This window comes from Schistocerca serialis, unplaced genomic scaffold, assembly GCF_023864345.2.
Source record: "Schistocerca serialis cubense isolate TAMUIC-IGC-003099 unplaced genomic scaffold, iqSchSeri2.2 HiC_scaffold_1417, whole genome shotgun sequence".
Lineage (NCBI taxonomy): Eukaryota > Metazoa > Arthropoda > Insecta > Orthoptera > Acrididae > Schistocerca > Schistocerca serialis.
The window spans coordinates 11,978,293-12,266,650 of NW_026047644.1; positions in this window are offsets into that span (position 1 = coordinate 11,978,293).

Here is a 288,358-nt window from a genome sequence, read left to right on the forward strand (position 1 = left end):
ACTGTCTCTTCTTACTGTCTATGTTTTGAACCATTCATGTGACACTAGTTATAGATTTCGATGCTTCACTTCAGGTTTACTGTATCCCTCTGAGCTTCTTATTGACGACGAAACACGGAAATTGCATCGGAATTAAATACAAAAGGCACAATGCCGACTTAAGTACAAGAAAAATGACTCTTCTTACAGTCTATGTTTTCAACCATTCCTGTGACACTAGGTATAGATTCTGATGCCTAACTTCAGGTTTACTGTATCCCTCTGACCTTCGTATTGACGATGAAACACAGAAATTGCATCGGAATTAAATAGAAAAGGCACAATGCCGACTTAAGAACAAGAAAACTGACTCATCTTACTGTCTATGTTTTGAACCATTCCTGTGACACTAGTTATAGATTCCGATGCTTCACCTCAGGTTTACTGTATCCCTCTGACCTTCTTATTGACGATGAAAAACAGAAATTGCAACGGAATTAAATACAAAAGGCACAATGCCGACTTAAGTACAAGAAAACTGACTCTTCTTACTGTCTATGTTTTGAACCATTCCTATGACACTAGTTAAAGATTCCGATGCTTCACTTCAGGTTTACTGTATCCCTCTGACCATCTTATTGACGATGTAACACAGAAATTGAGTCGGAATTAAATACAAAAGGCACAATGCCGACTTAAGTACAAGAAAACTGACTCTTCTTACTGTCTAAGTTTTGAACCATTCCTGTGACACTAGTTATAGATTCCGTTGCTTCACTTCAGCTTTACTATATCCCACTGACCTTCTTATTGACGATGAAACACAGAAATTGCATCGGAATTAAATACAAAAGGCACAATGCCGACTTAAGTACAATAAAACTGACTCTTCTAACTGCCTATGTTTTGAACCATTCCTGTGACACTAGTTATAGATTCCGATGCTTCACTTCAGGTTCACTGTATCCCTCTGACCTTCTTATTGACGATGAAACACTGAAATTGCATCGGAATTAAATACAAAAGGCACAATGCCGACTTAAGTACAAGAAAACTGACTCTTCTTACTGTCTATGATTTGAACCATTCCTGTGACACTAGTTATAGATTCCGATGCTTCACTTCATGTTCACTGTATCCCTCTGACGTTCTTATTGACGATGAAACACAGAAATCGCGTTGGAATTAAATACAAAAGGCACAACGCCGAATTTAGTACAAGAAAACCGACTCTTCTTACTGTGTATGCTTTGAACCATTCCTGTGACACTAGTTATTACTTCCGATGCTTCACTTCAGGTTTACTGTATCCCTCTGACCTTCTTATTGACGATGAAACACAGATATTGCATGGGAGTTAAATACAAAAGGCACAATGCCGACTTAAGTACAAGAAAACTGACTCTTCTTACTGTCTATGTTTTGAACCATTCCTGTGACACTAGTTATAGATTCCGATGCTTCACTTCAATTTTACTGTATCCCCTGACCTTCTTATTGACGATGAAACACAGAAATTGTTTCGGAATTAAATAGAAAAGTCACAACGCCGACTTAAGTATAAGAAAACTGACTCTTCTTACTGTCAATGCTTTGAACCATTCCTGAGACACTACTTATAGATTCCGATGCTTCACTTCAGGTTTTCTGTATCCCTCTGACCTTCCTATTGACGATGAAACACAGGAATTTCATCGGAATTAAATACAAAATGCACAAAGCCGACTTAAGTACAAGAAAACTGACTCTTCTTACTGTCTACGTTTTGAACCATTCCTGTGAATCTAGTTATAGATTCCGATGCTTCACTTCAGGTTTACTGTATCCCTCTGACCTTCTTATTGACGATGAAACACAGAAATTGCATCGGAGTTAAATACAAAAGGCACAACGCCGACTTAAGTACAGGAAAACTAACTCTTCTTACAGTCTATGTTTTGAACCATTCCTGTGACACTAGTTATAGTTTCCGATGCTTCACTTCAGGTTTACTGTATCCCTCTGACCTTTTTACTGACGATGAAACACAGATATTGCATCGGAATTAAATACAAATGGCACAATGACGACTTAAGTACAAGAAAACTGACTCTTCTTACTGTCTATGTTTTGAACCATTCCTGTGACACTAGGTATACATTCCGATGCTTCGCTTCAGGTTTACTGTATCCCTCTGACCTTCTTATTGACGATGAAACACAGAAACAGCTTCGGAATTAAATACAAAACGCACAATGCCGACTTAAGTACAAGAAACCTGACTCTTCTTACTGTCTATGTTTGAACCATTCCTGTGACACTAGTTATAGATTCCGATGCTTCACTTCAGGTTCACTGTATCCCTCTGACCTTCTTATTGACGATGAAACACCGAAATTGCATCGGAATTAAATACAAAAGGCACAACGCCGACTTAAGTACAAGAAAACTGACTCTTGATACTGTCTATGCTTTGAACCATTCCTGTGACACTAGTTATCGATGCCGATGCTTCACTTCATGTTTACTGTATCCCTCTGACCTTCTTATTGACGACGGAACACAGTAATTGCATCGGAAATTAATACAAAAGGCACAATTCCGACTTAAGTACAAGAAAACTGTCTCTTCTTACTGTCTATGTTTTGAACCATTCATGTGACACTAGTTATAGATTTCGATGCTTCACTTCAGGTTTACTGTATCCCTCTGAGCTTCTTATTGACGACGAAACACGGAAATTGCATCGGAATTAAATACAAAAGGCACAATGCCGACTTAAGTACAAGAAAACTGACTCTTCTTATTGTCTATGTTTTGAACCATTCCTGTGACAATAGTTATAGATTCCGATGATTCACTTCAGGTTTACTGTATCCCTGTGACCTTCTTATTGACGATGAAATACAAAAATTGCATCGGAATTAAATACAAAAGGCACAACGCCGACTTAAGTACAAGAAAACTGACTCTTCTTACTGTCTATGTTTTGAACCATTCCTGTGACACTAGTTATAGATTCCGATGCTTCACTTCATGTTTTCTGTATCCCTCTTACCTTCTTATTGACGAAGAAACACAGAAATTGCATCAGAATTAAATACAAAAGGCACAATGATGACTTAAGTACAAGAAAACTGACTCTTCTTACTGTCTATGTTTTGAACTATTCCTGTGACACTAGTTATAAATTCTGCTGCTTCACTTCAGGTTTACTGTATCCCTCTGACCTTCTTATTGACGATGAAACACAGAAATTGCATCGGAGTTAAATACAAAAGGCACAATGCCGACATAAGTACTAGAAAATTGACTCTTCTTACAGTCTATGTTTTGAACCATTCGTGTGACACTAGTTATAGATTCCGATGCTTCACTTCAGGTTTACTGTATCCCTCTGACCTTGTTATTGACGATGAATCACAGATATTGCATCGGAATTAAATACAAAAGGCACAATGCTGACTTAAGTACAAGAAAACTGACTCTTCTTACAGTCTATGTTTCGAACCATTCCTGTGACACCTGTTATCGATTCCGATGCTTCACTTCATGTTTACTGCATCCCTCTGACCTTCTTATTGACGACGGAACACAGTCATTGCATCGGAAATTAATACAAAAGGCACAATGCCGACTTAAGTCCAAGAAAACTGTCTCTTCTTACTGTCTATGTTTTGAACCACTCATGTGACACTAGTTATAGATTCCGATGCTTCACTTCTGGTTTACTATATCCCTCTGAGCTTCTTATTGACGATGAATCACGGAAATTGCATCGGAATTAAATACAAAATGCACAAAGCCGACTTAAGTACAAGAAAACTGACTCTTCTTACTGTCTACGTTTTGAACCATTCCTGTGAATCTAGTTATAGATTCCGATGCTTCACTTCAGGTTTACTGTATCCCTCTGACCTTCTTATTGACGATGAAACACAGAAATTGCATCGGAGTTAAATACAAAAGGCACAACGCCGACTTAAGTACAGGAAAACTAACTCTTCTTACAGTCTATGTTTTGAACCATTCCTGTGACACTAGTTATAGTTTCCGATGCTTCACTTCAGGTTTACTGTATCCCTCTGACCTTTTTACTGACGATGAAACACAGATATTGCATCGGAATTAAATACAAATGGCACAATGACGACTTAAGTACAAGAAAACTGACTCTTCTTACTGTCTATGTTTTGAACCATTCCTGTGACACTAGGTATACATTCCGATGCTTCGCTTCAGGTTTACTGTATCCCTCTGACCTTCTTATTGACGATGAAACACAGAAACAGCTTCGGAATTAAATACAAAACGCACAATGCCGACTTAAGTACAAGAAACCTGACTCTTCTTACTGTCTATGTTTGAACCATTCCTGTGACACTAGTTATAGATTCCGATGCTTCACTTCAGGTTCACTGTATCCCTCTGACCTTCTTATTGACGATGAAACACCGAAATTGCATCGGAATTAAATACAAAAGGCACAACGCCGACTTAAGTACAAGAAAACTGACTCTTGATACTGTCTATGCTTTGAACCATTCCTGTGACACTAGTTATCGATGCCGATGCTTCACTTCATGTTTACTGTATCCCTCTGACCTTCTTATTGACGACGGAACACAGTAATTGCATCGGAAATTAATACAAAAGGCACAATTCCGACTTAAGTACAAGAAAACTGTCTCTTCTTACTGTCTATGTTTTGAACCATTCATGTGACACTAGTTATAGATTTCGATGCTTCACTTCAGGTTTACTGTATCCCTCTGAGCTTCTTATTGACGACGAAACACGGAAATTGCATCGGAATTAAATACAAAAGGCACAATGCCGACTTAAGTACAAGAAAACTGACTCTTCTTATTGTCTATGTTTTGAACCATTCCTGTGACAATAGTTATAGATTCCGATGATTCACTTCAGGTTTACTGTATCCCTGTGACCTTCTTATTGACGATGAAATACAAAAATTGCATCGGAATTGAATACAAAAGGCACAACGCCGACTTAAGTACAAGAAAACTGACTCTTCTTACTGTCTATGTTTTGAACCATTCCTGTGACACTAGTTATAGATTCCGATGCTTCACTTCATGTTTTCTGTATCCCTCTTACCTTCTTATTGACGAAGAAACACAGAAATTGCATCAGAATTAAATACAAAAGGCACAATGATGACTTAAGTACAAGAAAACTGACTCTTCTTACTGTCTATGTTTTGAACCATTCCTGTGACACTAGTTATAAATTCTGCTGCTTCACTTCTGGTTTACTGTATCCCTCTGACCTTCTTATTGACGATGAAACACAGAAATTGCATCGGAGTTAAATACAAAAGGCACAATGCCGACATAAGTACTAGAAAATTGACTCTTCTTACAGTCTATGTTTTGAACCATTCGTGTGACACTAGTTATAGATTCCGATGCTTCACTTCAGGTTTACTGTATCCCTCTGACCTTGTTATTGACGATGAATCACAGATATTGCATCGGAATTAAATACAAAAGGCACAATGCTGACTTAAGTACAAGAAAACTGACTCTTCTTACAGTCTATGTTTCGAACCATTCCTGTGACACCAGTTATCGATTCCGATGCTTCACTTCATGTTTACTGCATCCCTCTGACCTTCTTATTGACGACGGAACACAGTCATTGCATCGGAAATTAATACAAAAGGCACAATGCCGACTTAAGTCCAAGAAAACTGTCTCTTCTTACTGTCTATGTTTTGAACCACTCATGTGACACTAGTTATAGATTCCGATGCTTCACTTCTGGTTTACTATATCCCTCTGAGCTTCTTATTGACGATGAATCACGGAAATTGCATCGGAATTAAATAGAAAAGGCACAATGCCGACATAAGGACAAGAAAACTGACTCATCTTACTGTCTATGTTTTGAACCATTCCTGTGACACTAGTTATAGATTCCGATGCTACACCTCAGGTTTACTGTATCCCTCTGACCTTCTTATTGACGATGAAAGACAGAAATTGCAACGGAATTAAATACAAAAGGCACAATGCCGACTTAAGTACAAGAAAACTGACTCTTCTTACTGTCCATGATTTGAACGATTCCTATGACACTAGTTAAAGATTCCGATGCTTCACTTCAGGTTTACTGTACCCCTCTGACCTTCCTATTGACGATGAAACACAGAAATTGAAACGGAATTAAATACAAAAGCACAATGCCGACTTAAGTACAAGAAAACTGACTCTTCTTACTGTCTAAGTTTTGAACCATTCCTGTGACACTAGTTATAGATTCCGTTGCTTCACTTCAGCTTTACTATATCCCTCTGACCTTCTTATTGACGATTGAACACAGAAATTGCATCGGAATTAAATACAAAAGGCACAATGCCGACTTAAGTACAAGAAAACTGACTCTTCTAACTGCCTATGTTTTGAACCATTCCTGTGACACTAGTTATAGATTCCGATGCTTCACTTCAGGTTCACTGTATCCCTCTGACCTTCTTATTGACGATGAAACACTGAAATTGCATCGGAATTAAATACAAAAGGCACAATGCCGACTTAAGTACACGAAAACTGACTCTTCTTACTGTCTATGATTTGAACCATTCCTGTGACACTAGTTATAGATTCCGATGCTTCACTTCATGTTCACTGTATCCCTCTGACTTTCTTATTGACGATGAAACACAGAAATCGCGTTGGAATTAAATACAAAAGGCACAACGCCGAATTTAGTACAAGAAAACTCACTCTTCTTACTGTGTATGCTTTGAACCATTCCTGTGACACTAGTTATTGCTTCCGATGCTTCACTTCAGGTTTACTGTATCCCTCTGACCTTCTTATTGACGATGAAACACAGATATTGCATGGGAGTTAAATACAAAAGGCACAATGCCGACTTAAGTACAAGAAAACGGACTCTTCTTACTGTCTATGTTTTGAACCATTCCTGTGAATCTAGTTATAGATTCCGATGCTTCACTTCAGGTTTACTGTATCCCTCTGACCTTCTTATTGACGATGAAACACAGAAATTGCATCGGAGTTAAATACAAAAGGCACAACGCCGACTTAAGTACAGGATAACTAACTCTTCTTACAGTCTATGTTTTGAACCATTCCTGTGACACTAGTTATAATTTCCGATGCTTCACTTCAGGTTTACAGTATCCCTCTGACCTTCTTACTGACGATGAAACACAGATATTGCATCGGAATTAAATACAAATGGCACAATGACGACTTAAGTACAAGAAAACTGACTCTTCTTACTGTCTATGTTTTGAACCATTCCTGTGACACTAGGTATACATTCCGATGCTTCACTTCAGGTGTACTGTATCCCTCTGACTTTCTTATTGACGATGAAACACAGAAATTGCATCGGAATTAAATACAAAACGCACAATACCGACTTAAGTACAAGAAACCTGACTCTTCTTACTGTCTATGTTTGAACCATTCCTGTGACACTAGTTATAGATTCCGATGCTTCACTTCAGGTTCACTGTATCCCTCTGACCTTCTTATTGACGATGAAACACCGAAATTGCATCGGAATTAAATACAAAAGGCACAACGCCGACTTAAGTACAAGAAAACTGACTCTTGTTACTGTCTATGATTTGAACCATTCCTGTGACACTAGTTATCGATTCCGATGCTTCACTTCATGTTTACAGTATCCCTCTGAACTTCTTATTGACGACGGAACACAGTAATTGCATCGGAAATTAATACAAAAGGCACAATTCCGACTTAAGTACAAGAAAACTGTCTCTTCTTACTGTCTATGTTTTGAACCATTCATGTGCCACTAGTTATAGATTTCGATGCTTCACTTCTGGTTTACTGTATCCCTCTGAGCTTCTTATTGACGATGAAACACGGAAATTGCATCGGAATTAAATACAAAAGGCACAATGCCGACTTAAGTACAAGAAAACTGACTCTTCTTATTGTCTATGTTTTGAACCATTCCTGTGACAATAGTTATAGATTCCGATGATTCACTTCAGGTTTACTGTATCCCTCTGACCTTATTATTGACGATGAAATACAAAAATTGCATCGGAATTAAATACAAAAGGCACAACGCCGACTTAAGTACAAGAAAACTGACTCCTCTTACTGTCTATGTTTTGAACCATTCCTGTGACACAAGTTATAGATTCCCATGCTTCACTTCATGTTTTCTGTATCCCTCTTACTTTCTTATTGACAAAGAAACACAGAAATTGCATCGGAATTAAATACAAAAGGCACAATGATGACTTAAGTACAAGAAAACTGACTCTTCTTACTGTCTATTTTTTGAACCGTTCCTGTGACACTAGTTATAAATTCTGCTGCTTCACTTCAGGTTTACTGTATCCCTCTGACCTTCTAATTGACGATGAAACACAGAAATTGCATCGGAGTTAAATACAAAAGGCACAATACCGACTTAAGTACTAGAAAACTGACTCTTCTTACAGTCTATGTTTTGAACCATTCGTGTGACACTAGTTATAGATTCCGATGCTTCACTTCAGGTTTACTGTATCCCTCTGACCTTGTTATTGACGATGAAACACAGATATTGCATCGGAATTAAATACAAAAGGCACAATGCCGACTTAAGTACAAGAAAACTGACCCTTCTCACTGTCTATGACTTGAACCATTCCTGTGGCACTAGTTATAGATTCCGATGCTTCATTTCAGGTTAACCGTATCCCTCTGACCTTCTTATTGACGTTGAAACGCAGAAATTGCATCGGAATTAAATACAAAAGGCACATTGGTGACTTAAGTACAAGAAAACTGACTCTTCTTACTGTCTATGTTTTGAACCATTCCTGTGACACGAGTTATAGATTCCGATGCTTCACTTCAGGTTCACTGTATCCCCCTGACCTTCTTATTGACGATGATACACAGAAATTGCATCGAAATTAAATACAAAAGGCACAATGCCGACTTAAGTACAAGAAAACTGACTCTTCTTACTGTCTATGATTTGAACCATTCCTGTGACTCTAGTTATAGATTCCGATGCTTCGCTTCATGTTCACTGTATCCCTCTGACGTTCTTATTGACGATGAAACAAAGAAATTGCAATGGAATTAAATACAAAAGGCACAATGCCGACTTAAGTGCAAGAAACCTGACTCTTCTTACTGTCGATGATTTGAACCATTCCTGTGACGCTAGTAATAGATTCCGATGCTTCACTTAAGGTTTACTGTATTCCTCTGACCTTCTTATTGACGATGACACACAGCTATTGCATCGGAATTAAATACAAAAGGCACAATGAAGACTTAAGTACAAGATATCTGACTCTCCTTACTGTCTATGTTTGAACCATTCCTGTGACACAAGTATAGATTGTGATGCTTCACTTCAGGTTCACTGTTTCCCTCTGACCTTCTTATTGACGATGAAACACTGAAATAGCATCGGAATTAAATACAAAAGGCACAATGCCGCGTTAAGTACAAGAAAACTGACTCTTCTTACTGTCTATGCTTTGAACCATTCCTGTGACAATAGTTATAGATTCCGATGCTTCACTTCAGGTTTGCTGTATCCCTCTGACCTTCTTATTGACGATGAAACACAAAATTTGCATCGGAATTAAATACAAAAGCACAACGCCGACTTAAGTACAAGAAAACTGACTCATCTTACTGTGTATGTTTTGAACCATTCCTGTGACACTAGTTATAGATTCCGATGCTTCACTTCATGTTTTCTGTATTCCTCTTACCTTCTTATTGACGATGAAACACTAAAATTGCATCGGAATTAAATACAAAAGGCACAATGCCGACTTAAGTACAAGAAACCTGACTCTTCTTACTGTCTATGCTTTGAACCATTCCTGTGACAATAGTTATAGATTCCGATGCTTCACTTCCGGTTTACTGTATCTCTCTGACCTTCTTATTGACGATGATACACAGAAATTGCATCGGAATTATATACAAAACGCACAATGATGACTTAAGTACAAGAAAACTGACTCCTCTTACTGTCTATGTTTTGAGCCATTCCTGTGCCACTAGTTACAGATTCCGATGCTTCAATTCAGGTTTACTGTATCCCTCTGACCTTCTTATTGACGATGAACACAGAAATTGCATCGGAATTAAATGCAAAAGCCACAATGCCGACTTAAGTACAAGAAAACTGACTCTTCTTATTGTCTAAGTTTGAACCATTCCTGTGACACTAGTTATAGATTCCGATGCTTCACTTCAGGTTTATTGTATCCCTCTGACTTTCTTATTGACGATGAATCACAGAAATTGCATGGGAATTAAATACAAAAGGCACAATGCCGACTTAAGTACAAGAAAACTGACTCTTCTTACTGTCCATGTTTGAACCATTCCTGTGACACTAGTTATAGATTCCGATGCTTCACTTCAGGTTTACTGTATCCCTCTGACCTTCTTATTGACGATGAAACACAGAAATTGCATCGGAATTATATACAAAAAGCACAATGATGACTTAAGTACAAGAAAACTGACTCCTCTTACTGTCTATGCTTTGAACCATTCGTGTGACACTAGTTATAGATTCCGATGCTTCACTTCAGGTTTACTGTATCCCTCTGACCTTGTTATTGACGATGAAACACAGATATTGCATCGGAATTAAATACAAAAGGCACAATGCCGACTTAAGTACAAGAAAACTGACTCTTCTCATTGTCTATGCTTGAACCATTCCTGTGACACTAGTTATAGATTATGATGCTTCACTTCAGGTTTACTGTATCCCTCTGACCTTCGTATTGACAATGAAACATAGAAATTGCATCGGAATTAAATACAAAAGGCAGAATGCCGACTTAAGTACAAGATAACTGACTCTTCTTACTGGCTAGGATTTGAACCATTCCTGTGACACTAGTTATAGATTCCGATGCTTCACTTCAGGTTCACTGTATCCCTCTGACGTTCTTATTGACGATGAAACACAGAAATTGCATTGGAATTAAATACAAAAGGCACAGCGCCGACTTTAGTACAAGAAAACAGACCCTTCTTACTGTCTATGTTTTGAACCATTTCTGTGACACTAGTCATAGATTCCGATGCTTCACTTCAGGTTTACTGTATCCCTCTGACCTCCTTATTGACGATGAAACACAGAAATTGCATCGGAATTAAATACAAAAGGCACAATGCTGACTTAAGTACAAGTAAACTGACTCTTTTTACTGTCTATGTTTGAACCATTCATGTGAGACTTGTTATAGATTCCGATGCTTCACTTCAGGTTTACTGTATCTCTCTGACCTTCTTATTGTTGATGAAACACTGATATTGCATCGGAATTAAATACAAAAGGCACAATGCTGACTTAAGTACTAGAAAACTGACTCTTCTTACTGTCTACACTCCTGGAAATGGAAAAAAGAACACATTGACACCGGTGTGTCAGACCCACCATACTTGCTCCGGACACTGCGAGAGGGCTGTACAAGCAATGATCACACGCACGGCACAGCGGACACACCAGGAACCGCAGTGTTGGCCGTCGAATGGCGCTAGCTGCGCAGCATTTGTGCACCGCCGCCGTCAGTGTCAGCCAGTTTGCCGTGGCATACGGAGCTCCATCGCAGTCTTTAACACTGGTAGCATGCCGCGACAGCGTGGACGTGAACCGTATGTGCAGTTGACGGACTTTGAGCGAGGGCGTATAGTGGGCATGCGGGAGGCCGGGTGGACGTACCTCCGAATTGCTCAACACGTGGGGCGTTAGGTCTCCACAGTACATCGATGTTGTCGCCAGTGGTCGGCGGAAGGTGCACGTGCCCGTCGACCTGGGACCGGACCGCAGCGACGCACGGATGCACGCCAAGACCGTAGGATCCTACGCAGTGCCGTAGGGGACCGCACTGCCACTTCCCAGCAAATTAGGGACACTGTTGCTCCTGGGGTATCGGCGACGACCATTCGCAACCGTCTCCATGAAGCTGGGCTACGGTCCCGCACACCGTTAGGCCGTCTTCCGCTCACGCCCCAACATCGTGCAGCCCGCCTCCAGTGGTGTCGCGACAGGCGTGAATGGAGGGACGAATGGAGACGTGTCGTCTTCAGCGATGAGAGTCGCTTCTGCCTTGGTGCCAATGATGGTCGTATGCGTGTTTGGCGCCGTGCAGGTGAGCGCAATAATCAGGACTGCATACGACCGAGGCACACAGGAACAACACCCGGCATCATGGTGTGGGGAGCGATCTCCTACACTGGCCGTACACCACTGGTGATCGTCGAGGGGACACTGAATAGTGCACGGTACATCCAAACCGTCATCGAACCCATCGTTCTAACATTCCTAGACCGGCAAGGGAACTTGCTGTTCCGACAGGACAATGTACGTCCGAATGTATCCCGTGCCACCCAACGTGCTCTAGAAGGTGTAAGTCAACTACCCTGGCCAGCAAGATCTCCGGATCTGTCCCCCATTGAGCATGTTTGGGACTGGATGAAGTGTCGTCTCACGCGGTCTGCACGTCCAGCACGAACGCTGGTCCAACTGAGGCGCCAGGTGGAAATGGCATGGCAAGCCGTTCCACAGGACTACATCCAGCATCTCTACGATCGTCTCCATGGGAGAATAGCAGCCTGCATTGCTGCGAAAGGTGGATATACACTGTACTAGTGGCGACATTGTGCATGCTCTGCTGCCTGTGTCTATGTGCCTGTGGTTCTGTCAGTGTGATCAAGTGATGTATCTGACCCCAGGAATGTGTCAATAAAGTTTCCCCTTCCTGGGACAATGAATTCACGGTGTTCTTATTTCAATTTCCAGTAGTGTATGTTTTGAACCATTCCTGTGACACTAGTTATAGATTCCGATGCTTCAGTTCAGGTTTACTGTATCCTTCTGACCTTCTTATTGACGATGAAACACAGTAATTGCATCTGAATTAAATACAAAAGGCACAATGACGATATAAGTACAAGAAAACTGACTCTTCATACTGTCTACGTTTGAACCATTCATGTGACACTAGTTATAGATTCCGATGCTTCACTTTAGGTTTACTGTATCCCTCTGACCTTCTTATTGACGATGAAACACAGAAATTGCATCGGAATTAAATACAAAAGGCACAATGTCGACTTAAGTACAAGAAAACTGACTCTTCTTACTGTCTATGATTGAACCATTCCTGTGACACTAGTTATAGATTCCGATGCATCACTTCAGGTTTACTGCATCCCACTGACCTTCTTATTGACGATGAAACACAGAAAATGCATCGGATTTAAATACAAAAGGCACAATGCCGACTTAAGTACAAGAAAACTGACTCTTCTTACTGTCTACATTTTGAACCATTCCTGTGACACTAGTTATAGATTCCGATGCTTCACTTCAGGTTTACTGTACCCCTCTGACCTTCTTATTGACGATGAAACACAGTAATTGCATCGGAATTAAATACCAAAGGCACAATGCCGACTTAAGTACAAGCAAACCGACTCTTCTTACTGTCTATGCTTTGAACCATTCCTGTGTCACTAGGTATACATTCCGGTGCTTCACTTGATGTTTACTGTATCCCTCTGACCTTCTTATTGACGATGAAACACAGAAATTGCTTCGGAATTAAATACAAAAGGCACAATGCCGACTTAAGTACAAGAAACCTGACTCTTCTTACTGTCTATGTTTGAACCATTCCTGTGACACTAGTTATAGATTCTGATGCTTCACTTCAGGTTCACTGTATCCCTCTGACCTTCTTATTGACGATGAAACACTGAAATTGCATCGGTATTAAAAACAAAAAGCACAATGCCGACGTAAGTACAAGAAAACTGACTCTTCTTACTGTCTATGTTTTGAACCATTCTTGTGACACTAGTTATAGATTCCGATGCTTCACTTGAGGTTTACTGTATCCCTCTGACCTTCTTATTGACGATGAAACACAGAAATTGCATCGGAATTAGATACAAAAGGCCCTACGCCGACTTAAGTACAAGAAAACTGAATCTTCTTACTGTCTATGTTTTGAACCATTCCTGTGACACTAGTTATAGATTCCGATGCTTCACTTCATCTTTACTGCATCCATCTGACCTTTTTATTGACGACGTAACACAGAAATTGCATCGGAATTTAATACAAAAGGCACAATGCCGACTTAAGTACAGGAAAACTGTCTCTTCTTACTGTCTATGTTTGAACCATTCATGTGACACTAGTTATAGATTCCGATGCTTGACTCCAGGTTTACTGTATCCCACTGACCTTCTTATTGACGATGAAACACAGATATTGCGTCGGAATTAAATACAAAAGGCACAATGCCGACTTAAGTACAAGAAAAATGAGTCTTCTTACTGTCTATATTTTGAACCATTCCTGTGACACTAGTTATAGATTCCGATGCTTCAGTTCAGGTTTACTGTATCCCTCTGACCTTCTTATTGATGATGAAACACAGTAATGGCATCTGAATTAAATACAAAAGGCACAATGACGATATAAGTACAAGAAAACTGACTCTTCTTACTGTCTATGTTTTGGACCATTCATGTGACACTAGTTATTGCTTCCGATGCTTCGCTTCAGGTTTACTGTATCCATCAGACCTTCTTATTGACGATGAAACACAGAAATAGCATCGGAATTAAATACAAAAGGCACAATGCCGACTTATGTACAAGAAAACTGACTCTTCCTACTGTCTACGATTGAACCATTCATGTGACACTACTTATAGATTCCGATGCTTCACTTTAGGTTTACTGTATCCCTCTGACCTTCTTATTGACGATGAAACACAGAAATTGCATCGGAATTAAATACAAAATGCACAATGCCGACTTAAGTACAAGAAAACTGACTCTTCTTACTGTCTATGACTGAACCATTCCTGTGACACTAGTTATAGATTCCGATGCATCACTTCAGGTTTACTGCATCCCTCTGACCTTCTTATTGACGATGAAACACAGAAAATGTATCGGATTTAAATACAAAAGGCACAATGCCGACTTAAGTACAAGAAAACTGACTCTTCTTACTGTGTACTTTTTGAACTATTCCTGTGACACAAGTTATAGATTCCGATGCTTCACTTCAGGTTTACTGTACCCCTCTGACCTTCTTACTGACGATGAAACACAGTAATTGCATCGGAATTAAATACGAAAGGCACAATGCCGACTTAAGTACAAGCAAACTGACTCTTCTTACTGTCTATGCTTTGAACCATTCCTGTGTCACTAGGTATACATTCCGGTGCTTCACTTGAGGTTTACTGTATCCCTCTGACCTTCTTATTGACGATGAAACACAGAAATTGCTTCGGAATTAAATACAAAAGGCACAATGCCGACTTAAGTACAAGAAACCTGACTCTTCTTACTGTCTATGTTTGAACCATTCCTGTGACACTAGTTATAGATTCCGAGGCTTCACTTCAGCTCAACTGTATCCCTCTGACCTTCTTATTGACGATGAAACACTGACATTGCATCGGAATTAAATACAAAAAGCACAATGCCGACTAAAGTACAAGAAAACTGACTCTTCTTACTGTCTATGTTTGAACCATTCCTGTGACACTAGTTATAGATTCCGATGCTTCACTTCAGGTTTACTGAATCCCTCTGACCTTCTTATTGACGATGAAACACAGAAATTTGCATCGGAATTAGATACAAAAGGCCCAACGCCGACTTAAGTACAAGAAAACTGAATCTTCTTATTGTCTATGTTTTGAACCATTCCTGTGACACTAGTTATAGATTCCGATGCTTCACTTCATGTTTACTGTATACATCTGACCTTCTTATTGACGACGTAACACAGAAATTGCATCGGAATTTAATACAAAAGGCACAATGCCGACTTAAGTACTAGAAAACTGACTCTTCTTACTGTCTACACTCCTGGAAATGGAAAAAAGAACACATTGACACCGGTGTGTCAGACCCACCATACTTGCTCCGGACACTGCGAGAGGGCTGTACAAGCAATGATCACACGCACGGCACAGCGGACACACCAGGAACCGCAGTGTTGGCCGTCGAATGGCGCTAGCTGCGCAGCATTTGTGCACCGCCGCCGTCAGTGTCAGCCAGTTTGCCGTGGCATACGGAGCTCCATCGCAGTCTTTAACACTGGTAGCATGCCGCGACAGCGTGGACGTGAACCGTATGTGCAGTTGACGGACTTTGAGCGAGGGCGTATAGTGGGCATGCGGGAGGCCGGGTGGACGTACCGCCGAATTGCTCAACACGTGGGGCGTTAGGTCTCCACAGTACATCGATGTTGTCGCCAGTGGTCGGCGGAAGGTGCACGTGCCCGTTGACCTGGGACCGGACCGCAGCGACGCACGGCTGCACGCCAAGACCGTAGGATCTTACGCAGTGCCGTAGGGGACCGCACTGCCACTTCCCAGCAAATTAGGGACACTGTTGCTCCTGGGGTATCGGCGACGACCATTCGCAACCGTCTCCATGAAGCTGGGCTACGGGCCCGCACACCGTTAGGCCGTCTTCCGCTCACGCCCCAACATCGTGCAGCCCGCCTCCAGTGGTGTCGCGACAGGCGTGAATGGAGGGACGAATGGAGACGTGTCGTCTGCAGCGATGAGAGTCGCTTCTGCCTTGGTGCCAATGATGGTCGTATGCGTGTTTGGCGCCGTGCAGGTGAGCGCAATAATCAGGACTGCATACGACCGAGGCACACAGGCCCAACACCCGGCATCATGGTGTGGGGAGCGATCTCCTACACTGGCCGTACACCACTGGTGATCGTCGAGGGGACACTGAATAGTGCACGGTAGATCCAAACCGTCATCGAACCCATCGTTCTAACATTCCTAGACCGGCAAGGGAACTTGCTGTTCCAACAGGACAATGTACGTCCGAATGTATCCCGTGCCACCCAACGTGCTCTAGAAGGTGTAAGTCAACTACCCTGGCCAGCAAGATCTCCGGATCTGTCCCCCATTGAGCATGTTTGGGACTGGATGAAGTGTCGTCTCACGCGGTCTGCACGTCCAGCACGAACGCTGGTCCAACTGAGGCGCCAGGTGGAAATGGCATGGCAAGCCGTTCCACAGGACTACATCCAGCATCTCTACGATCGTCTCCATGGGAGAATAGCAGCCTGCATTGCTGCGAAAGGTGGATATACACTGTACTAGTGGCGACATTGTGCATGCTCTGCTGCCTGTGTCTATGTGCCTGTGGTTCTGTCAGTGTGATCATGTGATGTATCTGACCCCAGGAATGTGTCAATAAAGTTTCCCCTTCCTGGGACAATGAATTCACGGTGTTCTTATTTCAATTTCCAGTAGTGTATGATTTGAACCATTCCTGTGACACTAGTTATAGATTCCGATGCTTCAGTTCAGGTTTACTGTATCCCTCTGACCTTCTTATTGACGATGAAACACAGTAATTGCATCTGAATTAAATACAAAAGGCACAATGACGATATAAGTACAAGAAAACTGACTCTTCTTACTGTCTATGTTTTGGAGCATTCATGTGACACTAGTTATTGCTTCCGATGCTTCCCTTCAGGTTTACTGTATCCATCAGACCTTCTTATTGACGATGAAACACAGAAATAGCATCGGAATTAAATACAAAAGGCACAATGCCGACTTATGTACAAGAAAACGGTCTCTTCTTACTGTCTATGTTTGAACCATTCATGTGACACTAGTTATAGATTCCGATGCTTGGCTCCAGGTTTACTGTATCCCACTGACCTTCTTATTGACGATGAAACACAGATATTGCGTCGGAATTAAATACAAAAGGCACAATGCCGACTTAAGTACAAAGAAAGTGAGTCTTCTTACTGTCTATATTTTGAACCATTCCTGTGACACTAGTTATAGATTCCGATGCTTCAGTTCAGGTTTACTGTATCCCTCTGACCGTCTTATTGACGATGAAACACAGAAAATGTATCGGATTTAAATACAAAAGGCACAATGCCGACTTAAGTACAAGAAAACTGACTCTTCTTACTGTGTACTTTTTGAACCATTCCTGTGACACAAGTTATAGATTCCGATGCTTCACTTCAGGTTTACTGTACCCCTCTGACCTGCTTATTGACGATGAAACACAGTAATTGCATCGGAATTAAATACGAAAGGCACAATGCCGACTTAAGTACAAGCAAACTGACTCTTCTTACTGTCTATGCTTTGAACCATTCCTGTGTCACTAGGTATACATTCCGGTGCTTCACTTGAGGTTTACTGTATCCCTCTGACCTTCTTATTGACGATGAAACACAGAAATTGCTTCGGAATTAAATACAAAAGGCACAATGCCAACTTAAGTACAAGAAACCTGACTCTTCTTACTGTCTATGTTTGAACCATTCCTGTGACACTAGTTATAGATTCCGAGGCTTCACTTCAGCTCCACTGTATCCCTCTGACCGTCTTATTGACGATGAAACACTGACATTGCATCGGAATTAAATACAAAAAGCACAATGCCGACTAAAGTACAAGAAAACTGACTCTTCTTACTGTCTATGTTTGAACCATTCCTGTGACACTAGTTATAGATTCCGATGCTTCACTTCAGGTTTACTGAATCCCTCTGACCTTCTTATTGACGATGAAACACAGAAATTTGCATCGGAATTAGATACAAAAGGCCCAACGCCGACTTAAGTACAAGAAAACTGAATCTTCTTACTGTCTATGTTTTGAACCATTCCTGTGACACTAGTTATAGATTCCGATGCTTCACTTCATGTTTACTGTATCCATCTGACCTTTTTATTGACGACGTAACACAGAAATTGCATCGGAATTTAATACAAAAGGCACAATGCCGACTTAAGTACAGGAAAACTGTCTCTTCTTACTGTCTATGTTTGAACCATTCATGTGACACTAGTTATAGATTCCGATGCTTGGCTACAGGTTTACTGTATCCCACTGACCTTCTTATTGACGATGAAACACAGATATTGCGTCGGAATTAAATACAAAAGGCACAATGCCGACTTAAGTACAAAGAAACTGAGTCTTCTTACTGTCTATATTTTGAACCATTCCTGTGACACTAGTTATAGATTCCGATGCTTCAGTTCAGGTTTACTGTATCCCTCTGACCGTCTTATTGACGATGAAACACAGTAAATGTATCGGATTTAAATACAAAAGGCACAATGCCGACTTAAGTACAAGAAAACTGACTCTTCTTACTGTGTACTTTTTGAACCATTCCTGTGACACAAGTTATAGATTCCGATGCTTCACTTCAGGTTTACTGTACCCCTCTGACCTTCTTATTGACGATGAAACACAGTAATTGCGTCGGAATTAAATACGAAAGGCACAATGCCGACTTAAGTACAAGCAAACTGACTCTTCTTACTGTCTATGCTTTGAACCATTCCTGTGTCACTAGGTATACATTCCGGTGCTTCACTTGAGGTTTACTGTATCCCTCTGACCTCCTTATTGACGATGAAACACAGAAATTGCTTCGGAATTAAATACAAAAGGCACAATGCCAACTTAAGTACAAGAAACCTGACTCTTCTTACTGTCTATGTTTGAACCATTCCTGTGACACTAGTTATAGATTCCGAGGCTTCACTTCAGCTCCACTGTATCCCTCTGACCTTCTTATTGACGATGAAACACTGACATTGCATCGGAATTAAATACAAAAAGCACAATGCCGACTAAAGTACAAGAAAACTGACTCTTCTTACTGTCTATGTTTGAACCATTCCTGTGACACTAGTTATAGATTCCGATGCTTCACTTCAGGTTTACTGAATCCCTCTGACCTTCTTATTGACGATGAAACACAGAAATTTGCATCGGAATTAGATACAAAAGGCCCAACGCCGACTTAAGTACAAGAAAACTGAATCTTCTTACTGTCTATGTTTTGAACCATTCCTGTGACACTAGTTATAGATTCCGATGCTTCACTTCATGTTTACTGTATACATCTGACCTTCTTATTGACGACGTAACACAGAAATTGCATCGGAATTTAATACAAAAGGCACAATGCCGACTTAAGTACTAGAAAACTGACTCTTCTTACTGTCTACACTCCTGGAAATGGAAAAAAGAACACATTGACACCGGTGTGTCAGACCCACCATACTTGCTCCGGACACTGCGAGAGGGCTGTACAAGCAATGATCACACGCACGGCACAGCGGACACACCAGGAACCGCAGTGTTGGCCGTCGAATGGCGCTAGCTGCGCAGCATTTGTGCACCGCCGCCGTCAGTGTCAGCCAGTTTGCCGTGGCATACGGAGCTCCATCGCAGTCTTTAACACTGGTAGCATGCCGCGACAGCGTGGACGTGAACCGTATGTGCAGTTGACGGACTTTGAGCGAGGGCGTATAGTGGGCATGCGGGAGGCCGGGTGGACGTACCGCCGAATTGCTCAACACGTGGGGCGTTAGGTCTCCACAGTACATCGATGTTGTCGCCAGTGGTCGGCGGAAGGTGCACGTGCCCGTCGACCTGGGACCGGACCGCAGCGACGCACGGATGCACGCCAAGACCGTAGGATCCTACGCAGTGCCGTAGGGGACCGCACTGCCACTTCCCAGCAAATTAGGGACACTGTTGCTCCTGGGGTATCGGCGACGACCATTCGCAACCGTCTCCATGAAGCTGGGCTACGGTCCCGCACACCGTTAGGCCGTCTTCCGCTCACGCCCCAACATCGTGCAGCCCGCCTCCAGTGGTGTCGCGACAGGCGTGAATGGAGGGACGAATGGAGACGTGTCGTCTGCAGCGATGAGAGTCGCTTCTGCCTTGGTGCCAATGATGGTCGTATGCGTGTTTGGCGCCGTGCAGGTGAGCGCAATAATCAGGACTGCATACGACCGAGGCACACAGGCCCAACACCCGGCATCATGGTGTGGGGAGCGATCTCCTACACTGGCCGTACACCACTGGTGATCGTCGAGGGGACACTGAATAGTGCACGGTACATCCAAACCGTCATCGAACCCATCGTTCTAACATTCCTAGACCGGCAAGGGAACTTGCTGTTCCAACAGGACAATGTACGTCCGAATGTATCCCGTGCCACCCAACGTGCTCTAGAAGGTGTAAGTCAACTACCCTGGCCAGCAAGATCTCCGGATCTGTCCCCCATTGAGCATGTTTGGGACTGGATGAAGTGTCGACTCACGCGGTCTGCACGTCCAGCACGAACGCTGGTCCGACTGAGGCGCCAGGTGGAAATGGCATGGCAAGCCGTTCCACAGGACTACATCCAGCATCTCTACGATCGTCTCCATGGGAGAATAGCAGCCTGCATTGCTGCGAAAGGTGGATATACACTGTACTAGTGGCGACATTGTGCATGCTCTGCTGCCTGTGTCTATGTGCCTGTGGTTCTGTCAGTGTGATCATGTGATGTATTAGACCCCAGGAATGTGTCAATAAAGTTTCCCCTTCCTGTGACAATGGATTCACGGTGTTTTTATTTCAATTTCCAGTAGTGTATGATTTGAACCATTCCTGTGACACTAGTTATAGATTCCGATGCTTCAGTTCAGGTTTACTGTATCCCTCTGACCTTCTTATTGACGATGAAACACAGTAATTGCGTCTGAATTAAATACAAAAGGCACAATGACGATATAAGTACAAGAAAACTGACTCTTCTTACTGTCTATGTTTTGGAGCATTCATGTGACACTAGTTATTGCTTCCGATGCTTCCCTTCAGGTTTACTGTATCCATCAGACCTTCTTATTGACGATGAAACACAGAAATAGCATCGGAATTAAATACAAAAGGCACAATGCCGACTTATGTACAAGAAAACTGACTCTTCTTACTGTCTACGTTTGAACCATTCATGTGACACTAGTTATAGATTCCGATGCTTCACTTTAGGTTTACTGTATCCCTCTGACCTTCTTATTGACGATGAAACACAGAAATTGCATCGGAATTAAATACAAAAGGCACAATGCCGACTTAAGTACAAGAAAACTGACTCTTCTTACTGTCTATGATTAAACCATTCCTGTGACACTAGTTATAGATTCAGATGCATCACTTCAGGTTTACTGCATCCCACTGACCTTCTTATTGACGATGAAACACAGTAATTGCATCGGAATTAAATACGAAAGGCACAATGCCGACTTAAGTACAAGCAAACTGACTCTTCTTACTGTCTATGCTTTGAACCATTCCTGTGTCACTATGTATACATTCCGGTGCTTCACTTGAGGTTTACTGTATCCCTCTGACCTTCTTATTGACGATGAAACACAGAAATTGCTTCGGAATTAAATACAAAAGGCACAATGCCGACTTAAGTACAAGAAACCTGACTCTTCTTACTGTCTATGTTTGAACCATTCCTGTGACACTAGTTATAGATTCTGATGCTTAACTTCAGGTTCACTGTATCCCTCTGACCTTCTTATTGACGATGAAACACTGAAATTGCATCGGAATTAAAAACAAAAAGCACAATGCCGACTTAAGTACAAGAAAACTGACTCTTCTTACTGTCTATGTTTTGAACCATTCTTGTGACACTAGTTATAGATTCCGATGCTTCACTTCAGGTTTACTGTATCCCTCTGACCTTCTTATTGACGATGAAACACAGAAATTGCATCGGAATTAGATACAAAAGGCCCAACGCCGACTTAAGTACAAGAAAACTGAATCCTCTTACTGTCTATGTTTTGAACCATTCCTGTGACACTAGTTATAGATTCCGATGCTTCACTTCATGTTTACTGTATCCATCTGACCTTTTTATTGACGACGTAACACAGAAATTGCATCGGAATTTAATACAAAAGGCACAATGCCGACTTAAGTACAGGAAAACTGTCTCTTCTTACTGTCTATGTTTGAACCATTCATGTGACACTAGTTATAGATTCCGATGCTTGGCTCCAGGTTTACTGTATCCCACTGACCTTCTTATTGACGATGAAACACAGATATTGCGTCGGAATTAAATACAAAAGGCACAATGCCGACTTAAGTACAAAGAAACTGAGTCTTCTTACTGTCTATATTTTGAACCATTCCTGTGACACTAGTTATAGATTCCGATGCTTCAGTTCAGGTTTACTGTATCCCTCTGACCTTCTTATTGACGATGAAACACAGAAAATGTATCGGATTTAAATAAAAAAGGCACAATGCCGACTTAAGTACAAGAAAACTGACTCTTCTTACTGTCTACATTTTGAACCATTCCTGTGACACTAGTTATAGATTCAGATGCATCACTTCAGGTTTACTGCATCCCACTGACCTTCTTATTGACGATGAAACACAGTAATTGCATCGGAATTAAATACGAAAGGCACAATGCCGACTTAAGTACAAGCAAACTGACTCTTCTTACTGTCTATGCTTTGAACCATTCCTGTGTCACTATGTATACATTCCGGTGCTTCACTTGAGGTTTACTGTATCCCTCTGACCTTCTTATTGACGATGAAACACAGAAATTGCTTCGGAATTAAATACAAAAGGCACAATGCCGACTTAAGTACAAGAAACCTGACTCTTCTTACTGTCTATGTTTGAACCATTCCTGTGACACTAGTTATAGATTCTGATGCTTAACTTCAGGTTCACTGTATCCCGCTGACCTTCTTATTGACGATGAAACACTGAAATTGCATCGGAATTAAAAACAAAAAGCACAATGCCGACTTAAGTACAAGAAAACTGACTCTTCTTACTGTCTATGTTTTGAACCATTCTTGTGACACTAGTTATAGATTCCGATGCTTCACTTCAGGTTTACTGTATCCCTCTGACCTTCTTATTGACGATGAAACACAGAAATTGCATCGGAATTAGATACAAAAGGCCCAACGCCGACTTAAGTACAAGAAAACTGAATCCTCTTACTGTCTATGTTTTGAACCATTCCTGTGACACTAGTTATAAATTCCGATGCTTCACTTCATGTTTACTGTATCCATCTGACCTTTTTATTGACGACGTAACACAGAAATTGCATCGGAATTTAATACAAAAGGCACAATGCCGACTTAAGTACAGGAAAACTGTCTCTTCTTACTGTCTATGTTTGAACCATTCATGTGACACTAGTTATAGATTCCGATGCTTGGCTCCAGGTTTTCTGTATCCCACTGACCTTCTTATTGACGATGAAACACAGATATTGCGTCGGAATTAAATACAAAAGGCACAATGCCGACTTAAATACAAAGAAACTGAGTCTTCTTACTGTCTATATTTTGAACCATTCCTGTGACACTAGTTATAGATTCCGATGCTTCAGTTCAGGTTTACTGTATCCCTCTGACCTTCTTATTGACGATGAAACACAGAAAATGTATCGGATTTAAATAAAAAAGGCACAATGCCGACTTAAGTACAAGAAAACTGACTCTTCTTACTGTGTACTTTTTGAACCATTCCTGTGACACAAGTTATAGATTCCGATGCTTCACTTCAGGTTTACTGTACCCCTCTGACCTTCTTATTCACGATGAAACACAGTAATTGCATCGGAATTAAATACGAAAGGCACAATGCCGACTTAAGTACAAGCAAACTGACTCTTCTTACTGTCTATGCTTTGAACCATTCCTGTGTCACTAGGTATACATTCCGGTGCTTCACTTGAGGTTTACTGTATCCCTCTGACCTTCTTATTGACGATGAAACACAGAAATTGCTTCGGAATTAAATACAAAAGGCACAATGCCGACTTAAGTACAAGAAACCTGACTCTTCTTACTGTCTATGTTTGAACCATTCCTGTGACACTAGTTATAGATTCCGATGCTTCACTTCAGGTTCACTGTATCCCTCTGACCTTCTTATTGACGATGAAACACTGAAATTGCATCGGAATTAAATACAAAAAGCACAATGCCGACTAAAGTACAAGAAAACTGACTCTTCTTACTGTCTATGTTTTGAACCATTCCTGTGACACTAGTTATAGATTCCGATGCTTCACTTCAGGTTTACTGTATCCCTCTGACCTTCTTATTGACTATGAACCACAGAAATTGCATCGGAATTAGATACAAAAGGCCCAACGCCGACTTAAGTACAAGAAAACTGAATCTTCTTACTGTCTATGTTTTGAACCATTCCTGTGACACTAGTTATAGATTCCGATGCTTCAGTTCAGGTTTACTGTATCCCTCTGACCTTCTTATTGACGATGAAACACAGTAATTGCATCTGAATTAAATACAAAAGGCACAATGACGATATAAGTACAAGAAAACTAACTCTTCTTACTGTATATGTTTTGGACCATTCATGTGACACTAGTTATTGCTTCCGATGCTTCGCTTCAGGTTTACTGTATCCATCAGACCATCTTATTGACGATGAAACACAGAAATAGCATCGGATATTAAATACAAAAGGCACAATGCCGACTTATGTACAAGAAAACTGACTCTTCTTACTGTCTACGTTTGAACCATTCATGTGACACTAGTTAAAGATTCCGATGCTTCACTTTAGGTTTACTGCATCCCTCTGACCTTCTTATTGACGATGAAACACAGAAATTGCATCGGAAATAAATACAAAATGCACAATGCCGACTTAAGTACAAGAAAACTGACTCTTCTTACTGTCTATGATTGAACCACTCCTGTGACACTAGTTATAGATTCCGATGCATCACTTCAGGTTTACAGCATCCCTCTGACCTTCTTTTTGACGATGAAACACAGAAAATGCATCGGATTTAAATACAAAAGGCACAATGCCGATTTAAGTACAAGAAAACTGACTCTTCTTACTGTCTACTTTTTGAACCATTCCTGTGACACTAGTTATAGATTCCGATGCTTCACTTCAGGTTTACAGTACCCCTCTGACCTTCTTATTGACGATGATCCACAGTAATTGCATCGGAATTAAATACGAAAGGCACAATGCCGACGTAAGTACAAGCAAACTGACTCTTCTTACTGTCTATGCTTTGAACCATTCCTGTGTCACTAGGTATACATTCCGGTGCTTCACTTGAGGTTTACTGTATCCCTCTGACCTTCTTATTGACGATGAAACACAGAAATTGCTTTGGAATTAAATACAAAAGGCACAACGCCGACTTAAGTACAAGAAAACTGAATCTTCTTACTGTCTATGTTTTGAACCATTCCTGTGACACTAGTTATAGATTCCGATGCTTCACTTCATGTTTACTGTATCCATCTGACCTTCTTATTGACGACGTAACACAGAAATTGCATCGGAATTTAATACAAAAGGCACAATGCCGACTTAAGTACAGGAAAACTATCTCTTCTTACTGTCTATGTTTTGAACCATTCATGTGACACTAGTTATAGATTCCGATGCTTGACTCCAGGTTTACTGTATCCCACTGACCTTCTTATTGACGATGAAACACAGATATTGCGTCGGAATTTAATACAAAAGGCACAATGCCGACTTAAGTACAAGAAAACTGAGTCTTCTTACTGTCTATATTTTGAACCATTCCTGTGACACTAGTTATAGATTCCGATGCTTCACTTCAGGTTTACTGTATCCCACTGACCTTCTTATTGACGATGAAACACAGAAATTGCATCGGAATTAAATACGAAAGGCACAATGCCGACTTAAGTACAAGATAACTGACTCTTCTTATAATCTATGTTTTGAACCATTCCCGTGACACTAGTTATAGATTCCGATGCTTCACTTCAGGTGTACTGTATCCCTTTGACCTTCTTATTGACGATGAACACAGAAATTGCTTCGGAATTAAATAAAAAATGCGCAATGCCGACTTAAGTACAAGAAAACTGACTTTTCTTACTGTCTATATTTTGAACCATTCCTGTGACACTAGATATAGATTCCGATGCTTCACATCAGGTTTACTGTATCCCTCTGACCTTCTTATTGATGATGAAACTCAGAAAATGCATCGGAATTAAATACAAAAAGCACAATGCAAACTTAAGTACAAGAAACCTGACTCTTCTTACTGTCTATGTTTGAACCATTCCTGTGACACTAGTTATAGATTCCGAGGCTTCACTTCAGCTCCACTGTATCCCTCTGACCGTCTTATTGACGATGAAACACTGACATTGCATCGGAATTAAATACAAAAAGCACAATGCCGACTAAAGTACAAGAAAACTGACTCTTCTTACTGTCTATGTTTGAACCATTCCTGTGACACTAGTTATAGATTCCGATGCTTCACTTCAGGTTTACTGAATCGATCTGACCTTCTTATTGACGATGAAACACAGAAATTTGCATCGGAATTAGATACAAAAGGCCCAACGCCGACTTAAGTACAAGAAAACTGAATCTTCTTACTGTCTATGTTTTGAACCATTCCTGTGACACTAGTTATAGATTCCGATGCTTCACTTCATGTTTACTGTATCCATCTGACCTTTTTATTGACGACGTAACACAGAAATTGCATCGGAATTTAATACAAAAGGCACAATGCCGACTTAAGTACAGGAAAACTGTCTCTTCTTACTGTCTATGTTTGAACCATTCATGTGACACTAGTTATAGATTCCGATGCTTGGCTACAGGTTTACTGTATCCCACTGACCTTCTTATTGACGATGAAACACAGATATTGCGTCGGAATTAAATACAAAAGGCACAATGCCGACTTAAGTACAAAGAAACTGAGTCTTCTTACTGTCTATATTTTGAACCATTCCTGTGACACTAGTTATAGATTCCGATGCTTCAGTTCAGGTTTACTGTATCCCTCTGACCGTCTTATTGACGATGAAACACAGTAAATGTATCGGATTTAAATACAAAAGGCACAATGCCGACTTAAGTACAAGAAAACTGACTCTTCTTACTGTGTACTTTTTGAACCATTCCTGTGACACAAGTTATAGATTCCGATGCTTCACTTCAGGTTTACTGTACCCCTCTGACCTTCTTATTGACGATGAAACACAGTAATTGCATCGGAATTAAATACGAAAGGCACAATGCCGACTTAAGTACAAGCAAACTGACTCTTCTTACTGTCTATGCTTTGAGCCATTCCTGTGTCACTAGGTATACATTCCGGTGCTTCACTTGAGGTTTACTGTATCCCTCTGACCTTCTTATTGACGATGAAACACAGAAATTGCTTCGGAATTAAATACAAAAGGCACAATGCCAACTTAAGTACAAGAAACCTGACTCTTCTTACTGTCTATGTTTGAACCATTCCTGTGACACTAGTTATAGATTCCGAGGCTTCACTTCAGCTCCACTGTATCCCTCTGACCTTCTTATTGACGATGAAACACTGACATTGCATCGGAATTAAATACAAAAAGCACAATGCCGACTAAAGTACAAGAAAACTGACTCTTCTTACTGTCTATGTTTGAACCATTCCTGTGACACTAGTTATAGATTCCGATGCTTCACTTCAGGTTTACTGAATCCCTCTGACCTTCTTATTGACGATGAAACACAGAAATTTGCATCGGAATTAGATACAAAAGGCCCAACGCCGACTTAAGTACAAGAAAACTGAATCTTCTTACTGTCTATGTTTTGAACCATTCCTGTGACACTAGTTATAGATTCCGATGCTTCACTTCATGTTTACTGTATACATCTGACCTTCTTATTGACGACGTAACACAGAAATTGCATCGGAATTTAATACAAAAGGCACAATGCCGACTTAAGTACTAGAAAACTGACTCTTCTTACTGTCTACACTCCTGGAAATGGAAAAAAGAACACATTGACACCGGTGTGTCAGACCCACCATACTTGCTCCGGACACTGCGAGAGGGCTGTACAAGCAATGATCACACGCACGGCACAGCGGACACACCAGGAACCGCAGTGTTGGCCGTCGAATGGCGCTAGCTGCGCAGCATTTGTGCACCGCCGCCGTCAGTGTCAGCCAGTTTGCCGTGGCATACGGAGCTCCATCGCATTCTTTAACACTGGTAGCATGCCGCGACAGCGTGGACGTGAACCGTATGTGCAGTTGACGGACTTTGAGCGAGGGCGTATAGTGGGCATGCGGGAGGCCGGGTGGACGTACCGCCGAATTGCTCAACACGTGGGGCGTTAGGTCTCCACAGTACATCGATGTTGTCGCCAGTGGTCGGCGGAAGGTGCACGTGCCCGTCGACCTGGGACCGGACCGCAGCGACGCACGGATGCACGCCAAGACCGTAGGATCCTACGCAGTGCCGTAGGGGACCGCACTGCCACTTCCCAGCAAATTAGGGACACTGTTGCTCCTGGGGTATCGGCGACGACCATTCGCAACCGTCTCCATGAAGCTGGGCTACGGTCCCGCACACCGTTAGGCCGTCTTCCGCTCACGCCCCAACATCGTGCAGCCCGCCTCCAGTGGTGTCGCGACAGGCGTGAATGGAGGGACGAATGGAGACGTGTCGTCTGCAGCGATGAGAGTCGCTTCTGCCTTGGTGCCAATGATGGTCGTATGCGTGTTTGGCGCCGTGCAGGTGAGCGCAATAATCAGGACTGCATACGACCGAGGCACACAGGCCCAACACCCGGCATCATGGTGTGGGGAGCGATCTCCTACACTGGCCGTACACCACTGGTGATCGTCGAGGGGACACTGAATAGTGCACGGTACATCCAAACCGTCATCGAACCCATCGTTCTAACATTCCTAGACCGGCAAGGGAACTTGCTGTTCCAACAGGACAATGTACGTCCGAATGTATCCCGTGCCACCCAACGTGCTCTAGAAGGTGTAAGTCAACTACCCTGGCCAGCAAGATCTCCGGATCTGTCCCCCATTGAGCATGTTTGGGACTGGATGAAGTGTCGACTCACGCGGTCTGCACGTCCAGCACGAACGCTGGTCCGACTGAGGCGCCAGGTGGAAATGGCATGGCAAGCCGTTCCACAGGACTACATCCAGCATCTCTACGATCGTCTCCATGGGAGAATAGCAGCCTGCATTGCTGCGAAAGGTGGATATACACTGTACTAGTGGCGACATTGTGCATGCTCTGCTGCCTGTGTCTATGTGCCTGTGGTTCTGTCAGTGTGATCATGTGATGTATCTGACCCCAGGAATGTGTCAATAAAGTTTCCCCTTCCTGTGACAATGGATTCACGGTGTTCTTATTTCAATTTCCAGTAGTGTATGATTTGAACCATTCCTGTGACACTAGTTATAGATTCCGATGCTTCAGTTCAGGTTTACTGTATCCCTCTGACCTTCTTATTGACGATGAAACACAGTAATTGCATCTGAATTAAATACAAAAGGCACAATGACGATATAAGTACAAGAAAACTGACTCTTCTTACTGTCTATGTTTTGGAGCATTCATGTGACACTAGTTATTGCTTCCGATGCTTCCCTTCAGGTTTACTGTATCCATCAGACCTTCTTATTGACGATGAAACACAGAAATAGCATCGGAATTAAATACAAAAGGCACAATGCCGACTTATGTACAAGAAAACTGACTCTTCTTACTGTCTACGTTTGAACCATTCATGTGACACTAGTTATAGATTCCGATGCTTCACTTTAGGTTTACTGTATCCCTCTGACCTTCTTATTGACGATGAAACACAGAAATTGCATCGGAATTAAATACAAAAGGCACAATGCCGACTTAAGTACAAGAAAACTGACTCTTCTTACTGTCTATGATTAAACCATTCCTGTGACACTAGTTATAGATTCAGATGCATCACTTCAGGTTTACTGCATCCCACTGACCTTCTAATTGACGATGAAACACAGAAAATGCATCGGATTTAAATACAAAAGGCACAATGCCGACTTAAGTACAAGAAAACTGACTCTTCTTACTGTCTACATTTTGAACCATTCCTGTGACACTAGTTATAGATTCCGATGCTTCACTTCAGGTTTACAGTACCCCTCTGACCTTCTTATTGACGATGAAACACAGTAATTGCATCGGAATTAAATACGAAAGGCACAATGCCGACTTAAGTACAAGCAAACTGACTCTTCTTACTGTCTATGCTTTGAACCATTCCTGTGTCACTATGTATACATTCCGGTGCTTCACTTGAGGTTTACTGTATCCCTCTGACCTTCTTATTGACGATGAAACACAGAAATTGCTTCGGAATTAAATACAAAAGGCACAATGCCGACTTAAGTACAAGAAACCTGACTCTTCTTACTGTCTATGTTTGAACCATTCCTGTGACACTAGTTATAGATTCTGATGCTTAACTTCAGGTTCACTGTATCCCTCTGACCTTCTTATTGACGATGAAACACTGAAATTGCATCGGAATTAAAAACAAAAAGCACAATGCCGACTTAAGTACAAGAAAACTGACTCTTCTTACTGTCTATGTTTTGAACCATTCTTGTGACACTAGTTATAGATTCCGATGCTTCACTTCAGGTTTACTGTATCCCTCTGACCTTCTTATTGACGATGAAACACAGAAATTGCATCGGAATTAGATACAAAAGGCCCAACGCCGACTTAAGTACAAGAAAACTGAATCCTCTTACTGTCTATGTTTTGAACCATTCCTGTGACACTAGTTATAGATTCCGATGCTTCACTTCATGTTTACTGTATCCATCTGACCTTTTTATTGACGACGTAACACAGAAATTGCATCGGAATTTAATACAAAAGGCACAATGCCGACTTAAGTACAGGAAAACTGTCTCTTCTTACTGTCTATGTTTGAACCATTCATGTGACACTAGTTATAGATTCCGATGCTTGGCTCCAGGTTTACTGTATCCCACTGACCTTCTTATTGACGATGAAACACAGATATTGCGTCGGAATTAAATACAAAAGGCACAATGCCGACTTAAGTACAAAGAAACTGAGTCTTCTTACTGTCTATATTTTGAACCATTCCTGTGACACTAGTTATAGATTCCGATGCTTCAGTTCAGGTTTACTGTATCCCTCTGACCTTCTTATTGACGATGAAACACAGAAAATGTATCGGATTTAAATAAAAAAGGCACAATGCCGACTTAAGTACAAGAAAACTGACTCTTCTTACTGTGTACTTTTTGAACCATTCCTGTGACACAAGTTATAGATTCCGATGCTTCACTTCAGGTTTACTGTACCCCTCTGACCTTCTTATTCACGATGAAACACAGTAATTGCATCGGAATTAAATACGAAAGGCACAATGCCGACTTAAGTACAAGCAAACTGACTCTTCTTACTGTCTATGCTCTGAACCATTCCTGTGTCACTAGGTATACATTCCGGTGCTTCACTTGAGGTTTACTGTATCCCTCTGACCTTCTTATTGACGATGAAACACAGAAATTGCTTCGGAATTAAATACAAAAGGCACAATGCCGACTTAAGTACAAGAAACCTGACTCTTCTTACTGTCTATGTTTGAACCATTCCTGTGACACTAGTTATAGATTCCGATGCTTCACTTCAGGTTCACTGTATCCCTCTGACCTTCTTATTGACGATGAAACACTGAAATTGCATCGGAATTAAATACAAAAAGCACAATGCCGACTAAAGTACAAGAAAACTGACTCTTCTTACTGTCTATGTTTTGAACCATTCCTGTGACACTAGTTATAGATTCCGATGCTTCACTTCAGGTTTACTGTATCCCTCTGACCTTCTTATTGACTATGAACCACAGAAATTGCATCGGAATTAGATACAAAAGGCCCAACGCCGACTTAAGTACAAGAAAACTGAATCTTCTTACTGTCTATGTTTTGAACCATTCCTGTGACACTAGTTATAGATTCCGATGCTTCAGTTCAGGTTTACTGTATCCCTCTGACCTTCTTATTGACGATGAAACACAGTAATTGCATCTGAATTAAATACAAAAGGCACAATGACGATATAAGTACAAGAAAACTAACTCTTCTTACTGTATATGTTTTGGACCATTCATGTGACACTAGTTATTGCTTCCGATGCTTCGCTTCAGGTTTACTGTATCCATCAGACCTTCTTATTGACGATGAAACACAGAAATAGCATCGGATATTAAATACAAAAGGCACAATGCCGACTTATGTACAAGAAAACTGACTCTTCTTACTGTCTACGTTTGAACCATTCATGTGACACTAGTTAAAGATTCCGATGCTTCACTTTAGGTTTACTGCATCCCTCTGACCTTCTTATTGACGATGAAACACAGAAATTGCATCGGAAATAAATACAAAATGCACAATGCCGACTTAAGTACAAGAAAACTGACTCTTCTTACTGTCTATGATTGAACCACTCCTGTGACACTAGTTATAGATTCCGATGCATCACTTCAGGTTTACAGCATCCCTCTGACCTTCTTTTTGACGATGAAACACAGAAAATGCATCGGATTTAAATACAAAAGGCACAATGCCGATTTAAGTACAAGAAAACTGACTCTTCTTACTGTCTACTTTTGAACCATTCCTGTGACACTAGTTATAGATTCCGATGCTTCACTTCAGGTTTACAGTACCCCTCTGACCTTCTTATTGACGATGAAACACAGTAATTGCATCGGAATTAAATACGAAAGGCACAATGCCGACGTAAGTACAAGCAAACTGACTCTTCTTACTGTCTATGCTTTGAACCATTCCTGTGTCACTAGGTATACATTCCGGTGCTTCACTTGAGGTTTACTGTATCCCTCTGACCTTCTTATTGACGATGAAACACAGAAATTGCTTTGGAATTAAATACAAAAGGCACAACGCCGACTTAAGTACAAGAAAACTGAATCTTCTTACTGTCTATGTTTTGAACCATTCCTGTGACACTAGTTATAGATTCCGATGCTTCACTTCATGTTTACTGTATCCATCTGACCTTCTTATTGACGACGTAACACAGAAATTGCATCGGAATTTAATACAAAAGGCACAATGCCGACTTAAGTACAGGAAAACTATCTCTTCTTACTGTCTATGTTTTGAACCATTCATGTGACACTAGTTATAGATTCCGATGCTTGACTCCAGGTTTACTGTATCCCACTGACCTTCTTATTGACGATGAAACACAGATATTGCGTCGGAATTTAATACAAAAGGCACAATGCCGACTTAAGTACAAGAAAACTGAGTCTTCTTACTGTCTATATTTTGAACCATTCCTGTGACACTAGTTATAGATTCCGATGCTTCACTTCAGGTTTACTGTATCCCACTGACCTTCTTATTGACGATGAAACACAGAAATTGCATCGGAATTAAATACGAAAGGCACAATGCCGACTTAAGTACAAGATAACTGACTCTTCTTATAATCTATGTTTTGAACCATTCCCGTGACACTAGTTATAGATTCCGATGCTTCACTTCAGGTGTACTGTATCCCTTTGACCTTCTTATTGACGATGAACACAGAAATTGCTTCGGAATTAAATAAAAAATGCGCAATGCCGACTTAAGTACAAGAAAACTGACTCTTCTTACTGTCTATATTTTGAACCATTCCTGTGACACTAGATATAGATTCCGATGCTTCACATCAGGTTTACTGTATCCCTCTGACCTTCTTATTGATGATGAAACTCAGAAAATGCATCGGAATTAAATACAAAAAGCACAATGCAAACTTAAGTACAAGAAAACTGACTCTTCTTACTGTCTATGTTTTGAACCATTAATGTGACACTAGTTATAGATTCCTATGCTTTACTCCAGGTTTAGTGTATCCCTCTGACCTTCTTATTGACGATGATACACAGAAATTGCTTCGGAATTAAATAAAAAATGCACAATGCCGACTTAAGTACAAGAAAACTGACTCTTCTTACTGTCTATGTTTTAACCATTCCTATGACACTAGATATAGATTCCGATGCTTCACATCAGGTTTACTGTATCCCTCTGACCTTCTTATTGATGATGAAACACAGAAAATGCATCGGAATTAAATACAAAACGCACAATGCAAACTTAAATACAAGAAAACTGACTCCTCTTACTGTCTATGTTTTGAGCCATTCCTGTGACACTAGTTGTAGATTCCGATGCTTCACTTCAGGTTTACTGTATCCCTCTGACCTTCTTATTGACGATGAACACAGAAATTGCATCGGAATTAAATACAAAATGCACAATGCTGACTTAAGTACAAGAAAACTGACTCGTTTTACTGTCTATGTTTGAACCATTCATGTGACACTTGTTATAGATTCCGATGCTTCACTTCAGGTTTACTGTATCTCTCTGACCTTCTTATTGTTGATGAAACACTGATATTGCATCGGAATTAAATACAAAAGGCACAATGCCGACTTAAGTACTAGAAAACTGACTCTTCTTACTGTCTACTCTCCTGGAAATGGAAAAAAGAACACATTGACACCGGTGTGTCAGACCCACCATACTTGCTCCGGACACTGCGAGAGGGCTGTACAAGCAATGATCACACGCACGGCACAGCGGACACACCAGGAACCGCGGTGTTGGCCGTCGAATGGCGCTAGCTTCGCAGCATTTGTGCACCGCCGCCGTCAGTGTCAGCCTGTTTGCGGTGGCATACGGAGCTCCATCGCAGTCTTTAACACTGGTAGCATGCCGCGACAGCGTGGACGTGAACCGTACGTGCAGTTGACGGACTTTGAGCGAGGGCGTATAGTGGGCATGCGGGAGGCCGGGTGGACGTACTGCCGAATTGCTCAACACGTGGGGCGTTAGGTCTCCACAGTACATCGATGTTGTCGCCAGTGGTCGGCGGAAGGTGCACGTGCCCGTCGACCTGGGACCGGACCGCAGCGACGCACGGATGCACGCCAAGACCGTAGGATCCTACGCAGTGCCGTAGGGTACCGCACCGCCACTTCCCAGCAAATTAGGGACACTGTTGCTCCTGGGGTATCGGCGACGACCATTCGCAACCGTCTCCATGAAGCTGGGCTACGGTCCCGCACACCATTAGGCCGTCTTCCGCTCACGCCCCAACATCGTGCAGCCCGCCTCCAGTGGTGTCGCGACAGGCGTGAATGGAGGGACGAATGGAGACGTGTCGTCTTCAGCGATGAGAGTCGCTTCTGCCTTGGTGCCAATGATGGTCGTATGCGTGTTTGGCGCCGTGCAGGTGAGCGCAATAATCAGGACTGCATACGACCGAGGCACACAGGCCCAACACCCGGCATCATGGTGTGGGGAGCGATCTCCTACACTGGCCGTACACCACTGGTGATCGTCGATGGGACACTATATAGTGCACGGTACATCCAAACCGTCATCGAACCCATCGTTCTAACATTCCTAGACCGGCAAGGGAACTTGCTGTTCCAACAGGACAATGCACGTCCGCATGTATCCCGTGCCACCCAACGTCCTCTAGAATGTGTAAGTCAACTACCCTGGCCAGCAAGATCTCCGGATCTGTCCCCCATTGAGCATGTTTGGGACTGGATGAAGTGTCGTCTCACGCGGTCTGCACGTCCAGCACGAACGCTGGTCCAACTGAGGCGCCAGGTGGAAATGGCATGGCAAGCCGTTCCACAGGACTACATCCAGCATCTCTACGATCGTCTCCATGGGAGAATAGCAGCCTGCATTGCTGCGAAAGGTGGATATACACTGTACCAGTGCCGACATTGTGCATGCTCTGCTGCCTGTGTCTATGTGCCTGTGGTTCTGTCAGTGTGATCATGTGATGTATCTGACCCCAGGAATGTGTCAATAAAGTTTCCCCTTCCTGGGACAATGAATTCACGGTGTTCTTATTTCAATTTCCAGTAGTGTATGATTTGAACCATTCCTGTGACACTAGTTATAGATTCCGATGCTTCAGTTCAGGTTTACTGTATCCCTCTGACCTTCTTATTGACGATGAAACACAGATATTGCGTCGGAATTAAATACAAAAGGCACAATGCCGACTTAAGTACAAGACAACTGAGTCTTCTTACTGTCTATACTTTGAACCATTCCTGTGACACTAGTTATAGATTCCGATGCTTCAGTTCAGGTTTACTGTATCCCTCTGACCTTCTTATTGACGATCAAACACAGTAATTGCATCTGAATTAAATACAAAAGGCACAATGACGATATAGGTACAAGAAAACTGACTCTTCTTACTGTCTATGTTTTGGACCATTCATGTGACACTAGTTATTGCTTCCGATGCTTCGCTTCAGGTTTACTGTATCCATCAGACCTTCTTATTGACGATGAAACACAGAAATAGCATCGGAATTAAATACAAAAGGCACAATGCCGACTTATGTACAAGAAAACTAACTCTTCTTACTGTCTATGATTGAACCATTCCTGTGACACTAGTTATAGATTCCGATGCTTCACTTCAGGTTTACTGCATCCCTCTGACCTTCTTATTGACGATGAAACACAGAAAATGTGTCGGATTTAAATACAAAAGGCACAATGCCGACTTAAGTACAAGAAAACTGACTCTTCTTACTGTGTACTTTTTGAACCATTCCTGTGACACTAGTTATAGATTCCGATGCTTCACTTCAGGTTTACTGTACCCCTCTGACCTTCTTATTGACGATGAAACACAGTAATTGCATCGGAATTAAATACGAAAGGCACAATGCCGACTTAAGTACAAGAAAACTGACTCTTCTTACTGTCTATGCTTTGAACCATTCCTGTGTTACAAGGTATACATTCCGGTGCTTCACTTGAGGTTTACTGTATCCCTCAGACCTTCTTATTGACGATGAAACACAGAAATTGCTTCGGAATTAAATACAAAAGGCACAATGCCGACTTAAGTACAAGAAACCTGACTCTTCTTACTGTCTATGTTTGAACCATTCCTGTGACACTAGTTATAGATTCCGATGCTTCACTTCAGGTTCACTGTATCCCTCTGACCTTCTTATTGACGATGAAACACTGAAATTGCATCGGAATTAAATACAAAAAGCACAATGCCGGCTAAAGTACAAGAAAACTGACTCTTCTTACTGTCTATGTTTTGAACCATTCCTGTGACACTAGTTATAGATTCCGATGCTTCACTTCAGGTTTACTGTATCCCTCTGACCTTCTTATTGACGATGAAACACAGAAATTGCATCGGAATTAGATACAAAAGGCCCAACGCCGACTTAAGTACAAGTAAACTGAATCTTCTTACTGTCTATGTTTTGAACCATTCCTGTGACACCAGTTATAGATTCCGATGCTTCACTTCATGTTTACTGTATCCATCGGACCTTCTTATTGACGACGTAACACAGAAATTGCATCGGAATTTAATACAAAAGGCACAATGCCGACTTAAGTACAGGAAAACTGTCTCTTCTTACTGTCTATGTTTGAACCATTCATGTGACACTAGTTATAGATTCCGATGCTTGACTCCAGGTTTACTGTATCCCACTGACCTTCTTATTGACGATGAAACACAGATATTGCGTCGGAATTAAATACAAAAGGCACAATGCCGATTTAAGTACAAGAAAACTGAGTCTTCTTACTGTCTACATTTTGAACCATTCCTGTGACACTAGTTATAGATTCCGATGCTTCAGTTCAGGTTTACTGTATCCCTCTGACCTTCTTATTGACGATGACACACAGTAATTGCATCTGAATTAAATACAAAAGGCACAATGACGATATAAGTACAAGTAAACTGACTCTTCTTACTGTCTATGTTTTGGACCATTCATGTGACACTGGTTATTGCTTCCGATGCTTCGCTTTAGGTTTACTGTATCCATCAGACCTTCTTATTGACGATGAAACACAGAAATAGCATCGGAATTAAATACAAAAGGCACAATGCCGACTTATGTACAAGAAAACTGACTCTTCTTACTGTCTACGTTTGTACCATTCATGTGACACTAGTTAAAGATTCCGATGCTTCACTTTAGGTTTACTGCATCCCTCTGACATTCTTATTGACGATGAAACACAGAAATTGCATCGGAATTAAATACAAAAGGCACAATGCCGACTTAAGTACAAGAAAACTGACACTTCTTACTGTCTATGATTGAACCATTCCTGTGACACTAGTTATAGATTCCGATGCATCACTTCAGGTTTACTGCATCCCTCTGACCTTCTTTTTGACGATGAAACACAGTAATTGCATCTGAATTAAATACAAAAGGCACAATGACGATATAAGTACAAGAAAACTGACTCTTCTTACTGTCTATGTTTTGGACCATTCATGTGACACTAGTTATTGCTTCCGATGCTTCGCTTCAGGTTTACTGTATCCATCAGACCTTCTTATTGACGATGAAACACGGAAATGGCATCGTAATTAAATACAAAAGGCACAATGCCGACTTATGTACAAGAAAACTGACTCTTCTTACTGTCTACGATTGAACCATTCATGTGACACTAGTTATAGATTCCGATGGTTCACTTTAGGTTTACTGTATCCCTCTGACCTTCTTATTGCCGATGAAACACAGAAATTGCATCGGAATTAAATACAAAAGGCACAATGCCGACTTAAGTACAAGAAAACTGACTCTTCTTACTGTCTATGATTGAACCATTCCTGTGACACTAGTTATAGATTCCGATGCATCACTTCAGGTTTACTGCATCCCTCTGACCTTCTTATTGACGATGAAACACAGAAAATGTATCGGATTTAAATACAAAAGGCATAATGCCGACTTAAGTACAAGAAAACTGACTCTTCTTACTGTGTACTTTTTGAACCATTCCTGTGACACTAGTTATAGATTCCGATGCTTCACTTCAGGTTTACTGTACCCCTCTGACCTTCTTATTGACGAAGAAACACAGTAATTGCATCGGAATTAAATACGAAAGGCACAATGCCGACTTAAGTACAAGCAAACTGACTCTTCTTACTGTCTATGCTTTGAACCATTCCTGTGTCACTAGGTATACATTCCGGTGCTTCACTTGAGGTTTACTGTATCTCTCAGACCTTCTTATTGACGATGAAACACAGAAATTGCTTCGGAATTAAATACAAAAGGCACAATGCCGGCTTAAGTACAAGAAACCTGACTCTTCTTACTGTCTATGTTTGAACCATTCCTGTGACACTAGTTATAGATTCCGATGCTTCACTTCAGGTTCACTGTATCCCTCTGACCTTCTTATTGACGATGAAACACTGAAATTGCATCGGAATTAAATACAAAAAGCACAATGCCGACTAAAGTACAAGAAAACTGACTCTTCTTAGTGTCTATGTTTTGAACCATTCCTGTGACACTAGTTATAGATTCCGATGGTTCACTTCAGGTTTACTGTATCCCTCTGACCTTCTTATTGACGATGAAACACAGAAATTGCATCGGAATTAGATACAAAAGGCCCAACGCCGACTTAAGTACAAGAAAACTGCATCTTCTTACTGTCTATGCTTTGAACCATTCCTGTGACACTAGTTATAGATTCCGATGCTTCACTTCATGTTTACTGTATCCATCTGACCTTCTTATTGACGACGTAACACAGAAATTGCATCGGAATTTAATACAAAAGGCACAATGCCGACTTAAGTACAGGAAAACTGTCTCTTCTTACTGTCTATGTTTGAACCATTCATGTGACACTAGTTATAGATTCCGATGCTTGACTCCAGGTTTACTGTATCCCACTGACCTTCTTATTGACGATGAAACACAGATATTGCGTCGGAATTAAATACAAAAGGCACAATGCCGACTTAAGTACAAGAAAACTGAGTCTTCTTACTGTCTATATTTTGAACCATTCCTGTGACACTAGTTATAGATTCCGATGCTTCAGTTCAGGTTTACTGTATCCCTCTTACCTTCTTATTGACGATGAAACACAGTAATTGCATCTGAATTAAATACAAAAGGCACAATGACGATATAAGTACACGTAAACTGACTCTTCTTACTGTCTATGTTTTGAACCATTCATGTGACACTAGTTATTGCTTCCGATGCTTCGCTTCAGGTTTACTGTATCCATCAGACCTTCTTATTGACGATGAAACACAGAAATAGCATCGGAATTAAATACAAAAGGCACAATGCCGACTTATGTACAAGAAAACTGACTCTTCTTACTGTCTACGTTTGTACCATTCATGTGACACTAGTTATAGATTCCGATGCTTCACTTTAGGTTTACTGCATCCCTCTGACCTTCTTATTGTCCATGAAACACAGAAATTGCATCGGAAGTAAATACAAAAGGCACAATGCCGACTTAAGTACAAGAAAACTGACACTTCTTACTGTCTATGATTGAACCATTCCTGTGACACTAGTTATAGATTCCGATGCATCACTTCAGGTTTACTGCATCCCTCTGACCTTCTTTTTGACGATGAAACACAGAAAATGCATCGGATTTAAATACAAAAGGCACAATGCCGACTTAAGTACAAGAAAACTGACTCTTCTTACTGTCTACTTTTTGAACCATTCCTGTGACACTAGTTATAGATTCCGATGCTTCGCTTCAGGTTTACTGTACCCCTCTGACCTTCTTACTGACGATGAAACACAGTAATTGCATCGGAATTAAATACGAAAGGCACAATGCCGACTTAAGTACAAGCAAACTGACTCTTCTTACTGTCTATGCTTTGAACCATTCCTGTGTCACTGGGTATACATTCCGGTGCTTCACTTGAGGTTTACTGTATCCCTCTGACCTTCTTATTGACGATGAAACACAGAAATTGCTTCGGAATTAAATACAAAAGGCACAACGCAGACTTAAGTACAAGAAAACTGAATCTTCTTACTGTCTATGATTTGAACCATTCCTGTGACACTAGTTATAGATTCCGATGCTTCACTTCATGTTTACTGTATCCATCTGACCTTCTTATTGACGACGTAACACAGAAATTGCATCGGAATTTAATACAAAAGGCACAATGCCGACTTAAGTACAGGAAAACTGTCTCTTCTTACTGTCTATGTTTTGAACCATTCATGTGACACTAGTTATAGATTCCGATGCTTGACTCCAGGTTTACTGTATCCTACTGACCTTCTTATTGACGATGAAACACAGATATTGCGTCGGAATTTAATACAAAAGGCACAATGCCGACTTAAGTACAAGAAAACTGAGTCTTCTTACTGTCTATATTTTGAACCATTCCTGTGACACTAGTTATAGATTTCGATGCTTCACTTCAGGTTTACTGTATCCCACTGACCTTCTTATTGACGATGAAACACAGAAATTGCATCGGAATTAAATACGAAAGGCACAATGCCGACTAGAGTACAAGATAACTGACTCTTCTTACAATCTATGTTTTGAACCATTCCTGTGACACTAGTTATAGATTCCGATACTTCACTTCAGGTGTACTGTATCCCTTTGACCTTCTTATTGACGTTGAACACAGAAATTGCTTCGGAATTAAATAAAAAATGCGCAATGCCGACTTAAGTACAAGAAAACTGACTCTTCTTACTGTCTATATTTTGAACCATTCCTGTGACACTAGATATAGATTCCGATGCTTCACATCAGGTTTACTGTATCCCTCTGACCTTCTTATTGATGATGAAACTCAGAAAATGCATCGGAATCAAATACAAAAAGCACAATGCAAACTTAAGTACAAGAAAACTGACTCCTCTTACTGTCTATGTTTTGAACCATTAATGTGACACTAGTTATAGATTCCGATGCTTTACTCCAGGTTTAGTGTATCCCTCTGACCTTCTTATTGACGATGATACACACAAATTGCTTTGGAATTAAATAAAAAATGCACAATGCCGACTTAAGTACAAGAAAACTGACTCTTCTTACTGTCTATGTTTTAACCATTCCTGTGACACTAGATATAGATTCCGATGCTTCACATCAGGTTTACTGTATCCCTCTGACCTTCTTATTGATGATGAAACACAGAAAATGCATCGGAATTAAATACAAAACGCACAATGCAAACTTAAGTACAAGAAAACTGACTCCTCTTACTGTCTATGTTTTGAGCCATTCCTGTGACACTAGTTATAGATTCCGATGCTTCACTTCAGGTTTACTGTATCCCTCTGACCTTCTTATTGACGATGAACACATAAATTGCATCGGAATTAAATACAAAAGGCACAAAGCCGACTTAAGTACAAGAAAACTGTCTCTTCTTACTGGCTATGATTTGAACCATTCCTGTGACTCTAGTTATAGATTCCGATGCTTCACTTCATGTTCACTGTATCCCTCTGACCTTCTTATTGACGATGAACACAGAAATTGCATCGGAATTAAATACAAAAGACACAATGCCCACTTAAGTACAAGAAACCTGACTCTTCTTACTGTCTATGATTTGAACCATTCCTGTGACGCTAGTTGTAGATTCTGATGCATCACTTAAGGTTCACTGTATCCGTCTGCCCCTCTTATTGACGATGTAACACAGAAATTGCATCGGAATTAAATACCAAAGGTACAATGCCGACTTAAGTACAAGAAACCTGACTCTTCTTACTGTCTATGTTTGAACCATTCCTGTGACACTAGTTATAGATTCCGATGCTTCACTTCAGGTTCACTGTGTCCCTCTGACCTTCTTATTGACGATGAAACACTAAAATTGCATCGGAATTAAATAAAAAAGGCACAATGCCGACTTAAGTACAAGAAATTTGACTCTTCTTACTGTCTATGTTTTAACCATTCCTGTGACACTAGTTATAGATTCCGATGCTTCACTTCAGGTTCACTGTATCCACTGACGTTCTTATTGACGATGAAACACAGAAATTGCATCGGAATTAAATACAAAAGGCACAACGCCGACTTAAGTACAAGAAAACTGACTCTTCTTACTCTCTATGATTGAACCATTCCTGTGACACTAGTTATAGATTCCGATGCATCACTTCAGGTTAATGCATCCCTCTGACCTTCTTATTGACGATGAAACACAGAAAATGCATCGGATTTAAATACAAAAGGCACAATGCCGACTTAAGTACAAGAAAACTGGCTCTTCTTACTGTCTATGTTTTAACCTTTCCTGTGACACTAGTTATAGATTCCGATGCTTCACTTCAGGTTTACTGTATCCCTCTGACCTTCTTATTGACGATGAAACACAGAAATTGCATCGGAATTAAATACAAAAGGCACAACGCCGACTTAAGTACAAGAAAACTGTATCTTCTTACTGTTTATGTTTTGAACCATTTATGTGACACTAGTTATAGATTCCGATGCTTCACTTCAGGTTTACTGTATCCCACTGACCTTCTTATTGACGATGAAACACTGATATTGCGTCGGAATTAAATACAAAAGGCACAATGCCGACTTAAGTACAAGAAAACTGAGTCTTCGTACTGTCTATATTTTGGACCATTCCTGTGACACTAGTTATAGATTCCGATGCTTCACTTCAGGTTTAATGTATCCCACTGACCTTCTTATTGACAATGAAACACAGAAATTGCATCGGAATTAAATACAAAAGGCACAATGCCGACTTAAGTACAAGAAAACTGACTCTTCTTACTGTCTATGATTGAACCATTCCTGTGACACTAGTTATAGATTCCGATGCATCACTTCAGGTTTACTGCATCCCTCTGACCTTCTTATTGACGATGAATCACAGAAAATGCATCGGATTTAAATACAAAAGGCACAATGCCGACTTAAGTACAAGAAAACTTGCTCTTCTTACTGTCTATGTTTTAACCATTCCTGTGACACTAGTTATAGATTCCGATGCTTCACTTCAGGTACACTGTATCGACTGACGTTCTTATTGACGATGAAACACAGAAATTGCATCGGAATTAAATACAAAAGGCACAATGCCGAATTAAGTACAAGAAAACTGGCTCTTCTTACTGTCTATGTTTTAACCATTCCTGTGACGCTAGTTGTAGATTCTGATGCATCACTTAAGGTTTACTGTATCCCTCTGACCCTCTTATTGACGATGAAACACAGAAATTGCATCGGAATTAAATACAAAAGGTACAATGCCGACTTAAGTACAAGAAACCTGACTGTTCTTACTGTCTATGTTTGAACCATTCCTGTGACACTAGTTATAGATTCCGATGCTTCACTTCAGGTTCACTGTATCCCTCTGACCTTCTTATTGACGATGAAACACTAAAATTGCATCGGAATTAAATACAAAAGGCACAATGCCGACTTAAGTACAAGAAAACTGACTCTTCTTACTGTCTATGATTGAACCATTCCTGTGACACTAGTTATAGATTCCGATGCATCACTTCAGGTTTACTGCATCCCTCTGACCTTCTTATTGACGATGAAACACAGAAAATGCATCGGATTTAAATACAAAAGGCACAATGCCGACTTAAGTACAAGAAAACTGGCTCTTCTTACTGTCTATGTTTTAACCATTCCTGTGACACTAGTTATAGATTCCGATGCTTCACTTCAGGTTTACTGTATCCCTCTGACCTTCTTATTGACGATGAAACACAGAAATTGCATCGGAATTAAATACAAAAGGCATTACGCCGACTTAAGTACAAGAAAACTGAATCTTCTTACTGTCTATGTTTTGAACCATTTATGTGACACTAGTTATAGATTCCGATGCTTGACTCCAGGTTTACTGTATCCCACAGACCTTCTTATTGACGATGAAACACAGATATTGCGTCGGAATTAAATACAAAAGGCACAATGCCGACTTAAGTACAAGAAAACTGAGTCATCATACTGTCTATATTTTGAACCATTCCTGTGACACTAGTTATAGATTCCGATGCTTCACTTCAGGTTTACTGTATCCCACTGACCTTCTTATTGACGATGAAACACAGAAATTGCATCGGAATTAAATACGAAAGGCACAATGCCGACTTAAGTACAAGATAACTGACTCTTCTTACAATCTATGTTTTGAACCATTCCTGTGACACTAGTTATAGATTCCGATGCTTCACTTCAGGTTTACTGTATCCCTTTGACCTTCTTATTGACGATGAACACAGAAATTGCTTCGGAATTAAATAAAAAATGCATAATGCCGACTTAAGTACAAGAAAACTGACTCTTCTTACTGTCTATGTTTTGAACGATTCCTGTGACACTAGAGATAGATTCCGATGCTTCACATCAGGTTTACTGTATCCCTCTGACCTTCCTCTTGATGATGAAACACATAAAATGCATCGGAATTAAATACAAAAAGCACAATGCAAACTTAAGTACAAAAAAACTGACTCCTCTTACTGTCTATGTTTTGAACCATTCATGTGACACTAGTTATAGATTCCGATGCATTACTCCAGGTTCAGTGTATCCCTCTGACCTTCTTATTGACGATGATACACAGAAATTGCTACGGAATAAATAAAAAATGCACAATGCCGACTTAAGTACAAGAAAACTGGCTCTTCTAACTGTCTATGATTTTAACCATTCCTGTGACACTAGTTATAGATTCCGATGCTTCACTTCAGGTTCACTGTATTCCTCTGACGTTCTTATTGACGGTGAAACACAGAAATTGCATCGGAATTAAATACAAAAGACACAATGCCGACTTAAGTACAAGAAACCTGACTCTTCTTACTGTCTATGATTTGAACTATTCCTGTGACGCAAGTTGCAGATTCCGATGCTTCACTTAAGGTTTACTGTATCCCTCTGACATTGTTATTGACGATGAAACACAGAAATTGCATGGAATTAAATACAAAAGGTACAATGCCGACTTAAGTACAAGAAACCTGACTCTTCTTACTGTCTAAGTTTGAACCATTCCTGTGACACTAGTTATAGATTCCGATGCTTCACTTCAGCTTCACTGTATCCCTCTGACCTTCTTATTGACGATGAAACATCAAATTGCATCGGAATTAAATACAAAAGGCACAATGCCGACTTAAGTACAAGAAACCTGACTCTTGTTACTGTCTATGCTTTGAACCATTCCTGTGACAATAGTTATAGATTCCGATGCTTCACTTCAGGTTTACTGTATCCCTCTGACCTTCTTATTGACGATGAAACACAAAAATTGCATCGGAATTAAATACAAAAGGCACAACGCCGACTTAAGTACAAGAAAACTGACTCTTCTTACTGTCTAAGTTTGTACCATTCCTGTGACACTAGATATAGATTCCGATGCTTGCCTTCATGTTTTCTGTATCCCTCTTACCTTCTTATTGACGATGAAACAAAAAATTGCATCGGAATTTAATATAAAAAGCCACAATGCCGACTTAAGTACAACAAAACTGACTCATCTTACTGTCTATGTTTTGAACCATTATAGATTCCGATGCTTTACTCCAGGTTTACTGTATCCTTCTGACCTTCGTATTGACGATGAAACACAGAAATTGCTTCGGAATTAAATACAAAAGGCACAATGCCGACTTAAGTACAAGATAACTGACTCTTCTTACTGTCTATGATTGAACCATTCCTGTGACACTAGTTATAGATTCCGATGCATCACTCCAGGTTTACTGTATCCCTCTGACCTTCTTATTGATGATGAAACACAGAAAATGCATCGGAATTAAATACAAAAAGCACAATGCAGACTTAAGTACAACAAAACTGACACCTCTTACTGTCTATGTTTTCAGCCATTCCTGTACCACTAGTTATAGATTCCGATGCTTCAATTCACGTTTACTGTATCCCTCTGAACTTCTTATTGACGATGAACACAGAAATTGCATCGGAATTAAATACAATAGGCACAATGCCAACTTAAGTACAAGAAAACTGACTCTTCTTACTGTCTACGTTTGAACCATTCATGTGACACTAGTTATAGATTCCGATGCTTCACATTAGGTTTCCTGTATCCCTCTGACCTTCTTGTGGACGATGAAACACAGAAATTGCATCGGAATTAAATACAAAAGGCACAATGCCGACTTAAGTACAAGATAACTGACTCTTCTTACCGTCTATGATTGAACCATTCCTGTGACACTAGTTGTAGATTCCGATGCATCACTTCAGGTTTACTGCATCCCTCTGACCTTCTTATTGACGATGAAACACAGCAATTGCCTCGGAATTAAATACGAAAGGCACAATGCCGACTTAAGTACAAGCAAACTGACTCTTCTTACTGTCTATGCTTTGAACCATTCCTGTGTCACTAGGTATACATTTCGGTGCTTCACTTCAGGTTTACTGTATCCCTCTGACCTTCATATTGACGATGAAACACAGAAAATGCATCGGATTTAAATACAAAAGGCACAATGCCGACTTAAGTACAAGAAAACTGACTCTTCTTACTGTCTATGATTTGAACTATTCCTGTGACACTAGTTATAGATTCCGATGCTTCACTTCAGGTTTACTGTACCCCTCTGACCTTCTTATTGACGATGAAACACAGAAATTGCCTCGGAATTAAATACGAAAGGCACAATGCCGACTTAAAGACAAGCAAACTGACTCTTCTTACTGTCTATGCTTTGAACCATTCCTGTGTCACTAGGTATACATTCCGGTGCTTCACTTCAGGTTTACTGTATCCCTCTGACCTTCTTATTGACGATGAAACACAGAAATTGCTTCGGAATGAAATACAAAAGGCACAATGCCGACTTAAGTACAAGAAACCTGACTCTTCTTACTGTCTATGTTTGAACCATTCCTGTGACACTAGTTATAGATTCCGATGCTCCACTTCAGGTTCACTGTATCCCTCTGACCTTCTTTTTGACGATGAAACACTGAAATTGCATCGGAATTAAACACAAAAATCACAATGCCGACTTAAGTACAAGAAAACTGACTCTTCTTACTGTCTATGTTTTGAACCATTCCTGTGACACTAGTTATAGATTCCGATGCTTCACTTGAGGTTTACTGTATCCCTCTGACCTTCTTAATGACGATGAAACACAGAAATTGCATCGGAATTAAATACAAAAGGCACAACGCCGACTTAAGTACAAGAAAACTGAATCTTCTTACTGTCTATGTTTTGAACCACTCCTGTGACACTAGTTATAGATTACGATGCCTCACTTCATTTTTACTGTATCCATCTGACCTTCTTATTGACGACGTAACAGAGAAATTGCATCGGAATTTAATACAAAAGGCACAATGCCGACTTAAGTACAAGAAAACTGAGTCTTCTTACTGTCTATATTTTGAACCATTCCTGTGAAACTAGTTATAGATTCCGATGCTTCACTTCAGGTTTACTGTATCCCACTGACCTTCTTATTGACGATGAAACACTGAAATTGCATCGGAGTTAAATACGAAAGGCACAATGCCGACTTAAGTACAAGATAACTGACTCTTCTTACAATCTATCTTCTGAACCATTCCTGTGACACTAGTTATAGATTCCGATGCTTCACTTCCGGTTTACTGTATCCCTTTGACCTTCTTATTGACGATGAACACAGAAATTGCTTCGGAATTAAATAAAAAATGCACAATGCCGACTTAAGTACAAGAAAACTGACTCTTCTTACTGTCTATGTTTTGAACCATTCCTGTGATACTAGATATAGATTCCGATGCTTCACATCAGGTTTACTGTATCCCTCTGACCTTCTTATTGATGATGAAACACAGAAAATGCATCGGAATTAAATACAAAAGACACAATGCCGACTTAAGTACAAGAAACCTGACTCTTCTTACTGTCTATGATTTGAACTATTCCTGTGACGCTAGTTGTAGATTCCGATGCTTCACTTAAGATTTACTGTATCCCTCTGACCTTCTTATTGACGATGAAACACAGAAATTGCATCGGAATTAAATACTAAAGGTACAATGCCGACTTAAGTACAAGAAACCTGACTCTTCTTACTGTCTAAGTTTGAGCCATTCCTGTGACACTAGTTATAGATTCCGATGCTTCACTTCAGCTTCACTGTATCCCTCTGACCTTCTTATTGACGATGGAACATCAAATTGCATCGGAATTAAATACAAAAGGCACAATGCCGACTTAAGTACAAGAAACCTGACTCTTGTTACTGTCTATGCTTTGAACCATTCCTGTGACAATAGTTATAGATTCCGATGCTTCACTTCAGGTTTACTGTATCCCTCTGACCTTCTTATTGACGATGAAACACAATAATTGCATCGGAATTAAATACAACAGGCACAACGCCGACTTAAGTACAAGAAAACTGACTCTTCTTACTGTCTAAGTTTTGTACCATTCCTGTGACACTAGTTATAGATTCCGATGCTTGCCTTCATGTTTTTCTGTATCCCTCTTACCCTCTTATTGACGATGAAACAAAAAATTGCATCGGAATTTAATATAAAAAGCCACAATGCCGACTTAAGTACAACAAAACTGACTCATCTTACTGTCTATGTTTTGAACCATTATAGATTCCGATGCTTTACTCCAGGTTTACTGTATCCCTCTGACCTTCTTATTGACGATGAAACACAGAAATTGCATCGGAATTAAATACAAAAGGCACAATGCCGACTTAAGTAAAAGATAACTGACTCTTCTTACTGTCTATGATTGAACCATTCCTGTGACACTAGTTATAGATTCCGATGCATCACTCCAGGTTTACTGTATCCCTCTGACCTTCTTATTGATGATGAAACACAGAAAATGCTTCGGAATTAAATACAAAAAGCACAATGCAGACTTAAGTACAACAAAACTGAGTCCTCTTACTGTCTATGTTTTGAGCCATTCCTGTACTACTAGTTATAGATTCCGATGCTTCAATTCACGTTTACTGTGTCCCTCTGATCTTCTTATTGACGATGAACACAGAAATTGCATCGGAATTAAATACAAAAGGCACAATGCCGACTTAAGTACAAGAAAACTGACTCTTCTTACTGTCTATGATTGAACCATTCCTGTGACACTAGTTATAGATTCCGATGCATCACTTCAGGTTTACTGCATCCCTCTGACCTTCTTATTGACGATGAAACACAAAAAATGCATCGGATTTAAATACGAAAGCCACAATGCCGACTTAAGTACAAGAAAACTGGCCTTTCTTACTGTCTATGTTTTAACCATTCCTGTGACACTAGTTATAGATTCCGATGCTTCACTTCAGGTTTACTGTATCCCTCTGACCTTCTTATTGACGATGAAACACAGAAATTGCATCGGAATTAAATACAAAAGGCACAACGCCGTCTTAAGTACAAGAAAACTGAATCTTCTTACTGTCTATGTTTTGAACCATTTATGTGACACTAGTTATAGATTCCGATGCTTGACTCCAGGTTTACTGTATCCCACTGACCTTCTTATTGACGATGAAACACAGATATTGCGTCGGAATTAAATACAAAAGGCACAATGCCGACTTAATTACAAGAAAACTGAGTCTTCATACTGTCTATATTTTGAACCATTCCTGTGACACTAGTTATAGATTCCGATGCTTCACTTCAGGTTTACTGTATCCCACTGACCTTCTTATTGACGATGAACCACAGAAATTGCATCGGATTTAAATACGAAAGGCACAATGCCGACTTAAGTACAAGACAACTGACTCTTCTTACAATCTATGTTTTGAACCATTCCTGTGACACTAGTTATAGATTCCGATGCTTCACTTCAGGTTTACTGTATCCCTTTGACCTTCTTATTGACGATGAACACAGAAATTGCTTCGGAATTAAATAAAAAATGCATGATGCCGACTTAAGTACAAGTAAACTGACTCTTCTTACTGTCTATGTTTTGAACGTTTCCTGTGACACTAGAGATAGATTCCGATGCTTCACATCAGGTTTACTGTATCCCTCTGACCTTCTTATTGATGATGAAACACAGAAAATGCATCGGAATTAAATACAAAAAGGACAATGCAAATTTAAGTACAAAAAAACTGACTCCTCTTACTGTCTATGCTTTGAACCATTCATGTGACACTAGTTATAGATTCCGATGCATTACTCCGGGTTCAGTGTATCCCTCTGACCTTCTTATTGACGATGATACACAGAAATTGCTTCGGAATTAAATAAAAAATGCACAATGCCGACTTAAGTACAAGAAAACTGGCTCTTCTAACTGTCTATGATTTTAACCATTCCTGTGACACTAGTTATAGATTCCGATGCTTCACTTCAGGTTCACTGTATTCCTCTGACGTTGTTATTGACGATGAAACACAGAAATTGCATCGGAATTAAATACAAAAGACACAATGCCGACTTAAGTACAAGAAACCTGACTCTTCTTACTGTCTATGATTTGAACTATTCCTGTGGCGCTAGTTGTAGATTCCGATGCTTCACTTAAGGTTTACTGTATCCCTCTGACCTTCTTATTGACGATGAAACACAGAAATTGCATCGGAATTAAATACAAAAGGTACAATGCCGACTTAAGTACAAGAAACCTGACTCTTCTTACTGTCTAAGTTTGAACCATTCCTGTGACACTAGTTATAGATTCCGATGCTTCACTTCAGCTTCACTGTATCCCTCTGACCTTCTTATTGACGATGAAACATCAAATTGCATCGGAATTAAATACAAAAGGCACAATGCCGACTTAAGTACAAGAAACCTGACTCTTGTTACTGTCTATGGTTTGAACCATTCCTGTGACAATAGTTATAGATTCCGATGCTTCACTTCAGGTTTACTGTATCCCTCTGACCTTCTTATTGACGATGAAACACAAAAATTGCATCGGAATTCAATACAAAAGGCACAACGCCGACTTAAGTACAGGAAAACTGACTCTTCTTACTGTCTAAGTTTGTACCATTCCTGCGACACTAGTTATAGATTCCGATGCTTGCCTTCATGTTTTCTGTATCCCTCTTACCTTCTTATTGACGATGAAACAAAAAATTGCATCGGAATTTAATATAAAAAGCCACAATGCCGACTTAAGTACAACAAAACTGACTCATCTTACTGTCTATGTTTTGAACCATTATAGATTCCGATGCTTTACTCCAGGTTTACTATATCCCTCTGACCTTCTTATTGACGATGAAACACAGAAATTGCTTCGGAATTAAATACAAAAAGCACAATGCCGACTTAAGTACAAGATAACTGACTCTTCTTACTGTCTATGATTGAACCATTCCTGTGACACTAGTTATAGATTCCGATGCATCACTCCAGGTTTACTGTATCCCTCTGACCTTCTTATTGATGATGAAACACAGAAAATGCATCGGAATTAAATACAAAAAGCACAATGCAGACTTAAGTACAACAAAACTGACTCCTCTTACTGTCTATGTTTTGAGCCATTCCTGTACCACTAGTTATAGATTCCGATGCTTCAATTCACGTTTACTGTATCCCTCTGACCTTCTTATTGACGATGAACACAGAAATTGCATCGGAATTAAATACAAAAAGGACAATGCAAATTTAAGTACAAAAAAACTGACTCCTCTTACTGTCTATGCTTTGAACCATTCATGTGACACTAGTTATAGATTCCGATGCATTACTCCAGGTTCAGTGTATCCCTCTGACCTTCTTATTGACGATGATACACAGAAATTGCTTCGGAATTAAATAAAAAATGCACAATGCCGACTTAAGTACAAGAAAACTGACTCTTCTTACTGTCTATGATTGAAACATTCCTGTGACACTAGTTATAGATTCCGATGCATCACTTCAGGTTTACTGCATCCCTCTGACCTTCTTATTGACGATGAAACACAGCAATTGCCTCGGAATTAAAAACGAAAGGCACAATGCCGACTTAAGTACAAGCAAACTGACTCTTCTTACTGTCTATGCTTTGAACCATTCCTGTGTCACTAGGTATACATTCCGGTGCTTCACTTCAGGTTTACTGTATCCCTCTGACCTTCATATTGACGATGAAACACAGAAAATGCATCGGATTTAAATACAAAAGGCACAATGCCGACTTAAGTACAAGAAAACTGACTCTTCTTACTGTCTACTTTTTGAACCATTCCTGTGACACTAGTTATAGATTCCGATGCTTCACTTCAGGTTTACTGTACCCCTCTGACCTTCTTATTGACGATGAAACACAGAAATTGCCTCGGAATTAAATACGAAATGCACAATGCCGACTTAAGTACAAGAAAACTGACTCTTTTTACTGTCTATGCTTTGAACCATTCCTGTGTCACTAGGTATACATTCCGGTGCTTCACTTCAGGTTTACTGTATCCCTCTGACCTTCTTATTGACGATGAAACACAGAAATTGCTTCGGAATGAAATACAAAAGGCACAATGCCGACTTAAGTACAAGAAACCTGACTCTTCTTACTGTCTATGTTTGAACCATTCCTGTGACACTAGTTATAGACTCCGATTCTTCACTTCAGGTTCACTGTATCCCTCTGACCTTCTTATTGACGATGAAACACTGAAATTGCATCGGAATTAAATACAAAAGGCACAACGCCGTCTTAAGTACAAGAAAACTGAATCTTCTTACTGTCTATGTTTTGAACCATTTATGTGACACTAGTTATAGATTCCGATGCTTGACTCCAGGTTTACTGTATCCCACTGAACTTCTTATTGACGATGAAACACAGATATTGCGTCGGAATTAAAAACAAAAGGCACAATGCCGACTTAAGTACAAGAAAACTGAGTCTTCATACTGTCTATATTTTGAACCATTCCTGTGACACTAGTTATTGATTCCGATGCTTCACTTCAGGTTTACTGTATCCCACTGACCTTCTTATTGACGATGAAACACAGAAATTGCATCGGATTTAAATACGAAAGGCACAATGCCGACTTAAGTACAAGATAACTGACTCTTCTTACAATCTATGTTTTGAACCATTCCTGTGACACTAGTTATAGATTCCGATGCTTCACTTCAGGTTTACTGTATCCCTTTGACCTTCTTATTGACGATGAACACAGAAATTGCTTCGGAATTAAATAAAAAATGCATGATGCCGACTTAAGTACAAGTAAACTGACTCTTCTTACTGTCTATGTTTTGAACGTTTCCTGTGACACTAGAGATAGATTCCGATGCTTCACATCAGGTTTACTGTATCCCTCTGACCTTCTTATTGATGATGAAACACAGAAAATGCATCGGAATTAAATACAAAAAGGACAATGCAAATTTAAGTACAAAAAAACTGACTCCTCTTACTGTCTATGCTTTGAACCATTCATGTGACACTAGTTATAGATTCCGATGCATTACTCCAGGTTCAGTGTATCCCTCTGACCTTCTTATTGACGATGATACACAGAAATTGCTTCGGAATTAAATAAAAAATGCACAATGCCGACTTAAGTACAAGAAAACTGGCTCTTCTAACTGTCTATGATTTTAACCATTCCTGTGACACTAGTTATAGATTCCGATGCTTCACTTCAGGTTCACTGTATTCCTCTGACGTTGTTATTGACGATGAAACACAGAAATTACATCGGAATTAAATACAAAAGACACAATGCCGACTTAAGTACAAGAAACCTGACTCTTCTTACTGTCTATGATTTGAACTATTCCTGTGACGCTAGTTGTAGATTCCGATGCTTCACTTAAGGTTTACTGTATCCCTCTGACCTTCTTATTGACGATGAAACACAGAAATTGCATCGGAATTAAATACAAAAGGTACAATGCCGACTTAAGTACAAGAAACCTGACTCTTCTTACTGTCTAAGTTTGAACCATTCCTGTGACACTAGTTATAGATTCCGATGCTTCACTTCAGCTTCACTGTATCCCTCTGACCTTCTTATTGACGATGAAACATCAAATTGCATCGGAATTAAATACAAAAGGCACAATGCCGACTTAAGTACAAGAAACCTGACTCTTGTTACTGTCTATGGTTTGAACCATTCCTGTGACAATAGTTATAGATTCCGATGCTTCACTTCAGGTTTACTGTATCCCTCTGACCTTCTTATTGACGATGAAACACAAAAATTGCATCGGAATTAAATACAAAAGGCACAACGCCGACTTAAGTACAGGAAAACTGACTCTTCTTACTGTCTAAGTTTGTACCATTCCTGCGACACTAGTTATAGATTCCGATGCTTGCCTTCATGGTTTCTGTATCCCTCTTACCTTCTTATTGACGATGAAACAAAAAATTGCATCGGAATTTAATATAAAAAGCCACAAAGCCGACTTAAGTACAACAAAACTGACTCATCTTACTGTCTATGTTTTGAACCATTATAGATTCCGATGCTTTACTCCAGGTTTACTGTATCCCTCTGACCTTCTTATTGACGATGAAACACAGAAATGGCTTCGGAATTAAATACAAAAGGCACAATGCCGACTTAAGTACAAGATAACTGACTCTTCTTACTGTCTATGATTGAACCATTCCTGTGACACTAGTTATAGATTCCGATGCATCACTCCAGGTTTACTGTATCCCTCTGACCTTCTTATTGATGATGAAACACAGAAAATGCATCGCCATTAAATACAAAAAGCACAATGCAGACTTAAGTACAACAAAACTGACTCCTCTTACTGTCTATGTTTTGAGCCATTCCTGTACCACTAGTTATAGATTCCGATGCTTCAATTCACGTTTACTGTATCCCTCTGACCTTCTTATTGACGATGAACACAGAAATTGCATCGGAATTAAATACAATAGGCACAATGCCAACTTAAGTACAAGAAAACTGACTCTTCTTACTGTCTACGTTTGAACCATTCATGTGACACTAGTTATAGATTCCGATGCTTCACATTAGGTTTCCTGTATCCCTCTGACCTTCTTGTGGACGATGAAACACAGAAATTGCATCGGAATTAAATACAAACGGCACAATGCCGACTTAAGTACAAGAAACCTGACTCTTCTTACTGTCTAAGTTTGAACCATTCCTGTGACACTAGTTATAGATTCCGATGCTTCACTTCAGCTTCACTGTATCCCTCTGACCTTCTTATTGACGATGAAACATCAAATTGCATCGGAATTAAATACAAAAGGCACAATGCCGACTTAAGTACAAGAAACCTGACTCTTGTTACTGTCTATGGTTTGAACCATTCCTGTGACAATAGTTATAGATTCCGATGCTTCACTTCAGGTTTACTGTATCCCTCTGACCTTCATATTGACGATGAAACACAGAAAATGCATCGGATTTAAATACAAAAGGCACAATGCCGACTTAAGTACAAGAAAACTGACTCTTCTTACTGTCTACTTTTTGAACCATTCCTGTGACACTAGTTATAGATTCCGATGCTTCACTTCAGGTTTACTGTACCCCTCTGACCTTCTTATTTACGATGAACACAGAAATTGCATCGGAATTAAATACAAACGGCACAATGCCGACTTAAGTACAAGATAACTGACTCTTCTTACTGTCTATGATTGAACCATTCCTGTGACACTAGTTATAGATTCCGATGCATCACTTCAGGTTTACTGCATCCCTCTGACCTTCTTATTGACGATGAAACACAGCAATTGCCTCGGAATTAAATACGAAAGGCACAATGCCGACTTAAGTACAAGCAAACTGACTCTTCTTACTGTCTATGCTTTGAACCATTCCTGTGTCACTAGGTATACATTCCGGTGCTTCACTTCAGGTTTACTGTATCCCTCTGACCTTCATATTGACGATGAAACACAGAAAATGCATCGGATTTAAATACAAAAGGCACAATGCCGACTTAAGTACAAGAAAACTGACTCTTCTTACTGTCTACTTTTTGAAACATTCCTGTGACACTAGTTATAGATTCCGATGCTTCACTTCAGGTTTACTGTACCCCTCTGACCTTCTTATTGACGATGAAACACAGAAATTGCCTCGGAATTAAATACGAAATGCACAATGCCGACTTAAGTACAAGAAAACTGACTCTTCTTACTGTCTATGCTTTGAACCATTCCTGTGTCACTAGGTATACATTCCGGTGCTTCACTTCAGGTTTACTGTATCCCTCTGACCTTCTTATTGACGATGAAACACAGAAATTGCTTCGGAATGAAATACAAAAGGCACAATGCCGACTTAAGTACAAGAAACCTGACTCTTCTTACTGTCTATGTTTGAACCATTCCTGTGACACTAGTTATAGATTCCGATGCTTCACTTCAGGTTCACTGTATCCCTCCCCTTCTTATTGACGATGAAACACTGAAATTGCATCGGAATTAAACACAAAAAGCACAATGCCGACTTAAGTACAAGAAAACTGACTCTTCTTACTGTCTATGTTTTGAACCATTCCTGTGACACTAGTTATAGATTCCGATGCTTCACTTGAGGTTTACTGTATCCCTCTGACCTTCTTATTGACGATGAAACACAGAAATTGCATCGGAATTAAATACAAAAGGCACAACGCCGACTTAAGTACAAGAAAACTGAATCTTCTTACTGTCTATGTTTTGAACCATTCCTGTGACACTAGTTATAGATTACGATGCCTCACTTCATTTTTACTGTATCCATCTGACCTTCTTATTGACGACGTAACAGAGAAATTGCATCGGAATTTAATACAAAAGGCACAATGCCGACTTAAGTACAAGAAAACTGAGTCTTCTTACTGTCTATATTTTGAACCATTCCTGTGAAACTAGTTATAGATTCCGATGCTTCACTTCAGGTTTACTGTATCCCACTGACCTTCTTATTGACGATGAAACACTGAAATTGCATCGGAATTAAATACGAAAGGCACAATGCCGACTTAAGTACAAGATAACTGACTCTTCTTACAATCTATCTTTTGAACCATTCCTGTGACACTAGTTATAGATTCCGATGCTTCACTTCAGGTTTACTGTATCCCTTTGACCTTCTTATTGACGATGAACACAGAAATTGCATCGGAATTAAATAAAAAATGCACAATGCCGACTTAAGTACAAGAAAACTGACTCTTCTTACTGTCTATGTTTTGAACCATTCCTGTGACACTAGATATAGATTCCGATGCTTCACATCAGGTATACTGTATCCCTCTGACCTTCTTATTGATGATGAAACACAGAAAATGCATCGGAATTAAATACAAAAGACACAATGCCGGCTTAAGTACAAGAAACCTGACTCTTCTTACTGTCTATGATTTGAACTATTCCTGTGACGCTAGTTGTAGATTCCGATTCTTCACTTAAGATTTACTGTATCCCTCTGACCTTCTTATTGACGATGAAACACAGAAATTGCATCGGAATTAAATACAAAATGTACAATGCCGACTTAAGGACAAGAAACCTGACTCTTCTTACTGTCTAAGTTTGAACCATTCCTGTGACACTAGTTATAGATTCCGATGCTTCACTTCAGCTTCACTGTATCCCTCTGACCTTCTTATTGACGATGAAACAACAAATTGCATCGGAATTAAATACAAAAGGCACAACGCCGACTTAAGTACAAGAAATATGACTCTTGTTACTGTCTATGCTTTGAACCATTCCTGTGACAATAGTTATAGATTCCGATGCTTCACTTCAGGTTTACTGTATCCCTCTGACCTTATTGACGATGAAACACAAAAATTGCATCGGAATTAAATACAAAAGGCACAACGCCGACTTAAGTACAAGAAAACTGACTCTTCTTACTGTCTAAGTTTTGTACCATTCCTGTGACACTAGTTATAGATTCCGATGCTTGCCTTCATGTTTTCTGTATCCCTCTTACCTTCTTATTGACGATGAAACAAAAAATTGCATCGGAATTTAATATAAAAAGCCACAATGCCGACTTAAGTACAACAAAACTGACTCATCTTACTGTCTATGTTTTGAACCATTATGGATTCCGATGCTTTACTCCAGGTTTACTGTATCCCTCTGACCTTCTTATTGACGATGAAACACAGAAATTGCATCGGAATTAAATACAAAAGGCACAATGCCGACTTAAGTACAAGATAACTGACTCTTCTTACTGTCTATGATTGAACCATTCCTGTGACACTAGTTATAGATTCCGATGCATCACTCCAGGTTTACTGTATCCCTCTGACCTTCTTATTGATGATGAAACACAGAAAATGTATCGGAATTAAATACAAAAAGCACATTGCAGACTTAAGTACAACAAAACTGACTCCTCTTACTGTCTATGTTTTGAGCCATTCCTGTACCACTAGTTATTGATTCCGATGCTTCAATTCACGTTTACTGTATCCCTCAGATCTTCTTATTGACGATGAACACAGAAATTGCATCGGAAATAAATACAAAAGGCACAATGCCAACTTAAGTACAAGAAAACTGACTCTTCTTACTGTCTACGTTTGAACCATTCATGTGACACTAGTTATAGATTCCGATGCTTCACATTAGGTTTCCTGTATCCCTCTGACCTTCTTATTGACGATGAAACACAGAAATTGCATCGGAATTAAATACAGAACGCACAATGCCGACTTAAGTACAAGATAACTGACTCTTCTTACTGTCTATGATTGAACCGTTCCTGTGACACTAGTTATAGATTCCGATGCATCACTTCAGTTTTACTGCATCCCTCTGACCTTCTTATTGACGATGAAACACAGCAATTGCCTCGGAATTAAATACGAAAGGCACAATGCCGACTTAAGTACAAGCAAACTGACTCTTCTTACTGTCTATGCTTTGAACCATTCCTGTGTCACTAGGTATACATTCCGGTGCTTCACTTCAGGTTTACTGTATCCCTCTGACCTTCTTATTGACGATGAAACACAGAAAATTCATCGGATTTAAATACAAAAGGCACAATGCCGACTTAAGTACAAGAAAACTGACTCTTCTTACTGTCTACTTTTTGAACCATTCCTGTGACACTAGTTATAGATTCCGATGCTTCACTTCAGGTTTACTGTACCCCTCTGACCTTCGTATTGACGATGAAACACAGAAATTGCCTCGGAATTAAATACGAAAGGCACAATGCCGACTTAAGTACAAGCAAACTGACTCTTCTTACTGTCTATGTTTGAACCATTCCTGTGACACTAGTTATAGATTCCGATGCTTCACTTCAGGTTCACTGTATCCCTCTGACCTTCTTATTGACGATGAAACACTGAAATTCCATCGGAATTAAACACAAAAAGCACAATGCCGACTTAAGTACATGAAAACTGACTCTTCTTACTGTCTACGTTTTGAACCATTCATGTGACACTAGTTATAGATTCCGATGCATTACTCCAGGTTTAGTGTATCCCTCTGACCTTCTTATTGACCATGATACACAGAAATTGCTTCGGAATTAAATAAAATATGCACAATGCCGACTTAAGTACAAGAAAACTGACTCTTCTTACTGTCTATGATTTGAACCATTCCTGTGACACTAGATATAAATTCCGATGCTTCACATCAGGTTTACTGTATCCCTCTGACCTTCTTATTGATGATGAAACACAGAAAATGCATCGGAATTAAATACAAAAAGCAAAATGCAAACTTAAGTACAAGAAAACTGACTCCTCTTACTGTCTATGTTTTGAGCCATTCCTGTGACACTAGTTATAGATTCCGATGCTTCACTTCAGCTTCACTGTATCCCTCTGACCTTCTTATTGACGATGAAACACAGAAATTGCTTCGGAATTAAATAAAAAATGCACAATGCCGACTTAAGTACAAGAAAACTGACTCTTCTTACTGTCTATGTTTTGAACCATTCCTGTGACACTAGATATAGATTCCGATGCTTCACATCAGGTTTACTGTATCCCTCTGACCTTCTTATTGATGATGAAACACAGAAAATGCATCGGAATTAAATACAAAAGACACAATGCCGACTTAAGTACAAGAAACCTGACTCTTCTTACTGTCTATGATTTGAACTATTCCTGTGACGCTAGTTGTAGATTCCGATGCTTCACTTAAGATTTACTGTATCCCTCTGACCTTCTTATTGACGATGAAACACAGAAATTGCATCGGAATTAAATACAAAAGGTACAATGCCGACTTAAGTACAAGAAACCTGACTCTTCTTATTCTCTAAGTTTGAACCATTCCTGTGACACTAGTTATAGATTCCGATGCTTCACTTCAGCTTCACTGTATCCCTCTCACCTTCTTATTGACGATGAAACATCAAATTGCATCGGAATTAAATACAAAAGGCACAATGCCGACTTAAGTACAAGAAACCTGACTCTTGTTACTGTCTATGCTTTGAACCATTCCTGTGACAATAGTTATAGATTCCGATGCTTCACTTCAGGTTTACTGTATCCCTCTGACCTTCTTATTGACGATGAAACACAAAAATTGCATCGGAATTAAATACAAAAGGCACAACGCCGACTTAAGTACAAGAAAACTGACTCTTCTTACTGTCTAAGTTTTGTACCATTCCTGTGACACTAGTTATAGATTCCGATGCTTGCCTTCATGTTTTCTGTATCTCTCTTACCTTCTTATTGACGATGAAACAAAAAATTGCATCGGAATTTAATATAAAAAGCCACAATGCCGACTTAAGTACAACAAAACTGACTCATCTTACTGTCTATGTTTTGAACCATTATAGATTCCGATGCTTTACTCCAGGTTTACTGTATCCCTCTGACCATCTTATTGACGATGAAACACAGAAATTGCATCGGAACTAAATACAAAAAGCACAATGCCGACTTAAGTACAAGATAACTGACTCTTCTTACTGTCTATGATTGAACCATTCCTGTGACACTAGTTATAGATTCCGATGCATCACTCCAGGTTTACTGTATCCCTCTGACCTTCTTATTGATGATGAAACACAGAAAATGCATCGGAATTAAATACAAAAAGCACAATGCAGACTTAAGTACAACAAATCTGACTCCTCTTACTGTCTATGTTTTGAGCCATTCCTGTACCACTAGTTATAGATTCCGATGCTTCAATTTACGTTTACTGTATCCCTCTGATCTTCTTATTGACGATGAACACAGAAATTGCATCGGAATTAAATACAAAAGGCACAATGCCAACTTAAGTACAAGAAAACTGACTCTTCTTACTGTCTACGTTTGAACCATTCATGTGACACTAGTTATAGATTCCGATGCTTCACATTAGGTTTTCTGTATCCCTCTGACCTTCTTATTGACGATGAAACACAGAAATTGCATCGGAATTAAATACAAAAGGCACAATGCCGACTTAAGTACAAGATAACTGACTCTTCTTACTGTCTATGATTGAACCATTCCTGTGACACTAGTTATGGATTCCGATGCATCACTTCAGGTTTACTGCATCCCTCTGACCTTCTTATTGACGATGGAACACAGCAATTGCCTCGGAATTAAATACGAAAGGCACAATGCCGACTTAAGTACAAGCAAACTGACTCTTCTTACTGTCTATGCTTTGAACCATTCCTGTGTCACTAGGTATACATTCCGGTGCTTCACTTCAGGTTTACTGTATCCCTCTGACCTTCTTATTGACGATGAAACACAGAAAATTCATCGGATTTAAATACAAAAGGCACAATGCCGACTTAAGTACAAGAAAACTGACTCTTCTTACTGTCTACTTTTTGAACCATTCCTGTGACACTAGTTATAGATTCCGATGCTTCACTTCAGGTTCACTGTACCCCTCTGACCTTCGTATTGACGATGAAACACAGAAATTGCCTCGGAATTAAATACGAAAGGCACAATGCCGACTTAAGTACAAGCAAACTGACTCTTCTTACTGTCTATGTTTGAACCATTCCTGTGACACTAGTTATAGATTCCGATGCTTCACTTCAGGTTCACTGTATCCCTCTGACCTTCTTATTGACGATGAAACACTGAAATTGCATCGGAATTAAATACAAAAAGCACAATGCCGACTTAAGTACAAGAAAACTGACTCTTCTTACTGTCTATGTTTTGAACCATTCCTGTGACACTAGTTATAGATTCCGATGCTTCACTTGAGGTTTACTGTATGCCTCTGACCTTCTTATTGACGAAGAAACACAAAGATTGCATCGGAATTAAATACAAAAGGCACAATGCCGACTTAAGTACAAGAAAACTGACTCTTCATACTGTCTATGTTTTGAACCATTCCTGTGACACTAGTTATAGATTCCGATGCTTCACTTCAGGTTTACTGTATCCCTCTGACCTTCTTATTGACGATGAAACACAGAAATTGCTTCGGAATTAAATACAAAAGGCACAATGCCGACTTAAGTACAAGAAAACTGACTCTTATTACTGTCTATGTTTTGAACAATTCCTGTGACACTAGATATAGATTGCGATGCTTTACTTCAGGTTTACTGCATCCCTCTGACCTTCTTCTTGACGATGATCCACAGAAATTGCTTCGGAATTAAATACAAAAGGCTCAATGCCGACTTAAGTACAAGACAACTGACCTTTCTTACTGTCTGTCTTTTGAACCATTCCTGTGACACTAGTTATAGATTCCGATGCTTCACTTCAGGTTTACTGTTTCCCTCTGACCTTCTTATTGACGATGAAACACAGAAACTGCATCGGAATTAAATACAAATTGTACAATGCCGACTTAAGTACAAGGAAACTGACTCTTCTTACTGTCTATGCCTTGAACCATTCATGTGACCTTAGTAATAGATTCCGATGCTTCACTTCAGATTTTCTGTATCCCTCTGACCTTCTTATTGACGATGAAACACAGAAATTGCATCGGAATTAAATGCAAAATGCACAATGCCGACTTACGTACAAGAAAACTGACTCTTCTTACTGTCTAAGTTTTGAACCATTCCCGTGACACTAGTTATAGATTCCGATGCTTCACTTCAGGTTTACTGTTTCCCTCTGACCTTCTTATTGACGATGAAACACAGAAACTGCATCGGAATTAAATACAAATGGTACAATGCCGACTTAAGTGCAAGGAAACTGACTCTTCTTACTGTCTATGCCTTGAACCATTCATGTGACTTTAGTAATAGATTCCGATGCTTCACTTCAGCTTTTCTGTATCCCTCTGACCCTCTTATTGACGATGAAACACAGAAATTGCATCGGAATTAAATGCAAAAGGCACAATGCTGACTTACGTACAAGAAAAATTACTCTTTTTACTGTCTATGTTATGAACAATTCCTGTGACACTAGTTATAGATTCCGATGCTTCACTTCAGGTATACTGATTCCCTCTGACCTTCGTATTGACGATGAAACACAGAAATTGCCTCGGAATTAAATACAATAGGCACAATCCCGACTTAAGTACAAAATGACTGACTCTTCTTACTGTCTATGTTTTGAACCTATCCTCTGACACTAGTTATAGATTCCGATGTTTCACTTCAGGTTTACTGTATCCCTCTGACCTTCGTATTGACGATGAAACACAGAAATTGCATCGGATTTAAATATAAAAGGCACTATGCCGACTTAAGTACAAGAAATCTGACTCATCTTACTGTCTATGTTTTGAACCATTCCTGTGACACTAGTTATAGATTCCGATGCTTCACTTCAGGTTTACTGCATCCCTCTGACCTTCTTATTGACGATGAAACACAGAAATTGCATCGAAATTAATTACAAAATGCACAATGCAGACTTAAGTACAAGAAAACTGACTCTTCTAACTGTCTATGTTTTGAACCATTCCTGTGACACTAGTTATAGATTCCGATGCTTCACTTCAGGTTTAATGTATCCCTCTGACCTTTTTATTGACGATGAAACACAGATATTGCGTCGGAATTAAATACAAAAGGCACAATGCCGACTTAAGTACAAGAAAACTGACTCTTCTTACTGTGTATGTTTTGAACCATTCCAGTGACACTAGTTATACATTCCGATGCTTCACTTCAGGTTTACTGTATACCACTGACCTTCTTATTGACGATGAAACACAGAAACTACATCGGAATTAAGTACAGAAGGCACAATGCCGACTTAAGTACAAGAAAACTGACTCTTCTTACAATCTATGTTTCGAACCATTCCTGTGACACTAGTTATAGATTCCGATGCTTCACACATGTTTTCTGTATCCCTCTGACCTTCTTATTGACGATGAAACACTGAGAATGCATCGGAATTAAATACAAAAAGCACAATGCATACTTAAGTACAAAAAAAATGACTCCTCTTACTGTCTATGTTTTGAGCCATTTCTGTGACACTAGTTGTAGATTCCGATGCTTCACTTCAGGTTTACTGTATCCCTCTGACCTTCTTATTGACGATGAACACATAAATTGCATCGGAATTAAATAGAAAAGGCACAATGCCGACTTTAGTACAAGAAAACTGACCCTTCTAACTGTCTATGTTTTGAACCATTCCTGTGACACTAGTTATAGATTCCGATGCTTCACTTCAGGTTTACTGTATCCCTCTGACCTTATTATTGACGATGAAACTCAGATATTGCGTCGGAATTAAATACAAAAGACACAATGCCCTTTTAAGTACAAGAAAACTGACTCTTCTTACTGTCTATGTTTTGAACCATTCCAGTGACACTAGATATACATTCCGATGCTTCACTTCAGGTTTACTGTATCCCACTGACCTTCTTATTGACGATGAAACACAGGAATTCCATCGGAATTAAATACAAAAGGCACAATGCCGACTTAAGTACAAGATAATTGACTCTTCTTACTGTCTATGCTTTGAACCATTCCTGTGACACTAGTTAAAGATTCCGATGCCTCACTTCAGGTTTACTGTATGCCTCTGACCTTCTTATTGACGAACAAACACAGATTGCATCGGAATTAAATACAAAAGGCACAATGCCGACTTAAGTACAAGAAAACTGACTCTTCATACTGTCTATGTTTTGAACCATTCCTGTGACACTAGTTATAGATTCCGATGCTTCACTTCATGTTTACTGTATCCCTCTGACCTTCTTATCGACGATGAAACACAGAAATTGCTTCGGAATTAAATACAAAAGGCACAATGCCGACTTATGTACAAGAAAACTGACTCTTCTTACTGTCTATGTTTTGAACCATTCCTGTGACACTAGATATAGATTACGATGCTTTACTTCAGGTTTACTGTATCCCTCTGACCATCTTCTTGACGATGAAACACACAAATTGCTTCGGAATTAAATACAAAAGGCTCAATGCCGACTTAAGTACAAGATAACTGACTCTTCTTACTGTCTGTGTTTTGAACCATACCTGTGACACTAGTTATAGATTCCGATGCTTCACTTCAGGTTTACTGTCTCCCTCTGACCTTCTTATTGACGATGAAACACAGAAATTGCATCGGAATTAAATACAAAAGGTACAATGCCGAATTAAGTACAAGAAATCTGCCTCTTCTTACTGTCTATGTTTTGAACCATTCCTGTGACACTAGTTATAGATTCCGATGCGTCACTTCAGGTTTACTGTATGCCTCTGACCATCTTATTGACGATGAAACACAGAAATTGCATCGGAATTAAATACAAAAGGCACAATGCCGACTTAAGTACAGGAATACTGACTCTTCTTACTGTCTATGATTTGAACCATTCCTGTGACACTAGTTATAGATTCCGATGCTTCACTTCAGGTTTACTGTATCCCTCTGACCTTCTTATTGACCGTGAAACACAGAAATTGCATCGGATTAAATACGAAAGGCTCGATGCCGACTTAAGTACAAGTAAACTGACTCTTCTTACTGTCTATGTTTTGAACCATTCCTGTGACATTAGTTATAGAATCCGATGCTTCACTTCAGGTTCACTATATCCCTCCGACCTTCTTATTGACGATGAAACACAGAAATTGCATCGGAATTAAATGCAAAAGCCACAACGCCGACTTAAGTACAAGAAAACTGACTCTTCTTACTGTCTATGTTTTGAACCATTCCTGTGACACTAGTTATAGATTCCGATGCTTCACTTCAGGTTTACTGTATGCCTCTGACCATCTTATTGACGATGAAACACAGAAATTGCATTGGAATTAAATACAAAAGGCACAATCCCGACTTAAGTACAGGAATACTGACTCTTCTTACTGTCTATGATTTCAACCATTCCTGTGACACTAGTTATAGATTCCGATGCTTCACTTCAGGTTTACTGTATCCCTCTGACCTTCTTATTGACGATGAAACACAGATTTTGCATCGGAATTTAATACAAAAGGTACAATGCCGACTTAAGTACAAGAAAACTGACTCTTCTTACTGTCTATATTTTGAACCATTCCTGTGACACTAGTTATAGATTCCGATGCTTCACTTCAGGTATACTCTATCCCTCTGACCTTCGTATTGACGATGAAACACAGAAATTGCATCGGAATTAAATACAATAGGCACAATGCCGACTTAAGTACAAAATGACTGACTCTTCTTACTGTCTATGTTTTGAACCTATCCTCTGACACTAGTTATAGATTCCGATGTTTCACTTCAGGTTTACTGTATCCCTCTGACCTTCTTATTGACGATGAAACACAGAAATTGCATCGGAATTAAATATAAAAGGCACAATGCCGACTTAAGTACAAGAAATCTGACTCTTCTTACTGTCTATGTTTTGAACCATTCCTGTGACACTAGTTATAGATTCCGATGCTTCACTTCAGGTTTACTGTATCCCTCTGACCTTCTTATTGACGATGAAACACAGAAATTGCATCGAAATTAATTACAAAATGCACAATGCCGACTTAAATACAAGTAAAGTGACTCTTCTAACTGTCTATGTTTTGAACCATTCCTGTGACACTAGTTATAGATTCCGATGCTTCACTTCAGGTTTACTGTATCCCTCTGATTCTTTTATTGACGATGAAACACAGATATTGCATCGGAATTAAATACAAAAGGCACAATGCCGACTTAAGTACAAGAAAACTGACTCTTCTAACTGTCTATGTTTTGAACCATTCCAGTGACACTAGTTACACATTCCTATGCTTCACTTCAGGTTTACTGTATCCCACTGACCTTATTGACGATGAAACACAGAAACTACATCGGAATTAAATACAAAAGGCACAATGCCGACTTAAGTACAAGAAAACTGACTGTTCTTACAATCTATGTTTTGAACCATTCCTGTGACACTAGTTATAGATTCCGATGCTTCACTTCAGGTTTACTGTATCCCTCTGACCTTCTTATTGACGAAGAAACACAGAGATTGCATCGGAATTAAATACAAAAGGCACAATGCCGACATAAGTACAAGAAAACTGACTCTTCATACTGTCTATGTTTTGAACCATTCCTGTGACACTAGTTATAGATTCCGATGCTTCACTTCAGGTTTACTGTATCCCTCTGACCTTCTTATTGACGATGAAACACAGAAATTGCTTCGGAATTAAATACAAAAGGCTCAATGCCGACTTAAGTACAAGAAAACTGACTCTCCTTACTGTCTCTGTTTTGAACCATTCCTGTGACACTAGTTGTAGAATCCGATGCTTCACTTCAGGTTCACTATATCCCTCTGACCTTCTTATTGACGATGAAACACTAAAATTGCATCAGAAATGAATACAAAAGGCACAATGCCGACTTAAGTACAAGATAACTGACTCTTATTACTGTCTATGCTTTGAACCATTCCTGTGACACTAGTTAAAGATTCCGATGCTTCACTTCAGGTTTACTGTATGCCTCTGACCTTCTTATTTACGAAGAAACACAGAGATTGCATCGGAAATAAATACAAAAGGCACAATGCCGACATAAGTACAAGAAAGCTGACTCTTCATACTGTCTATGTTTTGAACCATTCCTGTGACACTAGTTATAGATTCCGATGCTTCACTTCAGGTTTACTGCATCCCTCTGACCTTCTTATTGACGATGAAACACAGAAATTGCTTCGGAATTAAATACAAAAGGCTCAATGCCGACTTAAGTACAAGAAAACTGACTCATCTTACTGTCTATGCCTTGAACCATTCATGTGACACTAGTAATAGATTCCGATGCTTCACTTCAGCTTTTCGCTATCCCTCTGACCTTCTTATTGACGATGAAACACAGATATTTTATCGGAATTAAATACAAAAGGCACAATGCCGACTTACGTACAAGAAAACTGACTCTTCTTACTGTCTAAGTTTTGAACCATTCCCGTGACACTAGTTATAGATTCCGATGCTTCACTTCAGGTTTACTGTATCCCTCTGACCTTCTTAATGACGATGAAACACAGAAATTGAATCGGAATTAAATAGAAAAGGCACAATGCCGACTTAAGTACAAGAAAACTAACTCTTCTTACTGTCTATGTTTTGAACCATTCATGTGACACTAGTTATAGATTCCGATGCTTCAATGTAGGTTTACTGTATCCCTCTGACCTTCTTATTGAATATGAAACACAGAAATTGCATCGGAATTAAATGCAAATGGCACAATGCCGACTTAAGTACAAGAAAAATTACTCTTTTTACTGTCTATGTTTTGAACAATTCCTGTGACACTAGTTATAGATTCCGATGCTTCACTTCAGGTTTACTGTATCCCTCTGACCTTCTTATTGACGATGAAACACAGAAATTGCATCGAAATTAATTACAAAATGCACAATGCCGACTTAAGTACAAGAAAACTGACTCTTCTTACTCTCTATGTTTGAACCATTCCTGTGACACTAGTTATAGAATCCGATGCTTCACTTCAGGTTCACTATATCCCTCTGACCTTCTTATTGACGATGAAACACTGAAATTGCATCAGAAATAAATGCAAAAGGCAAAATCCGACTTAAGTACAAGATAACTGACTCTTATTACTGTCTATGCTTTGAACCATTCCTGTGACAGTAGTTATGGATTCCGATGCTTAACTTCAGGTTTACTGTATGCCTCTGACCTTCTTATTGACGAAGAAACACAGAGATTGCATCGGAATTAAATACAAAAGGCACAATGCCGACTTAAGTACAAGAAAACTGACTCTTCTTACTCTCTATGTTTTGAACCATTCCTGTGACACTAGTTATAGATTCCGATGCTTCACTTCAGGTTTACTGTATCCCTCTGACCTTTTTACTGACGATGAAACTCAGATATTGCGTCGGAATTAAATACAAAAGGCACAATGCCGACTTAAGTACAAGAAAACTGACTCTTCTTACTGTCTATGTTTTGAACCATTCCAGGGACACTAGATATACATTCCGATGCTTCACTTCAGGTTTACTGTATCCCACTGACCTTCTTATTGACGATGAAACACAGGAATTCCATCGGAATTAAATACAAAAGGCACAATGCCGACTTAAGTACAAGAAAACTGACTCTTCATACTGTCTATGTTTTGAACCATTCCTGTGACACTAGTTATTGATTCCGATGCTTCACTTCAGGTTTACTGTATCCCTCTGACCTTCTTATTGACGATGAATCACAGAAATTGCTTCGGAATTAAATACAAAAGGCACAATGCCGACTTATGTACAAGAAAACTGACTCTTCTTACTGTCTATGTTTTGAACCATTCCTGTGACACTAGATATAGATTACGATGCTTTACTTCAGGTTTACTGTATCCCTCTGACCATCTTCTTGACGATTAAACACACAAATTGCTTCGGAATTAAATACAAAAGGCTCAGTGCCGACTTAAGTACAAGATAACTGACTCTTCTTACTGTCTGTGTTTTGAACCATTCCTGTGACACTAATTATAGATTCCGATGCTTCTCTTCAGGTTTACTGTCTCCCTCTGACCTTCTTATTGACGATGATACACAGAAATTGCATCGGAATTAAATACAAAAGGTACAATGCCGACTTAAGTACAAGAAATCTGACTCTTCTTACTGTCTATGTTTTGAACCATTCCTGTGACACTAGTTATAGATTCCGATGCTTCACTTCAGGTTTACTGTATGCCTCTGACCATCTTATTGACGATGAAACACAGAAATTGCATCGGAATTAAACACAAAAGGCACAATGCCGACTTAAGTACTGGAATACTGACTCTTCTTACTGTCTATGATTTGAACCTTTCCTGTGACACTAGTTATAGATTCCGATGCTTCACTTCAGGTTTACTGTATCCCTCTGACCTTCTTATTGACCGTGAAACACAGAAATTGCATCGGATTAAATACGAAAGGCTCGATGCCGACTTAAGTACAAGAAAACTGACTCTTCTTACTGTCTATGTTTTGAACCATTCCTGTGACATTAGTTATAGAATCCGATGCTTCACTTCAGGTTCACTATATCCCTCTAACCTTCTTATTGACGATGAAACACAGAAATTGCATCGGAATTAAATGCAAAATCCACAACGCCGACTTAAGTACAAGAAAACTGACTCTTCTTACTGTCTATGTTTTGAACCATTCCTGTGACACTAGTTATAGATTCCGATGCTTCACTTCAGGTTTACTGTATGCCTCTGACCATCTTATTGACGATGAAACACAGAAATTGCATCGGAATTAAGTACAAAAGGCACAATGCCGACTTAAGTACAGGAATACTGACTCTTCTTACTGTCTATGATTTGAACCATTCCTGTGACACTAGTTATAGATTCCGATGCTTCACTTTAGTTTTACTGTATCCCTCTGACGTTCTTATTGACGATGAAACACAGATATTGCATCGGAATTTAATACAAAAGGTACAATGCCGACTTAAGTACAAGAAAACTGACTCTTCTTACTGTCTATATTTTGAACCATTCCTGTGACACTAGTTACAGATTCCGATGCTTCACTTCAGGTATACTCTATCCCTCTGACCTTCGTATTGACGATGAAACACAGAAATTGCATCGGAATTAAATACAATAGGCACAATGCCGACTTAAGTACAAAATGACTGACTCTTCTTACTGTCTATGTTTTGAACCTATCCTCTGACACTAGTTATAGATTCCGATGTTTCACTTCAGGTTTACTGTATCCCTCTGACCTTCTTATTGACGATGAAACACAGAAATTGCATCGGAATTAAATATAAAAGGCACAATGCCGACTTAAGTACAAGAAATCTGACTCTTCTTACTGTCTATGTTTTGAACCATTCCTGTGACACTAGTTATAGATTCCGATGCTTCACTTCAGGTTTACTGTATCCCTCTGCCTTCTTATTGACGATGAAACACAGAAATTGCATCGAAATTAATTACAAAATGCACAATGCCGACTTAAATACAAGTAAAGTGACTCTTCTAACTGTCTATGTTTTGAACCATTCCTGTGACACTAGTTATAGATTCCGATGCTTCACTTCAGGTTTACTGTATCCCTCTGATTCGTTTATTGACGATGAAACACAGATATTGCGTCGGAATTAAATACAAAAGGCACAATGCCGACTTAAGTACAAGATAACTGACTCTTCTAACTGTCTATGTTTTGAACCATTCCAGTGACACTAGTTACACATTCCTATGCTTCACTTCAGGTTTACTGTATCCCACTGACCTTCTTATTGACGATGAAACACAGAAACTACATCGGAATTAAATACAAAAGGCACAATGCCGACTTAAGTACAAGAAAACTGACTGTTCTTACAATCTATGTTTTGAACCATTCCTGTGACACTAGTTATAGATTCCGATGCTTCACTTCAGGTTTACTGTATCCCTCTGACCTTCTTATTGACGAAGAAACACAGAGATTGCATCGGAATTAAATACAAAAGGCACAATGCCGACATAAGTACAAGAAAACTGACTCTTCATACTGTCTATGTTTTGAACCATTTCTGTGACACTAGTTATAGATTCCGATGCTTCACTTCAGGTTTACTGTATCCCTCTGACCTTCTTATTGACGATGAAACACAGAAATTGCTTCGGAATTAAATACAAAAGGCTCAATGCCGACTTAAGTACAAGAAAACTGACTCTTCTTACTGTCTATGTTTTGAACCATTCCTGTGACGCTAGTTATAGAATCCGATGCTTCACTTCAGGTTCACTATATCCCTCTGACCTTCTTATTGACGATGAAACACTAAAATTGCATCAGAAATGAATACAAAAGGCACAATGCCGACTTAAGTACAAGATAACTGACTCTTATTACTGTCTATGCATTGAACCATTCCTGTGACACTAGTTAAAGATTCCGATGCTTCACTTCAGGTTTACTGTATGCCTCTGACCTTCTTATCGACGAAGAAACACAGAGATTGCATCGGAATTAAATACAAAAGGCACAATGCCGACATAAGTACAAGAAAACTGACTCTTCATACTGTCTATGTTTTGAACCATTCCTGTGACACTAGTTATAGATTCCGATGCTTCACTTCAGGTTTACTATATCCCTCTGACCTTCTTCTTGACGATGAAACACAGAAATTGCTTCGGAATTAAATACAAAAGGCTCAATGCCGACTTAAGTACAAGAAAACTGACTCTTCTTACTGTCTATGATTTGAACCATTCCTGTGACACTAGTTATAGATTCCGATGCTTCACTTCATGTTCACTGTATCCCTCTGACGTTCTTATTGACGATGAAACACAGAAATCGCGTTGGAATTAAATACAAAAGGCACAACGCCGAATTTAGTACAAGAAAACCGACTCTTCTTACTGTGTATGCTTTGAACCATTCCTGTGACACTAGTTATTACTTCCGATGCTTCACTTCAGGTTTACTGTATCCCTCTGACCTTCTTATTGACGATGAAACACAGATATTGCATGGGAGTTAAATACAAAAGGCACAATGCCGACTTAAGTACAAGAAAACTGACTCTTCTTACTGTCTATGTTTTGAACCATTCATGTGACACTAGTTGTAGATTCCGATGCTTCAATGTACGTTTACTGTATCCCTCTGACCTTCTTATTGAATATGAAACACAGAAATTGCATCGGAATTAAATGCAAATGGCACAATGCCGACTTAAGTACAAGAAAAATTACTCTTTTTACTGTCTATGTTTTGAACAATTCCTGTGACACTAGTTATAGATTCCGATGCTTCACTTCAGGTTTACTGTATCCCTCTGACCTTCTTATTGACGATGAAACACAGAAATTGCATCGAAATTAATTACAAAATGCACAATGCCGACTTAAGTACAAGAAAACTGACTCTTCTTACTCTCTATGTTTTGAACCATTCCTGTGACACTAGTTATAGAATCCGATGCTTCACTTCAGGTTCACTATATCCCTCTGACCTTCTTATTGACGATGAAACACTGAAATTGCATCAGAAATAAATACAAAAGGCAAAATCCGACTTAAGTACAAGATAACTGACTCTTATTACTGTCTATGCTTTGAACCATTCCTGTGACACTAGTTAGGGATTCCGATGCTTCACTTCAGGTTTACTGTATGCCTCTGACCTTCTTATTGACGAAGAAACACAGAGATTGCATCGGAATTAAATACAAAAGGCACAATGCCGACTTAAGTACAAGAAAACTGACTCTTCATACTGTCTATGTTTTGAATCATTCCTGTGACACTAGTTATAGATTCCGATGCTTCACTTCAGGTTTACTGCATCCCTCTGACCTTCTTATTGACGATGAAACACAGAAATTGCTTCGGAATTAAATACAAAAGGCACAATGCCGACTTAAGTACAAGAAAACTGACTCTTCTTACTGTCTATGTTTTGAACAATTCCTGTGACACTAGATATAGATTACGATGCTTTACTTCAGGTTTACTGCATCCCTCTGACCTTCTTCTTGACGATGATCCACAGAAATTGCTTCGGAATTAAATACAAAAGGCTCAATGCCGACTTAAGTACAAGATAACTGACTTTTCTTACTGTCTGTGTTTTGAACCATTCCTGTGACACTAGTTATAGATTCCGATGCTTCACTTCAGGTTTACTGTTTCCCTCTGACCTTCTTATTGACGATCAAACACAGAAACTGCATCGGAATTAAATACAAATGGTACAATGCCGACTTAAGTACAAGGAAACTGACTCTTCTTACTGTCTATGCCTTGAACCATTCATGTGACCTTAGTAATAGATTCCGATGCTTCACTTCAGCTTTTCTGTATCCCTCTGACCTTCTTATTGACGATGAAACACAGAAATTGCATCGGAATTAATTACAAAATGCACAATGCCGACTTAAGTACAAGAAAACTGACTCTTCTTACTCTCTACGTTTTGAACCATTCCTGTGACACTAGTTATAGAATCCGATGCTTCACTTCAGGTTCACTATATCCCTCTGACCTTCTTATTGACGATGAAACACTGAAATTGCATCAGAAATAAATACAAAAGGCAAAATCCGACTTAAGTACAAGATAACTGACTCTTATTACTGTCTATGCTTTGAACCATTCCTGTGACACTAGTTATGGATTCCGATGCTTAACTTCAGGTTTACTGTATGCCTCTGACCTTCTTATTGACGAAGAAACACAGAAATTGCATCGGAATTAAATACAAAAGGTACAATGCCGACTTAAGTACAAGAAATCTGACTCTTCTTACTGTCTATGTTTTGAACCATTCCTGTGACACTAGTTATAGATTCCGATGATTCACTTCAGGTTTACTGTATGCCTCTGACCATCTTATTGACGATGAAACACAGAAATTGCATCGGAATTAAATACAAAAGGCACAATGCCGACTTAAGTACAGGAATACTGACTCTTCTTACTGTCTATGATTTGAACCATTCCTGTGACACTAGTTATAGATTCCGATGCTTCACTTCAGGTTTACTGTATCCCTCTGACCGTCTTATTGACCGTGAAACACAGAAATTGCATCGGATTAAATACGAAAGGCTCGATGCCGACTTAAGTACAAGAAAACTGACTCTTCTTACTGTCTATGTTTTGAACCATTCCTGTGACATTAGTTATAGAATCCGATGCTTCACTTCAGGTTCACTATATCCCTCTGACCTTCTTATTGACGATGAAACACAGAAATTGCATCGGAATTGAATGCAAAATCCACAACGCCGACTTAAGTACAAGAAAACTGACTCTTCTTACTGTCTATGTTTTGAACCATTCCTGTGACACTAGTTATAGATTCCGATGATTCTCTTCAGGTTTACTGTATGCCTCTGACCATCTTATTGACAATGAAACACAGATATTGCATCGGAATTAAATACAAAAGGCACAATGCCGACTTAAGTACAGGAATACTGACTCTTCTCACTGTCTATGATTTGAACCATTCCTGTGACACTAGTTATAGATTCCGATGCTTCACTTCAGGTTTACTGTATCCCTCTGACCTACTTATTGACGATGAAACACAGATATTGCATCGGAATTTATTACAAAAGGTACAATGCCGACTTAAGTACAAGAAAACTGACTCTTCTTACTGTCTATATTTTGAACCATTCCTGTGACACTAGTTATAGATTCCGATGCTTCACTTCAGGTATACTCTATCCCTCTGACCTTCGTATTGACGATGAAACACAGAAATTGCATCGGAATTAAATACAATAGTCACAATGCCGACTTAAGTACAAAATGACTGACTCTTCTTACTGTCTATGTTTTGAACCTATCCTCTGACACTAGTTATAGATTCCGATGTTTCACTTCAGGTTTACTGTATCCCTCTGACCTTCTTATTGACGATGAAACACAGAAATTGCATCGGAATTAAATATAAAAGGCACAATGCCAACTTAAGTACAAGAAATCTGACTCTTCTTACTGTCTATGTTTTGAACCATTCCTGTGACACTAGTTATAGATTCCGATGCTTCACTTCAGGTTTACTGTATCCCTCTGACCTTCTTATTGACGATGAAACACAGAAATTGCTTCGGAATTAAATACAAAAGGCTCAATGCCGACTTAAGTACAAGAAAACTGACTCTTCTTACTGTCTATGTTTTGAACCATTCCTGTGACACTAGTTATAGAATCCGATGCTTCACTTCAGGTTCACTATATCCCTCTAACCTTCTTATTGACGATGAAACACTAAAATTGCATCAGAAATTAATACAAAAGCCACAATGCCGACTTAAGTACAAGAAAACTGACTCTTATTACTGTCTATGCATTGAACCATTCCTGTGACACTAGTTAAAGATTCCGATGCTTCACTTCAGGTTTACTGTATGCCTCTGACCTTCTTATTGACGAAGAAACACAGAGATTGCATCGGAATTAAATACAAAAGGCACAATGCCGACATAAGTACAAGAAAACTGACTCTTCATACTGTCTATGTTTTGAACCATTCCTGTGACACTAGTTATAGATTCCGATGCTTCACTTCAGGTTTACTGTATCCCTCTGACTTTCTTATTGACGATGAAACACCGAAATTGCTTCGGAATTAAATACAAAAGGCTCAATGCCGACTTAAGTACAAGAAAACTGACTCTTCTTACTGTCTATGCCTTGAACCATTCATGTGACACTAGTAATAGATTCCGATGCTTCACTTCAGCTTTTCTCTATCCCTCTGACCTTCTTATTGACGATGAAACACAGATATTGTATCGGAATTAAATACAAAAGGCACAATGCCGACTTACGTACAAGAAAACTGACTCTTCCTACTGTCTAAGTTTTGAACCATTCCCGTGACACTAGTTATAGATTCCGATGCTTCACTTCAGGTTTACTGTATCCCTCTGACCTTCTTAATGACGATGAAACACAGATATTGAATCGGAATTAAATAGAAAAGGCACAATGCCGACTTAAGTACAAGAAAACTGACTCTTCTTACTGTCTATGTTTTGAACCATTCATGTGACACTAGTTATAGATTCCGATGCTTCAATGTAGGTTTACTGTGTCCCTCTGACCTTCTTATTGAATATGAAACACAGAAATTGCATCGGAATTAAATGCAAATGGCACAATGCCGACTTAAGTACAAGAAAAATTACTCTTTTTACTGTCTATGTTTTGAACAATTCCTGTGACACTAGTTATAGATTCCGATGCTTCACTTCAGGTTTACTGTATCCCTCTGACCTTCTTATTGACGATGAAACACAGAAATTGCATCGAAATTAATTACAAAATGCACAATGCCGACTTAAGTACAAGAAAACTGACTCTTCTTACTCTCTATGTTTTGAACCATTCCTGTGACACTAGTTATAGAATCCGATGCTTCACTTCAGGTTCACTATATCCCTCTGACCTTCTTATTGACGATGAAACGCTGAAATTGCATCAGAAATAAATACAAAAGGCAAAATCCGACTTAAGTACAAGATAACTGACTCTTATTACTGTCTATGCTTTGAACCATTCCTGTGACACTAGTTATGGATTCCGATGCTTAACTTCAGGTTTACTGTATGCCTCTGACCTTCTTATTGACGAAGAAACACAGAGATTGCATCGGAATTAAATACAAAAGGCACAATGCCGACTTAAGTACAAGAAAACTGACTCTTCATACTGTCTATGTTTCGAATCATTCCTGTGACAATAGTTATAGATTCCAATGCTTCACTTCAGGTTTACTGTATCCCTCTGACCTTCTTATTGACGATGAAACACAGAAATTGCTTCGGAATTAAATACAAAAGGCACAATGCCGACTTAAGTACAAGGAAACTGACTCTTCTTACTGTCTATGCCTTGCACCATTCATGTGACACTAGTTATAGATTCAGATGCTTCACTTCAGGTTTACTGTATCCCTCTGACCTTCTTATTGACGATGAAACACAGAAATTGCATCGAAATTAAATAGAAAAGGCGCAATGCCGACTTAAGTAAAAGAAAACTGACTCTTCTTACTCTCTATGTTTTGAACCATTCCTGTGACACTAGTTATAGAATCCGATGCTTCACTTCAGGTTCACTATATCCCTCTGACCTTCGTATTGACGATGAAACACTGAAATTGCATCAGAAATAAATACAAAAGGCAAAATCCGACTTAAGTAGAAGATAACTGACTCTTATTACTGTCTATGCTTTGAACCATTCCTGTGACACTAGGTTTGGATTCCGATGCTTAACTTCAGGTTTACTGTATGCCTCTGACCTTCTTATTGACGAAGAAACACAGAGATTGCATCGGAAGTAAATACAAAAGGCACAATGCCGACTTAAGTACAAGAAAACTGACTCTTCATACTGTCTATGTTTTGAACCATTCCTGTGACACTAGGTATAGATTCCGATACTTCACTTCAGGTTTACTGTATCCCTCTGACCTTCTTATTGACGATGAAACACAGAAATTGCTTCGGAATTAAATAGAAAAGGCACAATGCCGACTTAAGTACAAGAAAACTGACTCTTATTACTGTCTATGTTTTGAACAATTCCTGTGACACTAGATATAGATTACGATGCTTTACTTCAGGTTTACTGCATCCCTCTGACCTTCTTCTTGACGATGATCCACAGAAATTGCTTCGGAATTAAATACAAAAGTCTCAATGCCGACTTAAGTACAAGATAACTGACTTTTCTTACTGTCTGTGTTTTGAACCATTCCTGTGACACTAGTTATAGATTCGGATGCTTCACTTCAGGTTTACTGTTTCCCTCTGTCCTTCTTATTGACGATGAAACTCAGAAACTGCATCGGAATTAAATACAAAAGGTACAATGCCGACTTAAGTACAAGGAAACTGACTCTTCTTACTGTCTATGCCTTGCACCATTCATGTGACACTAGTTATGGATTCCGATGCTTAACTTCAGGTTTACTGTATGCCTCTGACCTTCTTATTGACGAAGAAACACAGAAATTGCATCGGAATTAAATACAAAAGGTACAATGCCGACTTAAGTACAAGAAATCTGACTCTTCTTACTGTCTATGTTTTGAACCATTCCTGTGACACTAGTTATAGATTCCGATGATTCACTTCAGGTTTACTGTAAGCCTCTGACCATCTTATTGACGATGAAACACAGAAATTGCATCGGAATTAAATACAAAAGGCACAATGCCGACTTAAGTACAGGAATACTGACTCTTCTTACTGTCTATGATTTGAACCATTCCTGTGACACTAGTTATAGATTCCGATGCTTCACTTCAGGTTTACTGTATCCCTCTGACCGTCTTATTGACCGTGAAACACAGAAATTGCATCGGATTAAATACGAAAGGCTCGATGCCGACTTAAGTACAAGAAAACTGACTCTTCTTACTGTCTATGTTTTGAACCATTCCTGTGACATTAGTTATAGAATCCGATGCTTCACTTCAGGTTCAATATATCCCTCTGACCTTCTTATTGACGATGAAACACAGAAATTGCATCGGAATTAAATGCAAAATCCACAACGCCGACTTAAGTACAAGAAAACTGACTCTTCTTACTGTCTATGTTTTGAACCATTCCTGTGACACTAGTTATAGATTCCGATGATTCTCTTCAGGTTTACTGTATGCCTCTGACCATCTTATTGACAATGAAACACAGATATTGCATCGGAATTAAATACAAAAGGCACAATGCCGACTTAAGTACAGGAATACTGACTCTTCTCATTGTCTATGATTTGAACCATTCCTGTGACACTAGTTATAGATTCCGATGCTTCACTTCAGGTTTACTGTATCCCTCTGACCTACTTATTGACGATGAAACACAGATATTGCATCGGAATTTATTACAAAAGGTACAATGCCGACTTAAGTACAAGAAAACTGACTCTTCTTACTGTCTATATTTTGAACCATTCCTGTGACACTAGTTATAGATTCCGATGCTTCACTTCAGGTATACTCTATCCCTCTGACCTTCGTATTGACGATGAAACACAGAAATTGCATCGGAATTAAATACAATAGTCACAATGCCGACTTAAGTACAAAATGACTGACTCTTCTTACTGTCTATGTTTTGAACCTATCCTGTGACACTAGTTATAGATTCCGATGTTTCACTTCAGGTTTACTGTATCCCTCTGACCTTCTTATTGACGATGAAACACAGAAATTGCATCGGAATTAAATATAAAAGGCACAATGCCAACTTAAGTACAAGAAATCTGACTCTTCTTACTGTCTATGTTTTGAACCATTCCTGTGACACTAGTTATAGATTCCGATGCTTCACTTCAGGTTTACTGTATCCCTCTGACCTTCTTATTGACGATGAAACACAGAAATTGCTTCGGAATTAAATACAAAAGGCTCAATGCCGACTTAAGTACAAGAAAACTGACTCTTCTTACTGTCTATGTTTTGAACCATTCCTGTGACACTAGTTATAGAATCCGATGCTTCACTTCAGGTTCACTATATCCCTCTAACCTTCTTATTGACGATGAAACACTAAAATTGCATCAGAAATTAATACAAAAGCCACAATGCCGACTTAAGTACAAGAAAACTGACTCTTATTACTGTCTATGCATTGAACCATTCCTGTGACACTAGTTAAAGATTCCGATGCTTCACTTCAGGTTTACTGTATGCCTCTGACCTTCTTATTGACGAAGAAACACAGAGATTGCATCGGAATTAAATACAAAAGGCACAATGCCGACATAAGTACAAGAAAACTGACTCTTCATACTGTCTATGTTTTGAACCATTCCTGTGACACTAGTTATAGATTCCGATGCTTCACTTCAGGTTTACTGTATCCCTCTGACTTTCTTATTGACGATGAAACACCGAAATTGCTTCGGAATTAAATACAAAAGGCTCAATGCCGACTTAAGTACAAGAAAACTGACTCTTCTTACTGTCTATGCCTTGAACCATTCATGTGACACTAGTAATAGATTCCGATGCTTCACTTCAGCTTTTCTCTATCCCTCTGACCTTCTTATTGACGATGAAACACAGATATTGTATCGGAATTAAATACAAAAGGCACAATGCCGACTTACGTACAAGAAAACTGACTCTTCCTACTGTCTAAGTTTTGAACCATTCCCGTGACACTAGTTATAGATTCCGATGCTTCACTTCAGGTTTACTGTATCCCTCTGACCTTCTTAATGACGATGAAACACAGATATTGAATCGGAATTAAATAGAAAAGGCACAATGCCGACTTAAGTACAAGAAAACTGACTCTTCTTACTGTCTATGTTTTGAACCATTCATGTGACACTAGTTATAGATTCCGATGCTTCAATGTAGGTTTACTGTGTCCCTCTGACCTTCTTATTGAATATGGAACACAGAAATTGCATCGGAATTAAATGCAAATGGCACAATGCCGACTTAAGTACAAGAAAAATTACTCTTTTTACTGTCTATGTTTTGAACAATTCCTGTGACACTAGTTATAGATTCCGATGCTTCACTTCAGGTTTACTGTATCCCTCTGACCTTCTTATTGACGATGAAACACAGAAATTGCATCGAAATTAATTACAAAATGCACAATGCCGACGTAAGTACAAGAAAACTGACTCTTCTTACTCTCTATGTTTTGAACCATTCCTGTGACACTAGTTATAGAATCCGATGCTTCACTTCAGGTTCACTATATCCCTCTGACCTTCTTATTGACCATGAAACGCTGAAATTGCATCAGAAATAAATACAAAAGGCAAAATCCGACTTAAGTACAAGATAACTGACTCTTATTACTGTCTATGCTTTGAACCATTCCTGTGACACTAGTTATGGATTCCGATGCTTAACTTCAGGTTTACTGTATGCCTCTGACCTTCTTATTGACGAAGAAACACAGAGATTGCATCGGAATTAAATACAAAAGGCACAATGCCGACTTAAGTACAAGAAAACTGACTCTTCATACTGTCTATGTTTCGAATCATTCCTGTGACACTAGTTATAGATTCCAATGCTTCACTTCAGGTTTACTGTATCCCTCTGACCTTCTTATTGACGATGAAACACAGAAATTGCTTCGGAATTAAATACAAAAGGCACAATGCCGACTTAAGTATAAGGAAACTGACTCTTCTTACTGTCTATGCCTTGCACCATTCATGTGACACTAGTTATAGATTCAGATGCTTCACTTCAGGTTTACTGTATCCCTCTGACCTTCTTATTGACGATGAAACACAGAAATTGCATCGAAATTAAATAGAAAAGGCGCAATGCCGACTTAAGTAAAAGAAAACTGACTCTTCTTACTCTCTATGTTTTGAACCATTCCTGTGACACTAGTTATAGAATCCGATGCTTCACTTCAGGTTCACTATATCCCTCTGACCTTCGTATTGACGATGAAACACTGAAATTGCATCAGAAATAAATACAAAAGGCAAAATCCGACTTAAGTAGAAGATAACTGACTCTTATTACTGTCTATGCTTTGAACCATTCCTGTGACACTAGGTTTGGATTCCGATGCTTAACTTCAGGTTTACTGTATGCCTCTGACCTTCTTATTGACGAAGAAACACAGAGATTGCATCGGAATTAAATACAAAAGGCACAATGCCGACTTAAGTACAAGAAAACTGACTCTTCATACTGTCTATGTTTTGAACCATTCCTGTGACACTAGGTATAGATTCCGATACTTCACTTCAGGTTTACTGTATCCCTCTGACCTTCTTATTGACGATGAAACACAGAAATTGCTTCGGAATTAAATAGAAAAGGCACAATGCCGACTTAAGTACAAGAAAACTGACTCTTATTACTGTCTATGTTTTGAACAATTCCTGTGACACTAGATATAGATTACGATGCTTTACTTCAGGTTTACTGCATCCCTCTGACCTTCTTCTTGACGATGATCCACAGAAATTGCTTCGGAATTAAATACAAAAGTCTCAATGCCGACTTAAGTACAAGATAACTGACTTTTCTTACTGTCTGTGTTTTGAACCATTCCTGTGACACTAGTTATAGATTCGGATGCTTCACTTCAGGTTTACTGTTTCCCTCTGTCCTTCTTATTGACGATGAAACACAGAAACTGCATCGGAATTAAATACAAAAGGTACAATGCCGACTTAAGTACAAGGAAACTGACTCTTCTTACTGTCTATGCCTTGCACCATTCATGTGACACTAGTTATAGATTCCGATGCTTCACTTCAGGTTTACTGTATCCCTCTGACCTTCTTATTGACGATGAAACACAGAAATTGCATCGAAATTAAATAGAAAAGGCGCAATGCCGACTTAAGTACAAGAAAACTGACTCTTCTTACTCTCTATGTTTTGAACCATTCCTGTGACACTAGTTATAGAATCCGATGCTTCACTTCAGGTACACTATATCCCTCTGACATTCTTATTGACGTTGAAACACTGAAATTGCATCAGAAATAAATACAAAAGGCACAATGCCGACTTAAGTACAAGATAACTGACTCTTATTACTGTCTATGCTTTGAACCATTCCTGTGACACTAGTTAAAGATTCCGATGCTTAACTTCAGGTTTACTGTATGCCTCTGACCTTCTTATTGACGAAGAAACACAGAGATTGCATCGGAATTAAATACAAAAGGCACAATGCCGACTTAAGTACAAGAAAACTGACTCTTCATACTGTCTATGTTTTGAACCATTCCTGTGACACTAGTTATAGATTCCGATGCTTCACTTCAGGTTTACTGTATCCCTCTGACCTTCTTATTGACGATGAAACACAGAAATTGCTTCGGAATTAAATACAAAAGGCACAATGCCGACTTAAGTACAAGAAAACTGACTCTTATTACTGTCTATGTCTTGAACAATTCCTGTGACACTAGATATAGATTACGATGCTTTACTTCAGGTTTACTGCATCCCTCTGACCTTCTTCTTGACGATGATCCACAGAAATTGCTTCGGAATTAAATACAAAAGGCTCAATGCCGACTTAAGTACAAGATAACTGACTTTTCTTACTGTCTATGTTTTGAACCATTCCTATGACACTAGTTATAGATTCCGATGCTTCACTTCAGGTTTACTGTTTCCCTCTGACCTTCTTATTGACGATGAAACACAGAAACTGCATCGGAATTAAATGCAAAAGGCACAATGCCGACTTACGTACAAGAAAACTGACTCTTCTTACTGTCTAAGTTTTGAACCATTCCCGTGACACTAGTTATAGATTCCGATGCTTCACTTCAGGTTTACTGTATCCCTCTGACCTTCTTCTTGACGATGAAACACAGATATTGAATCGGAATTAAATAGAAAAAGCACAATGCCGACTTAAGTACTAGAAAACTGACTCTTCTTACTATCTATGTATTGAACCATTCATGTGACACTAGTTATAGATTCCGATGCTTCAATGTAGGTTTACTGTATCCCTCTGATCTTCTTATTAAATATGAAACACAGAAATTGCATCGGAATTAAATGCAAGTGGCACAATGCCGACTTAAGTACAAGAAAAATTCCTCTTTTTACTGTCTATGTTATGAACAATTCCTGTGACACTAGTTATAGATTCCGATGCTTCACTTCAGGTATACCGAATCCCTCTGACCTTCGTATTGACGATGAAACACAGAAATTGCCTCGGAATTAAATACAATAGGCACAATCCCGATTTAAGTACAAAATGACTGACTCTTCTTACTGTCTATGTTTTGAACCTATCCTCTGACACTAGTTATAGATTCCGATGTTTCACTTCAGGTTTACAGTATCCCTCTGACCTTCTTATTGACGATGAAACACAGAAATTGCATCGGATTTAAATATAAAAGGCACTATGCCGAGTTAAGTACAAGAAATCTGACTCATCTTACTGCCTATGTTTTGAACCATTCCTGTGACACTAGTTATAGATTCCGATGCTTCACTTCAGGTTTACTGTATCCCTCTGACCTTCTTATTGACGACGAAACACAGAAATTGCATCGAAATTAATTACAAAATGCACAATGCCGACTTAAGTACAAGAAAACTGACTCTTCTAACTGTCTATGTTTTGAACCATTCCTGTGACACTAGTTATAGATTCCGATGCTTCACTTCAGGTTTAATGTATCCCTCTGACCTTTTTATTGACGATGAAACACAGATATTGCGTCGGAATTAAATACAAAAGGCACAATGCCGACTTAAGTACAAGAAAACTGACTCTTCTTACTGTCTATGTTTTGAACCATTCCTGTGACACTAGTTATACATTCTGATGCTTCACTTCAGGTTTACTGTATACCACTGACCTTCTTATTGACGATGAAACACAGAAACTACATCGGAATTAAATACAGAAGGCACAATGCCGACTTAAGTACAAGAAAACTGACTCTTCTTACAATCTATGTTTTGAACCATTCCTGTGACACTAGTTATAGATTCCGATGCTTCACACATGTTTTCTGTATCCCTCTGACCTTCTTATTGACGATGAAACACAGAAATTGCATCGGAATTTAATACAAAGGCACAATGCTGACTTAAGTACAAGAAAACTGACTCTTCTTACTGTCTATGTTTTGGACCATTCATGTGACACTAGTTATAGTTTCCGATGCTTTACTCCAGGTTTACTGTATCCCTCTGACCTTCGTATTGCCGATGACACACAGAAATTGCTTCGTAATTAAATACAAAAGTCACAATGCCGACTTAAGTACAAGAAAGCTGACTCTTCTTACTGTCTATGTTTCGAACCATTCCTGTGACACTATATATAGATTCCGATGCTTCACATCAGGTATACTGTATCCCTCTGACCTTCTTATTGACGATGAAACACTGAGAATGCATCGGAATTAAATACAAAAAGCACAATGCATACTTAAGTACAAGAAAACTGACTCTTCTTACAATCTATGTTTTGAACCACTCCTGTGACACTAGTTATAGAATCCGATGCCTCACTTCAGGTTCACTATATCCCTCTGACCTTCTTATTGACGATGAAACACTGAAATTGCATCAGAAATAAATACAAAAGGCACAATGCCGACTTAAGTACAAGATAACTGACTCTTCTTACTGTCTATGCTTTGAACCATTCCTGTGACACTAGTTAAAGATTCCGATGCCTCACTTCAGGTTTACTGTATGCCTCTGACCTTCTTATTGACGAACGAACACAGATTGCATCGGAATTAAATGCAAAAGCCACAACGCCGACTTAAGTACAAGAAAACTGACTCTTCTTACTGTCTATGTTTTGAACCATTCCTGTGACACTAGTTATAGATTCCGATGCTTCACTTCAGGTTTACTGTATGCCTCTGACCATCTTATTGACGATGAAACACAGAAATTGCATCGGAATTAAATACAAAAGGCACAATGCCAACTTAAGTACAGGAATACTGACTCTTCTTACTGTCTATGATTTGAACCATTCCTGTGACACTAGTTATAGATTCCGATGCTTCACTTCAGGTTTACTGTATCCCTCTGACCTTCTTATTGACCGTGAAACACAGAAATTGCATCGGATTAAATACGAATGGCTCGATGCTGACTTAAGTACAAGAAAACTGACTTTTCTTACTGTCTATGTTTTGAACCATTCCTGTGACATTAGTTATAGAATCCGATGCTTCACTTCAGGTTCACTATATCCCTCTGACCTTCTTATTGACGATGAAACACAGAAATTGCATCGGAATTAAATGCAAAAGCCACAACGCCGACTTAAGTACAAGAAAACTGACTCTTCTTACTGTCTATGTTTTGAACCATTCCTGTGACACTAGTTATAGATTCCGATGCTTCACTTCAGGTTTACTGTATGCCTCTGACCATCTTATTGACGATGAAACACAGAAATTGCATCGGAATTAAATACAAAAGGCACAATGCCGACTTAAGTACAGGAATACTGACTCTTCTTACTGTCTATGATTTGAACCATTCCTGTGACACTAGTTATAGATTCCGATGCTTCACTTCAGGTTTACTGTATCCCTCTGACCTTCTTATTGACGATGAAACACAGATATTGCATCGGAATTTAATACAAAAGGTACAATGCCGACTTAAGTACAAGAAAACTGACTCTTCTTACTGTCTATATATTGAACCATTCCTGTGACACTAGTTATAGATTCCGATGCTTCACTTCAGGTACACTCTATCCCTCTGACCTTCGTATTGACGATGAAACACAGAAATTGCATCGGAATTAAATACAATAGGCACAATGCCGACTTAAGTACAAAATGACTGACTCTTCTTACTGTCTATGTTTTGAACCATTCCTGTGACACTAGTTATAGATTCCGATGTTTCACTTCAGGTTTACTGTATCCCTCTGACCTTCTTATTGACGATGAAACACAGAAATTGCATCGGAATTAAATATAAAAGGCACAATGCTGACTGAAGTACAAGAAATCTGAATCTTCTTACTGTCTATGTTTTGAACCATTCCTGTGACACTAGTTATAGATTCCGATGCTTCACTTCAGGTTTACTGTATCCCTCTGACCTTCTTATTGACGATGAAACACAGAAATTGCATCGAAATTAATTACAAAATGCACAATGCCGACTTAAATACAAGTAAAGTGACTCTTCTAACTGTCTATGTTTTGAACCATTCCTGTGACACTAGTTATAGATTCCGATGCTTCACTTCAGGTTTACTGTATCCCTCTGATTCTTTCATTGACGATGAAACACAGATATTGCGTCGGAATTAAATAGAAAAGGCACAATGCCGACTTAAGTACAAGAAAACTGACTCTTCTAACTGTCTATGTTTTGAACCATTCCAGTGACACTAGTTACACATTCCTATGCTTCACTTCAGGTTTACTGTATCCCACTGACCTTCTTATTGACGATGAAACACAGAAACTACATCGGAATTAAATACAAAAGGCACAATGCCGACTTAAGTACAAGAAAACTGACTGTTCTTACAATCTATGTTTTGAACCATTCCTGTGACACTAGTTATAGATTCCGATGCTTCACTTCAGGTTTACTGTATCCCTCTGACCTTCTTATTGACGAAGAAACACAGAGATTGCATCGGAATTAAATACAAAAGGCACAATGCCGACATAAGTACAAGAAAACTGACTCTTCATACTGTCTATGATTTGAACCATTCCTGTGACACTAGTTATAGATTCCGATGCTTCACTTCAGGTTTACTGTATCCCTCTGACCTTCTTATTGACGATGAAACACAGATATTGCATCGGAATTTAATACAAAAGGTACAATGCCGACTTAAGTACAAGAAAACTGACTCTTCTTACTGTCTATATTTTGAACCATTCCTGTGACACTAGTTATAGATTCCGATTCTTCACTTCAGGTGCACTCTATCCCTCTGACCTTCGTATTGATGATGAAACACAGAAATTGCATCGGAATTAAATACAATAGGCACAATGCCGACTTAAGTACAAAATGACTGACTCTTCTTACTGTCTATGTTTTGAACCTATCCTCTGACACTAGTTATAGATTCCGATGTTTCACTTCAGGTTTACTGTATCCCTCTGACCTTCTTATTGACGATGAAACTCAGAAATTGCATCGGAATTAAATATAAAAGGCACAATGCCGACTTAAGTACAAGAAATCTGACTCTTCTTACTGTCTATGTTTTGAACCATTCCTGTGACACTAGTTATAGATTCCGATGCTTCCCTTCAGGTTTACTGTATCCCTCTGACCTTCTTATTGACGATGAAACACAGAAATTGCATCGAAATTAATTACAAAATGCACAATGCCGACTTAAATACAAGTAAAGTGACTCTTCTAACTGTCTATGTTTTGAACCATTCCTGTGACACTAGTTATAGATTCCGATGCTTCACTTCAGGTTTACTGTATCCCTCTGATTCTTTTATAGACGATGAAACACAGATATTGCGTCGGAATTAAATACAAAAGGCACAATGCCGACTTAAGTACAAGAAAACTGACTCTTCTAACTGTCTATGTTTTGAACCATTCCAGTGACACTAGTTACACATTCCTATTCTTCACTTCAGGTTTACTGTATCCCACTGACCTTCTTATTGACGATGAAACACAGAAACTACATCGGAATTAAATACAAAAGGCACAATGCCGACTTAAGTACAAGAAAACTGACTGTTCTTACAATCTATGTTTTGAACCATTCCTGTGAAACTAGTTATAGATTCCGATGCTTCACTTCAGGTTTACTGTATCCCTCTGACCTTCTTATTGACGAAGAAACACAGAGATTGCATCGGAATTAAATACAAAAGGCACAATGCCGACATAAGTACACGAAAACTGACTCTTCATACTGTCTATGTTTTGAACCATTCCTGTGACACTAGTTATAGATTCCGATGCTTCACTTCAGGTTTACTGTATCCCTCTGACCTTCTTATTGACGATGAAACACAGAAATTGCTTCGGAATTAAATACAAAAGCTCAATGCCGACTTAAGTACAAGAAAACTGACTCTTCTTACTGTGTATGTTTTGAACCATTCCTGTGACACTAGTTATAGAATCCGATGCTTCACTTCAGGTTTACTGTATCCCTCTGACCTTCTTATTGACGATGAAACACAGAAATTGCTTCGGAATTAAATACAAAAGGCTCAATGCCGACTTAAGTACAAGTAAACTGACTCTTCTTACTGTCTATGCCTTGAACCATTCATGTGACACTAGTAATAGATTCCGATGCTTCACTTCAGCTTTTCTCTATCCCTCTGACCTTCTTATTGACGATGAAACACAGATATTGTATCGGAATTAAATACAAAAGGCACAATGCCGACTTACGTACAAGAAAACTGACTCTTCTTACTGTCTAAGTTTTGAACCATTCCCGTGACACTAGTTATAGATTCCGATGCTTCACTTCAGGTTTACTGTATCCCTCTGACCTTCTTAATGACGATGAAACACAGAAATTGAATCGGAATTAAATAGAAAAGGCACAATGCCGACTTAAGTATAAGAAAACTGACTGTTCTTACAATCTATGTTTTGAACCATTCCTGTGACACTAGTTATAGATTCCGATGCTTCACTTCAGGTTTACTGTATCCCTCTGACCTTCTTATTGACGATGAAACACAGATATTGCATCGGAATTTAATACAAAAGGTACAATGCCGACTGAAGTACAAGAAAACTGACTCTTCTTACTGTCTATATTTTGAACCATTCCTGTGACACTAGTTATAGATTCCGATTCTTCACTTCAGGTGCACTCTATCCCTCTGACCTTCGTATTGACGATGAAACACAGAAATTGCATCGGAATTAAATACAATAGGCACAATGCCGACTTAAGTACAAAATGACTGACTCTTCTTACTGTCTATGTTTTGAACCTATCCTCTGACACTAGTTATAGATTCCGATGTTTCACTTCAGGTTTACTGTATCCCTCTGACCTTCTTATTGACGATGAAACTCAGAAATTGCATCGGAATTAAATATAAAAGGCACAATGCCGACTTAAGTACAAGAAATCTGACTCTTCCTACTGTCTATGTTTTGAACCATTCCTGTGAAACTAGTTATAGATTCCGATGCTTCACTTCAGGTTTACTGTATCCCTCTGACCTTCTTATTGACGATGAAACACAGAAATTGCATCGAAATTAATTACAAAATGCACAATGCCGACTTAAATACAAGTAAAGTGACTCTTCTAACTGTCTATGTTTTGAACCATTCCTGTGACACTAGTTATAGATTCCGATGCTTCACTTCAGGTTTACTGTATCCCTCTGATTCTTTTATAGACGATGAAACACAGATATTGCGTCGGAATTAAATACAAAAGGCACAATGCCGACTTAAGTACAAGAAAACTGACTCTTCTAACTGTCTATGTTTTGAACCATTCCAGTGACACTAGTTACACATTCCTATGCTTCACTTCAGGTTTACTGTATCCCACTGACCTTCTTATTGACGATGAAACACAGAAACTACATCGGAATTAAATACAAAAGGCACAATGCCGACTTAAGTACAAGAAAACTGACTGTTCTTACAATCTATGTTTTGAACCATTCCTGTGACACTAGTTATAGATTCCGATGCTTCACTTCAGGTTTACTGTATCCCTCTGACCTTCTTATTGACGAAGAAACACAGAGATTGCATCGGAATTAAATACAAAAGGCACAATGCCGACATAAGTACACGAAAACTGACTCTTCATACTGTCTATGTTTTGAACCATTCCTGTGACACTAGTTATAGATTCCGATGCTTCACTTCAGGTTTACTGTATCCCTCTGACCTTCTTATTGACGATGAAACACAGAAATTGCTTCGGAATTAAATACAAAAGCTCAATGCCGACTTAAGTACAAGAAAACTGACTCTTCTTACTGTCTATGTTTTGAACCATTCCTGTGACACTAGTTATAGAATCCGATGCTTCACTTCAGGTTTACTGTATCCCTCTGACCTTCTTATTGACGATGAAACACAGAAATTGCTTCGGAATTAAATACAAAAGGCTCAATGCCGACTTAAGTACAAGTAAACTGACTCTTCTTACTGTCTATGCCTTGAACCATTCATGTGACACTAGTAATAGATTCCGATGCTTCACTTCAGCTTTTCTCTATCCCTCTGACCTTCTTATTGACGATGAAACACAGATATTGTATCGGAATTAAATACAAAAGGCACAATGCCGACTTACGTACAAGAAAACTGACTCTTCTTACTGTCTAAGTTTTGAACCATTCCCGTGACACTAGTTATAGATTCCGATGCTTCACTTCAGGTTTACTGTATCCCTCTGACCTTCTTAATGACGATGAAACACAGAAATTGAATCGGAATTAAATAGAAAAGGCACAATGCCGACTTAAGTACAAGAAAACTGACTCTTCTTACTGTCTATGTTTTGAACCATTCATGTGACACTAGTTATAGATTCCGATGCTTCAATGTAGGTTTACTGTATCCCTCTGACCTTCTTATTGAATATGAAACACAGCAATTGCATCGGAATTAAATGCAAATGGCACAATGCCGACTTAAGTACAAGAAAACTGACTCTTCTTACTGTCTATGTTTTGAACCATACCTGTGACATTAGTTATAGAATCCGATGCTTCTCTTCAGGGTCACTATATCCCTCTGACCTTCTTATTGACGATGAAACACAGAAATTGCATCGGAATTAAATGCAAAAGCCACAACGCCGACTTAAGTACAAGAAAACTGACTCTTCTTACTGTCTATGTTTTGATCCATTGCTGTGACACTAGTTATAGATTCCGATGCTTCACTTCAGGTTTACTGTATCCCTCTGACTAACGTATTGACGATGAAACACAGAAATTGCATCGGAATTAAATACAAAAGGCACAATGCCGACTTAAGTACAGGAATACTGACTCTTCTTACTGTCTATGATTTGAACCATTCCTGTGACACTAGTTATAGATTCCGATGTTTCACTTCAGGTTTACTGTATCCCTCTGACCTTCTTATTGACGATGAAATACAGAAATTGCATCGGATTTAAATATAAAAGGCACAATGCCGACTTAAGTACAAGAAATCTGACTCTTCTTACTGTCTATGTTTTGAACCATTCCTGTGACACTAGTTATAGATTCCGATGCTTCACTTCAGGTTTACTGCATCCCTCTGACCTTCTTATTGAAGATGAAACACAGAAATTTCATCGAAATTTATTACAAAATGCACAATGCCGACTTAAGTACAAGAAAACTGACTCTTCTAACTGTCTATGTTTTGATCCATTCCTGTGACACTAGTTATAGATTCCGATGCTTCACTTCAGGTTTACTGTATCCCTCTGACATTTTTTTGACGATGAAACACAGAAACTACATCGGAATTAAATACAAAAGGCACAATGCCGACTTAAGTACAAGAAAACTGACTCTTCTTACAATCTATGTTATGAACCATTCCTGTGACACTAGTTATAGATTCCGATGCTTCACACATGATTTCTGTATCCCTCTGACCTTCTTATTGACGATGAAACACAGAAATTGCATCGGAATTTAATACAAGGGCACAATGCCGACTTAAGTACAAGAAAACTGACTGTTCTTACTGTCTATGTATGGACCAATCATGTGACACTAGTTATAGTTTCCGATGCTTTACTCCAGGTTTACTGTATCCCTCTGACCTTCTTATTGACGATGACACACAGAAATTGCTTCGGAATTAAATACAAAAGGCACAATGCCGACTTAAGTACAAGAAAACTGACTCTTCTTACTGTCTATGTTTCGAACCATTCCTGTGACAATATATATAGATTTCGATGCTTCACATCAGGTTTACTGTATCCCTCTGACCTTCTTATTGACGATGAAACACTGAGAATGCATCGGAATTAAATACAAAAAGCACAATGCATACTTAAGTACAAAAAAACTGACTCCTCTTACTGTCTATGTTTTGAGCCATTTCTGTGACACTAGTTGTAGATTCCGATGCTTCATTTCAGGTTTACTGTATCCCTCTGACCTTATTGACGATGAACACAGAAATTGCATCGAATTTAAATACAAAAGGCACAATGCCGACTTAAGTACAAGAAAACTGACTGTTCTTACTGTCTATGTATGGACCAATCATGTGACACTAGTTATAGTTTCCGATGCCTTACTCCAGGTTTACTGTATCCCTCTGACCTTCTTATTGACGATGATACACAGAAATTGCTTCGTAATTAAATACAAAAGGCTCATGGCCGACATAAGTACAAGAAAACTGACTCTTCTTACTGTCTATGTTTTGAACCATTCCTGTGACAGTACATATAGATTCCGATGCTACACATCAGGTTTACTGTATCCCTCTGACCTTCTTATTGACGATGAAACACTGAGAATTCATCGGAATTAAATACAAGAAGCACAATGCATACTTAAGTACAAGAAAACTGACTCCTCTTACTGTCTATGTTTTGAGCCATTCCTGTAACACTAGTTGTAGATTCCGATGCTTCACTACAGGTTTACTGTATCCCTCTGACCTTCTTATTGACGATTAAACACAGAAATTGCATCGGAATTAAATACAAAAGTAACAATGCCCACTTAAGTACAAGAAAACTGACTCTTCTTACAGTCTATGTTTGAATCATTCGTGTGACACTAGTTATAGATTCCGATGTTTCACTTCAGGTTTACTGTATCCCTCTGACCTTCTTATTGACGATGAAACACAGAAATTGCATCGGAATTGAATACGAAGGGCACAACGCCGAATTAACTACAAGAAAACTGACTCTTCTTACTGTCTATGTTTTGAACCGTTCCTGTGACACTAGTTATAGATTCCGATGCTTCACTCATGTTTTCTGTATCCCTCTGACCTTCTTATTGACGATGACACACAGAAATTGCATCGGAATTTAATACAAAGGCACAATGCCGACTTAAGTACAAGAAAACTGACTCTTCTTACTGTCTATGTTTTGGACCATTCATGTGACACTAGTTATGGATTCCGATGCCTTACTCCAGGTTTACTGTATCCCTCTGACCTTCTTATTGACGATGATACACAGAAATTGCTTCGGAATTAAATACAAAAGGCACAATGCCGACATAAGTACAAGAAAACTGACTCTTCTTACTGTCTATGTTTTGAACCATTCCTGTGACAGTACATATAGATTCCGATGCTTCACATCAGGTTTACTGTATCCCTCTGACCTTCTTATTGACGATGAAACACTGAGAATTCATCGGAATTAAATACAAAATGCACAATGCATACTTAAGTACAAGAAAACTGACTCCTCTTACTGTCTATGATTTGAGCCATTCCTGTGACACTAGTTGTAGATTCCGATGCTTCACTACAGGTTTACTGTATCCCTCTGACCTTCTTATTGGCGATGAAACACAGAAATTGCATCGGAATTAAATACAAAAGGCACAATGCCCACTTAAGTACAAGAAAACTGACTCTTCTTACAGTCTATGTTTTGAACCATTCGTGTGACACTAGTTATAGATTCCGATGCTTCACTTCAGGTTTACTGTATCCCTCTGAACTTGTTATTGACGATGGAACACAGATATTGCATCGGAATTAAATACAAATGGCACAATGCCGACTTAAGTACAAGAAAACTGACTCTTTTTACAGTCTATGTTTTGAACCATTCCTGTGACAGTAGTTATAGATTCCGATGCTTCACTAGAGGTTTACTGTATCCCTCTGACCTTCTTATTGACGATGAAACACAGAAATTGCATCGGAAATAAATACAAAAGGCACAATGCCGACTTAAGTACAAGAAAACTGACTCTTCTCACTGTCTATGTCTTGAACCATTCCTGTGACACTAGTTATAGATTCCGATGCTTCACTTAAGGTTTACTGTATCCCTGTGACCTTCTTATTGACGATGAAACACAGAAATTGCATCGGATTTAAATATAAAATTCACAATGCCGACTTAAGTACAAGAAAACTGACTCTTCTTACTGTCTATGTTTTGCACCATTCCTGTGACACTAGTTATAGATTCCGATGCTTCCCTTCAGGTTTACTGTTTCCCTCTGACCTTCTTATTGACGATGAAACACTGAAATTGCATCGGAATTAAATACAAAACGCACAATGCCGACTTAAGTACAAGAAAACTGACTCTTCTTACTGTCTATGTTTAGAAGCATTCCTGTGACACTAGTTATAGATCCGATGCTTCAATTCAGGTTTACTGTATCCCACTGACCTTCTTATTAACGATCAAACACAAAAATTGCATCGGAATTAAATACGAAAGGCACAACGCCGAATTAACTACAAGAAAACTGACTCTTCTTACTGTCTATGTTTTGAACCGTTCCTGTGACACTAGTTATAGATTCCGATGCTTCACTCATGTTTTCTGCATCCCTCTGACCTTCTTATTGACGATGAAACACAGTAATTGCATCGGAATTTAATACAAAGGCACAATGCCGACTTAAGTACAAGAAAACTGAGTCTTCTTACTGTCTATCTTTGAACCATTCCTGTGACACTAGTTATAGATTCTGCTGCTTCACTTCAGGTTTACTGTATCCCTCTGACCTTCGTATTGACGATGAAACACAGAAATTGCATCGGAGTTAAATACAAAAGGCACAATGCCGACTTAAGTACAAGAAAACTGACCCTTCTTACAGTCTATGATTTGAACCATTCGTGTGACACTAGTTATAGATTCCGATGCTTAACTTCAGGTTTACTGTATCGCTCTGACCCTCTTATTGACGATGAAACACTGATATTGCATCGGAATTAAATACAAAGGGCACAATGCCGATTTAAGTACAAGAAAACTGACTCTTCCTAATGTCTATGTTTTGAACCATTCCTGTGATAGTAGTTATAGATTCCGATGCTTCACTTCAGGTTTACTGTATCCCTCTGACCTTCTTATTGACGATGAAACACAGAAATTGCATCGGAATAAAATACAAAGGCACAATGCCGACTTAAGTACAAGAAAACTGACTCTTCTCACTGTCTACGTCTTGAACCATTCCTGTGACACTAGTTATAGATTCAGATGCTTCACTTCAGGTTTACTGTATCACTCTGACCTTCTTATTGACGATGAAACACAGAAATTGCATCGGAATTAAATACAAAAGGCACAATGCCGACTTATGTACAAGAAAACTGACTCTTCTTACTGTCTATGTTTTGAACCATTCCTGTGACACTAGTTATAGATTCCGATGCTTCACTTCAGGTTCACTGTATCCCTCTGACCTTCTTATTGACGATGAAACACTGAAATTGCATCGGAATTATATACAAAAGGCACAATGCCGACTTAAGTACAAGATAACTGACTCTTCTTACTGCCTATGATTGGAACCATTCCTGTGACACTACTTATAGATTCCGATGCTTCACTTCAGGTTCACTGTATCCCTCTGACGTTCTTATTGACGATGAAACACAGAAATTGCATTGGAATTAAATACAAAAGGCACAACGCCGACTTTAGTACAAGATAACTGACTCTTCTTACTGTCTATGATTTGAACCATTCCTGTGACACTAGTTATAGATTCCGATGCTTCACTTCAGGTTTACTGTATCCTTCTGACCTCCTTATTGACGATGAAACACAGAAATTGCATCGGAATTAAGTACAAAAGGCACAATGCTCACTATAGTACAAGAAAACTGACTCTTTTTACTTTCTATATTTGAACCATTCATGTGACACCTCTTATAGATTCCGATGCTTCACTTCAGGTTTACTGTATCCCTCTGACCTTCTTATTGTTGATGAAACACAGAAATTGCATCGGAATTAAATACAAAAGGCACAATGCCGACTTAAGTAAAAGAAAACTGACTCTTCTTACTGTCTATGATGTGAACCATTCCTGTGACACTAGTTATAGATTCCGATGCTTCACTTCAGGTGTACTGTATCCCTCTGACATTCTTATTGACGATGAAACACAGTGATTTCATCTGAATTAAATACAAAAGGCACAATGACTATTTAAGTACAAGAAAACTGACTCTTCTTACTGTCTATGTTTTGGACCATTCATGTGACACTAGGTATTGCTTCCGATGCTTCACTTCAGGTTTACTGTATGCATCAGACCTTCTTATTGACGATGAAACACAGAAATTGCATCGGAATTAAATACAAAATGCACAATGGAGACTTATGTACAAGAAAACTGACTCTTCTTACTGTCTATGTTTGACCCATTCCTGTGACACTAGTTATAGATTCCGATGGTACACTTCAGGTTTACTGTATCCCTCTGACTTCCTTATTGACGATGAAACACAAAAATTGGATCGGAATTAAATACAAAAGGCACAATGCCGACTTAAGTACAAGAAAACTGACTCTTCTTACTGTCTGTCATTGAACCATTCCTGTGACACTAGTTATAGATTCCGATGCTTCAATTCAGGTTTACTGCATCCCTATGACCTTCTTATTGACGATGAAACACAGATATTGCATAGGAATTAAATACAAAAGGCACAATGCCGATTTAAGTACAAGAAAACTGACTCTTCTTACTGTCAATGTTTGATCCATTCCTGTGACACTAGTTATAGATTCCGATGCTTCACTTCAGGTTTACTGTATCCCTCTGACCTTCTTATTGACGATGAAACACAGAAATTGCATCGGAATTAAATACAAGAGGCACAATGCCCACTTAAGTACAAGAAAACTGACTCTTCTTACTGTCTATGATTTGAAGGACTCCTGTGACACTAGTTATAGATTCTGCTGCTTCACTTTAGGTTTACTGTATTCCTCTGACCTTCTTATTGACGATGAAACACAGAAATTGCATCGGAGTTAAATACAATAGGCACAATGCCGACTTAAGTAAAAGAAAACTGACTCTTCTTACAGTCTATGCTTTGAACCATTCGTGTGACACTAGTTATAGATTCCGATGCTTCACTTCAGGTTTACTGTATCGCTCTGACTTTGTTGTTGACGATGAAACACTGATATTGCATCGGAATTAAATACAAAAGGCACAATGCCGAAATAAGTACAAGAAAACTGACTCTTCTTACTGTCTATGCTTTGAACCATTCCTGTGACAGTAGTTATAGATTCCGATGCTTCACTTCAGGTTCACTGTATCCCTCTGACCTTCTTATTGACGATGAAACACTGAAATTGCATCGGAATTAAATACAAAAGGCACAATGCCGACTTAAGTACAAGAAAACTGACTCTTCTTACTGCCTATGATTTGAACCATTCCTGTGACACTTATTATAGATTCCGATACTTCACTTCATGTTCGCTGTATACCTCTGACGTTCTTATTGACGATGAAACACAGAAATTGCATTGGAATTAAATACAAAAGGCACAACGCCGACTTTAGTTCAAGAAAACTGACTCTTCTTACTGTCTATGTTTTGATCCATTCCTGTGACACTAGTTATAGATTCCGATGCTTCACTTCAGGCTTACTGTATCCCTCTGACCTTCTTAATGACGATGAAACACTGTAATTGCATCCGAATTGAATACAAAAGCACAATGACGACTTAAGTACAAGAAAACTGACTCTTCTTACTGTCTACGTTTTGGACCATTCATGTGACACTAGTTATTGCTTCCGATGCTTCACTTCAGGTTTACTGTATCCATCAGACCTTCTTATTTACGATGAAACACAGAAATTGCATCGGAATTAAAATCAAAAATCACAATGCCGACTTATGTACAAGAAAACTGACTCTTCTTACTGTCTATGATTGAACCATTCATGTGACACTAGTTATAGATTCCGATGCTTCACTTCAGGTTTACTGTATCCCTCTGACCTTCTTATTAACGATGAAACACAGAAATTGCATCGGAATTAAATACAAAAGGCACAATGCCGACTTAAGTACAAGAAAACTGACTCTTCTTACTGTCAATGCTTTGAACCACTCCTGTGACACAAGTTATAGATTCCGATGTTTCACTTCAGGTTTACTGTATCCCTGTGACCTTCTTATTGACGTTGAAACACAGAAATTTCATCGGAATTAAATACAAAATGCACAATGCCGACTTAAGTACAAGAAAACTGACTCTTTTTACTGTCTACGTTTTGAACCATTCCTGTGACACTAGTTATAGATTCCGATGCTTCACTTCAGGTTTACTGTATCCCTCTGACCTTCTTATTGACGATGAAACACAGAAATTGCATCGGAATTAAATAGAAAAGGCACAATGCCGACTTAAGTACAAGAAAACTGACTCTTCCTACTGTCTATGTTTTGAACCATTCCTGTGACACTAGTTATAGATTCCGATGCTTCACCTCAGGTTTACTGTATCCCTCTGAGCTTCTTATTGACGATGAAACACAGAAATTGCAACGGAATTTAATACAAAAGGCACAATGCCGACTTAAGTACAAGAAAACTGACTCTTCTTACTGTCTATGTTTTGAACCATTCCTGTGACACTAGTTAAAGATTCCGATGCTTCACTTCAGGTTTACTGTATCCCCCTGACCTTCTTATTAACGATGAAACACAGAAATTGCATCGGAATTAAATACAAAAGGCACAATGCCGACTTAAGTACAAGAAAACTGACTCTTCTTACTGTCTAAGTTTTGAACCATTCCTGTGACACTAGTTACAGATTCCGTTGCTTCACTTCAGCTTTACTGTATCCCTCTGACCTTCTTATTGACGATGAAACACAGAAATTTCATCGGAATTAAATACAAAATGCACAATGCCGACTTAAGTACAAGAAAACTGACTCTTCTTACTGTCTACGTTTTGAACCATTCCTGTGACTCTAGTTATAGTTTCCGATGCTTCACTTTAGGTTTACTGTATTCCTCTGACCTTCTTATTGACGATGAAACACAGAAATTGCATCCGAGTTAAATACAAAAGGCACAACGCCGACTTAAGTACAGGAAAGCTCACTCTTCTTACAGTTTATGTTTTGATCTATTCCTGTGACACTAGTTATAGTTTCCGATGCTTCACTTCACGTTTACTGTATCCCTCTGACCTTCTTATTGACGACGAAACACTGAAATTGCATCGGAATTAAATACAAAAGGCACAATGATGACTTAAGTACAAGAAAACTGACTCTTCTTACTGTCTATGTTTTGAACCATTCCTGTGACACTAGTTATAGATTCCGATGCATCACTTCAGGTTTACTGTATCCCTCTGTCCTTCTTATTGACGATGAAACACAGAAATTGCATTGGAATTAAATACAAAATGCACAATGGAGACTTATGTACAAGAAAACTGACTCTTCTTACTGTCTATGTTTGAACCATTCCTGTGACACTAGTTATAGATTCCGATGCTTCACTTCAGGTTTACTGTATCCCTCTGACCTCCTTATTGACGATGAAACACAGAAAAAGCATCGGATTCAAATACAAAAGGCACAATGCCGACTTAAGTACAACAAAACTGACTCTTCTTACTGTCTAACATTGAACCATTCCTGAGAGACTACTTATAGATTCCGATGCTTCACTTCAGGTTTACTGAATCCCTCTGACCTTCTTATTGACGATGAAACACAGAAATTGCATCGGAATTAAATACAAAAGGCACAATGCCGACTTATGTACAAGAAAACTGACTCTTCTTACTGTCTATGTTTGAACCATTCCTGTGACACTAGTTATAGATTCCGATGCTACACTTCAGGTATACTGTATCCCTCTGACTTCCTTATTGACGATGAAACACAGAATTTGGATCGGAATTAAATACAAAAGGCACAATGCCGACTTAAGTACAAGAAAGCTGACTCTTCTTACTGTCTGTCATTGAACCATTCCTGTGACACTAGTTATAGTTTCCGATGCTTCAATTCAGGTTTACTGCATCCCTATGACCTTCTTATTGACGATGAAACGCAGAAATTGCATAGGAATTAAATACAAAAGGCACAATGCCGACTTAAGTACAAGAAAACTGACTCTTCCTACTGTCAATGTTTGATCCATTCCTGTGACCCTAGTTATAGATTCCGATGCTTCACTTCAGGTTTACTCTATCCCTCTGACCTTCTTATTGACGATGAAACACATAAATTGCATCTGAATTAAATACAAGAGGCACAATGCCCACTTAAGTACAAGAAAACTGACTCTTCTTACTGTCTATGATTTGAAGGACTCCTGTGACTCTAGTTATAGATTCTGCTGCTTCACTTCAGGTTTACTGTATTCCTCTGACCTTCTTATTGACGATGAAACACAGAAATTGCATCGTAGTTAAATACAATAGGCACAATGCCGACTTAAGTACATGAAAACTGACTCTTCTTACAGTCTATGTTTTGAACCATTCGTGTGACACTAGTTATAGATTCCGATGCTTCACTTCAGGTTTACTGTATCGCTCTGACTTTGTTATTGAGGATGAAACACTGATATTGCATCGGAATTAAATACAAAAGTCACAATGCCGATATAAGTACAAGAAAACTGACTCTTCTTACTGTCTATGCTTTGAACCATTCCTGTGAGAGTAGTTATAGATTCCGATGCTTCACTTCAGGTTTACTGTATCCCTCTGACCTTCTTATTGACGATGAAACACAGAAATTGCATCGGAATTAAATACAAAAGGCACAATGCCGACTTAAGTACAAGAAAACTGACTCTTCTTACTGTCTATGATTTGAACCATTCCTGTGACACTAGTTATAGATTCCGATACTTCACTTCATGTTCGCTGTATACCTCTGACGTTCTTATTGACGATGAAACACAGAAATTGCATTGGAATTAAATACAAAAGGCACAACGCCGACTTTAGTTCAAGAAAACCGACTCTCCTTACTGTCTATGTTTTGATCCATTCCTGTGACACTAGTTATAGATTCCGATGCTTCACTTCAGGTTTACTGTATCCCTCTGACCTTCTTAATGACGATGAAACACTGTAATTGCATCGGAATTAAATACAAAAGCACAATGACGACTTAAGTGCAAGAAAACTGACTCTTCTTACTGTCTACGTTTTGGACCATTCATGTGACACTAGTTATTGCTTCCGATGCTTCACTTCAGGTTTACTGTATCCATCAGACCTTCTTATTTACGATGAAACACAGAAATTGCATCGGAATTAAAATCAAAAATCACAATGCCGACTTATGTACAAGAAAACTGACTCTTCTTACTGGCTATGTTTTGAACCATTCCTGTGACGCTAGTTATAGATTACGATGCTTCACTTCAGGTTTACTCTATCCCTGTGACCTTCTTATTGACGTTGAAACACAGAAATTTCATCGGAATTAAATACAAAATGCACAATGCCGACTTAAGTACAAGAAAACTGACTCTTCTTACTGTCTACGTTTTGAACCATTCCTGTGACACTAGTTATAGATTCCGATCTTCACTTCAGGTTTACTGTATCCCTCTGACCTTCTTATTGACGATGAAACACAGAAATTGCATCGGAATTAAATAGAAAAGGCACAATGCCGACTTAAGTACAAGAAAACTGACTCTTCTTACTGTCAATGTTTTGAACCATTCCTGTGACACCAGTTATAGATTCCGATGCTTCATCTCAGGTTTACTGTATCCCTCTGAGCTTCTTATTGACGATGAAACACAGAAATTGCAACGGAATTAAATACAAAAGGCACAATGCCGACTTAAGTACAAGAAAACTGACTCTTCTTACTGTCTATGTTTTGAACCGTTCCTGTGACACTAGTTAAAGATTCCGATGCTTCACTTCAGGTTTACTGTATCCCTCTGACCTTCTTATTAACGATGAAACACAGAAATTGCATCGGAATTAAATACAAAAGGCACAATGCCGACTTAAGTACAAGAAAGCTGACTCTTCTTACTGTCTGTCATTGAACCATTCCTGTGACACTAGTTATAGATTCCGTTGAATCACTTCAGCTTTACTGTATCCCCCTTTCCTTCTTATTGACGCTGAAACACAGAAATTTCATCGGAATTAAATACAAAATGCACAATGCCGACTTAAGTACAAGAAAACTGACTCTTCTTACTGTCTATGTTTTGAACCATTCATGTGACACTAGTTATAGATTCCGATGCTTCACTTCAGGTTTACTATATCCCTCTGAGCTTCTTATTGACGATGAATCACGGAAATTGCATCGGAATTAAATACAAAAGGCACAATGCTGACTTAAGTACAAGAAAACTGACTCTTCTTACAGTCTATGTTTTCAACCATTCCTGTGACACTAGGTATAGATTCTGATGCCTAACTTCAGGTTTACTGTATCCCTCTGACCTTCTTATTGACGATGAAACATAGAAATTGCATCGGAATTAAATAGAAAAGGCACAATGCCGACTTAAGAACAAGAAAACTGACTCATCTTACTGTCTATGTTTTGAACCATTCCTGTGACACTAGTTATAGATTCCGATGCTTCACCTCAGGTTTACTGTATCCCTCTGACCTTTTTATTGACGATGAAAAACAGAAATTGCAACGGAATTAAATACAAAAGGCACAATGCCGACTTAAGTACAAGAAAACTGACTCTTCTTACTGTCTATGTTTTGAACCATTCCTATGACACTAGTTAAAGATTCCGATGCTTCACTTCAGGTTTACTGTATCCCTCTGACCTTCTTATTGACGATGTAACACAGAAATTGAGTCGGAATTAAATACAAAAGGCACAATGCCGACTTAAGTACAAGAAAACTGACTCTTCTTACTGTCTAAGTTTTGAACCATTCCTGTGACACTAGTTATAGATTCCGTTGCTTCACTTCAGCTTTACTATATCCCACTGACCTTCTTATTGACGATGAAACACAGAAATTGCATCGGAATTAAATACAAAAGGCACAATGCCGACTTAAGTACAATAAAACTGACTCTTCTAACTGCCTATGTTTTGAACCATTCCTGTGACACTAGTTATAGATTCCGATGCTTCACTTCAGGTTCACTGTATCCCTCTGACCTTCTTATTGACGATGAAACACTGAAATTGCATCGGAATTAAATACAAAAGGCACAATGCCGACTTAAGTACAAGAAAACTGACTCTTCTTACTGTCTATGATTTGAACCATTCCTGTGACACTAGTTATAGATTCCGATGCTTCACTTCATGTTCACTGTATCCCTCTGACGTTCTTATTGACGATGAAACACAGAAATCGCGTTGGAATTAAATACAAAAGGCACAACGCCGAATTTAGTACAAGAAAACCGACTCTTCTTACTGTGTATGCTTTGAACCATTCCTGTGACACTAGTTATTACTTCCGATGCTTCACTTCAGGTTTACTGTATCCCTCTGACCTTCTTATTGACGATGAAACACAGATATTGCATGGGAGTTAAATACAAAAGGCACAATGCCGACTTAAGTACAAGAAAACTGACTCTTCTTACTGTCTATGTTTTGAACCATTCCTGTGACACTAGTTATAGATTCCGATGCTTCACTTCAATTTTACTGTATCCCCTGACCTTCTTATTGACGATGAAACACAGAAATTGTTTCGGAATTAAATAGAAAAGTCACAACGCCGACTTAAGTATAAGAAAACTGACTCTTCTTACTGTCAATGCTTTGAACCATTCCTGTGACACTAGTTATAGATTCCGATGCTTCACTTCAGGTTTTCTGTATCCCTCTGACCTTCCTTTTGACGATGAAATACAGGAATTTCATCGGAATTAAATACAAAATGCACAAAGCCGACTTAAGTACAAGAAAACTGACTCTTCTTACTGTCTACGTTTTGAACCATTCCTGTGAATCTAGTTATAGATTCCGATGCTTCACTTCAGGTTTACTGTATCCCTCTGACCTTCTTATTGACGATGAAACACAGAAATTGCATCGGAGTTAAATACAAAAGGCACAACGCCGACTTAAGTACAGGAAAACTAACTCTTCTTACAGTCTATGTTTTGAACCATTCCTGTGACACTAGTTATAGTTTCCGATGCTTCACTTCAGGTTTACTGTATCCCTCTGACCTTTTTACTGACGATGAAACACAGATATTGCATCGGAATTAAATACAAATGGCACAATGACGACTTAAGTACAAGAAAACTGACTCTTCTTACTGTCTATGTTTTGAACCATTCCTGTGACACTAGGTATACATTCCGATGCTTCGCTTCAGGTTTACTGTATCCCTCTGACCTTCTTATTGACGATGAAACACAGAAATAGCTTCGGAATTAAATACAAAACGCACAATGCCGACTTAAGTACAAGAAACCTGACTCTTCTTACTGTCTATGTTTGAACCATTCCTGTGACACTAGTTATAGATTCCGATGCTTCACTTCAGGTTCACTGTATCCCTCTGACCTTCTTATTGACGATGAAACACAGAAATTGCATCGGAATTAAAATCAAAAATCACAATGCCGACTTATGTACAAGAAAACTGACTCTTCTTACTGGCTATGTTTTGAACCATTCCTGTGACGCTAGTTATAGATTACGATGCTTCACTTCAGGTTTACTCTATCCCTGTGACCTTCTTATTGACGTTGAAACACAGAAATTTCATCGGAATTAAATACAAAATGCACAATGCCGTCTTAAGTACAAGAAAACTGACTCTTCTTACTGTCTACGTTTTGAACCATTCCTGTGACACTAGTTATAGATTCCGATCTTCACTTCAGGTTTACTGTATCCCTCTGACCTTCTTATTGACGATGAAACACAGAAATTGCATCGGAATTAAATAGAAAAGGCACAATGCCGACTTAAGTACAAGAAAAGTGACTCTTCTTACTGTCAATGTTTTGAACCATTCCTGTGACACTAGTTATAGATTCCGATGCTTCATCTCAGGTTTACTGTATCCCTCTGAGCTTCTTATTGACGATGAAACACAGAAATTGCAACGGAATTAAATACAAAAGGCACAATGCCGACTTAAGTACAAGAAAACTGACTCTTCTTACTGTCTATGTTTTGAACCGTTCCTGTGACACTAGTTAAAGATTCCGATGCTTCACTTCAGGTTTACTGTATCCCTCTGACCTTCTTATTAACGATGAAACACAGAAATTGCATCGGAATTAAATACAAAAGGCACAATGCCGGCTTAAGTACAAGAAAGCTGACTCTTCTTACTGTCTGTCATTGAACCATTCCTGTGACACTAGTTATAGATTCCGTTGAATCACTTCAGCTTTACTGTATCCCTCTGACCTTCTTATTGACGCTGAAACACAGAAATTTCATCGGAATTAAATACAAAATGCACAATGCCGACTTAAGTACAAGAAAACTGACTCTTCTTACTGTCTACGTTTTGAACCATTCCTGTGACTCTAGTTATAGTTTCCGATGCTTCACGTCAGGTTTACTGTATCCCTCTGACATTCTTATTGACGATGAAACACAGAAATTGCATCGGAATTAAATACAAAAGGCACAATGCCGACTTAAGTACAAAAAAACTGACTCTTCTTACTGTCTATGTTTTGAACCATTCCTGTGACACTAGTTATAGATTCCGATGCTTCACTTCAGGTTTACTGTATCCCACTGACCTTCTTATTGACGTTGAAACACAGAAATTGCATCCGAGTTAAATACAAAAGGCACATCGCCGACTTAAGTACAGGAAAACTGACTCTTCTTACAGTCTATGTTTTGAGCTATTCCTGTGACACTAGTTATAGTTTCCGATGCTTCACTTCACGTTTACTGTATCCCTCTGACCTTCTTATTGACGATGAAACACTGAAATTGCATCGGAATTAAATACAAAAGGCACAATGATGACTTAAGTACAAGGAAACTGACTCTTCTTACTGTCTATGTTTTGAACCATTCCTGTGACACTAGTTATAGATTCCGATGCTTCACTTCAGGTTTACTGTATCCCTCTGACCTTCTTATTGACGATGAAACACAGAAATTGCATCGGAATTAAATACAAAAGGCACAACGCCGACTTAAGTACAAGAAAACTGACTCTTCTTACTGTCTATGTTTTGAACCATTCCTGTGACACTAGTTATCGATTCCGAAGCTTCACTTCATGTTTACTGCATCCCTCTGACCTTCTTATTGACGACGGAACACAGTAATTGCATCGGAAATTAATACAAAAGGCACAATGCCGACTTAAGTCCAAGAAAACTGTCTCTTCTTACTGTCTATGTTTTGAACCATTCATGTGACACTAGTTATAGATTCCGATGCTTCACTTCAGGTTTACTATATCCCTCTGAGCTTCTTATTGACGATGAATCACGGAAATTGCATCGGAATTAAATACAAAAGGCACAATGCCGACTTAAGTACAAGAAAACTGACTCTTCTTACAGTCTATGTTTTCAACCATTCCTGTGACACTAGGTATAGATTCTGATGCCTAACTTCAGGTTTACTGTATCCCTCTGACCTTCTTATTGACGATGAAACATAGAAATTGCATCGGAATTAAATAGAAAAGGCACAATGCCGACTTAAGAACAAGAAAACTGACTCATCTTACTGTCTATGTTTTGAACCATTCCTGTGACACTAGTTATAGATTCCGATGCTTCACCTCAGGTTTACTGTATCCCTCTGACCTTTTTATTGACGATGAAAAACAGAAATTGCAACGGAATTAAATACAAAAGGCACAATGCCGACTTAAGTACAAGAAAACTGACTCTTCTTACTGTCTATGTTTTGAACCATTCCTATGACACTAGTTAAAGATTCCGATGCTTCACTTCAGGTTTACTGTATCCCTCTGACCTTCTTATTGACGATGTAACACAGAAATTGAGTCGGAATTAAATACAAAAGGCACAATGCCGACTTAAGTACAAGAAAACTGACTCTTCTTACTGTCTAAGTTTTGAACCATTCGTGTGACACTAGTTATAGATTCCGTTGCTTCACTTCAGCTTTACTATATCCCACTGACCTTCTTATTGACGATGAAACACAGAAATTGCGTCGGAATTAAATACAAAAGGCACAATGCCGACTTAAGTACAATAAAACTGACTCTTCTAACTGCCTATGTTTTGAACCATTCCTGTGACACTAGTTATAGATTCCGATGCTTCACTTCAGGTTCACTGTATCCCTCTGACCTTCTTATTGACGATGAAACACTGAAATTGCATCGGAATTAAATACAAAAGGCACAATGCCGACTTAAGTACAAGAAAACTGACTCTTCTTACTGTCTATGATTTGAACCATTCCTGTGACACTAGTTATAGATTCCGATGCTTCACTTCATGTTCACTGTATCCCTCTGACGTTCTTATTGACGATGAAACACAGAAATCGCGTTGGAATTAAATACAAAAGGCACAACGCCGAATTTAGTACAAGAAAACCGACTCTTCTTACTGTGTATGCTTTGAACCATTCCTGTGACACTAGTTATTACTTCCGATGCTTCACTTCAGGTTTACTGTATCCCTCTGACCTTCTTATTGACGATGAAACACAGATATTGCATGGGAGTTAAATACAAAAGGCACAATGCCGACTTAAGTACAAGAAAACTGACTCTTCTTACTGTCTATGTTTTGAACCATTCCTGTGACACTAGTTATAGATTCCGATGCTTCACTTCAATTTTACTGTATCCCCTGACCTTCTTATTGACGATGAAACACAGAAATTGTTTCGGAATTAAATAGAAAAGTCACAACGCCGACTTAAGTATAAGAAAACTGACTCTTCTTACTGTCAATGCTTTGAACCATTCCTGTGACACTAGTTATAGATTCCGATGCATCACTTCAGGTTTTCTGTATCCCTCTGACCTTCCTTTTGACGATGAAATACAGGAATTTCATCGGAATGAAATACAAAATGCACAAAGCCGACTTAAGTACAAGAAAACTGACTCTTCTTACTGTCTACGTTTTGAACCATTCCTGTGAATCTAGTTATAGATTCCGATGCTTCACTTCAGGTTTACTGTATCCCTCTGACCTTCTTATTGACGATGAAACACAGAAATTGCATCGGAGTTAAATACAAAAGGCACAACGCCGACTTAAGTACAGGAAAACTAACTCTTCTTACAGTCTATGTTTGAACCATTCCTGTGACACTAGTTATAGATTCCGATGCTTCACCTCAGGTTTACTGTATCCCTCTGACCTTTTTATTGACGATGAAAAACAGAAATTGCAACGGAATTAAATACAAAAGGCACAATGCCGACTTAAGTACAAGAAAACTGACTCTTCTTACTGTCTATGTTTTGAACCATTCCTATGACACTAGTTAAAGATTCCGATGCTTTACTTCAGGTTTACTGTATCCCTCTGACCTTCTTATTGACGATGTAACACAGAAATTGAGTCGGAATTAAATACAAAAGGCACAATGCCGACTTAAGTACAAGAAAACTGACTCTTCTTACTGTCTAAGTTTTGAACCATTCCTGTGACACTAGTTATAGATTCCGTTGCTTCACTTCAGCTTTACTATATCCCACTGACCTTCTTATTGACGATGAAACACAGAAATTGCATCGGAATTAAATACAAAAGGCACAATGCCGACTTAAGTACAATAAAACTGACTCTTCTAACTGCCTATGTTTTGAACCATTCCTGTGACACTAGTTATAGATTCCGATGCTTCACTTCAGGTTCACTGTATCCCTCCGACCTTCTTATTGACGATGAAACACTGAAATTGCATCGGAATTAAATACAAAAGGCACAATGCCGACTTAAGTACAAGAAAACTGACTCTTCTTACTGTCTATGATTTGAACCATTCCTGTGACACTAGTTATAGATTCCGATGCTTCACTTCATGTTCACTGTATCCCTCTGACGTTCTTATTGACGATGAAACACAGAAATCGCGTTGGAATTAAATACAAAAGGCACAACGCCGAATTTAGTACAAGAAAACCGACTCTTCTTACTGTGTATGCTTTGAACCATTCCTGTGACACTAGTTATTACTTCCGATGCTTCACTTCAGGTTTACTGTATCCCTCTGACCTTCTTATTGACGATGAAACACAGATATTGCATGGGAGTTAAATACAAAAGGCACAATGCCGACTTAAGTACAAGAAAACTGACTCTTCTTACTGTCTATGATTTGAACCATTCCTGTGACACTAGTTATAGATTCCGATGCTTCACTTCAATTTTACTGTATCCCCTGACCTTCTTATTGACGATGAAACACAGAAATTGAGTCGGAATTAAATACAAAAGGCACAATGCCGACTTAAGTACAAGAAAACTGACTCTTCTTACTGTCTAAGTTTTGAACCATTCCTGTGACACTAGTTATAGATTCCGTTGCTTCACTTCAGCTTTACTATATCCCACTGACCTTCTTATTGACGATGAAACACAGAAATTGCATCGGAATTAAATACAAAAGGCACAATGCCGACTTAAGTACAATAAAACTGACTCTTCTAACTGCCTATGTTTTGAACCATTCCTGTGACACTAGTTATAGATTCCGATGCTTCACTTCAGGTTCACTGTATCCCTCTGACCTTCTTATTGACGATGAAACACTGAAATTGCATCGGAATTAAATACAAAAGGCACAATGCCGACTTAAGTACAAGAAAACTGACTCTTCTTACTGTCTATGATTTGAACCATTCCTGTGACACTAGTTATAGATTCCGATGCTTCACTTCATGTTCACTGTATCCCTCTGACGTTCTTATTGACGATGAAACACAGAAATCGCGTTGGAATTAAATACAAAAGGCACAACGCCGAATTTAGTACAAGAAAACCGACTCTTCTTACTGTGTATGCTTTGAACCATTCCTGTGACACTAGTTATTACTTCCGATGCTTCACTTCAGGTTTACTGTATCCCTCTGACCTTCTTATTGACGATGAAACACAGATATTGCATGGGAGTTAAATACAAAAGGCACAATGCCGACTTAAGTACAAGAAAACTGACTCTTCTTACTGTCTATGTTTTGAACCATTCCTGTGACACTAGTTATAGATTCCGATGCTTCACTTCAATTTTACTGTATCCCCTGACCTTCTTATTGACGATGAAACACAGAAATTGTTTCGGAATTAAATAGAAAAGTCACAACGCCGACTTAAGTATAAGAAAACTGACTCTTCTTACTGTCAATGCTTTGAACCATTCCTGAGACACTACTTATAGATTCCGATGCTTCACTTCAGGTTATCTGTATCCCTCTGACCTTCCTATTGACGATGAAACACAGGAATTTCATCGGAATTAAATACAAAATGCACAAAGCCGACTTAAGTACAAGAAAACTGACTCTTCTTACTGTCTACGTTTTGAACCATTCCTGTGAATCTAGTTATAGATTCCGATGCTTCACTTCAGGTTTACTGTATCCCTCTGACCTTCTTATTGACGATGAAACACAGAAATTGCATCGGAGTTAAATACAAAAGGCACAACGCCGACTTAAGTACAGGAAAACTAACTCTTCTTACAGTCTATGTTTTGAACCATTCCTGTGACACTAGTTATAGTTTCCGATGCTTCACTTCAGGTTTACTGTATCCCTCTGACCTTTTTACTGACGATGAAACACAGATATTGCATCGGAATTAAATACAAATGGCACAATGACGACTTAAGTACAAGAAAACTGACTCTTCTTACTGTCTATGTTTTGAACCATTCCTGTGACACTAGGTATACATTCCGATGCTTCGCTTCAGGTTTACTGTATCCCTCTGACCTTCTTATTGACGATGAAACACAGAAACAGCTTCGGAATTAAATACAAAACGCACAATGCCGACTTAAGTACAAGAAACCTGACTCTTCTTACTGTCTATGTTTGAACCATTCCTGTGACACTAGTTATAGATTCCGATGCTTCACTTCAGGTTCACTGTATCCCTCTGACCTTCTTATTGACGATGAAACACCGAAATTGCATCGGAATTAAATACAAAAGGCACAACGCCGACTTAAGTACAAGAAAACTGACTCTTGATACTGTCTATGCTTTGAACCATTCCTGTGACACTAGTTATCGATGCCGATGCTTCACTTCATGTTTACTGTATCCCTCTGACCTTCTTATTGACGACGGAACACAGTAATTGCATCGGAAATTAATACAAAAGGCACAATTCCGACTTAAGTACAAGAAAACTGTCTCTTCTTACTGTCTATGTTTTGAACCATTCATGTGACACTAGTTATAGATTTCGATGCTTCACTTCAGGTTTACTGTATCCCTCTGAGCTTCTTATTGACGACGAAACACGGAAATTGCATCGGAATTAAATACAAAAGGCACAATGCCGACTTAAGTACAAGAAAACTGACTCTTCTTATTGTCTATGTTTTGAACCATTCCTGTGACAATAGTTATAGATTCCGATGATTCACTTCAGGTTTACTGTATCCCTGTGACCTTCTTATTGACGATGAAATACAAAAATTGCATCAGAATTAAATACAAAAGGCACAATGATGACTTAAGTACAAGAAAACTGACTCTTCTTACTGTCTATGTTTTGAACCATTCCTGTGACACTAGTTATACATTCTGCTGCTTCACTTCAGGTTTACTGTATCCCTCTGACCTTCTTATTGACGATGAAACACAGAAATTGCATCGGAGTTAAATACAAAAGGCACAATGCCGACATAAGTACTAGAAAATTGACTCTTCTAACAGTCTATGTTTTGAACCATTCGTGTGACACTAGTTATAGATTCCGATGCTTCACTTCAGGTTTACTGTATCCCTCTGACCTTGTTATTGACGATGAATCACAGATATTGCATCGGAATTAAATACAAAAGGCACAATGCTGACTTAAGTACAAGAAAACTGACTCTTCTTACAGTCTATGTTTCGAACCATTCCTGTGACACCAGTTATCGATTCCGATGCTTCACTTCATGTTTACTGCATCCCTCTGACCTTCTTATTGACGACGGAACACAGTCATTGCATCGGAAATTAATACAAAAGGCACAATGCCGACTTAAGTCCAAGAAAACTGTCTCTTCTTACTGTCTATGTTTTGAACCACTCATGTGACACTAGTTATAGATTCCGATGCTTCACTTCTGGTTTACTATATCCCTCTGAGCTTCTTATTGACGATGAATCACGGAAATTGCATCGGAATTAAATACAAAAGGCACAATGCCGACTTAAGTACAAGAAAACTGACTCTTCTTACAATCTATGTTTTCAACCATTCCTGTGACACTAGGTATGGATTCTGATACTTCAATTCAGGTTTACTGTATCCCTCTGACCTTCTTATTGACGATGAAACACAGAAATTGCATCGGAATTAAATAGAAAAGGCACAATGCCGACATAAGGACAAGAAAACTGACTCATCTTACTGTCTATGTTTTGAACCATTCCTGTGACACTAGTTATAGATTCCGATGCTACACCTCAGGTTTACTGTATCCCTCTGACCTTCTTATTGACGATGAAAGACAGAAATTGCAACGGAATTAAATACAAAAGGCACAATGCCGACTTAAGTACAAGAAAACTGACTCTTCTTACTGTCCATGATTTGAACGATTCCTATGACACTAGTTAAAGATTCCGATGCTTCACTTCAGGTTTACTGTACCCCTCTGACCTTCCTATTGACGATGAAACACAGAAATTGAAACGGAATTAAATACAAAAGCACAATGCCGACTTAAGTACAAGAAAACTGACTCTTCTTACTGTCTAAGTTTTGAACCATTCCTGTGACACTAGTTATAGATTCCGTTGCTTCACTTCAGCTTTACTATATCCCTCTGACCTTCTTATTGACGATTGAACACAGAAATTGCATCGGAATTAAATACAAAAGGCACAATGCCGACTTAAGTACAAGAAAACTGACTCTTCTAACTGCCTATGTTTTGAACCATTCCTGTGACACTAGTTATAGATTCCGATGCTTCACTTCAGGTTCACTGTATCCCTCTGACCTTCTTATTGACGATGAAACACTGAAATTGCATCGGAATTAAATACAAAAGGCACAATGCCGACTTAAGTACACGAAAACTGACTCTTCTTACTGTCTATGATTTGAACCATTCCTGTGACACTAGTTATAGATTCCGATGCTTCACTTCATGTTCACTGTATCCCTCTGACGTTCTTATTGACGATGAAACACAGAAATCGCGTTGGAATTAAATACAAAAGGCACAACGCCGAATTTAGTACAAGAAAACTCACTCTTCTTACTGTGTATGCTTTGAACCATTCCTGTGACACTAGTTATTGCTTCCGATGCTTCACTTCAGGTTTACTGTATCCCTCTGACCTTCTTATTGACGATGAAACACAGATATTGCATGGGAGTTAAATACAAAAGGCACAATGCCGACTTAAGTACAAGAAAACGGACTCTTCTTACTGTCTATGTTTTGAACCATTCCTGTGAATCTAGTTATAGATTCCGATGCTTCACTTCAGGTTTACTGTATCCCTCTGACCTTCTTATTGACGATGAAACACAGAAATTGCATCGGAGTTAAATACAAAAGGCACAACGCCGACTTAAGTACAGGATAACTAACTCTTCTTACAGTCTATGTTTTGAACCATTCCTGTGACACTAGTTATAATTTCCGATGCTTCACTTCAGGTTTACAGTATCCCTCTGACCTTCTTACTGACGATGAAACGCAGATATTGCATCGGAATTAAATACAAATGGCACAATGACGACTTAAGTACAAGAAAACTGACTCTTCTTACTGTCTATGTTTTGAACCATTCCTGTGACACTAGGTATACATTCCGATGCTTCACTTCAGGTTTACTGTATCCCTCTGACTTTCTTATTGACGATGAAACACAGAAATTGCATCGGAATTAAATACAAAACGCACAATACCGACTTAAGTACAAGAAACCTGACTCTTCTTACTGTCTATGTTTGAACCATTCCTGTGACACTAGTTATAGATTCCGATGCTTCACTTCAGGTTCACTGTATCCCTCTGACCTTCTTATTGACGATGAAACACCGAAATTGCATCGGAATTAAATACAAAAGGCACAACGCCGACTTAAGTACAAGAAAACTGACTCTTGTTACTGTCTATGATTTGAACCATTCCTGTGACACTAGTTATCGATTCCGATGCTTCACTTCATGTTTACAGTATCCCTCTGAACTTCTTATTGACGACGGAACACAGTAATTGCATCGGAAATTAATACAAAAGGCACAATTCCGACTTAAGTACAAGAAAACTGTCTCTTCTTACTGTCTATGTTTTGAACCATTCATGTGACACTAGTTATAGATTTCGATGCTTCACTTCTGGTTTACTGTATCCCTCTGAGCTTCTTATTGACGATGAAACACGGAAATTGCATCGGAATTAAATACAAAAGGCACAATGCCGACTTAAGTACAAGAAAACTGACTCTTCTTATTGTCTATGTTTTGAACCATTCCTGTGACAATAGTTATAGATTCCGATGATTCACTTCAGGTTTACTGTATCCCTCTGACCTTATTATTGACGATGAAATACAAAAATTGCATCGGAATTAAATACAAAAGGCACAACGCCGACTTAAGTACAAGAAAACTGACTCCTCTTACTGTCTATGTTTTGAACCATTCCTGTGACACAAGTTATAGATTCCCATGCTTCACTTCATGTTTTCTGTATCCCTCTTACTTTCTTATTGACAAAGAAACACAGAAATTGCATCGGAATTAAATACAAAAGGCACAATGATGACTTAAGTACAAGAAAACTGACTCTTCTTACTGTCTATTTTTTGAACCGTTCCTGTGACACTAGTTATAAATTCTGCTGCTTCACTTCAGGTTTACTGTATCCCTCTGACCTTCTAATTGACGATGAAACACAGAAATTGCATCGGAGTTAAATACAAAAGGCACAATACCGACTTAAGTACTAGAAAACTGACTCTTCTTACAGTCTATGTTTTGAACCATTCGTGTGACACTAGTTATAGATTCCGATGCTTCACTTCAGGTTTACTGTATCCCTCTGACCTTGTTATTGACGATGAAACACAGATATTGCATCGGAATTAAATACAAAAGGCACAATGCCGACTTAAGTACAAGAAAACTGACCCTTCTCACTGTCTATGTCTTGAACCATTCCTGTGGCACTAGTTATAGATTCCGATGCTTCATTTCAGGTTAACCGTATCCCTCTGACCTTCTTATTGACGTTGAAACGCAGAAATTGCATCGGAATTAAATACAAAAGGCACATTGGTGACTTAAGTACAAGAAAACTGACTCTTCTTACTGTCTATGTTTTGAACCATTCCTGTGACACGAGTTATAGATTCCGATGCTTCACTTCAGGGTCACTGTATCCCTCTGACCTTCTTATTGACGATGATACACAGAAATTGCATCGAAATTAAATACAAAAGGCACAATGCCGACTTAAGTACAAGAAAACTGACTCTTCTTACTGTCTATGATTTGAACCATTCCTGTGACTCTAGTTATAGAACCCGATGCTTCGCTTCATGTTCACTGTATCCCTCTGACGTTCTTATTGACGATGAAACAAAGAAATTGCAATGGAATTAAATACAAAAGGCACAATGCCGACTTAAGTGCAAGAAACCTGACTCTTCTTACTGTCGATGATTTGAACCATTCCTGTGACGCTAGTTATAGATTCCGATGCTTCACTTAAGGTTTACTGTATTCCTCTGACCTTCTTATTGACGATGACACACAGCTATTGCATCGGAATTAAATACAAAAGGCACAATGCCGACTTAAGTACAAGATATCTGACTCTCCTTACTGTCTATGTTTGAACCATTCCTGTGACACAAGTATAGATTGTGATGCTTCACTTCAGGTTCACTGTTTCCCTCTGACCTTCTTATTGACGATGAAACACTGAAATAGCATCGGAATTAAATACAAAAGGCACAATGCCGCGTTAAGTACAAGAAAACTGACTCTTCTTACTGTCTATGCTTTGAACCATTCCTGTGACAATAGTTATAGATTCCGATGCTTCACTTCAGGTTTGCTGTATCCCTCTGACCTTCTTATTGACGATGAAACACAAAATTTGCATCGGAATTAAATACAAAAGCACAACGCCGACTTAAGTACAAGAAAATTGACTCATCTTACTGTGTATGTTTTGAACCATTCCTGTGACACTAGTTATAGATTCCGATGCTTCACTTCATGTTTTCTGTATTCCTCTTACCTTCTTATTGACGATGAAACACTAAAATTGCATCGGAATTAAATACAAAAGGCACAATGCCGACTTAAGTACAAGAAACCTGACTCTTCTTACTGTCTATGCTTTGAACCATTCCTGTGACAATAGTTATAGATTCCGATGCTTCACTTCAGGTTTACTGTATCTCTCTGACCTTCTTATTGACGATGATACACAGAAATTGCATCGGAATTATATACAAAACGCACAATGATGACTTAAGTACAAGAAAACTGACTCCTCTTACTGTCTATGTTTTGAGCCATTCCTGTGCCACTAGTTACAGATTCCGATGCTTCAATTCAGGTTTACTGTATCCCTCTGACCTTCTTATTGACGATGAACACAGAAATTGCATCGGAATTAAATGCAAAAGCCACAATGCCGACTTAAGTACAAGAAAACTGACTCTTCTTATTGTCTAAGTTTGAACCATTCCTGTGACACTAGTTATAGATTCCGATGCTTCACTTCAGGTTTATTGTATCCCTCTGACTTTCTTATTGACGATGAATCACAGAAATTGCATGGGAATTAAATACAAAAGGCACAATGCCGACTTAAGTACAAGAAAACTGACTCTTCTTACTGTCCATGTTTGAACCATTCCTGTGACACTAGTTATAGATTCCGATGCTTCACTTCAGGTTTACTGTATCCCTCTGACCTTCTTATTGACGATGAAACACAGAAATTGCATCGGAATTATATACAAAAAGCACAATGATGACTTAAGTACAAGAAAACTGACTCCTCTTACTGTCTATGCTTTGAACCATTCGTGTGACACTAGTTATAGATTCCGATGCTTCACTTCAGGTTTACTGTATCCCTCTGACCTTGTTATTGACGATGAAACACAGATATTGCATCGGAATTAAATACAAAAGGCACAATGCCGACTTAAGTACAAGAAAACTGACTCTTCTCACTGTCTATGCTTGAACCATTCCTGTGACACTAGTTATAGATTATGATGCTTCACTTCAGGTTTACTGTATCCCTCTGACCTTCGTATTGACAATGAAACATAGAAATTGCATCGGAATTAAATACAAAAGGCAGAATGCCGACTTAAGTACAAGATAACTGACTCTTCTTACTGGCTAGGATTGGAACCATTCCTGTGACACTAGTTATAGATTCCGATGCTTCACTTCAGGTTCACTGTATCCCTCTGACGTTCTTATTGACGATGAAACACAGAAATTGCATTGGAATTAAATACAAAAGGCACAGCGCCGACTTTAGTACAAGAAAACAGACCCTTCTTACTGTCTATGTTTTGAACCATTTCTGTGACACTAGTCATAGATTCCGATGCTTCACTTCAGGTTTACTGTATCCCTCTGACCTCCTTATTGACGATGAAACACAGAAATTGCATCGGAATTAAATACAAAAGGCACAATGCTGACTTAAGTACAAGTAAACTGACTCTTTTTACTGTCTATGTTTGAACCATTCATGTGAGACTTGTTATAGATTCCGATGCTTCACTTCAGGTTTACTGTATCTCTCTGACCTTCTTATTGTTGATGAAACACTGATATTGCATCGGAATTAAATACAAAAGGCACAATGCTGACTTAAGTACTAGAAAACTGACTCTTCTTACTGTCTACACTCCTGGAAATGGAAAAAAGAACACATTGACACCGGTGTGTCAGACCCACCATACTTGCTCCGGACACTGCGAGAGGGCTGTACAAGCAATGATCACACGCACGGCACAGCGGACACACCAGGAACCGCAGTGTTGGCCGTCGAATGGCGCTAGCTGCGCAGCATTTGTGCACCGCCGCCGTCAGTGTCAGCCAGTTTGCCGTGGCATACGGAGCTCCATCGCAGTCTTTAACACTGGTAGCATGCCGCGACAGCGTGGACGTGAACCGTATGTGCAGTTGACGGACTTTGAGCGAGGGCGTATAGTGGGCATGCGGGAGGCCGGGTGGACGTACCTCCGAATTGCTCAACACGTGGGGCGTTAGGTCTCCACAGTACATCGATGTTGTCGCCAGTGGTCGGCGGAAGGTGCACGTGCCCGTCGACCTGGGACCGGACCGCAGCGACGCACGGATGCACGCCAAGACCGTAGGATCCTACGCAGTGCCGTAGGGGACCGCACTGCCACTTCCCAGCAAATTAGGGACACTGTTGCTCCTGGGGTATCGGCGACGACCATTCGCAACCGTCTCCATGAAGCTGGGCTACGGTCCCGCACACCGTTAGGCCGTCTTCCGCTCACGCCCCAACATCGTGCAGCCCGCCTCCAGTGGTGTCGCGACAGGCGTGAATGGAGGGACGAATGGAGACGTGTCGTCTTCAGCGATGAGAGTCGCTTCTGCCTTGGTGCCAATGATGGTCGTATGCGTGTTTGGCGCCGTGCAGGTGAGCGCAATAATCAGGACTGCATACGACCGAGGCACACAGGAACAACACCCGGCATCATGGTGTGGGGAGCGATCTCCTACACTGGCCGTACACCACTGGTGATCGTCGAGGGGACACTGAATAGTGCACGGTACATCCAAACCGTCATCGAACCCATCGTTCTAACATTCCTAGACCGGCAAGGGAACTTGCTGTTCCAACAGGACAATGTACGTCCGAATGTATCCCGTGCCACCCAACGTGCTCTAGAAGGTGTAAGTCAACTACCCTGGCCAGCAAGATCTCCGGATCTGTCCCCCATTGAGCATGTTTGGGACTGGATGAAGTGTCGTCTCACGCGGTCTGCACGTCCAGCACGAACGCTGGTCCAACTGAGGCGCCAGGTGGAAATGGCATGGCAAGCCGTTCCACAGGACTACATCCAGCATCTCTACGATCGTCTCCATGGGAGAATAGCAGCCTGCATTGCTGCGAAAGGTGGATATACACTGTACTAGTGCCGACATTGTGCATGCTCTGCTGCCTGTGTCTATGTGCCTGTGGTTCTGTCAGTGTGATCACGTGATGTATCTGACCCCAGGAATGTGTCAATAAAGTTTCCCCTTCCTGGGACAATGAATTCACGGTGTTCTTATTTCAATTTCCAGTAGTGTATGTTTTGAACCATTCCTGTGACACTAGTTATAGATTCCGATGCTTCAGTTCAGGTTTACTGTATCCTTCTGACCTTCTTATTGACGATGAAACACAGTAATTGCATCTGAATTAAATACAAAAGGCACAATGACGATATAAGTACAAGAAAACTGACTCTTCATACTGTCTACGTTTGAACCATTCATGTGACACTAGTTATAGATTCCGATGCTTCACTTTAGGTTTACTGTATCCCTCTGACCTTCTTATTGACGATGAAACACAGAAATTGCATCGGAATTAAATACAAAAGGCACAATGTCGACTTAAGTACAAGAAAACTGACTCTTCTTACTGTCTATGATTGAACCATTCCTGTGACACTAGTTATAGATTCCGATGCATCACTTCAGGTTTACTGCATCCCACTGACCTTCTTATTGACGATGAAACACAGAAAATGCATCGGATTTAAATACAAAAGGCACAATGCCGACTTAAGTACAAGAAAACTGACTCTTCTTACTGTCTACATTTTGAACCATTCCTGTGACACTAGTTATAGATTCCGATGCTTCACTTCAGGTTTACTGTACCCCTCTGACCTTCTTATTGACGATGAAACACAGTAGTTGCATCGGAATTAAATACCAAAGGCACAATGCCGACTTAAGTACAAGCAAACCGACTCTTCTTACTGTCTATGCTTTGAACCATTCCTGTGTCACTAGGTATACATTCCGGTGCTTCACTTGATGTTTACTGTATCCCTCTGACCTTCTTATTGACGATGAAACACAGAAATTGCTTCGGAATTAAATACAAAAGGCACAATGCCGACTTAAGTACAAGAAACCTGACTCTTCTTACTGTCTATGTTTGAACCATTCCTGTGACACTAGTTATAGATTCTGATGCTTCACTTCAGGTTCACTGTATCCCTCTGACCTTCTTATTGACGATGAAACACTGAAATTGCATCGGTATTAAAAACAAAAAGCACAATGCCGACGTAAGTACAAGAAAACTGACTCTTCTTACTGTCTATGTTTTGAACCATTCTTGTGACACTAGTTATAGATTCCGATGCTTCACTTGAGGTTTACTGTATCCCTCTGACCTTCTTATTGACGATGAAACACAGAAATTGCATCGGAATTAGATACAAAAGGCCCTACGCCGACTTAAGTACAAGAAAACTGAATCTTCTTACTGTCTATGTTTTGAACCATTCCTGTGACACTAGTTATAGATTCCGATGCTTCACTTCATCTTTACTGCATCCATCTGACCTTTTTATTGACGACGTAACACAGAAATTGCATCGGAATTTAATACAAAAGGCACAATGCCGACTTAAGTACAGGAAAACTGTCTCTTCTTACTGTCTATGTTTGAACCATTCATGTGACACTAGTTATAGATTCCGATGCTTGACTCCAGGTTTACTGTATCCCACTGACCTTCTTATTGACGATGAAACACAGATATTGCGTCGGAATTAAATACAAAAGGCACAATGCCGACTTAAGTACAAGAAAAATGAGTCTTCTTACTGTCTATATTTTGAACCATTCCTGTGACACTAGTTATAGATTCCGATGCTTCAGTTCAGGTTTACTGTATCCCTCTGACCTTCTTATTGATGATGAAACACAGTAATGGCATCTGAATTAAATACAAAAGGCACAATGACGATATAAGTACAAGAAAACTGACTCTTCTTACTGTCTATGTTTTGGACCATTCATGTGACACTAGTTATTGCTTCCGATGCTTCGCTTCAGGTTTACTGTATCCATCAGACCTTCTTATTGACGATGAAACACAGAAATAGCATCGGAATTAAATACAAAAGGCACAATGCCGACTTATGTACAAGAAAACTGACTCTTCCTACTGTCTACGATTGAACCATTCATGTGACACTACTTATAGATTCCGATGCTTCACTTTAGGTTTACTGTATCCCTCTGACCTTCTTATTGACGATGAAACACAGAAATTGCATCGGAATTAAATACAAAATGCACAATGCCGACTTAAGTACAAGAAAACTGACTCTTCTTACTGTCTATGACTGAACCATTCCTGTGACACTAGTTATAGATTCCGATGCATCACTTCAGGTTTACTGCATCCCTCTGACCTTCTTATTGACGATGAAACACAGAAAATGTATCGGATTTAAATACAAAAGGCACAATGCCGACTTAAGTACAAGAAAACTGACTCTTCTTACTGTGTACTTTTTGAACTATTCCTGTGACACAAGTTATAGATTCCGATGCTTCACTTCAGGTTTACTGTACCCCTCTGACCTTCTTACTGACGATGAAACACAGTAATTGCATCGGAATTAAATACGAAAGGCACAATGCCGACTTAAGTACAAGCAAACTGACTCTTCTTACTGTCTATGCTTTGAACCATTCCTGTGTCACTAGGTATACATTCCGGTGCTTCACTTGAGGTTTACTGTATCCCTCTGACCTTCTTATTGACGATGAAACACAGAAATTGCTTCGGAATTAAATACAAAAGGCACAATGCCGACTTAAGTACAAGAAACCTGACTCTTCTTACTGTCTATGTTTGAACCATTCCTGTGACACTAGTTATAGATTCCGAGGCTTCACTTCAGCTCAACTGTATCCCTCTGACCTTCTTATTGACGATGAAACACTGACATTGCATCGGAATTAAATACAAAAAGCACAATGCCGACTAAAGTACAAGAAAACTGACTCTTCTTACTGTCTATGTTTGAACCATTCCTGTGACACTAGTTATAGATTCCGATGCTTCACTTCAGGTTTACTGAATCCCTCTGACCTTCTTATTGACGATGAAACACAGAAATTTGCATCGGAATTAGATACAAAAGGCCCAACGCCGACTTAAGTACAAGAAAACTGAATCTTCTTACTGTCTATGTTTTGAACCATTCCTGTGACACTAGTTATAGATTCCGATCCTTCACTTCATGTTTACTGTATACATCTGACCTTCTTATTGACGACGTAACACAGAAATTGCATCGGAATTTAATACAAAAGGCACAATGCCGACTTAAGTACTAGAAAACTGACTCTTCTTACTGTCTACACTCCTGGAAATGGAAAAAAGAACACATTGACACCGGTGTGTCAGACCCACCATACTTGCTCCGGACACTGCGAGAGGGCTGTACAAGCAATGATCACACGCACGGCACAGCGGACACACCAGGAACCGCAGTGTTGGCCGTCGAATGGCGCTAGCTGCGCAGCATTTGTGCACCGCCGCCGTCAGTGTCAGCCAGTTTGCCGTGGCATACGGAGCTCCATCGCAGTCTTTAACACTGGTAGCATGCCGCGACAGCGTGGACGTGAACCGTATGTGCAGTAGACGGACTTTGAGCGAGGGCGTATAGTGGGCATGCGGGAGGCCGGGTGGACGTACCGCCGAATTGCTCAACACGTGGGGCGTTAGGTCTCCACAGTACATCGATGTTGTCGCCAGTGGTCGGCGGAAGGTGCACGTGCCCGTTGACCTGGGACCGGACCGCAGCGACGCACGGATGCACGCCAAGACCGTAGGATCTTACGCAGTGCCGTAGGGGACCGCACTGCCACTTCCCAGCAAATTAGGGACACTGTTGCTCCTGGGGTATCGGCGACGACCATTCGCAACCGTCTCCATGAAGCTGGGCTACGGGCCCGCACACCGTTAGGCCGTCTTCCGCTCACGCCCCAACATCGTGCAGCCCGCCTCCAGTGGTGTCGCGACAGGCGTGAATGGAGGGACGAATGGAGACGTGTCGTCTGCAGCTATGAGAGTCGCTTCTGCCTTGGTGCCAATGATGGTCGTATGCGTGTTTGGCGCCGTGCAGGTGAGCGCAATAATCAGGACTGCATACGACCGAGGCACACAGGCCCAACACCCGGCATCATGGTGTGGGGAGCGATCTCCTACACTGGCCGTACACCACTGGTGATCGTCGAGGGGACACTGAATAGTGCACGGTAGATCCAAACCGTCATCGAACCCATCGTTCTAACATTCCTAGACCGGCAAGGGAACTTGCTGTTCCAACAGGACAATGTACGTCCGAATGTATCCCGTGCCACCCAACGTGCTCTAGAAGGTGTAAGTCAACTACCCTGGCCAGCAAGATCTCCGGATCTGTCCCCCATTGAGCATGTTTGGGACTGGATGAAGTGTCGTCTCACGCGGTCTGCACGTCCAGCACGAACGCTGGTCCAACTGAGGCGCCAGGTGGAAATGGCATGGCAAGCCGTTCCACAGGACTACATCCAGCATCTCTACGATCGTCTCCATGGGAGAATAGCAGCCTGCATTGCTGCGAAAGGTGGATATACACTGTACTAGTGGCGACATTGTGCATGCTCTGCTGCCTGTGTCTATGTGCCTGTGGTTCTGTCAGTGTGATCATGTGATGTATCTGACCCCAGGAATGTGTCAATAAAGTTTCCCCTTCCTGGGACAATGAATTCACGGTGTTCTTATTTCAATTTCCAGTAGTGTATGATTTGAACCATTCCTGTGACACTAGTTATAGATTCCGATGCTTCAGTTCAGGTTTACTGTATCCCTCTGACCTTCTTATTGACGATGAAACACAGTAATTGCATCTGAATTAAATACAAAAGGCACAATGACGATATAAGTACAAGAAAACTGACTCTTCTTACTGTCTATGTTTTGGAGCATTCATGTGACACTAGTTATTGCTTCCGATGCTTCCCTTCAGGTTTACTGTATCCATCAGACCTTCTTATTGACGATGAAACACAGAAATAGCATCGGAATTAAATACAAAAGGCACAATGCCGACTTATGTACAAGAAAACTGTCTCTTCTTACTGTCTATGTTTGAACCATTCATGTGACACTAGTTATAGATTCCGATGCTTGGCTCCAGGTTTACTGTATCCCACTGACCTTCTTATTGACGATGAAACACAGATATTGCGTCGGAATTAAATACAAAAGGCACAATGCCGACTTAAGTACAAAGAAACTGAGTCTTCTTACTGTCTATATTTTGAACCATTCCTGTGACACTAGTTATAGATTCCGATGCTTCAGTTCAGGTTTACTGTATCCCTCTGACCGTCTTATTGACGATGAAACACAGAAAATGTATCGGATTTAAATACAAAAGGCACAATGCCGACTTAAGTACAAGAAAACTGACTCTTCTTACTGTGTACTTTTTGAACCATTCCTGTGACACAAGTTATAGATTCCGATGCTTCACTTCAGGTTTACTGTACCCCTCTGACCTGCTTATTGACGATGAAACACAGTAATTGCATCGGAATTAAATACGAAAGGCACAATGCCGACTTAAGTACAAGCAAACTGACTCTTCTTACTGTCTATGCTTTGAACCATTCCTGTGTCACTAGGTATACATTCCGGTGCTTCACTTGAGGTTTACTGTATCCCTCTGACCTTCTTATTGACGATGAAACACAGAAATTGCTTCGGAATTAAATACAAAAGGCACAATGCCAACTTAAGTACAAGAAACCTGACTCTTCTTACTGTCTATGTTTGAACCATTCCTGTGACACTAGTTATAGATTCCGAGGCTTCACTTCAGCTCCACTGTATCCCTCTGACCGTCTTATTGACGATGAAACACTGACATTGCATCGGAATTAAATACAAAAAGCACAATGCCGACTAAAGTACAAGAAAACTGACTCTTCTTACTGTCTATGTTTGAACCATTCCTGTGACACTAGTTATAGATTCCGATGCTTCACTTCAGGTTTACTGAATCCCTCTGACCTTCTTATTGACGATGAAACACAGAAATTTGCATCGGAATTAGATACAAAAGGCCCAACGCCGACTTAAGTACAAGAAAACTGAATCTTCTTACTGTCTATGTTTTGAACCATTCCTGTGACACTAGTTATAGATTCCGATGCTTCACTTCATGTTTACTGTATCCATCTGACCTTTTTATTGACGACGTAACACAGAAATTGCATCGGAATTTAATACAAAAGGCACAATGCCGACTTAAGTACAGGAAAACTGTCTCTTCTTACTGTCTATGTTTGAACCATTCATGTGACACTAGTTATAGATTCCGATGCTTGGCTACAGGTTTACTGTATCCCACTGACCTTCTTATTGACGATGAAACACAGATATTGCGTCGGAATTAAATACAAAAGGCACAATGCCGACTTAAGTACAAAGAAACTGAGTCTTCTTACTGTCTATATTTTGAACCATTCCTGTGACACTAGTTATAGATTCCGATGCTTCAGTTCAGGTTTACTGTATCCCTCTGACCGTCTTATTGACGATGAAACACAGTAAATGTATCGGATTTAAATACAAAAGGCACAATGCCGACTTAAGTACAAGAAAACTGACTCTTCTTACTGTGTACTTTTTGAACCATTCCTGTGACACAAGTTATAGATTCCGATGCTTCACTTCAGGTTTACTGTACCCCTCTGACCTTCTTATTGACGATGAAACACAGTAATTGCATCGGAATTAAATACGAAAGGCACAATGCCGACTTAAGTACAAGCAAACTGACTCTTCTTACTGTCTATGCTTTGAACCATTCCTGTGTCACTAGGTATACATTCCGGTGCTTCACTTGAGGTTTACTGTATCCCTCTGACCTTCTTATTGACGATGAAACACAGAAATTGCTTCGGAATTAAATACAAAAGGCACAATGCCAACTTAAGTACAAGAAACCTGACTCTTCTTACTGTCTATGTTTGAACCATTCCTGTGACACTAGTTATAGATTCCGAGGCTTCACTTCAGCTCCACTGTATCCCTCTGACCTTCTTATTGACGATGAAACACTGACATTGCATCGGAATTAAATACAAAAAGCACAATGCCGACTAAAGTACAAGAAAACTGACTCTTCTTACTGTCTATGTTTGAACCATTCCTGTGACACTAGTTATAGATTCCGATGCTTCACTTCAGGTTTACTGAATCCCTCTGACCTTCTTATTGACGATGAAACACAGAAATTTGCATCGGAATTAGATACAAAAGGCCCAACGCCGACTTAAGTACAAGAAAACTGAATCTTCTTACTGTCTATGTTTTGAACCATTCCTGTGACACTAGTTATAGATTCCGATGCTTCACTTCATGTTTACTGTATACATCTGACCTTCTTATTGACGACGTAACACAGAAATTGCATCGGAATTTAATACAAAAGGCACAATGCCGACTTAAGTACTAGAAAACTGACTCTTCTTACTGTCTACACTCCTGGAAATGGAAAAAAGAACACATTGACACCGGTGTGTCAGACCCACCATACTTGCTCCGGACACTGCGAGAGGGCTGTACAAGCAATGATCACACGCACGGCACAGCGGACACACCAGGAACCGCAGTGTTGGCCGTCGAATGGCGCTAGCTGCGCAGCATTTGTGCACCGCCGCCGTCAGTGTCAGCCAGTTTGCCGTGGCATACGGAGTTCCATCGCAGTCTTTAACACTGGTAGCATGCCGCGACAGCGTGGACGTGAACCGTATGTGCAGTTGACGGACTTTGAGCGAGGGCGTATAGTGGGCATGCGGGAGGCCGGGTGGACGTACCGCCGAATTGCTCAACACGTGGGGCGTTAGGTCTCCACAGTACATCGATGTTGTCGCCAGTGGTCGGCGGAAGGTGCACGTGCCCGTCGACCTGGGACCGGACCGCAGCGACGCACGGATGCACGCCAAGACCGTAGGATCCTACGCAGTGCCGTAGGGGACCGCACTGCCACTTCCCAGCAAATTAGGGACACTGTTGCTCCTGGGGTATCGGCGACGACCATTCGCAACCGTCTCCATGAAGCTGGGCTACGGTCCCGCACACCGTTAGGCCGTCTTCCGCTCACGCCCCAACATCGTGCAGCCCGCCTCCAGTGGTGTCGCGACAGGCGTGAATGGAGGGACGAATGGAGACGTGTCGTCTGCAGCGATGAGAGTCGCTTCTGCCTTGGTGCCAATGATGGTCGTATGCGTGTTTGGCGCCGTGCAGGTGAGCGCAATAATCAGGACTGCATACGACCGAGGCACACAGGCCCAACACCCGGCATCATGGTGTGGGGAGCGATCTCCTACACTGGCCGTACACCACTGGTGATCGTCGAGGGGACACTGAATAGTGCACGGTACATCCAAACCGTCATCGAACCCATCGTTCTAACATTCCTAGACCGGCAAGGGAACTTGCTGTTCCAACAGGACAATGTACGTCCGAATGTATCCCGTGCCACCCAACGTGCTCTAGAAGGTGTAAGTCAACTACCCTGGCCAGCAAGATCTCCGGATCTGTCCCCCATTGAGCATGTTTGGGACTGGATGAAGTGTCGACTCACGCGGTCTGCACGTCCAGCACGAACGCTGGTCCGACTGAGGCGCCAGGTGGAAATGGCATGGCAAGCCGTTCCACAGGACTACATCCAGCATCTCTACGATCGTCTCCATGGGAGAATAGCAGCCTGCATTGCTGCGAAAGGTGGATATACACTGTACTTGTGGCGACATTGTGCATGCTCTGCTGCCTGTGTCTATGTGCCTGTGGTTCTGTCAGTGTGATCATGTGATGTATTAGACCCCAGGAATGTGTCAATAAAGTTTCCCCTTCCTGTGACAATGGATTCACGGTGTTCTTATTTCAATTTCCAGTAGTGTATGATTTGAACCATTCCTGTGACACTAGTTATAGATTCCGATGCTTCAGTTCAGGTTTACTGTATCCCTCTGACCTTCTTATTGACGATGAAACACAGTAATTGCATCTGAATTAAATACAAAAGGCACAATGACGATATAAGTACAAGAAAACTGACTCTTCTTACTGTCTATGTTTTGGAGCATTCATGTGACACTAGTTATTGCTTCCGATGCTTCCCTTCAGGTTTACTGTATCCATCAGACCTTCTTATTGACGATGAAACACAGAAATAGCATCGGAATTAAATACAAAAGGCACAATGCCGACTTATGTACAAGAAAACTGACTCTTCTTACTGTCTACGTTTGAACCATTCATGTGACACTAGTTATAGATTCCGATGCTTCACTTTAGGTTTACTGTATCCCTCTGACCTTCTTATTGACGATGAAACACAGAAATTGCATCGGAATTAAATACAAAAGGCACAATGCCGACTTAAGTACAAGAAAACTGACTCTTCTTACTGTCTATGATTAAACCATTCCTGTGACACTAGTTATAGATTCAGATGCATCACTTCAGGTTTACCGCATCCCACTGACCTTCTAATTGACGATGAAACACAGAAAATGCATCGGATTTAAATACAAAAGGCACAATGCCGACTTAAGTACAAGAAAACTGACTCTTCTTACTGTCTACATTTTGAACCATTCCTGTGACACTAGTTATAGATTCCGATGCTTCACTTCAGGTTTACAGTACCCCTCTGACCTTCTTATTGACGATGAAACACAGTAATTGCATCGGAATTAAATACGAAAGGCACAATGCCGACTTAAGTACAAGCAAACTGACTCTTCTTACTGTCTATGCTTTGAACCATTCCTGTGTCACTATGTATACATTCCGGTGCTTCACTTGAGGTTTACTGTATCCCTCTGACCTTCTTATTGACGATGAAACACAGAAATTGCTTCGGAATTAAATACAAAAGGCACAATGCCGACTTAAGTACAAGAAACCTGACTCTTCTTACTGTCTATGTTTGAACCATTCCTGTGACACTAGTTATAGATTCTGATGCTTAACTTCAGGTTCACTGTATCCCTCTGACCTTCTTATTGACGATGAAACACTGAAATTGCATCGGAATTAAAAACAAAAAGCACAATGCCGACTTAAGTACAAGAAAACTGACTCTTCTTACTGTCTATGTTTTGAACCATTCTTGTGACACTAGTTATAGATTGTGATGCTTCACTTCAGGTTTACTGTATCCCTCTGACCTTCTTATTGACGATGAAACACAGAAATTGCATCGGAATTAGATACAAAAGGCCCAACGCCGACTTAAGTACAAGAAAACTGAATCCTCTTACTGTCTATGTTTTGAACCATTCCTGTGACACTAGTTATAGATTCCGATGCTTCACTTCATGTTTACTGTATCCATCTGACCTTTTTATTGACGACGTAACACAGAAATTGCATCGGAATTTAATACAAAAGGCACAATGCCGACTTAAGTACAGGAAAACTGTCTCTTCTTACTGTCTATGTTTGAACCATTCATGTGACACTAGTTATAGATTCCGATGCTTGGCTCCAGGTTTACTGTATCCCACTGACCTTCTTATTGACGATGAAACACAGATATTGCGTCGGAATTAAATACAAAAGGCACAATGCCGACTTAAGTACAAAGAAACTGAGTCTTCTTACTGTCTATATTTTGAACCATTCCTGTGACACTAGTTATAGATTCCGATGCTTCAGTTCAGGTTTACTGTATCCCTCTGACCTTCTTATTGACGATGAAACACAGAAAATGTATCGGATTTAAATAAAAAAGGCACAATGCCGACTTAAGTACAAGAAAACTGACTCTTCTTACTGTGTACTTTTTGAACCATTCCTGTGACACAAGTTATAGATTCCGATGCTTCACTTCAGGTTTACTGTACCCCTCTGACCTTCTTATTCACGATGAAACACAGTAATTGCATCGGAATTAAATACGAAAGGCACAATGCCGACTTAAGTACAAGCAAACTGACTCTTCTTACTGTCTATGCTTTGAACCATTCCTGTGTCACTAGGTATACATTCCGGTGCTTCACTTGAGGTTTACTGTATCCCTCTGACCTTCTTATTGACGATGAAACACAGAAATTGCTTCGGAATTAAATACAAAAGGCACAATGCCGACTTAAGTACAAGAAACCTGACTCTTCTTACTGTCTATGTTTGAACCATTCCTGTGACACTAGTTATAGATTCCGATGCTTCACTTCAGGTTCACTGTATCCCTCTGACCTTCTTATTGACGATGAAACACTGAAATTGCATCGGAATTAAATACAAAAAGCACAATGCCGACTAAAGTACAAGAAAACTGACTCTTCTTACTGTCTATGTTTTGAACCATTCCTGTGACACTAGTTATAGATTCCGATGCTTCACTTCAGGTTTACTGTATCCCTCTGACCTTCTTATTGACTATGAACCACAGAAATTGCATCGGAATTAGATACAAAAGGCCCAACGCCGACTTAAGTACAAGAAAACTGAATCTTCTTACTGTCTATGTTTTGAACCATTCCTGTGACACTAGTTATAGATTCCGATGCTTCAGTTCAGGTTTACTGTATCCCTCTGACCTTCTTATTGACGATGAAACACAGTAATTGCATCTGAATTAAATACAAAAGGCACAATGACGATATAAGTACAAGAAAACTAACTCTTCTTACTGTATATGTTTTGGACCATTCATGTGACACTAGTTATTGCTTCCGATGCTTCGCTTCAGGTTTACTGTATCCATCAGACCTTCTTATTGACGATGAAACACAGAAATAGCATCGGATATTAAATACAAAAGGCACAATGCCGACTTATGTACAAGAAAACTGACTCTTCTTACTGTCTACGTTTGAACCATTCATGTGACACTAGTTAAAGATTCCGATGCTTCACTTTAGGTTTACTGCATCCCTCTGACCTTCTTATTGACGATGAAACACAGAAATTGCATCGGAAATAAATACAAAATGCACAATGCCGACTTAAGTACAAGAAAACTGACTCTTCTTACTGTCTATGATTGAACCATTCCTGTGTCACTAGGTATACATTCCGATGCTTCACTTCAGGTTTACTGTATCCCTCTGACCTTCTTATTGACTATGAACCACAGAAATTGCATCGGAATTAGATACAAAAGGCCCAACGCCGACTTAAGTACAAGAAAACTGAATCTTCTTACTGTCTATGTTTTGAACCATTCCTGTGACACTAGTTATAGATTCCGATGCTTCAGTTCAGGTTTACTGTATCCCTCTGACCTTCTTATTGACGATGAAACACAGTAATTGCATCGGAATTAAATACGAAAGGCACAATGCCGACTTAAGTACAAGCAAACTGACTCTTCTTACTGTCTATGCTTTGAACCATTCCTGTGTCACTAGGTATACATTCCGGTGCTTCACTTGAGGTTTACTGTATCCCTCTGACCTTCTTATTGACGATGAAACACAGAAATTGCTTTGGAATTAAATACAAAAGGCACAACGCCGACTTAAGTACAAGAAAACTGAATCTTCTTACTGTCTATGTTTTGAACCATTCCTGTGACACTAGTTATAGATTCCGATGCTTCACTTCATGTTTACTGTATCCATCTGACCTTCTTATTGACGACGTAACACAGAAATTGCATCGGAATTTAATACAAAAGGCACAATGCCGACTTAAGTACAGGAAAACTATCTCTTCTTACTGTCTATGTTTTGAACCATTCATGTGACACTAGTTATAGATTCCGATGCTTGACTCCAGGTTTACTGTATCCCACTGACCTTCTTATTGACGATGAAACACAGATATTGCGTCGGAATTTAATACAAAAGGCACAATGCCGACTTAAGTACAAGAAAACTGAGTCTTCTTACTGTCTATATTTTGAACCATTCCTGTGACACTAGTTATAGATTCCGATGCTTCACTTCAGGTTTACTGTATCCCACTGACCTTCTTATTGACGATGAAACACAGAAATTGCATCGGAATTAAATACGAAAGGCACAATGCCGACTTAAGTACAAGATAACTGACTCTTCTTATAATCTATGTTTTGAACCATTCCCGTGACACTAGTTATAGATTCCGATGCTTCACTTCAGGTGTACTGTATCCCTTTGACCTTCTTATTGACGATGAACACAGAAATTGCTTCGGAATTAAATAAAAAATGCGCAATGCCGACTTAAGTACAAGAAAACTGACTCTTCTTACTGTCTATATTTTGAACCATTCCTGTGACACTAGATATAGATTCCGATGCTTCACATCAGGTTTACTGTATCCCTCTGACCTTCTTATTGATGATGAAACTCAGAAAATGCATCGGAATTAAATACAAAAAGCACAATGCAAACTTAAGTACAAGAAACCTGACTCTTCTTACTGTCTATGTTTGAACCATTCCTGTGACACTAGTTATAGATTCCGAGGCTTCACTTCAGCTCCACTGTATCCCTCTGACCGTCTTATTGACGATGAAACACTGACATTGCATCGGAATTAAATACAAAAAGCACAATGCCGACTAAAGTACAAGAAAACTGACTCTTCTTACTGTCTATGTTTGAACCATTCCTGTGACACTAGTTATAGATTCCGATGCTTCACTTCAGGTTTACTGAATCCCTCTGACCTTCTTATTGACGATGAAACACAGAAATTTGCATCGGAATTAGATACAAAAGGCCCAACGCCGACTTAAGTACAAGAAAACTGAATCTTCTTACTGTCTATGTTTTGAACCATTCCTGTGACACTAGTTATAGATTCCGATGCTTCACTTCATGTTTACTGTATCCATCTGACCTTTTTATTGACGACGTAACACAGAAATTGCATCGGAATTTAATACAAAAGGCACAATGCCGACTTAAGTACAGGAAAACTGTCTCTTCTTACTGTCTATGTTTGAACCATTCATGTGACACTAGTTATAGATTCCGATGCTTGGCTACAGGTTTACTGTATCCCACTGACCTTCTTATTGACGATGAAACACAGATATTGCGTCGGAATTAAATACAAAAGGCACAATGCCGACTTAAGTACAAAGAAACTGAGTCTTCTTACTGTCTATATTTTGAACCATTCCTGTGACACTAGTTATAGATTCCGATGCTTCAGTTCAGGTTTACTGTATCCCTCTGACCGTCTTATTGACGATGAAACACAGTAAATGTATCGGATTTAAATACAAAAGGCACAATGCCGACTTAAGTACAAGAAAACTGACTCTTCTTACTGTGTACTTTTTGAACCATTCCTGTGACACAAGTTATAGATTCCGATGCTTCACTTCAGGTTTACTGTACCCCTCTGACCTTCTTATTGACGATGAAACACAGTAATTGCATCGGAATTAAATACGAAAGGCACAATGCCGACTTAAGTACAAGCAAACTGACTCTTCTTACTGTCTATGCTTTGAACCATTCCTGTGTCACTAGGTATACATTCCGGTGCTTCACTTGAGGTTTACTGTATCCCTCTGACCTTCTTATTGACGATGAAACACAGAAATTGCTTCGGAATTAAATACAAAAGGCACAATGCCAACTTAAGTACAAGAAACCTGACTCTTCTTACTGTCTATGTTTGAACCATTCCTGTGACACTAGTTATAGATTCCGAGGCTTCACTTCAGCTCCACTGTATCCCTCTGACCTTCTTATTGACGATGAAACACTGACATTGCATCGGAATTAAATACAAAAAGCACAATGCCGACTAAAGTACAAGAAAACTGACTCTTCTTACTGTCTATGTTTGAACCATTCCTGTGACACTAGTTATAGATTCCGATGCTTCACTTCAGGTTTACTGAATCCCTCTGACCTTCTTATTGACGATGAAACACAGAAATTTGCATCGGAATTAGATACAAAAGGCCCAACGCCGACTTAAGTACAAGAAAACTGAATCTTCTTACTGTCTATGTTTTGAACCATTCCTGTGACACTAGTTATAGATTCCGATGCTTCACTTCATGTTTACTGTATACATCTGACCTTCTTATTGACGACGTAACACAGAAATTGCATCGGAATTTAATACAAAAGGCACAATGCCGACTTAAGTACTAGAAAACTGACTCTTCTTACTGTCTACACTCCTGGAAATGGAAAAAAGAACACATTGACACCGGTGTGTCAGACCCACCATACTTGCTCCGGACACTGCGAGAGGGCTGTACAAGCAATGATCACACGCACGGCACAGCGGACACACCAGGAACCGCAGTGTTGGCCGTCGAATGGCGCTAGCTGCGCAGCATTTGTGCACCGCCGCCGTCAGTGTCAGCCAGTTTGCCGTGGCATACGGAGCTCCATCGCAGTCTTTAACACTGGTAGCATGCCGCGACAGCGTGGACGTGAACCGTATGTGCAGTTGACGGACTTTGAGCGAGGGCGTATAGTGGGCATGCGGGAGGCCGGGTGGACGTACCGCCGAATTGCTCAACACGTGGGGCGTTAGGTCTCCACAGTACATCGATGTTGTCGCCAGTGGTCGGCGGAAGGTGCACGTGCCCGTCGACCTGGGACCGGACCGCAGCGACGCACGGATGCACGCCAAGACCGTAGGATCCTACGCAGTGCCGTAGGGGACCGCACTGCCACTTCCCAGCAAATTAGGGACACTGTTGCTCCTGGGGTATCGGCGACGACCATTCGCAACCGTCTCCATGAAGCTGGGCTACGGTCCCGCACACCGTTAGGCCGTCTTCCGCTAACGCCCCAACATCGTGCAGCCCGCCTCCAGTGGTGTCGCGACAGGCGTGAATGGAGGGACGAATGGAGACGTGTCGTCTGCAGCGATGAGAGTCGCTTCTGCCTTGGTGCCAATGATGGTCGTATGCGTGTTTGGCGCCGTGCAGGTGAGCGCAATAATCAGGACTGCATACGACCGAGGCACACAGGCCCAACACCCGGCATCATGGTGTGGGGAGCGATCTCCTACACTGGCCGTACACCACTGGTGATCGTCGAGGGGACACTGAATAGTGCACGGTACATCCAAACCGTCATCGAACCCATCGTTCTAACATTCCTAGACCGGCAAGGGAACTTGCTGTTCCAACAGGACAATGTACGTCCGAATGTATCCCGTGCCACCCAACGTGCTCTAGAAGGTGTAAGTCAACTACCCTGGCCAGCAAGATCTCCGGATCTGTCCCCCATTGAGCATGTTTGGGACTGGATGAAGTGTCGACTCACGCGGTCTGCACGTCCAGCACGAACGCTGGTCCGACTGAGGCGCCAGGTGGAAATGGCATGGCAAGCCGTTCCACAGGACTACATCCAGCATCTCTACGATCGTCTCCATGGGAGAATAGCAGCCTGCATTGCTGCGAAAGGTGGATATACACTGTACTAGTGGCGACATTGTGCATGCTCTGCTGCCTGTGTCTATGTGCCTGTGGTTCTGTCAGTGTGATCATGTGATGTATCTGACCCCAGGAATGTGTCAATAAAGTTTCCCCTTCCTGTGACAATGGATTCACGGTGTTCTTATTTCAATTTAAAGTAGTGTATGATTTGAACCATTCCTGTGACACTAGTTATAGATTCCGATGCTTCAGTTCAGGTTTACTGTATCCCTCTGACCTTCTTATTGACGATGAAACACAGTAATTGCATCTGAATTAAATACAAAAGGCACAATGACGATATAAGTACAAGAAAACTGACTCTTCTTACTGTCTATGTTTTGGAGCATTCATGTGACACTAGTTATTGCTTCCGATGCTTCCCTTCAGGTTTACTGTATCCATCAGACCTTCTTATTGACGATGAAACACAGAAATAGCATCGGAATTAAATACAAAAGGCACAATGCCGACTTATGTACAAGAAAACTGACTCTTCTTACTGTCTACGTTTGAACCATTCATGTGACACTAGTTATAGATTCCGATGCTTCACTTTAGGTTTACTGTATCCCTCTGACCTTCTTATTGACGATGAAACACAGAAATTGCATCGGAATTAAATACAAAAGGCACAATGCCGACTTAAGTACAAGAAAACTGACTCTTCTTACTGTCTATGATTAAACCATTCCTGTGACACTAGTTATAGATTCAGATGCATCACTTCAGGTTTACTGCATCCCACTGACCTTCTAATTGACGATGAAACACAGAAAATGCATCGGATTTAAATACAAAAGGCACAATGCCGACTTAAGTACAAGAAAACTGACTCTTCTTACTGTCTACATTTTGAACCATTCCTGTGACACTAGTTATAGATTCCGATGCTTCACTTCAGGTTTACAGTACCCCTCTGACCTTCTTATTGACGATGAAACACAGTAATTGCATCGGAATTAAATACGAAAGGCACAATGCCGACTTAAGTACAAGCAAACTGACTCTTCTTACTGTCTATGCTTTGAACCATTCCTGTGTCACTATGTATACATTCCGGTGCTTCACTTGAGGTTTACTGTATCCCTCTGACCTTCTTATTGACGATGAAACACAGAAATTGCTTCGGAATTAAATACAAAAGGCACAATGCCGACTTAAGTACAAGAAACCTGACTCTTCTTACTGTCTATGTTTGAACCATTCCTGTGACACTAGTTATAGATTCTGATGCTTAACTTCAGGTTCACTGTATCCCTCTGACCTTCTTATTGACGATGAAACACTGAAATTGCATCGGAATTAAAAACAAAAAGCACAATGCCGACTTAAGTACAAGAAAACTGACTCTTCTTACTGTCTATGTTTTGAACCATTCTTGTGACACTAGTTATAGATTCCGATGCTTCACTTCAGGTTTACTGTATCCCTCTGACCTTCTTATTGACGATGAAACACAGAAATTGCATCGGAATTAGATACAAAAGGCCCAACGCCGACTTAAGTACAAGAAAACTGAATCCTCTTACTGTCTATGTTTTGAACCATTCCTGTGACACTAGTTATAGATTCCGATGCTTCACTTCATGTTTACTGTATCCATCTGACCTTTTTATTGACGACGTAACACAGAAATTGCATCGGAATTTGATACAAAAGGCACAATGCCGACTTAAGTACAGGAAAACTGTCTCTTCTTACTGTCTATGTTTGAACCATTCATGTGACACTAGTTATAGATTCCGATGCTTGGCTCCAGGTTTACTGTATCCCACTGACCTTCTTATTGACGATGAAACACAGATATTGCGTCGGAATTAAATACAAAAGGCACAATGCCGACTTAAGTACAAAGAAACTGAGTCTTCTTACTGTCTATATTTTGAACCATTCCTGTGACACTAGTTATAGATTCCGATGCTTCAGTTCAGGTTTACTGTATCCCTCTGACCTTCTTATTGACGATGAAACACAGAAAATGTATCGGATTTAAATAAAAAAGGCACAATGCCGACTTAAGTACAAGAAAACTGACTCTTCTTACTGTGTACTTTTTGAACCATTCCTGTGACACAAGTTATAGATTCCGATGCTTCACTTCAGGTTTACTGTACCCCTCTGACCTTCTTATTCACGATGAAACACAGTAATTGCATCGGAATTAAATACGAAAGGCACAATGCCGACTTAAGTACAAGCAAACTGACTCTTCTTACTGTCTATGCTTTGAACCATTCCTGTGTCACTAGGTATACATTCCGGTGCTTCACTTGAGGTTTACTGTATCCCTCTGACCTTCTTATTGACGATGAAACACAGAAATTGCTTCGGAATTAAATACAAAAGGCACAATGCCGACTTAAGTACAAGAAACCTGACTCTTCTTACTGTCTATGTTTGAACCATTCCTGTGACACTAGTTATAGATTCCGATGCTTCACTTCAGGTTCACTGTATCCCTCTGACCTTCTTATTGACGATGAAACACTGAAATTGCATCGGAATTAAATACAAAAAGCACAATGCCGACTAAAGTACAAGAAAACTGACTCTTCTTACTGTCTATGTTTTGAACCATTCCTGTGACACTAGTTATAGATTCCGATGCTTCACTTCAGGTTTACTGTATCCCTCTGACCTTCTTATTGACTATGAACCACAGAAATTGCATCGGAATTAGATACAAAAGGCCCAACGCCGACTTAAGTACAAGAAAACTGAATCTTCTTACTGTCTATGTTTTGAACCATTCCTGTGACACTAGTTATAGATTCCGATGCTTCAGTTCAGGTTTACTGTATCCCTCTGACCTTCTTATTGACGATGAAACACAGTAATTGCATCTGAATTAAATACAAAAGGCACAATGACGATATAAGTACAAGAAAACTAACTCTTCTTACTGTATATGTTTTGGACCATTCATGTGACACTAGTTATTGCTTCCGATGCTTCGCTTCAGGTTTACTGTATCCATCAGACCTTCTTATTGACGATGAAACACAGAAATAGCATCGGATATTAAATACAAAAGGCACAATGCCGACTTATGTACAAGAAAACTGACTCTTCTTACTGTCTACGTTTGAACCATTCATGTGAAACTAGTTAAAGATTCCGATGCTTCACTTTAGGTTTACTGCATCCCTCTGACCTTCTTATTGACGATGAAACACAGAAATTGCATCGGAAATAAATACAAAATGCACAATGCCGACTTAAGTACAAGAAAACTGACTCTTCTTACTGTCTATGATTGAACCACTCCTGTGACACTAGTTATAGATTCCGATGCATCACTTCAGGTTTACAGCATCCCTCTGACCTTCTTTTTGACGATGAAACACAGAAAATGCATCGGATTTAAATACAAAAGGCACAATGCCGATTTAAGTACAAGAAAACTGACTCTTCTTACTGTCTACTTTTTGAACCATTCCTGTGACACTAGTTATAGATTCCGATGCTTCACTTCAGGTTTACAGTACCCCTCTGACCTTCTTATTGACGATGAAACACAGTAATTGCATCGGAATTAAATACGAAAGGCACAATGCCGACGTAAGTACAAGCAAACTGACTCTTCTTACTGTCTATGCTTTGAACCATTCCTGTGTCACTAGGTATACATTCCGGTGCTTCACTTGAGGTTTACTGTATCCCTCTGACCTTCTTATTGACGATGAAACACAGAAATTGCTTTGGAATTAAATACAAAAGGCACAACGCCGACTTAAGTACAAGAAAACTGAATCTTCTTACTGTCTATGTTTTGAACCATTCCTGTGACACTAGTTATAGATTCCGATGCTTCACTTCATGTTTACTGTATCCATCTGACCTTCTTATTGACGACGTAACACAGAAATTGCATCGGAATTTAATACAAAAGGCACAATGCCGACTTAAGTACAGGAAAACTATCTCTTCTTACTGTCTATGTTTTGAACCATTCATGTGACACTAGTTATAGATTCCGATGCTTGACTCCAGGTTTACTGTATCCCACTGACCTTCTTATTGACGATGAAACACAGATATTGCGTCGGAATTTAATACAAAAGGCACAATGCCGACTTAAGTACAAGAAAACTGAGTCTTCTTACTGTCTATATTTTGAACCATTCCTGTGACACTAGTTATAGATTCCGATGCTTCACTTCAGGTTTACTGTATCCCACTGACCTTCTTATTGACGATGAAACACAGAAATTGCATCGGAATTAAATACGAAAGGCACAATGCCGACTTAAGTACAAGATAACTGACTCTTCTTATAATCTATGTTTTGAACCATTCCCGTGACACTAGTTATAGATTCCGATGCTTCACTTCAGGTGTACTGTATCCCTTTGACCTTCTTATTGACGATGAACACAGAAATTGCTTCGGAATTAAATAAAAAATGCGCAATGCCGACTTAAGTACAAGAAAACTGACTCTTCTTACTGTCTATATTTTGAACCATTCCTGTGACACTAGATATAGATTCCGATGCTTCACATCAGGTTTACTGTATCCCTCTGACCTTCTTATTGATGATGAAACTCAGAAAATGCATCGGAATTAAATACAAAAAGCACAATGCAAACTTAAGTACGAGAAAACTGACTCTTCTTACTGTCTATGTTTTGAACCATTAATGTGACACTAGTTATAGATTCCTATGCTTTACTCCAGGTTTAGTGTATCCCTCTGACCTTCTTATTGACGATGATACACAGAAATTGCTTCGGAATTAAATAAAAAATGCACAATGCCGACTTAAGTACAAGAAAACTGACTCTTCTTACTGTCTATGTTTTAACCATTCCTATGACACTAGATATAGATTCCGATGCTTCACATCAGGTTTACTGTATCCCTCTGACCTTCTTATTGATGATGAAACACAGAAAATGCATCGGAATTAAATACAAAACGCACAATGCAAACTTAAATACAAGAAAACTGACTCCTCTTACTGTCTATGTTTTGAGCCATTCCTGTGACACTAGTTGTAGATTCCGATGCTTCACTTCAGGTTTACTGTATCCCTCTGACCTTCTTATTGACGATGAACACAGAAATTGCATCGGAATTAAATACAAAATGCACAATGCTGACTTAAGTACAAGAAAACTGACTCGTTTTACTGTCTATGTTTGAACCATTCATGTGACACTTGTTATAGATTCCGATGCTTCACTTCAGGTTTACTGTATCTCTCTGACCTTCTTATTGTTGATGAAACACTGATATTGCATCGGAATTAAATACAAAAGGCACAATGCCGACTTAAGTACTAGAAAACTGACTCTTCTTACTGTCTACTCTCCTGGAAATGGAAAAAAGAACACATTGACACCGGTGTGTCAGACCCACCATACTTGCTCCGGACACTGCAAGAGGGCTGTACAAGCAATGATCACACGCACGGCACAGCGGACACACCAGGAACCGCGGTGTTGGCCGTCGAATGGCGCTAGCTTCGCAGCATTTGTGCACCGCCGCCGTCAGTGTCAGCCTGTTTGCGGTGGCATACGGAGCTCCATCCCAGTCTTTAACACTGGTAGCATGCCGCGACAGCGTGGACGTGAACCGTATGTGCAGTTGACGGACTTTGAGCGAGGGCGTATAGTGGGCATGCGGGAGGCCGGGTGGACGTACTGCCGAATTGCTCAACACGTGGGGCGTTAGGTCTCCACAGTACATCGATGTTGTCGCCAGTGGTCGGCGGAAGGTGCACGTGCCCGTCGACCTGGGACCGGACCGCAGCGACGCACGGATGCACGCCAAGACCGTAGGATCCTACGCAGTGCCGTAGGGTACCGCACCGCCACTTCCCAGCAAATTAGGGACACTGTTGCTCCTGGGGTATCGGCGACGACCATTCGCAACCGTCTCCATGAAGCTGGGCAACGGTCCCGCACACCATTAGGCCGTCTTCCGCTCACGCCCCAACATCGTGCAGCCCGCCTCCAGTGGTGTCGCGACAGGCGTGAATGGAGGGACGAATGGAGACGTGTCGTCTTCAGCGATGAGAGTCGCTTCTGCCTTGGTGCCAATGATGGTCGTATGCGTGTTTGGCGCCGTGCAGGTGAGCGCAATAATCAGGACTGCATACGACCGAGGCACACAGGGCCAACACCCGGCATCATGGTGTGGGGAGCGATCTCCTACACTGGCCGTACACCACTGGTGATCGTCGATGGGACACTATATAGTGCACGGTACATCCAAACCGTCATCGAACCCATCGTTCTAACATTCCTAGACCGGCAAGGGAACTTGCTGTTCCAACAGGACAATGCACGTCCGCATGTATCCCGTGCCACCCAACGTCCTCTAGAATGTGTAAGTCAACTACCCTGGCCAGCAAGATCTCCGGATCTGTCCCCCATTGAGCATGTTTGGGACTGGATGAAGTGTCGTCTCACGCGGTCTGCACGTCCAGCACGAACGCTGGTCCAACTGAGGCGCCAGGTGGAAATGGCATGGCAAGCCGTTCCACAGGACTACATCCAGCATCTCTACGATCGTCTCCATGGGAGAATAGCAGCCTGCATTGCTGCGAAAGGTGGATATACACTGTACCAGTGCCGACATTGTGCATGCTCTGCTGCCTGTGTCTATGTGCCTGTGGTTCTGTCAGTGTGATCATGTGATGTATCTGACCCCAGGAATGTGTCAATAAAGTTTCCCCTTCCTGGGACAATGAATTCACGGTGTTCTTATTTCAATTTCCAGTAGTGTATGATTTGAACCATTCCTGTGACACTAGTTATAGATTCCGATGCTTCAGTTCAGGTTTACTGTATCCCTCTGACCTTCTTATTGACGATGAAACACAGATATTGCGTCGGAATTAAATACAAAAGGCACAATGCCGACTTAAGTACAAGAAAACTGAGTCTTCTTACTGTCTATACTTTGAACCATTCCTGTGACACTAGTTATAGATTCCGATGCTTCAGTTCAGGTTTACTGTATCCCTCTGACCTTCTTATTGACGATCAAACACAGTAATTGCATCTGAATTAAATACAAAAGGCACAATGACGATATAGGTACAAGAAAACTGACTCTTCTTACTGTCTATGTTTTGGACCATTCATGTGACACTAGTTATTGCTTCCGATGCTTCGCTTCAGGTTTACTGTATCCATCAGACCTTCTTATTGACGATGAAACACAGAAATAGCATCGGAATTAAATACAAAAGGCACAATGCCGACTTATGTACAAGAAAACTAACTCTTCTTACTGTCTATGATTGAACCATTCCTGTGACACTAGTTATAGATTCCGATGCATCACTTCAGGTTTACTGCATCCCTCTGACCTTCTTATTGACGATGAAACACAGAAAATGTGTCGGATTTAAATACAAAAGGCACAATGCCGACTTAAGTACAAGAAAACTGACTCTTCTTACTGTGTACTTTTTGAACCATTCCTGTGACACTAGTTATAGATTCCGATGCTTCACTTCAGGTTTACTGTACCCCTCTGACCTTCTTATTGACGATGAAACACAGTAATTGCATCGGAATTAAATACGAAAGGCACAATGCCGACTTAAGTACAAGAAAACTGACTCTTCTTACTGTCTATGCTTTGAACCATTCCTGTGTCACAAGGTATACATTCCGGTGCTTCACTTGAGGTTTACTGTATCCCTCAGACCTTCTTATTGACGATGAAACACAGAAATTGCTTCGGAATTAAATACAAAAGGCACAATGCCGACTTAAGTACAAGAAACCTGACTCTTCTTACTGTCTATGTTTGAACCATTCCTGTGACACTAGTTATAGATTCCGATGCTTCACTTCAGGTTCACTGTATCCCTCTGACCTTCTTATTGACGATGAAACACTGAAATTGCATCGGAATTAAATACAAAAAGCACAATGCCGGCTAAAGTACAAGAAAACTGACTCTTCTTACTGTCTATGTTTTGAACCATTCCTGTGACACTAGTTATAGATTCCGATGCTTCACTTCAGGTTTACTGTATCCCTCTGACCTTCTTATTGACGATGAAACACAGAAATTGCATCGGAATTAGATACAAAAGGCCCAACGCCGACTTAAGTACAAGTAAACTGAATCTTCTTACTGTCTATGTTTTGAACCATTCCTGTGACACCAGTTATAGATTCCGATGCTTCACTTCATGTTTACTGTATCCATCGGACCTTCTTATTGACGACGTAACACAGAAATTGCATCGGAATTTAATACAAAAGGCACAATGCCGACTTAAGTACAGGAAAACTGTCTCTTCTTACTGTCTATGTTTGAACCATTCATGTGACACTAGTTATAGATTCCGATGCTTGACTCCAGGTTTACTGTATCCCACTGACCTTCTTATTGACGATGAAACACAGATATTGCGTCGGAATTAAATACAAAAGGCACAATGCCGATTTAAGTACAAGAAAACTGAGTCTTCTTACTGTCTACATTTTGAACCATTCCTGTGACACTAGTTATAGATTCCGATGCTTCAGTTCAGGTTAAATGTATCCCTCTGACCTTCTTATTGACGATGACACACAGTAATTGCATCTGAATTAAATACAAAAGGCACAATGACGATATAAGTACAAGTAAACTGACTCTTCTTACTGTCTATGTTTTGGACCATTCATGTGACACTGGTTATTGCTTCCGATGCTTCGCTTTAGGTTTACTGTATCCATCAGACCTTCTTATTGACGATGAAACACAGAAATAGCATCGGAATTAAATACAAAAGGCACAATGCCGACTTATGTACAAGAAAACTGACTCTTCTTACTGTCTACGTTTGTACCATTCATGTGACACTAGTTAAAGATTCCGATGCTTCACTTTAGGTTTACTGCATCCCTCTGACATTCTTATTGACGATGAAACACAGAAATTGCATCGGAATTAAATACAAAAGGCACAATGCCGACTTAAGTACAAGAAAACTGACACTTCTTACTGTCTATGATTGAACCATTCCTGTGACACTAGTTATAGATTCCGATGCATCACTTCAGGTTTACTGCATCCCTCTGACCTTCTTTTTGACGATGAAACACAGTAATTGCATCTGAATTAAATACAAAAGGCACAATGACGATATAAGTACAAGAAAACTGACTCTTCTTACTGTCTATGTTTTGGACCATTCATGTGACACTAGTTATTGCTTCCGATGCTTCGCTTCAGGTTTACTGTATCCATCAGACCTTCTTATTGACGATGAAACACGGAAATAGCATCGTAATTAAATACAAAAGGCACAATGCCGACTTATGTACAAGAAAACTGACTCTTCTTACTGTCTACGATTGAACCATTCATGTGACACTAGTTATAGATTCCGATGGTTCACTTTAGGTTTACTGTATCCCTCTGACCTTCTTATTGACGATGAAACACAGAAATTGCATCGGAATTAAATACAAAAGGCACAATGCCGACTTAAGTACAAGAAAACTGACTCTTCTTACTGTCTATGATTGAACCATTCCTGTGACACTAGTTATAGATTCCGATGCATCACTTCAGGTTTACTGCATCCCTCTGACCTTCTTATTGACGATGAAACACAGAAAATGTATCGGATTTAAATACAAAAGGCATAATGCCGACTTAAGTACAAGAAAACTGACTCTTCTTACTGTGTACTTTTTGAACCATTCCTGTGACACTAGTTATAGATTCCGATGCTTCACTTCAGGTTTACTGTACCCCTCTGACCTTCTTATTGACGAAGAAACACAGTAATTGCATCGGAATTAAATACGAAAGGCACAATGCCGACTTAAGTACAAGCAAACTGACTCTTCTTACTGTCTATGCTTTGAACCATTCCTGTGTCACTAGGTATACATTCCGGTGCTTCACTTGAGGTTTACTGTATCCCTCAGACCTTCTTATTGACGATGAAACACAGAAATTGCTTCGGAATTAAATACAAAAGGCACAATGCCGGCTTAAGTACAAGAAACCTGACTCTTCTTACTGTCTAAGTTTGAACCATTCCTGTGACACTAGTTATAGATTCCGATGCTTCACTTCAGGTTCACTGTATCCCTCTGACCTTCTTATTGACGATGAAACACTGAAATTGCATCGGAATTAAATACAAAAAGCACAATGCCGACTAAAGTACAAGAAAACTGACTCTTCTTAGTGTCTATGTTTTGAACCATTCCTGTGACACTAGTTATAGATTCCGATGGTTCACTTCAGGTTTACTGTATCCCTCTGACCTTCTTATTGACGATGAAACACAGAAATTGCATCGGAATTAGATACAAAAGGCCCAACGCCGACTTAAGTACAAGAAAACTGCATCTTCTTACTGTCTATGTTTTGAACCATTCCTGTGACACTAGTTATAGATTCCGATGCTTCACTTCATGTTTACTGTATCCATCTGACCTTCTTATTGACGACGTAACACAGAAATTGCATCGGAATTTAATACAAAAGGCACAATGCCGACTTAAGTACAGGAAAACTGTCTCTTCTTACTGTCTATGTTTGAACCATTCATGTGACACTAGTTATAGATTCCGATGCTTGACTCCAGGTTTACTGTATCCCACTGACCTTCTTATTGACGATGAAACACAGATATTGCGTCGGAATTAAATACAAAAGGCACAATGCCGACTTAAGTACAAGAAAACTGAGTCTTCTTACTGTCTATATTTTGAACCATTCCTGTGACACTAGTTATAGATTCCGATGCTTCAGTTCAGGTTTACTGTATCCCTCTTACCTTCTTATTGACGATGAAACACAGTAATTGCATCTGAATTAAATACAAAAGGCACAATGACGATATAAGTACACGTAAACTGACTCTTCTTACTGTCTATGTTTTGAACCATTCATGTGACACTAGTTATTGCTTCCGATGCTTCGCTTCAGGTTTACTGTATCCATCAGACCTTCTTATTGACGATAAAACACAGAAATAGCATCGGAATTAAATACAAAAGGCACAATGCCGACTTATGTACAAGAAAACTGACTCTTCTTACTGTCTACGTTTGCACCATTCATGTGACACTAGTTATAGATTCCGATGCTTCACTTTAGGTTTACTGCATCCCTCTGACCTTCTTATTGTCCATGAAACACAGAAATTGCATCGGAATTAAATACAAAAGGCACAATGCCGACTTAAGTACAAGAAAACTGACACTTCTTACTGTCTATGATTGAACCATTCCTGTGACACTAGTTATAGATTCCGATGCATCACTTCAGGTTTACTGCATCCCTCTGACCTTCTTTTTGACGATGAAACACAGAAAATGCATCGGATTTAAATACAAAAGGCACAATGCCGACTTAAGTACAAGAAAACTGACTCTTCTTACTGTCTACTTTTTGAACCATTCCTGTGACACTAGTTATAGATTCCGATGCTTCGCTTCAGGTTTACTGTACCCCTCTGACCTTCTTACTGACGATGAAACACAGTAATTGCATCGGAATTAAATACGAAAGGCACAATGCCGACTTAAGTACAAGCAAACTGACTCTTCTTACTGTCTATGCTTTGAACCATTCCTGTGTCACTGGGTATACATTCCGGTGCTTCACTTGAGGTTTACTGTATCCCTCTGACCTTCTTATTGACGATGAAACACAGAAATTGCTTCGGAATTAAATACAAAAGGCACAACGCAGACTTAAGTACAAGAAAACTGAATCTTCTTACTGTCTATGATTTGAACCATTCCTGTGACACTAGTTATAGATTCCGATGCTTCACTTCATGTTTACTGTATCCATCTGACCTTCTTATTGACGACGTAACACAGAAATTGCATCGGAATTTAATACAAAAGGCACAATGCCGACTTAAGTACAGGAAAACTGTCTCTTCTTACTGTCTATGTTTTGAACCATTCATGTGACACTAGTTATAGATTCCGATGCTTGACTCCAGGTTTACTGTATCCTACTGACCTTCTTATTGACGATGAAACACAGATATTGCGTCGGAATTTAATACAAAAGGCACAATGCCGACTTAAGTACAAGAAAACTGAGTCTTCTTACTGTCTATAATTTGAACCATTCCTGTGACACTAGTTATAGATTTCGATGCTTCACTTCAGGTTTACTGTATCCCACTGACCTTCTTATTGACGATGAAACACAGAAATTGCATCGGAATTAAATACGAAAGGCACAATGCCGACTAGAGTACAAGATAACTGACTCTTCTTACAATCTATGTTTTGAACCATTCCTGTGACACTAGTTATAGATTCCGATACTTCACTTCAGGTGTACTGTATCCCTTTGACCTTCTTATTGACGTTGAACACAGAAATTGCTTCGGAATTAAATAAAAAATGCGCAATGCCGACTTAAGTACAAGAAAACTGACTCTTCTTACTGTCTATATTTTGAACCATTCCTGTGACACTAGATATAGATTCCGATGCTTCACATCAGGTTTACTGTATCCCTCTGACCTTCTTATTGATGATGAAACTCAGAAAATGCATCGGAATCAAATACAAAAAGCACAATGCAAACTTAAGTACAAGAAAACTGACTCCTCTTACTGTCTATGTTTTGAACCATTAATGTGACACTAGTTATAGATTCCGATGCTTTACTCCAGGTTTAGTGTATCCCTCTGACCTCCTTATTGACGATGATACACACAAATTGCTTTGGAATTAAATAAAAAATGCACAATGCCGACTTAAGTACAAGAAAACTGACTCTTCTTACTGTCTATGTTTTAACCATTCCTGTGACACTAGATATAGATTCCGATGCTTCACATCAGGTTTACTGTATCCCTCTGACCTTCTTATTGATGATGAAACACAGAAAATGCATCGGAATTAAATACAAAACGCACAATGCAAACTTAAGTACAAGAAAACTGACTCCTCTTACTGTCTATGTTTTGAGCCATTCCTGTGACACTAGTTATAGATTCCGATGCTTCACTTCAGGTTTACTGTATCCCTCTGACCTTCTTATTGACGATGAACACATAAATTGCATCGGAATTAAATACAAAAGGCACAAAGCCGACTTAAGTACAAGAAAACTGTCTCTTCTTACTGGCTATGATTTGAACCATTCCTGTGACTCTAGTTATAGATTCCGATGCTTCACTTCATGTTCACTGTATCCCTCTGACCTTCTTATTGACGATGAACACAGAAATTGCATCGGAATTAAATACAAAAGACACAATGCCCACTTAAGTACAAGAAACCTGACTCTTCTTACTGTCTATGATTTGAACCATTCCTGTGACGCTAGTTGTAGATTCTGATGCATCACTTAAGGTTCACTGTATCCGTCTGCCCCTCTTATTGACGATGTAACACAGAAATTGCATCGGAATTAAATACCAAAGGTACAATGCCGACTTAAGTACAAGAAACCTGACTCTTCTTACTGTCTATGTTTGAACCATTCCTGTGACACTAGTTATAGATTCCGATGCTTCACTTCAGGTTCACTGTATCCCTCTGACCTTCTTATTGACGATGAAACACTAAAATTGCATCGGAATTAAATAAAAAAGGCACAATGCCGACTTAAGTACAAGAAATTTGACTCTTCTTACTGTCTATGTTTTAACCATTCCTGTGACACTAGTTATAGATTCCGATGCTTCACTTCAGGTTCACTGTATCCACTGACGTTCTTATTGACGATGAAACACAGAAATTGCATCGGAATTAAATACAAAAGGCACAACGCCGACTTAAGTACAAGAAAACTGACTCTTCTTACTCTCTATGATTGAACCATTCCTGTGACACTAGTTATAGATTCCGATGCATCACTTCAGGTTAATGCATCCCTCTGACCTTCTTATTGACGATGAAACACAGAAAATGCATCGGATTTAAATACAAAAGGCACAATGCCGACTTAAGTACAAGAAAACTGGCTCTTCTTACTGTCTATGTTTTAACCTTTCCTGTGACACTAGTTATAGATTCCGATGCTTCACTTCAGGTTTACTGTATCCCTCTGACCTTCTTATTGACGATGAAACACAGAAATTGCATCGGAATTAAATACAAAAGGCACAACGCCGACTTAAGTACAAGAAAACTGTATCTTCTTACTGTTTATGTTTTGAACCATTTATGTGACACTAGTTATAGATTCCGATGCTTGACTCCAGGAATACTGTATCCCACTGACCTTCTTATTGACGATGAAACACTGATATTGCGTCGGAATTAAATACAAAAGGCACAATGCCGACTTAAGTACAAGAAAACTGAGTCTTCGTACTGTCTATATTTTGGACCATTCCTGTGACACTAGTTATAGATTCCGATGCTTCACTTCAGGTTTAATGTATCCCACTGACCTTCTTATTGACAATGAAACACAGAAATTGCATCGGAATTAAATACAAAAGGCACAATGCCGACTTAAGTACAAGAAAACTGACTCTTCTTACTGTCTATGATTGAACCATTCCTGTGACACTAGTTATAGATTCCGATGCATCACTTCAGGTTTACTGCATCCCTCTGACCTTCTTATTGACGATGAATCACAGAAAATGCATCGGATTTAAATACAAAAGGCACAATGCCGACTTAAGTACAAGAAAACTTGCTCTTCTTACTGTCTATGTTTTAACCATTCCTGTGACACTAGTTATAGATTCCGATGCTTCACTTCAGGTACACTGTATCGACTGACGTTCTTATTGACGATGAAACACAGAAATTGCATCGGAATTAAATACAAAAGGCACAATGCCGAATTAAGTACAAGAAAACTGGCTCTTCTTACTGTCTATGTTTTAACCATTCCTGTGACGCTAGTTGTAGATTCTGATGCATCACTTAAGGTTTACTGTATCCCTCTGACCCTCTTATTGACGATGAACCACAGAAATTGCATCGGAATTAAATACAAAAGGTACAATGCCGACTTAAGTACAAGAAACCTGACTGTTCTTACTGTCTATGTTTGAACCATTCCTGTGACACTAGTTATAGATTCCGATGCTTCACTTCAGGTTCACTGTATCCCTCTGACCTTCTTATTGACGATGAAACACTAAAATTGCATCGGAATTAAATACAAAAGGCACAATGCCGACTTAAGTACAAGAAAACTGACTCTTCTTACTGTCTATGATTGAACCATTCCTGTGACACTAGTTATAGATTCCGATGCATCACTTCAGGTTTACTGTATCCCTCTGACCTTCTTATTGACGATGAAACACAGAAAATGCATCGGATTTAAATACAAAAGGCACAATGCCAACTTAAGTACAAGAAAACTGGCTCTTCTTACTGTCTATGTTTTAACCATTCCTGTGACACTAATTATAGATTCCGATGCTTCACTTCAGGTTTACTGTATCCCTCTGACCTTCTTATTGACGATGAAACACAGAAATTGCATCGGAATTAAATACAAAAGGCATAACGCCGACTTAAGTACAAGAAAACTGAATCTTCTTACTGTCTATGTTTTGAACCATTTATGTGACACTAGTTATAGATTCCGATGCTTGACTCCAGGTTTACTGTATCCCACAGACCTTCTTATTGACGATGAAACACAGATATTGCGTCGGAATTAAATACAAAAGGCACAATGCCGACTTAAGTACAAGAAAACTGAGTCATCATACTGTCTATATTTTGAACCATTCCTGTGACACTAGTTATAGATTCCGATGCTTCACTTCAGGTTTACTGTATCCCACTGACCTTCTTATTGACGATGAAACACAGAAATTGCATCGGAATTAAATACGAAAGGCACAATGCCGACTTAAGTACAAGATAACTGACTCTTCTTACAATCTATGTTTTGAACCATTCCTGTGACACTAGTTATAGATTCCGATGCTTCACTTCAGGTTTACTGTATCCCTTTGACCTTCTTATTGACGATGAACACAGAAATTGCTTCGGAATTAAATAAAAAATGCATAATGCCGACTTAAGTACAAGAAAACTGACTCTTCTTACTGTCTATGTTTTGAACGATTCCTGTGACACTAGAGATAGATTCCGATGCTTCACATCAGGTTTACTGTATCCCTCTGACCTTCCTCTTGATGATGAAACACATAAAATGCATCGGAATTAAATACAAAAAGCACAATGCAAACTTAAGTACAAAAAAACTGACTCCTCTTACTGTCTATGTTTTGAACCATTCATGTGACACTAGTTATAGATTCCGATGCATTACTCCAGGTTCAGTGTATCCCTCTGACCTTCTTATTGACGATGATACACAGAAATTGCTACGGAATAAATAAAAAATGCACAATGCCGACTTAAGTACAAGAAAACTGGCTCTTCTAACTGTCTATGATTTTAACCATTCCTGTGACACTAGTTATAGATTCCGATGCTTCACTTCAGGTTCACTGTATTCCTCTGACGTTCTTATTGACGATGAAACACAGAAATTGCATCGGAAATAAATACAAAAGACACAATGCCGACTTAAGTACAAGAAACCTGACTCTTCTTACTGTCTATGATTTGAACTATTCCTGTGACGCAAGTTGCAGATTCCGATGCTTCACTTAAGGTTTACTGTATCCCTCTGACATTGTTATTGACGATGAAACACAGAAATTGCATGGAATTAAATACAAAAGGTACAATGCCGACTTAAGTACAAGAAACCTGACTCTTCTTACTGTCTAAGTTTGAACCATTCCTGTGACACTAGTTATAGATTCCGATGCTTCACTTCAGCTTCACTGTATCCCTCTGACCTTCTTATTGACGATGAAACATCAAATTGCATCGGAATTAAATACAAAAGGCACAATGCCGACTTAAGTACAAGAAACCTGACTCTTGTTACTGTCTATGCTTTGAACCATTCCTGTGACAATAGTTATAGATTCCGATGCTTCACTTCAGGTTTACTGTATCCCTCTGACCTTCTTATTGACGATGAAACACAAAAATTGCATCGGAATTAAATACAAAAGGCACAACGCCGACTTAAGTACAAGAAAACTGACTCTTCTTACTGTCTAAGTTTGTACCATTCCTGTGACACTAGATATAGATTCCGATGCTTGCCTTCATGTTTTCTGTATCCCTCTTACCTTCTTATTGACGATGAAACAAAAAATTGCATCGGAATTTAATATAAAAAGCCACAATGCCGACTTAAGTACAACAAAACTGACTCATCTTACTGTCTATGTTTTGAACCATTATAGATTCCGATGCTTTACTCCAGGTTTACTGTATCCTTCTGACCTTCGTATTGACGATGAAACACAGAAATTGCTTCGGAATTAAATACAAAAGGCACAATGCCGACTTAAGTACAAGATAACTGACTCTTCTTACTGTCTATGATTGAACCATTCCTGTGACACTAGTTATAGATTCCGATGCATCACTCCAGGTTTACTGTATCCCTCTGACCTTCTTATTGATGATGAAACACAGAAAATGCATCGGAATTAAATACAAAAAGCACAATGCAGACTTAAGTACAACAAAACTGACACCTCTTACTGTCTATGTTTTCAGCCATTCCTGTACCACTAGTTATAGATTCCGATGCTTCAATTCACGTTTACTGTATCCCTCTGAACTTCTTATTGACGATGAACACAGAAATTGCATCGGAATTTAATACAATAGGCACAATGCCAACTTAAGTACAAGAAAACTGACTCTTCTTACTGTCTACGTTTGAACCATTCATGTGACACTAGTTATAGATTCCGATGCTTCACATTAGGTTTCCTGTATCCCTCTGACCTTCTTGTGGACGATGAAACACAGAAATTGCATCGGAATTAAATACAAAAGGCACAATGCCGACTTAAGTACAAGATAACTGACTCTTCTTACTGTCTATGATTGAACCATTCCTGTGACACTAGTTGTAGATTCCGATGCATCACTTCAGGTTTACTGCATCCCTCTGACCTTCTTATTGACGATGAAACACAGAAATTGCCTCGGAATTAAATACGAAAGGCACAATGCCGACTTAAAGACAAGCAAACTGACTCTTCTTACTGTCTATGCTTTGAACCATTCCTGTGTCACTAGGTATACATTCCGGTGCTTCACTTCAGGTTTACTGTATCCCTCTGACCTTCTTATTGACGATGAAACACAGAAATTGCTTCGGAATGAAATACAAAAGGCACAATGCCGACTTAAGTACAAGAAACCTGACTCTTCTTACTGTCTATGTTTGAACCATTCCTGTGACACTAGTTATAGATTCCGATGCTCCACTTCAGGTTCACTGTATCCCTCTGACCTTCTTTTTGACGATGAAACACTGAAATTGCATCGGAATTAAACACAAAAATCACAATGCCGACTTAAGTACAAGAAAACTGACTCTTCTTACTGTCTATGTTTTGAACCATTCCTGTGACACTAGTTATAGATTCCGATGCTTCACTTGAGGTTTACTGTATCCCTCTGACCTTCTTAATGACGATGAAACACAGAAATTGCATCGGAATTAAATACAAAAGGCACAACGCCGACTTAAGTACAAGAAAACTGAATCTTCTTACTGTCTATGTTTTGAACCACTCCTGTGACACTAGTTATAGATTACGATGCCTCACTTCATTTTTACTGTATCCATCTGACCTTCTTATTGACGACGTAACAGAGAAATTGCATCGGAATTTAATACAAAAGGCACAATGCCGACTTAAGTACAAGAAAACTGAGTCTTCTTACTGTCTATATTTTGAACCATTCCTGTGAAACTAGTTATAGATTCCGATGCTTCACTTCAGGTTTACTGTATCCCACTGACCTTCTTATTGACGATGAAACACTGAAATTGCATCGGAATTAAATACGAAAGGCACAATGCCGACTTAAGTACAAGATAACTGACTCTTCTTACAATCTATCTTTTGAACCATTCCTGTGACACTAGTTATAGATTCCGATGCTTCACTTCCGGTTTACTGTATCCCTTTGACCTTCTTATTGACGATGAACACAGAAATTGCTTCGGAATTAAATAAAAAATGCACAATGCCGACTTAAGTACAAGAAAACTGACTCTTCTTACTGTCTATGTTTTGAACCATTCCTGTGACACTAGATATAGATTCCGATGCTTCACATCAGGTTTACTGTATCCCTCTGACCTTCTTATTGATGATGAAACACAGAAAATGCATCGGAATTAAATACAAAAGACACAATGCCGACTTAAGTACAAGAAACCTGACTCTTCTTACTGTCTATGATTTGAACTATTCCTGTGACGCTAGTTGTAGATTCCGATGCTTCACTTAATATTTACTGTATCCCTCTGACCTTCTTATTGACGATGAAACACAGAAATTGCATCGGAATTAAATACTAAAGGTACAATGCCGACTTAAGTACAAGAAACCTGACTCTTCTTACTGTCTAAGTTTGAACCATTCCTGTGACACTAGTTATAGATTCCGATGCTTCACTTCAGCTTCACTGTATCCCTCTGACCTTCTTATTGACGATGGAACATCAAATTGCATCGGAATTAAATACAAAAGGCACAATGCCGACTTAAGTACAAGAAACCTGACTCTTGTTACTGTCTATGCTTTGAACCATTCCTGTGACAATAGTTATAGATTCCGATGCTTCACTTCAGGTTTACTGTATCCCTCTGACCTTCTTATTGACGATGAAACACAATAATTGCATCGGAATTAAATACAACAGGCACAACGCCGACTTAAGTACAAGAAAACTGACTCTTCTTACTGTCTAAGTTTTGTACCATTCCTGTGACACTAGTTATAGATTCCGATGCTTGCCTTCATGTTTTTCTGTATCCCTCTTACCCTCTTATTGACGATGAAACAAAAAATTGCATCGGAATTTAATATAAAAAGCCACAATGCCGACTTAAGTACAACAAAACTGACTCATCTTACTGTCTATGTTTTGAACCATTATAGATTCCGATGCTTTACTCCAGGTTTACTGTATCCCTCTGACCTTCTTATTGACGATGAAACACAGAAATTGCATCGGAATTAAATACAAAAGGCACAATGCCGACTTAAGTAAAAGATAACTGACTCTTCTTACTGTCTATGATTGAACCATTCCTGTGACACTAGTTATAGATTCCGATGCATCACTCCAGGTTTACTGTATCCCTCTGACCTTCTTATTGATGATGAAACACAGAAAATGCTTCGGAATTAAATACAAAAAGCACAATGCAGACTTAAGTACAACAAAACTGAGTCCTCTTACTGTCTATGTTTTGAGCCATTCCTGTACTACTAGTTATAGATTCCGATGCTTCAATTCACGTTTACTGTATCCCTCTGATCTTCTTATTGACGATGAACACAGAAATTGCATCGGAATTAAATACAAAAGGCACAATGCCGACTTAAGTACAAGAAAACTGACTCTTCTTACTGTCTATGATTGAACCATTCCTGTGACACTAGTTATAGATTCCGATGCATCACTTCAGGTTTACTGCATCCCTCTGACCTTCTTATTGACGATGAAACACAGAAAATGCATCGGATTTAAATACGAAAGCCACAATGCCGACTTAAGTACAAGAAAACTGGCCTTTCTTACTGTCTATGTTTTAACCATTCCTGTGACACTAGTTATAGATTCCGATGCTTCACTTCAGGTTTACTGTATCCCTCTGACCTTCTTATTGACGATGAAACACAGAAATTGCATCGGAATTAAATACAAAAGGCACAACGCCGTCTTAAGTACAAGAAAACTGAATCTTCTTACTGTCTATGTTTTGAACCATTTATGTGACACTAGTTATAGATTCCGATGCTTGACTCCAGGTTTACTGTATCCCACTGACCTTCTTATTGACGATGAAACACAGATATTGCGTCGGAATTAAATACAAAAGGCACAATGCCGACTTAATTACAAGAAAACTGAGTCTTCATACTGTCTATATTTTGAACCATTCCTGTGACACTAGTTATAGATTCCGATGCTTCACTTCAGGTTTACTGTATCCCACTGACCTTCTTATTGACGATGAACCACAGAAATTGCATCGGATTTAAATACGAAAGGCACAATGCCGACTTAAGTACAAGACAACTGACTCTTCTTACAATCTATGTTTTGAACCATTCCTGTGTCACTAGGTATACATTCCGGTGCTTCACTTCAGGTTTACTGTATCCCTCTGACCTTCTTATTGACGATGAAACACAGAAATTGCTTCGGAATGAAATACAAAAGGCACAATGCCGACTTAAGTACAAGAAACCTGACTCTTCTTACTGTCTATGTTTGAACCATTCCTGTGACACTAGTTATAGATTCCGATGCTTCACTTCAGGTTCACTGTATCCCTCTGACCTTCTTATTGACGATGAAACACTGAAATTGCATCGGAATTAAATACAAAAGGCACAACGCCGTCTTAAGTACAAGAAAACTGAATCTTCTTACTGTCTATGTTTTGAACCATTTATGTGACACTAGTTATAGATTCCGATGCTTGACTCCAGGTTTACTGTATCCCACTGACCTTCTTATTGACGATGAAACACAGATATTGCGTCGGAATTAAAAACAAAAGGCACAATGCCGACTTAAGTACAAGAAAACTGAGTCTTCATACTGTCTATATTTTGAACCATTCCTGTGACACTAGTTATTGATTCCGATGCTTCACTTCAGGTTTACTGTATCCCACTGACCTTCTTATTGACGATGAAACACAGAAATTGCATCGGATTTAAATACGAAAGGCACAATGCCGACTTAAGTACAAGATAACTGACTCTTCTTACAATCTATGTTTTGAACCATTCCTGTGACACTAGTTATAGATTCCGATGCTTCACTTCAGGTTTACTGTATCCCTTTGACCTTCTTATTGACGATGAACACAGAAATTGCTTCGGAATTAAATAAAAAATGCATGATGCCGACTTAAGTACAAGTAAACTGACTCTTCTTACTGTCTATGTTTTGAACGTTTCCTGTGACACTAGAGATAGATTCCGATGCTTCACATCAGGTTTACTGTATCCCTCTGACCTTCTTATTGATGATGAAACACAGAAAATGCATCGGAATTAAATACAAAAAGGACAATGCAAATTTAAGTACAAAAAAACTGACTCCTCTTACTGTCTATGCTTTGAACCATTCATGTGACACTAGTTATAGATTCCGATGCATTACTCCAGGTTCAGTGTATCCCTCTGACCTTCTTATTGACGATGATACACAGAAATTGCTTCGGAATTAAATAAAAAATGCACAATGCCGACTTAAGTACAAGAAAACTGGCTCTTCTAACTGTCTATGATTTTAACCATTCCTGTGACACTAGTTATAGATTCCGATGCTTCACTTCAGGTTCACTGTATTCCTCTGACGTTGTTATTGACGATGAAACACAGAAATTACATCGGAATTAAATACAAAAGACACAATGCCGACTTAAGTACAAGAAACCTGACTCTTCTTACTGTCTATGATTTGAACTATTCCTGTGACGCTAGTTGTAGATTCCGATGCTTCACTTAAGGTTTACTGTATCCCTCTGACCTTCTTATTGACGATGAAACACAGAAATTGCATCGGAATTAAATACAAAAGGTACAATGCCGACTTAAGTACAAGAAACCTGACTCTTCTTACTGTCTAAGTTTGAACCATTCCTGTGACACTAGTTATAGATTCCGATGCTTCACTTCAGCTTCACTGTATCATACTGACCTTCTTATTGACGATGAAACATCAAATTGCATCGGAATTAAATACAAAAGGCACAATGCCGACTTAAGTACAAGAAACCTGACTCTTGTTACTGTCTATGGTTTGAACCATTCCTGTGACAATAGTTATAGATTCCGATGCTTCACTTCAGGTTTACTGTATCCCTCTGACCTTCTTATTGACGATGAAACACAAAAATTGCATCGGAATTAAATACAAAAGGCACAACGCCGACTTAAGTACAGGAAAACTGACTCTTCTTACTGTCTAAGTTTGTACCATTCCTGCGACACTAGTTATAGATTCCGATGCTTGCCTTCATGGTTTCTGTATCCCTCTTACCTTCTTATTGACGATGAAACAAAAAATTGCATCGGAATTTAATATAAAAAGCCACAAAGCCGACTTAAGTACAACAAAACTGACTCATCTTACTGTCTATGTTTTGAACCATTATAGATTCCGATGCTTTACTCCAGGTTTACTGTATCCCTCTGACCTTCTTATTGACGATGAAACACAGAAATTGCTTCGGAATTAAATACAAAAGGCACAATGCCGACTTAAGTACAAGATAACTGACTCTTCTTACTGTCTATGATTGAACCATTCCTGTGACACTAGTTATAGATTCCGATGCATCACTCCAGGTTTACTGTATCCCTCTGACCTTCTTATTGATGATGAAACACAGAAAATGCATCGCCATTAAATACAAAAAGCACAATGCAGACTTAAGTACAACAAAACTGACTCCTCTTACTGTCTATGTTTTGAGCCATTCCTGTACCACTAGTTATAGATTCCGATGCTTCAATTCACGTTTACTGTATCCCTCTGACCTTCTTATTGACGATGAACACAGAAATTGCATCGGAATTAAATACAATAGGCACAATGCCAACTTAAGTACAAGAAAACTGACTCTTCTTACTGTCTACGTTTGAACCATTCATGTGACACTAGTTATAGATTCCGATGCTTCACATTAGGTTTCCTGTATCCCTCTGACCTTCTTGTGGACGATGAAACACAGAAATTGCATCGGAATTAAATACAAACGGCACAATGCCGACTTAAGTACAAGATAACTGACTCTTCTTACTGTCTATGATTGAACCATTCCTGTGACACTAGTTATAGATTCCGATGCATCACTTCAGGTTTACTGCATCCCTCTGACCTTCTTATTGACGATGAAACACAGCAATTGCCTCGGAATTAAATACGAAAGGCACAATGCCGACTTAAGTACAAGCAAACTGACTCTTCTTACTGTCTATGCTTTGAACCATTCCTGTGTCACTAGGTATACATTCCGGTGCTTCACTTCAGGTTTACTGTATCCCTCTGACCTTCATATTGACGATGAAACACAGAAAATGCATCGGATTTAAATACAAAAGGCACAATGCCGACTTAAGTACAAGAAAACTGACTCTTCTTACTGTCTACTTTTTGAACCATTCCTGTGACACTAGTTATAGATTCCGATGCTTCACTTCAGGTTTACTGTACCCCTCTGACCTTCTTATTGACGATGAAACACAGAAATTGCCTCGGAATTAAATACGAAATGCACAATGCCGACTTAAGTACAAGAAAACTGACTCTTCTTACTGTCTATGCTTTGAACCATTCCTGTGTCACTAGGTATACATTCCGGTGCTTCACTTCTGGTTTACTGTATCCCTCTGACCTTCTTATTGACGATGAAACACAGAAATTGCTTCGGAATGAAATACAAAAGGCACAATGCCGACTTAAGTACAAGAAACCTGACTCTTCTTACTGTCTATGTTTGAACCATTCCTGTGACACTAGTTATAGATTCCGATGCTTCACTTCAGGTTCACTGTATCCCTCCCCTTCTTATTGACGATGAAACACTGAAATTGCATCGGAATTAAACACAAAAAGCACAATGCCGACTTAAGTACAAGAAAACTGACTCTTCTTACTGTCTATGTTTTGAACCATTCCTGTGACACTAGTTATAGATTCCGATGCTTCACTTGAGGTTTACTGTATCCCTCTGACCTTCTTATTGACGATGAAACACAGAAATTGCATCGGAATTAAATACAAAAGGCACAACGCCGACTTAAGTACAAGAAAACTGAATCTTCTTACTGTCTATGTTTTGAACCATTCCTGTGACACTAGTTATAGATTACGATGCCTCACTTCATTTTTACTGTATCCATCTGACCTTCTTATTGACGACGTAACAGAGAAATTGCATCGGAATTTAATACAAAAGGCACAATGCCGACTTAAGTACAAGAAAACTGGGTCTTCTTACTGTCTATATTTTGAACCATTCCTGTGAAACTAGTTATAGATTCCGATGCTTCACTTCAGGTTTACTGTATCCCACTGACCTTCTTATTGACGATGAAACACTGAAATTGCATCGGAATTAAATACGAAAGGCACAATGCCGACTTAAGTACAAGATAACTGACTCTTCTTACAATCTATCTTTTGAACCATTCCTGTGACACTAGTTATAGATTCCGATGCTTCACTTCAGGTTTACTGTATCCCTTTGACCTTCTTATTGACGATGAACACAGAAATTGCATCGGAATTAAATAAAAAATGCACAATGCCGACTTAAGTACAAGAAAACTGACTCTTCTTACTGTCTATGTTTTGAACCATTCCTGTGACACTAGATATAGATTCCGATGCTTCTCATCAGGTATACTGTATCCCTCTGACCTTCTTATTGATGATGAAACACAGAAAATGCATCGGAATTAAATACAAAAGACACAATGCCGGCTTAAGTACAAGAAACCTGACTCTTCTTACTGTCTATGATTTGAACTATTCCTGTGACGCTAGTTGTAGATTCCGATTCTTCACTTAAGATTTACTGTATCCCTCTGACCGTCTTATTGACGATGAAACACAGAAATTGCATCGGAATTAAATACAAAATGTACAATGCCGACTTAAGGACAAGAAACCTGACTCTTCTTACTGTCTAAGTTTGAACCATTCCTGTGACACTAGTTATAGATTCCGATGCTTGCCTTCATGTTTTCTGTATCCCTCTTACCTTCTTATTGACGATGAAACAAAAAATTGCATCGGAATTTAATATAAAAAGCCACAATGCCGACTTAAGTACAACAAAACTGACTCATCTTACTGTCTATGTTTTGAACCATTATGGATTCCGATGCTTTACTCCAGGTTTACTGTATCCCTCTGACCTTCTTATTGACGATGAAACACAGAAATTGCATCGGAATTAAATACAAAAGGCACAATGCCGACTTAAGTACAAGATAACTGACTCTTCTTACTGTCTATGATTGAACCATTCCTGTGACACTAGTTATAGATTCCGATGCATCACTCCAGGTTTACTGTATCCCTCTGACCTTCTTATTGATGATGAAACACAGAAAATGTATCGGAATTAAATACAAAAAGCACATTGCAGACTTAAGTACAACAAAACTGACTCCTCTTACTGTCTATGTTTTGAGCCATTCCTGTACCACTAGTTATTGATTCCGATGCTTCAATTCACGTTTACTGTATCCCTCAGATCTTCTTATTGACGATGAACACAGAAATTGCATCGGAAATAAATACAAAAGGCACAATGCCAACTTAAGTACAAGAAAACTGACTCTTCTTACTGTCTACGTTTGAACCATTCATGTGACACTAGTTATAGATTCCGATGCTTCACATTAGGTTTCCTGTATCCCTCTGACCTTCTTATTGACGATGAAACACAGAAATTGCATCGGAATTAAATACAAAACGCACAATGCCGACTTAAGTACAAGATAACTGACTCTTCTTACTGTCTATGATTGAACCGTTCCTGTGACACTAGTTATAGATTCCGATGCATCACTTCAGTTTTACTGCATCCCTCTGACCTTCTTATTGACGATGAAACACAGCAATTGCCTCGGAATTAAATACGAAAGGCACAATGCCGACTTAAGTACAAGCAAACTGACTCTTCTTACTGTCTATGCTTTGAACCATTCCTGTGTCACTAGGTATACATTCCGGTGCTTCACTTCAGGTTTACTGTATCCCTCTGACCTTCTTATTGACGATGAAACACAGAAAATTCATCGGATTTAAATACAAAAGGCACAATGCCGACTTAAGTACAAGAAAACTGACTCTTCTTACTGTCTACTTTTTGAACCATTCCTGTGACACTAGTTATAGATTCCGATGCTTCACTTCAGGTTTACTGTACCCCTCTGACCTTCGTATTGACGATGAAACACAGAAATTGCCTCGGAATTAAATACGAAAGGCACAATGCCGATTTAAGTACAAGCAAACTGACTCTTCTTACTGTCTATGTTTGAACCATTCCTGTGACACTGGTTATAGATTCCGATGCTTCACTTCAGGTTCACTGTATCCCTCTGACCTTCTTATTGACGATGAAACACTGAAATTCCATCGGAATTAAACACAAAAAGCACAATGCCGACTTAAGTACATGAAAACTGACTCTTCTTACTGTCTACGTTTTGAACCATTCATGTGACACTAGTTATAGATTCCGATGCATTACTCCAGGTTTAGTGTATCCCTCTGACCTTCTTATTGACCATGATACACAGAAATTGCTTCGGAATTAAATAAAATATGCACAATGCCGACTTAAGTACAAGAAAACTGACTCTTCTTACTGTCTATGATTTGAACCATTCCTGTGACACTAGATATAAATTCCGATGCTTCACATCAGGTTTACTGTATCCCTCTGACCTTCTTATTGATGATGAAACACAGAAAATGCATCGGAATTAAATACAAAAAGCAAAATGCAAACTTAAGTACAAGAAAACTGACTCCTCTTACTGTCTATGTTTTGAGCCATTCCTGTGACACTAGTTATAGATTCCGATGCTTCACTTCAGGTTTACTGTATCCCTCTGGCCTTCTTATTGACAATGAACACAGAAATTGCATCGGAATTAAATACAAAAGGTACAATGCCGACTTAAGTACAAGAAACCTGACTCTTCTTACTGTCTAAGTTTGAACCATTCCTGTGACACTAGTTATAGATTCCGATGCTTCACTTCAGCTTCACTGTATCCCTCTGACCTTCTTATTGACGATGAAACACAGAAATTGCTTCGGAATTAAATAAAAAATGCACAATGCCGACTTAAGTACAAGAAAACTGACTCTTCTTACTGTCTATGTTTTGAACCATTCCTGTGACACTAGATATAGATTCCGATGCTTCACATCAGGTTTACTGTATCCCTCTGACCTTCTTATTGATGATGAAACACAGAAAATGCATCGGAATTAAATACAAAAGACACAATGCCGACTTAAGTACAAGAAACCTGACTCTTCTTACTGTCTATGATTTGAACTATTCCTGTGACGCTAGTTGTAGATTCCGATGCTTCACTTAAGATTTACTGTATCCCTCTGACCTTCTTATTGACGATGAAACACAGAAATTGCATCGGAATTAAATACAAAAGGTACAATGCCGACTTAAGTACAAGAAACCTGACTCTTCTTATTCTCTAAGTTTGAACCATTCCTGTGACACTAGTTATAGATTCCGATGCTTCACTTCAGCTTCACTGTATCCCTCTCACCTTCTTATTGACGATGAAACACCAAATTGCATCGGAATTAAATACAAAAGGCACAATGCCGACTTAAGTACAAGAAACCTGACTCTTGTTACTGTCTATGCTTTGAACCATTCCTGTGACAATAGTTATAGATTCCGATGCTTCACTTCAGGTTTACTGTATCCCTCTGACCTTCTTATTGACGATGAAACACAAAAATTGCATCGGAATTAAATACAAAAGGCACAACGCCGACTTAAGTACAAGAAAACTGACTCTTCTTACTGTCTAAGTTTTGTACCATTCCTGTGACACTAGTTATAGATTCCGATGCTTGCCTTCATGTTTTCTGTATCTCTCTTACCTTCTTATTGACGATGAAACAAAAAATTGCATCGGAATTTAATATAAAAAGCCACAATGCCGACTTAAGTACAACAAAACTGACTCATCTTACTGTCTATGTTTTGAACCATTATAGATTCCGATGCTTTACTCCAGGTTTACTGTATCCCTCTGACCATCTTATTGACGATGAAACACAGAAATTGCATCGGAACTAAATACAAAAAGCACAATGCCGACTTAAGTACAAGATAACTGACTCTTCTTACTGTCTATGATTGAACCATTCCTGTGACACCAGTTATAGATTCCGATGCATCACTCCAGGTTTACTGTATCCCTCTGACCTTCTTATTGATGATGAAACACAGAAAATGCATCGGAATTAAATACAAAAAGCACAATGCAGACTTAAGTACAACAAATCTGACTCCTCTTACTGTCTATGTTTTGAGCCATTCCTGTACCACTAGTTATAGATTCCGATGCTTCAATTTACGTTTACTGTATCCCTCTGATCTTCTTATTGACGATGAACACAGAAATTGCATCGGAATTAAATACAAAAGGCACAATGCCAACTTAAGTACAAGAAAACTGACTCTTCTTACTGTCTACGTTTGAACCATTCATGTGACACTAGTTATAGATTCCGATGCTTCACATTAGGTTTCCTGTATCCCTCTGACCTTCTTATTGACGATGAAACACAGAAATTGCATCGGAATTAAAAACAAAAGGCACAATGCCGACTTAAGTACAAGATAACTGACTCTTCTTACTGTCTATGATTGAACCATTCCTGTGACACTAGTTATGGATTCCGATGCATCACTTCAGGTTTACTGCATCCCTCTGACCTTCTTATTGACGATGGAACACAGCAATTGCCTCGGATTTAAATACGAAAGGCACAATGCCGACTTAAGTACAAGCAAACTGACTCTTCTTACTGTCTATGCTTTGAACCATTCCTGTGTCACTAGGTATACATTCCGGTGCTTCACTTCAGGTTTACTGTATCCCTCTGACCGTCTTATTGACGATGAAACACAGAAAATTCATCGGATTTAAATACAAAAGGCACAATGCCGACTTAAGTACAAGAAAACTGACTCTTCTTACTGTCTACTTTTTGAACCATTCCTGTGACACTAGTTAGAGATTCCGATGCTTCACTTCAGGTTCACTGTACCCCTCTGACCTTCGTATTGACGATGAAACACAGAAATTGCCTCGGAATTAAATACGAAAGGCACAATGCCGACTTAAGTACAAGCAAACTGACTCTTCTTACTGTCTATGTTTGAACCATTCCTGTGACACTAGTTATAGATTCCGATGCTTCACTTCAGGTTCACTGTATCCCTCTGACCTTCTTATTGACGATGAAACACTGAAATTGCATCGGAATTAAATACAAAAAGCACAATGCCGACTTAAGTACAAGAAAACTGACTCTTCTTACTGTCTATGTTTTGAACCATTCCTGTGACACTAGTTATAGATTCCGATGCTTCACTTGAGGTTTACTGTATCCCTCTGACCTTCTTATTGACGATGAAACACAGAAATTGCATCGGAATTAAATTTAAAAATGCACAACGCCGACTTAAGTACAAGAAAACTGAATCTTCTTACTGTCTATGTTTTGAACTATTCCCGTGACACTAGTTATAGATTACGATGCCTCACTTTATGTTTACTGTATCCATCTGACCTTCTTATTGACGACGTAACAGAGAAATTGCATCGGAATTTAATACAAAAGGCACAATGCCGACTTAAGTACAAGAAAACTGAGTCTTCTTACTGTCTATATATTGAACCATTCCTGTGAAACTAGTTATAGATTCCGATGCTTCACTTCAGGTTTACTGTATCCCACTGACCTTCTTATTGACGATGAAACACAGAAATTGCATCGGAATTAAATACGAAAGGCACAATGCCGACTTAAGTACAAGATAACTGACTCTTCTTACAATCTATGTTTTGAACCATTCCTGTGACACTAGTTATAGATTCCGATGCTTCACTTTAAGTTTACTGTATCCCATTGACCTTCTTATTGACGATGAACACATAAATTGCTTCGGAATTAAATAAAAAATGCACAATGCCGACTTAAGTACAAGAAAACTGACTCTTCTTACTGTCTATGTTTTGAACCATTCCTGTTACACTAGATATAGATTCCGATGCTTCACATCAGGTTTAGTGTATCCCTCTGACCTTCTTATTGATGATGAAACACAGAAAATGCATCGGAATTAAATACAAAAAGCACAATGCAAACTTAAGTACAAGAAAACTGACTCCTCTTACTGTCTATGTTTTGAACCATTCATGTGACACTAGTTATAGATTCCGATGCATTACTCCAGGTTTAGTGTATCCCTCTGACCTTCTTATTGACCATGATACACAGAAATTGCTTCGGAATTAAATAAAAAATGCACAATGCCGACTTAAGTACAAGAAAACTGACTCTTCTTACTGTCTATGATTTGAACCATTCCTGTGACACTAGATATAGATTCCGATGCTTTACATCAGGTTTACTGTATCCCTCTGACCTTCTTATTGATGATGAAACACAGAAAATGCATCGGAATTAAATACAAAAAGCAAAATGCAAACTTAAGTACAAGAAAACTGACTCCTCTTACTGTCTATGTTTTGAGCCATTCCTGTGACACTAGTTATAGATTCCGATGCTTCACTTCAGGTTTACTGTATCCCTCTGACCTTCTTATTGACGATGAACACAGAAATTGCATCGGAATTAAATACAAAAGGTACAATGCCGACTTAAGTACAAGAAACCTGACTCATCTTACTGTCTAAGTTTGAACCATTCCTGCGACACTAGTTATAGATTCCGATGCTTCACTTCAGCTTCACTGCATCCCTCTGACCTTCTTATTGACGATGAAACATCAAATTGCATCGGAATTAAATACAAAAGGCACAATGCCGACTTAAGTACAAGAAACCTGACTCTTGTTACTGTCTATGCTTTGAACCATTCCTGTGACAATAGTTATAGATTCTGATGCTTCACTTCAGGTTTACTGTATCCCTCTGACCTTCTTATTGACGATGAAACACAAAAATTGCATCGGAATTAAATACAAAAGGCACAACGCCGACTTAAGTACAAGAAAACTGACTCTTCTTACTGTCTAAGTTTTGTACCATTCCTGTGACACTAGTTATAGATTCCGATGCTTGCCTTCATGTTTTCTGAATCCCTCTTACCTTCTTATTGACGATGAAACAAAAAATTGCATCGGAATTTAATATAAAAAGCCACAATGCCGACTTAAGTACACCAAAACTGACTCATCTTACTGTCTATGTTTTGAACCATTATAGATTCCGATGCTTTACTCCAGGTTTACTGTATCCCTCTGACCTTCTTATTGACGATGAAACACAGAAATTGCATCGGAATTAAATACAAAAGGCACAATGCCGACTTAAGTACAAGATAACTGACTATTCTTACTGTCTATGATTGAACCATTCCTGTGACACTAGTTATAGATTCCGATGCATCACTCCAGGTTTACTGTATCCCTCTGACCTTCTTATTGATGATGAAACACAGAAAATGCATCGGAATTAAATACAAAAAGCACAATGCAGACTTAAGTACAACAAAACTGACTCCTCTTACTGTCTATGTTTTGAGCCATTCCTGTACCACTAGTTATAGATTCCGATGCTTCAATTCACGTTTACTGCATCCCTCTGACCTTCTTATTGACGATGAACACAGAAATTGCATCGGAATTAAATACAAAAGGCACAATGCCAACTTAAGTACAAGAAAACTGACTCTTCTTACTGTCTACGTTTGAACCATTCATGTGACACTAGTTATAGATTAGGATGCTTCACATTAGGTTTCCTGTATCCCTCTGACCTTCTTATTGACGATGAAACACAGAAATTGCATCGGAATTAAATACAAAAGGCACAATGCCGACTTAAGTACAAGATAACTGACTCTTCTTACTGTCTATGATTGAACCATTCCTGTGACACTAGTTATAGATTCCGATGCATCACTTCAGGTTTACTGCATCCCTCTGACCTTCTTATTGACGATGAAACACAGCAATTGCCTCGGAATTAAATACGAAAGGCAAAATGCCGACTTAAGTACAAGCAAACTGACTCTTCTTACTGTCTATGCTTTGAACCATTCCTGTGTCACTAGGTATACATTCCGGTGCTTCACTTCAGGTTTACTGTATCCCTCTGACCTTCTTATTGACGATGAAACACAGAAAATGCATCGGATTTAAATACATAAGGCACAATGCCGACTTAAGTACAAGAAAACTGACTCCTCTTACTGTCTACTTTTTGAACCATTCCTGTGACACTAGTTATAGAGTCCGATGCTTCACTTCAGGTTTACTGTACCCCTCTGACCTTCTTATTGACGATGGAACACAGAAATTGCCTCGGAATTAAATACGAAAGACACAATGCCGACTTAAGTACAAGAAACCTGACTCCTCTTCTTACTTTCTATGTTTGAACCATTCCTGTGACACTAGTTATAGATTCCGATGCTTCACTTCAGGTTCACTGTATCCCTCTCACCTTCTTTTTGACGATGAAACACTGAAATTGCATCGGAATTAAACACAAAAAGCACAATGCCGACTTAAGTACAAGAAAACTGTCTCTTCTTACTGTCTATGTTTTGAACCATTCCTGTGACAGTAGTTATAGATTCCGATGCTTCACTTGTGGTTTACTGTATCCCTCTGACCTTCTTATTGACGATGAAACACAGAAATTGCATCGGAATTAAATACAAAAGGCACAACGCCGACTTAAGTACAAGAAAACTGAATCTTCTTACTGTCTATGTTTTGAACCATTCCTGTGACACTAGTTATAGATTACGATGCCTCACTTCATGTTTACTGTATCCATCTGACCTTCTTATTGACGACGTAACAGAGAAATTGCATCGGAATTAAATACAAAAGGCACAATGCCAACTTAAGTACAAGAAAACTGACTCTTCTTACTGTCTATGTTTGAACCATTCATGTGACACTAGTTATAGATTCCGATGCTTCACATTAGGTTTCCTGTATCCGTCTGACCTTCTTATTGACGATGAAACACAGAAATTGCATCGGAATTAAATACAAAAGGCACAATGCCGACTTAAGTACAAGATAACTGACTCTTCTAACTGTCTATGATTGAACCATTCCTGTGACACTAGTTATAGATTCCGATGCATCACTTCAGGTTTACTGCATCCCTCTGACCTGCTTATTGACGATGAAACACAGCAATTGCCTCGGAATTAAATACGAAAGGCAAAATGATGACTTAAGTACAAGCAAACTGACTCTTCTTACTGTCTATGCTTTGAACCATTCCTGTGTCACTAGGTATACATTCCGGTGCTTCACTTCAGGTTTACTGTATCCCTCTGACCTTCTTATTGACGATGAAACACAGAAAATGCATCGGATTTAAATACAAAAGGCACAATGCCGACTTAAGTACAAGAAAACTGACTCTTCTTACTGTCTACTTTTTGAACCATTCCTGTGACACTAGTTATAGATTCCGATGCTTCACTTCAGGTTTACTGCATTCCACTGACCTTCTTATTGACAATGAAATACAGATATTGCGTCGGAATTAAATACAAATGGCACAATGCCGAATTAAGTACAAGAAAACTGAGTCTTCTTACTGTCTATATTTTGAACCATTCCTGTGAAACTAGTTATAGATTCCGATGCTTCACTTCAGGTTTACTGTATCCCACTGACCTTCTTATTTACGATGAAACACAGAAACTGCATCGGAATAAAATACGAAAGGCACATTGCCGACTTAAGTACAAGATAACTGACTCTTCTTACAATCTATGTTTTGAACCATTCCTGTGACACTAGTTATAGATTCCGATGCTTCACTTCAGGTTTAGTGTATCCCTCTGACCATCTTATTGACGATGATACACAGAAATAGCTTCGGAATTAAATAAAAAATGCACAATGCCGACTTAAGTACAAGAAAACTGACTCTTCTTACTGTCTATGTTTTGAACCATTCCTGTGACACTAGATACAGATTCCGATGCTTCACATCAGGTTTACTGTATCCCTCTGACCTTCTTATTGATGATGAAACACAGAAAATGTATCGGAATTAAATACAAAAAGCACAATGCAAACATAAGTACAAGAAAACTGACTCCTCTTACTGTCTATGTTTTGAACCATTCATGTGACACTAGTTATAGATTCCGATGCATTACTCCAGGTTTAGTGTATCCCTCTGACCTTCTTATTGACCATGATACACAGAAATTGCTTCGGAATTAAATAAAAAATGCACAATGCCGACTTAAGTACAAGAAAACTGACTCTTCTTACTGTCTATGATTTGAACCATTCCTGTGACACTAGATATAGATTCCGATGCTTCACATCAGGTTTACTGTATCCCTCTGACCTTCTTATTGATGATGAAACACAGAAAATGCATCGGAATTAAATACAAAAAGCAAAATGCAAACTTAAGTACAAGAAAACTGACTCCTCTTACTGTCTATGTTTTGAGCCATTCCTGTGACACTAGTTATAGATTCCGATGCTTCACTTCAGGTTTACTGTATCCCTCTGACCTTCTTATTGACGATGAACACAGAAATTGCATCGGAATTAAATACAAAAGGTACAATGCCGACTTAAGTACAAGAAACCTGACTCATCTTACTGTCTAAGTTTGAACCATTCCTGCGACACTAGTTATAGATTCCGATGGTTCACTTCAGCTTCACTGCATCCCTCTGACCTTCTTATTGACGATGAAACATCAAATTGCATCGGAATTAAATACAAAAGGCACAATGCCGACTTAAGTACAAGAAACCTGACTCTTGTTACTGTCTATGCTTTGAACCATTCCTGTGACAATAGTTATAGATTCTGATGCTTCACTTCAGGTTTACTGTATCCCTCTGACCTTCTTATTGACGATGAAACACAAAAATTGCATCGGAATTAAATACAAAAGGCACAACGCCGACTTAAGTACAAGAAAACTGACTCTTCTTACTGTCTAAGTTTTGTACCATTCCTGTGACACTAGTTATAGATTCCGATGCTTGCCTTCATGTTTTCTGTATCCCTCTTACCTTCTTATTGACGATGAAACAAAAAATTGCATCGGAATTTAATATAAAAAGCCACAATGCCGACTTAAGTACACCAAAACTGACTCATCTTACTGTCTATGTTTTGAACCATTATAGATTCCGATGCTTTACTCCAGGTTTACTGTATCCCTCTGACCTTCTTATTGACGATGAAACACAGAAATTGCATCGGAATTAAATACAAAAGGCACAATGCCGACTTAAGTACAAGATAACTGACTATTCTTACTGTCTATGATTGAACCATTCCTGTGACACTAGTTATAGATTCCGATGCATCACTCCAGGTTTACTGTATCCCTCTGACCTTCTTATTGATGATGAAACACAGAAAATGCATCGGAATTAAATACAAAAAGCACAATGCAGACTTAAGTACAACAAAACTGACTCCTCTTACTGTCTATGTTTTGAGCCATTCCTGTACCACTAGTTATAGATTCCGATGCTTCAATTCACGTTTACTGCATCCCTCTGACCTTCTTATTGACGATGAACACAGAAATTGCATCGGAATTAAATACAAAAGGCACAATGCCAACTTAAGTACAAGAAAACTGACTCTTCTTACTGTCTACGTTTGAACCATTCATGTGACACTAGTTATAGTTTAGGATGCTTCACATTAGGTTTCCTGTATCCCTCTGACCTTCTTATTGACGATGAAACACAGAAATTGCATCGGAATTAAATACAAAAGGCACAATGCCGACTTAAGTACAAGATAACTGACTCTTCTTACTGTCTATGATTGAACCATTCCTGTGACACTAGTTATAGATTCCGATGCATCACTTCACGTTTACTGCATCCCTCTGACCTTCTTATTGACGATGAAACACAGCAATTGCCTCGGAATTAAATACGAAAGGCAAAATGCCGACTTAAGTACAAGCAAACTGACTCTTCTTACTGTCTATGCTTTGAACCATTCCTGTGTCACTAGGTATACATTCCGGTGCTTCACTTCAGGTTTACTGTATCCCTCTGACCTTCTTATTGACGATGAAACACAGAAAATGCATCGGATTTAAATACATAAGGCACAATGCCGACTTAAGTACAAGAAAACTGACTCCTCTTACTGTCTACTTTTTGAACCATTCCTGTGACACTAGTTATAGATTCCGATGCTTCACTTCAGGTTTACTGTACCCCTCTGACCTTCTTATTGACGATGGAACACAGAAATTGCCTCGGAATTAAATACGAAAGGCACAATGCCGACTTAAGTACAAGAAACCTGACTCTTCTTACTTTCTATGTTTGAACCATTCCTGTGACACTAGTTATAGATTCCGATGCTTCACTTCAGGTTCACTGTATCCCTCTCACCTTCTTTTTGACGATGAAACACTGATATTGCATCGGAATTAAACACAAAAAGCACAATGCCGACTTAAGTACAAGAAAACTGTCTCTTCTTACTGTCTATGTTTTGAACCATTCCTGTGACAGTAGTTATAGATTCCGATGCTTCACTTGTGGTTTACTGTATCCCTCTGACCTTCTTATTGACGATGAAACACAGAAATTGCATCGGAATTAAATACAAAAGGCACAACGCCGACTTAAGTACAAGAAAACTGAATCTTCTTACTGTCTATGTTTTGAACCATTCCTGTGACACTAGTTATAGATTACGATGCCTCACTTCATGTTTACTGTATCCATCTGACCTTCTTATTGACGACGTAACAGAGAAATTGCATCGGAATTAAATACAAAAGGCACAATGCCAACTTAAGTACAAGAAAACTGACTCTTCTTACTGTCTATGTTTGAACCATTCATGTGACACTAGTTATAGATTCCGATGCTTCACATTAGGTTTCCTGTATCCGTCTGACCTTCTTATTGACGATGAAACACAGAAATTGCATCGGAATTAAATACAAAAGGCACAATGCCGACTTAAGTACAAGATAACTGACTCTTCTAACTGTCTATGATTGAACCATTCCTGTGACACTAGTTATAGATTCCGATGCATCACTTCAGGTTTACTGCATCCCTCTGACCTTCTTATTGACGATGAAACACAGCAATTGCCTCGGAATTAAATACGAAAGGCAAAATGACGACTTAAGTACAAGCAAACTGACTCTTCTTACTGTCTATGCTTTGAACCATTCCTGTGTCACTAGGTATACATTCCGGTGCTTCACTTCAGGTTTACTGTATCCCTCTGACCTTCTTATTGACGATGAAACACAGAAAATGCATCGGATTTAAATACAAAAGGCACAATGCCGACTTAAGTACAAGAAAACTGACTCTTCTTACTGTCTACTTTTTGAACCATTCCTGTGACACTAGTTATAGATTCCGATGCTTCACTTCAGGTTTACTGCATTCCACTGACCTTCTTATTGACAATGAAATACAGATATTGCGTCGGAATTAAATACAAATGGCACAATGCCGAATTAAGTACAAGAAAACTGAGTCTTCTTACTGTCTATATTTTGAACCATTCCTGTGAAACTAGTTATAGATTCCGATGCTTCACTTCAGGTTTACTGTATCCCACTGACCTTCTTATTTACGATGAAACACAGAAACTGCATCAGAATAAAATACGAAAGGCACAATGCCGACTTAAGTACAAGATAACTGACTCTTCTTACAATCTATGTTTTGAACCATTCCTGTGACACTAGTTATAGATTCCGATGCTTCACTTCAGGTTTACTGTATCCCTTTGAACTTCTTATTGACGATGAACACAGAAATTACTTCGGCATTAAATAAAAAATGCACAATGCCGACTTAAGTACAAGAAAACTGACTCTTCTTGCTGTCTATGATTTGTACCATTCCTGTGACACTAGATATAGATTCCGATGCTTCACATCAGGTTTACTGTATCCCTCTGACCTTCTTATTGATGATGAAACACAGAAAATGTATCGGAATTAAATACGAAAAGCACAATGCAAACTTAAGTACAAGAAAACTGACTCCTCTTACTGTCTATGATTTGAACCATTCATGTGACACTAGTTATAGATTCCGATGCTTTACTCCAGGTTTAGTGTATCCCTCTGACCATCTTATTGACGATGATACACAGAAATAGCTTCGGAATTAAATAAAAAATGCACAATGCCGACTTAAGTACAAGAAAACTGACTCTTCTTACTGTCTATGTTTTGAACCATTCCTGTGACACTAGATACAGATTCCGATGCTTCACATCAGGTTTACTGTATCCCTCTGACCTTCTTATTGATGATGAAACACAGAAAATGTATCGGAATTAAATACAAAAAGCACAATGCAAACATAAGTACAAGAAAACTGACTCCTCTTACTGCCTATGTTTTGAGCCACTCCTGTGACACTAGTTATTGATTCCGATGCTTCACTTCAGGTTTACTGTATCCCTCTGACCTTCTTATTGACGATGAAACACAGAAATTGCATCGGAATTAAATACAAAAGGCACAATGCCAACTTAAGTACAAGAAAACTGACTCTTCTTACTGTCTACGTTTGAACCATTCATGTGACACTAGTTATAGATTCCGATGCTTCACATTAGGTTTCCTGTATCCCTCTGACCTTCGTATTGACGATGAAACACAGAAATTGCATCGGAATTAAATACAAAAGGCACAATGCCGACTTAAGTACAAGATAACTGACTCTTCTTACTGTCTATGATTGAACCATTCCTGTGACACTAGTTATAGATTCCGATGCATCACTTCAGGTTTACTGCATCCCTCTGACCTTCTTATTGACGATGAAACACAGCAATTGCCTCGGAATTAAATACGAAAGGCAAAATGCCGACTTAAGTACAAGCAAACTGACTCTTCTTACTGTCTATGCTTTGAACCATTCCTGTGTCACTAGGTATACATTCCGGTGCTTCACTTCAGGTTTACTGTATCCCTCTGACCTCCTTATTGACGATGAAACACAGAAAATGCATCGGATTTAAATACAAAAGGCACAATGCCGACTTAAGTACAAGAAAACTGACTCTTCTTACTGTCTACTTTTTGAACCATTCCTGTGACACTAGTTATAGATTCCGATGCTTCACTTCAGGTTTACTGTACCCCTCTGACCTTCTTATTGACGATGAAACACAGAAATTGCCTCGGAATTAAATACGAAAGGCACAATGCCGACTTAAGTACAAGCAAACTGACTCTTCTTACTGTCTATGCTTTGAACCATTCCTGTGTCACTAGGTATACATTCCGGTGCTTCACTTCAGGTTTACTGTATCCCTCTGACCGTCTTATTGACGATGAAACAAAGAAATTGCTTCGGAATGAAATACAAAAGGCACAATGCCGACTTAAGTACAAGAAACCTGACTCTTCTTACTGTCTATGTTTGAACCATTCCTGTGACACTAGTTATAGATTCCGATGCTTCACTTCAGGTTCACTGTATCCCTTTGACCTTCTTATTGACTATGAACACAGAAATTGCTTCGGAATTAAATAAAAAATGCACAATGCCGACTTAAGTACAAGACAACTGACTCTTCTTACTGTCTATGTTTTGAACCATTCCTGTGACACTAGATATAGATTCCGATGCTTCACATCAGGTTTACTGTATCCCTCTGACCTTATTGATGATGAAACACAGAAAATGCATCGGAATTAAATACAAAAAGCAAAATGCAAACTTAAGTACAAGAAAACTGACTCCTCTTACTGTCTATGTTTTGAGCCCTTCCGGTGACACTAGTTATAGATTCCGATACTTCACTTCAGATTTACTGTATCCCTCTGACCTTCTTATTGACGATGAACACAGATATTGCATCGGAATTAAATACAAAAGGCACAATGCCGGCTTAAGTACAAGAAAACTGTCTCTTCTTACTGTCTATGATTTGAACCATTCCTGTGACTCTAGTTATAGATTCCGATGCTTCACTTCAGGTTCACTGTATCCCTCTGACGTTCTTATTGACATTGAAACACAGAAATTGCATCGGAATTAAATACAAAAGACACAATGCCGACTTAGGTACAAGAAAACTGTCTCTTCTTACTGTCTATGTTTTGAACCATTCATGTGACACTAGTTATAGATTCCGATGCTTGACTCCAGGTTTACTGCATTCCACTGACCTTCTTATTGAAAATTAAAATGCAGATATTGCGTCGGAATTAAATACAAAAGGCACAATGCCGAATTAAGTACAAGAAAACTGAGTCTTCTTACTGTCTATATTTTGAACCATTCCTGTGACACTAGTTATAGATTCCGATGCTTCACTTCAGGTTTACTGTATCCCACTGACCTTCTTATTTACGATGAAACACAGAAACTGCATCGGAATTAAATACGAAAGGCACAATGCCGACTTAAGTACAAGATAACTGACTCTTCTTACAATCTATGTTTTGAACCATTCCTGTGACACTAGTTATAGATTCCGATGCTTCACTTCAGGTTTACTGTATCCCTTTGAACTTCTTATTGACGATGAACACAGAAATTGCTTCGGCATTAAATAAAAAATGCACAATGCCGACTTAAGTACAAGAAAACTGACTCTTCTTGCTGTCTATGTTTTGTACCATTCCTGTGACACTAGATATAGATTCCGATGCTTCACATCAGGTTTACTGTACCCCTCTGACCTTCTTATTGACGATGAAACACAGAAATTGCCTCGGAATTAAATACGAAAGGCACAATGCCGACTTAAATACAAGCAAACTGACTCTTCTTACTGTCTATGCTTTGAACTATTCCTGTGTCACTAGGTATACATTCCGGTGCTTCACTTCAGGTTTACTGTATCCCTCTGACCGTCTTATTGACGATGAAACAAAGAAATTGCTTCGGAATGAAATACAAAAGGCACAATGCCGACTTAAGTACAAGAAACCTGACTCTTCTTACTGTCTATGTTTGAATCGGAATTAAATACAAAAGGCACAATGCCGACTTAAGTACAAGAAACCTGACTCTTCTTACTGTCTATGTTTGAACCATTCCTGTGACACTAGTTACAGATTCCGATGCTTCACTTCAGGTTCACTGTATCCCTCTGACTTTCTTATTGACGATGAAACACTGAATTGCATCGGAATTAAATACAAAAAGCACAATGCCGACTTAAGTACAAGAAAACTGACTCTTCTTACTGTCTATGTTTTGAACCATTCCTGTGACACTAGTTATAGATTCCGATGCTTCACTTCAGGTTTACTGTATCCCTCTGACCTTCTTATTGACGATGAAACACAGAAATTGCATCGGAATTAAATACAAAAGGCACAACGCCGACTTAAGTACAAGAAAACTGAATCTTCTTACTGTCTATGTTTTGAGCCATTCCTGTGACACTAGTTATAGATTCCGATGCTTCACTTCATGTTTACTGTATCCCTCTGACCTTCTTATTGACGACGTAACACAGAAATTGCATCGGAATATAATACAAACGGCACAATGCCGACTTAAGTACAAGAAGACTGACTCTTTTTACTGTCTATGTTTTGAACCATTCATGTGACACTAGTTATAGATTCCGATGCTTGACTGCAGGTTTACTGTATCCCACTGACCTTCTTATTGACGATGAAACACAGAAATTGCATCGGAGTTAAATACAAAAAGCACAATGCCGACTTAAGTACTAGAAAACTGACTCTTCTAACAGTCTATGTTTTGTACCATTCGTGTGACACTTGTTATAGATTCCGATGCATCACTTCAGGTTTACTGTATCCCTCTGACCTTGTTATTGACGATGAAACACAGATATTGCATCGGAATTAAATACAAAATGCACAATCCCGACTTAAGTACAAGAAAACTGACTCTTCTCACTGTCTATGTCTTGAACCATTCCTGTGACTCTAGTTATAGATTCCGATGCTTCACTTCAGGTTTACTGTATCCCTCTAACCTTCGTATTGACGATGAAACACAGTAATTGCATCTCAAATAAATACAAAAGGCACAATGACGACTTAAGTACAAGAAAACGGACTCTTCTTACTGTCTATGTTTTGAACCATTCATGTGACACTAGTTATAGATTCCGATGCTTGACTCCAGGTTTACTGCATTCCACTGACCTTCTTATTGACAATGAAATACAGATATTGCGTCGGAATTAAATACAAAAGGCACAATGCCGAATTAAGTACAAGAAAACTGTCTCTTCTTACTGTCTATATTTTGAACCATTCCTGTGACAGTAGTTATAGATTCCGATGCTTCACTTGTGGTTTACTGTATCCCTCTGACCTTCTTATTGACGATGAAACACAGAAATTGCATCGGAATTAAATACAAAAGGCACAACGCCGACTTAAGTACAAGAAAACTGAATCTTCTTACTGTCTATGTTTTGAACCATTCCTGTGACACTAGTTATAGATTACGATGCCTCACTTCATGTTTACTATATCCATCTGACCTTCTTATTGACGACGTAACAGAGAAATTGCATCGGAATTTAATACAAAAGGCACAATGCCGACTTAAGTACAAGAAAACTGAGTCTTCTTACAGTCTATATTTTGAACCATTCCTGTGAAACTAGTTATAGATTCCGATGCTTCACTTCAGGTTTACTGTATCCCACTGACCTTCTTATTGACGATGAAACACAGAACTTGCATCGGAATTAAATACGAAAGGCAAAATGCCGACTTAAGTACAAGATAACTGACTCTTCTTACAATCTATGTTTTGAACCATTCCTGTGTCACTAGTTATAGATTCCGATGCTTCACTTCAGGTTTACTGTATCCCTTTGACCTTCTTATTGACTATGAACACAGAAATTGCTTCGGAATTAAATAAAAAATGCACAATGCCGACTTAAGTCCAAGACAACTGACTCTTCTTACTGTCTATGTTTTGAACCATTCCTGTGACACTAGATATAGATTCCGATGCTTCACATCAGGTTTACTGTATCCCTCTGACCTTATTGATGATGAAACACAGAAAATGCATCGGAATTAAATACAAAAAGCAAAATGCAAACTTAAGTACAAGAAAACTGACTCCTCTTACTGTCTATGTTTTGAGCCCTTCCGGTGACACTAGTTATAGATTCCGATACTTCACTTCAGATTTACTGTATCCCTCTGACCTTCTTATTGACGATGAACACAGATATTGCATCGGAATTAAATACAAAAGGCTCAATGCCGGCTTAAGTACAAGAAAACTGTCTCTTCTTACTGTCTATGATTTGAACCATTCCTGTGACTCTAGTTATAGATTCCGATGCTTCACTTCAGGTTCACTGTATCCCTCTGACGTTCTTATTGACATTGAAACACAGAAATTGCATCGGAATTAAGTACAAAAGACACAATGCCGACTTAAGTACAAGAAAACTGTCTCTTCTTACTGTCTATGTTTTGAACCATTCATGTGACACTAGTTATAGATTCCGATGCTTGACTCCAGGTTTACTGCATTCCACTGACCTTCTTATTGACAATGAAATACAGATATTGCGTCGGAATTAAATACAAAAGGCACAATGCCGAATTAAGTACAAGAAAACTGAGTCTTCTTACTGTCTATATTTTGAACCATTCCTGTGACACTAGTTATAGATTCCGATGCTTCACTTCAGGTTTACTGTATCCCACTGACCTTCTTATTTACGATGAAACACAGAAACTGCATCGGAATTAAATACAAAAGGCACAATGCCGAATTAAGTACAAGAAAACTGAGTCTTCTTACTGTCTATATTTTGAACCATTCCTGTGACACTAGTTATAGATTCCGATGCTTCACTTCAGGTTTACTGTATCCCACTGACCTTCTTATTTACGATGAAACACAGAAACTGCATCGGAATTAAATACGAAAGGCACAATGCCGACTTAAGTACAAGATAACTGACTCTTCTTACAATCTATGTTTTGAACCATTCCTGTGACACTAGTTATAGATTCCGATGCTTCACTTCAGGTTTACTGTATCCCTTTGAACTTCTTATTGACGATGAACACAGAAATTGCTTCGGCATTAAATAAAAAATGCACAATGCCGACTTAAGTACAAGAAAACTGACTCTTCTTGCTGTCTATGTTTTGTACCATTCCTGTGACTCTAGATATAGATTCCGATGCTTCACATCAGGTTTACTGTATCCCTCTGACCTTCTTATTGATGATGAAACACAGAAAATGCATCGGAATTAAATACAAAAAGCACAATGCAAACTTAAGTACAAGAAAACTGACTCCTCTTACTGTCTATGATTTGAACCATTCATGTGACACTAGTTATAGATTCCGATGCTTTACTCCAGGTTTAGTGTATCCCTCTGACCATCTTATTGACGATGATACACAGAAATAGCTTCGGAATTAAATAAACAATGCACAATGCCGACTTAAGTACAAGAAAACTGACTCTTCTTACTGTCTATGTTTTGAACCATTCCTGTGACACTAGATATAGATTCCGATGCTTCACATCAGGTTTACTGTATCCCTCTGACCTTCTTATTGATGATGAAACACAGAAAATGTATCGGAACTAAATACAAAAAGCACAATGCAAACATAAGTACAAGAAAACTGACTCCTCTTACTGTCTATGTTTTGAGCCATTCCTGTGACACTAGTTATAGATTCCGATGCTTCACTTCAGGTTTACTGTATCCCTCTGACCTTCTTATTGACGATGAAACACAGAAATTGCATCGGAATTAAATACAAAAGGTACAATGCCGACTTAAGTTCAAGAAACCTGACTCTTCTTACTGTCTATGTTTGAACCATTCCTGTGACACTAGTTATAGATTCCGATGCTTCACTTCAGGTTCACTGTATCCCTCTGACCTCCTTATTGACGATGAAACACTAAAATTGCATCGGAATTAAATACAAAGGGCACAATGCCGACTTAAGTATAAGAAACCTGACTCTTCTTACTGTCTATGCTTTGAACCATACCTGTGACAATAGTTATAGATTCCGATGCTTCACTTAAGGTTCACTGTATCCCTCTGACCTTCTTATTGACGATGAAACACAAAAATTGCATCGGAATTAAATACAAAAGGCACAACGCCGACTTAAGTACTAGAAAACTGACTCTTCTTACTGTCTAAGTTTTGTACCATTCCTGTGACACTAGTTATAGATTCCGATGCTTGCCTTCATGTTTTCTGTATCCCTCTTACCTTCTTATTGACGATGAAACAAAAAATTGCATCGGAATTTAATACAAAAGGCACAATGCCGACTTAAGTACAAGAAAACTGACTCATCTTACTGTCTATGTTTTTAACCATTATAGATTCCGATGCTTTACTCCAGGTTTACTGTATCCCTCTGACCTTCTTATTGACGATGATACACAGAAACTGCTTCGGAATTAAATACAAAAGGCACAATGCCGACTTAAGTACAAGAAAACTGACTCTTCTTACTGTCTATGTTTTGAACCATTCGTGTGACACTAGTTATAGATTCCGATGCTTCACTTCAGGTGTACTGTATCCCTCTGACCTTCTTATTGACGATGAACACAGAAATTGCATCGGAATTAAGTACAAAAGGGACAATGCCGACTTAAGTACAAGAAAACTGACTCTTCTTACTGTCTAAGCTTTGAACCATTCCTGTGACACGAGTTATAGATTCCGATGCTTCACTTCAGGTTTATTGTATCCCTCTGGCCTTCTTATTGACGATGAAACACAGAAATTGCATCGGAATTAAATACAAAAGGCACAATGCCGACTTAAGTACAAGAAAACTGACTCTTGTTACTGTCCATGTTTGAACCATTCCTGTGACACTAGTTATAGATTCCGATGCTTCACTTCAGGTTTACTGTATCCCTCTGACCTCCTTATTGACGATGAAACACAGAAATTGCATCGGAATTATATACAAAAGGCACAATGATGACTTAAGTACAAGAAAACTGACTCTTCTTACTTTCTATGCTTTGAACCATTCCTGTTACACTAGTTATAGATTCTGCTGCTTCACTTCAGGTTTACTGTATCCCTCTGACCTTCTTATTGACGATGAAACACAGAAATTGCATCGGAGTTAAAAACAAAAGGCACAATGCCGACCTAAGTACTAGAAAACTGACTCTTCTTACAGTCTATGTTTTGAACCATTCGTGTGACACTAGTTATAGATTCCGATGCTTCACTTCAGGTTTACTGTATCCCTCTGACCTTGTTATTGACGATGAAACACAGATATTGCATCGGAATTAAATACAAAAGGCACAATGCAGACTTAACTACAAGAAAACTGACTCATCTTACTGTCTATGTTTTGAACCATTATAGATTCCGATGCTTTACTCCAGGTTTACTGTATCCTTCTGACCTTCTTATTGATGATGATACACAGAAATTGCTTCGGAATTAAATACAAAAGGCACAATGCCGACTTAAGTACAAGAAAACTAACTCTTCTTACTGTCTATGTTTTGAACCATTCCTGTGACACCAGATATAGATTCCGATGCTTCAATTCAGGTTTACTGTATCCCTCTGACCTTGTTATTGACGATGAACACAGAAATTGCATCGGAATTAAATACAAAAGGCACAATGCCGACTTAAGTACAAGAAAACTGACTCTTCTTACTGTCTAAGTTTTGAACCATTCCTGTGACACTAGTTATAGATTCCGATGCTTCACTTCAGGTTTATTGTATCCCTCTGACCTTCTTATTGACGATGAAACACAGAAATTGCATCGGAATTAAATACAAAAGGCACAATGCCGACTTAAGTACAAGAAAACTGACTCTTCTTACTGTCCATGTTTGAACCATTCCTGTGACACTAGTTATAGATTCCGATGCTTCACTTCAGGTTTACTGTATCCCTCTGACCTTCTTATTGACGATGAAACACAGAAATTGCATCTGAATTATATACAAAAGGCACAATGCTGACTTAAGTACAAGAAAACTGACACTTCTTACTGTCTATGTTTTGAACCATTCCTGTGACACTAAATATAGATTCTGCTGCTTCACTTCAGGTTTACTGTATCCCTCTGACCTTCTTATTGACGATGAAACACAGAAATTGCATCGGAGTTAAATACAAAAAGCACAATGCCGACTTAAGTACTAGGAAACTGACTCTTCTAACAGTCTATGTTTTGAACCATTCGTGTGACACTTGTTATAGATTCCGATGCATCACTTCAGGTTTACTGTATCCCTCTGACCTTGTTATTGACGATGAAACACAGATATTGCATCGGAATTAAATACAAAATGCACAATCCCGACTTAAGTACAAGTAAACTGACTCATCTTACTGGCTATGATTTGAACCATTCCTGTGAGACTAGTTATAGATTCCGATGCTTCACTTCAGGTTCACTGTATCCCTCTGACGATCTTATTGACGATGAAACACAGAAATTGCATTGGAATTAAATACAAAAGGCACAACGCCGACTTTAGTACAAGAAAACTGACCCTTCTTACTGTCTATGTTTTGAATCATTCCTGTGACACTAGTCATACATTCCGATGCTTCACATCAGGTTTACTTTATCCCTCTGACCTCCTTATTGACGATGAGACACAGAAATTGCATCGGAATTAAATACAAAAGGCACAATGCCGACTTAAGTACAAGAAAACTGACTCTTTTTACTGTCTATGTTTGGACCATTCATGTGACACTTCTTATAGATTCCGATACTTCACTTCAGGTTTACTGTATCTCTCTGACCTTCTTATTGTTGATGAAACACAGATATTACATCGGAATTAAATACAAAAGGCACAATGCCGACATAAGTACAAGAAAACTGACTCTTCTTACTGGCTATGATTTGAACCATTCCTGTGACACTAGTTATAGATTCAGATGCTTCACTTCAGGATCACTGTATCCCTCTGACCTTCTTATTGACGATGAAACACAGTAATTGCATCTCAAATAAATACAAAAGGCACAATGACGACTTAAGTACAAGAAAACGGACTCTTCTTACTGTCTATGTTTTGGACCATTCACGTGACACTAGTTATTGCTTCCGATGCTTCGCTTCAGGTTTACTGTATCCATCAGACCTCCTTATTGACGATGAAACACAGAAATTGCATCGGAATTAAATTTAAAATTCACAATGCCGACTTAAGTACAAGAAAACTGACTCTTCTTACTGTCTATGATTGAACCATTCCTGTGACACTAGTTATAGATTCCGATGCATCACTTCAGGTTACTGCATCCCTCTGACCTTCTTATTGACGATGAAACACAGAAAATGCATCGGATTTAAATACAAAAGGCACAATGCCGACTTAAGTACAAGAAAACTGACTCTTCTTACTGTCTACTTTTTGAACCATTCCCGTGACACTAGTTATACATTCGGATGCTTCACTTCAGGTTTACTGTATCCCTCTGACCTTCTTATTGACGATGAAACACAGAAATTGCATCGGAATTAAATACGAAAGGCACAATGCCGACTTAAGTACAAGAAAACTGACTCTTCTTACTGTCTATGTTTTGAACCATTCATGTGACACTAGTTATAGATTCCGATGCTTGACTCCAGGTTTACTGTATCCCACTGACCTTTTTATTGACGATGAAACACAGAAATTGCATCTGAATTAAATACAAAAGGCACAATGCCGACTTATGTACAAGAAAACTGACTCTTCATACTGTCTATGCTTTGAACCATTCCTGAGACACTAGGTGTACTTTCCGGTGCTTCACTTCAGGTTTACTGTATCCCTCTGACCTTCTTATTGACGATGAAACACAGAAATTGCATCGGAATTAAATACAAAAGGCACAATGCCGACATAAGTACAAGAAACCTGACTCTTCTTACTGTCTATGTTTGAACCATTCCTGTGACACTAGTTATAGATTCCGATGCTTCACTTCAGGTTCACTGTATCCCTCCGACCTTCTTATTGACGATGAAACACAGGAATTGCTTCGGAATTAAATACAAAAGGCACAATGCCGACTTAAGTACAAGAAACCTATCTCTTCTTACTGTCAGTGTTTTGAACCATTCCTGTGAAACTAGTATAGATTCCGATGCTTCACTTCAGGTTCACTGTATCCCTCTGACCTTCTTATTGACGATGAAACACTGAAATTGCATCGGAATTAAATACAAAAGGCTGAATGCCGACTTATGTACAAGAAAACTGACTCTTCTTACTGTCTATGTTTTGAACCATTCCTGTGACACTAATTATAGATTCCGATGCCTCACTTGATGTTTTCTGTATCCCTCTTACCTTCTTATTGACGATGAAACCCAGAAATTTCATCGGAATTTAATACAAAAGGCAAAATGCCGACCTAAGTACAAGAAAACTGGCTCTTCTTACAGTCTATGATTTGAACCATTCATGTGACACTAGTTATAGATTCCGATGCTTTACTCCAGGTTTAGTGTATCCCTCTGACCTTCTTATTGACGATGATACACAGAAATTGCTTCGGAATTAAATAAAAAATGCACAATGCCGACTTAAGTACAAGAAAACTTACTCTTCTTACTGTCTATGTTTTGAACCATTCCTGTGACACTAGATATAATTTCCGACGCTTCACATCAGGTTTACTGTATCCCTCTGACCTTCTTATTGATGATGAAACACAGAAAATGCATCGGAAATAAATACATAAAGCACAATGCAGACTTAAGTACAAGAAAACTGACTCCTCTTACTGTCTATGTTTTGAGCCATTCCTGTGACACTAGTTATAGATACCGATGCTTCACTTCAGGTTTACTGTATCCCTCTGACCTTCTTATTGACGATTACACACTGAAATTGCATCGGAATTAAATACAAAAGGCACAATGCCGACTTAAGAACAAGAAAACTGTCTCATCTTACTGTCTATGTTTGGAACCACTCCTGTGACACTAGTTATAGATTCCGATGCTTCACTTCAGGTTCACTGTATCCCTCTGACGTTCTTATTGACGATGAGACACAGAAATTGCATTGGAATTAAATACAAAAGGCACAACGCCGACTTTAGTTTTTAGAAAACTGACTCGTCTTACTGGCTATGATTTGAACCATTCCTGTGACACTAGTTATAGATTCCGATGCTTCACTTCAGGTTTACTGTATCCCTCTGACCTTCGTATTGACGATGAAACACAGAAATTGCATCGGAATTAAATACAAAAGGCAGAATGCCGACTTAAGTACAAGAAAACTGACTCTTCTTACTGGCTATGATTTGAACCATTCCTGTGACACTAGTTATAGATTCCGATGCTTCACTTCAGGTTCACTGTATCCCTCTGACGTTCTTATTGACGATGAAACACAGAATATGCATTGGAATTAAATACAAAAGGCACAACGCCGACTTTAGTACAAGAAAACTGACCCTTCTTACTGTCTATGTTTTGAACCATTCCTGTGACACTAGTCATAGATTCCGATGCTTCACTTCAGGTTTACTGTATCCCTCTGACCTCCTTATTGACGATGAAACACAGAAATTGCATCGGAATTAAATACAAAAGGCACAATGCCGACTTAAGTACAAGAAAACTGACTCTTTTTACTGTCTATGTTTGGACCATTCATGTGACACTTGTTGTAGATTCCGATGCTTCACTTCAGGTTTACTGTATCTCTCTGACCTTCTTATTGTTGATGAAACACAGATATTGCATCGGAATTAAATACAAAAGGCACAATGCCGACTTAAGTACAAGGACACTGACTCTTACGACTGGCTATGGTTTGAACCAATCCTGTGACACTAGTTATAGATTCCGATGCTTCACTTCAGGTTCACTGTATCCCTCCGACCTTCTTATTGACGATGAAACACAGTAATTGCATCTGAATTAAATACAAAAGGCACAATGACGACTTAAGTACAAGAAAACTGACTCTTCTTACTGTCTATGTTTTGGACCATTCTTGTGACACTAGTTATTGCTTCCAATGCTTCGCTTCGGGTTTACTGTATCCATCAGACCTCCTTATTGACGATGAAACACAGAAATTGCATCGGAATTAAATACAAAAGGCACAATGCCGTCTTATGTATAAGAAAACTGACTCTTCTACTGTCTATGTTTGATCCATTCATGTGACACTAGTTATAGATTCCGATGCTTCACTTTAGGTTTACTGTATCCCTCTGACCTTCTTATTGACGATGAAACACAGAAATTGCATCGGAATTAAATACAAAAGGCACAATGCCGACTTAAGAACAAGAAAACTTACTCTTCTTACTGTCTATGATTGAACCATTCCTGTGACACTAGTTATAGATTGCGATGCATCACTTCAGGTTACTGCATCCCTCTGACCTTCTTATTGACAATGAAACACAGAAAATGGATTGGATTTAAATACAAAAGGCACAATGCCGACTTAAGTACAAGAAAACTGACTCTTCTTACTGTCTACTTTTTGAACCATTCCCGTGACACTAGTTATACATTCGGATGCTTCACTTCAGGTTTACTGTATCCCTCTGACGTTCTTATTGACGATGAAACACAGAAATTGCATCGGAATTAAATACGAAAGGCACAATGCCGAGTTAAGTACAAGCAAACTGACTCTTCATACTGTCTATGCTTTGAACCACTCCTGTGGCACTAGGTGTACATTCCGGTGCTTCACTTCAGGTTTACTGTATCCCTCTGACCATCTTATTGACGATGAAACACAGAAATTGCATCGGAATTAAATACAAAAGGCACAATGCCGACTTAAGTACAAGAAACCTGACTCTTCTTACTGTCTATGTTTGAACCATTCCTGTGACACTAGTTATAGATTCCGATGCTTCACTTCAGGTTCACTGTATCCCTCTGACTTTCTTATTGACGATGAAACACTGAATTGCATCGGAATTAAATACAAAAAGCACAATGCCGACTTAAGTACAAGATAACTGACTCTTCTTACTGTCTATGTTTTGAACCATTCCTGTGACACTAGTTATAGATTCCGATGCTTCACTTCAGGTTTACTGTATCCCTCTGACCTTCTTATTGACGATGAAACACAGAAATTGCATCGGAATTAAATACAAAAGGCACAACGCCGACTTAAGTACAAGAAAACTGAATCTTCTTACTGTCTATGTTTTGAGCCATTCCTGTGACACTAGTTATAGATTCCGATGCTTCACTTCATGTTTACTGTATCCCTCTGACCTTCTTATTGACGACGTAACACAGAAATTGCATCGGAATATAATACAAACGGCACAATGCCGACTTAAGTACAAGAAGACTGACTCTTTTTACTGTCTGTGTTTTGAACCATTCATGTGACACTAGTTATAGATTCCGATGCTTGACTGCAGGTTTACTGTATCCCACTGACCTTCTTATTGACGATGAAACACAGATATTGCGTCGGAATTAAATACGAAAGGCACAATGCCGACCTAAGTACAAGTTAACTGACTCTTCTTTCAATCTATGTTTTGAACCATTCCTGTGACACTAGTTATAGATTCCGATGCTTTACTTCAGGTTTACTGTATCCATCTGACCTTCTTATTGACGATGAAACACGGAAATTGCATCGGCATTAAATACAAAAGGCACAATGCCGACTTAAGTACAAATAACTGACTCTTCTTACTGTCTATGTTTTGAACCATTCCTGTGACACTAGGTATAGATTCCGATGCTTCACTTCAGGTTTACTGTATCCCTCTGACCTTCTTATTGACGATGAAACACAGAAATTGCATCGGAATTAAACACAAAAGGCACAATGCCGACCTAAGTACAAGAAAGCTATCTGTTCTTACTGTCTATGTTTTGAACCATTCCTGTGACACCAGTATAGATTCCGATGCTTCACATCAGGTTTACTGTATCCCTCTGACCTTTTTATTGATGATGAAACACAGAAAATGCATCGGATATAAATACAAAAAGCACAAAGCAGACTTAAGTCCAAGAAAACTGACTCCTCTTACTGTCTATGTTATGAGCCATTCCTGTGACACTAGTTATAGATTCCGATGCTTCACTTCATTTTTACTGTATCCCTCTGACCTTCTTATTGGCGATGAAACACGGAAATTGCATCGGGATTAAATACAAAAGGCACAACGCCGACTTAAGTACAAGAAAACTGACTCTTCTTACTGTCTATGTTTGAACCATTCCTGTGACACTAGGTATAGATTCCGATGCTTCACTTCAGGTTTACTGTATCCCACTGACCTTCTTATTGACGATGAAACACAGAAATTGCTTCGGAATTAAATACAAAAGGCGCAATGCCGACTTAAGTACAAGAAACCTGATTCTTCTTACTGTCTATGTTTTGAACCATTCCTGTGACACTAGTATAGATTCCGATGCTTCACTTCAGGTTCACTGTATCCCTCTGACATTGTTATTGACGATGAAACACTGAAATTGCATCGGAATTAAATACAAAATGCACAATGCCGACTTAAGTACAAGAAACCTGACTCTTCTTACTGTCTATGTTTTGAGCCATTCCTGTGACACTAGATATAGATTCCGATGTTTCACATCAGGATTACTGTATCCCTCTGACCTTCTTATTGATGATGAAACACAGAAAAGTCATCGGAATTAAATACAAAAAGCACAATGCAGACTTAAGTACAAGAAAACTGACTATTCTTACTGTCTATATTTTGAGCCATTCCTGTGACACTAGTTATAGATTCCGATGCTTCACTTCAGGTTTACTGTATCCCTCCGACCTTCTTATTGACGATGAAACATTGAAATAGCATCGGAATTAAATACAAAAGGCACAATGCCGACTTAAGTACCAGAAAACTGACTCTTCTTACTGTCTATGTTTTGAACCATTCTTGTGACACTAGTATAGATTCCGATGCTTCACTTCAGGTTCACTGTATCCCTCTGACCTTCTTATTGACGATGAAACACTGAAATTGCATCGGAATTAGATACAAAAGGCACAATGCCGACTTAAGTACAAGAAAACTGACTCTTCTTACTGTCTATGATTTGAACCATTCCTGTGACACTAGTCATAGATTCCGATGCTTCACTTCAGGTTCACTGTATCCCTCTGACGTTCTTATTGACGATGAAACACAGAAAAGGCATCGGAATTAAATACAAAAGGCACAATGCCGACTTAAGTACAAGAAAACTGACTCTTCTTAATGTCTATGTTATGAACCATTCCTGTGACACTAGTTATAGATTCCGATGCTTCACATCTGGTTCATTTTATCCCTCTGACCTTCTTATTGACGATGAAACACTGAATTTGCATCGGAATTAAATACAAAAGGCACAATGCCGACTTAAGTACAATAAAACTGACTCTTCTTACTGTCTATGATTTGAACCATTCCTGTGACACTAGTTATAGATTCCGATGATTCACTTCACGTTCACTGTATACATCTGACGTTCTTATTGACGATGAAACACAGAAATTGCATTGGAATTAAATACAAAAGGCAAAACGCCGACTTTAGTACAAGAAAACTGACTCTCCTTACTGTCTATGTTTTGAACCATTCCTGTGACACTAGTCATAGATTCCGATGCTTCACTTCAGGTTTACTGTATCCCTCTGACCTCCTTATTGACGATGAAACACAGAAATTGCATCGGAATTAAATACAAAAGGCACAATGCCGACTTAAGTTCAAGAAAACTGACTCTTTTTACTGTCTATGTTTGAACCATTTATGTGACACTTGTTATAGATTCCGATGCTTCACTTCAGGTTTACTGTATACCGTTGACCCTCTTATTGTTGATGAAACACAGATATTGCATCGGAATTAAATACAAAAGGCACAATGCCGACTTAAGTACAAGAAAACTGACTCTTCTTACTGTCTACTTTTTGAACCATTCCTGTGACACTAGTTATACATTCGGATGCTTCACTTCAGGTTTACTGTATCCCTCTGACCTTCTTATTGACGATGAAACACAGAAATTGCATCGGAATTAAATAAGAAAGGCACAATGCCGACTTAAGTACAAGCAAACTGACTCTTCTTACTGTCTATGCTTTGAACCATTCCTGTGACACTAGGTATACATTCCGGTGCTTCACTTCAGGTTTACTGTGTCCCTCTGACCTTCTTATTGACGATGAAACACAGAAATTGCCTCGGAATTAAATACAAAAGGCACAATGCCGACTTAAGTACAAGAAACCTGACTCTTCTTACTGTCTATGTTTGAACCATTCATGTGACACTAGTTATAGATTCCGATGCTTCACTTCAGGTTCACTGTATCCCTCTGACCTTCTTATTGACGATGAAACACAGAAATTGCATCGGAATTAAATACAGAAGGCACAATGCCGACTTAAGTACAAGAAAACTGACTCTTCTTACTGTCTATGTTTTGAACCATTCCTGTGACACTAGTTATGGATTCCGATGCATAACTTCAGGTTTACTGTATCCCTCTGACCTTCTTATTGACGATGAAACACAGAAATTGCATCTGAATTAAATACAAAAGGCACAATGACGACTTAAGTACAAGAAAACTGACTCTTCTTACTGTCTATGTTTTGGACCATTCATGTGACACTAGTTATTGTTTCCGATGCTTCGCTTCAGGTTTACTGTATCCATCAGACCTTCTTATTGACGATGAAACACAGAAATTGCATCGGAATCAAATACAAAAGGCACAATGCCGACTCAAGTTCAAGAAAACTGACTCTTCTTACTGTCTATGTTTGAACCATTCATGTGACACTAGTCATAGATTCCGATGCTTCACTTCAGGTTTACTGTATCCCTCTGACCTTCTTATTGACGATGAAACACAGAAATTGCATCAGAATGAAATGCTAAAGGCACAATGCCGACTTAAGTACAAGAAAACTGACTCTTCTTACTGTCTGTGATTGAACCATTCCTGTGACACTAGTTATAGATTCCGATGCTTCACTTCAGGTTTACTGCATCCCTCTGACCTTCTTATTAACGATGAAACACAGAAATTGCATCGGATATAAATACAAAAGGCACAATGCCGACTTAAGTACAATAAAACTGACTCTTCTTATTGTCTATGTTTTGAACCTTTCCTATGACGCTAGTTATAGATTCCGATGCTTCACTTGAGGTTTACTGTATCCCTCTGACCTTCTTATTGACGATGCAACACAGAAATGGCATCGGAGTTAAATACAAAGGGCAAAATGGCGACTTAAGTACAAGGAAACTGACTCTTCTTACAGTCTATGATATGAACCATTCCTGTGACACTAGTTATAGATTCCGATGCTTCACTTCATTTTTAATTTATCCCTCTGACCTTCTTATTGACGATGAAACACTGAAATTGCATCGGACTTAAATACAAAAGGCACAATGCCGACTTAAGTACAAGATAACTGACACTTCTTATTGTCTATGTTTTGAACCATTCCTGTGACACTAGTTATAGATTCCGATGCATCACTTCAGGTTACTGCATCCCTCTGACCTTCTTATTGACGACGAAACACAGAAAATGCATCGGATTTAAATACAAAAGGCACAATGCCGACTTAAGTGCAAGAAAACTGACTCTTCTTACTGTCTACTTTTTGAACCATTCCTGTGACGCTAGTTATACATTCGGATGCTTCACTTCAGGTTTACTGTATCCCTCTGACGTTCTTATTGACGATGAAACACAGAAATTGCATCGGAATTAAATACGAAAGGCACAATGCCGACTTAAGTACAAGCAAACTGACTCTTCATACTGTCTACGCTTTGAACCATTCCTGTGACACTAGGTGTACATTCCGGTGCTTCACTTCAGGTTTACTGTATCCCTCTGACCTTCTTATTGACGATGAAACACAGAAATTGCATCGGAATTAAATACAAAAGGCACAATGCCGACTTAAGTACAAGAAACCTGACTCTTCTTACTGTCTATGTTTGAACCATTCCTGTGACACTAGTCATAGATTCCGATGCTTCACTTCAGGTTTACTGTATCCCTCTGACCTCCTTATTGACGATGAAACACAGAAATTGCATCGGAATCAAATACAAAAGGCACAATGCCGACTTAAGTACAAGAAAACTGACTCTTTTTACTGTCTATGTTTGGACCATTCATGTGACACTTGTTATAGATTCCGATGCTTCACTTCAAGTTCACTGTATCCCTCTGACCTTCTTATTGACGATGAAACACAGTAATTGCATCTGAATTAAATACAAAAGGCACAATGACGACTTAAGTACAAGAAAACTGACTCTTCTTACTGTCTATGTTTTGGACCATTCTTGTGACACTAGTTATTGCTTCCAATGCTTCGCTTCAGGTTTACTGTATCCATCAGACCTCCTTATTGACGATGAAACACAGAAATTGCATCGGAATTAAATACAAAAGGCACAATGCCGTCTTATGTACAAGAAAACTGACTCTTCTAGTGTCTATGTTTGATCCATTCATGTGACACTAGTTATAGATTCCGATGCTTCACTTTAGGTTTACTGTATCCCTCTGACCTTCTTATTGACGATGAAACACAGAAATTGCATCGGAATTAAATACAAAAGGCACAATGCCGACTTAAGAACAAGAAAACTTACTTTTCTTACTGTCTATGATTGAACCATTCCTGTGACACTAGTTATAGATTGCGATGCATCACTTCAGGTTACTGCATCCCTCTGACCTTCTTATTGACGATGAAACACAGAAAATGGATTGGATTTAAATACAAAAGGCACGATGCCGACTTAAGTACAAGAAAACTGACTCTTCTTACTGTCTACTTTTTGAACCATTCCCGTGACACTAGTTATACATTCGGATGCTTCACTTCAGGTTTACTGTATCCCTCTGACGTTCTTATTGGCGATGAAACACAGAAATTGCATCGGAATTAAATACGAAAGGCACAATGCCGACTTAAGTACAAGCAAACTGACTCTTCATACTGTCTATGCTTTGAACCATTCCTGTGACACTAGGTGTACATTCCGGTGCTTCACTTCAGGTTTACTGTATCCCTCTGACCTTCTTATTGACGATGAAACACAGAAATTGCATCGGAATTAAATACAAAAGGCACAATGCCGACTTAAGTACAAGAAACCTGACTCTTCTTACTGTCTATGTTTGAACCATTCCTGTGACACTAGTTATAGATTCCGATGCTTCACTTCAGGTTCACTGTATCCCTCTGACTTTCTTATTGACGATGAAACACTGAATTGCATCGGAATTAAATACAAAAAGCACAATGCCGACTTAAGTACAAGAAAACTGACTCTTCTTACTGTCTATGTTTTGAACCATTCCTGTGACACTAGTTATAGATTCTGATGCTTCACTTCAGGTTTACTGTATCCCTCTGACCTTCTTATTGACGATGAAACACAGAAATTGCATCGGAATTAAATACAAAAGGCACAACGCCGACTTAAGTACAAGAAAACTGAATCTTCTTACTGTCTATGTTTTGAGCCATTCCTGTGACACTAGTTATAGATTCCGATGCTTCACTTCATGTTTACTGTATCCCTCTGACCTTCTTATTGACGACGTAACACAGAAATTGCATCGGAATATAATACAATCGGCACAATGCCGACTTAAGTACAAGAAAACTGACTCTTCTTACTGTCTATGTTTTGAACCATTCATGTGACACTAGTTATAGATTCCGATGCTTGACTGCAGGTTTACTGTATCCCACTGACCTTCTTATTGACGATGAAACACAGATATTGCGTCGGAATTAAATACGAAAGGCACAATGCCGACCTAAGATCAAGTTAACTGACTCTTCTTTCAATCTATGTTTTGAACCATTCCTGTGACACTAGTTATAGATTCCGATGCTTTACTTCAGGTTTACTGTATCCATCTGACCTACTTATTGACGATGAAACACGGAAATTGCATCGGAATTAAATACAAAAGGCACAATGCCGACTTAAGTACAAATAACTGACTCTTCTTACTGTCTATGTTTTGAACCATTCCTGTGACACTAGGTATAGATTCCGATGCTTCACTTCAGGTTTACTGTATCCCTCTGACCTTCTTATTGACGATGAAACACAGAAATTGCATCGGAATTAAATACAAAAGGCACAATGCCGACCTAAGTACAAGAAACCTATCTGTTCTTACTGTCTATGTTTTGAACCATTCCTGTGACACTAGTATAGATTCCGATGCTTCACTTCAGGTTCACTGTATCCCTCTGACCTTCTTATTGACGATGAAACACTGAAATTGCATCGGAATTAATTACAAAAGGCACAATGCCGACTTAAGTACAAGAAAACTGACTCTTCTTACTGTCTATGTTTTGAACCATTCCTGTGACACTAGTTATAGATTCCGTTGCCTCACTTCATGTTTTCTGTATCCCTCTTACCTTCTTATTGACGATGAAACACAGATATTGCATCGGAATTTAATACAAAAGGCACAATGCCGACTTAAGTACAACAAAAGTGGCTCTTCTTACTGTCTATGTTTTGAACCATTCATGTGAAACTAGTTATAGATTCCGATGCTTTAGTCCAGGTTTAGTGTATCCCTCTAACCTTCTTATTGACGATGATACACAGAAATTGCTTCGGAATTCAATAAAAAATGCACAATGCCGACTTAAGTACAAGAAAACTGACTCTTCTTACTGTCTATGTTTTGAACCATTCCTGTGACACTAGATATAGATTCCGATGCTTCACATCAGGTTTACTGTATCCCTCTGACCTTTTTATTGATGATGAAACAAAGAAAATGCATCGGAAATAAATACAAAAAGCACAAAGCAGACTTAAGTCCAAGAAAACTGACTCCTCTTACTGTCTATGTTTTGAGCCATTCCTGTGACACTAGTTATAGATTGCGATGCTTCACTTCATTTTTACTGTATCCCTCTGACCTTCTTATTGGCGATGAAACACGGAAATTGCATCGGAATTAATTACAAAAGGCACAACGCCGACTTAAGTACAAGAAAACTGACTCTTCTTATTGTCTATGTTTGAACCATTCCTGTGAAACTAGGTATAGATTCCGATGCTTCACTTCAGGTTTACTGTATCCCTCTGACCTTCTTATTGACGATGAAACACAGAAATTGCTTCGGAATTAAATACAAAAGGCGCAATGCCGACTTAAGTACAAGAAACCTGATTCTTCTTACTGTCTATGTTTTGAACCATTCCTGTGACACTAGTATAGATTCCGATGCTTCACTTCAGGTTCACTGTATCCCTCTGACATTGTTATTGACGATGAAACATTGAAATGGCATCGGAATTAAATACAAAATGCACAATGCCGACTTAAGTACACGAAACCTGACTCTTCTTACTGTCTATGTTTTGAGCCATTCCTGTGACACTAGATATAGATTCCGATGTTTCACATCAGGATTACTGTATCCCTCTGACCTTCTTATTGATGATGAAACACAGAAAATTCATCGGAATTAAATACAAAAAGCACAATGCAGACTTAAGTACAAGAAAACTGACTATTCTTACTGTCTATATTTTGAGCCATTCCTGTGACACTAGTTATAGATTCCGATGCTTCACTTCAGGTTTACTGTATCCCTCCGACCTTCTTATTGACGATGAAACATTGAAATAGCATCGGAATTAAATACAAAAGGCACATTGCCGATTTAAGTACAAGAAAACTGACTCTTCTTACTGTCTATATTTTGAACCATTCCTGTGACACTAGTTACAGATTCCGATGCTTCACTTCAGATTCACTGTATCCCTCTGACCTTCTTATTGACGATGAAACACTGAATTGGCATCGGAATTAAATACAAAAGGCACAATGCCGAATTAAGTACAATAAAACTGACTCTTGTTACTGTCTATGATTTGAACCATTCCTGTGACACTAGTTATAGATTCCGATGATTCACTTCACGTTCACTGTATCCATCTGACGTTCTTATTGACGATGAAACACAGAAATTGCATTGGAATTAAATACAAAAGGCACAACGCCGACTTTAGTACAAGAAAACTGACTCTCCTTACTGTCTATGTTTTGAACTATTCCTGTGACACTAGTCATAGATTCCGATGCTTCACTTCAGGTTTACTGTATCCCTCTGACCTCCTTATTGACGATGAAACACAGAAATTGCATCGGAATTAAATACAAAAGGCACAATGCCGACTTAAGTTCAAGAAAACTGACTCTTTTTACTGTCTATGTTTGAACCATTTATGTGACACTTGTTATAGATTCCGATGCTTCACTTCAGGTTTACTGTATCCCGTTGACCCTCTTATTGTTGATGAAACACAGATATTGCATCGGAGTTAAATACAAAAGGCACAATGCCGACTTAAGTACATGAAAACTGACTCTTCTTACTGTCTACTTTTTGAACCATTCCTGTGACACTAGTTATACATTCGGATGCTTCACTTCAGGTTTACTGTATCCCTCTGACCTTCTTATTGACGATGAAACGCAGAAATTGCATCGGAATTAAATAAGAAAGGCACAATGCCGACTTAAGTACAAGCAAACTGACTCTTCTTACTGTCTATGCTTTGAACCATTCCTGTGACACGAGGTATACATTCCGGTGCTTCACTTCAGGTTTACTGTATCCCTCTGACCTTCTTATTGACGATGAAACACAGAAATGGCATCGGAGTTAAATACAAAGGGCAAAATGGCGACTTAAGTACAAGGAAACCGACTCTTCTTACAGTCTATGTTTTGAACCATTCCTGTGACACTAGTTATAGATTCCGATGCTTCACTTCATTTTTAATTTATCCCTCTGACCTTCTTATTGACGATGAAACACTGAAATTGCATCGGAATTAAATACAAAAGGCACAATGCCGACTTAAGTACAAGAAAACTGACACTTCTTATTGTCTATGTTTTGAACCATTCCTGTGACACTAGTTATAGATTCCGATGCATCACTTCAGGTTACTGCATCCCTCTGACCTTCTTATTGACGACGAAACACAGACAATGCATCGGATTTAAATACAAAAGGCACAATGCCGACTTAAGTGCAAGAAAACTGACTCTTCTTACTGTCTACTTTTTGAACCATTCCTGTGACGCTAGTTATACATTCGGATGCTTCACTTCAGGTTTACTGTATCCCTCTGACCTTTTTATTGACGATGAAACACAGAAATTGCATCGGAATTAAATACGAAAGGCACAATGCCGACTTAAGTACAAGCAAACTGACTCTTCTTACTGTCTATGATTTGAACCATTCCTGTGACACTAGGTATACATTCCGGTGCTTCACTTCAGGTTTACTGTATCCCTCTGACCTTCTTATTGACGATGAAACACAGAAATTGCATCGGAATTAAATACAAAAGGCACAATGCCGACTTAAGTACAAGAAACCTGACTCTTCTTACTGTCTATGTTTGAACCATTCCTGTGACACTAGTTATAGATTCCGATGCTTCACTTCAGGGTCGCTGTATCCCTCTGACCTTCTTATTGACGATGAAACACAGAAATTGCATCGGAATTAAATACAAAAGGCACAATGCCAAATTAAGTACAAGAAAACTGACTCTTCTTACTGTCTATGTTTTGAACCATTCCTGTGACACTAGTTATAGAATACGATGCATAACTTCAGGTTTACTGTATCCCTCTGACCTTCTTACTGACGATGAAACACAGAAATTGCATCTGAAATAAATACAAAAGGCACAATGACGACTTAAGTACAAGAAAACGGACTCTTCTTACTGTCTGTGTTTTGAACCATTCCTGTGACACTAGTTATAGATTCCGATGCATAACTTCAGGTTTACTGTATCCCTCTGACCTTCTTATTGACGATGAGACACAGAAATTGCATCTGAATTAAATACAAAAGGCACAATTACGACTTAAGTACAAGAAAACTGACTCTTCTTACTGTCTAAGTTTTGGACCATTCATGTGACACTAGTTATTGTTTACGATGCTTCGCTTCAGGTTTACTGTATCCATCAGACCTTCTTATTGACGATGAAACACAGAAATTGCATCGGAATTAAATACAAAAGGCACAATGCCAACTTATGTTCAAGAAAACTGACTCTTCTTACTGTCTATGTTTGAACCATTCATGTGACACTAGTTATAGATTCCGATGCTTCACTTCAGGTTTACTGTATCCCTCTGACCTTCTCATTGACGATGAAAAACAGAAATTGCATCAGAATGAAATACAAAAGGCACAATGCCGACTTAAGTACAAGAAAACTGACTCTTCTTACTGTCTGTGATTGAACCATTCCTGTGACACTAGTTATAGATTCCGATGCTTCACTTCAGGTTTACTGCATCCCTCTGACCTTCTTATTAACGATGAAACACAGAAATTGCATCGGATTTAAATACAAAAGGCACAATGCCGACATAAGTACAATAAAACTGACTCTTCTTATTGTCTATGTTTTGAACCTTTCCTGTGACGCTAGTTATACATTCCGATGCTTCACTTGAGGTTTACTGTATCCCTCTGACCTTCTTATTGACTATGAAACACAGAAATGGCATCGGAGTTAAATACAAAGGGCAAAATGGCGACTTAAGTACAAGGAAACTGACTCTTCTTACAGTCTATGTTTTGAACCATTCCTGTGACTTTAGTTATAGATTCCGATGCTTCACTTCATTTTTAATTTATCCCTCTGACCTTCTTATTGACGATGAAACACTAAAATTGCATCGGAATTAAATACAAAAGGCACAATGCCGACTTAAGTACAAGAAAACTGACACTTCTTATTGTCTATGTTTTGAACCATTCCTGTGACACTAGTTATAGATTCCGATGCATCACGTCAGGTTACTGCATCCCTCTGACCTTCTTATTGACGATGAAACACAGAAAATGCATCGGATTTTAATACAAAAGGCACAATGCCGACTTAAGTACAAGAAAACTGACTCTTCTTACTGTCTACCTTTTGAACCATTCCTGTGACACTAGTTATACATTCGGAAGCTTCACTTCAGGTTTCTGTATCCCTCTGACGTTTTTATTGACGATGAAACACAGAAATTGCATTGGAATTAAATACGAAAGGCACAATGCCGACTTAAGTACAAGCAAACTGACTCTTCTTACTGTCTATGCTTTGAACCATTCCTGTGACACTAGGTATACATTCCGGTGCTTCACTTCATGTTTACTGTATCCCTCTGACCTTCTTATTGACGACGTAACACAGAAATTGCATCGGAATTTAATACAAACGGCACAATGCCGACTTAAGTACAAGAAAACTGACTCTTCTTACTGTCTATGTTTTGAACCATTCATGTGACACTAGTTATAGATTCCGATGCTTGACTCCAAGTTTACTGTATCCCACTGACCTTCTTATTGACGATGAAACACAGATATTGCGTCGGAATTAAATACGAAAGTCACAATGCCGACTTAAGTACAAGATAACTGACTCTTCTTACAATCTATGTTTTGGACCATTCCTGTGACACTAGTTATAGATTCCGATGCTTCACTTCAGGTTTACTGTATCCCTCTGACCTTCTTATTGACGATGAAACACGGAAATTGCATCGGAATTAAATACAAAAGGCACAATGCCGACTTAAGTACAAAAAAACTGACTCTTCTTACTGTCTATGTTTTGAACCATTCCTGTGACACTAGGTATAGATTCCGATGCATCACTTCAGGTTACTGCATCCCTCTGACCTTCTTATTGACGATGAAACACAGAAAATGCATCGGATGTAAATAAAAAATGCACAATGCCGACTTAAGTACAAGAAAACTGACTCTTCTTACTGTCTACATTTTGAACCATTCCTGTGACACTAGTTATACATTCGGATGCTTCACTTCAGGTTTCTGTATCCCTCTGACCTTCTTATTGACGATGAAACACAGAAATTGCATCGGAATTAAATACGAAAGGCACAATGCCGACTTAAGTACAAGCAAACTGACTCTTCTTACTGTCTACTTTTTGAACCATTCCTGTGACACTAGTTATACATTCGGATGCTTCACTTCAGGTTTCTGTATCCCTCTGACCTTCTTATTGACGATGAAACACAGAAATTGCATCGGAATTAAATACGAAAGGCACAATGCCGACTTAAGTACAAGCAAACTGACTCTTCTTACTGTCAATGCTTTGAACCATTCCTGTGACACTAGGTATACATTCCGGTGCTTCACTTCATGTTTACTGTATCCCTCTGACCTTCTTATTGACGACGTAACACAGAAATTGCATCGGAATTTAATACAAACGGCACAATGCCGACTTAAGTACAAGAAAACTGACTCTTCTTACTGTCTATGTTTTGAACCATTCATGTGACACTAGTTATAGATTCCGATGCTTGACTCCAAGTTTACTGTATCCCACTGACCTTCTTATTGACGACGTAACACAGAAATTGCATCGGAATATAATACAAACGGCACAATGCCGACTTAAGTACAAGAAAACTGACTCTTCTTACTGTCTATGTTTTGAACCATTCATGTGACGCTAGTTATAGATTCCGATGCTTGACTGCAGGTTTACTGTATCCCACTGACCTTCTTATTGACGATGAAATACAGATATTGCGTCGGAATTAAATACGAAAGGCACAATGCCGACCTAAGTACAAGTTAACTGACTCTTCTTTCAATCTATGTTTTGACCCATTCCTGTGACACTAGTTATAGATTCCGATGCTTTACTTCAGGTTTACTGTATCCATCTGACCTTCTTATTGACGATGAAACACGGAAATTGCATCGGAATTAAATACAAAAGGCACAATGCCGACTTAAGTACAAATAACTGACTCTTCTTACTGTCTATGTTTTGAACCATTCCTGTGACACTAGGTATAGATTCCGATGCTTCACTTCAGGTCTACTGTATCCCTCTGACCTTCTTATTGACGATGAAACACAGAAATTGCATCGGACTTAAATACAAAAGGCACAATGCCGACCTAAGTACAAGAAACCTATCTGTTCTTACTGTCTATGTTTTGAACCATTCCTGTGACACTAGTATAGATTCCGATGCTTCACTTCAGGTTCACTGTATCCCTCTGACCTTCTTATTGACGATGAAACACTGAAATTGCATCGGAATTAAATACAAAAGGCACAATGCCGACTTAAGTACAAGAAAACTGACTCTTCTTACAGTCTATGTTTGAACCATTCCTGTGACACTAGTTATAGATTCCGTTGCTTCACTTCATGTTTTCTGTATCCCTCTTACCTTCTTATTGACGATGAAACACAGAAATTGCATCGGAATTTAATACAAAGGGCACAATGCGAACTGAAGTACAAGAAAACTGGCTCTTCTTACTGTCCATGTTTTGAACCATTCATGTGACACTAGTTATAGATTCCGATGCTTTAGTCCAGGTTTAGTGTATCCCTCTAACCTTCTTATTGACGATGATACACAGTAATTGCTTCGGAATTCCATAAAAAATGCACAATGCCGACTTAAGTACAAGAAAACTGACTCTTCTTACTGTCTATGTTTTGAACCATTCCTGTGACACTAGATATAGATTCCGATGCTTCACATCAGGTTTACTGTATCCCTCTGACCTTCTTATTGATGACGAAACACAGAAAATGCATCGGAAATAAATACAAAAAGCACAAAGCAGACTTAAGTCCAAGAAAACTGACTCCTCTTACTGTCTATGTTTTGAGCCATTCCTGTGACACTCGTTATAGATTCCGATGCTTCACTTCATTTTTACTGTATCCCTCTGCCCTTCTTATTGGCGATGAAACACGGAAATTGCATCGGAATTAAATACAAAAGGCACAACGCCGACTTAAGTACAAGAAAACTGACTCTTCTTACTGTCTATGTTTGAACCATTCCTGTGACACTAGGTATAGATTCCGATGCTTCACTTGAGGTTTACTGTATCCCTCTGACCTTCTTATTGACGATGAAACACAGAAATTGCTTCGGAATTAAATACAAAAGGCGCAATGCCGACTTAAGTACAAGAAACCTGATTCTTCTTACTGTCTATGTTTTGAACCATTCCTGTGACACTAGTATAGATTCCGATGCTTCACTTCAGGTTCACTGTATCCCTCTGACATTGTTATTGACGATGAAACACTGTAGTTGCATCGAAATTAAATACAAAATGCACAATGCCGACTTAAGTACAAGAAACCTGACTCTTCTTACTGTCTATGCTTTGAGCCATTCCTGTGACACTAGATATAGATTCCGATGTTTCACATCAGGATTACTGTATCCCTCTGACCTTCTTATTGATGATGAAACACAGAAAATTCATCGGAATTAAATACAAAAAGCACAATGCAGACTTAAGTACAAGAAAACTGACTCCTCTTACTGTCTATATTTTGAGCTATTCCTGTGACACTAGTTATAGATTCCGATGCTTCACCTCAGGTTTACTGTATCCCTCCGACCTTCTTATTGACGATGAAACATTGAAATAGTTTCGGAATTAAATACAAAAGGCACAATGCCGACTTAAGTACAAGAAAACTGACTCTTCTTACTGTCTATATTTTGAACCATTCCTGTGACACTAGTTACAGATTCCGATGCTTCACTTCAGATTCACTGTATCCCTCTGACCTTCTTATTGACGATGAAACACTGAAATTGCATCGGAATTAAATACAAAAGGTACAATGCCGACTTAAGTACAAGAAACCTGACTCTTCTTACTGTCTATGTTTTGAACCATTCTTGTGACACTAGTATAGATTCCGATGCTTCACTTCAGGTTCACTGTATCCCTCTGACCTTCTTATTGACGATGAAACACTGAAATTGCATCGGAATTAGATACAAAAGGCACAATGCCGACTTAAGTACAAGAAAACTGACTCTTCTTACTGTCTATGATTTGAACCATTCCTGTGACACTAGTTATAGATTCCGATGCTTCACTTCAGGTTCACTGTATCCCTCTGACGTTCTTATTGACGATGAAACACAGAAAAGGCATCGGAATTAAATACAAAAGGCACAATGCCGACTTAAGTACAAGAAAACTGACTCTTCTTAATGTCTATGTTTTGAACCATTCCTGTGACACTAGTTATAGATTCCGATGCTTCACATCTGGTTCATTGTATCCCTCAACCTTCTTATTGACGATGAAACACTGAATTTGCATCGGAATTAAATACAAAAGGCACAATGCCGACTTAAGTACAATTAAACTAACTCTTCTTACTGTCTATGATTTGAACCATTCCTGTGACACTAGTTATAGATTCCGATGATTCACTTCACGTTCACTGTATCCATCTGACGTTCTTATTGACGATGAAACACAGTAATTGCATTGGAATTAAATACAAAAGGCACAACGCCGACTTTAGTACAAGAAAACTGACTCTCCTTACTGTCTATGTTTTGAACCATTCCTGTGACATTACTCATAGATTCCGATGCTTCACTTCAGGTTTACTATATCCCTCTGACCTCCTAATTGACGATGAAACACAGAAATTGCATCGGAATTAAATACAAAAGGCACAATGCCGACTTAAGTTCAAGAAAACTGACTCCTTTTACTGTCTATGTTTGAACCATTCATGTGACACTTGTTATAGATTCCGATGCTTCACTTCAGGTTTACTGTATCCCGTTGACCTTCTTATTGTTGATGAAACACAGATATTGCATCGGAATTAAATACAAAAGGCACAATGCCGACTTAAGTACAAGAAAACTGACTCTTCTTACTGTCTACTTTTTGAACCATTCCTGTGACACTAGTTATACATTCGGATGCTTCACTTCAGGTTTACTGTATCCCTCTGACCTTCTTATTGACGATGAAACACAGAAATTGCATCGGAATTAAATAAGAAAGGCACAATGCCGACTTAAGTACAAGCAAACTGACTCTTCTTACTGTCTATGCTTTGAACCATTCCTGTGACACTAGGTATACATTCCGGTGCTTCACTTCAGGTTTACTGTATCCCTCTGACCTTCTTATTGACGATGAAACACAGAAATTGCATCGGAATTAAATACAAAAGGCACAATGCCGACTTAAGTACAAGAAACCTGACTCTTCTTACTGTCTATGTTTGAACCATTCATGTGACACTAGTTATAGATTCCGATGCTTCACTTCAGGTTCACTGTATCTCTCTGACCTTCTTATTGACGATGAAACACAGAAATTGCATCGGAATTAAATACAAAAGGCACAATGCCGACTTATGTTCAAGAAAACTGACTCTTCTTACTGTCTATGTTTGAACCATTCATGTGACACTAGTCATAGATTCCGATGCTTCACTTCAGGTTTACTGTATCCCTCTGACCTTCTTATTGACGATGAAACACAGAAATTGCATCAGAATGAAATACTAAAGGCACAATGCCGACTTAAGTACAAGAAAACTGACTCTTCTTACTGTCTATGATCGAACCATTCCCGTGACACTAGTTATAGATTCCGATGCTTCACTTCAGCTTTACTGCATCCCTCTGACCTTCTTATTAACGATGAAACACAGAAATTACATCGGATATAAATACAAAAGGCACAATGCCGACTTAAGTACAATAAAACTGACTCTTCTTATTGTCTATGTTTTGAACCTTTCCTGTGACGCTAGTTATAGATTCCGATGCTTCACTTGAGGTTTACTGTATCCCTCTGACCTTCTTATTGACGATGAAACACAGAAATGGCATCGGAGTTAAATACAAAGGGCAAAATGGCGACTTAAGTACAAGGAAACTGACTCTTCTTACAGTCTATGTTTTGAACCATTCCTGTGGCTTTAGTTATAGATTCCGATGCTTCACTTCATTTTTAATTTATCCCTCTGACCTTCTTATTGACGATGAAACACTAAAATTGCATCGGAATTAAATACAAAAGGCACAATGCCGACTTAAGTACAAGAAAACTGACTCTTCTTACAGTCTATGTTTTGAACCATTCATGTGACACTAGTTATAGATTCCGATGCTTGACTCCAAGTTTACTGTATCCCACTGACCTTCTTATTGACGATGAAACACAGATATTGCGTCGGAATTAAATACGAAAGTCACAATGCCGACTTAAGCACAAGATAACTGACTCTTCTTACAATCTATGTTTTGGACCATTCCTGTGACACTAGTTATAGATTCCGATGCTTCACTTCAGGTTTACTGTATCCCTCTGACCTTCTTATTGACAATGAAACACGGAAATTGCATCGGAATTAAATACAAAAGTCACAATGCCGACTTAAGTACCAAAAAACTGACTCTTCTTACTGTCTATGTTTTGAACCATTCCTGTGACACTAGGTATAGATTCCGATGCTTCACTTCAGGTTTACTGTATCCCTCTGACCTTCTTATTGACGATCAAACACAGAAATTGCATCGGAATTAAATACAAAAGGCACAAAGCCGACTTAAGTACAAGAAACCTGACTCTTCTTACTGTCTATGTTTTGAACCATTCCTGTGACACTAGTATAGATTCCGATGCTTCACTTCAGATTCACTGGATCCCTCTGACCATCTTATTGACGATGAAACACTGAAATTGCATCGGAATTAAATACAAAAGGCACAATGCCGACTTAAGTTCAAGAAAACTGACTCTTCTTACTGTCTATGTATTGAACCATTCCTGTGACACTAGTTATAGATTCCGATGCTTCACTTCATGTTATCTGTATCCCTCTTACCTTCTTATTGACGATGAAACACAGAAATTGCATCGGAATTTAATACTAAAGGAACAATGCCGACTTAAGTACAAGGAAACTGACCCTTCTTACTGTCTATGATTTGAACCATTCATGTGACACTAGTTATAGATTCCGATGCTTTACTCCAGGTTTAATGTATCCCTCTGACCTTCTTATTGACGATGATACACTGTAATTGCTTCGGAATTAAATAAAAAATGCACAATGCCGACTTAAGTACAAGAAAACTGACTATTCTTACTGTCTATGTTTTGAACCATTCCTGTGACACTAGATATAGATTCCGATGCTTCACATCATGTTCACTGTATCCCACTGACCCTCTTATTGACGATGAAACACAGATATTGCGTCGGAATTAAATACGAAAGTCACAATGCCGACTTAAGTACAAGATAACTGACTGTTCTTACAATCTATGTTTTGGACCATTCCTGTGACACTAGTTATAGATTCCGATGCTTCACTTCAGGTTTACTGTATCCCTCTGACCTTCTTATTGACGACGTAACACAGAAATTGCATCGGAATTTAATACAAACGTCACAATGCCGACTTAAGTACAAGAAAACTGACTCTTCTTACAGTCTATGTTTTGAACCATTCATGTGACACTAGTTATAGATTCCGATGCTTCACTTCAGGTTTACTGTATCCCGCTGACCTTCTTATTGACGATGAACACAGAAATTGCATCGGAATTAAATACAAAAGGCAGAATGCCGACTTAAGTACAAGAAAAATGACTCTTCTTACTGTCTATGCCTTGAACCATTCCTGTGACACTAGTTAAAGATTCCGATGCTTCACTTCAGGTTTACTGTATCCCTCCGACCTTCTTATTGACGATTAAACACTGAAATTGCATCGGAATTAAATACAAAAGGCACAATGCCGACCTAAGTACAAGAAAACTGTCTCATCTTACTGTCTATGTTTTGAACCACTCCTGTGACACTAGTTATAGATTCCGATGCTTCACTTCAGGTTCACTGTATCCCTCTGACGTTCATATTTACGATGAAACACAGAAATTGCATTGGAATTAAACACAAAAGGCTCAACGCCGACTTTAGTTTTTAGAAAACTGACTCATCTTACTGTCTATGTTTTGAACCATTCCTGTGACACTAGTTATAGATTGAGATGGTTCACTTCAGGTTTACTGTATCCCTCTGAATCCCTTATTGACGATGAAACACAGAAATTGCATCGGAATTAAATACAAAAGGCACAATGCCGACTTCAGTACAAGAAAACTGACTCTTTTTACTGTCTATGTTTGAACCATTCCTGTGACACTAGTTATAGAATCCGATGCTTCACATCAGGTTTACTAGATCCCTCTGACCTTCTTATTGTTGATGAAACACAGAAATTGCATCGGAATTAAATACAAAAGGCACAATGCCGACTTAAGTACAAGAAAACTGACTCTTCTTACTGTCTATGATTGAACCATTCCTGTGACACTAGTTATAGATTCCGATGCTTCACTTCAGGTTAACTGCATCCCTCTGACCTTCTCATTGACGATGAAACACAGAAAAGGCATCGGAATAAATACAAATGGCACAATGCCGACTTAAGTACAAGAAAACTGACTCTTCTTATTGTCTATGTTTTGAACCATTCCTGTGACACTAGTTATAGATTCCGATGCTTGAGTCCAGGTTTACTGTATCCCACTGACCTTCTTATTGACGATGAAACACAGATATTGCGTCGGAATTAAATACAAAAGGCACAATGCCGACTTCAGTACAAGAAAACTGACTCTTTTTACTGTCTATGTTTGAACCATTCCTGTGACACTAGTTATAGATTCCGATGCTTCACGTCAGGTTTACTGTATCCCTCTGACCTTCTTATTGACGATGCAACACAGAAATTGCTTCGAAATTAAATACAAAAGGCACAATGCCGACTTAAGTACAAGAAAATTGACTCTTCTTACTGTCTATGATTGAACCATTCCTGTGACACTAGTTATAGATTCCGATGCTTCACTTCAGGTTTACTGCATCCCTCCGACCTTCTTATTGACGATGAAACACAGAAAAGGCATCGGAATATATACAAAAGGCACAATGCCGACTTAAGTACAAGAAAACTGACTCTTCTTATTGTCTATGTTTTGAACCATTCCTGTGGCACTAGTTATAGATTCCGATGCTTGACTCCAGGTTTACTGCATCCCACTGACCTTCTTATTGACGATGAAACACAAATATTGCGTCGGAATTAAATACGAAAGTCACAATGCCGACTTAAGTACAAGATAACTGGCTCTTCTTACAATCTATGTTTTGGACCATTCCTGTGACATTAGTTATAGATTCCGATGCTTCACTTCAGGTTTACTGTATCCCTCTGACCTTCTTATTGACGATGAAACACGGAATTTGCATCGGAATTAAATACAAAAGGCACAATGCCGACTTAAGTACAAAAAAACTGACTCTTCTTACTGTCTATGTTTTGAACCATTCCTGTGACACTAGGTATAGATTCCGATGCTTCACTTCAGGTTTACTGTATCCCTCTGACCTTCTTATTGACGATGAAACACAGAAATTGCATCGGAATTAAGAACAAAAGGCACGATGCCGACTTAAGTACAAGAAACCTGACTCTTCTTACTGTCTATGTTTTGAACCATTCCTGTGACACTAGTATAGATTCCGATGCTTCACTTCAGATTCACTGTATCCCTCTGTCCATCTTATTGACGATGAAACACTGAAATTGCATCGGAATTAAATACAAAAGGCACAATGCCGACTTAAGTTCAAGAAAACTGACTGTTCTTACTGTCTATTTTTTGAACCATTCCTGTGACACTAGTTATGGATTCCGATGCTTCACTTCATGTTATCTGTATCCCTCTTACCTTCTTATTGACGATGAAACACAGAAATTGCATCGGAATTTAATACTAAAGACACAATGCCGACTTAAGTACAAGAAAACTGACTCTTCTTACTGTCTATGATTTGAACCATTCATGTGACACTAGTTATAGATTCCGATGCTTTACTCCAGGTTTAGTGTATCCCTCTGACCTTCTTATTGACGATGATACATAGAAATTGCTTCGGAATTAAATAAAAAATGCACAATGCCGACTTAAGTACAAGAAAACTGACTATTCTTACTGTCTATGATTTGAACCATTCCTGTGACACTAGGTATAGATTCCGATGCTTCACATCAGGTTTACTGTATCCCTCTGACCTTCTTATTGATGATGAAACACAGAAAATGCATCGGAATTAAATACAAAAAGCACAATGCAGACTTAAGTACAAGAAAACTGACTCCTCTTACTGTCTATGTTTTGAGCTATTCCTGTGACACTAGTTATAGATTCCGATGCTTCACTTCAGGTTTACTGTATCCCGCTGACCTTCTTATTGACGATGAACACAGAAATTGCATCGGAATTAAATACAAAAGGCAGAATGCCGACTTAAGTACAAGATAACTGACTCTTCTTACAATCTATGTTTTGGACCATTCCTGTGACTCTAGTTATAGATTCCGATGCTACACTTCAGGTTTACTGTATCCCTCTGACCTTCTTATTGACGATGAAACACGGAAATTGCATCGGAATTAAATACAAAAGGCACAATGCCGACTTCAGTACAAGAAAACTGACTCTTTTTACTGTCTATGTTTGAACCATTCCTGTGACACTAGTTATAGAATCCGATGCTTCACTTCAGGTTTACTATATCCCTCTGACCTTCTTATTGTTGATGAAACACAGAAATTGCATCGGAATTAAATACAAAAGGCACAATGCCGACTTAAGTACAAGAAAATTGACTCTTCTTACTGTCTATGATTGAACCATTCCTGTGACACTAGTTATAGATTCCGATGCTTCATCTCAGGTTTACTGCATCCCTCTGACCTTCTTATTGACGATGAAACACAGAAAAGGCATCGGAATAAATACAAAAGGCACAATGCCGACTTAAGTACAAGAAAACTGACTCTTCTTATTGTCTATGCTTTGATCCATTCCTGTGACACTAGTTATAGATTCCGATGCTTGACTCCATTTTTACTGTATCCCACTGACCTTCTTATTGACGATGAAACACAGATATTGCGTCGGAATTAAATACGAAAGTCACAATGCCGACTTAAGTACAAGATAACTGACTCTTCTTACAATCTATGTTTTGGACCATTCCTGTGACACTAGTTATAGATTCCGATGCTACACTTCAGGTTTACTGTATCCCTCTGACCTTCTTATTGACGATGAAACACGGAAATTGCATCGGAATTAAATACAAAAGGCACAATGCCGACTTAAGTACAAAAAAACTGACTCTTCTTACTGTCTATGTTTTGAATCATTCATGTGACACTAGGTATAGATTCCGATGCTTCACTTCAGGTTTACTGTATCCCTCTGACCTTCTTATTGACGATGAAACACAGAAATTGCATCGGAATTAAATACAAAAGGCACAATGCCGACTTAAGTACAAGAAACCTGACTCTTCTTACTGTCTATGTTTTGAACCATTCCTGTGACACTAGTATAGATTCCGATGCTTCACTTCAGATTCACTGTATCCCTCTGACCATCTTATTGACGATGAAACACTGAAATTGCATCGGAATTAAATACAAAAGGCACAATGCCGACTTAAGTTCAAGAAAACTGACTCTTCTTACTGTCTATGTTTTGAACCATCCTGTGACACTAGTTATAGATTCCGATGCTTCACTTCATGTTATCTGTATCCCTCTTACCTTCTTATTGACGATGAAACACAGAAATTGCATCGGAATGTAATACTAAATGCACAATGCCGACTTAAGTACAAGAAAACTGACTCTTCTTACTGTCCATGATTTGAACCATTCATGTGACACTAGTTCTAGATTCCGATGCTTTACTCCAGGTTTAGTGTATCCCTCTGACCTTCTTATTGACGATGATACACAGAAATTGCTTCGGAATTAAATAAAATATGCACAATGCCGACTTAAGTACAAGAAAACTGACTATTCTTACTGTCTATGTTTTGAACCATTCCTGTGACACTAGATATAGATTCCGATGCTTCACATCAGGTTTACTGTATCCCTCTGACCTTCTTATTGACGATGAAACACGGAAATTGCATCGGAATTAAATACAAAAGGCACAATGCCGACTTAAGTACAAGAAAACTGACTCTTCTTACTGTCAATGCCTTGAACCATTCCTGTGACACTAGTTAAAGATTCCGATGCTTCACTTCAGGTTTACTGTATCCCTCCGACCTTCTTATTGACGATTAAACACTGAAATTGCATCGGAATTAAATACAAAAGGCACAATGCCGACCTAAGTACAAGAAAACTGTCTCATCTTACTGTCTATGTTTTGAACCACTCCTGTGACACTAGTTATAGATTCCGATGCTTCACTTGAGGTGCACTGTATCCCTCTGACGTTCTTATTGACAATGAAACACAGAAATTGCATTGGAATTAAACACAAAAGGCACAACGCCGACTTTAGTTTTTAGAAAACTGACTCATCTTACTGTCTATGTTTTGAACCATTCCTGTGACACTAGTTATAGATTGCGATGGTTCACTTCAGGTTTACTGTATCGCTCTGAATCCCTTATTGACGATGAAACACAGAAATTGCATCGGAATTAAATACAAAAGGCACAATGCCGACTTTAGTACAAGAAAACTGACTCTTTTTACTGTTTATGCTTGAACCATTCCTGTGACACTAGTTATAGAATCCGATGCTTCACTTCAGGTTTACTATATCCCTCTGACATTCTTATTGTTGATGAAACACAGAAATTGCATCGGAATTAAATACAAAAGGCACAATGCCGACTTAAGTACAAGAAAACTGACTCTTCTTACTGTCTATGTTTTGAACCATTCCTGTGACACTAGTTATAGATTCCGATGATTCACGTCAGGTTTACTGTATCCCTCTGACCTTCTTATTGACGATGAAACACAGAAATTGCTTCGAAATTAAATACAAAAGGCACAATGCCGACTTAAGTACAAGATAACTGACTCTTCTTACAATCTATGTTTTGGACCATTCCTGTGACACTAGTTATAGATTCCGATGCTTCACTTCAGGTTTACTGTATCCCTCTGACCTTCTTATTGACGATGAAACACGGAAATTGCATCGGAATTAAATACAAAAGGCACAATGCCGACTTAAGTACAAGAAACCTGACTCTTCTTACTGTCTATGTTTTGAACCATTCCTGTGACACTAGTATAGATTCCGATGCTTCACTGCAGATTCACCGTATCCCTCTGACCATTTTATTGACGATGAAACACTGAAATTGCATCGGAATTAAATACAAAAGGCACAATGCCGACTTAAGTTCAAGAAAACTGACTCTTCTTACTGTCTATGTTTTGAACCATTCCTGTGACACTAGTTATTGATTCCGATGCTTCACTTCATGTTATCTGTATCCCTCTTACCTTCTTATTGACGATGAAACACAGAAATTGCATCGGAATTTAATACTAAAGGCACAATGCCGACTTAAGTACAAGAAAACTGACTCTTCTTACTGTCTATGATTTGAACCATTCATGTGACACGGGTTATAGAATCCGATGCTTCACTTCAGGTTTACTATATCCCTCTGACCTTCTTATTGTTGATGAAACACAGAAATTGCATCGGAATTAAATACAAAAGGCACAATGCCGACTTAAGTACAAGAAAACTGACACTTCTTACTGTCTATGTTTTGAACCATTCCTGTGACACTAGTTATAGATTCCGATGCTTCACGTCAGGTTTACTGTATCCCTCTGACCTTCTTATTGACGATGAAACACAGAAATTGCTTCGGAATTAAATACAAAAGGCATAATGCCGACATAAGAACAAGAAAACTGACTCTTTTTACTGTCTATGTTTGAACCATTCAAGTGACACTTGTTATAGATTCCGATGCTTCACTTCAGGTTTACTGCATCCTGCTGACCTTCTTATTGTTGATGGAACACAGATATTGCATCGGAATTAAATACAAAAGCCACAATGCCGACTTAGGTACAAGATAACTGACTCTTCTTACTGTCTATGATTGAACCATTCCTGTGACACTAGTTATACATTCCGATGCTTCACTTCAGGTTTACTGCATCCCTCTGACCTTCTTATTGACGACGAAACACAGAAATTGCATCGGATTTGAATACAAAAGGCACAATGCCGACTTAAGTACAAGAAAACTAACTCTTCTTATTGTCTATGTTTTGAACCTTTCCTGTGACGCTAGTTATAGATTCCGATGCTTCACTTGAGGTTTACTGTGTCCCTCTGACCTTCTTATTGACGATGAAATATAGAAATAGCATCGGAGGTAAATTCAAAGGGCACTATGGCGACTTAAGTACAAGGAATCTGACTCTTCTTACTGTCTATGCTTTGAACCATTCCTGTGACACTTGTTATAGATTCCGATGCTTCACTTAATTTTTATTGTATCCCTCTGACCTTCTTATTGACGATGAAACACGGAAATTGCATCGGAATTAAATACAAAAGGCACAACGCCACCTTAAGTACAAGAAAACTGACTCTTCTTACTGTCTATGTTTGAACCATTCCTGTGATACTAGTTATAGATTCCGATGCTTCACTTCAGGTTTACTGTATCCCTCTGACCTTCTTATTGACGATGAAACACAGAAATTGCATCGGAATTAAATACAAAAGGCGCAATGCCCACTTAAGTACAAGAAACCTGACACTTCTTACTGTCTATGTTTTGAACCATTCCTGTGACACTAGTATAGATTCCGATGCTTCACTTCAGGTTCACTGTATCCCTCTGACCTTCTTATTGACGATGAAACACTGAAATTGCATCGGAATTAAATACAAAAGGCACAATGCCGACTTAAGTACAAGAAAACTTACTCTTCTTACTGTCTATGTTTTGAACCATTCCTGTGACACTAGATATAGATTCCGATGCTCCACATCAGGTTTACTGTATCCCTCTGACCTTCTTATTGATGATGAAACACAGAAAATTCATCGGAATTAAATACAAAAAGCACAATGCAGACTTAAGTACAAGAAAACTGACTCCTCTTACTCTCTATGTTTTGAGCCATTCCTGTGACACTAGTTATAGATTCCGATGCTTCACTTCAGGTTTACTGTATCCCTCCGACCTTCTTATTGACGATGAAACATTGAAATTGCTTCGGAATTAAATACATAAGGCACAATGCCGACTTAAGTACAAGAAAACTGACTCTTCTTACTGTCTATATTTTTAACCATTCCTGTGACACTAGTTACAGATTCCGATGCTTCACTTCAGATTCACTGTATCCCTCTGACCTTCTTATTGACGATGAAACACTGAATTTGCATCGGAATTAAATACAAAAGGCACAATGCCGACTTAAGTACAAGAAACCTGACTCTTCTTACTGTCTATGTTTTGAACCATTCCTGTGACACTAGTATAGATTCCGATGCTTCACTTCAGGTTCACTGTATCCCTCTGACCTTCTTATTGACGATGAAACACTGAAATTGCATCAGATTTAAAGACAAAAGGCACAATGCCGACTTAAGTACAAGAAAACTGACTCTTCTTACTGTCTATGATTAGAACCATTCCTGTGACACTAGTTATAGATGCCGATGCTTCACTTCAGGTTCACTGTATCCCTCTGACGTTCTTATTGACGATGAAACACAGAAAAGGCATCGGAATTAAATACAAAAGGCACAATGCCGACTTAAGTACAAGAAAACTGACTCTTCTTATTGTCTATGTTTTGAACCATTCCTGTGACACTAGTTATAGATTCCGATGCTTCACTTCAGGTTCACTGTATCCCTCTGACCTTCTTTTTGACGATGAAACACTAAAATTGCATCCGAATTAAATACAAAAGGCACAATGCCGACTTAAGTACAATAAAACTGACTCTTCTTACTGTCTATGATTTGAACCATTCCTGTGACAATAGTTATAGATTCCGATGATTCACTTCAGGTTCACTGTCTCCATCTGACGGTCGTATTGACGATGAAACACAGAAATTGCATTGGAATTAATTACAAAAGGCACAACGCCGACTTTAGTACAAGAAAACTGACTCTTCTTACTGTCTATGTTTGAACCATTCATGTGACACTTGTTATAGATTCCGATGCTTCACTTCAGGTTTACAGTATCCCTCTGACGTTCTTATTGACGATGAAACACAGAAATTGCATTGGAATTAAATACAAAAGGCACAACGCCGACTTTAGTACAAGAAAACTGACTCTTCTTACTGTCTATGTTTTGAACCATTCCTGTGACACTAGTTATAGATTCCGATGCTTCACTTCAGGTTTACTGTATCCCTCTGACCTCCTTATTGACGATGAAACACAGAAATTGCATCGGAACTAAATACTAAAGGCACAATGCCGACTTAAGTACAAGAAAACTGACTCTTTTTACTGTCTATGATTGAACCATTCCTGTGACACTAGTTATAGATTCCGATGCTTCACTTCAGGTTTACTGCATCCCTCTGACCTTCCTATTGTTGATGAAACACAGAAATTGCATCGGAATAAAATACAAAAGGCACAATGCCGACTTAAATACAAGAAAACTGACTCTTCTTACTGTCTATGTTTTGAACCATTCCTGTGACACTAGATATAGATTCCGATGCTTCACATCAGGTTTACTGTATCCCTCTGACCTTCTTATTGAGGATGAAACACAGAAAATGCATCGGAATTAAATACAAAAGGCACAATGCCGACTTAATTACAAGAAAACTGACTCTTCTTACTGTCTATGATTGAACCATTTCTGTGACACTAGTTATAGATTCCGATGCTTCACTTCAGGTTTACTGCATCCCTCTGACCTTCTTAGTGACGATGAAACACAGAAAAGGCATCGGAATTAAATACAAAAGGCACAATACCGACGTAAGTACAATAAAACTGACTCTTCTTACTGTCTATGATTTGAACCATTCCTGTGACCCTAGTTATAGATTACAAATGATTCACTTTAGGTTCACTGTATCCATCTGACGTTCTTATTGACGATGAAACACAGAAATTGCATTGGAATTAAATACAAAAGGCACAACGCCGACTTTAGTACAAGTAAACTGACTCTTCTTACTGTCTATGTTTTGAACCATTCCTGTGAACCTAGTCGTAGATTCCGATGCTTCACTCCAGGTTTACTGTATCCCTCTGACCTCCTTATTGACGATGAAACACAGAAATTGCATCGGAATTAAATACAAAAGGCATAATGCCGACTTAAGTACCAGAAAACTGACTCTTTTTACTGTCTATGTTTGAACGATTCATGAGACACTTGTTATAGATTCCGATGCTTCACTTCAGGTTTACTGTATCCTGCTGACCTTCTTATTGTTGATGAAACACAGATATTGCATCGGAATTAAATACAAAAGCCACAATGCCGACTTAAGTACAAGAAAACTGACTCTTCTTACTGTCTATGATTGAACCATTCCTGTGACACTAGTTATAGATTCCGATGCTTCACTTCAGGTTTACTGCATCCGTCTGACCTTCTTATTAACGATGAAACACAGAAAGTGCATCGGATTTAAATACAAAAGGCACAATGCCGTCTTAAGTACAATAAAACTGACTCTTCTTATTGTCTATGTTTTGAACCATTCCTGTGACACTAGTTATAGATTCCGATGCTTCACTTCAGGTTTACTGCATCCCTCTGACCTTCTTATTGACGATGAAACACAGAAAAGGCATCGGAATTAAATGCAAAAGGCACAATGCCGACTTAAGTACAAGAGAACTGACTCCTCTTACTGTCTATGTTTTGAGACATTCCTGTGAGACTAGTTATAGATTCCGATGCTTCACTTCAGGTTTACTGTATCCAACCGACCTTCTTATTGACGATGAAACACTGAAATTGCAACGGAATTAAATACAAAAGGCACAATGCCGACTTAAGTACAAGAAAACTGCCTCATCTTACTGTCTATGTTTTGAACCACACCTGTGACACTAGTTATAGATTTCGATGCTTCACTTCAGGTTCACTGTATCCCTCTGACGTTCTTATTGACGATGAAACACAGATATTGCATTGGAATTAAATACTAAAGGCACAACGCCGACTTTAGTTTTTAGAAAACTGACTCATCTTACTGTCTATGTTTTGAACCATTCCTGTGACACTAGTTATAGATTCCGATGGTTCACTTCAGGTTTACTGTATCCCTCTGACCCCCTTATTGACGATGAAACACAGAAATTGCATCGGAATTAAATACAAAAGGCACAATGCCGACTTAAGTACAAGAAAACTGACACTTCTTACTGTCTTTGTTTTGAACCATTCCTGTGACACTAGTTATAGATTCCGATGCTTCACTTCAAGTTTACTGTATCCCTCTGACCTTCTTATTGACGATGAAACACTGAAATTGCATCGGAATTAAATACAAAAGGCACAATGCCGACTTAAGTACAAGAAAACTTACTCTTCTTACTGTCTATGTTTTGAACCATTCCTGTGACACTAGATATAGATTCCGATGCTCCACATCAGGTTTACTGTATCCCTCTGACCTTCTTATTGATGATGAAACACAGAAAATTCATCGGAATTAAATACAAAAAGCACAATGCAGACTTAAGTACAAGAAAACTGACTCCTCTTACTCTCTATGTTTTGAGCCATTCCTGTGACACTAGTTATAGATTCCGATGCTTCACTTCAGGTTTACTGTATCCCTCCGACCTTCTTATTGACGATGAAACATTGAAATTGCTTCGGAATTAAATACATAAGGCACAATGCCGACTTAAGTACAAGAAAACTGACTCTTCTTACTGTCTATATTTTGAACCATTCCTGTGACACTAGTTACAGATTCCGATGCTTCACTTCAGATTCACTGTATCCCTCTGACCTTCTTATTGACGATGAAACACTGAATTTGCATCGGAATTAAATACAAAAGGCACAATGCCGACTTAAGTACAAGAAACCTGACTCTTCTTACTGTCTATGTTTTGAACCATTCCTGTGACACTAGTATAGATTCCGATGCTTCACTTCAGGTTCACTGTATCCCTCTGACCTTCTTATTGACGATGAAACACTGAAATTGCATCAGATTTAAAGACAAAAGGCACAATGCCGACTTAAGTACAAGAAAACTGACTCTTCTTACTGTCTATGATTAGAACCATTCCTGTGACACTAGTTATAGATGCCGATACTTCACTTCAGGTTCACTGTATCCCTCTGACGTTCTTATTGACGATGAAACACAGAAAAGGCATCGGAATTAAATACAAAAGGCACAATGCCGACTTAAGTACAAGAAAACTGACTCTTCTTATTGTCTATGTTTTGAACCATTCCTGTGACACTAGTTATAGATTCCGATGCTTCACTTCAGATTCACTGTATCCCTCTGACCTTCTTATTGAAGATGAAACACTGAATTTGCATCGGAATTAAATACAAAAGGCACAATGCCGACTTAAGTACAAGAAACCTGACTCTTCTTACTGTCTATGTTTTGAACCATTCCTGTGACACTAGTATAGATTCCGATGCTTCACTTCAGGTTCACTGTATCCCTCTGACCTTCTTTTTGACGATGAAACACTAAAATTGCATCCGAATTAAATACAAAAGGCACAATGCCGACTTAAGTACAATAAAACTGACTCTTCTTACTGTCTATGATTTGAACCATTCCTGTGACAATAGTTATAGATTCCGATGATTCACTTCAGGTTCACTGTCTCCATCTGACGGTCGTATTGACGATGAAACACAGAAATTGCATTGGAATTAATTACAAAAGGCACAACGCCGACTTTAGTACAAGAAAACTGACTCTTCTTACTGTCTATGTTTGAACCATTCATGTGACACTTGTTATAGATTCCGATGCTTCACTTCAGGTTTACAGTATCCCTCTGACGTTCTTATTGACGATGAAACACAGAAATTGCATTGGAATTAAATACAAAAGGCACAACGCCGACTTTAGTACAAGAAAACTGACTCTTCTTACTGTCTATGTTTTGAACCATTCCTGTGACACTAGTTATAGATTCCGATGCTTCACTTCAGGTTTACTGTATCCCTCTGACCTCCTTATTGACGATGAAACACAGAAATTGCATCGGAACTAAATACTAAAGGCACAATGCCGACTTAAGTACAAGAAAACTGACTCTTTTTACTGTCTATGATTGAACCATTCCTGTGACACTAGTTATAGATTCCGATGCTTCACTTCAGGTTTACTGCATCCCTCTGACCTTCCTATTGTTGATGAAACACAGAAATTGCATCGGAATAAAATACAAAAGGCACAATGCCGACTTAAATACAAGAAAACTGACTCTTCTTACTGTCTATGTTTTGAACCATTCCTGTGACACTAGATATAGATTCCGATGCTTCACATCAGGTTTACTGTATCCCTCTGACCTTCTTATTGAGGATGAAACACAGAAAATGCATCGGAATTAAATACAAAAGGCACAATGCCGACTTAATTACAAGAAAACTGACTCTTCTTACTGTCTATGATTGAACCATTTCTGTGACACTAGTTATAGATTCCGATGCTTCACTTCAGGTTTACTGCATCCCTCTGACCTTCTTAGTGACGATGAAACACAGAAAAGGCATCGGAATTAAATACAAAAGGCACAATACCGACGTAAGTACAATAAAACTGACTCTTCTTACTGTCTATGATTTGAACCATTCCTGTGACCCTAGTTATAGATTACAAATGATTCACTTTAGGTTCACTGTATCCATCTGACGTTCTTATTGACGATGAAACACAGAAATTGCATTGGAATTAAATACAAAAGGCACAACGCCGACTTTAGTACAAGTAAACTGACTCTTCTTACTGTCTATGTTTTGAACCATTCCTGTGAACCTAGTCGTAGATTCCGATGCTTCACTCCAGGTTTACTGTATCCCTCTGACCTCCTTATTGACGATGAAACACAGAAATTGCATCGGAATTAAATACAAAAGGCATAATGCCGACTTAAGTACCAGAAAACTGACTCTTTTTACTGTCTATGTTTGAACGATTCATGAGACACTTGTTATAGATTCCGATGCTTCACTTCAGGTTTACTGTATCCTGCTGACCTTCTTATTGTTGATGAAACACAGATATTGCATCGGAATTAAATACAAAAGCCACAATGCCGACTTAAGTACAAGAAAACTGACTCTTCTTACTGTCTATGATTGAACCATTCCTGTGACACTAGTTATAGATTCCGATGCTTCACTTCAGGTTTACTGCATCCGTCTGACCTTCTTATTAACGATGAAACACAGAAAGTGCATCGGATTTAAATACAAAAGGCACAATGCCGTCTTAAGTACAATAAAACTGACTCTTCTTATTGTCTATGTTTTGAACCATTCCTGTGACACTAGTTATAGATTCCGATGCTTCACTTCAGGTTTACTGCATCCCTCTGACCTTCTTATTGACGATGAAACACAGAAAAGGCATCGGAATTAAATGCAAAAGGCACAATGCCGACTTAAGTACAAGAGAACTGACTCCTCTTACTGTCTATGTTTTGAGACATTCCTGTGAGACTAGTTATAGATTCCGATGCTTCACTTCAGGTTTACTGTATCCAACCGACCTTCTTATTGACGATGAAACACTGAAATTGCAACGGAATTAAATACAAAAGGCACAATGCCGACTTAAGTACAAGAAAACTGCCTCATCTTACTGTCTATGTTTTGAACCACACCTGTGACACTAGTTATAGATTTCGATGCTTCACTTCAGGTTCACTGTATCCCTCTGACGTTCTTATTGACGATGAAACACAGATATTGCATTGGAATTAAATACTAAAGGCACAACGCCGACTTTAGTTTTTAGAAAACTGACTCATCTTACTGTCTATGTTTTGAACCATTCCTGTGACACTAGTTATAGATTCCGATGGTTCACTTCAGGTTTACTGTATCCCTCTGACCCCCTTATTGACGATGAAACACAGAAATTGCATCGGAATTAAATACAAAAGGCACAATGCCGACTTAAGTACAAGAAAACTGACACTTCTTACTGTCTTTGTTTTGAACCATTCCTGTGACACTAGTTATAGATTCCGATGCTTCACTTCAAGTTTACTGTATCCCTCTGACCTTCTTATTGAAGATGAAACACAGAAATTGCATCGGAATTAAATACAAAAGGCACAATGCCGATTTAAGTACAAGAAAACTGACTCTTCTTACTGTCTATGATTGAACCATTCCTGTGACACTAGTTATAGATTCCGATGCTTCACTTCAGGTTTACTGCATCCCTCTGACCTTCTTATTGACGATGAAACACAGAAAAGGCATCGGAATTAAATGCAAAAGGCACAATGCCGACTTAAGTACAAGAGAACTGACTCTTCTTATTGTCTATGTTTTGAACCATTCCTGTGACACTAGTTATAGATTCCGATGCTTCACTTCAGGTTCACTGTATCCCTCTGACCTTCTTATTGACGATGAAACACTGAAATTGCATCGGAATTAAATACAAAAGGCACAATGCCGACTTAAGTACAAGAAAACTGACACTTCTTACTGTCTTTGTTTTGAACCATTCCTGTGACACTAGTTATAGATTCCGATGCTTCACTTCAAGTTTACTGTATCCCTCTGACCTTCTTATTGAAGATGAAACACAGAAATTGCATCGGAATTAAATACAAAAGGCACAATGCCGATTTAAGTACAAGAAAACTGACTCTTCTTACTGTCTATGATTGAACCATTCCTGTGACACTAGTTATAGATTCCGATGCTTCACTTCAGGTTTACTGCATCCCTCTGACCTTCTTATTGACGATGAAACACAGAAAAGGCATCGGAATTAAATGCAAAAGGCACAATGCCGACTTAAGTACAAGAGAACTGACTCTTCTTATTGTCTATGTTTTGAACCATTCCTGTGACCCTAGTCATAGATTCCGATGCTTCACTCCAGGTTTACTGTATCCCTCTGACCTCCTTATTGACGATGAAACACAGAAATTGCATCGGAATTAAATACAAAAAGCATAATGCCGACTTAAGTACAAGAAAACTGACTCTTTTTACTGTCTATGTTTGAACGTGGAATGTCAGATCCCTTAATCGGGCAGGTAGGTTAGAAAATTTAAAAAGGGAAATGGATAGGTTGAAGTTAGATATAGTGGGAATTAGTGAATTTCGGTGGCAGGAGGAACAAGACTTCTGGTCAGGTGACTACAGGGTTATAAACACAAAATCAAATAGGGGTAATGCAGGAGTAGGTTTAATAATGAATAGGAAAATAGGAATGCGGGTAAGCTACTACAAACAGCATAGTGAACGCATTATTGTGGCCAAGATAGATACGAAGCCCACACCTACTACAGTAGTACAAGTTTATATGCCAACTAGCTCTGCAGATGACGAAGAAATTGAAGAAATGTATGATGAAATAAAAGAAATTATTCAGATTGTGAAGGGAGACGAAAATTTAATAGTCATGGGTGACTGGAATTCGAGTGTAGGAAAAGGGAGAGAAGGAAACATAGTAGGTGAATATGGATTGGGGGACAGAAATGAAAGAGGAAGCCGCCTGGTAGAATTTTGCACAGAGCACAACATAATCATAACTAACACTTGGTTTAAGAATCATGAAAGAAGGTTGTATACATGGAAGAACCCTGGAGATACTAAAAGGTATCAGATAGATTATATAATGGTAAGACAGAGATTTAGGAACCAGGTTTTAAGTTGTAAGACATTTCCAGGGGCAGATGTGGACTCTGACCACAATCTATTGGTTATGACCTGTAGATTAAAACTGAAGAAACTGCAAAAAGGTGGGAATTTAAGGAGATGGGACCTGGATAAACTGAAAGAACCAGAGGTTGTACAGAGATTCAGGGAGAGCATAAGGGAGCAATTGACAGGAATAGGGGAAATAAATACAGTAGAAGAAGAATGGGTAGCTTTGAGGGATGAAGTAGTGAAGGCAGCAGAGGATCAAGTAGGTAAAAAGACGAGGGCTAGTAGAAATCCTTGGGTAACAGAAGAAATATTGAATTTAATTGATGAAAGGAGAAAATATAAAAATGCGGTAAGTGAAACAGGCAAAAAGGAATACAAACGTCTCAAAAACGAGATCGACAGGAAGTGCAAATTGGCTAAACAGGGATGGCTAGAGGACAAATGTAAGGATGTAGAGGCCTATCTCACTAGGGGTAAGATAGATACCGCCTACAGGAAAATTAAAGAGACCTTTGGAGAAAAGGGAACGACTTGTATGAATATCAAGAGCTCAGATGGAAACCCAGTTCTAAGCAAAGAAGGGAAAGCAGAAAGGTGGAAGGAGTATATAGAGGGTCTATACAAGGGCGATGTACTTGAGGACAATATTATGGAAATGGAAGAGGATGTAGATGAAGATGAAATGGGAGATACGATACTGCGTGAAGAGTTTGACAGAGCACTGAAAGACCTGAGTCGAAACAAGGCCCCCGGAGTAGACAATATTCCATTGGAACTACTGACGGCCGTGGGAGAGCCAGTCCTGACAAAACTCTACCATCTGGTGAGCAAGATGTATGAAACAGGCGAAATACCCTCAGACTTCAAGAAGAATATAATAATTCCAATCCCAAAGAAAGCAGGTGTTGACAGATGTGAAAATTACCGAACAATCAGTTTAATAAGCCACAGCTGCAAAATACTAACACGAATTCTTTACAGACGAATGGAAAAACTAGTAGAAGCCAACCTCGGGGAAGATCAGTTTGGATTCCGTAGAAACACTGGAACACGTGAGGCAATACTGACCTTACGACTTATCTTAGAAGAAAGATTAAGGAAAGGCAAACCTACGTTTCTAGCATTTGTAGACTTAGAGAAAGCTTTTGACAATGTTGACTGGAATACTCTCTTTCAAATTCTGAAGGTGGCAGGGGTAAAATACAGGGAGCGAAAGGCTATTTACAATTTGTACAGAAACCAGATGGCAGTTATAAGAGTCGAGGGACATGAAAGGGAAGCAGTGGTTGGGAAGGGAGTAAGACAGGGTTGTAGCCTCTCCCCGATGTTGTTCAATCTGTATATTGAGCAAGCAGTAAAGGAAACAAAAGAAAAATTCGGGGTAGGTATTAAAATTCATGGAGAAGAAATAAAAACTTTGAGGTTCGCCGATGACATTGTAATTCTGTCAGAGACGGCAAAGGACTTGGAAGAGCAGTTGAATGGAATGGACAGTGTCTTGAAAGGAGGATATAAGATGAACATCAACAAAAGCAAAACAAGGATAATGGAATGTAGTCTAATTAAGTCGGGTGATGCTGAGGGAATTAGATTAGGAAATGAGGCATTTAAAGTAGTAAAGGAGTTTTGCTATTTGGGGAGCAAAATAACTGATGATGGTCGAAGTAGAGAGGATATAAAATGTAGGCTGGCAATGGCAAGGAAAGCGTTTCTGAAGAAGAGAAATTTGTTAACATCCAGTATTGATTTAAGTGTCAGGAAGTCATTTCTGAAAGTATTTGTATGGAGTGTAGCCTTGTATGGAAGTGAAACATGGACGATAAATAGTTTGGACAAGAAGAGAATAGAAGCTTTCGAAATGTGGTGCTACAGAAGAATGCTGAAGATTAGATGGGTAGATCACATAACTAATGAGGAAGTATTGAATAGGATTGGGGAGAAGAGAAGTTTGTGGCACAACTTGACCAGAAGAAGGGATCGGTTGGTAGGACATGTTCTGAGGCATCAAGGGATCACCAATTTAGTGTTGGAGGGCAGCGTGGAGGGTAAAAATCGTAGAGGGAGACCAAGAGATGAATACACTAAGCAGATTCAGAAGGATGTAGGTTGCAATAGGTACTGGGAGATGAAAAAGCTTGCACAGGATAGAGTAGCATGGAGAGCTGCATCAAACCAGTCTCAGGACTGAAGACCACAACAACAACAACATGTTTGAACGATTCATGTGACACATGTTATAGATTCCGATGCTTCACTTCAGGTTTACTGCATCCGTCTGACCTTCTTATTAACGATGAAACTCAGAAATTGCCTCGGATTTAAATACAAAAGGCACAATGCCGACTTAAGTACAATAAAACTGACTCCTCTTATTGTCTATGTTTTGAACCTTTCCTGTGACGCTAGTTATAGTTTCCGATGCTTCACTTGGGGTTTACTGTATCCCTCTGACCTTCTTATTGACGATGAAACACAGAAATGGCATCGGAGTTAAATTCAAAGGGCACAATGGCGACTTAAGTACAAGGAAAGTGACTCTTCTTACAGTCTACGTTTTGAACCATTCCTGTGACACTAGTTATAGATTCCGATGGTTCACTTCATTTTTAATTTATCCCTCTGACCTTCTTATTGACGATGAAACACTGAAATTGCATCGGAATTTAATACAAAAGGCACAATGCCGACTTAAGTACAAGAAAACTGACACTTCTTATTGTCTATGCTTTGAACCATTCCTGTGACACTAGTTATAGATTCCGATGATTCACTTCATGTTTTCTGTATCCCTCTTACCTTCTTATTGACGATGAAACACAGAAATTGCATCGGAATTTATTACAAAAGGCACAATGCCGACTTAAGTACAAGAAAACTGACTCTTCTTACTGTCTATGTTTTGAACCATTCCTGTGACACTAGTTATAGATTCCGATGCTTCACTTCATGTTTTCTGTATCCCTCTGACCTTCTTATTGACGATGATACACAGAAATTGCTTCGGAATTAAATAAAAAATGCACAATGCCGACATAAGTACAAGAAAACTGACTCTTCTTACTGTCTATGTTTTGAACCATTCCTGTGACACTAGATATAGATTCCGATGCTTCACATCAGGTTTACTGTATCCCTCTAACCTTCGTATTGATGATGAAACACAGAAAATGCATCGGAATTAAATACAAAAAGCACAATGCAGAGTTAAGTACAAGAAAACTGACTCCTCTTACTGTCTATGTTTTGAGCCATTCCTGTGACACTAGTTATAGATTCCGATGCTTCACTTCAGGTTTAATGTATCCCTCTGACCTTCTTATTGACGATGAACACAGAAATAGCATCGGAATTTAATACAAAAGGCACAATGCCGACTTAAGTACAAGAAAACTGACTCTTCTTACTGTCTATGCCTTGAACCATTCCTGTGACACTAGTTATAGATTAAGATGCTTCACTTCAGGTTTACTGTATCCATCCCACCTTCTTATTGACGCTGAAACACTGAAATTGCAACGGAATTAAATACAAAAGGCACAATGCCGACTTAAGTACAAGAAAACTGCCTCATCTTACTGTCTATGTTTTGAACCACTCCTGTGACACTTGTTATAGATTCCGATGCTTCACTTCAGGTTCACTGTATCCCTCTGACGTTCTTATTGACGATGAAACACAGAAATTGCATTGGAATTAAATACTAAAGGTACAACGCCGACTTCAGTTTTTAGAAAACTGACTCATCTTACTGTCTATGTTTTGAACCATTCCTGTGACACTAGTTATAGATTCCGATGGTTCACTTCAGGTTTACTGTATCCCTCTGACCCCCTTATTGACGATGAAACACAGAAATTGCATCGGAATGAAATACAAAAGGCACAATGCCGACGTAAGTACAATAAAACTGACTCTTCTTACTGTCTATGATTTGAACCATTCCTGTGACCCTAGTTATAGATTCCGATGATTCACTTCAGGTTCACTGTATCCATCTGACGTTCTTATTGACGATGAAACACAGAAATTGCATTGGAATTAAATACAAAAGGCACAACGCCGACTTTAGTACAAGAAAACTGACTCTTCTTACTGTCTATGTTTTGAACCATTCCTGTGAACGTAGTCATAGATTCCGATGCTTCACTCCAGGTTTACTGTATCCCTCTGACCTCCTTATTGACGATGAAACACAGAAATTGCATCGGAATTAAATACAAAAGGCATAATGCCGACTTAAGTAAAAGAAAACTGACTCTTTTTACTGTCTATGTTTGAACGATTCATGTGACACTTGTTATAGATTCCGATGCTTCACTTCAGGTTTACTGTATCCTGCTGACCTTCTTATTGTTGATGAAACACAGAAATGGCATCGGAGTTAAATACATAGGGCACTATGGCGACTTAAGTACAAGGAAACTGACTCTTCTTACTGTCTATGTTTTAAACCATTCCTGTGACACTAGTTATAGATTCCGATGGTTCACTTCATTTTTAATTTATCCCTCTGACCTTCTTATTGACGATGAAACACTGAAATTGCATCGGAATTTAATACAAAAGGCACAATGCCGACTTAAGTACAAGAAAACTGACACTTCTTATTGTCTATGCTTTGAACCATTCCTGTGACACTAGTTATAGATTCCGATGCTTCACTTCAGGTTTACTGTATCCCTCCGACCTTCTTATTGACGATGAAACACTGAAATTGCATCGGAATTAAATACAAAAGGCACAATGCCGACTTAAGTACAAGAAAACTGACTCTTTTTACTGTCTATGTTTTGAACCATTCCTGTGACACTAGTATTGATTCCGATGCTTCACTTCAGGTTCACTGTATCCCTCTGACCCTCTTATTGACGATGAAACACTGAAATTGCATCGGAATTAAATATAAAAGGCACAATGCCGACTTAAGTAGAAGAAAACTGACTCTTCTTACTGTCTATGATTTGAACCATTCCTGTGACACTAGTTATAGATTCCGATGCTTCACTTCAGGTTCACTGTATCCCTCTGACGTTATTATTGACGATGAAACACAGAAATTGCATTGGAATTAAATACAAAAGGCACAACGCCGAATTTAGTACAAGAAAGCTGACTCTTCGTACTGTCTATGTTTTGAACCATTCCTGTGACACTAGTTATAGATTCCGATGATTCACTTCATTTTTACTGTATCCCTCTGACTTTCTTATTGACGTTGAAACACGGAAATTGCATCGGAATTAAATACAAAAGACACAAATCCGACTTAAGTACAAGAAAACTGACTCTTCTTACTGTCTATGTTTGAACCATTCCTGTGACACTAGGTATAGATTCCAATGCTTCACTTCAGGTTTACTGTATCCCTCTGACCTTCTTATTGACGATGAAACACAGAAATTGCATCGGAATTAAATACAAAAGGCACAATGCCGACTTAAGTACAAGAAACCTGACTCTTCTTACTGTCTACGTTTTGAACCATTCCTGTGACACTAGTATAGGTTCCGATGCTTCACTTCAGGTTCACTGTATCCCTCTGACCTTCTTATTGACGATGAAACACTGAAATTGCATCGGAATTAAATACAAAAGGCACAATGCCGACTTAAGTACAAGAAAACTGACTCTTCTTACTGTCTATGTTTTGAACCATTCCTGTGACACTAGATACAGATTCCGATGCTTCACATCAGGTTTACTGTATCCCTCTGACCTTCTTATTGATGATGAAACACATAAAATTCATCGGAATTAAATACAAAAAGCACAATGCAGACTTAAGTAGATGAAAACTGACTCCTCTTACTGTCTACGTTTTGAGCCATTCCTGTGACACTAGTTATAGATTCCGATGCTTCACTTCAGGTTTACTGTATCCCTCCGACCTTCTTATTGACGATGAAACATTGAAATTGCATCGGAATTAAATACAAAATTCACAATGCCGACTTAAGTACAAGAAAACTGACTCTTCTTACAGTCTATGTTTTGAACCGTTCCTGTAACACTAGTTACATATTCCGATGCTTCACTTCAGATTCACTGTATCCCTCTGACCTTCTTATTGACGATGAAACACTGAAATTGCATCGGAATTAAATACAAAAGGCACAATGCTGACTTAAGTACAAGAAAACTGTCTCTTTTTACTGTCTACGTTTTGAACCATTCCTGTGACACTAGTATAGATTCCGATGCTTCACTTCAGGTTCACTGTATCCCTCTGACCCTCTTATTGACGATGAAACACTGAAATTGCATCGGAATTAAATATAAAAGGCACAATGCCGACTTAAGTAGAAGAAAACTGACTCTTCTTACTGTCTATGATTTGAACCATTCCTGTGACACTAGTTATAGATTCCGATGCTTCACTTCAGGTTCACTGTATCCCTCTGACGTTATTATTGACGATGAAACACAGAAATTGCATTGGAATTAAATACAAAAGGCAAAACGCCGACTTTAGTACAAGAAAACTGACTCTTCTTACTGTCTATGTTTTGAACCATTCCTGTGACACTAGTTATAGATTCCGATGCTTCACTTCAGGTTTACTGCATCCCTCTGACCTTCTTATTGACGATGAAACACAGAAAAGGCATCGGAATTAAATGCAAAAGTCACAATGCCGACATAAGTACAAGAGAACTGACTCTTCTTATTGTCTATGTTTTGAACCATTCCTGTGACACTAGTTATAGATTCCGATGCTTTACTTCAGATTTACTGTATAATGCTGACCTTCTTATTGTTGACGAAACACAGATATTGCATCGGAATTAAATACAAAAGCCACAATGCCGACTTAAGTACAAGAAAACTGACTCTTCTTACTGTCTATGATTGAACCATTCCTGTGACACTAGTTATAGATTCCGATGCTTCACTTCAGGTTTACTGCATCCCTCTGACCTTCTTATTGACGACGAAACACAGAAATTGCATCGGATTTAAATACAAAAGGCACAATGCCGACTTAAGTACAAGAAAACTGACTCTTCTTATTGTCTATGTTTTGAACCTTTCCTGTGACGCTAGTTATAGATTCCGATGCTTCACTTGAGGTTTACTGTATCCCTCTGACCTTCTTATTGACGATGAAACACAGAAATGGCATCGGAGTTAAATACAAAGGGCACTATGGCGACTTAAGTACAAGGAAACTGACTCTTCTTACTGTCTATGTTTTGAGCCATTCCTGTGACACTAGTTATAGATTCCGATGCTTCACTTCATTTTTACTGTATCCCTCTGACTTTCTTATTGACGATGAAACATGGAAATTGCATCGGAATTAAATACAAAAGACACAAATCCGACTTAAGTACAAGAAAACTGACTCTTCTTACTGTCTATGTTTGAGCCATTCCTGTGACACTAGGTATAGATTCCGATGCTTCACTTCAGGTTTACTGTATCCCTCTGACCTTCTTATTGACGATGAAACACAGAAATTGCATCGGAATTAAATGCAAAAGGCACAATGCCGACTTAAGTACAAGAAACCTGACTCTTCTTACTGTCTACGTTTTGAACCATTCCTGTGACACTAGTATAGGTTCCGATGCTTCACTTCAGGTTCACTGTATCCCTCTGACCTTCTTATTGACGATGAAACACTGAAATTGCATCGGAATTAACTACAAAAGGCACAATGCCGACTTAAGTACAAGAAAACTGACTCTTCTTACTGTCTATGTTTTGAACCATTCCTGTGACACTAGATACAGATTCCGATGCTTCACATCAGGTTTACTGTATCCCTCTGACCTTCTTATTGATGATGAAACACATAAAATTCATCGGAATTAAATACAAAAAGCACAATGCAGACTTAAGTAGATGAAAACTGACTCCTCTTACTGTCTATGTTTTGAGCCATTCCTATGACACTAGTTATAGATTCCGATGCTTCACTTCAGGTTTACTGTATCCCTCCGACCTTCTTATTGACGATGAAACATTGAAATTGCATCGGAATTAAATACAAAATGCACAATGCCGACTTAAGTACAAGAAAACTGACTCTTCTTACAGTCTATGTTTTGAACCGTTCCTGTAACACTAGTTACAGATTCCGATGCTTCACTTCAGATTCACTGTATCCCTCTGACCTTCTTATTGACGATGAAACACTGAAATTGCATCGGAATTAAATACAAAAGGCACAATGCCGACTTAAGTACTAGAAAACTGACTCTTTTTACTGTCTATGTTTTGAACCATTCCTGTGACACTAGCATAGATTCCGATGCTTCACTTCAGGTTCACTGTATCCCTCTGACCCTCTTATTGACGATGAAACACTGAAATTGCATCGGAATTAAATATAAAAGGCACAATGCCGACTTAAGTAGAAGAAAACTGACTCTTCTTACTGTCTATGATTTGAACCATTCCTGTGACACTAGTTATAGATTCCGATGCTTCACTTCAGGTTCACTGTATCCCTCTGACGTTCTTATTGACGATGAAACACAGAAATTGCATTGGAATTAAATACAAAAGGCACAACGCCGACTTTAGTACAAGAAAACTGACTCTTCTTACTGTCTATGTTTTGAACCATTCCTGTGACACCAGTTATAGATTCCGATGCTTCACTTCAGGTTTACTGTATCCCTCTGACCTCCTTATTGACGATGAAACACAGAAATTGCATCGGAACTAAATACAAAAGGCACAATGCCGACTTAAGGACAAGAAAGCTGACTCTTTTTACTGTCTATGTTTGAACCATTCCTGTGACACTTGTTATAGATTCCGATGCTTCACTTCAGGTTTACTGTATCCTGCTGACCTTCTTATTGTTGATGAAACACAGATATTGCATCGGAATTAAATACATAAGCCACAATGCCGACTTAAGTACAAGAAAACTGCCTCTTCTTACTGTCTATGTTTTGAACCATTCCTGTGACACTAGTTATACATTCCGATGCTTAACTTCAGGTTTACTGTATCCCTCTGACCTTCTTACTGACGATGAAACACAGAAATTGCATCTGAATTATATACAAAAGGCACAATGCTGACTTAAGTACAAGAAAACTGACTCTTCTTACTGTCTATGTTTGAACCATTCATGTGACACTAGTTATAGATTCCGATGCTTCACTTGAGGTTTACTGTATCCCTCTGACCTTCTTATTAACGATGAAACACAGAAATAGCATCGGAATGAAAGACAAAAGGCACTATGCCGACTTAAGTACAAGAAAACTGACTCTTCTTACTGTCTATGATTGAACCATTCCTGTGACACTACTTATAGATTCCGATGCTTCACTTCAGGTTTACTGAATCCCTCTGACCTTCTTATTAGCGATGAAACACAGAAATTGCATCGGATTTGAATACAAAAGGCACAATGCCGACTTAAGTACAATAAAACTGACTCTTCTTATTGTCTATGTTTGAACCGTTCCTGTGACACTAGTTATAGATTCCGATGCTTCACTTCAGGTTCACTGTATCCTTCTGACCTTCTTATTGACGATGAAACACTGAAATTGCATCGGAATTAAATACAAAAGGCACAATGCCGTCTTAAGTACAAGAAACCTGACTCTTCTTACTGTCTATGTCTTGAACCATTCCTGTGACACTAGTATAGATTCCGATGCTTCACTTCAGGTTCACTGTATCCCTCTGACCTTCTTATTGACGATGAAACACTGAAATTGCATCGGAATTAAATACAAAAGGCACAATGCCGACTTAAGTACAAGAAAACTGACTCTCCTTACTGTCTATGTTTTGAACTAATCCTGTGACACTAGATACAGATTCCGATGCTTCACATCAGGTTTACTGTATCCCTCTGACCTTCTTATTGATGATGAAACACTGAAATTGCATCGGAATTAAATACAAAAGGCACAATGCCGACTTAAGTACAATAAAACTGACTCTTCTTACTGTCTATGATTTGAACTATTCCTGTGACACTAGTTATAGATTCCGATGATTCACTTCAGGTTCACTGTATCCATCTGACGTTCTTATTGACGATGAATCACAGAAATTGCATTGGAATTAAATACAAAAGGCACAACGCCGACTTTAGTACAAGAAAACTGACTCTTCTTACTGTCTATGTCTTGAACCATTCCAGTGACACTAGTCATAGATTCCGATGCTTCACTTCAGGTTTACTGTATCCCTCTGACATCCTTATTGACGATGAAACACAGAAATTGCATCGGAATTAAATACAAAAGGCACAATGCCGACTTAAGTTTAAGAAAACTGACTCTTTTTACTGTCTATGTTTGAACCATTCATGTGACACTTGTTATAGATTCCGATGCTTCACTTCAGGTTTACTGTATCCCGCTGACCCTCTTATTGTTGATGAAACACAGATATTGCATCGGAATTAAATACAAATGCCACAATGCCGACTTAAGAACAAGAAAACTGACTCTTCTTACTGTCTATGTTTTGAACCATTCCTGTGACACTAGTTATAGATTCCGATGCTTCACATCAGCTTTACTGTATCCCTCCGACCTTCTTATTGACGATGTAACACTGAAATTGCATCGGAATTAAATACAAAAGGCACAATGCCGGCTTAAGTACAAGAAAACTGACTCTTCTTACTGTCTATGTTTTGAACCATTCCTGTGACACTAGTTACAGATTCCGATGCTTCACTTCATATTCTCTGTATCCCTCTGACCTTCTTATTGACGATGAAACACTGAAATTGCATCGGAATTAAATACAAAAGGCACAATGCCGACTTAAGAACAAGTAAACTGACTCTTCTTACTGTCTATGTTTTGAACCATTCCTGTGACACTAGTTATAGATTCCGATGCTTCCCTTCAGATTTACTGTATCCCTCTGACTTTCTTATTGACGATGAAACACAGAAATTGCATCGGAATTAAATACAAATGGCACAATGCCGACTTAAGCACAAGTAAACTGTCTCTTCTTACTGTCTATGTTTGAACCATTCATGTGACACTAGTTATAGATTCCGATGCTTCACTTCAGGTTTACTGTATCCCTCCGACCTTCTTATCGACGATGAAACACAGATATTGCATCGGAATTAAATACAAATGGCACAATGACGACTTAAGTACAAGAAAACTGACTCTTCTTACTGTCTGTGTTTTGAACCATTCCTGTGACTCTAGGTATACTTTCCGATGCTTCACTTCAGGTTTACTGTATCCCTCTGTCCATCTCATTGACAATGAAACACAGAAATTGCATCGGAATTAAATACAACGGGCACAATGCAGACTTAAGTACAAGACACCTGACTCTTCTTACTGTCTATATTTGAACCATTCCTGTGACACTAGTTATAGATTCCGATGCTTCACTTCAGGTTCACTGTATCCCTCTGACCTTCTTATTGACGATGAAACACTGAAATTGCATCGGAATTAAATACAAAATGCACAATGCCGACTTAAGTACAAGAAAACTGACTCTTCTTACTGTCTATCTTTTGAACCATTCCTGTGACACTAGTTATAGATTCCGATGCTTCAGTTCAGGTTTACTGTATCCCTCTGACCTTCTTATTGACGATGAAACACAGAAATTGCATCGGAATTAAATACAAAAGGCACAAAGCCGACTTAAGTACAAGAAAACAGACTCTTCTTACTGTCTATGTTTTGAACCATTCCTGTGACACTAGTTATGGATTCCGATGCTTCACTTCATGTTTTCTGTATCCCTCTGACCTTCTTATTGACGACGAAACACAGAAATTGCATAGGAATTTAATACAAAAGGCACAATGCCGACTTAAGTACAAGAAAACTGTCTCTTCTTACTGTCTATGTTTTGAACCATTCATGTGACACTAGTTATAGATTCCGATGCTTGACTCCAGGTTTACTGTATCCCTCTGACCTTGTTATTGACGATGAAACACAGATATTGCGTCGGAATTAAATACAAAAGGCACAATGCCGACTTAAGTACAAGAAAACTGACTCTTCTTACTGTCTATGTTTTGAACCATTCCTGTGACACTAGTTATAGTTTCCGATGCTTCACTTCAGGTTTACTGTATCCCTCATACCTTCTTGTTGACGATGAAACACAGAAATTGCATCGGAATTAAATACAAAAGGCACAATGCCGACTTATGTACAAGAAAACTGACTCTTCTTTTTGTCTAAGTTTTGAACCATTCCTGTGACATTAGTTATAGATTCCGTTGCTTCACTTCAGGTCTACTGTATCCCTCTGACCTTCTTATTGACGATGAAACACAGAAATGGCATCGGAATAAAATACTAAAGGCACGATGCCGACTTAAGTACAAGAAAACTGACTCTTCGTACTGTCTATGTTTTGAACCATTCCTGTGACACTAGTTATAGATTCCGATGCTTCACTTCAGGTTTACTGTGTCCCTCTGACCTTCTTTTCGACGATAAAGCACAGAAATTGCATCGGAGTTAAATACAAAAGGCACAACGCCGACTTAAGTACAGGAAAACTGACTCTTCTTACAGTCTATGTTTTGAACCATTCCTGTGACACTAGATATAGATTCCGATGCTTCACTTCAGGTTCACTGCATCCCTCTGACCTTCTTATTAACGATGAAACACAGATATTGCATCGGAAATAAATACAAATGGCACAAGGACGACTTAAGTACAAGAATACTGACTCTTCTTACTGTCTATGTTTTGAACCATTCCTGTGACTCTAGGTATACATTCCGATGCTTCACTTCAGGTTTACTGTATCCCTCTGATTATCTCATTGACGATGAAACACAGAAATTGCATCGGAATTAAATACAAAAGGCACAATGCCGATTTAAGTACAAGAAACCTGACTTTTCTTACTGTCTATATTTGAACCATTCCTGTGACACTAGTTATAGATTCCGGTGCTTCACTTCAGGTTCACTGTATCCCTCTGACCTTCTTATTGACGATGAAACACTGAAATTGCATCGGAATTAAATACAAAAGGCACAATGCCGACTTAAGTACAAGAAAACTGACTCTTCTTATTGTCTATGATTGAACCATTCCTGTGACACTAGTTATAGATTCCGATGCTTCACTTCAGGTTTACTGCATCCCTCTGACCTTCTTATTAACGATGAAACACATAAATTGCATCGGAGTTAAATACAAAGGGCACAATGGCGACTTAAGTACAAGGAAACTGATTCTTCTTACAGTCTATGTTTTGAACCATTCCTGTGACACTAGTTATAGATTCCGATGCTTCACTTCATTTTTAATTTATCCCTCTGACCTTCTTATTGACGATGAAACACAGAAATTGCATCGGAATTAAATAGAAAAGTCACAATGCCGACTTAAGTACAAGAAAACTGACTCTTCTTACTGTCAATGGTTTGAACCATTCCTGTTACACTAGTTATAGATTCCGATGCTTCACTTCAGGTTTACTGTATCCCTCTGACCTTCTTATTGACGATGAAACACAGAATTTTCATCGGAATTAAATACAAAATGCACAATGCCGACTTAAGTACCAGAAAAATGACTCTTCTTACTGTCTACGTTTTGAACCATTCCTGTGACACTAGTTACAGATTCCGATGCTTCACTTAAGGTTTACTGTATCCCTCTGACCTTCTTATTGACGATGAAACACAGAAATTGCATCGGAATTAAATAGAAAAGGCACAATGCCGACTTAAGTACAAGAAAACTGACTCTTCTTATTGTCTATGTTTTGAACCATTCCTGTGACACTAGTTATAGATTCCGATGCTTCACCTCAAGTTTACTGTATCCCTCTTACCTTCTTATTGACGATGAAACACAGAAATTGCAACGGTATTAAATACTAAAGGCACAATGCCGACTTAAGTACAAGAAAACTGACTCTACTTACTGTCTATGTTTTGAACCATTCCTGTGACACTAATTATAGATTCCGATGCTTCACTTCAGGTTTACTGTATCCCTCTTATCTTCTTGTTGACGATGAAACACAGAAATTGCATCGGAAGTAAATACAAAAGGCACAATGCCGACTTATGGACAAGAAAACTGACTCTTCTTACTGTTTAAGTTTGAACCATTGCTGTGACACTAGTTATAGATTCCGTTGCTTCACTTCAGCTTTACTGTATCCCTCTGACCTTCGTATTGACGATGAAACACAGAAATTGCATCGGAATAAAATACAAAAGGGACAATGCTGACTTAAGTACAAGAAAACTGACTCTTCTTACTGTCTATGTTTTGAACCATTCCTGTGACACTAGTTATAGATTCCGATGCTTCACTTCAGGTTTATTGTATCCCTCTTACCTTCTTATTGACGATGAAACACAGAAATTGCATCGGAGTTAAATACAAAAGGCACAACGCCGACTTATGTACAAGAAAACTGACTCTTCTTACTGTCTAAGTTTGAACCATTGCTGTGACACTAGTTATAGATTCCGGGGCTTCACTTCAGCTTTACTGTATCCCTCTGACCTTCGTATTGACGATCTAAACACAGAAATTGCATCGGAATAAAATACAAAAGGGACAATGCTGACTTAAGTACAAGAAAACTGACTCTTCTTACTGTCTATGTTTTGAACCATTCCTGTGACACTAGTTATAGATTCCGATGCTTCACTTCAGGTTTATTGTATCCCTCTTACCTTCTTATTGACGATGAAACACAGAAATTGCATCGGAGTTAAATACAAAAGGCACAACGCCGACCTAAGTACAGGGAATCTGGCTCTTCTTACAGTCTATTTTTTGAACCATTCCTGTGACACTAGTTATAGTTTCCGATGCTTCACTTCAGGTTTACTGTATCCCTCTGACCTTCTTATTGACGATGAAACACAGATATTGCATCGGAATTAAATACAAATTGCACAATGACGACTTAAGTACAAGAAAACTGACTCTTCTTACTGTCTATGTTTTGAACCATTCCTGTGACTGTAGTTATACATTCCGATGCTTCACTTCAGGTTTACTGTATCCCTCTGACCATCTTATTGACGATGAAACACAGAAATTGCATCGGAGTTAAATACAAAAGGCACAACGCCGACTTAAGGACCAGGAACCTGACTCTTCTTGCTGTCTATATTTGAACCATTCCTGTGACACTAGTTATAGATTCCGATGCTTCACTTCAGGTTCACTGTATCCCTCTGACCTTCTTATTGACGATGAAACACTGAAATTGCATCGGAATTAAATACAAAAGGCACAATGGCGACTTAAGTACAAGAAAACTGACTCTTCTTACTGTCTATGTTTTGAACCATTCCTGTGATACTAGTTGTTGTGTCGGTAGCTGGGCCGACACCGTGAAGTTGAGATGGCTGAAAAGGCAAGCTAGACTAACGCAGACGGGCGTGAAGTACTGGAACAGGATACGTAATTAATGTTAGGATGAAAAGTACGGAGCAGGTTTAATACTTAACTTTACTCAATCATGGTGGTACATCGATCTTGACGATACACAGGAGACTTTAAGTACAATCACTGTATGGCTAATGGCGCCTTGCTAGTTCGTAGCCATTAACCTAGCTGATGGCTATTCTGTCTCTCGGCTAATGAGAGAGAAAGGCTTCGTACATCTGGTCGGTAGCTAGGTTCTCGTACAACTGGGGCGAGTGTTCTCTCGTATCACGAGACCTGCCTTGGTGGTGGCGCTAGGTTTGCGATTACACAGTGGCGACACGCGGGTCCGACATGTACTAAATGGACCGCGGCCGATTTAAGCTACCACCTAGCAAGTGTGGTGTCTGGCGGTGACACCACATTCCTCCCCCGCAAATCGGCGAACGGGCGTGTGATAAGGCTTCCGCCCGCCGTGGGGAGGACCACATGTTGACGTATGCGATGAGGTGGGGAGCCTAACAACAGGCGAGGCTGTGCCACCCGCACCCGGCCATTCGGTCCGAGGGGAGCTAGGAAACGCCTGAAAAACTAGTCCAGGGTGCACGTCAACATGCGGTGTATGCGCCCGTAAAGAGACAGGAGGGACCGAAGGATCAACCTCCATTGCGTCGGGGTAGCCGACGCGCGATGACGTCATGTGGTCCGGAGCGGGCGGGAGTTCCATGGCGGAGGACAGCTGGTCACGGGAAGCGATCGGCGGCGCGTGACCCTGGGAGGCGCTTGGCGGCTGCAATGAAGCGTCGAATGCGGGCGGCGCCGGCGGGAGAACAAGCGGCGGCGGCGGCGGCTGCTGCTGCTGCGGCGGCGGCGGCGCGTCGCCATCGGGCAAAATGGAAGGCATCGTCGGTAACACCTGGGGATGAGGCGAGCCAGTAGATGGATCCCCAGGGCGCTGACCGGACGGCACCGTCGCTGAAAGGGACGGGGAGCGGCAGAACCCGAGCGACGACAGAGGCGCAGCTGATTGAGATGCCGACGCACCTCACCAGAGGCCCCCAAAACCAAATACATCCCACCCTCGTCGCCAATGTTGTGTCGGTAGCTGGGCCGACACCGTGAAGTTGAGATGGCTGAAAAGGCAAGCTAGACTAACGCAGACGGGCGTAAAGTACTGGAACAGGATACGAAATTAATGTTAGGAAGAAAAGTACGGAACAGGTTTAATACTTAACTTTACTCAATCATGGTGGTACATCGCTCTTGACGATACACAGGAGACTTTAAGTACAATCACTGTATGGCTAATGGCGCCTTGCTAGTTCGTAGCCATTAACTTAGCTGATGGCTATTCTGTCTCTCGGCTAATGAGAGAGAAAGACTTCGTACATCTGGTCGGTAGCTAGGTTCTCGTACAACTGGGGCGAGTGCTCTCTCGTATCACGAGACCTGCCTTGGTGGTGGCGCTAGGTCTGCGATTACACAGTGGCGACACGCGGGTCCGACATGTACTAAATGGACCGCGGCCGATTTAAGCTACCACCTAGCAAGTGTGGTGTCTGGCGGTGACACCACACTAGTTATAGATTCCGATGCTTCACTTCAGGTTTACTGTATCCCTCTGACCTTCTTATTGACGATGAAACACAGAAATTGCATCGGAATTAAATACAAAAGGCACAACGCCGACTTAAGTACAAGAAAACAGACTCTTCTTACTGTCTATGATTTGAATTATTCCTGTGACACTAGTTATAGATTCCGATGCTTCACTTCATGTTTACTGTATCCCTCTGACCTTCTTATTGACGACGAAACACAGAAATTGCATCGGAATTTAATACAAAAGGCACAATGCCGACTTAGGTACAAGAAAACTGTCTCTTCTTACTTTCTATGTTTTGAACCATTCATGTGACACTAGTTATAGATTCCGATGCTTGACTCCAGGTTTACTGTATCCCTCTGACCTTCTTTTTGACGATGAACCACAGATATTACGTCGGAATTAAATACAAAAGGCACAATGCCGACTTAAGTACAAGAAAACTGACTCTTCTTACTGTCTATGTTTTGAACCATTCCTGTGACACTAGTTATAGATTCCGATGCTTCACTTCAGGTGCACTGTATCCCACTGACTTTCTTATTGACGATGAAGCACAGAAATTGCATCGGAATTAAATCCGAAAGCCACAATGCCGACCTAAGTACAAGAAAGCTGACTCCTCTTACAATCTATGCTTTGAACCATTCCTGTGACACTAGTTACGGATTCCGATGCTTCACTTCAGGTTTACTGTATCCCTCTGACCTTCTTATTGACGATGAAACACAGAAATTGCATCGGAATTAAATAGAAAAGGCACAATGCCAACTTAAGTACAAGAAAACTGACTCTTTTTACTGTCTATGTTTTGGACCATTCCTGTGACACTAGTTATAGATTCCGATGCTTCAACTCAGGTTTACTGTATCCCTCTGACATTATTATTGACGATGAAACACAGAAATTGCAACAGAATTAAATACAAAAGGCACAATGCCGACTTAAGTACAAGAAAACTGACTCTTCTTACAGTCTATGCTTTGAACCATTCCTGTGACACTAGTTATAGTTTCCGATGCTTCACTTCAGGTTTACTGTATCCCTCGGACCTTCTTATTGACGATGAAACACAGATATTGCATCGGAATTAAATACAAATGGCACAAGGACGATTTAAGTACAAGAAAACTGACTCTTCTAACTGTCTATGTTTTGAACCATTCCTGTGACTCTAGGTATACATTCCGATGCTTCACTTCAGGTTTACTGTATCCCTCTGACCTTCTCATTGACGATGAAACACAGAAATTGCATCGGAATTAAATACAAAAGGCACAATGCCGACTTAAGTACAAGAAAACTGACTCTTCTTACTGTGTATGTTTTGAACCATTCCTGTGACACTAGTTATAGATTCCGATGCTTCAGTTCAGGTTTACTGTATCCCTCTGACCTTCTTATTGACGATGAAACACAGAAATTGCATCGGAATTAAATACAAAAGGCACAATGCCGACTTACGTACAAGAAACCTGACTCTTCTTACTGTCTATGTTTTGAACCATTCATGTAACACTAGTTATAGATTCCGATGCTACACTTTAGGTTCACTGTATCCCTCTGACCTTCTTATTGACGATAAAACACTGAAATTCCATCGGAATTAAATACAAAAGGCACAATGCCGACTTAAGTACAAGAAAACTGACTCTTCTTACTGTCTATGTTTTGAACCATTCATGTGACACTAGTTATAGATTCCGAAGCTTCACTTATGTTTTAGTGTATCCCTCTGACCTTCTTATTGACGATGAAACACAAAAATTGCATCGGAATTAAATACAAAAGGCACAACGCCGACTTAAGTACAAGAAAACTGACTCTTCCTACCGTCTTTGCTTTGAACCATACATGTGACACTAGTTATAGATTCCGATGATTTACTCCCGGTTTACTGTATCCCTCTGACCTTCTTATTGACGATGATACACAGAAATTGCTTCGGAATTAAATACAAAAGGCAGAATGCCGACTTAAGTACAATAAAACTGACTCTTCTTACTGTCTATGTTTTGAATCATTCCTGTGACACTAGATATAGATTCCGATGCTTCACATCAGGTTTACCGTATCCCTCTGACCTTCTTATTGATGATGAAACACAGAAAATGCATCGGTATTAAATACAAAAAGCACAATGCAGACTTAAGTACAAGAAAACTGACTCCTCTTACTGTCTATGTTTTGAGTCATTCCTGTAACACTAGTTATAGATTCCGATGCTTCACTTCAGGTTTACTGTATCCCTCTGACCTTCTTATTTACGATGAACACAGAAATTGCATCGGAATTAAATACAAAAGGCACAGTGCCGACTAAAGTACAAGAAAACTGCCTCTTCTTACTGTCTAAGTTTTGAACCATTCCTGTGACACTAGTTATAGATTCCGATGCTTCACTTCAGGTTTACTGTATCCCTCTGACGTTCTTGTTGACGATGTAACACAGAAATTGCATCGGAATTAAATACAAAAGGCACAATGCCGACTTAAGTACAAGAAAACAGACTCTTCTTACTGTCTATGTTTGAACCATTCCTGTGACACTAGTTATAGATTCTGATGCTTCACTTCAGGTTTACTGTATCCCTCTGACCTTCTTATTGACGATGAAACACAGAAATTGCATCGCAATAAAATACAAAACGCACAATGATGACTTAAGTACAAGAAAACTGACTCTTCTTACTGTCTATGCTTTGAACCATACATGTGACACTAGTTATAGGATTTGATGCTTCACTTCAGAATTAGTGTATCCCTCTGACCATCTTATTGACGATGAAACACAAAAATTGCATCGGAATTAAATACAAAAGGCACAACGCCGACTTAAATACAAGAAAACTGACTCTTCCTACCGTCTTTGTTTTGAACCATTCATGTGACACTAGTTATAGATTCCGATGCTTTAGTCCAGGTTTACTGTATCCCTCTGACCTTCTTATTGACGATGATACACAGAAATTGCTTCGGAATTAAATACAAAAGGCACAATGCCGACTTAAGTACAAGAAAACTGACTCTTCTTACTGTCTATGTTTTGAATCATTCCTGTGACACTAGATATAGATTCCGATGCTTCACATCAGGTTTACTGAATCCTTCTGACCTTCTTATTGATGATGAAACACAGAAAATGCATCGGAATTAAATACAAAAAGCACAATGCAGACTTAAGTACAAGAAAACTGACTCCTCTTACTGTCTATGTTTTGAGTCATTCCTGTAACACTAGTCATAGATTCCGATGCTTCACTTCAGGTTTACTGTATCCCTCTGACCTTCTTATTTACGATGAACACAGAAATTGCATCGGAATTAAATACAAAAGGCACAATGCCGACTAAAGTACAAGAAAACTGCCTCTTCTTACTAAGTTTTGAACCATTCCTGTGACACTAGTTATAGATTCCGATGCTTCACTTCAGGTTTACTGTATCCCTCTGACGTTCTTATTGACGATGAAACACAGAAATTGCATCGGAATTAAATACAAAAGGCACAATGCCGACTTAAGTATAAGAAAACTGAGTCTTCTTACTGTCTATGTTTGAACCATTCCTGTGACACTAGTTATAGATTCTGATGCATCACTTCAGGTTTACTGTATCCCTCTGACCTTCTTATTGACGATGAAACACAGAAATTGCATCGCAATAAAATACAAAAGGCACAATGATGACTTAAGTACAAGAAAACTGACTCTTCTAACTGTCTATGTTTTGAACCATTCCTGTGACACTAGTTTCAGATTCTGCTGCTTCACTTCAGGTTTACTGTATCCCTCTGACCTTCTTGTTGTCGATGAAACAAAGAAATTGCATCGGAGTTAAATACAAAAGTCACAATGCCGACTTAAGTACTAGAAAAGTGACTCTTCTTACAGTCTATGTTTTGAACCATTCGTGTGACACTAGTTATAGATTCCGATGCTTCACTTCAGGTTTACTGTATCCCTCTGATCTTGTTATTGACGATGAAACACAGATATTGCATCGGAATTAAATACAAAAGGCAGAATGCCGACTTAAGTACAAGAAAACTGACTCTTCTTACTGTCTATGTTGTGAACCATTCCTGTGACAGTAGTTATAGATTCCGATGCTTCACTTCAGATTCACTGTATCCCTCTGACCTTCTTATTGACGATGAAACACTGAAATAGCATCGGAATTAAATACAAAAGGAACAATGCCGACTTTAGTACAAGAATACAGACTCTTCTTACTGTCTATGATTTGAACCATTCCTGTGACACTAGTTATAGATTCCGATGCTTCACTTCAGGTTCACTGTATCCCTCTGACGTTCTTATTGACGATAAAACACAGAAATTGCATTGGAATTAAATACAAAAGGCAGAATGCCGACTTAAGTACAATAAAACTGACTCTTCTTACTGTCTATGTTTTGAATCATTCCTGTGACACTAGATATAGATTCCGATGCTTCACATCAGGTTTACCGTATCCCTCTGACCTTCTTATTGATGATGAAACACAGAAAATGCATCGGTATTAAATACAAAAAGCACAATGCAGACTTAAGTACAAGAAAACTGACTCCTCTTACTGTCTATGTTTTGAGTCATTCCTGTAACACTAGTTATAGATTCCGATGCTTCACTTCAGGTTTACTGTATCCCTCTGACCTTCTTATTTACGATGAACACAGAAATTGCATCGGAATTAAATACAAAAGGCACAGTGCCGACTAAAGTACAAGAAAACTGCCTCTTCTTACTGTCTAAGTTTTGAACCATTCCTGTGACACTAGTTATAGATTCCGATGCTTCACTTCAGGTTTACTGTATCCCTCTGATGTTCTTGTTGACGATGTAACACAGAAATTGCATCGGAATTAAATACAAAAGGCACAATGCCGACTTAAGTACAAGAAAACAGACTCTTCTTACTGTCTATGTTTGAACCATTCCTGTGACACTAGTTATAGATTCTGATGCTTCACTTCAGGTTTACTGTATCCCTCTGACCTTCTTATTGACGATGAAACACAGAAATTGCATCGCAATAAAATACAAAACGCACAATGATGACTTAAGTACAAGAAAACTGACTCTTCTTACTGTCTATGATTTGAACCATTCATGTGACACTAGTTTTAGGATTTGATGCTTCACTTCAGAATTAGTGTATCCCTCTGACCATCTTATTGACGATGAAACACAAAAATTGCATCGGAATTAAATACAAAAGGCACAACGCCGACTTAAGTACAAGAAAACTGACTCTTCCTACCGTCTTTGTTTTGAACCATTCATGTGACACTAGTTATAGATTCCGATGCTTTAGTCCAGGTTTACTGTATCCCTCTGACCTTCTTATTGACGATGATACACAGAAATTGCTTCGGAATTAAATACAAAAGGCACAATGCCGACTTAAGTACAAGAAAACTGACTCTTCTTACTGTCTATGTTTTGAATCATTCCTGTGACACTAGATATAGATTCCGATGCTTCACATCAGGTTTACTGAATCCTTCTGACCTTCTTATTGATGATGAAACACAGAAAATGCATCGGAATTAAATACAAAAAGCACAATGCAGACTTAAGTACAAGAAAACTGACTCCTCTTACTGTCTATGTTTTGAGTCATTCCTGTAACACTAGTCATAGATTCCGATGCTTCACTTCAGGTTTACTGTATCCCTCTGACCTTCTTATTTACGATGAACACAGAAATTGCATCGGAATTAAATACAAAAGGCACAATGCCGACTAAAGTACAAGAAAACTGCCTCTTCTTACTAAGTTTTGAACCATTCCTGTGACACTAGTTATAGATTCCGATGCTTCACTTCAGGTTTACTGTATCCCTCTGACGTTCTTATTGACGATGAAACACAGAAATTGCATCGGAATTAAATACAAAAGGCACAATGCCGACTTAAGTATAAGAAAACTGAGTCTTCTTACTGTCTATGATTGAACCATTCCTGTGACACTAGTTATAGATTCTGATGCTTCACTTCAGGTTTACTGTATCCCTCTGACCTTCTTATTGACGATGAAACACAGAAATTGCATCGCAATAAAATACAAAAGGCACAATGATGACTTAAGTACAAGAAAACTGACTCTTCTAACTGTCTATGTTTTGAACCATTCCTGTGACACTAGTTTCAGATTCTGCTGCTTCACTTCAGGTTTACTGTATCCCTCTGACCTTCTTGTTGTCGATGAAACAAAGAAATTGCATCGGAGTTAAATACAAAAGTCATAATGCCGACTTAAGTACTAGAAAAGTGACTCTTCTTACAGTCTATGTTTTGAACCATTCGTGTGACACTAGTTATAGATTCCGATGCTTCACTTCAGGTTTACTGTATCCCTCTGATCTTGTTATTGACGATGAAACACAGATATTGCATCGGAATTAAATACAAAAGGCAGAATGCCGACTTAAGTACAAGAAAACTGACTCTTCTTACTGTCTATGTTGTGAACCATTCCTGTGACAGTAGTTATAGATTCCGATGCTTCACTTCAGATTCACTGTATCCCTCTGACCTTCTTATTGACGATGAAACACTGAAATAGCATCGGAATTAAATACAAAAAGAACAATGCCGACTTTGGTACAAGAATACAGACTCTTCTTACTGTCTATGATTTGAACCATTCCTGTGACACTAGTTATAGATTCCGATGCTTCACTTCAGGTTCACTGTATCCCTCTGACGTTCTTATTGACGATAAAACACAGAAATTGCATTGGAATTAAATACAAAGGCACAACGCCGACTTTAGTACAAGAAAACTGACTCTTCTTACTGTCTATGTTTTGAACCATTCCTGTGACACTAGTTATAGATTCCGATGCTTCACTTCAGGTTTACTGTGTCCCAATGACCTCCTTATTAACGATGAAACACAGAAATTGCATCGGAATTAAATACAAAAGGCACAATGCCGACTTAAGTACAAGAAAACTGCCTCTTCTTACTGCCTATGTTTGAACCATTCATGTGACACTAGTTATAGACTCCGATGCTTCACTTCAGGTTAGTGTATCCCTCTGACCATCTTATTGTTGATGAAACACAGAAATTGCATCGGAATTAATTACAAAAGTCACAATGAGTACTTAAGTAAAAGAAAACTGACTCTTCTTACTGTCTATGTTTTGAACCATTCCTGTGACACTAGTTATAGATTCCGATGCTTCACTTCAGGTTTACTGTATCCCTCTGACCTTCTTATTGACGATGAAACACAGTAATTGCATCTGAATTAAATACAAAATGCACAATGACGATTTAAGTACAAGAAAACTGACTCTTCTTCCTGTCTATGTTTTGGACCATTCATGTGGCACTAGTTATTGCTTCCGATGCTTCACTTCAGGTTTACTGTATCCATCAGACCTTCTTGTTGACGATGTAACACAGAAATTGCATCGGAATTAAATACAAAAGGCACAATGCCGACTTATGTACAAGAAAACAGACTCTTCTTACTGTCTATGTTTGAACCATTCCTGTGACACTAGTTATAGATTCTGATGCTTCACTTCAGGTTTACTGTATCCCTCTGACCTTCTTATTGACGATGAAACACAGAAATTGCATCGCAATAAAATACAAAACGCACAATGATGACTTAAGTACAAGAAAACTGACTCTTCTTACTGTCTATGCTTTGAACCATTCATGTGACACTAGTTATAGGATTTGATGCTTCACTTCAGAATTAGTGTATCCCTCTGACCATCTTATTGACGATGAAACACAAAAATTGCATCGGAATTAAATACAAAAGGCACAACGCCGACTTAAGTACAAGAAAACTGACTCTTCCTACCGTCTTTGTTTTGAACCATTCATGTGACACTAGTTATAGATTCCGATGCTTTAGCCCAGGTTTACTGTATCCCTCTGACCTTCTTATTGACGATGATACACAGAAATTGCTTCGGAATTAAATACAAAAGGCACAATGCCGACTTAAGTACAAGAAAACTGACTCTTCTTACTGTCTATGTTTTGAATCATTCCTGTGACACTAGATATAGATTCCGATGCTTCACATCAGGTTTACTGAATCCTTCTGACCTTCTTATTGATGATGAAACACAGAAAATGCATCGGAATTAAATACAAAAAGCACAATGCAGACTTAAGTACAAGAAAACTGACTCCTCTTACTGTCTATGTTTTGAGTCATTCCTGTAACACTAGTCATAGATTCCGATGCTTCACTTCAGGTTTACTGTATCCCTCTGACCTTCTTATTTACGATGAACACAGAAATTGCATCGGAATTAAATACAAAAGGCACAATGCCGACTAAAGTACAAGAAAACTGCCTCTTCTTACTAAGTTTTGAACCATTCCTGTGACACTAGTTATAGATTCCGATGCTTCACTTCAGGTTTACTGTATCCCTCTGACGTTCTTATTGACGATGAAACACAGAAATTGCATCGGAATTAAATACAAAAGGCACAATGCCGACTTAAGTATAAGAAAACTGAGTCTTCTTACTGTCTATGTTTGAACCATTCCTGTGACACTAGTTATAGATTCTGATGCTTCACTTCAGGTTTACTGTATCCCTCTGACCTTCTTATTGACGATGAAACACAGAAATTGCATCGCAATAAAATACAAAAGGCACAATGATGACTTAAGTACAAGAAAACTGACTCTTCTAACTGTCTATGTTTTGAACCATTCCTGTGACACTAGTTTCAGATTCTGCTGCTTCACTTCAGGTTTACTGTATCCCTCTGACCTTCTTGTTGTCGATGAAACAAAGAAATTGCATCGGAGTTAAATACAAAAGTCACAATGCCGACTTAAGTACTAGAAAAGTGACTCTTCTTACAGTCTATGTTTTGAACCATTCGTGTGACACTAGTTATAGATTCCGATGCTTCACTTCAGGTTTACTGTATCCCTCTGATCTTGTTATTGACGATGAAACACAGATATTGCATCGGAATTAAATACAAAAGGCAGAATGCCGACTTAAGTACAAGAAAACTGACTCTTCTTACTGTCTATGTTGTGAACCATTCCTGTGACAGTAGTTATAGATTCCGATGCTTCACTTCAGATTCACTGTATCCCTCTGACCTTCTTATTGACGATGAAACACTGAAATAGCATCGGAATTAAATACAAAAAGAACAATGCCGACTTTAGTACAAGAATACAGACTCTTCTTACTGTCTATGATTTGAACCATTCCTGTGACACTAGTTATAGATTCCGATGCTTCACTTCAGGTTCACTGTATCCCTCTGACGTTCTTATTGACGATAAAACACAGAAATTGCATTGGAATTAAATACAAAGGCACAACGCCGACTTTAGTACAAGAAAACTGACTCTTCTTACTGTCTATGTTTTGAACCATTCCTGTGACACTAGTTATAGATTCCGATGCTTCACTTCAGGTTTACTGTGTCCCAATGACCTCCTTATTAACGATGAAACACAGAAATTGCATCGGAATTAAATACAAAAGGCACAATGTCGACTTAAGTACAAGAAAACTGCCTCTTTTTACTGCCTATGTTTGAACCATTCATGTGACACTAGTTATAGACTCCGATGCTTCACTTCAGGTTAGTGTATCCCTCTGACCATCTTATTGTTGATGAAACACAGAAATTGCATCGGAATTAATTACAAAAGGCACAATGAGTACTTAAGTAAAAGAAAACTGACTCTTCTTACTGTCTATGTTTTGAACCATTCCTGTGACACTAGTTATAGATTCCGATGCTTCACTTCAGGTTTACTGTATCCCTCTGACCTTCTTATTGACGATGAAACACAGTAATTGCATCTGAATTAAATACAAAATGCACAATGACGATTTAAGTACAAGAAAACTGACTCTTCTTCCTGTCTATGTTTTGGACCATTCATGTGGCACTAGTTATTGCTTCCGATGCTTCACTTCAGGTTTACTGTATCCATCAGACCTTCTTATTGACGATGAAACACAGAAATTGCATCGGAATTTAATACAAAAGGCACAATGCCGACTTATGTACAAGAAAACTGACTCTTCTTACTGTCTATGTTTTGAACCATTCCTGTGACACTAGTTATAGATTCCGATGCTTCACTTCAGGTTTACTGTGTCCCAATGACCTCCTTATTAACGATGAAACACAGAAATTGCATCGGAATTAAATACAAAAGGCACAATGCCGACTTAAGTACAAGAAAACTGCCTCTTTTTACTGTCTATGTTTGAACCATTCATGTGACACTAGTTATAGACTCCGATGCTTCACTTCAGGTTAGTGTATCCCTCTGACCATCTTATTGTTGATGAAACACAGAAATTGCATCGGAATTAATTACAAAAGGCACAATGCCTACTTAAGTAAAAGAAAACTGACTCTTCTTACTGTCTATGTTTTGAACCATTCCTGTGACACTAGTTATAGATTCCGATGCTTCACTTCAGGTTTACTGTATCCCTCTGACCTTCTTATTGACGATGAAACACAGTAATTGCATCTGAATTAAATACAAAATGCACAATGACGATTTAAGTACAAGAAAACTGACTCTTCTTCCTGTCTATGTTTTGGACCATTCATGTGGCACTAGTTATTGCTTCCGATGCTTCACTTCAGGTTTACTGTATCCATCAGACCTTCTTATTGACGATGAAACACAGAAATTGCATCGGAATTTAATACAAAAGGCACAATGCCGACTTATGTACAAGAAAACTGAATCTTCTTACTGTCTATGATTGAACCATTCCTGTGACACTAGTTATAGATTCCGATTCTTCACTTCAGCTTTACTGTATCTCTCTGACCTTCTTATTGACGATGAATTTTAGAAATTGCATCGGAATTAAATAGAAAAGGCACAATGCCGACTTAAGTACAAGAAAACTGACTCTTCTTACGGTCTATGTTTTGAACCATTCCTGTGACACTAGTTATAGGTTCCGATGCTTCACTTCAGGTTTACTGTATCCCTCTGACCTACGTATTGACGATGTAACACAGAAATTGCATCGGAATAAAATACAAAAGGCACAATGCCGACTTAAGTACAAGAAAACTGACTCTTCTTACTGTCTATGTTTTGAACCATTCCTGTGACACTAGTTGTAGATTCCGATGCTTCACTTCAGGTTCACTGTATCCCTCTGAATTTCTTATTGACGTTGAAACACTGAAATTGCATCAGAATTAAATAGAAAAGGCACAATGCCCACTTAAGTACATGAAAACTGACTCTTCTTACTGTCTATAATTTGAACCATTCCTGTGACACTAGTTATAGATTCCGATGCTTCACTTCAGGTACACTGTATCCCTCTGACGTTCTTATTGACGATGAAACACAGAAATTGCAATTGAATTAAATACAAAAGGCACAACGCCGACTTAAGTACAAGAAAACTGACTCTTCTAAATGTCTATGTTTTGAACCATTCCTGTGACACTAGGTATAGATTCCGATGCTTCACTTCAGGTTTACTGTATCCCTCTGACCTTCTTATTGACGATGAATTTTAGAAATTGCATCGGAATTAAATAGAAAAGGCACAATGCCGACTTAAGTACAAGAAAACTGACTCTTCTTACGGTCTATGTTTTGAACCATTCCTGTGACACTAGTTATAGGTTCCGATGCTTCACTTCAGGTTTACTGTATCCCTCTGACCTTCTTATTGACGATGAAACACAGAAATTGCATCGGAGTTAAATACAAAAGGCACAACGCCGACTTAAGTGCAGGAAAACTGACTCTTCTTAAAGTCAATGTTTAGAACCATTCCTGTGACACTAGTTATAGTTTCAGATGCTTCCCTTCAGGTTTACTGTATCCCTCTGACCTTCTTATTGACGATGAAACACAGATATTGCATTGGAATTAATTACAAATTGCACAATGACGATATAAGTACAAGAAAACTGACTCTTCTTACTGTCTATGTTTTGAACCATTCCTGTGACGCTAGGTATACATTCCGATGCTTCACTTCAGGATCACTGTATCCCTCTGACCTTCTTATTGACGATGAAACACTGAAATTGCATCGGAATTAAATACAAAAGGCACAATGCCGACTTAAGTAACAAGAAAACTGACTCTTCTTACTGTCTATGTTTTGAACCATTCCTGTGACACTAGTTATAGATTCCGATTCATCACTTCAGGTTTACTGTATCCCTCTGACCTTCTTATTAACGATGAAACACAGAAATTGCATCGGAGTTAAATACAAAAGGCACAATACCGACTTAAGTACAAGAAAACTGACTCTTTTTACTGTCTATGTCTTCAACCATTCCTGTGACACTAGGTATAGATCCCGATGCCTCACTTCAGGTTTACTGTATCCCTCTGACCTACGTATTGACGATGTAACACAGAAATTGCATCGGAATAAAATACAAAAGGCACAATGCCGACTTAAGTACAAGAAAACTGACTCTTCTTACTGTCTATGTTTTGAACCATTCCTGGGACACTAGTTGTAGATTCCGATGCTTCACTTCAGGTTCACTGTATCCCTCTGAATTTCTTATTGACGTTGAAACACTGAAATTGCATCAGAATTAAATAGAAAAGGCACAATGCCCACTTAAGTACATGAAAACTGACTCTTCTTACTGTCTATAATTTGAACCATTCCTGTGACACTAGTTATAGATTCCGATGCTTCACTTCAGGTACACTGTTTCCCTCTGACGTTCTTATTGACGATGAAACACAGAAATTGCAATTGAATTAAATACAAAAGGCACAACGCCGACTTAAGTACAAGAAAACTGACTCTTCTAAATGTCTATGTTTTGAACCATTGCTGTGACAGTAGGTATAGATTCCGATGCTTCACTTCAGGTTTACTGTATCCCTCTGACCTTCTTATTGACGATGAAACACAGAAATTGCATCGGAATTAAATACAAAATGCACAATGCCGACTTAAGTAAAAGAAACCTGACTCTTCTTACTGTCTATGATTTTAACCATTCCTGTGACACAAGTTATAGATTCCGATGCTACACTTCAGGTTCACTGTATCCCTCCGACCTACTTATTGACGATAAAACACTGAAATTGCATCGGAATTAAATACAAAAGGCACAATGCCGACTTAAGTACAAGAAAACTGACTCTTCTTACAGTCCATGCTTTGAACCATTCATGTGGCACTAGTTATAGATTCCGATGCTTCACTTCAGGTTTATTGTATCCCTCTGACCTTCTTATTGACGATGAAACACAAAAATTGCATCGGAATTAAATACAAAAGTCACAACGCCGACTTAAGAACAAGAAAACTGACTCTTCTTACTGTCTATGTTTTGAACCATTCCTGTGACACTAGTTATAGATTCCGATGCTTCACTTCATGTTTTCTGTATCCCTCTTACCTTCTTATTGACGATGAAACACAGAAATTGCATAGGAATTAAATACAAAAGGGACAATGCCGACTTAAGTACAAGAAAACTGACTCTTCTTACTGTCTAAGTTTTGAACCATTCCTGTGACACTAGTTATAGATTCCGATGCTTCACTTCAGGTTTACTGTATCCCTCTGACCTTCCTATTTACGATGAACACAGAAATTGCATCGGAATTAAATACAAAAAGCACAATGCAGACTTAAGTACAAGAAAACTGACTCCTCTTACTGTCTATGTTTTGAGTCATTCCTGTGACACTAGTTATAGATTCCGATGCTTCACTTCAGGTTTACTGTATCCCTCTGACCTTCTTGTTGACGATGAAACACAAAAATTGCATCGGAATTAAATACAAAAGGCACAACGCCGACTTAAGTACAAGAAAACTTACTTTTCTTACTGTCTATGTTTTGAACCATTCCTGTGACACTAGTTATAGATTCCGATGCTTCACTTCATGTTTCCTGTATCCCTCTTACCTTCTTATTGACGATGAAACACAGAAATTGCACGCGAATTTAATACAAAAGGCACAATGCCGACTTAAGTACAAGAAAACTGACTCTTCCTACCGTCTATGCTTTGAACCATTCCTGTGACACTAGTTTTAGATTCCGATGCTTCACTTCATGTTTTCTGTATCCCTCTTACCTTCTTATTGACGATGAAACACAAAAATTTCATCGGAATTAAATACAAAAGGCACAACGCCGACTTTAGTACAAGAAAACTGACTCTTCTTACTGTTTATCTTTTGAACCATTCCTGTGACACTAGATATAGGTTCAGATGGTTCACATAAGGTTAACTGTATTGTTCTGACCTTCTTATTGATGATGAAACACAGAAAAAGCATCGGAATTAAATACAAAAAGCACAATGCAGACTTAAGTACAAGAAAACTGACTCCTCTTACTGCCTATGTTTTGAGTCATTCCTGTGACACTAGTTATAGATTCCGATGCTTCACTTCAGGTTTACTGTATCCCTCTGACCTTGTTATTGACGATGAAACACAGATATTGCATCGGAATTAAATACAAAAGGCAGAATGCCGACTTAAGTACAAGAAAAGTGACTCTTCTTACTGTCTATGATTTGAACCATTCCTGTGACACTAGTTATAGATTCCGATGCTTCACTTCAGATTCACTGTATCCCTCTGACCTTCTTATTGACGATGAAACACTGAAATTGCATTGGAATTAAATACAAAAGGCACAATGCCGACTTAAGTACAAGAAAACTGACTCTTCTTACTGTCTACGATTTGAACCAATCCTGTGACACTAGTTATAGATTCCGATGCATCACTTCAGGTTCACTGTATCCCTCTGACGTTCTTATTGACGATGAAACACAGAAATTGCATTGGAATTAAATACAAAAGGCACAACGCCGACTTTAGTACAAGAAAACTGACCTTTCTTACTGTCTATGTTTTGAACCATTCCTGTGACACTAGTTATAGATTCCGATGCTTCACTTCAGGTTTACTGTATCCCTCTGACCTTCGTATTGACCATGAAACACAGTAATTGCGTCTGAATTAAATACAAAAGGCACAATGACGACTTAAGTACAAGAAAACTGACTCTTCTTCCTGTCTATGTTTTGGACCATTCATGTGGCACTAGTTATTGCTTCCGATGCTATACTTCAGGTTTACTGTATCCATCAGACCTTCTTATTGACGATGAAACACAGAAATTGCATCGGAATTTAATACAAAAGGCACAATGCCGACTTATGTACAAGAAAACTGTCTCTTCTTACTGTCTATCTTTGAACCATTCATGTGACACTAGTTATAGATTCCGATGCTTCACTTCAGGTTTACTGTATCCCTCTTACCTTCTTATTGACGATGAAACACAGAAATTGCATCGGAATTAAATACAAAAAGTACAATGCCGACTTAAGTACAAGAAAACTGACTCTTCTTACTGTCTACGATTTAACCATTCCTGTGACACTAGTTATAGATTCCAATGCTTCACTTCAGGTTTACTGCATCCCTCTGACCTTCTTATTGACGATGAAACACACAAAAGGCATCGGAATTAAATACAAAAAGCACAATGCCGACTTAAGTACAAGAAAACTGACTCTTCTTACTGTCTACGATTTAACCATTCCTGTGACACTAGTTATAGATTCCGATGCTTCACTTCAGGTTCACTGTATCCCTCTGACGTTCTTATTGACGATGAACCACAGGAATTGCATTGGAATTAATTACAAAAGGCACAACGCCGACTTTATTACAAGAAAACTGGCTCTTCTTACTGTCTATGTTTTGAACCATTCCTGTGACACTAGTTGTAGATTCCGATGCTTCACTTCAGGTTTACTGTATCCCTCTGACCTCCTTATTGACGATGAAACACTGAAATTGCATCGGAATTTAATACAAAAGGCACAATGCCGACTTATGTACAAGAAAACTGACTCTTCTTAATGTCTATCTTTGAACCATTCATGTGACACTAGTTATAGATTCCGATGCTTCACTTCAGGTTTACTGTATCCCTCTGACCTTCTCATTGACAATGAAACACAGAAATTGCATCGGAGTTAAATACAAAAGGCACAATGCCGACTTAAGTAGAAGAAAACTGACTCCTCTTACTGTCTATGTTTGAACCATTCATGTGACACTAGGTATAGATTCCGATGCTTCACTTCAGGTTTACTGTATCCCTCTGACCTTCTTATTGACGATGAAACACAGAAATTGCATCGGAATTAAATACAAAAGGCACAATGCCGACTTAAGTAAATGAAACCTGACTCTTCTTACTGTCTATGATTTTAACCATTCCTGTGACCCAAGTTATAGATTCCGATGCTACACTTCAGGTTCACTGTATCCCTCTGACCTACTTATTGACGATAAAACACTGAAATTGCATCGGAATTAAATACAAAAGGCACAATGCCGACTTAAGTACAAGAAAACTGACTCTTCTTACTGTCCATGCTTTGAACCATTCATGTGACACTAGTTATAGATTCCCATGCTTCACTTCAGGTTTATTGTATCCCTCTGACCTTCTTATTTACGATGAACACAGAAATTGCATCGGAATTAAATACAAAAAGCGCAATGCAGACTTAAGTACAAGAAAACTGACTCCTCTTACTGTCTATGTTTTGAGTCATTCCTGTGACACTAGTTATAGATTCCGATGCTTCACTTCAGGTTTACTGTATCCCTCTGACCTTCTTATTGACGATGAAACACAAAAATTGCATCGGAATTAAATACAAAAGGCACAACGCCGACTTAAGTACAAGAAAACTTACTCTTCTTACTGTCTATGTTTTGAACCATTCCTGTGACAATAGTTATAGATTCCGATGCTTCACTTCATGTTTCCTGTATCCCTCCTACCTTCTTATTGACGATGAAACACAGAAATTGCACGCGAATTTAATACAAAAGGCACAATGCCGACTTAAGTACAAGAAAACTGACTCTTCCTACCGTCTATGCATTGAACCATTCCTGTGACACTAGTTTTAGATTCCGATGCTTCACTTCATGTTTTCTGTATCCCTCTTACCTTCTTATTGACGATGAAACACAAAAATTTCATCGGAATTAGATACAAAAGGCACAACGCCGACTTAAGTACAAGAAAACTGACTCTTCTTACTGTTTATCTTTTGAACCATTCCTGTGACACTAGATATAGGTTCCGATGCTTCACATAAGGTTAACTGTATTGTTCTGACCTTCTTATTGATGATGAAACACAGAAAATGCATCGGAATTAAATACAAAAAGCACAATGCAGACTTAAGTACAAGAAAACTGACTCCTCTTACTGCCTATGCTTTGAGTCATTCCTGTGACACTAGTTATAGATTCCATTGCTTCACTTCAGGTTTACTGTATCCCTCTGACCTTATTTACGATGAACACAGAAATTGCATCGGAATTAAATACAAAAGGCACAATGCCGACTTAAGTAGAAGAAAACTGACTCTTCTTACTGTCTATGTTTGAACCATTCCTGTGACACTAGTTATAGATTCCGATGCTTCACTTCAGGTTTACTGTATCCCTCTGACCTTCTTATTGACGAAGAAACACAGAAATTGCATCGGAATTAAATACAAAAGGCACAATGATGACTTAAGTACAAGAAAACTGACTCTTCTTACTGTCTATGATTTGAACCATTCCTGTCACACTAGTTATAGATTCTGCTGCTTCACTTCAGGTTTACTGTATCCCTCTGACCTTCTTGTAGACGATGAAACACAGAAATTGCATCGGAGTTAAATACAAAAGGCACAATGCCGACTTAATTACTAGAAAACTGACACTTCTTACAGTCTATGTTTGGAACCATTCGTGTGACACTAGTTATAGATTCCGATTCTTCACTCCAGGTTTACTGTATCCCTCTGACCTACTTATTGATGATGAAACACAGAAAATGCATCGGAATTAAATACAAAAAGCACAATGCAGACTTAAGTACAAGAAAACTGACTCCTCTTACTGCCTATGCTTTGAGTCATTCCTGTGACACTAGTTATAGATTCCATTGCTTCACTTCAGGTTTACTGTATCCCTCTGACCTTCTTATTTACGATGAACACAGAAATTGCATCGGAATTAAATACAAAAGGCACAATGCCGACTTAAGTAGAAGAAAACTGACTCTTCTTACTGTCTATGTTTGAACCATTCCTGTGACACTAGTTATAGATTCCGATGCTTCACTTCAGGTTTACTGTATCCCTCTGACCTTCTTATTGACGAAGAAACACAGAAATTGCATCGGAATTAAATACAAAAGGCACAATGATGACTTAAGTACAAGAAAAGTGACTCTTCTTACTGTCTATGATTTGAACCATTCCTGTGACACTAGTTATAGATTCCGATGCTTCACTTCAGATTCACTGTATCCCTCTGTCCTTCTTATTGACGATGAAACACTGAAATTGCATTGGAATTAAATACAAAAGGCACAACGCCGACTTAAGTACAAGAAAACTGACTCTTCTTACTGTCTATGATTTGAACCATTCCTGTGACACTAGTTATAGATTCCGATGCATCACTTCAGGTTCACTGTATCCCTCTGACGTTCTTATTGACGATGAAACACAGAAATTGCATTGGAATTAAGTACAAAAGGCACAACGCCGACTTTAGTACAAGAAAACTGACCTTTCTTACTGTCTATGTTTTGAACCATTCCTGTGACACTAGTTATAGATTCCGATGCTTCACTTCAGGTTTACTGTATCCCTCTGACCTTCTTATTGACCATGAAACACAGTAATTGCGTCTGAATTAAATACAAAAGGCACAATGACGACTTAAGTACAAGAAAACTGACTCTTCTTACTGTCTATCTTTGAACCATTCATGTGACACTAGTTATAGATTCCGATGCTTCACTTCAGGTTTACTGTATCCCTCTGACCTTCTTATTGACGATGAAACACAGAAATTGCATCGGAATTAAATACAAAAAGCACAATGCCGACTTAAGTACAAGAAAACTGACTCTTCTTACTGTCTACGATTTAACCATTCCTGTGACACTAGTTATAGATTCCGATGCTTCACTTCAGGTTTACTGCATCCCTCTGACCTTCTTATTGACGATGAAACACACAAAAGGCATCGGAATTAAATACAAAAAGCACAATGCCGACCTAAGTACAAGAAAACTGACTCTTCTTACTGTCTACGATTTAACCATTCCTGTGACACTAGTTATAGATTCCGATGCTTCACTTCAGGTTCACTGTATTCCTCTGACGTTCTTATTGACGATGAAACACAGAAATTGCATTGGAATTAATTACAAAAGGCACAACGCCGACTTCAGAACCAGAAAACTGACTCTTCTTACTGTCTATGTTTTGAACCATTCCTGTGACACTAGTTATAGATTCCGATGCTTCACTTCAGGTTTACTGTATCCCTCTGACCTCCTTATTGACGATGAAACACAGAAATTGCATCGGAATTTAATACAAAAGGCACAATGCCGACTTATGTACAAGAAAACTGACTCTTCTTAATGTCTATCTTTGAACCATTCATGTGACACTAGTTATAGATTCCGATGCTTCACTTCAGGTTTACTGTATCCCTCTGACCTTCTTATTGACGATGAAACACAGAAATTGCATCTAAATTAAATACAAAAGGCACAATGCCGACTAATGTACAAGAAAACTGACTCTTCTCACTGTCTATGTATGAACCATCCCTGTGACACTACTTATAGATTCCGATGCTTCACTTCAGGTTTACTGCATCCCTCTGACCTTCTTATTGACGATGAAACACAGAAAAGGCATCGGAATTAAATACAAAAGGCACAATGCCAACTTAAGTACATGAAAACTGACTCTTCTTAGTGGTTATGTTTTGAACCATTCCTGTGACACTAGTTATAGATTCCGATGCTTCACTTCAGGATTACTGTATCCCTCTGACCTTCTCATTGACGATGAAACACAGAAATTGCATCAGAGTTAAATACAAAAGGCACAATGCCGACTTAAGTACAAGAAAACTGACTCCTCTTACTGTCTATGTTTTGAACCATTCCTGTGACACTAGTTATAGTTTCCGATGCTTCACTTCAGGTTTACTGTATCCCTCTGACCTTCTTATTGATGATGAAACACAGATATTGCATCGGAATTAATTACAAATGGCACAATGACGACTTAAGTACAAGAAGACTGACTCTACTTACTGTCTATGTTTTGAACCATTCCTGTGACACTAGTTATAGATTCCGATGCTTCACTTCAGGTATACTGTATCCCTCTGACCTTCTTATTGACCATGAAACACAGTAATTGCGTCTGAATTAAATACAAAAGGCACAATGACGACTTAAGTACAAGAAAACTGACTCTTCTTCCTGTCTATGTTTTGGACCATTCATGTGGCACTAGTTATTGCTTCCGATGCTATACTTCAGGTTTACTGTATCCATCAGACCTTCTTATTGACGATGAAACACAGAAATTGCATCGGAATTTAATTCAAAAGGCACAATGCCGATTTATGTACAAGAAAACTGACTCTTCTTACTGTCTATCTTTGAACCATTCATGTGACACTAGTTATAGATTCCGATGCTTCACTTCAGGTTTACTGTATCCCTCTGACCTTGTTATTGACGATGAAACACAGTAATTGCATCTGAATTAAATACAAGAGGCACAATGACGACTTAAGTACAAGAAAACTGAGTCTTCTTCCTGTCTCTGTTTTGGACCATTCATGTGGCACTAGTTATTGCTTCCGATGCTTCACTTCAGGTTTACTGTATCCATCAGACCTTCTTATTGACGATGAAACACAGAAATTGCATCGGAATTTAATACAAAAGGCACAATGCCGACTAATGTACAAGAAAACTGACTCCTCCCACTGTCTATGTTTGAACCATCCCTGTGACACTACTTATAGATTCCGATGCTTCACTTCAGGTTTACTGCATCCCTCTGACCTTCTTATTGACGATGAAACACAGAAAAGGCATCGGAATTAAATACAAAAGGCACAATGCCAACTTAAGTACATGAAAACTGACTCTTCTTAGTGGTTATGTTTTGAACCATTCCTGTGACACTAGTTATAGATTCCGATGCTTCACTTCAGGTTTACTGTATCCCTCTGACCTTCTTATTGACGATGAAACACAGAAATTGCATCGGAGTTAAATACAAAAGGCACAATGCCGACATAAGTACAAGAAAACTGACTCTTCTTAGTGGTTATGTTTTGAACCATTCCTGTGACACTAGTTATAGATTCCGATGCTTCACTTCAGGATTACTGTATCCCTCTGACCTTCTCATTGACGATGAAACACAGAAATTGCATCAGAGTTAAATACAAAAGGCACAATGCCGACTTAAGTACAAGAAAACTGACTCCTCTTACTGTCTATGTTTTGAACCATTCCTGTGACACTAGTTATAGTTTCCGATGCTTCACTTCAGGTTTACTGTATCCCTCTGACCTTCTTATTGATGATGAAACACAGATATTGCATCGGAATTAATTACAAATGGCACAATGACGACTTAAGTACAAGAAAACTGACTCTACTTACTGTCTATGTTTTGAACCATTCCTGTGACACTAGTTATAGATTCCGATGCTTCACTTCAGGTATACTGTATCCCTCTGACCTTCTTATTGACCATGAAACACAGTAATTGCGTCTGAATTAAATACAAAAGGCACAATGACGACTTAAGTACAAGAAAACTGACTCTTCTTCCTGTCTATGTTTTGGACCATTCATGTGGCACTAGTTATTGCTTCCGATGCTATACTTCAGGTTTACTGTATCCATCAGACCTTCTTATTGACGATGAAACACAGAAATTGCATCGGAATTTAATTCAAAAGGCACAATGCCGATTTATGTACAAGAAAACTGACTCTTCTTACTGTCTATCTTTGAACCATTCATGTGACACTAGTTATAGATTCCGATGCTTCACTTCAGGTTTACTGTATCCCTCTGACCTTGTTATTGACGATGAAACACAGTAATTGCATCTGAATTAAATACAAGAGGCACAATGACGACTTAAGTACAAGAAAACTGAGTCTTCTTCCTGTCTCTGTTTTGGACCATTCATGTGGCACTAGTTATTGCTTCCGATGCTTCACTTCAGGTTTACTGTATCCATCAGACCTTCTTATTGACGATGAAACACAGAAATTGCATCGGAATTTAATACAAAAGGCACAATGCCGACTAATGTACAAGAAAACTGACTCCTCCCACTGTCTATGTTTGAACCATCCCTGTGACACTACTTATAGATTCCGATGCTTCACTTCAGGTTTACTGCATCCCTCTGACCTTCTTATTGACGATGAAACACAGAAAAGGCATCGGAATTAAATACAAAAGGCACAATGCCAACTTAAGTACATGAAAACTGACTCTTCTTAGTGGTTATGTTTTGAACCATTTCTGTGACACTAGTTATAGATTCCGATGCTTCACTTCAGGTTTACTGTATCCCTCTGACCTTCTTATTGACGATGAAACACATAAATTGCATCGGAGTTAAATACAAAAGGCACAATGCCGACATAAGTACAAGAAAACTGACTCCTCTTACTGTCTATGTTTTGAACCATTCCTGTGACACTAGTTATAGATTCCGATGCTTCACTTCAGGTTTACTGTATCCCTCTGACCTTCTTATTGACGATGAATCACAGAAATTGCATCGGAGTTAAATACAAAAGGCACAACGCCGACTTAAGTACAGGAAAACTGACTCTTCTTACGGTCTATGTTTTGAACCATTCCTGTGACACTTGTTATAGTTTCCGATGCTTCACTTCAGGTTTACTGTATCCCTCTGACTTCTTATTGATGATGAAACACAGATATTGCATCGGAATTAATTACAAATGGCACAATGACGACTTAAGTACAAGAAAACTGACTCTTCTTACTGTCTATGTTTGAACCATTCCTGTGACACTAGTTATAGATTCCGATGCTTCACTTCAGGTTTACTGTATCCCTCTGAATTTCTTATTGGCGATGAAACACAGAAATTGCATCGGAATTAAATACAAAAGGCACAATGCCGACTTAAGTACAAGAAAACTGACCCTTCTTACTGTCTAAGTTTTGAACCATTCCTGTGACACTAGTTATAGTTTCCGATTCTTCACTTCAGCTTTACTGTATCTCTCTGACCTTCTTATTGACGATTAAACACAGATATTGCATCGGAATTAAATAGAAAAGGCACAATGCTGACTTAAGTACAAGAAAACTGACTCTTCTTACGGTCTATGTTTTGAACCATTCCTGTGACACTAGTTATAGATTCCGATGCTTCACTTAAGGTTTACTGTATCCCTCTGACCTTCTTATTGACGATGAAACACAGAAATTGCATCGGAATTAAATACAAATGACACAACGCCGACTTAAGTACAAGAAACCTGACGCTTCTTACAGTCTATGTTTTGAACCATTCGTGTGACACTAGATATAGATTCCGATGCTTCACTTCAGGTTTACTGTATCCCTCTGAACTTGTTATTGACGATGAAACACAGATATTGCATCGGAATTAAATACAAAAGGCTGAATGCCGACGTAAGTACAAGAAAACTGACTCTTATTACTGTCTATGTTTTGAACCATTCCTGTGACAGTAGTTATACATTCCGATGCTTCACTTCAGGTTTACTGTATCCCGCGGACCTTCTTATTGACGATGAAACACAGATATTGCATCGGAATCAAATACAAAAGGCACAATGCCGACTTAAGTACAAGAAAACTGATTCTTCATACTGTCTATGTCTTGAACCATTCCTGTGACACTAGTTACAGATTCCGATGCTTCACTTCAGGTTTACTGTATCCCGCCGACCTTCTTATTGACGATGAAACACAGAAAGTGCATCGGAATTAAATACAAAAGGCACAATGCCGACTTAAGTACAAGATAACTGACTCTTCTTACTGTCTATGATTTGAACCATTCCTGTGACACTAGTTTTAGATTCCGATGCTTCACTTCAGATTCACTGTATCCCTCTGACCTTCTTATTGACGATGAAACACCGAAATTGCAACGGAATTAAATACAAAAGGCACAATGCCGACTTAAGTACAAGAAAACTGACTCTTCTTACTGTCTATGTTTTGAACCATTCCTGTGACACTAGTTATAGATTCCGATGCTTCACTTCAGGTTTACTGTATCCCTCTGACCTCGTTATTGACGATGAAACACAGAAATTGCATCGGAATTAAATACAAAAGGCACACTGCCGACTTAAGTACAAACAAAACTGCCTCTTTTTACTGTCTATGTTTGAACCATTCATGTGACACTAGTTATTGACTCCGATGCTTCACTTCAGGTTTACTGTATCCCTCTGACCTTCTTATTGTTGATGAAACACAGAAATTGCATCGAAATTAAATACAAAAGGCACAATGCCGACTTAAGTACAAGAAAACTGACTCTTCTTACTGTCTATGATTTGAACCATTCCTGTGACACTAGTTATAGATTCCGATGCTTCACTTCAGGTTAACTGTATCCCTCTGACCTTATCATTGATGATGAAACACAGTAATTGCATCTGAATTAAATACAAAAGGCACAATGACGACTTAAGTACAAGAAAACTGAGTCTTCTTCCTGTCTATGTTTTGGACCATTCATGTGGCACTAGTTATTGCTTCCGATGCTTAACTTCAGGTTTACTGTATCCATCAGACCTTCTTATTGACGATGAAACACAGAAATTGCATCGGAATTTAATACAAAAGGCACAATGCCGACTTAAGTACAAGAAAACTGACCCTTCTTACTGTCTAAGTTTTGAACCATTCCTGTGACACTAGTTATAGATTCCGATTCTTCACTTCAGCTTTACTGTATCTCTCTGACCTTCTTATTGACGATGAAACACAGAAATTGCATCGGAATTAAATAGAAAAGGCACAATGCCGACATAAGTACAAGAAAACCGACTCTTCTTACGGTCTATGTTTCGAACCATTCCTGTGACACTAGTTATAGATTCCGATGCTTCACTTCAGGTTTACTGTATCCCTCTGACCTTCTTATTGACGATGAAACACAGAAATTGCATCGGAGTTAAATACAAAAGACACAACGCCGATTTAAGTACAGGAAAACTGACTCTTCTTACAGTCTATGTGTTGAACCTTTCCTGTGACACTAGTTATAGTTTCCGATGCTTCACTTCAGGTTTACTGTATCCCTCTGACCTTCTTATTGACGATGAAACACAGATATTGCATCGGAATTAATTACAAAAGGCACAATGCCGACTTAAGTACAATAAACCTGACTCTTCTTACTGTCGCTGTTTGAACCATTCCTGTGACACTAGTTATAGATTCGGATGCTTCACTTCAGGTTCACTGTATCCCTCTGACCTTCATATTGACGATGAAACACTGAAATTGCATCGGAATAAAATACAAAAGGCACAATGCCGACTTAAGTACAAGAAAACTGACTCTTCTTACTGTCTATGTTTTGGACCATTCCTGTGACACTAGTTATAGATTCCATTGCTTCACTTCATGTTTAATGTATCCCTCTGACCTTCTTATTGACGATAAAACACAGAAATTGCATCAGAAATTAATACAAAAGGCACAATGCCGACTTAAGTACAAGGAAACAGACTCTTTTTACTGTCTATGTTTTGAACCATTCCTGTGACACTAGTTATTGATTCCGATGCCTCACTTTAGGATTACTGCATCCCTCTGACCTTATTATTGACGATGAAACACAGAAATTGCATCTTAATTAAATACAAAAGGCACAATGCCGACTTAAGTACAAGAAAACTGACTCTTCTTACTGTCTATGTTTTGAACCATTCCTGTGATACTAGGTATACATTCCGATGCTTCACTTCAGGTTTACTGTATCCCTCTGACCTTCTTATTGATGATGAAACACAGAAATTGCATCGCAATTAAATACAAAAGGCACAATGCCGACTTAAGTACAATAAACCTGACTCTTCTTAGTGTCGATGTTTGAACCATTCCTGTGACACTAGTTATAGATTCCGATGCTTCACTTCAGGTTCACTGTATCCCTCTGACCTTCATATTGACGATGAAACACTGAAATTGCATCGGAATTAAATACAAAAGGCACAATGCCGACTGAAGTACAAGAAAACTGACTCTTCTTACTGTCTATGTTTTGAACCATTCCTGTGACACTAGTTATAGATTCCGATGCTTCACTTCATGTTTAATGTATCCCTCTGACCTTCTTATTGACGATAAAACACAGAAATTGCATCAGAAATTAATACAGAAGGCACAATGCCGACTTAAGTACAGGAAAACAGACTCTTGTTACTGTCTATGTTTTGCACCATTCCTGTGACACTAGTTATAGATTCCGATGCTTCACTTCAGGTTCACTGTATCCCTCTGACCTTCATATTGACGATGAAACACTGAAATTGCATCGGAATTAAATACAAAAGGCACAATGCCGACTTAAGTACAAGAAAACTGACTCTTCTTACTGTCTATGTTTTGAACCATTCCTGTGACACTAGTTATAGATTCCGATTCTTCACTTCAGGTTTACTGTATCCCTCTGACCTTCTTATTAACGATGAAACACAGAAATTGCATCGGAATTAAATACAAAAGGCACAACGCCGACTTAAGTACATGAAAACTGACTCTTCTTACTCTCTATGTTTTGAACCACTCCTGTGACACTAGTTATAGATTCCGATGCTTCACTTCATTTTTACTGTATCCCTCTGACCTTCTTATTGACGATGAGACACAGAAATTGCAACGGAATTAAATACAAAAGGCACAATGCCGACATAAGTACAAGAAAACTGACTCTTCTTACTGTCTATGCTTTGAACCATTCCTGTGACACTAGGTATAGATTCCGATGCTTCACTTCAGGTTTACTGTATCCCTCTGACCTTCTTATTGACGATGAAACACAGAAATTGCATCGGAATTAAATACAAATGGCACAATGCCGACTTAAGTACAAGAAAACTGACCCTTCTTACTGTCTAAGTTTTGATCCATTCCTGTGACACTAGTTATAGATTCCGATTCTTCACTTCAGCTTCACTGTATCTCTCTGACCTTCTTATTGACGATGAAACACAGAAATTACATCGGAATTAAATAGAAAAGGCACAATGCCTACATAAGTACAAGATAACCGACTCTTCTTACGGTCTATGTTTCGAACCATTCCTGTGACACTAGTTATAGATTCCGATGCTTCACTTCAGGTTTACTGTATCCCTCTGACCTTCTTATTGACGATGAAACACAGAAATTGCATCGGAGTTAAATACAAAAGACACAACGCCGACTTAAGTACAGGGAAACTGACTCTTCTTACAGTCTATGTTTTGAACCATTCCTGTGACACTAGTTATAGTTTCCGATGCTTCACTTCAGGTTTACTGTATCCCTCTGACCTTCTTATTGACGATGAAACACAGATATTGCATCGGAATTAATTACAAATGGCACAATGACGACTTAAGTACAAGAAAACTGACTCTTCTTACTGTCTATGTTTTGAACCATTCCTGTGATACTAGGTATACATTCCGATGCTTCACTTCAGGTTTAGTGTATCCCTCTGACCTTCTTATTGATGATGAAACACAGAAATTGCATCGCAATTAAATACAAAAGGCACAATGCCGACTTAAGTACAATAAACCTGACTCTTCTTACTGTCGATGTTTGAACCATTCCTGTGACACTAGTTATAGATTCTGATGCTTCACTTCAGGTTCACTGTATCCCTCTGACCTTCATATTGACGATGAAACACTGAAATTGCATCGGAATTAAATACAAAAGGCACAATGCCGACTTTAGTACAAGAAAACTGACTCTTCTTACTGTCTATGTTTTGAACCATTCCTGTGACACTAGTTATAGATTCCGATTCTTCACTTCAGGTTACTGTATCCCTCTGACCTTCTTATTAACGATGAAACACAGAAATAGCATCGGAATTAAATACAAAAGGCACAACCCCGACTTAAGTACAAGAAAACTGACTCTTCTTACTCTCTATGTTTTGAACCATTCCTGTGACACTAGTTATAGATTCCGATGTTTCACTTCATGTTTAATGTATCCCTCTGACCTTCTTATTGACATAAAACACAGAAATTGCATCAGAAATTAATACAAAAGGCACAATGCCGACTTAAGTACAAGAAAACAGACTCTTGTTACTGTCTATGTTTTGAACCATTCCTGTGACACTAGTTATTGATGCCGATGCTTCACTTTAGGTTTACTGCATCCCTCTGACCTTATTATTGACGATGAAACACAGAAATTGCATCTTAATTAAATACAAAAGGCACAATGCCGACTTAAGTACAAGAAAACGGACTCTTCTTACTGTCTAAGCTTTGAACCATTCCTGTGACACTAGTTATAGATTCCGATGCTTCACTTCAGGTTTGCTGTATCCCTCTGACCTTCTTATTGACGATGAAACACAGAAATAGCATCGGAATTAAATACAAAAGGCACAATGCCGACTTAAGTACAAGAAAACTGACCCTTCTTACTGTCTAAGTTTTGAACAATTCCTGTGACACTAGTTATAGATTCCGATTCTTCACTTCAGCTTTACTGTATCTCTCTGACCTTCTTATTGACGATGAAACACAGAAATTGCATCGGAATTAAATAGAAAAGGCACAATGCCGCCCTAAGTACAAGAAAACCGACTCTTCTTTCGGTCTATGTTTTGAACCATTCCTGTGACACTAGTTATAGATTCCGATGCTTCACTTCAGGTTTACTGTATCCCTTTGACCTTCTTATTGACGATGAAACACAGAAATTGCATCGGAGTTAAATACAAAAGACACAACGCCGACTTAAGTACAAGAAAACTGACTCCTCTTACTGTCGATGTTTGAACCATTCCTGTGACACTAGTTATAGATTCCGATGCTTCACATCAGGTTTACTGTATCGCTCTGACCTTCTTATTGATGATGAAACACAGAAAATGCATCGGAATTAAATACAAAAAGCACAATGAAGACTTAAGTACAAGAAAACTGACTCCTCTTACTGTCTATGTTTTGAGTCATTCCTGTGACACTAGTTATAGATTCCGGTGCTTCACTTCAGGTCTACTGTATCCCTCTGACCTTCTTATTTACGATGAACACAGAAATTGCATCGGAATTAAATACAAAAGGCACAATGCCGACTTAAGTACAAGAAAACTGACTCTTCTTACTGTCTAAGTTTTGAACCATTCCTGTGACACTAGTTATAGATTCCGATGCTTCACTTCAGGTTTACTGTATCGCTCTGACCTTCTTATTGACGATGAAACACAGAAATTGCATCGGAATTAAATACAAAAGACACAACGCCGACTTAAGTACAAGAAACCTGACTCTTCTTACAGTCTATGTTTTGAACCATTCGTGTGACACTAGTTATAAATTCCGATGCTTCACTTCAGGTTTACTGTATCCCTCTGACCTTGTTATTGACGATGAAACACAGAAATTGCATCGGAATTAAATACAAAAGACAGAATGCCGACTTAAGTACAAGAAAACTGACTCTTCCTACTGTCTTTGTTTTGAACCATTCCTGTGACAGTAGTTATAGATTCCGATGCTTCACTTCAGCTTTACTGTATCTTTCTGACCTTCTTATTGACGATGAAACACAGAAATTGCATCGGAATTAAATAGAAAAGGCACAATGCCGACTTAAGTACAAGAAAACTGACTCTTCTTACGTTCTATGTTTTGAACCATTCCTGTGACACTAGTTATAGATTCCGATGCTTCACTTCAGGTTTACTGTATCCCTCTGACCTTCTTATTGACGATGAAACACAGAAGTTGCATCGGAGTTAAATACAAAAGACACAACGCCGACTTAAGTACAGGAAAACTGACTCTTCTTACAGTCTATGTTTTGAACCATTCCTGTGACACTAGTTATAGTTTCCGATGCTTCACTTCAGGTTTACTGTATCCCTCTGACCTTCTTATTGACGATGAAACACAGAAATTGCATCTTAATTAAATACAAAAGGCACAATGCCGACTTAAGTACAAGAAAACTGACTCTTCTTACTGTCTATGTTTTGAACCATTCCTGTGATACTAGGTATACATTCCGATGCTTCACTTCAGGTTTACTGTATCCCTCTGACCTTCTTATTGATGATGAAACACAGAAATTGCATCGCAATTAAATACAAAAGGCACAATGCCGACTTAAGTACAATAAACCTGACTCTTCTTAGTGTCGATGTTTGAACCATTCCTGTGACACTAGTTATAGATTCCGATGCTTCACTTCAGGTTCACTGTATCCCTCTGACCTTCATATTGACGATGAAACACTGAAATTGCATCGGAATTAAATACAAAAGGCACAATGTCGACTTAAGTACAAGAAAACTGACTCTTCCTACTGTCTATGTTTTGAACCATTCCTGTGTCACTAGTTATAGATTCCGATGCTTCACTTCATGTTTAATGTATCCCTCTGACCTTCTTATTGACGATAAAACACAGAAATTGCATCAGAAATTAATACAAAAGGCACAATGCCGACTTAAGTACAAGAAAACAGACTCTTGTTACGGTCTATATTTTGAACCATTCCTGTGACACTAGTTATTGATGCCGATGCTTCACTTTAGGTTTACTGCATCCCTCTGACCTTATTATTGACGATGAAACACAGAAATTGTATCTTAATTAAATACAAAAGGCACAATGCCGACTAAAGTACAAGAAAACGGACTCTTCTTACTGTCTATGCTTTGAACCATTCCTGTGACACTAGTTATAGATTCCGATGCTTCACTTCAGGTTTGCTGTATCCCTCTGACCTTCTTATTGACGATGAAACACAGAAATAGCACCGGAATTAAATACAAAAGGCACAATGCCGACTTAAGTACAAGCAAACTGACCCTTCTTACTGTCTAAGTTTTGAACAATTCCTGTGACACTAGTTATAGATTCCGATTCTTCACTTCAGCTTTACTGTATCTCTCTGACCTTCTTATTGACGATGAAACACAGAAATTGCATCGGAATTAAATAGAAAAGGCACAATGCCGCCCTAAGTACAAGAAAACCGAATCTTCTTACGGTCTATGTTTTGAACCATTCCTGTGACACTAGTTATAGATTCCGATGCTTCACTTCAGGTTTACTGTATCCCTCTGACCTTCTTATTGACGATGAAACACAGAAATTGCATCGGAGTTAAATACAAAAGACACAACGCCGACTTAAGTACAAGAAACCTGACTCCTCTTACTGTCGATGTTTGAACCATTCCTGTGACACTAGTTAGAGATTCCGATGCTTCACATCAGGTTTACTGTATCGCTCTGACCTTCTTATTGATGATGAAACACAGAAAATGCATCGGAATTAAATACAAAAAGCACAATGAAGACTTGAGTACAAGAAAACTGACTCCTCTTTCTGTCTATGTTTTGAGTCATTCCTGTGACACTAGTTATAGATTCCGATGCTTCACTTCAGGTTTACTGTATCCCTCTGACCTTCATATTTACGATGAACACAGAAATTGCATCGGAATTAAATACAAAAGGCACAATGCCGACTTAAGTACAAGAAAACTGACTCTTCTTACTGTCTAAGTTTTGAACCATTCCTGTGACACTAGTTATAGATTCCGATGCTTCACTTCAGGTTTACTGTATCCCTCTGACCTTCTTATTGACGATGAAACACAGAAATTGCATCGGAATTAAATACAAAAGACACAACGCCGACTTAAGTACAAGAAACCTGACTCTTCTTACAGTCTATGTTTTGAACCATTCGTGTGACACTAGTTATAGATTCCGATGCTTCACTTCAGGTTTACTGTATCCCTCTGACCTTGTTATTGACGATGAAACACAGATATTGCATCGGAATTCAATACAAAAGGCAGAATGCCGACTTAAGTACAAGAAAACTGACTCTTCGTATTGTCTTTGTTTTGAACCATTCCTGTGACAGTAGTTATAGATTCCGATGCTTCACTTCAGCTTTACTGTATCTTTCTGACCTTCTTATTGACGATGAAACACAGAAATTGCATCGGAATTAAATAGAAAAGGCACAATGCCGACTTAAGTACAAGAAAACTGACACTTCTTACTGTCTATGATTTGAACCATTCCTGTGTCACTAACTATAGATTCCGATGCTTCACTTCAGGTTCACTGTATCCCTCTGACGTTCTTATTGACGATGAAACACAGAAATTGCATTGGAATTAAATGCAAAAGGCACAACGCCGACTTTAGTACAAGAAAACAGACTCTTCTTACTGTCTATGTTTTGAACCATTCCTGTGTCACTAGTTATAGATTCCGATGCTTCACTTCAGGTTTACTGTATCCCTCTGACCTCCTTATTGACGATGAAACACTGAAATTGCATCGGAATTAAATACAAAAGGCACACTGCCGACTTAAGTACAAGGAAACTGCCTCTTTTTACTGTCTATTTTTAAACCATTCATGTGACACTACTTATAGACTCCGATGCTTCACTTCAGGTTTACTGTATCCCTCTGACCTTCTTATTGTTGATGAAACACAGAAATTGCATCGAAATTAAATACAAAAGGCACAATGCCGACTTAAGTACAAGAAAAGTGACTCTTCTTACTGTCTATGCGTTGAACCATTCCTGTGACACTAGTTATAGATTCCGATTCTTCACTTCAGCTTTACTGTATCTCTCTGACCTTCTTATTGACGATTAAACACAGAAATTGCAACGGAATTAAATTGAAAAGGCACCATGCCGACTTAAGTACAAGAAAACTGACTCTTCTTACGGTCTATGTTTTTAACCATTCCTGCGACACTAGTTATAGATTCCGATGCTTCACTTCAGGTTTACTGTATCCCGCTGACCTTCTTATTTACGATGAACACAGAAATTGCATCGGAATTAAATACAAAAGGCACAATGCCGACTTAAGTACAAGAAAACTGACTCATCTTACTGTCTAAGTTTTGAACCATTCCTGTGACACTAGTTATTGATTCCGATGCTTCACTTCATGTTTACTGTATCCCTCTGACCTTCTTATTGACGATGAAACACAGAAATTGCATCGGAATTAAATACAAAAGACACAACGCCGACTTAAGTACAAGAAACCTGACTCTTCTTACAGTCTATGTTTTGAACCATTCGTGTGACACTAGTTATAGATTCCGATGTTTCACTTCAGGTTTACTGTATCCCTCTGACCTTGTTATTGACGATGAAACACAGATATTGCATCCGCATTAAATACAAAAGGCAGAATGCCGACTTAAGTACAAGAAAACTAACACTTCTTACTGTCTATGATTTGAACCATTCCTGTGACACTAGTTATAGATTCCGATGCTTCACTTCAGGTTCACTGTATCCCTCTGACGTTCTTATTGACGATGAAACACAGAAATTGCATTGGAATTAAATACAAAAGGCACAACGCCGACTTTAGTACAAGTAAACTGACTCTTCTTACTGTCTATGTTTTGAACCATTCCTGTGACACTAGTTATAGATTCCGATGCTTAGCTTCAGGTTTACTGTATCCCTCTGACCTCCTTATTGACGATGAAACACTGAAATTGCATCGGAATTAAATACAAAAGGCACACAGCCGACGTAAGTACAAGGAAATTGCCTATTTTTACTGTCTATGTTTAAACCATTCATGTGACACTACTTATAGACTCCAATGCTTCACTTCAGGTTTACTGTATCCCTCTGACCTTCTTATTGTTGATGAAACACAGAAATTTTATCGAAATTAAATACAAAAGGCACAATGCCGACTTAAGTACAAGAAAAGTGACTCTTCTTACTGTCTATCTTTTGAACCACTCCTGTGACACTAGTTATAGATTCCGATTCTTCACTTCAGCTTTACTGTATCTCTCTGACCTTCTTATTGACGATGAAACACAGAAATTGCATCGGAATTAAATAGAAATGGCACAATACCTACTTAAGTACAAGAAAACTGACTCTTCTTACGGTCTATGTTTTGAACCATTCCTTTGACACTAGTTATAGATTCCGATGCTTCACTTCAGGTTTACTGTATCCCTCTGACGTTCTTATTGACGATGAAACACAGAAATTGCATTGGAATTAAATACAAAAGGCACAACGCCGACTTTTGTACAAGAAAACTGACTCTTCTTACTGTCTATGTTTTGAACCATTCCTGTGACACTAGTTATAGATTCCGATGCTTCACTTCAGGTTCACTGTATCCCTTTGACCTCCTTATTGACGATGAAACACAGAAATTGCATCGGAATTAAATACAAAAGGCACACTGCCGACATAAGTACAAGGAAACTGCCTCTTTTTACTGTCTATGTTTGAACCATTCATGTGACACTACTTATAGACTCCGATGCTTCACTTCAGGTTTACTGTATCCCTCTGACCTTCTTATTGTTGATGAAACACAGAAATTGCATCGGAATTAAATACAAAAGGCACAATGCCAACTTAAGTACAAGAAATCTGACCCTTCTTACTGTCTAACTTTTGAACCATTCCTGCGACACTAGTTATAGTTTCCGATTCTTCACTTAGGCTTTACTGTATCTCTCTGACCTTCTTATTGACGATGAAACACAGAAAATGCATCGCAATTAAATAGAAAAGGCACAATGCCGACTTAAGTACAAGAAAACTGACTCCTCTTACGGTCTATGTTTTGAACCACTCCTGTGACACTAGTTATAGATTCCGATTCTTCACTTCAGCTTTACTGTATCTCTCTGACCTTCTTATTGACGATGAAACACAGAAATTACATCGGAATTAAATACAAAAGGCACCATGCCGACTCAAGTACAAGAAGACTGGCTCATCTTACTGTCTATGTTTTGAAACTTTCCTGTGAGACCGGTTTTAGATTCCGATGCTTCACTTCAGGTTTACTGTATCCCTCTGACCTTCTTATAGACGATGAAACACAGAAATTGCATCGGAGTTAAATACAAAGGACACAACGCGACTTAAGTACAAGAAACCTGACTCTTCTTACTGTCGATGTTTGAACCATTCCTGTGACACTAGTTATAGATTCCGATGCTTCACATCAGGTTTACTGTATCGCTCTGACCTTCTTATTGATGATGAAACACAGAAAATGCATCGGAATTAAATACCAAAAGCAGAATGAAGACTTAAGTACAAGAAAACTGACTCCTCTTACTGTCTATGCTTTGAGTCATTCCTGTGACACTAGTTATAGATTCCGATGCTTCCCTTTAGGTTTACTGTATCCCTCTGACCTTCTTATTTACGATTAACACAGAAATTGCATCGGAATTAAATAAAAAAGGCACAATGCCGACTTAAGTACAAGAAATCTGACTCTTCTTACTGTCTAAGTTTTCAACCCTTTCCTGTGACACTACTTATAGCTTCTGATGCTTCACTTCTTATTCACTGTATCCCTCTGACCTTATTATTGACGATGAAACACTGAAATTGCAACGGAATTAAATACAAAATGCACAATGGCGACTTAAGTACAAGAAAACTGACACTTCTTACTGTCTATGATTTGAACCATTCCTGTGACACTAGCTATAGATTCCGATGCTTCACTTCAGGTTCACTGTATCCCTCTGACGTTCTTATTGACGATGAAACACAGAAATTGCATTGGAATTAAATGCAAAAGGCACAACGCCGACTTTAGTACAAGAAAACAGACTCTTCTTACTGTCTATGTTTTGAACCATTCCTGTGTCACTAGTTATAGATTCCGATGCTTCACTTCAGGTTTACTGTATCCCTCTGACCTCCTTATTGACGATGAAACACTGAAATTGCATCGGAATTAAATACAAAAGGCACACTGCCGACTTAAGTACAAGGAAACTGCCTCTTTTTACTGTCTATTTTTAAACCATTCATGTGACACTACTTATAGACTCCGATGCTTCACTTCAGGTTTACTGTATCCCTCTGACCTTCTTATTGTTGATGAAACACAGAAATTGCATCGAAATTAAATACAAAAGGCACAATGACGACTTAAGTACAAGAAAAGTGACTCTTCTTACTGTCTATGCGTTGAACCATTCCTGTGACACTAGTTATAGATTCCGATTCTTCACTTCAGCTTTACTGTATCTCTCTGACCTTCTTATTGACGATTAAACACAGAAATTGCAACGGAATTAAATTGAAAAGGCACAATGCCGACTTAAGTACAAGAAAACTGACTCTTCTTACGGTCCTTGTTTTGAACCATTCCTGTGACACTAGTTATAGATTCCGATGCTTCACTTCAGATTTACTGTATCCCTCTGACCTTCTTATTGACGATGAAACACAGAAATTGCATCGGAGTTAAATACAAAAGACACAACGCCGACTTAAGTACAAGAAACCTGACTCTTCTTACTGTCGATGTTTGAACCATTCGTGTGACACTAGTTATAGATTCCGATGCTTCACATCAGGTTTACTGTATCGCTCTGACCTTCGTATTGATGATGAAACACAGAAAATGCATCGGAATTAAATACAAAAAGCACAACGAAGACTTAAGTACAAGAGAACTGACTCCTCTTACTGTCTTTGTTTTGAGTCATTCCTGCGACACTAGTTATAGATTCCGATGCTTCACTTCAGGTTTACTGTATCCCGCTGACCTTCTTATTTACGATGAACACAGAAATTGCATCGGAATTAAATACAAAAGGCACAATGCCGACTTAATTACAAGAAAACTGACTCTTCTTACTGTCTAAGTTTTGAACCATTCCTGTGACACTAGTTATAGATTCCGATGCTTCACTTCAGGTTTACTGTATCCCTCTGACCTTCTTATTGACGATGAAACACAGAAATTGCATCGGAATTAAATACAAAAGACACAACGCCGACTTAAGTACAAGAAACCTGACTCTTCTTACAGTCTATGTTTTGAACCATTCGTGTGACACTAGTTATAGATTCCGATGCTTCACTTCAGGTTTACTGTATCCCTCTGACCTTGTTATTGACGATGAAACACAGATATTGCATCCGAATTAAATACAAAAGGCACAATGCCGACTTAAGTACAAGAAAACTAACACTTCTTACTGTCTATGATTTGAACCATTCCTGTGACACTAGTTATAGATTCCGATGCTTCACTTCAGGTTCACTGTATCCCTCTGACGTTCTTATTGACGATGAAACACAGAAATTGCATTGGAATTAAATACAAAACGCACAACGCCGACTTTAGTACAAGAAAACTGACTCTTCTTACTGTCTATGTTTTGAACCATTCCTGTGACACTAGTTATAGATTCCGATGCTTAGCTTCAGGTTTACTGTATCCCTCTGACCTCCTTATTGACGATGAAACACTGAAATTGCATCGGAATTAAATACAAAAGACACACTGCCGACTTAAGTACAAGGAAATTGCCTATTTTTACTGTCTATGTTTAAACCATTCATGTGACACTACTTATAGACTCCAATGCTTCACTTCAGGTTTACTGTATCGCTCTGACCTTCTTATTGTTGATGAAACACAGAAATTGGATCGAAATTAAATACAAAAGGCACAATGCCGACTTAAGTACAAGAAAAGTGACTCTTCTTACTGTCTATCTTTTGAACCACTCCTGTGACACTAGTTATAGATTCCGATTCTTCACTTCAGCTTTACTGTATCTCTCTGACCTTCTTATTGACGATGAAACACAGAAATTGCATCGGAATTAAATAGAAATGGCACAATACCTACTTTAGTACAAGAAAACTGACTCTTCTTACGGTCTATGTTTTGAACCATTCCTTTGACACTAGTTATAGATTCCGATGCTTCACTTCAGGTTTACTGTATCCCTCTGACGTTCTTATTGACGATGAAACACAGAAATTGCATTGGAATTAAATACAAAAGGCACAACGCCGACTTTTGTACAAGAAAACTGACTCTTCTTACTGTCTATGTTTTGAACCATTCCTGTGACACTAGTTATAGATTCCGATGCTTCACTTCAGGTTCACTGTATCCCTCTGACCTCCTTATTGACGATGGAACACAGAAATTGCATCGGAATTAAATACAAAAGGCACACTGCCGACATAAGTACAAGGAAACTGCCTCTTTTTACTGTCTATGTTTGAACCATTCATGTGACACTACTTATAGACTCCGATGCTTCACTTCAGGTTTACTGTATCCCTCTGACCTTCTTATTGTTGATGAAACACAGAAATTGCATCGGAATTAAATACAAAAGGCACAATGCCGACTTAAGTACAAGAAAACTGACTCTTCTTACTGTCGATGTTTGAACCATTCCTGTGACACTAGTTATAGATTCCGATGCTTCACTTCAGGTTTACTGTATCCCTCTGACCTTCTTATTGATGATGAAACACAGAAAATGCATCGGAATTAAATACAAAAAGCAGAATGAAAACTTAAGTACAAGAAAACTGACTCCTCTTACTGTGTATGCTTTGAGTCATTCCTGTGACACTAGTTATAGATTCCGATGCTTCCCTTCAGGTTTACTGTATCCCTCTGACCTTCTTATTTACGATGAACACAGAAATTGCATCGGAATTAAATACAAAAGGCACAATGCCGACTTAAGTACAAGAAATTTGACTCTTCTTACTGTCTAAGTTTTCAACCCTTTCCTGTGACAGTAGTTATAGATTCCGATGCTTCACTTAAGGTTTACTGTATCCCTCTGACCTTCTTATTGACGATGAAACACAGAAATTGCATCGGAATTAAATACAAAAGGCACAACGCCGACTTTAGTACAAGAAAACTGACTCTTCTTACTGTCTATGTTTTGAACCATTCCTGTGACACTAGTTATAGATTCCGATGCTTAGCTTCAGGTTTACTGTATCCCTCTGACCTCCTTATTGACGATGAAACACTGAAATTGCATCGGAATTATATACAAAAGGCACAATGCCGACTTAAGTACAAGAAAACTGACTCTTCTTACTGTCTATGTCTTGAACCATACCTGTGACACTGGTTACAGATTCCGATGCTTCACTTCAGTTTTACTGTATCCCTCCGACCTTCTTATTGACGATGAAACACAGAAATTGCATTGGAATTAAATACAAAAGGCACAACGCCGACTTTAGTACAAGAAAACTGACTCTTCTTACTGTCTATGTTTTGAACCATTCCTGTGACACTAGTTATAGATTCCGATGCTTCACTTCAGGTTTACTGTATCCCTATGACCTCCTTATTGACGATGAAACACTGAAATTGCATCGGAATTAAATATAAAAGGCACACTGCCGACTTAAGTACAAGGAAACTGCCTCTTTTTACTGTCTATGTTTAAACCATTCATGTGACACTACTTATAGACTCCAATGCTTCACTTCAGGTTTACTGTATCCCTCTGACCTTCTTATTGTTGATGAAACACAGAAATTGCATCGAAATTAAATACAAAAGGCACAATGCCGACTTAAGTACAAGAAAAGTGACTCTTCTTACTGTCTATCTTTTGAACCATTCCTGTGACACTAGTAATAGATGCCGATTCTTCACTTCAGCTTTACTGTATCTCTCTGACCTTCTTATTGACGATGAAACACAGAAATTGCATCGGAATCAAATACAAAAGGCACAATGCCGACTTAAGTACAAGAAAACTGACTCTTCTTACTGTCGATGTTTGAACCATTCCTGTGACACTAGTTATAGATTCCGATGCTTCACATCAGGTTTACTGTATCCCTCTGACCTTCTTATTGATGATGAAACACAGAAAATGCATCGGAATTAAATACAAAAAGCAGAATGAAGACTTAAGTACAAGAAAACTGACTCCTCTTACTGTGTATGCTTTGAGTCATTCCTGTGACACTAGTTATAGATTCCGATGCTTCCCTTCAGGTTTACTGTATCCCTCTGACCTTCTTATTTACGATGAACACAGAAATTGCATCGGAATTAAATACAAAAGGCACAATGCCGACTTAAGTACAAGAAATTTGACTCTTCTTACTGTCTAAGTTTTCAACCCTTTCCTGTGACAGTAGTTATAGATTCCGATGCTTCACTTAAGGTTTACTGTATCCCTCTGACCTTCTTATTGACGATGAAACACAGAAATTGCATCGGAATTAAATACAAAAGGCACAACGCCGACTTTAGTACAAGAAAACTGACTCTTCTTACTGTCTATGTTTTGAACCATTCCTGTGACACTAGTTATAGATTCCGATGCTTAGCTTCAGGTTTACTGTATCCCTCTGACCTCCTTATTGACGATGAAACACTGAAATTGCATCGGAATTAAATACAAAAGGCACAATGCCGACTTAAGTACAAGAAAACTGACTCTTCTTACTGTCTATGTCTTGAACCATACCTGTGACACTGGTTACAGATTCCGATGCTTCACTTCAGGTTTACTGTATCCCTCCGACCTTCTTATTGACGATGAAACACAGAAATTGCATTGGAATTAAATACAAAAGGCACAACGCCGACTTTAGTACAAGAAAACTGACTCTTCTTACTGTCTATGTTTTGAACCATTCCTGTGACACTAGTTATAGATTCCGATGCTTCACTTCAGGTTCACTGTATCCCTATGACCTCCTTATTGACGATGAAACACTGAAATTGCATCGGAATTAAATATAAAAGGCACACTGCCGACTTAAGTACAAGGAAACTGCCTCTTTTTACTGTCTATGTTTAAACCATTCATGTGACACTACTTATAGACTCCAATGCTTCACTTCAGGTTTACTGTATCCCTCTGACCTTCTTATTGTTGATGAAACACAGAAATTGCATCGAAATTAAATACAAAAGGCACAATGCCGACTTAAGTACAAGAAAAGTGACTCTTCTTACTGTCTAACTTTTGAACCATTCCTGTGACACTAGTTATAGATTCCGATTCTTCACTTCAGCTTTACTGTATCTCTCTGACCTTCTTATTGACGATGAAACACAGAAATTGCGTCGGAATTAAATAGAAAAGGCACAATGCCGACTTAAGTACAAGAAAACTGACTCTTCTTACGGTCTACGTTTTGAACCATTCCTGTGACACTAGTTATAGATTCCCATGCTTCACTTCAGGTTTACTGTATCCCTCTGACGTTCTTATTGACGATGAAACACAGAAATTGCATTGGAATTAAATACAAAAGGCACAACGCCGACTTTAGTACAAGAAAACTGACTCTTCTTACTGTCTATGTTTTGAACCATTCCTGTGACACTAGTTATAGATTCCGATGCTTCACTTCAGGTTTACTGTATCCCTCTGACCTTCTTATTGACGATGAAACACAGAAACTGCATCGGAATTAAATACAAAAGGCACACTGCCGACTTCAGTACAAGGAAACTGCCTCTTTTTACTGTCTATGTTTGAACCATTCATGTGACACTACTTATAGACTCCGATGCTTCACTTCAGGTTTACTGTATCCCTCTGACCTTCTTATTGTTGATGAAACACAGAAATTGCATCGGAATTAAATACAAAAGGCACAATGCCGACTTAAGTACAAGTAATCTGACCCTTCTTACTGTCTAACTTTTGAACCATTCCTGTGACCCTAGTTATAGTTTCCGATTCTTCACTTCAGCGTTACTGTATCTCTCTGACCTTCTTATTGACGATGAAACACAGAAATAGCATCGGAATTAAATAGAAAAGGCACAATGCCGACTTAAGTACAAGAAAACTGACTCTTCTTACGGTCTATGTTTTGAACCATTCCTGTGACACTAGTTATAGATTCCGATTCTTCACTTCAGCTTTACTGTATCTCTCTGACCTTCTTATTGACGATGAAACACAGAAATTGCATCGGAATTGAATACAAAAGGCACCATGCCGACTCAAGTAGAAGAAGACTGGCTCATCTTACTGTCTATGTTTTGAAACTTTCCTGTGAGACCGGTTTTAGTTTCCGATGCTTCACTTCAGGTTTACTGTATCCCTCTGACCTTCTTATTGACGATGAAACACAGAAATTGCATCGGAGTTAAATACAAAAGACACAACGCCGACTTTAGTACAAGAAACCTGACTCTTCTTACTATCGATGTTTGAACCATTCCTGTGACACTAGTTATAGATTCCGATGCTTCACATCAGGTTTACTGTATCGCTCTGAGCTTCTTATTGATGATGAAACACAGAAAATGCATCGGAATTGAATACAAAAAGCAAAATGAAGACTTAAGTACAAGAAAACTGACTCCTCTTACTGTCTATGCTTTGAGTCATTCCTGCGACACTAGTTATAGATTCCGATGCTTCCCTTCAGGTTTACTGTATCCCTCTGACCTTCTTATTTACGATGAACACAGAAATTGCATCGGAATTAAATACAAAAGGCACAATGCCGACTTAAGTACAAGAAATCTGACTCTTCTTACTGTCTAAGTTAGGAACCCTTTCCTGTGACAGTAGTTATAGATTCCGATGCTTCACTTAAGGTTTACTGTATCCCTCTGACCTTCTTATTGACGATGAAACACAGAAATTGCATCGGAATTAAATACAAAAGACACAACGCCGACTTAAGTACAAGAAACCTGACTCTTCTTACAGTCTATGTTTTGAACCATTCGTGTGACACTAGTTACAGATTCCGATGCTTCACTTCAGGTTTACTGTATCCCTCTGAACTTGTTATTGACGATGAAACACAGATATTGCATCGGAATTGAATACAAAAGGCAGAATGCCGACGTAAGTACAAGAAAACTGACTCTTCTTACTGTCTATGTTTGGAACCATTCCTGTGACAGTAGTTATAGATTCCGATGCATCACTTCAGGTTTACTGTATCCCTCGGACCTTCTTATTGACGATGAAACGCAGATATTGCATCGGACTTAAATACAAAAGGCACAATGCCGACTTAAGTACAAGAAAACTGACTCTTCTTACTGTCTATGATTTGAACCATTCCTGTGAGACTAGTTATAGATTCCGATGCTTCACTTCAGGTTTACTGTATCCCTCTGACCTTCTTATTGACGATGAAACACAGTAATTGCATCTGAATTAAATACAAAAGGCACAATGACGACTTAAGTACAAGAAAACTGAGTTTTCTTCCTGTCTATGTTTTGGACCACTCATGTGTAACTAGTTATTGCTTCCGATGCTTAACTTCAGGTTTACTGTGTCCATCAGACCCTCTTATTGACGATGAAACACAGAAATTGCATCGGAATTTAATACAAAAGGCACAATGCCGACTTATGTACAAGAAAACTGACTCATCTTACTGTCTATGTTTGAACCATTCATGTGACACTAGTTATAGATTCCGATGCTTCACTTCAGGTTTACTGTATCCCTCTGACCTTCTTATTGACGATGAAACACAGAAATTGCATCGGACTTAAATACAAAAGGCGCAATGCCAACTTAAGTACAAGAAAACTGGTTCCTCTTAGTGTCTATGTTTTCAACCATTCCTGTGATACTAGTTATAGATTCCGATGCTTCACTTCAGGTTTACTGTTTCCCTCTGACCTTCTTATTGACGATGAAACACAGAAATTGCATCGGAGTTAAATACAAAAGGCACATTGCCGACTTAAGTACAAGAAAACTGACTCCTCTTAGTGTCTATGTTTTGAACCATTCCTGTGACACTAGTTATAGATTCCGATGCTTCACTTCATTTTTACTGTATCCCTCTGACCTTCTTATTGACGATGAAACACAGAAATTGCAACGGAATTAAATACAAAAGGCACAATGACGACTTAAGTACAAGAAAACTGACTCTTCTTACTGTCTATGTTTTGAACCATTCCTGTGACACTAGGTATACATTCCGATGCTTCACTTCAGGTTTACTGTATCCCTCTGACCTTCTTATTGATGATGAAACACAGAAATTGCATCGGAATTAAATACAAAAGGCACAATGCCGACTTAAGTACAAGAAACCTGACTCTTCTTACTGTCGATGTGTGAACCATTCCTGTGACACTAGTTATAGATTCCGATGCTTCACTTCAGGTTCACTGTATCCCTCTGACCTTCTTATTGACGATGAAACACTGAAATTGCATCGGAATTAAATACAAAAGGCACAATGCCGACTTAAGTACAAGAATACTGACTCTTCTTACTGTCTATGTTTTGAACCATTCCTGTGACACTAGTTATAGATTCCGATTCTTCACTTCAGGTTTACTGTATCCCTCTGACCTTCTTATTAACGATGAAACACAGAAATTGCATCGGAATTAAATACAAAAGGCACAACGCCGACTTAAGTACAAGAAAACTGACTCTTCTTACTGTCTATGTTTTGAACCATTCCTGTGACACTAGTTATAGATTCCGATGCTTCACTTCATGTTTACTGTATCCCTCTGACCT